Source organism: Artibeus jamaicensis, unplaced genomic scaffold (genome assembly GCF_021234435.1).
Source record: "Artibeus jamaicensis isolate MK-2021 breed Jamaican fruit bat unplaced genomic scaffold, CSHL_Jam_final scaffold_1964, whole genome shotgun sequence".
Classification (NCBI taxonomy): Eukaryota; Metazoa; Chordata; class Mammalia; order Chiroptera; family Phyllostomidae; genus Artibeus; species Artibeus jamaicensis.
In genome coordinates, this window is record NW_026522030.1 from 54,278,022 (window position 1) to 54,566,379 (window position 288,358).

Here is a 288,358-nt window from a genome sequence, read left to right on the forward strand (position 1 = left end):
AACATTTTTGTATGTAGTCATCAAGTTTGCTTTCTTCCATTTCTTCAAAGGCACATTTAAATCCCCTCAATTTGATCTTGATTTGGAGGATGGAGAATCTCATATTGGAGAAAGAAAATAAAAAGGATAGAAAGAGAATGAGCTGTATATCCTGCTCATCTTGAATGAAATGTCCGAGGGGAGAAGGACTGAGTCTTCTATGTGTTTTTTACTGCGAGTGTTTGCAGGCTTGGCTGAGTGCTCTCTGAGAAGTCAATTAATATTCGCTGACACTGATGATAAGACATGTGTAGTATAGATTAAAGCATCTGTTCTTCGGTTTCCTTCTAAGACACGATTTTTCTGTATTGGTCACTACTTGGAACAGATCCTTTTATCCTACAGCATTAGAGCTCTGTGGAAATTCAGATATTTTTGTTGTAACCACATGCTGCTGTACTGGGAATTTGGTCATTGCATTTTCCACTTCCAAGATCCTATTTGTTTTACGTCCATATTTCTTGTGTTGATCATAAGGTTCTTTCAAAGCCTCATTTTTCACTCTTGAGACTGTGAAGGATTTGGTGATGTTATCTGTGAATATGTTTATTACTCAGCAAGAGCCTGCATCTGCTCCTCGGCTGGATGGAGAGAAGCTGCGAGCGTTACGGATCTTCAGGTGGGAGGTCTGCCCAAGCTGTTCCTCCGAGGCTCATTTTAATACTCCCCATTTGCACAGACTTTTGGGCCTCTTCTTTTCTTTTTTTCCAGATAACATCTGCTTAAAAGGAAGCACCTGTGTTGAACATGATCCTTTGCCATATCTACTTTCTAATTTTTCCTGACTGAGCTGTGGTGGGGGATGTGACTTATGACCCTCAATCTGAGCCATTAACGACTTTTTTCTACAATATAATGGATTGAGAGCCATTACCCACCAGGCCAGTGTGGACGTTTGTGGGTCATGACTATGGCATTAGTCAAGGACTTGATCATTTTCATGATATTATTTATAGTACTAGCATAATTTTCAGCATTTTCTTATTTATATTTTGCCTACATACATGTCAATCTCATACTTTTCCTATTAAAAAATTCTAAATCTTCAATACTGTTGCTAAGCACTACAAACACACTTGCTGGTTCTTCTTCAGCAGTGAAGAAACTGATTTCTCTCTTAGGAGAATTGTTTTATTCTAAATAAAATTATTCAAAATATGACTTAAATTCTTATTCATCCGTATCACTGGTGGCATGTTATATTTTTTCAAGCTCTTTGACTCTACTGCCCTGGCACCCTACTAGAGAGAGGCAGTTCTTGTGAAGTGAGTGTTTTGTGGCCACCAGCAACTCTCAGGACCTTGTTTTGTGCAATCACCAAATTAGTTAAAAGCATCTGACTCCAGTGAGTGTGTACAAAGAAATTGGGTCATTCTTTTACTATGGCCAACTAGTAGTGCTGAGCAAAGTAGTTTTGTAATTCTGCTTCAAAATGTTAAAGACGTCACTTTTCAAAGGAGAGCATAATCCTGAGAAAAGATGGAAATCTAGAAGTGAACATGTTTTTCGAGGCTGCTTTTCCTTGGGGAGATTTGCAAATTCTAGAAAAGACAGCTGACAAGCTGAGAAGTAAGTAACACTTTCTAAAAGTTTCCAGAGTTGAGGAAGACAAAAATTCAGTGGTGCTGGGCAATGTTTGGGCTTGACACCCAGAAGGTCTCTCCAAGGGAAAAGGCAGGCTGGGAGTAGTCTGGTGCCCTCAGGAACCATGGCCAGCTGAGAATTATCTCTATGCCTGAAGATGATTAAGGTGAATCTAGAATGTTTGTGCCTTCAGATGTCTGAAAGAATCAAACAAAAATCCTTAAAAGGGTGTTACAAGAAAGGAAAGGAAAGGGCCAATTACTCTTAACATAGAAGCAAAAAAATTCTACATAAAATATTAGCAAATTTAATCCATCAATATACAAATGTACACTTACAACATGGACAAGTTGTTTGTTTTCCAGGAATGCAAGGTTATTCACATATTTAAAAACCAATCAATGTAATTCAACACAGAATAAAGAAAAAATTATTTCATAGACGCAGCCAAAACATTTGATAGAATTTAGCCATGTTTATAACAAACTCTAAGCAAACTACATTTTCATAAATTTCTTAAATAGAATAAAAGGTGTCTACAAAAACACAGTAAACAACTACAGTAAGAAAGGAAGAAATATTAAAAACTTTCACCTGAGAGCAGAAAGTACTACTACTGTTCAGCATTTCACTGAAGGTTCCAGTCAGTACAGTTAGGTCAAGGAAAAAAATTAAACATGGGAAACGGAGAAGTAACACCATTCACACAGGACATGTTTGCATTCTTAGAAAAATCCAAAAGAATATCTAATAAACTATTATAATTAATAAATAGATTCCACAAGATCATTAAATAAAAGCTTATTATAGAAAAATCAATTATACATGTATATACTAACTCAAACAACTAAAGAATGAAAATTCGAACACAGGAATGAAGCGGATAAAAGATAAATAAGAATGAAGCATGGAGACAGAAGGGCAAAAACACAAAGAAGAAGGTAATTGCATAAATAATGGCTAAGAAATTTACAAAACTGATGAAAATCATCAATGCATAAATTAAGAAGTCCTAAAAATTATAAATAGGATAAATAAAAAGAAATTCACACCTATGCGCATCACAGTTTAACTGCCAAAAACAAATGACAAATAGAAAATCTTAAAAGCAGCCAGGGGTGGGTAGGCATGAAGACATATTACCCTCCCATTACAAAAATTAGACAGGCTGAATTTGAATGAGAAATAATGGAAGCAGAAGAAAATGGGAGAAAACATGAAAAAAAAATAACTGCCAACCTAAAATTTTATTTTCACCCTTAAAGAATGCAACTGAAATGACAACATTTTCAGATGAACATAAACTTAAAGGATTTGCCACCAGCGCACCTATTCCTAAAAAAATACCATGGGCTATTTTTCAAGCAGAGTAAAAATGTTCATAGATGGAAGGTGAGAGAAGTAGGAAGACAGGAAGAGCAAGAGATATTTATGAGTAAACTGGGATGAATATTGTGTGTATGAGACAGTAGTGCCCATGTTTTGTGGATCTAGGTCAGAGGCAGGTAAGTGGAGTTCAGGCATTCTAGAACCCTTATGTTGCCCAGCAGAAGGGCAAGCGTGCCCATCAACACTGCATTATAATAAGTCACGAGTGTATGTGACAGTCTTGTGTGCAGACATTATAAAGGACTTATATGGATAACTTTGAATCTAATAGCAGCAAAAATTGGGATAACAAACATAGTGCCAATCCAAACAAGTTAAGAAGATCAGAAATGAAGAAGATAGAGCAGGTGGAACAAACAGAGAATTCTCAGTAATATTATAGTTTTTTAGCTTTATTTACTTATGTTATTTTTATTGCATTACTTTCCCATTACCATTTATCCCCTCTACACTCTCTTCCACCTTTACCCATCACCCCCATAATCACCACCCTGTTGTCTGTATCCATGAGTCCTTTCCCTTCGTTTTTGCTTCATCTCTCCCGCCCTCCCGACTCCCCTCGGAGCTGTCAGCCTGCTCTCCATCCATGAGTCTGTCTCTATTCTGCTTGTTAGTTCAGTTTGTTCGTTAAATTCCACATATGAGTGAAATCATATGGTAATTGTATTTCTCTGGCTTATTTCACCTAGCATAACAAGTATATCAGAAATTCCATAAAACCTAAATATATGACCAAATTAGAGAAAAAATTTTGGATTAGACTGAAAATAATATATAAGGTTTATCAAATATATACCTGAAACATGAGGATACAGGAAGATTAAATACAAAGACTAACCAAAAGAAAACTAATGTCAAATAGTCATTGTTTATCAATACTAATATCAGATAAAATATTTTTCATTAAAAAAGCATTTGTTGAGGTAAAGAACGTGTCTAACAGAATGAAGGGTTTTACTCACCAGAAACGTGTAATGGACCTAAATGAACCTGTAATGAACAGCAATGAACCTAAATTGCATTCAACTAATAATGTAGCTTTAAATTAAAGTGACATTTAACAGAAATAGAATCATTCCCATTCATAGTGGGTCATTTTAACACAGTATTTTTAGTTATTGATAAAACATATGGATAAAAATCAAGAATAACATATAGAAGATTTCACAACATAATTATCAAACAACTGGCATACATAGAGTACTGTACTTGGCAATGGCAGAATGGGCATTATTTTAAAAAACACACAGCACATCTACAAAAACTGTGTACATGCTGGGACCTGAGGCAAATCTCAACAAATTTCAAAATATTCAATTCAAACAGACTATGTTCTACATATACCATAGAATTAAGGTAAAGATCAGTTATAAAGAGATATTTTTTAAATTTCCATATATTTGAAAATTAAGCAATATACTTCTAAAAAACTCATGGGTCAAGGTCAAAATTATAATAGAAATTAGGAAATACATTGAAAAGAGTAATTTAAAAAAAGAAAAGAATAATTAAATCAGTACGTGTGGAAGTCTGTGGGCTACAACTAAAACTATGCTTCATGGGAACCTGGTAACTTCATATGTGGTGAGGGACAGCTGAAAATCAGTGAGCTCACTCTTCACATCAAGAAACTAGAAAAAAGTCAAATTAAAGTAAAAGAAAAGATCACTGGTGACAGAAATTAATAAAATAGAAAGCAAATACAAAATACAGAAAAGAAATAAACCCAAGATTTCTTTTTTTGGAGGAGCCAATAAAACCGAGAAACCCCTCTGAGACAGATTAAGAAAAAGAAAGAGAAGGCAAAAATAACCAATGTCAGGAATGAAGAAAGCAACACTATTATAGAACTTGTAGACATTAAATATATGAGAGTATAATGAACAACTTACTGCTAATATATTTAAATTTTTTATATAAAATCTCTAAATCCCTTTAAAAAGAGAATAAATCGGACACAAAAAAGAAATAGTTTAGCAACCAGTAAATTCATAATTGAAAACCTCCCAAAAGGAAAACTTTGGGTTTGATGGCCTTTGTAGTTAATTTTGCCAATAACTTAAGGAAGAAATAAAATATTAATATAAGCTCTTTCAGAGAAGAAGACCTATCCAACATGATTTAATGAACCAGCATAATCCCGATACCTCAACCTGACAAGGACAATACGAGAAATGAAAACTACGGGCCAGTCTCACTCTCGAACAGGGACTGAGAGACCAAGGAAACCGAGAAGAGCGTCCTGTGCCCAGTAACTGAGAGAGGGGTTGATCCTAGGATACACTGAGATTGTCTACAAGTCAGTAAGGAAGGGACAACATATCTGAGTGGGTATTTCACAGAAGAGAATATTCAGTGGCCAATGAAAATATGAATAGATGCTTTCTACTTCAGTAATAATTAGGGAAATGCAAATTACAATCCTTAGACACTGTTACAGAACGGCTAATCTAACTGACTGGTGATACCTAGTTCAAGTGAGGATGTGGAACAAAGAACTGTCAAACGTTGCTGGTGACACTGTATACCAGTGCTACCATTTGTCACTCTGCCTGGCATTCCATGATAAAGTTGAACAGTCATACTCTCCTGTGACCGACAATTCTCTTCCTGGGTAAAGACTCAACAGGTACGCTTGTGCGTGTGTGCCACGGGTGAGGATGCATTCAAGAATGGTCTCAGCAGCCTTATTCATAACAGTCCCCAAGGGAAAGCAGCCCAAGTGTTCATCAATAGGAGAAAAGAAAAATAAATCCATACAGGAGAGCACGCCACAATAACAGGGCCTAGGGAATTTGGGCGGGTAAAAGAACAAATCTGAATGTGGTTCATCCCCTGGTGTAGACAAGCTTGGGTGGGGAGAAATCACACCAATATGGAGAGAAGGAATTACTCCACATCAGCAACTGTCTGCAGTTCACACACAAAAAAACTCTAAGAATTGTCACCTAGTGAAAATCCCCTAAAGGATGTAGGATTGTTGCCGACTTGATCTACCTGAAATTATAAGCATCATGCGGGCCCACCACAGAGTGTCATTCTTGTACTTCGTCTGTTTAGCTCCTGAAAAAATTTCCTTTCCATGTTGCATTGACTGCTCTTCTCTCTCCAGGAAGACAAGCCTTTGTCCAGGCAGGAGGTTCTGGGGCAGGAGACACAAAGATGGTTGGAGAACAGTCCTTAGAGACACAGCTGGGTTTGAGCTCCTGTGCCGTTTCTTACCCAGTTGTAACTATGGGCAAAATTACTTGGTTTATACAAACTGCAGTGTCCTCATACATCGATGGGCATGAGAATCCACATGTCATAAGAAAATTAAATGGGATCATGTCTACAAAATGGCATGTACAGGAAGATGCTCAAATGGAAGCTATTAGTATTTCACATTGATGGATTCTTAACTAGCTTCTGTTTTAGAATGTATGTTTTGACCTTGACTCAGACATTGTCTTCTTTTCCCACTGACTACATTAAGAACCCCAAAAGTGACCTAAGTGTTTCAGAGCAAGCCTTGGTGGACCAGGGAAGCTGGGCTCATCCCCATCTGAGCTGATCAGGGAAAGCATCTGTATCACTCACATGCAGGCTGGTTTCACCCAAATACAGGCTGAAGAGGGAGGGACCAGAGAAGAGGGCAGGAAGGAGATCCAGGCAGGAGAGCAAGATGAGTGTGTGGACTCTTTTGAAAACTGGGCTCTGATGGTGAGGACAGAAATGACTATTATGTGTGTGTCTGTAGCCTTTCTACACCAGACTAGCCAGAGGGGATTTCATTGCTGGCTCTTTGCCCCTCTGCTTGAAGGGGACGTGTGCCTGGACTGGCTCAGTTCCTAGGGGTCTAATTTGTAGCATCGGATGATGTGCATGGCAACACAAACTGGATGCGGGGGAGGACCAAAGAATAGGGGCAGACGGAAGAGAACAGTGGAGGGAGGCAGCAGGCTGCGTGTTGCGGGAAGTTTCACTGGGAGTTGAGATTGGGAGAAGGAAAGGAGTTTGGGGAAGCAACGGATGATTTCAGAGAACATTCTTTCAAGTGGCAGAGGTAATCATACAACCACAAAACGGCAAATTCGGGGAGTGGAACCAGTTGTGCATCCCTCACCACAGTCCCTTTACAGCTTCGCCATTTCCCCCCAGCGAAACCCCACTCTTCTCAGTCATCAGCCCTGATCCCTCCCCCCACCCCAGCCCAAGGCAACCACTAATCCACATTTTGTCTCTATAGATCGGGCTGTTTTAGGCATTTTGTATAAATGAAGTTATACAATAGGTAGTCCTTTGTGACAGGCCTATTTCATTTAGCATAATCTTTGGAGGTTCGTCCGTGTTGTAGCAGGTGGTCCGTACTTTGTTTCTTCCCTTAGTGCCAAATAACACTGCACTGCAGGGCTGCACCACACTTTCTCCGTTCATCAGCTGATGAACATTGGATTGTATCCGCCTTTGGATATTTTGAATAATACCGGCATGAACATTCATGCACAGGTTAGTGTGAACATGTTTTCATTTCTCTTGGGCATACGAGCAGGAGTGGGACCGTGAGTCACATGGCCACTATGTTTAACCATTTCAGGAATTGGCCAGGCTGCTTTCCAAGGTGGCTGCACCATTTTTATCCCCACCAGCAGTGAGGGGTTTCCAAGCTCACCACGTCCTCACAAACCCTTACTATCTATTTTTTTATTGTAGCCATCCCAGTGGGTATGAATTATTATCTCATTATGACTTTGATTTGCATTTCCCTGATGGCCAATTGTCTGAATTTTCATTTAATTATGGTACTTTTGAGATATAAAATTACTGAATTAAAGGTACATTTTAAAAGTCTGTATGTAGTGCCAAACCGCTTCATTATTTGTACCAGTTTTACTCTGCCTGGAAGTATGTAGAACACTCATTTCATAATACTTTCATCAAAATGAATATTATATTAAAATCTTTGCCAATTTAGTGAAATTAGAATGATTTATTTAACCCCATTTCTAGTGATACCCAAGTTTTTCAATACATAGTTACTTATATAACTTCGGTAAGGTAATATTCTTTGTATGTTTCCCTACTGAGTCTTAGTTTTTGTTTTGGAAATTGTTGTTAAAATAGCTAAAATTAGTTTTGAATACTTTATGATAGAAAAGGAAAGTTTTGGGGTAAATTATCACTACAAAATATTTTGAGAAAAATGAATATTTCAGAATCCTTACAAGAAATAAAGAGAATAATCAGTTCAAAAGTATTAAAAGAGATTTCGAAAATTTAAAAGTTTATATTTGGTTGTTTACATAATGCTAAATACTATACAAGTGGAAATAAAACAGGAGCGAATGCTTCAATTACATGAGGCACCAGTGCTTCCATGAATCTGATATTGGAATAAAGTATCATCAGATTGGAAGCTTGATGATACTTTGTGTTTAACGAAATGGACAAAGTTAGAAGTGGTGATTATGCGGGGGGTTGAGCCTTTCATTTAGTTTCTTAGGCCCTTTCATTGCACTCATAGAAATAACTGGAGCTTTTTCGTTCTTTCTTTTTCTTTTTTTAAATATTGCCCAGTATATATCTCTTAGTGTTTAATTGTATTTAAAGAAATTTCATGATAAAGTCTAGGTCTGATTGCTCAAGTGCTACTTGGCCAGCAGAATTCTTCAACAGGAGTCACTGAAGGGTGAAGCGCACCCCCAGCTGACAGTGCTTCCAGAAGGCCGAGTGTGAGAAGTGGGCTGGCGGGTGCTCAGTCATCGGCTCCAAATCTTCCCCTGGCTGTTTAATGCATACAGGTTAGAACTACTCGTAACATAAGTGGATTACAAACATCTCCGGTTTTTCTTTAAGAAGATCTGTAGGCTTGGCCAAAACTGTAGAGTAGTTCCGAATGTATTGTCTTCTGAACTTAAGTTCTCCTTTTCTAGGCCTAATGAGTCTCTCCTACTGCCTGCAGTTGGTTGTTTTATGTGGCCAAAGCCAGAGGGAGCACAGTGACAGACATGTGGGGTGGAAGATGGATAGTATGTTCTTTTCTTTAAACTGTCTTTAAATAGCTAGCTATAGAGCTAAGAAACAGGAGAAAACTATTTATGTTTACATATACCAGATACGGAATGGGGAAGAAGGGCCCCAGAAAAGATCCTGCATTCATGGGCATAAATATCACTGGTTTGGGGACAAGTGCTGTGTGAAGGGGTGAGTAGTGGACCCCTCTTTGTGACTCTCTCTGCCACCTCTTCTCTGCCAGTGCCACTCAGAGAAGGGATCTGCCAAGTATTGCTGATGTCCGGGAGGCGACTTAAGAATGCCGGGGAATAAGAAGCATTTTCAACAGAACTCCTGAGTCAGGGTCCTGTCATGGGTTGAATTTTGTTCCCCAAAGAGATTTTTGGAAGTCCTAACTTCCTGGTACCTAGGAATGTGACTTTATTTGGAAATGGGTTCTTTGCTGATGTAACTAGCGAAGTTTAGATGAGGTCATACCGGAATAGAGTGGGCCCGTAGTCCAATGTGACTGGTGCCTTTATAAAAGCAAGATTTAGACACGTACGTGTGGGCGGTGGACCACCACGAGATGACACGGGCAGAAAGCGGACTGCAGCATCTAGGAGACAAGGAACCCTGCGGACTGCTGGCTGTCACCAGCAGCGGGGTGGGACGCACAGGGCCGGTTCTCCCTCGCAGCCCTCAGAAGGAACCGACGCTGCAGACACCTGGAATTTGGACTTCTCACCTCCAGAACCGTGAGAGAATGAACTTCTGTTGCTTCACGTCACCGGGGTGGTGGTAATTTGTTACAGCAGCCCTAGCAAATGGATACAGGCTCCAAATCTCTAGCCAAACCGCTTAATAATTTTGTCTTAATTTCTTTTCTTGTAGAATAAAAAGCTAAATAATACCTGTCCATCATAATGATCCAATGGGCTTCTATAAGGGGAAGGTTTCATGTTTAGTTGCCTGAGCCTTCTGGCCTGCGGGGAATTTCCAAGACATCCACTCCCTCTTGCCCCAGCACTACCACTGCCACTTGGAGACCAGTGCTCTTGGACTTGAATATGCATCACAACCAGCTAGAGGGCTTCTTAGATCGCCGATGGCAGGGTGCCACCCCAGAGTTGCTGGTCTAGTACGTCAGGGGCAGGGCCTCTATAATTTACTAATTCAAGGAAGTCCCAGGGGATGTGCTTGCTGCCATCTGCAGACCACAGTGTGAGTTCTGCCGGGTAAATAGGCCCTTGGGGAAGGTTTAGAGGAAAAGTAACAAAGTCAGCCTCAGAGGGAGTCCTGAAAGGGTGGAATTTCCCACGTGGCAAACTTTCTTTGACTCCATCTGGAGAGAAAATTTGTCTTCTTGAGAGGGTGGTGTTTTAATGTTAATTTAGATGTTTGAAATGCTGTTTGAAAATAGTGCTTTATATGTGACCTGTCACTGAAGTCAGCTTGATACCTGTGGGCCGGAGAATGTACAGTTGCGCACATGTAATAAAACCACCGGTAATTTCTTAGAAGGCAAAGAAAAAAAGGGCCCCAAATAATCAAAGATAAGTGATCTATTTAAAGTATATAAAGTATTTATTCTTTTATTCCTTTTAAAGTGTATTTTGTCTTACTAAAATCCAGTAGAGTAAAATACATTTTTCCCTATATGAATCTGATGCTGACAGAATATTGGAAGGTTGTATTCTGCAGTTTTTTGTGTGTGTCGCTGTTGCTAAACTGAATGATTTCTTTCTCGCTAGGCTTTTCTGTAATTAAGAGAATGCACCCCTGATGTGACAGAGTAGGATGCATACTTGACTAAGGCAGAGCTTTTCTCTGCATGGTTAACTAGATACTAAAATAGAACTTGGCCTTTTAAACACACGCTTTAACAGGCTGACTAGCCAGATCCTATGTTCGGGGTTAACAACACGCCTTCAGAATCCCTAATGGCAGTCTCCATCTAGGAATAGAATAAATAAGCCCACGGTGAAGATGCCCTAATGATTACACTTACATTTGTTCTCATTCCAGCCGTGCATGCTGCTTTCTTAGAGACCAGTTGTTTGGCATTTATTTATTTGTTCAGCTGTCAATTCTGAGGGGCTTGGGAGGTTCCAGTGCTGGCAGCTTGACACATACTAATCAAATAAATGAAAGGTTTGATTTGTAAATGAGGATGTCAGTGTCTTACAGGCAGAACTGACACTTGCTAAAGGACTACATTTCTTGTCACTCAATCTGTCCAGCCTTGTCTGAGAAGGGAGCTGAATGCAGTGCTTCGCAGGAACAGTAGTTGCCTAGATTGCTGTTTATGAGCTGCTAGATCTGAGTAAGAAGTGGAACTGAGATTAGAATATTACGGAGGGGTTCGGGTGGAGGGGATGTATCATTTAGAGTGTGTTGATTGCAAGTAACAGAAAGCAATTCTAGCTGAATGGACGAAGGGAAATGAATGGGAAGGTCATTGGCGACTCTCAGAATGGACGGGACCCTGGAGGTGTAGGCGTGGGCGCAGGCAGGGAGCAGCGACAATGACCATGGAAATTCTGCTCTGCTCAGCTCCTTGCAGGCTTTCTGGCCCCCTACTGGATATAGCTTTTACAAATATCATCTGTCAGGCTTTTAAACTGCAGTTAGTCTGTATCTAATGGGTATTTATATGATCTGCTAAGAGGTGTAAAAGTAAACATAAGACCTACACTCAAAGAGCTAGAAATCGGATACTATAACTCAATATCTACACTACATGTTAGACCAGGGTCACTGCAGAGGTGTACGATGTGGGCTGCAGGATTCCACAGATGAAGAGAGGACAGGGGGTTGGAAGGTTGGGGAAAGACTTCCGAGGAAAGGCACTGAGATGGGCATTGGCGATGGCAGGAGTTTGCTGGGGAAGTAGTGCCGCGGTCTGGCCGCAGCGGGTCAAGGGGTCCCACAGGTGAGGGTAGGCGTCGGCACTGGGTAACAGACGACAACACGCCTCAAAGGACAGTGAAGCTCTGTTCCATTTATTGCAAGTACAAGCAGGTTTTTATATTTTCATTTTAGGTAGTGATTAACATTTGCAGTATAACATGATCATTTAAGCAGAAAAAATTAATTCAAAGGTAATCAGTAAAAGTATGAAAGTTCCCATAGATTTAGTTATAATAAACAAAGATTATTTTAACCAGGAGCGCTATTAGTCAGACAATTACAAGTATCTTATTGTATATTAAAGTTTCTCAGAATTTGTCATAGGGCAAAAGGATATGCTAGATTGAGTAGAGAAAATAGGAGATTTATTATAAGGCTCTTGCGATGTCTAACTTAGCTATCTATCTTTTTGCCTAAAATGTTTTTCTGTGTACTATAAATTCTGACTCTTTAGTAACTGTTTAGTTTGTAATAACTAGCTAGCTTTTGTTATTTCGATGCCTGTCTAGTTGATATATATTCTTATTCAAGGTAAAGGAGGGGCTAGTCCTCTGTTGCAGGGGGCTTTCAAGGGTACTTCTTTTAAGTTTCTCTAGGAGTTCTTTTATAGACATGTTTTATACTTTGATTCCCTCTAAGAAAGTAGTGAGATCATCTCCTGATTTTCTAGAGTTTTCTATCTTATCTTGGGTGTTTTTTCAATGATCTGTTATTGATTAAGCTTGAATTCTCAGATTGTTCTGGTTGTTTCTTTGTACTTATATTCCCTGACGTTTCTAGTATGATATCATTATTCTGTTCATTGAGCCCGGAAAGGTCTAGGCACACTATCTGAATCACTGCAAGGGTATTCATAATGATTAAAGCAAAAAAGGTCATGATCCCCAAAGCAAGCACAATCACAATAGGTATTGCAAGGCCTTCCATGCCACGTCCACCAAGTTGGAAACTGCTTCCTTGAAGTCTTACACCCCCTCTCAGGACCTTGTCACAGAGGGAGGGATCCAACAGTGGACGCGGCAGTGGACGTGGCAAAGTAGGATTCATTTCACACTGGAATGTAGATAATGAAAGAGGCCCAGACATAAGAGTCTAAAGTGAGTCACCCACTTGAGTAAGGCCCCTCCTCCGCCATCTCTTCCTCCTCCTCCTGTGATTGGGTCAATAGGGTTTATCTAAATGAAGAGGAAGTTTTATCAGGAAGAGGCCTTGCCCTTTGGAGGCAGTAGGGCTGTTTGGGACAGAAGGAAAGATAGGGGGAGGCAGAGAGAAAGACCTACACATTCCACCTCTGAGAACCAAAAAAGTGTGTTTCTCTCTGCGTGTCTGTTGTAAGGTGGTATGGTCGGTAATAAACCTGACAGCAAGAAAAGCAGATGGGCTTTCCCTTGATTTACCATCTCTAGGAAAGGGCTTGCGAGCTCTGTCCATGCTGGGTAGGGGTCCAAGGCTACCAGTAGCAGTCAAAGGCACAAAATCTCATGTTAAGTGCTAGTCACACCAAAACCACTGAGTTCTTGTACTATCCAGTCCTGCCTATCAAGTGAAGGCTGTTGAGCATCAGACTCAATATGGCAAGAATATAGCATTGGTGACAGTGATAAGTTGTTCAATCTTCCTTTCATTCATTCCCATCTGCATTTATTAACACTGACTGGAGGTTCTTCCCTGATTTAAGGCTAGAGGCAGGAGCAGAAAAAGTAACAATGAGTTAAGTCATTTCCTTTCATTGCTTCGGTTTTCTTACCTGTGAAACAAGCAGTTGGGCTGGAACACCTTAGCTTTGCGGTGTTTCTTGTGTTTAATGAGCATACACACAAAGTCGGGAGCAGGTTGCCCTTTTGTGGGCCAGAGGGATGTGTCAGGGGCTGAAGGGCACAAAGGTGAGAGCTGCTGCTTATCCTCTACATCTCTGGGACAGGGGCCCTCTGAAAGTTGCCAGGGATGCAGGGGCGCTGTGCAAACCCGAGGACTGGTGCTTGCCAGAAGCTTTGCCACCCTGCATGGAGAAATCGTGCATGAATGATGTGATGGGATTATTGCCGACCATGAATTTCCTGCCCAGTTAGTGAGGTGGTGCAGTGTAGGGGTTTCATTTAATTGGAACTTTTTAAAGCAGATCTACGTTCATCTACCATTTTACACTGACGTGATCTCAGGACAGGAGAAGGCAGCAGCTGAGTTACAACCACCTCTTATTAAATAAGAAGCTTCCTCGTTGACCTTAGATTCCCCTTTTTCTACATTATGCTTCCACATGTCTCCAAAGAGCCGCTGCCATGGCTTCTGTGCACCCCGAAAGGGCGCTCATGTTTGAAAATAACTTTTTAGTGCCTGGTGCATTCCTCCCTCATCCCTCTGTAATTAAGTCACAGTAACTGTCTATAAGAAATGTTTTCTCAATTGCTGGCCTAAAAACTCCTTGGGGTTCAAGGTCCTGGCATCTCATCTTCCCATTCCCCAAAACCTCCTACCAGGATTCCTGCTAACAAAAGGGATGCAGGAAAGTTAGAACAGGGAACAAAGGCCTCCAAGCTTACTCCTCCCCTTCTCTGTTTTAGCTGGAATATCACACACCCCTCCACCACTGACTACTTGGTCCCCCACTTCCTCCTCCTCCTCAATTTCCTGTAGTTGAGATGACGATGATAACAACAACAACAACAACAAAACAACCCAATCTCAACAGCCAGACTCAACAGCCATACTGATCTAAAAGTAACCAACAAGGCCATTATAACATTTTATAATAAGTTTGGCCTATGGTTTTGGGATCACCCCCCACCCCCAACTCGAAACACCGTGACAGTGCTGGGAGTACCCAAAAATCACGATCTGAAGAGGAGGGACAAGGACCAGCCTGCTGGCAGTCATCTCACCAGTGTCAGAAGCCTAGGACCACCCTATCCCCCCTTTGCCCATGTTTAATAAAAACCTTCCACACAGGCCCCGTCAGGGTGTCTTGTTCTCCAAGTTTGCTGCTTTCACTTCTTGAGCGTGTCCTATCACTTTAACAAATTTCTGTGCTTTGCTTGTTGCCCGACAAGAACCCAGATGCCAGTACTGACTGGAGGCCTCCCTTGCTGCCCAGGTCAGAAGGAGCTCAACCACTCTCTTTTATAGGCAACATCTCGAAGGCCTTTATAGTTGCAAATTGTGGTTTCAGCAGAAATACTGGATTCACCTGAAATCCAGAGGACACCTGCGAGAATTAGCCATGGTTTCCAAGGCACTTGAACTCCCTGGGTAGTTTTTCCTCTCCAGGCAGTTCCTCCTGGGCAGGTCAGCAGGGCACACCTTCCAAGTTAGTGAATGAACAACTGGGGGTAGGTAGAGACTTGGTTTTGTTTAATTTAGGGTTCAGCTAAGTATTCAAAGACCTAGGGGCATTCTTCAGGTCCCCAATTTCACACCTTTCAGTTAAAGGCCAGAGCTCATGAGTCTCAGACTACTTGCTGTCTTAGCAGCTTTGACCGGAGCCCATTCTTCTGCGAAAATGTTCCATGGTTCAGATCAGGGGTCAGGTAGAAAAAATTAATTATAAAATACTTTTTTCTACTATGTAGGAAATGGAAAAAAAGAAGATAAAAAACATGTACAGTAAAATGACAGCAAACTCACAACTATTAACTACACCTAAAACAAAAACAAACTAAGCAAACAACTAGAACAGAAACAGAACCACAGAAATGGAGATCACATGGAGGGTTAGCAACAGGGGTGTGGGAGGAGGAGAGAGGGGGAAAAGGTACAGAGAATAAGTAGCATAGATGGTAGGTAGAAAATAGGGGGAAGGTAAGAACAGTATGGGAAATGTAGAAGCTAAAGAACTTATGACATGTGGACTAAAGGGGGGGAATGTGGGTGGGAGAGGGTCTGCAGGGTGGAGGCTCGGAGTGAAGGGGGGGAATGGGGCAACTGTAATAGTGTAATCAATAAACTATATTATAGAAAGAAAAATAAGTAGGTTAAAAGGCATTTTGAGAGTAATGGGAAATATAAATATTGACTCCATTGTATCAATATTAAATTTCTTGGGCATGGTCAAAAAAAATTTGGAGAATCAGGAAAAAACTTCACTGCTAATAGCTCTACTCTACACTAGCCCAGTGGTTTTCACAGGATTGCTCAGGGCCTTGTTTGAAATGCACATCCTCAGTTCTCACCCAGACCTGGTGAGTCAGAACCTGGGGGTGTGGCTGGACAATGGGTGCTTTAGCAAGTCCTCTGGGGGTTCAGGTACACTGAAGTTTGAAAACTGCTCCAGCAGCGTGACCGTTGTTAGCATCTTCAGTAGTCCTGTGTGTGTGAGTGTGTTGCGTGTGGACACACAAGCTTCATCAAACTGTCATTAGAGTACAAAAAGCAGGGGGTAACACTAACTAACCCCCAAACCTCTCTAGCCTAGAGCCCCACCTATTCAGGCAGTAAGTCCAAACTCTTGCAGAGATTCCTAGTGTCAGGAAGCTGGGAATCACCATGGTGGGCCTTATGCGTGAGTGGGTGTGCCCTGGGCATACCACCTCACAGGGCCCCGGGTCAGGAGATTTTGATGGTTCGTTCTAGATTTGGAGAGATCAATAGAACCACCTATATCTATTGGCAGGACATCCATCTTTCCCTGTCAATACTTCTGTGACACACAGGTTGCCCCTTGCCCTGGCATGCCTTTAGGATGGCTCACCAGAGCTGACTCTTCACCCTCTCTGGCTGGTAAGGAAATTGCAGGGTAAAAGTTCAGGGTGTGGTGAGTGCACTGGGCCACTGTTCTCTCTGACCCTCAGGCCCAGCGGCTGGGTCTGCCCACTGCCTCAGGGAGGCGGCAAAGAAGAGAAAAACCCCAAACGTCAGTGAGGCTTTTTGTAACAGTAAAGCAGGCAACTTCATCTAGTGACAACAACTACAAAACATGTGGGCCTGACAGGAACGGGAAAATGTCCCTTTGTTGCCCAAGGAATGGGCAATCATGTGCTCTCTGTGCTGCGGTCAGGATAGACTAACTAGTTTTGCCACAGTAACAACTCCAGACTCAGTGAATTAAAGTTACTCAGGTTTGTTTCGCACTCATGCTAAACGCCTGTTGAACATCAGCTGGTGACTTTGCCCTCGCTTGGTCCTCAGTCTGGATTCTGGTTGACGGAGCACAACTATTTAGAATGCTGTTGCAGAGGAAAAAGGAGAGCTTTGCAGCATCTCATACCAACAGCTAAATTCTTTGCCAAGAAGTGACGATCACTTTTCTTCATAACCCCCTTGTGGAAAATTGTTATGTACCCCCATTTAACCACAAGGTGTTTGGAGAGTGCGGTTCGACTATGTATGTACGAAGAAGGTACAGAGGAGGTTCACTCCTTTTCTGATTGTCTCCGTAGACTGGGCCACGAGTCCATGTGCTCTGACTGCTTCGTTATCTGCCACTATCTGCCTGACTGCTTTTCTGTGTTCAGTTCACACTGTCTAGGGTATGACTGGTAGCCCAGCTTACAGACAGGATCCCCTTGACAAAACGTTCACTCTGTGCCCAAGCAGCCTCACAGAAGTGAGGTCTGTGGTTCCATCCAAGCAGCAAGGGTTGCGCAGGTAACGAGAGGGGCTTTTAGTACTCCATCCTGTCACGCCCTGCCTGTTCACCCTCGACAATGTCTCTCATCTCGGCTTCTCTCATTCCGTCTTTTTTTCGTTATAACTTTGGTCCCTAGGTGGGGGCAGCATTCAAGTTCTTTTCTATGGGCTCCTCAGTCGTTGAAAAACCACAGGAAGTGTCTAATCACCAGAAATTAGAAGACATCTAGTGCTGTTCTGCTACCAATTTATCTAATTCTATCTGAGTTTCGCTTTAGCCTAGCCATATATGCCTTGTTATACATGAATTATTTGTATAACTTAGTATCACGCATTTTCACATTATATAATGCTTATTTTAGATTGAAAATCTGAAATCCACTATCGCAAGTGAAAGCCAAGTTCACATTTCAGGCTTTTTCATCCATGTAAACAGAGGATTAAATACTATTTCTCTAGTAATAACCCACTTAAATTTTATTGTATTTACTTGGCTGACTATGGACTTAAAAAATTTTTTTTTGGTTCTTTTTAAGTCATTAACTTGCATCAGACCAAAATAGATAATTAATAATAAAGGGCTGGTGTTTTTTCCTAACGTTATGTAGGTTGAAGGAATATTGAAACCAGGGCAGAGAAACATTTTCTGTGCCCAGCCAAGCGGGGGCAAGGCAGAGAAGGAGCAATAAATTATTTATTGCCCCAGATAGAACGCCACTCCTTCTCAGGCTGCCGAGAGGCCGGACTCAAAGGGCAAGCAGCCTCGCTGCGGCGACCTGGAAGCCCAGCAAGTCACCTGAGTCGTGTCCGGTGCCTGCGCTATTAAGCTGCAGGGAGCGGTCCGCAGGCCGCGGGGTCTCCACGTCCCCGGGGCGGGAGGCCGCCCTGGGCCCTCTGCCCCGCAGCCGGCCGCTGGCGCCGGGAGCGGGTCTGCGAGCGGCGGGCGGGAGCCCAGGTAGCTCGGCAGCAGCACCTGTCGCCTGCCCGCGCCGGGCGGGGCGGGGCGGGGCTTCCCGCGTCCCCTTTAAGAGGCCGCATCACCCGGGCCTGACGTCAGGGTGTCTCTCCGTCCGCAGGAGCCCGCGTCCCGCGCCGCCCGCGCCCACAGCCCCGGCGGCCCCGCAAGCGCGCCGCCCGGCTCGGCCTTCCAGCTTCGCTCCCCCGCCGCCCCCTTCCCTGGCCCGCGGCCGCCCGCGTCCTCCTGCACCATGTCGGTGGCCGGGCTGAAGAAGCAGTTCCACAAAGCCACTCAGGTGAGGCGCGCGGCAGGTGCGCGCCGGGCGGTCCGGGCGGCGAGGGGCGCGCTCGGAGCCTGCCGTTGGCCGTGAGCGGGGCGACCCCGGCCCGCGCCGCCCGCCGCGGCATCTCCGGACTGGGAGCCCGCCCTCGGGTCTCCACCCCGGGCTCCGGGCGGCGCTCTGGGCGCCAGTGGGTGCCCGGTGTCCCTCTTCGCCGCCCCGCGCCCGCCCCCGCGCCGCCCAGTGCGGGAGCGCCGGGGAGGGGACCGCGGCTGCTGGGTCGCGGAGGCTCGCAGGTGCCCGGGCAGCGCGGGGGAGATTATGTAAAGTCGCCTCTTTCCCTTGTGACCTTGCGGTGTCGGTGCACCCGGCTATCCCGGGATGTGCTGGCACGAACGTGGCCGCACTGAGCGTGGCTGCGGGGGTGTCGCGGTCTGTGCTCCCCCGGAGTCTCTGAATCACTCCTTCCTCGGGCACCCGCAGACTCAGGGGTTGGAGGATGGGGCGTCTTTCTGGAAAGCTCATGCATTAACTTTTCCTTGGGGAACTTGCTCCTCAAACTCCTTTGAGGCCAGGGCTTGATCAGAAGTCAGCATGTCTTTAAAAATTCCCCAATAGTGTCGCAGCCTTAACATAACCAAATCATCATATATTTAACATTTTATTTTTACTGAGCCTTTTACATCTCGGATGTGGCTGTCTTTCTCTCCGAGGTTAGTAAGCTGTGATAATAAAACTTACTTAGACTTTAATAGTTTAAATCTCAGTGGGCTTGGTTGAAAGATTTTATGTAGGGAAAAATAAGTGAATACTTAAAATGTGACCTACATCTTATATAATAACTATGAGTACCATTTTTTAAAATCCTTCTGAAACAGTTCTAGTTTAAGGGATCTTCAGCTAAGGGCTTTGCTGATTTCTTTAAATAGTTCTCATAATTGAGTCTTAAATATTTCTTCATAGATTAGCCTTAATTAATAATGCACTTTCTGATAATTCCTGGGAAGTAATGAGGTTTTTTTCCCAGGCTCTACAGTTAAAGCTCTGTTAAAAACCACATCTGAGAAAGATGAGGGTGTGTTTTTCAGAGCCTCAGTTAACTCAGGTTGACAAATGCAGGATGAAACCGTCTCTCGTGTGTGCCCACGTGCCAGCTGTCACAGCACGTTTGCCTTCCTAGACCTGGTTATTCTGGTCAGTTTGGGAGATCAAAGAAACTAAGACCACTTTAGTAAAAATGCGCTTCAGTCTAATCCATTTTACTCTGCAAATTGGATCCCTCTGAGACCTCTCTGCCAGAAGTGTTTGTAAATATAAGTGTACTGTTGGTGTAATTTGGAAGGCGTGTCATAACTGAACTTCACATTCCTTCAGATTTACAGAACTAGCATTTGTGCTGCTGGCAAGTTCTCAGGCAGGTCTTCTTTGATGTCACGAACCTGTTTATTTCAGGTGCTTATCACTTCTCTAAAGCAGACCTCAGCACCAAATTTACCAACATCACATCCGTTTCCTTCTGTTGATTCTGAGGACTTCCTTTGCCAGCCTCGGTGCCCTAGAAGGCCATTAGGAACCATGGCTTCTGAGTGGGGAAGGCTAAAGCTTGGCCCCCTCCTCTGTTGTCTGTGACCTTGAGCATTATTTAACTTCTGAATCTGTAGTTGCTAAAATGCAGGTAATATCCACTTCTCAGAATTGATGCGAACGTAAATGAGCTTGCAGAACGCACCCACAAAGTGTTCAATAACTGCCATTAACATTAAGGATCATTTTATTAGGATAAAATACTGTCCCTTATATTGGTCATAATGAGCATGAGAAAATTATAGAAGCTGGAATTTTTAGCTTCTCTACCTTAACAAAAATAAACAGAAATCTCAGTTTCAGCTATCCTGAAGTTAGTTACATGTAGCGCTGAATGTTCTGAGTACAAACCTCAAATTGTAATATGAAAGAAGTCCTGAGATCCTTGGAGGAAGTCTGCTATGATACAGTTAGTATTTATCACACCGAATCCAGATGCAGAATCACGGCATCATTTACTTCTTTTTACTGAACAGCCTTTTATTTTGTGAAGCAACACACGATCTCTTATCCATTGCTTAAGGTAGCACAATCTTAGACAGCTGAAGGCAAATGTTATTCTTCCTGGGCATGTGTATGTATTTTGAAGGGTGTGTAAAGCCAGCACTAATGTTTGCACACCCAGAGATAGGGGAAATAGCCATAGTACCCATTTCCCCCACACAGCTCATGAACCTGGTCTTATCTACAGAGGAAGCTTTAGGCCTAAAATTATTTCCCTTTTAAAATGTGTGCTAGATTAGGTGGCCTCTGTTTCTAAGTGGCAGATCCCTTTTCAGGCAAATGTTTCTCCTGTTTACGAAACTGAGTTATTGCCTAAGTGAGGAAGGGATGATACTGGTATGAATAAAGCAATATACCTTTAGTGTTTGCCCATTGATTTGATATCTCTGATTATCAAATCAGATGATAATCTGTTACAACTGTTTATCACAACTATCATTGTGATAAATGTGTCACAGTTATTCTCTTGGTTTAGAATTGACTCTTTCTGCCTAGCTGCTGACAGTGATTTTCAATATCTCAGCTATTTGGCCGTGAGAAATTTTGCCAAATAAATTTTACTGGACTGGAAGAGTATATTAAAATAGCAAAAATTGATCATCTGTTTCCATTAATAAACTTAATTACTTTATTGCTCATAAAGATGTGATTTACCTAGAAAGGTGCAAGAAAACAAAGTTTATTGTACTCACAGATGCTGGAGAGACAGAGTCACTTAACACTGAGAGGGGCCGCATGGGAGGAGGGCCAAGGGAGCAAGCTCAGCCAAGCGGGTGGGGAGCCAAGAGTGAGTACGAAGACCCCGGCAAGTGCCTTTGTTGGAGATGGGGGGGGGGTGGCGGAGTACACAGGAGAAGGTGAAGGGGATTTCCTTGGTGCATTTGAATGTTATTTGTTCATGGTCAGGGGCAGGGAGAGAGGGGATGGGTCAGCCTTATCACACTGGTGTATTTGGCCACCTGGGTGGGTGCCTCACAGCTTGTGTGGGGCATTTTAAGGCAGCAGAAGACAAATTATGCAGTTTTACAATTCTACAGTGCAACTTTTCTCAGTTTGGGAGCTTAGATTTTTCTTTATTTCCCTAATCATTTCCAAGCCTGAGTCCTCCGGCAGTGTATTCGGTCTGTAATGGGTCAGAAAGACTGAAACCAGTACTCAGCTGCACCTGTTGAAACGCCGTGACTGCGAGTCCCTGCCTGTGTTTGCAGACTACCAGCAAAGCGTGTTTGGGTGATGCTCACGTCAGCTAGGTCTGACGCTTCAGGGACAACTTTACTATTTCTGAAGGTTTTACATGTAGTGCAACTTCTAAATTCAGAGAATGATATTCTAGAATACGGATGGTTTGGGCAATCCAATTCCTTTAAAAACTTAGAGCGCTTCTTACCTGTTTTCTTCTCATCAGTTCCATTTTTCAGTGACCACAATGAAAGTTCTTTTTTAGGTCTACTTTTCAACTAGTTCGTTTGGTTGTGTTAATATGAACTTGGAAAGAAGGCCTAATGCTTTGGCTTAACCAAAATGTCTTAATGGATCTGTGTTGCTCAAAGCCTGTCTCATTCTTATTTCCTATCTGCTTCAGGGATCCAGGATGATTAGAGGTGCACACATGATCTGAGGGTTGCCAGAGGGAATGGGTATATTGGAACAAAGGGGATGGGGGATTTTCATGGGCCCGGCCTGGAAGAGGACTGTGGGAGGCGGGATGTCACAACCCTCAGTGACCCTTCCTCATGTGTATCCCTCTCTTTGTTGAGTGTTGATCAGCCTGTCACTATGAAAAGGTGTCATTCCCAAGATTGTTCTACTTTCTATAGCAAAAGGGAAAATTTTATGGTTGGGCTTACTCTAAATATGTGAATGCCTTAAAAGCAGAGCATTTTCTCTGGCTGTACTAGAAGGGCATGTCAAAGAGACTGGAGGGACTGGACCTGCTGTGGCTGTGTAAGATGTAGGGTCCATATGGGAAGGAATGCACTCAGCCTCTAGGGGCAGAGAATAGCTCTTGGATGACAGCCAGCTAGGATTCTGCCAGCTGGATTCTGCCAACAAGCTGAATGGAAAGGAATTCTCCCCCAGCCTGCAGCCAGGAGCCCACTGTAGCTCACACCTTGATTTTTGCCTTGTGAGATTCTGAACAGAGAACCCAGTCAAGCTGTCCCCGACTTCTGACTTATCAAACTGTGAGCTAAAAATGGTAATTGTTTCAAACCACTAAATTAGTGATAATCTGTAATGTGACAACAGAAAACTAATAAGGGGAACAATCACTTCTGTTTGTGTTCAGTTGACTGGAACTGGTAACAGAGCGGCCCTAAGTACAACAGAAGAAGGGAGGAGGCTGACAACTGCAGTCTAGTATTGTACCCAGGAGGTAGAAGTGGGTGTTGGTAAGAAGCTGGAAGCCTTTGCCATCCCTGTGTCTGTAATACATTCGTTTATATGTATGCTTATGGGTGTGTATGTGTGTATACCCACATCAATCCAACATAAATACCTGTGTATGAATTTTAAGTCTACTTTCCTGAGTCGATCTTTTCTTATTACATAAGAGTCGATGTTCCATGTGTATTTTTATAAAAATACATTTTACATTTTACTGTTTTTCTCCACAATATCTAGATTTTTTTGATATTTAGATATTTTTCTCTGGTGAAACACTTTTTTTTGTTCCTGATCAATTTGAAGCAGTGATGTCATTTAACTACTTTCTGCACAGCCTCTTAACTTTTAACTTGGTAGACTGGTAGTGCAGTGAGAACTTCATTAACCTTGGAAAATAGACAGTAGAACTATGAAGTGCTTCTTGAGTTACTCGTCTCTAGCAAGGCATCAGGGGTTTTACTGGTGAGAGCGGAGTGGCTAACTCTTCGTGCTGTATCTGTGTCTGTGCTTGTGGAAGGCCAGCGTCAGCATGGACACAGTGCAGTGCCCTTACCTAGTGTGGGCACATTGGACAGCTACCCGGTAATGCGAAGTTGTTTGTGAGGATTGTAGGTGAATGTAGCACACGTTGTGGTGTGTGTTTGTGATGTTAACTCTGTGGTCTTTGACGTGATTCATGGATCCAAAGTGCTGAATGGTTTTCTGGGTGCACCAGGGGAACAGTGCCAGACGTATGGGAAAGGATGAGCTCTGGCACCAAGATGTCCTGTAAGGACTTGTCAGTTGAGCAGTGTGGCTGGGAAGAAAATAGGCAGATGTGATTCTGTATCTGAGTAATGAAGTAACCCAGACAGAGTCCTGCAGGCATTGAGTACAGAGTGGATACAACTTTCACCCTGCTCATTCCTGGCATTTACTGCTCACTGAAGTGACTCTGATGTGCTTCTTCATGTGGAATAAATGCTGTGAGTGGTAGCTTGCTGGACATATTTATATTGTTCATGAAAGTGCTTAGGTGGCTACTTCTGGCCAAGAGGGACCTGTAGATCTAAGCCTTTTGCTGTAACTCTGCTCCGTAATGTTTGCAGACTGACTGAAGGAAGTCCTTCCTGGAGATGTTCCTCATCAAGACCATTATCAAGATTTTACTTGTGAGAGTTAATGTTCTGTTTTCTGGAGATTCTATTCTGTGTCTGTGTTCAACCCTGTACTTGAGTTTTGTCTCCTGTTATGCTTTTTAATGAAGTTTAACAAACATGAAATTGTTCTCCATTTTCCATTCAGCTCTTTTGTGCTCATCTCATCCACTACTCTCTTTGCAGCTTTGGTTCCTTCGAAGCTCACAGGTCCAGAATCTTTATTTTCCCACACTTTTTGGTCATTACTTCACCTTGAACCCCATCCTAGGTTTTTCTTTTTTTAATGGAGATAACATGTAGTGCTTATCATTGATCTCATGTCTAAATTCCTGACACAGAAAACTTCCTTTTCCTGGCGCCGAGAGAAGATGGGGCAGATCTTTGTTTCAAAATTTAAATTGTCCAGCAAGCATTTTTAATCACTAAAATACATTTATTTGATGTTAAATTAGCTCTTTCTACTACTTTTTAATGTCTCAGGATCTATACATTTAAGGCATTTTGATCCATTTTTTGCTGTAACCCATTTATATGAAAGCATGAGTCTGAACCAGAAAGATTATCATAAAATCTCTTTATCAGTGCATTTGTCTAAATTTGATGACTCACTCTACCTTTATTAGTCGATGAATTGTGCTGATGTCATGTGGTATGTATCGGCTTGCCTTTCATCAGATCTGAATTCTTGGTGTCTGGTGTTACTGTCTGCTGGCTGCTGCCATGAATGATTCCAGTGAACTTAGACCGTCAGCTCTAGATTCTTCCCATGTGGTTGTGGTGGGATGATTTGACTGTTCCCCAGATTTGTCAGCTTTATCTTCATGACTTTTGGCATCTGTATTCATGGGTAGACTACTGATTTGATTTTAATTGAAAAGTGGATTTTTTCACTTTCATAAATGGAAAACCACTATCACATAGCACCGGGGTACAGGGAATTACCATGCATAAAGGCATTGAGTCCTAGATACCCTTGGTGGAGTAATGCTGTGAGCTTGAAGTTTATTCTGCTTTTGTTAAAACAGGATTAACAAATGTTAGACAAGCAGTAGCTATCCTAATGATAGAGTGAGACTTTTTCCTTCATTAGATCAGAACCGTTGAATGAAGAATAAAGCAACTGTTATTTCTCACTGAGAATACAATTCTGCACCAACTGATTGTTCAAAACGTGCCTGTCTCACCGTTTAATTATATAAATGGTCAACCATTTTCTAACCATCAAGGAATTTTCTGCTCGGGACAAGGGGATTGGATTACGTGTAATAGAAGGGGCCATACACTGATTCATCTGTTCTGTGCTTAATGTCTGGAGAAGAAGCAGAGATGTACTTCAAGAGAAGCTTTCATCATTTTGAAGATGGTGAAAGATGATCCACTAGCAGTTCATATAGAACATGATCAACAGGGTCTTGGGAGAAGAAGCTCAGGTATTTCAGATGTCCTGCTAGTTTCTCATTCTGAGGACTCATGAGACGCCACACAAGTCACGCTCACTTGATATGAACACCCCCTTTCTCTGCAAAATCCTAAGTTTCAAAGCTGAGGGAACATGGTCTTTTGCATGAGTTTAAGTCCTGACATTTTATGCATCGGGTTTTGTTCCTCTCGGATTCATATCTAAGTGTATCTACAGTTACCTTTCTAAATAACAAACCTCATGCTGCTCCTCTGCTTGAAACTCTTCAGTGGCTCCTCCTTGCTCCCAGCATAAAGCCCTTATATATATACCCCCTAAAGGAGTTGGGGGCATGACCTGCCCCTGTTTACAGATCTGGTCTCGTCTCTCACAGCTCTTCCTGTGTGTGACTATCTTCCACGTCTGCACTGATTGTCTTTTACATCTTCCCTCTGTATCACACAGCCGTCCCTTCTTCCGAGCCTGTGCAGCATGCTGTTCTCTTTGTGGAAATTCCCCTTCTCTCTCTTGTGCTTGATACTCGAGTAATCCTTACATCGCTTTCTTTGAGGTCTCATCTTGATGATTTCTTAAGGCAGTTTAACCTTCCCTTACAAGGTGGAGGGCAAATGCCCTTTCATGTGCAGTGAAAACTGCCCAGAGTGTTTCTTGTGAATGTGGTGTTTGGCCCACAGCACTGCAAGCATCAGTTTCCTTGTTGGCATCCCCCCCGGGTGGGTGTAAAGGAAGGGGTCTGTTGTGTTCTTCATTGTGTCCTTAATGCCTGTCCCGTGGCGGGCATCTGGTAGGTGTTTGTTGGATGAATACATCCTCTGTGTTTCTCTGTCTGTAGAGTTATCTTGTGTATATTTTTTATTTGTTTATTTCTGCTTACAAATACATTGGATATTTTTAAAACTTAATTTAGAAGTTAAAACAAAAATTGTAAATCTGCAAATTTAAAATAGTCTTTCATAATTGTAAAAATGGCTACATGGCTAGGAACTATTTTAACCCATTAACTACCCATAATGACTGTGTAAGGGCACTCTTTCCTCTGTTTTACAGAGGAGGGCACTGAAGCACAGAGGGGTTAAGTAAGTAGCCCAGGGTTATATAGCTTCAGGGGCAGAGCCAGGATTTTAATTTAGACCATCTGTTTCAGAGCTGGTAAGTGCCAGAAATTCTCAACTGTGAGTTCTATTCCAGCCTTTAATGTCAAACCAAGAAATACCTTAAAGCATGCAGTAATCAATGAGATAAAGATGAACACCTTAATAGAAAAACTAGAAAAGAATCTGGAAAGGCAATATATGAAAGAACTCCAAGTGGCCAGGAGACAAATAACACACATCATGGAACTCAGACGGCAATGTACGACATTTTTCACTGTTCAGATGAGCACAGATGGAAGGATGAGAACTTGCTGAGTTAGCAGGGGTGTGGGAAGATGGTTCTCATTTGATGGAGGGCCTGTAAGCTGTGGGACACTCCTGGAGATCAGCAATGATGTTTTCGGGAGTCCATCCAAAAAAATAAATATATAAGCATGCAAAACTTGTGCACACAGTTGTCCACTTCAGTAGGTATTGTAGTGAAAAACCAGAAACAACCTAAAGTTCAGACCGATAGGGGAGGAAATTATGGTGTGTCTAGTAGGGGGTCCAACCCGTGGCCCACAGCTGCCCAGGGCAGCTGTGAATATGGCCCAACCCAGAATCGTGAACTTACTTAAAACCCTTTTTTTGCTCATCAGTTTTTATTAGTGTTTGTGTATTTAAAGTGTGGCCCAAGACAGCTCTTCTTCTTTCAGGGTGGCCCAGAGATGCCGAAAGGTTGGACAGCTGTGCATAAGCCATTCTATCCAGACGGCAGTATTTGTTTGGGTAGGCAAATGTTCATTGATTACTGCTAAGTAAAAAAAAAAAAAGCAGGCCACAAAACAGATGTGCCATAGGCCTAATATTCGGAAAAAAGAGCTGTCATAGTAATTAAAATACACTGAGAATTTATGTGCCAGGCATTGTGCTGTATTGCGATAAAATTATTTTTTTAATTAACATTTAAACAGTGATTTTTCCCTGACCAGTAACGTTATGGATGAGGAATTTGTTTCTACATTTTCTTTCTTGTGGTTTGTGATTTTATATGTGTGTGTGCATGTATACATATGTACATGTATACATATGTATACATGCACACACACAAATGAATTTTCTTTCCACTCCATCATCTATACTTCTCATTCCCATCTCCACATTCCTTAGGTTATACTGAAAACAAGGAATAGAAGAGTATTTCAAGCCATCACTGGGTTTGGGAACAAGCTTAGTTTGCCATATTAGGCATTTAGCTTCAGACTATTTAGAACACCTGCCTCACCCTCCATGGAACCCCAAACTGAACTGTTGCTTGGGTTTCTTCTGAACAATACATTGCTGCTTTTCTTGGTTCTCTCCTTAGATGCATCGTAGATAAGGGTAGATGCATCATAAAAATGCTACTAATGATTTTTGCTGGTGTTTCTTTTAAAGTAAGATCCACCCCTTCCCCCCCCCCTCAGATCCCTAGTCTTATTCTTAGGATTCTTTATTTTGTATAAAGAGAAGGAGGATGGCTAGGATAGGTATGGCGTGGAAGAGCACTTCTGCAAGACGTTCTTGGTAATTTGGTGCTGAGTATGCAGCTTCATTCTTAATCCTCATACAGGAAGTCTCCTGGGTGCCTGTCAGCGCTTCAGTTTTCCCCAGAGGTTTGGAGGCAGTGCCACCCCAGCAAAGGACAGTGAGTGAGGTGGAGGTACCCTGAGAAGCCAGGGGACAATCCCGGTGGTCCCCTTTGAACATGAATGCAGAGGACTGTCAATGGCCTTGGGTAGGCTTCTATTTTGAGGACAGAAATGCAAAATTTAGGAAGCCATGGGTGGAAAAATAATACCCCCTGCTGTGTGTCCCAAACAAAATAGAACAAAGCAGAGGAAGCACTGCCATGAGACATGGCCTCAGGAATGTGGTGGGCAGGCCACTGTCAGCTTCCTCACAGAGGGGACGCGTCTGGTGGGCTTGACCGGAGCACTGAGGCCGCTGCCGCTGCCTGGGTACAAGTGTGCCTTTACGGATGGCTTGGCTTTCTCTGGGGCCTGGTGCTCTTTAATGGCTTCAGTGACAAGTGCTTCAAGCTCTGAGACAAAGAAATAGGCCGTGGAGTGATTTTCTGGAGTAAAGCTTGTTTTCTCAGCCTCTGCAGAATCTCCTCAAATTTCTGGAGCCAACATTAACTTACACGTTGAGAAACAGAGTGGAGGTTCTGCCTCAAGAAATTCAGAGTAATAACCTTGTGGCTGTTGAGTTACAAGTGTGGCTGTGCCAAGGCCTTTAACCGTTATATTTTGTGCTCTTGATTTAATATCATTTATATGTACAATATATTTAATACACAGGAGATGTCTTCATGTAATAATTAATATCTCTCATATGAGTGACATGCTCAGAACTGAGGCTGCTGGAACTGGGAAAGCCATTGTTCATGCTGCCTGTCACCTACCAGACCCAATAAGCAGAGACAGGGATTGAATCTTTATGGCCGGTGATCTGAGAAGATGGTAGGTTTGTACCCTAACCGTCTTCAATTCCATTTTAAACTGACCCTTTTTGCGAGGAAGAGAAAAGTGTAAGTAAGGGGTTTAGAATTCAGGGAAAAGGCTAATTAGATAGAAAGCTGCAGCATTCTGGGTGGTGGTCTTCATCTGTGTCCTGGGCGTGTGTGGTCATCTCACCCGGGAGCACAATGGCTCAGATACCATCCTGACTGCCTGCAGCCCTCCTGAGGCACAAAGGTGGGACTGCTTATGGTCTCCTGGAGTCGGGGTGGGTCATACCTTCAGTTCCTGCAACAATAGCTTTTACATGCTTTGATTATTAAGCTTATTAGCTATTACCTAAACTAAAATTTTTCCAACATCTGAGTCCTCCATCACTCCTATGTGGGGAATAGACTTTATTTCAGTTATTCTCCCATTTTGACTTTTCAGGTGCTCTGATTATAATGACTTCTTTTTACATTGTACAGTCTCACATTTTGTGTCAAAGTTACTAGTCAGGTAGAATTCTCTTTTCAGATGCCAAATCTATCCCCGTGAAATACTGACTCTTGTCACCATGTCAGTTTTTGAAATGCCATAGAAGTTCCCGAGTCAGCCCACTGTTCAGCAGCTGCCGCACCCCATCTCATCCGACCCGGGACCCCGTCTGAGGTGCATTACCTCCGTGACCTCACCTCTGTGACTTCCTGACTTCCTGGTGTCCCCCCTCTCCCTGCTCAGGTCACATTTTGCGCAGGGTGATCTTTTCAAGACCTGAATATGTCCTTGCTACTTCTGGTGCCAAAGACCAAAATCCTAAACAGTGAGCCGCAAGGGCCTGCGTGATCTGACCCTTGCCTCTCCACCCTGATTTAGTGTGAGTTTACTCTTACGCTAGACTGGTCATGCATCTCTCTTACAATCAGCAGACTCCGTGCTAAGTTCCGGATGTAGAGGAGTGAGTAAAATACTCCCTGCCCTCACCGAACTGGCGGTATAGTGTAGGAGACAGACCAGTAATCATGCAAAGATGTGATTAGACATGGTTTCAAGGGCAGCAGAGGAGTAGTAGGGCGTGTGACGTGGAGGTCAGACCTGCCGTTGCGTTGTGGAGAGAGACTGCTGTATGGAGAAAGGTTGAGGTTGTTTATCAGGTGTAGCCAGGGGAATTCTTACCAGCGAAGATAATCCCAGACGTGAGATAGGTACTGTTATTTGCATGTAAAGAAGAACAGATGATGGTTTCACAGACACTTGCTTACTTTAATTAATAAAGGATAGCCTGGAGAATAAAGAACTACTTCTCGTGTTTTACTGAAGCTAAGATCTTGGAATATCTCCTGGAAAAGTTGCTGTTGAGTGGATAAGATTGTACGATATGGTTTACATCATTATCTTTCTTATCAAAGACCACACATCTGACTTTTCAGAAGTGGGTGGACTTGGAGTCTCACTCTGAGAATGTGAGTTTAAACTGAGAAGTCGAAGGTGAGATAAACCAGCCCTTTGTGAAGTGGACGGCACACAGGAGTGCCCCCAGAACAGGCAGAAGTCCGTGCCTGGTTTGACTGAGCACCCTCCCGTCATCCTGGGGGCACTTCACCCCTACTCACATGTTAGCCGTGGATTGGTGTTGTGTCTTGGAAGCACCTGCTCTAATCTGCTGGATTGGATGAGTTTCCCCTTAATTCACCTACTGTGGTTTGTCATTGTGCATTAATTTTGTGGCCATTTGATGAAATATGTCTGTCTCCACTATTGTTCTCTAAATTCCTAAAGCCCGAAATCAAGTCTCTTTGCTTTCTTTTGGTGTTGATAATAAGGGTAAGTAACATATATACACTGCTTACCATTTAGCTTAACCCCACAAAAACCATATATGGCAGGTACCATTAATCTCATTTTACTGATGAGGAAACTAAGGCACTGAGAGGATCGGGGCTTTATCCAAAGTAACACAGCCAGCCATTTGCTAACTGTAGAGGCACAACGTGACTCTGGCAATCCATCCTTTGGATACTGGAATAGACTTTAAATTGATCACTTAATAATTCATTTATTCAGTCAACGGAGTAGAAGAGAAAGTCCAGAAATAAGTAGTACAAATACATTATGGTAATTTGGTATATGATAAAGGCTGCATTTCATACCAGTGAAGAAAAGAATGGAATATTTAGTAAATCATGTCTGGATAGCTATCTGTTAATTTGGAAAAAATAAAACCGGATCCTTTTATCACATCTTCTACTAAAGTAAATTCTAGGTGGCTGGAAAATACGAAGGTTAAATAGTGCAAAAGAATAAAGAAAAACATGGCTTCTCTTGCGCCGCAGAAATATTGTACTTTCCAAACATGATCAGTAAGTTTTAGAGACTGCAGGAGACAGGGTTTTTGCTACATAAAAATGAAGAACTTCTGAGTAGCAAATGCATCCCAGATATCTAAATTACTAATGGGATTGAGCTATGCAGCATGCAGCTAAAAAACAAAATGGACACAACCCAGTTTTGGCAAGAGCGTGGACCTGAGGGCTGCTCTCCTGTTCCTCCTCTCAGGGAGCCAGTTGGGCAGCACATCGATGTGATCATTTCTGTCTGATCAAGGCACTTCCTAAATTTGATCACAAGTAGGGCAGGAAGATTGGAGACGTGAGCAAAAAGACCTGTGTTCAAAATCCATCGCTGTATCAATGGAAGTGAAATATGGTACAATCATGCGGTGGAGTTCTAAAAAGGAAGGTAGTCATCTGTCCACATGGACACCTTTCCTCGATATACTTGGGGTGGAGAGCAGATTTTAACAAGGCAAGTAAAGCATGAAACTTCATGTAAAATTGTGGGCATGGCCTGTACCTAAATGTGTGGCTGTGTGGCAGTTTGAAACAAGGTACACAATGTTAAATTATCTGCAAATGTGGGCTTTTGAAAGTTTTCCTTTTCTTACTTATATTTTTATTGTTATTCTATTACAGTTGTCCCCACTTTTCCCCTGCTCTGCCCAGCCCGCTGCCCTCTCCCACAGTCAGTCTGCACACCACTGTCAGTGGGTCATTCATACATGCTCTTTGACTAGAGTCCCTTCCTCTTCTTTCCACTATGATCCCCTTCTCTCTCCCCCTCTGGCCACTGTCAGTCTGTTCCATGTTTCCATGCCTGTGGTTCTATTTTGCTCATTCGTTTGTTTTGTTCATTAGATTCCTCTTATACATGAAATCATATGGTATTTATCTTTCACCAACTGGCTTACTTTACTGTGTATTATATTCTCCAGTTCCATTCATGCTGTTGTAAAAGGTAGAAGTTCTTTTTTTTCTTTCTCCTGTGTAGTATTCCATTGTGTAAATGTACCACAGTTTTCTGATCCATTCATCTTCTGATGGGCACTTAGGTTGCTTCCAACACTTGTCTTTTGTAAATAGAGCTGCTATGAACATAGGGGTGCATAAGTTCTTTTGGATTGGTGTTTCATGCTTCTTAGGGTATATTCCCAGCAGTGGAATCACTGAGTCAAAAGGCAGTTCCATTTTTAGTTTTCTGAGGAAATTCCATACTGTTTTCCACAGTGGCTGCACCAGTCTGCATTCCCACCAGCAGTGCACTGGGGTTCCTTTTTCTCCACAACCTGGTCAGCAATGTTGTTTGTTGCTTTATTAATGATAGCCATTCTGACAGGTATGATGTGATATCTCATTGTGGTTTTAATTTGCATCTCTCCCTTGGCTAGTGATGTTGAGTACCTTTTCATATGTCTGTGGGGCATCTATGTGTCCTCTTTGGAGAAGTGTCCATTCAGGTCCTTTGCCCATTTTTTTAATTGGATTGTTTGCCTTCCTGATTTTGGGTCATATGAGTTCTTTGTATATTTTGGAGGTTAAACCCTTATCTGATGTATCATTGGCAAATATATTTTCCCATATGGTTGGTTCCCTTTTTGTTTTGATGATGGTTTCTTTAGCTGTGCAGAAGTTTTTGGTCTGATGTAGTCCCATTTGTTTCTTTATTTTTTTTTATTTCCCTTGCCCTAGGAGATATATCACCAAAAATATTACTACGTGGTATCTGAAATTTTACCGCCTTTGTTTTTACTAGGACTTTTGTGGTATCAGAACTTACATTTAAGTCTTTTATCCATTTTAAGTTTATTCTGGTGTATGGTATAATTGTTTATTCTGGTGTATTGGTGCTCTAGTTTCTTTTCTTTTCTTTCTTTTTTTTTTTGCATGTATCAGTCCAGTTCTCCCAACACCATTTATCAAAGGGGCCATTTTTACTCCATGGCATACTTGTGATCCTTTGTCAGGTATTAATTGACCATAGAGACATGGGTTTATTTCTGGGCTCTGTATTCTATTCTATTGATCTATGTGTTTGTTCTTATGCCAGTACCAGACTGTTTTGATTACAGTGTCCTTGTAGTATAGTTTTACATCAGGTATTGTGAGCCCTCCAACTTTAATTTCTGTAGATTGCTGAGGCTATTAGAGGTCTTTTTTGGTCCCATGTGAATTTTTGGAGTGTTTGTTCTAGATTAGTGAAATATGCCATTGGTCTTTTACTAGGGATTGAATTGAATTTATATAGATTGCTTTGGGTAGTGTGGATATTTTAATGATATTAATTCTTCCAATCCACTAACAGGGTATATACTTCCACTTATTTGTAACTTCCTTAATTTCCTTCTTCATTGTTCTCTAGTTTTCTGAGTATAGGTCTTTTACCTCCTTGGTTAAGTTTATTTGTAGGTACTTTCTTTTTCTTTTTAAAGATTTTATTTATTTATCTTTATAGGGGAAGGGAAGCAGAGAGGGAGAGAAATATCAATGTGCGGTTGTCTCTTGTGTGTCCCCTGTTGGGAACTGGCCTGCAACCTAGGCATGTGCCCTGACTGGGAATCGAACCGTGGTTGCTTGATTCCCAGGCCCGCACTCAATCCACTGAGCTACACCAGCCAGGGCGGTACTTTATTTTTCTTGTTGCTTTAGTAAATGGGATTTTCCCCTAGTTTCTGTTTCTGGTATTTCGTTGTTGGTTGACAAAAATGCCATTGTTTTCTGAATATTGACTTTGTATCCTGCTGCTTTGCCAAATTTATTTATTAGGTAGAGTAGTTTTTTTGTAGAGCCTATAGGGTTTTCTATGTACACTATCATGTCATATGTAAATAATGTCAGTTTTACTTCCTCTTTTCTAATTTGGATGCCTTTTATTTCTTTTTCTTGTTTGATTGCTGTGGCTAGGACTTATACAGTACTACGTTGAATGAGAGAGGTGAAAGCGGACATCCTTGTCTTGGTCCTGATCTTGGTGGGAAAGTTTTAGTGTTTGCCCATTGAGTATGATGCTGGCTATAGGTTTCTCATATATGGCCTTTAGTATGTTGAGGTATGTACCCTCTATTCCCACTGTGCTGGATGTCCCATTATTTATAAGTGGGTGCTGGATTTTATCAAATGCTTCTTTAGCATCTATTGGTATGATCATGTGGTTTTTGTTCTTTATTTGTTTTATGTGCTGTATTAGGTTTGTTGGTTTGTGTATATTATACCATCCTTGTACCCTTGGGGTGAATCCCACTTGATTATGGTGTATGATCTTTTTAATGTGTTGTTCGATCTGGATTACCAATATTTTGTTGAGGATTTTAGCATCTATGTTCATCAGAGATACTGGCCTATAATTTTCTTTCTTTGTTGTGTCTTTACCTGGTTTTGGAATGAGGATAATACTGGCCTCTTAAAAAGAATTTGGGTATCTTCCTTCATCTTGAATTTGTTTGTAATAGTGTGAGAAGATAAGAGTTAGTTCTTTAAATATTCGGTAACTTTTGCCTGTGAAGTTATCTGGTCCAGGGCTTTTGTGGCCTGGGAGTTTTTTCATTACTGCTCCAATTTTGCTAGTTGTTAATGGTCCACCCAGGCTTTTCTGTTTCTTCTTGATTCCATTTTGGAAGATTGTATGTGTCTAGCAATTTATTCATTTTGCCCAGGTTATCTGACTTCTTGGCATGTAGTTGTTCATAATAATTTCTTATAATCCTTTGTATGTCTGTGGTATCAGTTATTAAACTTCTTTTTTTGTTTCTCATTGTATTTATTTGGGTCCTCTTTCTTTCTTGATGAGTTTGCTTAAACGTTTGTCAATTTTGTTTATCTTTTCAAGAAAAAGGATCCACTGATCCTTTGAATAGTTTTCTAGTCTTTATGTCATTTAATTCTGCTCTCATCTTGATTCTTTTTCTTACATTTTCAAAGATCTTGTTTCTTTAAAAAAATGAAATGAGCACATACTTTTTGAATATAGAAAACTGTCCAGGAAATGACAGTAATAAGGAAAAATTGTGTATTTTTATCTTTTCAAACCTGAACAGTTTTCTAGTTCATAAATTAAAAATTAAGGTACTACTTAAAATCTTATAATGCTTATTTCAGGCTCCTATAAATGCCACTCCCACTTTTGGCCTCCCCAGCCCCAGAATTAGGAGTGTTTGAAACATTCTGGGGACCGAGCAGAAGTCAAACACAAGGAAGTGGGGTTCAGAAGCATTTTCATTAAAACTGCATGAATCCTGGAGTTTATTCTACAGCACAAAACCTTCCTGTGAGAACCAGAGCCATTTCTCATTGAAACACAGCTTTTTAAGCATCACTGTTCTTAAATTCTTATGTTTTTAATCAAACAACCTATATTCTTTGCCTTAAAAGACAGGGTAAGACAAAGGAGGAAAAACACCACCACCCCCAAGTTGTCAAAGACGGGAGTGTAAGGTTGAAGGGAGAATTTCAAATGAACCACCTACACACACCTCCCTTAGAAACCGCACAGCTGGTTCAGAATCTGATCTTTTTCAGATCTTCAGAGCAGAGTTTAATAAAACATTAATTATGTAGCAGCCCTCCACACACTGTAAACAGGGGTGATCCAGCTGCATAATTTTGCTAATGATATATCCATGAGATATATCTTCTATCTTACCATGAGATATCTTTGTTCTTTACTTACTAGGCTTATGCTGAACTGTAAGCAACAATAGATAATCAACACTCCATGTGATTCGATAAATCTGTGACACTGTTTTGGATATGGTAGGGATGGACTTTAAAGGTTGACTTTAATCCACAATGTGGATAAGATGGGGGATCGTTGGAAGACAGAGTTGAGGGAAGAATGGGAGAAATTGTCTATGTAGGTGAAAAATGCTATGAGAATGGAGACTCCAGGTTTTAGGGGATGGAGATTGTAATATATTTTTGGAGCCGCCGTAGGTAATGGATCACTATTCATTTTTTTCTGCAATTTTTTCATGATCTCTGTGATATCCATTGTGACTTCTTTTTCTTAATCGTGTGTCAATCTGTATTTTGAACCATTGCCCACAGGCACCACCCAAGCTTTTCCTTGGTGCCTCATGTGGGTTGTCATTTCTCCAGTCTTACAGCACCTCTCGACCTTGTCGCCGAATAGCTCAGGTCCTGTTGGGTGTGGGTGGGCCAGTCAGGCAGAGGTTTGTTTCTTTTGGGTTGTTGAAACCCAGGTTGTCTTAAGTGATACTGTATGTATTCTTTAATCTGAACCAATCTGTGACCAAAGGCTATTTAAGAAAGTAGGTGAAAGGTGGAAAAAAATAAACACAGGGCTTAATATTTAGAGGATATTTTTAGATTCAAAAGCAGCTCACCACTTTCCATGAAATAGCTGGGTGTAATTATTGGTTCATGTTTCCACTTTTGGTGGTTTTCCTTTAAAGAATGAAGTGCTGGTTTTCACTGTGTGTGCGTATTTGGTTCTCCAGGTTTATGGGAGTGTGGTTATTTTGTCTAATGGCTATATGGGTAGTATTTCCTTTTATCTCTTATAAGGTATCATTTTTAGCCATTATAGAAATCCTTTTTCTATATGACCTTCATGAGAAGTTGAACTTATGTATTAAAATAAACCATGACAGTAATTAAATTTAAAATTATTTTAGAATTATAGGAGGAAGCCATTGAATGGAAAATGACAGTGTTATTTTTTAGATTCCTTGAATGCTTAAGTAGAGCCAGAAATAAGTTTTTTAGATCGTTTTGAGTGGTGCAGTTTATTTGGTGACTTGTTGAATCCTCTTCCTGCCCCCTGTCCTGAACTTGGGATATATGGTCATTGGGGGAGAGAGTCTCATTGTGGGAAAGTCTTCATCTGCCTGTAGTGGTTTTGATTCTGTGTACTTGAACAACAATTAAATTTTAAAAAAGTGGAACAACAACAAAAAACTAAATAATTCACAGTATTAATAATGGGACATAGCATCATGCTAATGAATATAAGAATGTTATATATGTATATTTATATGGTGACAACTCCTTTTTTTAAACCATTGAAACATAAAATGGAAATTATTCACATGTGGAAAAAAATAGTTCTTACGTAGTTCTATGTCTAGTATTTATACTTCCCAGGCTGTGTCTCTTACCTTTTGAAAACCAAATTGGCATTATTTACACAGAGTGCTAAAAATGAAGACCTCTGTTTATTGGATGGTATGACTTAAAAGAGGAAAAGACAGCAGAATGGCAATCATACATCCTTGACGTTCTCTGGACTCAAGGCAGGATACTCTTGGCACCCTTCCTTAGGATCAGGATAGCTAGAGACAGAAGCGATCTTAATTCATGGGACCATGGCTTGAAGTGGGGCTGCTGGGCTCTAATTTTTTAAGTCACCTGCGATAACATTTGCATCTGTTCTCAGTGCAAGCAAAGTGGGTCTGTGCTGCCTCTCTCCTGCTCTGAGGCTTGGTGTTTTCCATCCTGCTTCAACCCGCTTGGTTCTAAATAGCAGCCTGGCTGTCCTGTCTCCCACAAGATGCTGCATCACATGCATAGTCATTTCTTTTTCTTCGGTTTATTTATCTCAACAACCTAGTCAATGGAGTGCCAGTTCGATTGCTGTTATCCGAATTTTTTATTTACTTAGGGAGTCTGTGGTAGGTCACAGTTGAAATCAATTTTATGACTAGGTTGTAAGGAAGCATAAAGAATACTTTCTCTGATTTGGAACATTTTGACCAGAACATTTTTTGTGACTTTAGCTTCTCTCTTTTCAAGTGTTCTGTGGCGTATTCTGCTATAGAGGCCATCAGCCACCTTATCCTTCTCCCTCGCCTGTGTAGCATCCACCAACGCGAGCAACAAATGGTCGGAAACTTTCAGGAGTTTAAGATGGAACTTTATTGGCCAAAGTTTTACCTGCGCAGCGGTGAACTCTCGAGGTGTCCGGAGACACGGTGCCCAGAAAGGGCTGCAAATGAGAGTTGAGCCTGGCGCTTACATAAGCCTAGGGTTTTTATTGGGGTGAGCAAGCAAGCAAATACAGAAGCAGAAGTAGCTGTTAGCAATTGGCTATCTCAAGAGAACACACATGGCTATGTTCTCTGCTTGCAACAATGGATACTTTTCTGCAAAGACAAGGTCATGCACAAGGCGGTTATCTTGTTCAGCGCTCTTTGTACTTTCTGTACTTTGTATCTTTCTTGCTGAGACAGCCTGGAGCCTGCCTCGGGTTCCTCTTGGCTACTTTTATCTAATTCTGAGCCTAACACTTGCAGGGGATTGACAGGCCTGATGACTCACAAATGGTGCATCTTGCCTTCCAGATGAGACTTGAACCCTCACAGAGGGAGTGCCAAGGTCCCATGCAGGCCAGGCAGGGAAATCAATAAATGTATTGATTTGCAAGGAAGGATTATAAGCAATGGTAACAAGACCGTTGACTGTCATATTTTCCTCTTTCTTCCATTTTTCTGGTGGGGTGGGGTGGGGTGGGGAGGGGTGGGAATGGAGTAGGGACATGTGGGAAACACCTGAACCAGAATGAAAAATTTCTTGTAGGAATAACCTAGGATTTCTATTGGTTTGAACTAACTGTGGGGTCATTGAAAGAAATCCTGCAGCTATTCTAGAAATTGATGTGCTATCAAGAAAACTCCACCATGAATTCCCTATAACGTGCATTCAGCTTTGCCTCATCATGGCGCGTTTTGGAAGAGAGTTTTCCTCAGGTTGCACGTGTTTGTTTTCTGCAGTGATAGGCAAAGAGCCATGTCAGCGATGGGAGTCTGGGCTCTGTGACCGAGCAGTGCTGTGTGTGACTCGGATTCCCACGAATGGTACAGAGCATCCGGGCCTGTGCTTACAGAGCTTGGCCCAGTTCAGGAAGGGCAAAGAGTTCGGATTTGTTTGTGAGAAGTCTCCTGATACGACAAAAAAAATTGAACATAAATTGAATCCATTTTGCCTCATCAAAAACCCAGATTTACCTGTATACCCATGTTCATAGCAGTGTTAACCACAATAGCCAAAAGGTGGAAGCAAACTAAGTGTCCATGGCAAATGAGTGGATAAACAAGTGTAGTGTATCCACAGAGTGGAATATTATTCAGCCTTAAAAAGGAAGGAATTTCTATCACATTCTGTAACGATGAACCTTGAGGAAATTACACTAAGTGAAATAAGCCAGTCACAAAAAGGTGAACACTATGCTCCCACATAAATGAGGCACCTAGAGGAGTTACATTAGTGGAGACAAAGTAGAATGGTGGTTGCCAGCGACTGGGGGTGGGGAGTTAGCGTTTAATGGTTGGGAGTTTCAGTTGGGACAGATGAAAAGTGCTCTAGAGATAAACGGTAATCATGGTTGTACAGCAATATAAATATACTTAATGCCACTGAACTGTACACTGAAATGTGTACAGTGTGGTAGATTTTCTGTTATGCATACTTTATTACAATTTTTTTTTAAAAAGCATGTGTGAATTGCTCTGATTTTTCTCTGGTCGCAGTGCAGTGTGGCTCTCCTGGTTCCATGATTGGTGCTGGAGATGAAACAGTGAGCAAAGCTATTGGCTGGAAGGGACCTTAGTCAGTACTGCTCTGACTCTCATTCATAGGTGAGAAACCCGAGTCTCAAGTGAGGCGATTTCCCCTGTTCATGGGCGGGCGTGGTCCTCCAGTCCTCTCGCTCACCCAGTTTTCCTCGGAGGCAGCCGCCCGGAGATTATTAAGTGGAGGGCTGCGCCTCATAGTACCCGGGCTGTACTCTGACTCTGCTACTTTACCCAGGGTCGCATAGATGGTTAGATTCTCTAGACTCGTTTCCAAATCCATAAATGGGAATCCTGTCAGTATCTCATGAAGTTGTGAGGATTAATTGAGCTGCTTCATATCAGGCACTTAGCATGGTGTTTTGGTACCCAGGAACAAGTGAATGTTCACCATTCATCATCATCCTTGTCGCTGTTCCCAGCTTCTGTTGCAAGGAGGCTTCGGAGACAGGTTTGGGGATTGGGACTCAGTGGTAACCGCTCGTTAGCTCCCTCTCCCTGTAAACCAGGGTGTGGCATCGGGTGGATAGATTGCTTGTCTCGGTGCAGTGGTTGTGAAGGAAGGAGTACAGGATGGAGCACTTGGTTCATGGTGACAAGCTCAGTCGGTTTTAGTGGTTGAGGGGCTGTCGCCGCAGGCAGAAGGCCTCACATCTACAAAGTCCTGGTCTTCAAGAGCAGTGCTGAGAGCAGTCACGCTCAACTCTGATTTTGGGCTGAGGGTGGGGGCGTATTCTCACGAGCTTACTTCCCACAGTCTCCTGAGGAAGGGGCTGCTGACTCTTCCATGTCCCCAGAAGTTGGTCAGCCTGCAGGAGGAGCTTGGCTTAGTGTGAGGCAGGAGCAACAGTATTATTAGTGTATCTCACAAGAACTTTTGTTTCTGACCCCAGATGATGAAACATCTGCCCATTACTGACTCATCGTCTGCCCTAAAATTTACACACTTGACTACAATTCACTAATGCTTTTTCCCCCCCAACTAGTCTAATCCAGTGCTTCTTAGCCATCATTGCTGGGTTAGCAGTACTTGGGTGAGCTTTAAAAAGAAAGTGCTCAGGCCAATTAAACTGGAAGTTTCCCAGGTGATACCACACGCAGCCAGTGCTGAGACCCGTGAGCCCTTCCTGTGCTTGAACTCCATCCACTTTTCCTTTTCACTGAGGTGAACTCTGCTGGTCTGTTGGCTTTTGTGGCCCATGGTCTGTTGGCTTTTGTGGCCCGTGGCTGTGCTCTTCTGGTTTCTTCTGGTTAGCCACCTTGAGAGATTTGGTCTGGGGTTGGGGGTGGGGAGCTAAAATCAGTTTTAAAGCTTTATATCAGGTTTAATCGATGCTCTCTGGTGAAGTGAAAGCTTGACATTCTCCCAAAGTCTGAACTGTTAGCGTTTTCTGTTTGATATTTTATTTTTGTCTCCATTAGGTGAGTAAAAAAAGGAATTGAGTGTTTGGAGTTCTCTATCCCATGATGCTGAAACTACCACAACAGATAAGTAATAGTATGAAGTTTAAGCTGTCTGACGAGCCTCAGTTCCTGCCTGGGCAACTCTTTTCTGCAGTGAAAGGGCAATTTAGAAATGGAGTTGAAAATGAGGCCTCCCTGAATTCATGAGAAAGGTGGAAGCAGCCCACAAACACGGTTTCAAAAGTGCATGTTCACCAGCCAATGCCCCGTCTTCCCATCTTGTCACAGGGGCTGACTTGTGGAGGAGACTTGTTTAAAACGATGACACCGCTCAACAGTGAAGTCAAATACATGAAATTAATGCCTTGTTCAAAGTATTTTTACAGGCTCACTATTTATAGCCTGTATATATTTACATTGTATTACAGTTGTATCCTTGACTTGTTTCTTCAAAATTTGAACGACTGACCTTCTAGCAGTCTCCAAGAGCTTGTCTGGTGTGATGATGTTTGCTTCAGTCCATAGCAGAGTTGCCTCTGTTGAAAGTACACAGGCACAGTGGTGGGAGACTTGGTACAGTCACAAAAGGACCATTCAGATTCATGGCTTAAATGCAGTTCATTTCATGATTTATGGAATGCTTTCTGTCCCCAAAACTTGTGCTCAGTGCTGGACATATGGTAACATGAAATGTTTCTTACCCTGGAGAAATTCATGATTTTTCTTTCCCTTTAGCTCATCCGTTGAAATGTAGATGGAACTCTGTGTTCGGGAGGGTGGCTGGCACTTGTATATAAAAAAACTGAGGAAGTTAGATATTTAGAAATAAATCGTGTTTGAACTTGGAATTTGTAAGCAGCTCTCTTTATGGTCAAAACTTACTGCTGAAACCTGTTAAAGGAAATTTTGATGAATATGTTTGGTTCTCTCTCACTCAGATAGGTTGGAAGCAACAAGTGTTTTCATTTTGACTCATGCTTTCTCACGTGAAGTGACAGTTTGTTGATGGATGAGGCACAGTGATATTTTAAGCTGTTCTGACATTTCCTAGGCGAAGTATTGTCAGAAACAGAGCCCTGAAGTTTGAAGGAGCTGCACATGCTTTCATGATTCGCCTCTGTCTTTCTCTAGGTAGACATTTCAAGAAAGCAAATAAAATTATTCAGGGCTCCAAGCAAAGGAATTGTCAGCGGGATTTGAAGTTGTAATTAGGTTTGGGGAAAAACATGAATTATTTTCAGTAACATTCAAATGCAAATACAATTTAACCAAACCCTTCTTAGTTCCAGTGAATGTAAGCCATTTGAAATTCCACGTAGGTGGCCACATTGCTCTTAATTCATAATAATTAAAAAATAACATTTTTCGTAAAACAGCTCTGCTTTGGTGGATGGAGACGCAGGAGTCCAACCGACACGTGAGGTTGATCTGTTCTTTCACTACCCTCGTCCGTAATGGGGAACGGACCCCTCATCCATTACCTTTAACAGAACGTGGGGGCAGTGAGGGGTGCAGGGCCAGAGAAGGCGTGGTCCTCACCCTCTGGGGGCTTCAGCCCTGTGATGACAGTGTTGGAGACCAGCATTGCTGAGCACTTACTGGACAGTAATTCTCAGAGCCCAGTGAAGTACTTACTAATGGCATCCCCGTTCATAGACGTGGCAGTGGGGGTGCAGCGAGGCGACAGCTTGCTCAGAGTCCCAGCTTATAAGAAGGAGAATTCGAGTTTGAACTCAGGTAGTCAGGGCCATACAACCCAAGCACCAAGTAGGTAGGTAGTTTAGGTAAAATTTATGTCTGGGGTTTAGTGAAGGAGGGTTGGGAATGAAAAGAAGGAGCAAAGATGCTCAACCTTGTGTTTATTAAACAGATGCATTGAGCACTTTTTGGGCCACAGTCTCTACCTATAAAACTCTGACAAGTACAGGGTTGCAAAGCAAATGCCTACAGAGGCCAGGCAGGAGGAGTAGTTGTGAAGCCTGTTGGGGATGGGGGGTGGGTAGCGGTGCGCTGTGAAGCCTCTCTGCAGCTGTAACTGGGAAGGTGAGCCCAGTAACAGCTCATCTTTAGAAGGGCAACAACTAAAGGTTTAAAAACATCTACAGGTCATAAAAATAGATCTTCGGACCATATCAAGTGTGAGTCTGTAATGTACTATCCTGGACAGGTACCTGAGAGAAGTTTGGGGAGGGTTAAGAATGTGGGGAAAACATTTTGTTCTCTAAAAGAAGGTTGCAGATCACATTACAGAGCTACAGCTGAGCCTGTAAGGTTGCCTCTTGAGAAGGGCATGGGCCCCCAGCTCATTCCCACCTGGACCATCTGCTTGGTGGGTGGGAGAGTCTTGGAAGCCACAGCAGATGCACACCACACCTGTGCTGCTCACAGAGTTTTGCTGCCCAAGGCACTTTCTTGATGCAAGTACACTGCTCAAGTATTTGTTTGATAAGTTAGGTTGGAGCCCTTGCTACCACTAAATTAATTTTTCTTAAGTTGGCATTATTGTATCACCTGTATGCAATTTGAGTTCTATGGATCTGGATTTGATTTGAGGCCCCACCTTCTAGCTGTGCAACTGTGGGCAAGTTCCACCTTCACCTTTGCAAAGTTCGGCCTCTGTGGGGTATTGAGAGGATTAAATACCAAAGTGCACATACAGGTCTGGCATGAAGCAAATGATAGTTTCCTTCCTTTTTATCCTTTTAACTGATCACTTGATTTGTTGACGTGATAATGAAGGAGCTTTCCAAAGATCAAGACTGTGTGTGAGCACAGGGCTTTGATTCCATGTAGACTGCGTTCTGGCTTCCAGGCTCCTGCAAGGACATGCAGGGAGTTGGAGACGGGAGTTAAAGGCCTGTTTCCATTCTCGAGGAGCTTATAATTTAGGGTGAGAGACACATGAAAGGCAGCGTTTGACTGATGGGTTGGCACAAGGGGGTGATACATTTGAAATGATGGCAGTGGCTGTTCTGGGGGGTGAGTGCACACTACCCTGGGGACTGAGAACTTTGGGGAACCCCTTGAACTGTTAAAACCTATTTTCAGAAAACTGGAGTATAAGCATTGTGGTGGTTCAATAATGTCTAGATATTTTTTTCTTTTCCATAGGACGGAGGGTGGGCGGTCTGTGAGGTGCATAAGTGTCACACAAATTCTGTAAGCAACGTATTCTCAAATTTTCTAAAGTTCTTTTTTATTGTCTTCTATAAACTACTTTGCTGACTCACAGATCGAATTGTAATAAAAATAGGGCAGCGCTTTTCAAAATGAGGCCTTCTCCTATGTTAGAGGGACATGTTTTCAAGTGGATACATTATAATTAGTTCTTCCTTCAGGTTGTAGGCTCATCACCCTAAAGTTAATACACTTAAAAAAATCACTGTCTGAATCAAGAGAAGATATTAATAGTGCCAGGGTATTGAATAAGGCTCTCCTTTCTTTTCAGCAAAGATTTATTTTAATTGGCAATTAACTCTTTTTCCCCGTTTCTCTAAAACTGTGCTTAGTCGTTATGACACTTAATTTCATGAGAGATGTAAGTAACTTTTTTATTTCCTGGTATTCATAGTGTAGACATTATATTTTAAATATGGCTTTTCAAATAGGAATACATCCTTTATCAATCTCTTATTTCATAAACTATAACAATTATTTTGCTAAAAGGAAATATACAGGTAGAGTAACTTCCTCCGATTTTTAAAAATCTTCACTCAAGGAGCCCAGGCTGGTGTAGCTCAGTGGATTGAGTGCGGGCCTGCGAATCAAAAGATCGAGGTTTGATTCCCCGTCAGGGCACACGCCTGGGTTGCAGGCCAGTTCCTAGCAGGGGCCAGTTCCCATCAGGGGACACATGAGAAGCAACCATACATTGATATTTCTCTCCCTTTCTCCTTCCCTTCCCTTCTAAAGATAAATAAAAAAAAATCTTCACTCAGGATATGTTTTATTGATTTTTTGTTTTCTTAGAGAGGACGAGAAGGAGAGAACAACATTGAGAGTTGCCACGCGCCCCAACCGAGGACCGAACGTGCAACTTAGTTATGTGCCCTGACCAGGAATCACACCCGAAGCCTCTTTGGTGTGTGGGTTGGTGCTCTAATTAACTGAGCCACCTGACCAGGGTAACTTCTTCAGGTTTTAAAAGTGTCTTATGAAAAGTAACAGGATGAATAGCTTTGTACAAGTGTTGTAAATTTTTTGAATGAGTTTTTTAGAGAAATATCTCATAAGGTCTATATTTCTTTAATATTTTCCTAATTGTGAAAGTAATATCTGATGTTAATATTTTTAATTTTTAAAATTTTATTGAATTTGTTAGGGTGGTTAATAAAATTATATACCATATTTTTTCAGACTGTAAGATGCACTTTTCCCCAAAAAATTTTTGGGGAAAAGAAGGGTGTGTCTTATGGTCCAAATGTAGCTTGCCTGGCTAGTAAATATAGTTTACATTTACATTGGTGAAACATTATGTTATTTATGTTATTAAATATTTTACCACATTTTTTGCTTCAAAATTTTTTTTCCTATTTTCCTCCTGTAAAACCTAGGTGTGTCTTATGGTCTGGTGCATCTTACAGTCCTAAAAATACGGTAGGTTTCAAGTGTATGGTTCCGTAAGGTATCATCTGTATATTGTATTAGGTGTTTACCACCCAAAGTCATGTCTCCTTCACCATTTATCACCCCTGTACCTTCTGCTTGCTCTCACCCCGCTTTCCCTCTGGAAATCACCACACTGTTGTCTGTGTCTGTGGTTTTTTCTTAATCCTGTCACCTCACCTCCCAACACTCCTCCTCCTGACAACCGTCAGTCTGTCTTCTGCAGGTGGGAGCCTGTTTCTCTTTTGTTTGTTAGTTCAGTTTGTTCACTAGATTCCACATGTAAGTGAGATCATATGGTATTTGTCTTTTTCTGATGGGCTTATTGCACTTAGTGTAATGCTGTCCAGGTCCATCCATGCTGTGACAAAGGGTGAAGTTCCTGCTTTTTCCACAGCTGTGTACTATCCATTGTGTAAATGTACCATTGATGTTTTATCCACTCATCTGCTGATGGGCACCTGGGCTGCTTCCAAATCTTGGTGATTTTAAATAACACCGCAGTGAACATAGGGATGCATATATTCTTTCAAATCAGTGTTTTGGGGTTTTTTTTGGCTATGTTTCCAGAAGTAGAAACACTGGGTCATAAGGCAGTTCCATTTTTAATATTTTGTGGACACTCCATGCTGTTTTCCACACTGGCTGTGCAAGCCTGCATTCTCACTAACAGTGCACAAGGGTTCCCTGTTCTCCATATTCCCTCCAACACTTGGTGTTTGTTGACTTACTGATGATAGCTGTTCTAACAAGTGTGAGGTGATTTGTCCTTGTGGTTTTAATGTGCATTTGTCTGATGGTTAGTGACACATGGCAGAGCAGGAGCTCCATAGTGTGGTTCAACAGGGAGTCCACAGGGTGGGGCTCTTGCGTTCCGCAGGCTGGTGCCCTGTGGAGGGCAGTGCTCCTCCCAAGAAAGATGGCGACAGCGCTGTGGGAGCGGGACTCAGCCCAGGGGTCCTGGTGGCTGTCCCTTCTGCTCTCTCCTCAGAGCCACAATCCCAGCCTCTCCTCACACAACTCCACCCTCCCTCCATCAGAGCCTAGAGTGAGTGGCTGCAAACGAGCTTTCGTGTGTTGACCCTTTAAGAGGGTGCCTATGTCTAGCAGACTCTGTTCTCTCCCTGGTGGACAGAGTCCCCGCTGACTCTCACAGCCAGATGTTCTGTGGTTGCCTCTTCCTGGCTCTGGTGCTCTGGGCTGGGAAGAAGCCCTGCAAGGGGTTGAGACCCCCTCACTCCTTGGGGGTCACCTTTGCAGCTGAGATGTTCTTCTGGAATTTTAGTCACCTCCAGTGGGAGTGGGGCCAGACCTTTTCATGTCTCTGCCCTTCCTATCAGTCTTTATGTGGCTTCTTTTGTAAGTCCTTGGTTATAAGACTTCTGTTCAGCTAGTCTTCAGTTGTTTATTCAGGTTGATTGTCCTATATTTTAGTTGTAATTCCAGTTTGGTCCTGGGAGGAGGTGAGCGTGCGTTCCACCCACTCTACCTCTGTCTAGCACCCTCCCTGATGTTAGTTTTTATGGAATAAGTGTGAGTCCACAATAAATGTATAGTACATTTTGGGTTTGGGTTTTGTTTTGTTTTGTTTTTTTTTGCTTTTGCTTGAAATTGGTCATGAAAACTGAAGTAGATTCCACAGAAATATCAGTTTTGTCTTTCCCTCAGGTGCTACAATTTAATAAAAAGGCAAGCTTCAGTTCCTTTTGGCCACAGCATAAGCAGAGACCCTGAATTTCATGTTATTGCAGTAGTGTTCTTGAGGTATGTGCGAATTGAGGACAGGGCCTCATATTTAAGTCTCCAGGACCAATAACTGAGCTTCTTATTATTTAAGTTCATGATTTCACACCGATAGTCTCACAAGAAGCTCATGATTCCTTAAAGCACTGGTGAAAGCTTTTGCCACCTCTCTGGACATGTCTGGTTAGCTTTGCTGAGTGTATTTGTCTAATTTAATTTTTTGTAAAAAACAGACCGAATAAGATATAATTCACAAACCATATATTTCACTCATTGAAAGTGACAATTAAATGGTTTTTAATATATTCACAGACTTGTGCAATCATTAACACAATCCATCTTAAACATTTTAATCATCCCAGAAACTTCATACTCCTTAGCATACACTGGTGATTTCTTTCTAATGCCCACCTTCTTCTTAGAAGCCCCTGACAATCACTAACATACTTCTGCCATTATGGATTGGATTTGCCTATTCTGTACATTTCACATGTTAGAGAAGTACAGTGTGTGGTCCTTTGTGTCTGAATTTTCTCATGTAATATTTTCAGGCTTCATCTCTGTTGTAACATGCATTGATATTTAATGGCTTTTTGTTTAAACTGTCATTTACTTAAGTTTATTTTGAGCAGAAGTAAGGAGATGCCGCCACCTTTTTTTAGCCTTGCCAAGATTGAGACAGTCTTTTCCTTGTACATTAAAAGTCACAAGAGTAATATCTTAGTGCAACTGTTGCTTTTCTAATGCCACAAAGCTCTAGGAGCTGAGAACTGTGTGACAGTGAAATACTAGGAGCATTGTTACATGCTTTCAATTGAAGAAACAAAATGTTAGTATTTTTCACTTACTTTTCAAATGAAGTTTTCATTTTTTAATTTTTAACTTAAAAAAAAATAAAAGCAGTGGTATGCTTTCCTCGCTCTGCTGAAAACTGTGCCTGTCTTCACAAAATATCCAGCTGATGTTGGTGAAAATTAACATGACAAAATATTGTGTTCAGATAAATAACAACAATGGCTATATTTTTGGCAGGAAATCAAAACAACTGCCCCTCCCCCAAGCAGTCTGTTTCCTGCAGTTTGGAACGTTCGGTCACTTGAAGCTTCCAGAAGACGGCATTCTTCCCTTTGTTGTCTGTGCTAAGCTCTGAAATTTTTATTTGTTAAAAAAAAGGACACATGTGTTTTCCTCTAGATATTTAAAGGCCTTTTAAGAAACGCGTTATGCAGAATACCTTACCGATTGGGGGAAAATCTTTGCTTGGTTCTTGGGCTTCTTGGTGATCATTTCATAATACATGCAAGGTGTCATGCCCAGGACAGAAACGACAGGAAGATGTTTCCACGCCTGGACAGAAGTCATTGTAGCATTTCATTGTTCTTAGGATGTTCCACAGTCATTTGAAAATCCCTATTTTGGTTTCAGCAATATGAAAAGCTTTCCCTTTTCCCCTTCTCTCCTCCCCAAGCCCATCTCAAAGCCACTAAATTACCAGTGCCTTACTTGGCTGGCTGCCTGGTCTATCAAATGACTGACGACAATACTGGAGACCTTGTGTGGCCGCTTTCTAAAGGATTTTGTACTTCCTTTATACTCTTGTCTCCTCCCTCTCTTTGGTGGGTAGACTCTATTTGGCTCCATCTGAGAAGGCTCTGGGCAAAATGCCATTTATCTATCTTTTCAACATTTGGGGACATGCTTTCTTAACAGATCTCTTTGGGATACAAGGTTCTTTCTTTAACCTGATGACTACATTTCCAAGTGCTGCGAAGTGCTGACCATTATCAGGAAATGTCTCAGTGTCCTGACAAAGTTACCGTTGTACGTAGGTGCATTTGTGTTTGCAATGCTGAAAATGCGTGGTTTCTGAAAAGAGAACAAAACATACAAATCCTTGCTTCTTTCCAACTTGGAAATTAACATGACTGACTTAGCCAGATCCCTCTGTTGGAGGAAATAGGAAAGACTGGATTAAACCCTCCTGTCAAGGAAATTGACTTGGCTGGATTTCAGGGAGCAGGCTGGGCTGGCCTATTAAGATCTGTGTCAGTATCTTTGGTGGCCTTGGAATTGGGACTGGATAGCTATTTTTTATAATAGGTCAAACTCTGAGGAAAGAGAGCAAGCGATGACCATTCATTCAGAACTCTTATGTGTCAGGGAATGTTATATAAACATGCATAACTGACTAACTCTGTGAGCTACGTATTATACTAGTCTTAGTACCACAGCTACTCGATGAGTGGAGAAACTGAGGCCCAGAAAGGTTAAGATTCAAATTGCCTTGTATCCAGTTGGCTATTCAGTTATTTTCAGGTTCAGGGATGAGCTTCCCTGGCCTCCAGGGACCCTCAGAGGATCCCAGATGCCAACGAAACCACTCCATTGGGGCGAATACCCCATCTGGTCCATCTGAGAATGCCCTGCCCTCCCTGATCTGAGGGTCCTGTGTCTTTGTGGCCCCTTCCAACTACTCTGGACCCTTTGGCTGTGTGCTGCCTGCTCCCAGGTGCTAAGTGGCTGGTAGCAAGCACCCCATTGTGTTTCTTGCACAGTTCGGTGAGTTAGAGGTTGACTTTCTGGTGAGCACCGACAGGTCGAGGCTATGGACCTGCCCAAAGTGTATTTTACTAGAATCGTTTTCTGGGACCTTTTAGCAATTTTCAAATAAAATCATACAGTTGACCATCTCTGTTTTCTATGAATAAATTTAGTTTTAACATGCATAATCTTTCCATCTTTGAATTTTCTTTTTATAACACCATATTTTGATCTCCCTCTATTAATATGTAATCATTATGAAATAGAAAATAATTTTCCTTTCTGTAGAAAATATTGCATACTATCCTTGTAGAACCCAGTCAAATCATTTAATTGTTTTAATCAGCGGAGACGTTGCCCCAGTGGCTCTGCACCATTTTGCTCTCTCCTGCAGGGCAGGTCAGCTCTCTGAGGGAGGAAGCTGACACTGTGCTCAGCAGCGGGACCCACAGAGGCGTTCATGGCAACGGAGATCCCAGGCCCTCGGCATTCTTCTTTCTCCGGGGCCCTCTTATTAGTGGAATCTTTGTTCTGTAGCAGAGTGTTACTTACCCACCATTTTACTTATCCTACATCAGCCTTAATTTATTGAGAAGAATTTATTGACTAAGATATTTTGTGTAAACCAGTATCACACTGTGCATGAAGTACTTTGGTTCCTGGGAAAGAGATAAACTAGGAAACTGTATTTTTTTTAAAAAAAGGAATACAGTGCTAGCCAAGAAGCCTGCTGACTTTCCACGACATACACAGTGACTCAGTGACCCATTTTTCAGGAAGGTGGCAGCTGCATTTTTGTTCCATTGGGAGAAAACATAATGTATGGGTACAACTTCAACTGTAGCTAATTGGTTATAGTAATACTTTTTTAAAATTGGAGTCAACAAGGAGAAATCTGCCAAAATGAATTCCATATGCACTAAACTAATAAAAGAAGCTGTTGTAATTTTTGTGAAGGTGGTATTTTAATTTTTATTATTTTTTTGAAGTGGTGAGGGAGGAGGGAGAGTGAGGGCTTGAAAGTTGGAGGAGGCTACCAATGAGAGAGCAAAGTGAATTGCTGGATTATGAGCCTTTGAGAAATGATGAAGGAGACTAAAATATCATTGCTCTTTATCAAAAAGTGTTTTCTCCTTTATTTACCATTTAAAAACCAAGAGGGATCAGCCTTCTGCATCATATAATGGATTTAGTAAGTTCCTTGCTTTACCGCTTCACTAATAGAGCCTCCAATTTTAGTAGATTATTGTATCTTAACTCTAATTTCGACTCTAAGGAGACGGGAAAAGTTAATTTATATAATTATCTTTAACTTTAATTTTCTTTCTGAATAGATAATACTGTCAGCATAGTGCAAAAGGTCAGACACTGATGCCTATATCCCCCCCCCCCCCGAGGCAGCCAGTGTTACTGTTAATTGTGTTTCTCCACAGTGAGCATACGCTGGCAAATTTGTATGTTTGTTTTCATTTTCCTCCCTTTTTTTGCACAAATAGAGGCATACAAAATATACCATTCTGTCTGTGTTTGGTTGTTTTCACTTGATATACTTTGTAAATTATTCTGTGTCTGTACACTGAGTATTCTCATTGTTCCATGTTGGGTAGTATTCTGTTGTAACTGACTTAACCAGTTTGCTATTGGTAGACATTTAAGAAGTTTCCAATTTGCTCCTTTGAACAATGCTGTGGATGTGAGGGCGATCTGGCTGTGACATCTGTCACCCCATTGATCGCCAGGGTTGAACAGTGCTGCAATTTATAAAATTGCACACATAGTTAATTTGTTTAGAAAGGAGTGGAAACCAGTAGCTGAAAGCTGGTTTTAGGATTGTCTGTGAAAGGTGGGGTTCTGTCATTGATTCCAAGACTGGGATTCTTGGAGTCCTCACCAGGGAAGCAGGTGTTACTAGAGAAGGAAATGGGATTTAATGGCCAAATAAGCTTGGAAAATGCAGTATTCTCTATTTTCTCCTGGAGCTTCATGAATGAGTTAGCATATTAAAGACTTAAAGCACTGGTGTGGTTTTAACATTTAACAGCAACAAACTGCCAAAGATTATTTTTCAGACTTATTTGAGGATCAGTTTCAAGATGCCTGTTAACTTCTATCAAGCCAGTTTCTGTAAGTGTCCCCTCCCCCAAAACAAAACAAACAAAACATAAAGAGGGAAATGATGATCTGTGCGGTCTCCCATCTCCCCAATTCCATTGATACCGAAAACTAGCTAAACATTTGGTTTTTCAGCAGACTGCTTGCCTTTAGAATCATATTCCTGGACACCTGTAGCTTGATCAGTTTTCTGGTCCCTGTACTTACTGTGAGACACTCCTTATTGGAAAGCTGTGTGTCAGTACCATCTTTTGCTGGTGGACGTGAAGGCAGGTGAGATAAATTATTCTGGGTGGAGCCCGGTGCAAACTGAAGCCTGGAGTTGTGGAATCACATGGTACTTGGGAACAAAAGCAGGAAGTTCATTTTGCCAGGGTGTGGGGTATAGCAGTGGGTAAAGGAGAGTGTTAAGACTTTATAAAATAGGCAGCATTCCAAGAGAAGTTTCAGTTTGGAGTTCTGTTGTGGAATATGGAGAAGAAAGGGGTGTTGTTTTCCTGTAGTGCACTGATTTCACCTGGGGATTATTTTTCTCCCCTCATTCCCCTGGGGGAATCTGGCATATCTGGAGATGTTTTGGTTATTCACAACTGGGAAGGCGCTGTTGGCATTTGGTAGAGACAAGGGGTGCTGCTAAACATCCTACAAGGCCCTGGACAAAACAAAGAATTGCCCAGTCCACAGTGTCAGCAGTACCCCATTGATAAATCTGCTCTAGGGACAGTGCCAGGGTTGGGGACTGAGTAAACTGTCGTGATTTCTTTGTCCAGGCATCTGAAGTGATGTAAATCAGCCACACGCCACTGTGGACAGCTGCGCTTTCACACCACTAGCATTTGATAGTACAGATTCAGGACCCTTATTCATATTTCTGGCATTTAAAAAGCTCTCAAAATATAAGGTCCTTCTTAATTTATTTAACAGTAATACCTCATCTGCATTGACTTATGCTCAGTGTGTTGGATTGTAGACTTGCCTTCTGGTTTTCTATACGATGCCCACTGCACTGTATCATCTTTCTAAAAATCTGAAAACGTATTTGAAATACTTTGAGCGCCAGATGTTTCTGATAAGGGATTGTGAATTTACATGTTGATCTAAATTTTCACCAAATTTGGTTTCTGTTAAGAAATTAGCAACTGTTAGTAATGTTTATTGATGTTTTTAATTCCCCAAATGACTTAAGGTCATTGCGAAGAATTTCACCTGTGCAGTGCTGTTTGCCAGGAACTGCTCTCAACATAGTACCTGTGTTAACTAATCTTCAAAATGCTGTTGCTGTTTCCCAGTGAGGACACTGGCATAGTAACCTACCCAACACCGCGTACCTAGTAAATGGCAGGCTGGGCTCAGAGCTCGGGGACAAAGAAGGAGATCATCCACCATCTCTGCAGCTAGATACAGATGGGGCTGCTGTGTTTATTTCCTTATAGTCTACCTCTCCTGACCCCTAGGCCCCACTCTCTGTGGCTTAGCATAAATATTTGTCTTAGGTGCTTTTCAAAAGTCTGATTGTTAAATGACTGCTTCAACAGTTAGAATTAGTTGAGTGAACTGTAATTTATTTAAACAGTTTTCTATTGTTGGCATTTAGGCTGTTTTCAGTTTTTCACAATAGGACATTGGCATGAACAAGTTTACATTTAAATATTTGTCCACATCTCTGAGTATTTCTTTAGGGAATGTTCTAAAGGGAATTGTTCGTGTGTGTAACTTTTATAGACTCTTCGTCTATTCTGCAAAACATACCAGTTTATGCTCCCATTGGCAAGTACTTCACCCTCCTCAGCATTGATCGTTATGATGGTTTTTCTCTATTTCCTATTCTGGGATGTAGTAGCTGGTGTTTTCTGAGAAGATGGACAGATGACTGGACATTTAGTATGGTTTTTCATTTTTCAGAAAACTAGAAATAAAAATAAAAACAAATTTCACAGGAAAAAAGCACCCAAATTACGTAGTCGGAATAACTAATTTTTAAAACTTTAAATTTCAAAAAATTGAATTTACAGCCATTTTCTTTTCAGTTTGATTCACGATGTTAAATCGTGGCTCCATTTCACATTAGTGTGAAGTGTTGGAGGAAGTGTGTATATACTGCATTAGGGGATACTCTGATCAGCACAGTATTGGTATGGGATCAGTGTATGCTTAAAACAGCCATTTAGTAAATGTTTATGGGGCATCTCCTATGGGCCACACACTGCATGTTGGGCATGCAGTGATGAGCACATGTATAATCACAGTACTAGCACACCCTGGTAGGTAGAGCCTCTCAGGTGTCAGGCACTGTTCTGACTGCTTACATATATTGACTCACCCCTCACAACCACACTGTAAGGTAGGTACTACTATTATTTTTTATTTTATTATCATTTGTTAATTGTTGTCGAATACAATTGTCTTTATTTTCCCCTCTGCCCCCCCATTCATCCCTGCCTCCCACCTTCAAACCTACCCCCCTTTGGCTTTGTCCATGTCTCCTTTATACATGTTCCTTGAAGGCCCTTCCCTTCTTAATGAGAGAAATTAATGGGGGATAATTTTCTCCCATTATTCCTCTCCCTTCTCCTCTTCTCTCTGCTTCCAGCACTTGGCTATTGTAAATTGTGCTGCTATGAACACTGGGGTACACAGGTTCTTTTGAATTGGTGTTTCAGGATCCTTAGGGTATAATCCCAGCATTAGAATTGCTGGGCCAAAAGGCAGTTCCATTGTTAGTTTTCTGAGGAAATTCTGTACTGTTTTCATAGTGGCTGCACCAGTCTGCCCTCCCACCAACAGTGTACTAGGGTCCCCTTTTCTCAACAACTTCCCTAGCACTTGTTGTTTGTTGATTTGTTATGATGGCCATTCTCACTATTGTGAAGTGGTATCTCATTGTAGATTTAATTTGCATGTCTCTGATGGCTAGTAACGCTGAGCATTCTTTCATATATGTCTGGGCCCTCTGTCAGCCCTCCTTCGAGGAGTGGCTGTTCAGGTCCTTTGTCCATTTTTAAATTGGGTTATTTGTCTTTCTGGAGTGGAGTTGTGTGAGTTCTTTATGTATTTTGGAGATCAAATCCTTGTCTGAGGTATCATTTGCAAATATATTTTCCCATATGGTTGCTTCCCTTTTGATTTTGCTGATGTTTTCTTTAGCCATGCAGAAGCTTTTTATTTTGATGAAATCCCATTTGTTTATTCTTTATGTCCCTTGCTCTAGGGGACATATCAGTAAAAATGCTGCTGCGTGAAATATCTGAGATTTTCCTGCCTATGTTCTCCTCTAGGACTTCTATGTGTCATGACTTATATTTAAATCTTTTATCCATCTCGAGTTTATTTTTGTGTATGGTATAAGTTTCATTTTTTGCATGTAGCTATTATTATTTACAGTTAACTGATGAGGAGCACAGAGAAGGTAAGTAACATGATTATGGACAAACAGCCAGTGAACAGCTAAACCAGGATCTGAACCCAAGCAAAGCCTGACTTTGCCAGTTTGAGGGGCAGCCCTAGGGGGTCAATGCAGTATTTTGGGCATGAGAAAGTGGTGGCTTTAGCTGATAGTCCAGCAGTGAGGTTGGAGAGAATGGCAATATCATAAAGATTTACCATGAAGAAATTCATCAGGCTTGGTGATTGAATGTGAAGGAAGAGGGGCAAGCCTAGGTTTTCCGGAGTGAGTGACTTGCTGGATGGTGGCAACATAAATTGGTTGGGGAAGACCAGGAGATAAAGAGGGCATGTGGAGATAATTTTAGTTTTGGGTTGGTTAGATAGGAGGAGTCTAAAAAATAGAGATGCTTAGAATGCCTTTATCTCCAAATTATGGAGGAAAAATTTGGTGAGCTTTGAGGCTCACCAAATTTGCCATGGTAGTTTATCAAAAAATAATTTCAATACTTGCAATGTCTACTTTATGAGAAAACTTTGTAGCTTTTAAAGATGTTGACAAAATTAAAGCTCATTTTAATGCCTATAGACAACTTAGTAGTGTGATTGTACCGTTATTTGCATAATCAGTTATCTGTGAATGGATGGGTTATTGACATTTTTTCTCTCTTATAGATGACTTCACAGTTAATGTCTTTGTGCGCAAAACACTTTAATCATTCAGGAATAATTACTTCCTTGAAGGTAGATCAGAACTAAAATGACTAGATCGGAGTGCATATTGTGAATTACTTTTTCGTGCTAACTTAACATCCACCAGGTATATGCAGGGTTTGCCTTTCAGTCGGCCCCTGTGCTGAATGCTATCCTGACGATCTCTGTGACTCCGTCATTCACGTCCTACGTTGTATAACAAATTCTATAGTCACCAAAATACGATGACTTTGTATATTGTGTCTTTATTTCATTATGATCAATACCTCATTCACACAGAATATGGCCAAGAATTTTTACAAATCTCATCAGATAAGAGCGTGGAGATAATGAGCGTTGTTCTTTAACTCTGTCAAAGTATTGATGCTAGCATGACATTTAAAGTTATTTGAGATTAAGTTTGCCAAAGTCTGGCTGTAGGTGTAAGAGACAGCTGGAATTGACTGGAAGATGGCTATTTTTCAGTGTACATTTTGCCTGTCTCTCTGTGATACATGGAGAATTAAAGCTATTATGTGGATAATTCAGGACCAAAACAAATTTTACTTTAAATTGCCTGGTTATTTGGAGCAACATGACAATGACTTTTGACCAAAATTATTATCATAACTATAGTAGTTTTTCTACTTTGTTTTCCACTTTGCCCAGTAAAAAAATTCACTAACATTTAATTTCTATGATTTTTCATCTTGATTTTCTATAGCCACCATCTCTGTTTTGTGTAAATTTTTTGAAGTTACTACTAATTCCTGCCTCCAGAGCCATGGGATCTGGCTTTTTTGGATTATTCCCAAATGTAAATTTTGGGAAAACTAGAATCAGGCTATTTCTCTGTCTGTCATTCTGCATTCATAAACTGATCTTTTCTTTGTGACCTTTTAATGAATTTGCATTATGAGTTGTTACAAAAGTTTATTATTTATAGATTAGTTATTAGCCTGGTTACGCACCAGAGTGACACATTAAAAAAAAAGTTTGTCCACCCATCTGCTGCTTCCCATACCCCCCTAAATAACCATCAACTAGGAGAATGGTAATATGCAAATGAGCCATCTGCAATGTCCAAATGGGAGGATGGCTTCCAGTTCTTAGAGATCTGCCAGGGGCTGGGTAGTCATTTTGGTAGCTTTCTTAAGAGGGAGAGGATTTCTAAAGACATAGCTGGATTAAAGTGTTTCCATAGTGAGAGGGACATTTAGAACTGGGTGCTCAGGCCACTTGTGGGTGACAAAGCTCCTGTTTCCAGATTCAGCCTCTACCTGTGGGATGGCCTTTGGTCTATCATACATGCCCTCAACTTATTTTTTGTATCTGTCTATAAAGATTTTTAAAAATGTGATACCGCCTGAAGGTGTAAAAGGGTATTAACTCAGATTGGCTAGTACCTGCAGTTTTCTGATGCAGCCCCGGGCCTATTTTCTTTCCTGGAAATCGGGTGCCCTAGATTTTTAATTTTCAAAAGGAGGAAGGTTAGAGGCAGCCATGGTGGGTAAAGAATGATGGATCTCAAGCCTCACCTGCTGGTCCTTTATCTTGCAGGGTATGCACTTGGTATGTGAGAACAAAGACTCAAAACTGGGATATCTCCTGCTGTGGTTTTTGAGAGTGAAGACTCTACTGACTTTTGCATTGCAGACAGAAATTATACCTACTCTTTTCTCAGTCTTCCATTTCTCTTGAGGTTTTTGGCAATCATTCTCCTTTAGCTTGTGGTTGTTTGGAAGAGTGAAATAAAGCACTGATTCTGTTCTTTCTCCTTTCCCTTCCATTTGCAGGAGCCCTGAGTGGCAAATAAGTGAGGACTAAGGGGTTGGTGTCTTGTGTTACTTTTATCAGGTCCCAAGCTATGGCCGAATGTTCCCCAGGTCTAGAGGCTGTGTCCTGGCTGTGCCGGGTTGTTTGAGGAGCTTGTAGGAATCTAGGTGGAGAAGTCCAGTAAGGAGAGTGGTTGGAAATAAGGACTTAAATGGCGTCATGTTCGTGTGTGGTTCAAACCTCAGATGGGAACGAGAGACTTCATAGGCCAGTATGTAGACTGAGAACAAGAGACCTGCTGATTTTGGGGAATGATTTGAAGAACGCCCGTGAAGAAGTCAGAGAAGAAGAAGAAATTTTGGAACAGAATGAGGTTTTAGATAACAAGACATTATCATGTTTGAAGAACAATGTACTGTAATCAGAGGATGAGAGCACGTGTGTATCTTGTTTGGTTTTTGGGGGGGAATAATTTTAAACTTACAGAAAGTACAAAGAATACCTCTATACCTTCTATCCAGAATCACCTGCTATTAAAATTTAACCCCATTTACTGCTTTATCATTTCATCCTACAAACCTACATATACACACAATATGTTTTTCTGACCCATTTTGAGGATGTTACGTACATCATACCTTCACCTCCAAATACTCAAATATTTTTTCTAAGAATTGGGATAGTCTCTCATATAATCTCAGTACAATGATCACTTCAGTACATTTAGCTTTAATATTTGTTGCTTTAAAAAATAAATCTAACATATTTTAACTAGGCTTGTTAACTCAATGAGGTCTTTTATAATATCGTGCCTTCCAATACAGGATCTAAAGTGAGGTATTTCTTTTCATTTCATTCATTAGCTTTCTTAAGCTGAAACACTTCAATAGTCTTGTTTGATCTTTTAGAACATTGACAGTTTTTAAGATATATATCTCTTAGCCCTAAAAAAAAGGCAGAATGGTCCCCAGTTTGGGTTTTTTTTGGGATGTTCTCTCATGATTAGTTTCTGGTTATACAGTCTTGGTTGGGATATTTAATAGGTGATACTGTGTCCTTCTCAGGACAGTAAGTGATGCCCATCGGTGGGGATGACTTCCATCACTCTGTCAAGGTGTTGCCCAGCTTCTCGACTGTATAATTACTGTCTTCTTTTTCCTACCAATATTTCAGGGAACACTTTAAGATCATGCAGATTTCCTCCTCATCAAAATCAATGACAGTATTTAGTGTCCACTGGTGATTTTTACTGGGTCCAGTCTTTCCTATAATAAGTGCAAAACCATAATCTTTCAACTCAGTACTCCTTCCATGTTTACCAACCAGCTTTCAGCACTGCACTGTAATCAGGAACTCTCCCTTGATGTCTGTCTGTCTGTACACCTGTCTATCTCTCATCTGTTATTGGCGTGGATTCGTGAATTCCTGTCTTCCAGTGGTTTCTAAGTCACTACTGAACTCAATGTTTTTCAAAGATTTATTTATTTATTTTCAGAGAGAGGGGAAAGGAGGGAGAAGGAGAAGGAGAGGAACATTGATGTGTGAGAAACGTCAGTTGCTTGTCTCTCACACGCCCCTGAAGGGGAACCTGGCCTGCAACCAGGCATGTGCTGTCACAGGGAATTGAACCAGTGACCTCTTGGTTCATAGGCTGGCGTTCAGTCTACTGAGCCACACCAGCTAGAGCTGAACTCAAGTTTCTCGGATGCGCACATTGTACCAGAGGGGCCAGTGGAAACCTCTTCAAACTGACTCTTGGGTCCATGTATTGTTTCCCCAACATTTTCTGAGAACTTTGTTTTGCTTTCTGAAACAATGAGGTGTTTCAGGCTTCCATTGTACCTACTCTACCCCAACCCTGAAATCAGGTGTTTCTGTGAGGAGCCCAGGTTCCTTTTGGTGGAGAAAGGGTACGGCACATTCAGGTGCCTGGTTTCAGTGATCCTCTAGGCTGTGAGACGTGTTGGGCCAAGGTTTTGGAAACTACCAACTGGTTGACTGATGAATTTTGGATCAAGTAGAAATGTTGAGGTAATGAAGAAGGGAAGTTTTGATTCATAATCGGTAAATGAGTAATATGTGAGTATATTCAAAGTATGTGTAAGATGAAGATTGTGCTTGTAGTTTATTCATAAGCCTTGGCTAGCGTTAGCTCGACAGATGGTGTTCTTTTCCCTCTGGCCATCTTTTGGGAGGTGTCTGGCCTGCATTCTAATGAACCTGCATGCCCTGGTCCTCTCGCACGCCTCTGCCTTCAGTTGTTATGCTTTCTCGCCAGGCTGTCGAGGCCCCCCTTTAACATTGTATCATCGTGTGTGGATACACGAGGGGAGAAGGTGAGAGGAGGATGTCCTGGCTCCCAAGGTGGGGGCAGCCTATGGATGACATTTAGTTCATCTGTTGTTGCCCGGATCCCGGTCTGGGAGCCCTACCTTGTACTGCTGTATGAGTGAGCAGAATCATAACTGTGTGGCTTTGAATGATCCATCTTCTCTTACTGCCCCCCACCTGCTACCCCACCAGTTTACCTGATGGTTTCTGACATTTTCTTATTGTTTGGAGCTATTTAAAAAGTATTTCGATGTGTCTCATCATGGCGTCCTCTCAATAGTATCTTTTTGTGGTAATCAGGGAGCAATTAATTCTATTTTACAGGTGAGGAAACTAGGCAAAGAGAGTAATTCACCAAAGGGGAAACAGCTTGTAAGTGGCAGGACTCAACCCAACCTTTCCGTCCCTCAATTTCATACTCATTCACCTTGGTCTTGGAAATTCAAAGACTGCACATGGCAAGTAAGCCCTTTAGAAGTGGTCTAGGAATGGACCTTGCTGGGTGTAGGAGTTGGGGTAGATTTCTTCCTTCTTAATTAGCATCTTATATGGGCATGATGTAAGGGGGATATACTTTTTCAGTGTGAAAGAGGCTGAGGTTGCTCTGTGTCCTCATGGACAACCAGACCCAGGCACTATGTCCCAACCCCAGGGTTACCTCCAAAGCAATTAGGGAAAACTGTTCAAATCAGTCTCACTGTGGTTGCTGAAGCAAAGCAGAAAACATGTTCTTTTCTCCTTGTCTTTATTTTGGACTTCCTCACCATCTCCCTTCTCTGAGTTGATAGGCTGTCTTGCAGGGGGAGGTGGTGGGAGGAGAGCTATCACTTGTTTCTCTGGTTCTGGTTCACAGAGGGAGGCTCTGGCCCTAGGACGCAGCAGATGGAGCCTGTGGGAGCCCGTATTTATTTGCCTCGGCAGGTGCTGGTCTGGGATGGGTTCTGACCTCTATCCGGCATCTACCTGTTCCTTTTATTGCCTCCATATGTCGGGATCTCACCTCATATGAATATTTCCAGATTCCCTCTGGCCCAAGGGCAGTTTCGGAAACACCAGCAGTGATATTGAGGGGGACCTTAGTGACGGGCAGTTGAGGAGATGTCCTGAGGTTAGAGAACCACCCAGGGCCCCTTCTGGGAGCTTCACTGATCCTGAAGTGGGGCTTCAGAAAGGCTGTCGTTGAGCTGTGTTCTCTTCTCTTAAAATTTCCTGCTTCACATTTGTTTTGGTTATTTTGTTAAAGGCTTCATGTGCTTGGATTTTTTCAGACAGAGGTATTTTTTGTTATTGTTGTTCTTGTTTTTTTAAAGTAAAACAATGGCAATCTAGTGCAGTTATATCCAGGCACACACCAGCTAACCATCACTAGTAAATTGAGGGTCATTAATTCAGAAATTCTTAGGGAATCTGTGGGCCCCCCCTGAAACTAAAGGCAAAATGTTATCCATTTATAAAAACACATTTTTTTGAGGAGGAGCTTCCGTAGCATTCTTCAGATTCTCTCAGTATTTGACAGCCCTGCTACAAAGCACAGCCTCCAATATGTCTTTTCCACCTTCTATGGGAAGACTGGCTTTGCGTGTCATAGGTTCCTAAATCCTTTAATTTGCGGAAGAATCCAAGGAGAGTGGGCCTTGAAAATAGCCTTTCCTGACTATATCACTTCGGTCTTGTCTTCCCTTTTCACCTGCTCCCCACTTGCTTTCCTGGTAGAGCTCTGAGCCAGGACAACCTTCTTTCTCCTTGAGTCTGTGTCAAGCTCAGGACTGTGTGCTTTGCGCACCTCCCCTCATCTGAGTCTCATGAGCACCCTGTAAGGTAGGCTGTCAACATTAAATGTGGTCTGGCCATTAAATAGAGGAACTGGATGACAAGTAAAATCTGCCAGATTCCAAAGCCAGTGTTCTTTCAATACACTGGAGGGAGGAACAAAAACACCAACTGTGGTTTTCTTAGCACCCACCAACAAGACATCCTCCAGTTCTGCTCCCTCTTGTTTGTCTTGCAGAGACAAAAGTCACCGAAAGCTTAGCTAGTGCCCAGGAGCCACCTTCAGCTCATCTTCTCAGAGGCAGAGGACTAGTTTCCCTTTGGGGAGTAATGGCAGAGCTCCAGAATGTGCTCAGTCTCCAACCACTCTGCTGGTTTCTCCGTTCATAGCCCAGCTGAGAGCTATTCTAAAGTGAAGGCCAGAAACTGACCTCCTTGCCTACAGTGACTCAGCTGGAGAAAGAAAAGTGGCAGATAAGCAGACTCCAATCTGTTATCTGATTTTTTTAATTAGCAATAATAATTAAGTACTGTATTTTTCGGACCATAAGATGCACCTAGGTTTTAGAGGAGGAAAATAGGGGAAAAAAATTGAAACAAAAAAATGTGATTAATAGCATAGATAACATAATATTTCACCAGTGTAAATATAAAGCTACATTTGGAGTATAAGACACACCCTATTTCCTCCCAAATTTGGGGGGAAAGGTGCATCTTATAGTCCAAAAAATACAGCAATCATAATTACAAGGTACTTACTTGTCCTGTCTGCTGTAGCTCAGTGAATTGAACACGGGCCTGTCAGCCAAAGGGCACATGCCTGGATTGTGGGCCAGGTCCCTAGTCAGGGGTGCTGGAGAGGAAACCACACACTGACGTTTCTCCCCTCTTTCTCCTTCCCTTCCCCTCTCTCTAAAAATAAATAAATAAAATCTTAAAAAAATAATTACAAGGTATTGTTAATGTGGCCACATTGGTATGAAAATATAAACTTAAAGGATAGGGATTTTTAATTCTGGTAGTGTAATTTGTATGAAATGCTATGAATATTTTCAACTAAAAATAAATTGCTGTGGCTGTGTTCTGATAGCATTTTGAGATGGTAAAGGTATTTATGACCCTACCATACCCCTTCATCCTTCTGTGCTAACCATGTAAACAAAGGATAAACACCAGGGAGAACTCCTGAGATACAGGTTCCAGATGGCCTTAGCTGAAAAGACACCTGGCATCCAGAGTGGCTGTGTGGCTATTTGTGCATGAACGATTTCTTTTTGCTGCCGTAGTGACTACCCAGTGATACCACAGAGCTCCGGGAAGGTATGGCTTTAGCTTGTCCACTGCTGTATTTCCACCTCTGTGTACCTCACATTTTAAAATTTTTTCCAGCCATTGCATGGGCTGCTGTGAAAAATGAGTGTGTGCAGGAGTTACAGGACCTCTGAGTTCCGTTTGGTCAGGGGAGTGCCGTCCCTCTGAGGACATCTTTCTGCAGTACAAAGCACAAGTCATTGAAAATCGGACTTTGTCACTATGGGAACCTTAATCTCTCCTGTGTCTCAGTTTCCTCTTTTGTACATGACTACATCACTCAGAGTTATAGGTTGTGGTTTAAAGGAGCCAAACTAGATCAAGCAGTTAGCACTGTCCCTGGCACATGGGCATTCAAGATGTATGTGACTCCTCTGTCTTTCCCTCACCTCCCTAAATATCCCCAACCTGAATAGAATCTTCTGACTGGCTGCAAGTAGAGTGGAATCATCAGTCTGTTTCTCAAACACAATCCCATGCATAGAAATACATCTCTAGTTCTGGAGATGGACAGCTAACTTAATCTTTGTGTGTGGGTGTCTTAACTTATGTGTGTAAGTATGCAGAAGTCTGGGTCCCACCTAATGAGATACAACTTCACTTGGTGACTTCAAACCTTTTGACTCCAATTTGATGATGATCTTAAGGTGAGAGAACGTAGAGTAATGACATATATTTGAAGGCAGAAACTCAGCAGCTTGTTTAGACAATTTTTTTTTTGTGTGTGTGTGTGAATGAGTAGCTTTAATTTCCAGCAAAAAGTTCTGGGTAGGTTTTGTACAGCTAAAGGGAGAATTGCATATTGGGCACTAAGTATTAATGGATGAAATCTTGCCAGCTGCGCTTCTATAGATCTTCCACGTGAAACAAGGCTTTGTATAGGTTGCCAGCTAAGAATCAATCTTGGATCCAATTCCATCAGGGAAGCTTTAATATTTTTAGAAATGATGGTTACTCTAACACAGCATGTGATGATATATGTAATACCAGCTGTTTATAGAAATACACGTTTTAATTAATTTCTACAAAATTAAATTCTTTCCTTCCAATGCCTTTGGTCCAAACTGTGTGAATCTGCATCAGAGCTCAGGATGCTGCTTTTGTGGAGGACCTAGAAGCCAATTCAGATGTCGACGTTTAAAATTTGAGGATTGCGCAGTATTGGATGGCTGGGAGCCAGGATACCTGGGTTCTAGCTCTAGTTCTGTCTTTTATGAAATGCATGATCTGGTCCTAGTCACAAGGCTATTCTGGTCCCCAGATCGGGCAGTTATTAAATAAGGGGGTTGTATGAACTCTAAAGTCTAATCATGTTTTAATTTCAATAAATTGCTATTAGAGAAATCAGTGTTTGTAAGTCTGACTCCTAAAATTGTAATATTATATTCTTTACAACCATACAGCCTGGGTGGTTCTGAAGAATTCTTTGGGAAGATTGAGATTTAAAGAACCAAGGTCCTGATTTCTGGCAGTCTGGCACAACATACCTGCTATGTTTAGTGTATTTCCTGGTTATATATCCAAAGGAGCATTTGGAGCTTGCCTTAAACCTATGTTTCCCCATTTTTCTTATTTTCACTTTGCATGATCACTCTCAGGCCTGCCTTCTGCATACACCTGTGGCCGAGTTTTCAGTCTAGTGAAGTGCTACAGTCCTGTTCTGTGGGCGGGCTCCGCCCACAGAGCCTCCCCCATTCACCAAGGATGAGAAAAAGTCTACCAAGACATGATCTGCTTGGGGAGGAAAGGTGGCCAATCTCTCAAAGAAGAAGGGCCAGGAGCCTTTTCCTCAGTGGACTTTTATTGGGTTTAATTTACATAGGAATACAGGGTATTTATATAGAGCTCATCAATCATTGTCAGGCAGTAATGATCAAACAATAGATAACATTCAAAGGACTCTGAGGGCTTATTTTGAGTCAGGGTCAGATAGCTAAAGGCTCATTAAACTTTGGGACCCTTATCATTTAAATTGAGGGTATTAGCAAAGTAGGTTTCATAGGATTTTATGCATTCTTTCTTAGGCCTGATCACCCTAGGGAACCCACCCTTTCCAGCTCAGGACCACACCCACCTCTGGAATTGTTTCAGGCTTAAGGCATTGTTTCAGGCTCAAGTCAGGCAGGGGAAGTAAGGCAGCCAAGAGTTTAGGAGACTTCTCACAGACGGAATGAAGACTCAGGCTATGTCAAAGCTGAGGGGCGAAGGTCCATCACCCCCCTTTTTCTATAGCCCCCCAAGTCCTTCCCTGAGAGCCCCTTTGCAGCTGTGCCTGTCTTAGGTCGCCCCTCCTTTGAGGAATCTTATCCATCATTGGCTAACCAGTCATCAGCCCAGGATCAGGCAGAGTGAAGTAAAAGGGGGAAGAGGTGGCACACCTACAAGGAAGATAAGCTTTGTCTCTTTAATGGCTTATGGTCCCAAGGTCTTTTTACTCAGCCTTAGCCATGGGGGATTACATTTTCTGAAACCAGGCAGAGCAGCTCCCAACATTGTTTATTGGTACTGATTTGGCCTTTCAGGTGTGTCCTTGAATATTTCTATCTGTGGATATTCTGAGTTCTCTTAGACCACTGTGTAAAGTGGTCTACTTGCAATAGAATCACCTGGAGGTACTTGATAAAAGTGTGGGTTCCTGGTTCACATTCCATTCTTAACAGAGCCAAGTCTCTTAGGGTAAGATATAAAAATCCTGACTTCTAGCCAGTGTCACAAGTGGCTCTCAAATTTTAATCAGCCTCTGAATCACTGTCTTTGGAAATTGGAGATATACATTTGTTCATGTGCTCAGGATCTAATACATACCTGAGTTCAATGAATATTTTTTTTCATTTTTTAAAATGTGAAACTTTACCCTTGATATATCGTAGGTATAATTTTTTAATGATGATTTTTAAAAACATTTTATTTATTTATTTTTAGAGAGAGGGAAAGGGAAGGAGAAAGAGTAGGAGAGAAACATTGATGTGTGGTTGCCTCTCATATGTTCCCTACTGGGGACCTGGCCTGCAACCCAGGCATGTGCCCTGACTGGGAACTGAACCAGCGACCCTTTGCTTCACAGGCCCGTGCTCAATCCACTGAGCTACACCAGCCAGGGCCAATGAATATTTTTTGAGAAAATGAATCAGTACACAAGTGAGTGAATACGTACCAGTTAATTGGAAAGCTGTAAAATACCTTTACCGTTTCATTTATAACTGAAAGCTCTGAAATACTTATTGAATGAATGGATGGTACTAATAACAAAGTAATGGAAGTATAATTTTTCATTCATAAATTTATAACATACTACCTTTCATTTCATAGTGATCTTCCAGGAATAATATATCTGTGTTAGAATTTTATTGAGTACATATTGAATGTTACTGGATGCCGCTCTGGTTGTGCACAGATGTTTTTCACCTAGTATTCAGAAACACATGACTTTGGTGGGAAGCTTGTAGGAAAGCAGGTGCACTGGGTTTCGCTGTTAGAAGGGCCACCAGTTAGACTGACTGGGGAGGGCTGAATGTGGTGGGTGGGTAAGAAGCAAAAGGCACATGTGCCCTGGCTCCTTGCTTATTCTTGTCGTCTTAAGAACTTTGTGGTTGTTGTATAACACCTGTAGAACCTAGAGACGGGGTGAGACCAAAGATGCGTCAATTAAAGAAATTACTGCTAATTAGCAGTTAATCTAGGAATCAGATGTGTTTTAGTTTATTGTATAATGATGATGTAGCTTCAGGGGACTTCCACATCCCATTAGGGGATGGGGTTCATTCTCAGGCCCAGTCTCTGCCTGTTGTTTATGGTCAAGGCAGGGCTGGCTGGTGAACATCTTCAGTCATGCCCATTTCTCCTCTAATGAGGGTGTACCACTAGGATGCTCCAGTTGTTTAGGAACTTGGGAAGTCAACATATAGAGCAGGGGTGTCAAACTCACTTTAAACTGGGGGCCACATTTCCTGGCAGTTGCTTTTAAAGGGCGGAATGTAATTTTAGGACTGTGTAAATGTAGCTACTCCTTAACTGTTAAGTGAGAGCTCGGTGCTGCAGCCAGGTAGAAACAAGGTGCTGGGCTGGATAAAACAAGGCAGATTGGCCCTCAGGCCTGGTGTTTGCCACCTCGGATATAGATCCAGTGAAAATGATGGGAAGGGAGGGGAAGTAGCAACTGATTCAGTGTGATCTTTGATAGCATTAACAAGGTCCAGAGCCTGTGCACGCTGTGATTGCTTGGTAGTCTAACACTGTGGCATAGTGGTGGTGACTCTAGGGAGGGGTGGATGAGGGGGAGACTTGAACTGATCTCCAGCCTTATGAATTCTTGGAAACTGTTCTGTTAATAAAAGAAGCCTAAAAAGGTGAAATGTACAAATTTAATAGCCAATAATGTGCACATGACAGATTCATCACTGTTGTCACATACCTTCTAAGTAATTCTGTTTTGGTAGTATATTTTGATTTTAAAAAATCTAAAAATTCAGTAGTTTGTTTTTCAGCATATAAGATAGATAGTATTCAGCTTTATCCCCCCTGGAATTCACAATAATTCCCTTAAAAAATCAGTACTTTGGTGTTCCTAATGTGAATTATTTTTCTAGTCTTCTGGGTCTCCGTTTTTTTCATGTCTAAAAATCAAAAGTTTTGTACCACAAATGGAACAATTCTGGGCTCATTGGCACTTAGTAGAGATTTAACTTTCAAGTCTTGATTTGGGTGCTAAGTGTTGTGAGTTGGGTGGATTACAAATGTTTCTAGGTGATTTTCTTGAAGGCTAAATACTCAGGTTAGTCCAGTTTTGTCATTCTCTCTTCTGTTAACCTTTGAGTTGGTTGGTCTGTGGTTTGTTCAGTGCCCTGTTACATCTTGTGCAAGGTACAGACAAGATGTCTTTGGACACCTCAGCCAGCCAGCAGATTTCGAGCCCAGGCACACTTCTGGCACCGGGAATTACAGAAAGAAGTAGTGCAGACACGCTTTCTTTCTACGGAGCTTGCAGCAAGGTCCTGGAGAGGGAAGGCTGAGCATGCTCGTGCGGCACGCTGTGGGGGTGGAAGCTTCTGGGGGGGAACCACAGGGCCCGAGGCATGTACTTGTGTGAGCACCTCTAATTATGATGAGGTGGAAAAAGAAGTGATGGTAAGGTGAGCACCTGACTGTGATTCATGAGATCTGATTAAACTGCTTCATCTTTAAGAGCTCAATTTACTTTAGAACCATGTGAGTTCTTAAAATGTGACTAGCACCTGCCTTCTGAGGGCTGGGGATGCACAGGTGCTGCCTTCTCCAAGTACCCAGTCAGGCCGAGAAGGCAGGTTGCGGCTGGGCAGAGCACAGGGGCCCTGAGTGTACACAACAGAGGGTTTGGTGGGTTTGTGTTATCCCCATGAAAGCTTCTGGGCCTCAGATGTAATACCCATGAGGGTTAAGGAACAAGGAAGAAAAATGAGGGGTCCACTTAAGGCATTGAAAGGATGTCTTGGTCGTTCTGGACTCCAATGCAGGAGTATTACTAGAAACTTTGGAAGGATGAAAGTTGTTCTTTCTTTCTAGAGAAATAGCTACCATTTGTCAACCAGTTGAAGACAGAAGGAGGCCAGGAGGTCCCAAATGCAGATCTAAGGTACCAGTGGACACATGACTGCACAGTGACACTCAGGCTTTACTTCCTTGACACACAGCTTGGTTGTCTTATTTCTTGTTTTCTTGCTGTGCTTTCCACAGGACAGTAGTTGGGTTGGATCTTGTGGGGTGGGTTTGCGTGTGCATTCAGATGCTTGTATGCAGAGTGCTAATAATGAAGTTTTAAACAGTATTAACTCTTTCAAAAGAGGTATGTAGCACAAGACAACCTTGCATTGAGAATCCTAAACTACATTTTGTCACTGTATTTCTAGATTCTAGCACAGAGGTTGCCACTGTAGGCAACACGGCATGGCAATATAAAAAAATGATGGATGATCTATGTCATGAATAACCTAAGTTATATGGAATTCCCAACATTTTATCCAACACCAAAACTTCTTCTATCTTTCCAAACAAAGTTATGTTTGCCTTTCACCTAAACTATTTGTCTAAGGAAACCTATGGTGCACAGGAGCACGGTGTAACCCAGATCCATCAGCCCTGGCCAGTGCTTGCTGTTTGTTGACTTTTTGAAAATACCCGTTCTGACAGGTGTGAGATGATATCTCACCATGGTTTTGATGTGCATTTCTCTGATGATTAGTGACATTGAGAATCTTTTCTGATGCCTCTTGGTCATCTGTATGTACTATCTGGAGAAATGTCTATGTCCTCTGCCTGTATTTTGACTGAATCGTTTATTTGTTTGTTATAGAGTTGTATGAGTTCCTTACATATTTTGGACATCAACCCCTTATTGAATATATCATTTACAAATATCTTCTCCCATTCAGAAAATTGTCTTTTTGTTTTGTTGATGGTTTTCCTTTACTCTGCAGAAATGTTTTAGTTTGATGTCTCATTTGTTTCGTTTTGCTATTGTTTCCCTTGCTCCAGGGGACATATCCAAAATGACATTCCTAAGAATGATGTCAAATAGTTTACTACCTATGTTTTCTTCTAGGTTTCAGTTGGTGTCCATCTAGGTTCAATGGTTTCAGGTTGTACACTTAAGTAAAAGTCCATTTTTAGTTTGTTTTCTATGTAGTATAAGAGAGTGGTCCAGTTTTTTTTTTTTTTTTTGCAAGTATCTGTTCAGTTTTTGCATAGCACTTATTGAAGAGACTCTCATTTCTCTATTGCGTATTCTTGCCTCCTTCGTTGTGGATGATTCACCGTATAAGCAAGAGTTTCTTTCTGGGCTGTCTGTCAGGGGGCATGGTGACAAAGGTGAGGGGAACTATAGTGGAGAACAGTATGGTAACTTTGCACGGTAACATGGTGATTACATCCTGAGACATGTAAATATCCAAAAAGAAGAGCAACTCTGAATGTATCAATATCAACAAAATGTTTTTTAAGTTTTTCTTGTAGTTTTTGCAGTAAATTTAAAATTAAAACCTCTTACATATTGATTCATGTTAAAAGATAGGAAAGTTTACCTTTAGAAGTTGCCTAAATTTATGCATAAATTTTAAGTAAAATACTGGAATTGAGTTTAGAATTCTATGGTCCTTTTGATTATAATAAAGTTGAAAATTTGTGTTTGGTTTGTGCCTGCATGTTTTCATTTTTCAAAATTATTAAGCTTTTTAAAGGAGACTTTTTGGGGTTAAGTGCTGATTATTTTATCAAGTTTCTAATATTAGAGATATGTGCTTGAGTAGAATATTACGCCTTCTGACACCCAGGAGTGTTTCCGAGCAAATAGCTTTTCCAGCCCCTCTAAAGTTAAACTCAAGCACCATTTCCACACTGCTTGTGCTGCTTTTAGCAGCAGATGAGAGGCAAGGTGCAGCAGTGAGCTCAATGCATATGCATTTTGAATTTACATCTTGTTTTCTAATGAGCTGAAATTCATGGGGCACAAACTGCTTTGCTAAATTGACTTGTAAAAGAAATTCATTTCAAGAAAAATGGAGCATTCTCTAATTATTAATACATTTTTTGTTTCTCCAGTATGTGAAACACTATGCTGGATACTGTGAGGAGAGCCAAAAGGAATAGTAGCTAATGCCCAGCAAGTTTATGTTGTGTGCTGGATGTTATGTGGGATGCTTTATTGGGTAATTTCATTGAGTGCTTATGACAGTTCTCTGAAAGAGCTCTTGTTAGACACACACACACACACACACACACACACAATTACTAATTGTTCCTTAACAATTGAGGAAATTGCTGCTTAGGAAGATGCAAGTGGGGAAACTGGGATACAGATTGAGACTGTTGAGGAGGAGTTCCTAATTCCCACAGTTAACATCCAAAGCCTCACCCTTCCTCATCTGTAGCATGGGGAACACAAACTATCTTGTTGTGAGAATTAAATATAGTCATGCTGAAAAACTCCTGGTACCGTGTAGTAAAGTACTTCATGGTAGTAGATATTATAGCTACCATTTCGAAGTGATTGTAAAGATTAAAATAAAAAAATACATATCAAGCACTTAGCACAATGGACTATCAAATAGTTTAGCTACCCCGAGGTGTCCAAGAAGGGTAAGAAACTGATGGCAGAGGTAATTTGGGGCCAAATCATTAAAGATGGATGCCAGGCAAAGAAGTTAGGCTTTATCCGTCTTTCGGAGAGCCAGCACACCAATTTAATTTTCTAAAAAACAGGCAGTATTTCTTATGTTGGTAAATTAATTACTTAGGCACTTGAGGAAGAGAGTTCTCTTGGAATATTTTCTCACTGCTGTTATTAAATACATTCATTTTCCAAAATGTACTGAGATAGTATCTTGATTGAATTAAAGCTGCTCAGAAAATGAGCCACTGGCTTCATTTAAGTGGCTTCGTAGTGTTCTAAGTCACAGTATGGACTGATCTCACTTCTGTGTTTTGGTATCTGTGAACCGCTCAAAAATGTCTCCTGTGGTAGTTTGGTTGACTCTGGCTGAAATAATGAAAAGAATGGGTGGAGAGAGCTGACAGTGTCAGTCACAAATGCGAGCCCAGAGGCAAAGTGCTGTGGATTGTGTATCACATCATCAGTCATTTTTTTCAATTTGTTACAATGAAATCTACATACAAAAAGCACTCTTCAATCAATGATTTTATTTTACTCTGAGTGTAATTGTGTTTCCTGTGTGAGGTCGTGTGTATTCAAATAAATCTGTCAGTATGGACTTTTGTGCCTTTGCCCCTTAATGCAAACTTTTGTCATAGGGTTCTACAGTACACATTTTTTAAGGCAGAATACCAACCGTATTTTGAATTTAACAACTCACTTTAACTACATCACAAATACTGCATTCTGATTTGGTCACAAAGTCTCTGTTTTCAATGTGATTTACATGAAAAAAATAATAATGGCATGACTGAGATAAATGTATGTTACCAAATGCATGATACTTAACGGGGCAGTGGGCAGTGCCATAAAACTTACTTTTTCTACTTCAAATGAAAAATAAATTACTTTATGTGCCTATTTTACTTACACAAGTGAGTTTGGTTAATTAGACTTAGCTTAAATGAGGCAAGAGTTTTTCTTTAATAAAACCATATATAAGGTTCATTTGATGCGTGGGAAATAATGAATGTTTTCAGTTATTTTGTATAAAAGTGGGTAACACTGCTTTTCAGAGAAGTTTATATACTTTTTCTCATGAGCCTAAATTTTGAACAGATGAATGTTGCAGACCAATTTGTTATATATCTGAGAGAAGTGGGGAGGAAAAATCACAGTGAACAGTATCGACAGGTTTGTACCAAAATGGTATTTAATAAATCTAGGTGTTCTACCTGGAAACAATGTAGAATGATTCATACTTTAAGTTAATCTAAAAGAAAACCTTGCTGTTGACCAGTGTTTATTTAGTGTCCTGCATATTTCTGCTATGTTGACCACGACATTGTCCCTAAAGAGAGTAAACTCGACTTCATACCAACTCTGATTAGAATTTTAACTAAAAACAATAGTTGAGATGATTAATTTTCACTCAGATTATCGACTCAGTTATGGAATAAAATACTGTACGTATGCATTGATGTGAAAGAAATAAAATGTAATTACTGCCAGCATTTTAATTAAACTGGAAATAAATGACATCTTTGTCACAATTTGAGGTACAAAAAAAGAGTGTGAAATCTGACCTAAGTGTTTCTCAAACTTTTAATAATCATCTAAGTCTTATAGATTGATTGTAGGTATTTGAAGTGATATCCATGTGGTCTTTTTTTCACTTTTGTATTGTTAACACTATTACAGATGTCCCCAGTTTTCCTCCCTTTGCCCCTTCCACCCAGCCTCAACCCTCTCATGTGATGTTTTTCATGAACTGAAGCATATTTTTGTAAAATCATAGGCAAGTGTTAATGTAAGGACAAAGTAGATATCACTGCATTATAGAATCGGGTTCTAGTTGTAATGTAGCAGGTCCTCCTTGAATGCCATTTCATTATCATGTTGATGAGAAGAAAAATGGATTCCCTTCAGGGTTCACTGTCTGGAGTTGGCTCATTCCCCCACATCTGCGTGGGTTTTCTCCAGGGTCTCTGGTTTCCTCCAGCATCCCAGAGATGTACCTATGAGGTAAACTGGAGTGTCTAATTGTCCCAGTCTGAATGTGATGTGCCCTGTGAAGGAAGGGCGTCCTGTGCAGGGTAGGTTCCTGCCTGGTGCCCTGAGATGCAGGGACAGGCTCCAGCCCCCAAGACCCAAAACTGGAATAAGTGGCTGGAAAATAATGATCTCACTTGTTTTTATTTATCATTATTCAGTGTATGTGTAGCTCACATGTATTTCAGTGTCTAATATTAGAAGTGTTTGGGGTCTTTTTTTTAGAAGTTTAGTGATTTTTTTTGGATCAGTAATGTGCTGTATAATTTTTCCCTTGTTTATGTCAACTAGCCTATGGTAAACTTAGTTTCATTATACCTCCTTTTGCTTAAAGTAACAGTTTCCAAGCACCCATCAACGATGTTAAGGGAGGATTACTAGGAACTATATATAAACACAGAGATTGTTCATGATAATTCTTTGTTTTAGAACATCTTGAATCTTTCCTCCACTGCACAGGTGTGTTTCTTGTTCTGAGGAGTATGTAACATGGTTTCCTCCCCGTCATCAGTGACCCTTGTGTCCTAATTATAGAGCCACAGACATTTCCCCAAGCTTGAATTCTGACACCTTATCACTGACTCCGGGCCTTTTCTCTGATTCTCCTCTTTTCCAGTATTTGTGTGTGTGGTGGTAGAGAGGGAGGAAGAAAGGAAAGAATTAAGGAAGACCAATATTTTTCTGTTCTTGGACTTTGTTTCTTGATTCTGTTTTTAATAAAAATTTGCTGTCCTCAATAGCTATAATTTTAATATCTGACAGGATAAGCACCTTTAGCTTTTGATTTATTTTCTTCCAAAAATTTGTATTTATTTTCTTTTTTCCTTCATATATGTTTTTAGAATTAGTTTGTCAAGCTCCTGCAAATTCTTGATGAGATTTTATAGAAAATGCACAGATATTATAAATTAATTTTAGACTTCCAATCAAGATGCCAGCATAGATAAACATGGCTCAGTTCCTTGCATGACCACATCAGAATTACAACTAAAATATGGAGCAACCATTACTCAGATCTGTCAGAAATTGAGTTCAATGGAAGTCCAACACCTACATAATTAAAGAAACCACATCCATCCAGACCGATAGGAGGGGCAGAGAAGTGGAACAGACTGGTCCTACATGCATGTGTGGTGGACAAAAACTCAGGAGGAATATCTCCAGAGTGAGGAGACCTAGTCCTACACCGGGCCCCCTAGGCCAGGATTCCAGGGCTAGGAAGATAAATCCCCATAACTTCTGGCTGCAAAAACCAGTGGGTATTGAATTTGTGGAGGAAACTTCTGGAGTCCCAAGCAGTACCTTTTACACTTGATCTTAGCCAAAAGGCCAAGTAGTGATTCCCAAGCAGTTCCTTTTAAAGAACCCTCACACAAACATACTCAGACTCAGCTCTGACTTACAGCATCAGGATGGCAGCTTGAAGGGAACCAGTGGTGTACAGGGAGAGACTGAAGTGTCTGGCATCAAGGCAAGAGCTGGTGGGCAGCTTTCTCCTAGACAGAAAGATGGGCAGAGGCCATTGTCTCTTTTTCTGAATACTCTCCTCATAGAGCCACAGAACCAGCTGGCTGGTACCTTATCTGAGACTCCATCAACCTGGCTAACACTGTTTTCCCTATTCTGGTGATCCCCAGAGACTTTGTCCCAGAAAATGGGCCCATCCAAGCTGCTTTAACATATGAATGACTTGTATTGGCTAATGCTTTAGAACTTCCCAAATCTTCTTAAACAAGCAACAGCCAGCCTCAGAGAACCCCAAGCCCTGCCCTCCCTGAGTACATCTTGCTAAGTGGCCCCAGGCCCTGTTCTAGCAGCAGTCAGCCTAGTTCACAACTTGGCTTCCCCTGGGAATGTCTAAGCCCAGCACAAGTAACAGCTATTTCAGATTGCTTAGATCAGTCAAGGTGGCCTAGGCTAAAACACAGGTGGGGGCTGACCTGGGCCTGCACCACCGGGGAAACCCAAGAGCCTGCATACCTAGTGAATAGCTACAGACAACACTGGAGCACTACCACCTTCTGCCTGCACAGCTGATCCTCCACAGAGGGTTGGTGGACAGTGGTCATAGTTAGTCCTTGAATCTGACTGGCCTGGGTAAATCCCTCCCATTGACCTGCCAAGAGCTGTCAAGTCTCAACTACAAGAGGAGGGTGTACGCAGCCCACACAAAGGGTGTCCCTTGAGTATCTAGCTGGGACGATAGGGGAGGCTGTGCCACCAGACCCTATAGGACACCTACTACATTAGGCCACACTATCAAATCATGGAGTCATAGCAGCTCTACCTAATACATAGAAATAAACACAGGGAGGCTGCCAAAATGAGGAGACAGAGAAACATGGCCCAAATGAAAGAACAGATCAAAACTCCAGAAAAAGAACTAAACAAAATGGAGATGAACAATCTATCAGATGCAGAGTTCAAAACACAGGTTAGAAGGATGCTGAAGGAACTTAGTGAGGACCTCAACAGCATAAAAAAGGTCCAGTTGGAAATGAAAGATACACTAAATGAAATAAAGAACAATTTACAGAAAAACAACAGTAGAGTGGATGAAGCTGAGTATCAAATCAATGATTGGGAACATAAAGAGGCAGAAAACAATCAATCAGAACAATAAGAAGAAAAAAGAATCCAAAAAGCCAAAGATAGTGTAAGCAGCCTCTGGGGACAACTTTTCAAGTGTTCCAATATTCTCATCATAGGGGTGCCAGGAGGAGAAGAGAAAGAGAAAGAAATTGGAAATTTATTTGAAAAAAGTAATGAAAGAAAACTTCTGTAGTTTGGTGAATAAAATAGATATGCAAGTTCAGGAAGCACAGAGAGTCCCAAACAAGATTAATACAAAGAGGCCCACTCTAAGACACACCATACTTAAAATGCCAAGGGTTAAAGATAAAGAGAGATCTTAAGAACAGCGAGAGAAAAGAAGTGTTACCTACCAGGGAGTTCCCATAAGACTGTCAGCTGATTTCTCAAAAGAAACTTTGCTGGCTAGAAGGGATTGTCAAGAAAAATTCAAAGTCATGAAAAGCAGCAACCTACAGCCAAGATTGCTCTACACAGAAAAGATATTTAGAATCAAAATGCAGATAAAGAGCTTCCCAGACAAGAAAAAGCTAAAGGAGTTCATAATCACCAAACAAACCATTTTATTAGCTGAAATGTTAAAGGGACTTATTTAAGAACAAGAAGAATATCAAAACTATGAACAATAAAATGGCAATAAATACACATCCATCAACAATCAAATCTACAAAACAAATTAACAAGAAGAACAGAGACAAATCATTGATACAGAGAGCATTTTGATGGTTGCTAGATGGGAGGGGGTATGAGGGAATGGGTGAAGAGGTGAGGGGATTAAGAAGTATAAGGAGGTAGTTAAAGAATAGCCATGGGACTTCCAACCAAGATGGAGGCATAGGTAAACACACCGTGCCTCCTCACAGAACCAAAGTAAGGACAACAAAAATTTAGAAACAAAAAAACAACCAGGACTGTGCCGGGAGAGACTACCAGCTTCACAGGAGAGTTTGTTGGAGAGATCCACAGGGTCCTAGAACATACACAAGCCCACCCACACGGGAATCAGCACCAGAAGGGCCCAGTGTGCTTGGGGGAAGCGGCGGAAGTGCCTGAAATCCGGCAGAAAGCGAAGCAAGTGCCATTTTTCCCTCTTCGACCACTGCGGCTGACATACAGCGTCACAACCCAGTGACTGGGTTGCCCCACCCAGGTGAATATCTAAGGCTCCACCTCTCACTATGTAACAGGTGTGCCAAGACAAAAAAGAAAATGGCCCAAAAAAACAGATCAAAGCTCCAGAAATAATACAACTACGTGTCGAAGAGATAGCCAACCTATCAGATGCACAGTTATAAAGCTCTGGTGATCAGGATGCTCACAGCAATGGTTGAATTTGATCACAAATTAGATGAACAAATGAAGGCTACACTAAGTGCAATAAGGAAAATGTACAGAGAACCAATAGTGATGGGAAGGAAACTGGGACTCAAATCAAAGGAGTGGACCAGAAGGAAGAAAGAAACAACCAAACAGAAAAGAAAGAAGAAACAAGAATTCAAAAAAATGAGGAGAGGCTTAGGAACCTCCAGGACATCTTTAAATGTTCCAACATCCAAATTATAGGGGTACCAGAAGGAAAAGAGGAAGAACAACAAGTGGAAAAGTTATTTGAACAAATAATAAAGAATTCCCCAATTTGGCAAAGGAAATAGATTTCCAGGAAGTCCTGGAAGCTCAGAGAGTCTCAGAGAAGTTGGACCCAAGAAGGAACACACCAAGGCACATCATCATTACATTAGCCAGGATAAAAATGAAGGAGAGAATTCTAGAAGCAGCAAGAGATACAGGGACAGTCACCTACAAAGGAGTTCCCATCAGACTGTCAGCTGATTTCTCAAAAGAGACCTTACAGGCAAGAAGGGGCTGGAAAGAAGTATTCCAAGTCATGAAAGACAAGGACCTACATCCAAGATTGCTCTCTCCAGAAAAGCTGTCATTTAGAATGGAAGGACAGATGAAGTGCTTCTCAGATAAGATCAAATTCAAGGAGTTCATCATCACCAAGCTCTTATTATATGAAATGTTAAAGGGACTTATCTAAGAAAAAGAAGATAAAAATATGAACAGTGAAAGGACAGCAAACTCACAATTATTAATAACCACACCTAAAAGAAAAGGAAAAACAAACTAAAACAACTAGAACAGGAACAGAACCACAGAAATGGAGATCACATGGAGGGTTAGCAACAGGGGAATGGAAGGAAGACAGAGTGGGAAAAGTAGAGAATAAGTAGCATAGATGGTAGATAGAAAAGTAGATGGGGAAGAATACTATGGGAAATGTAGAAGCTAAAGAACTTATAAGTATGACACATGGACATGAACTAAAGGGGGGAATGTGGGTGAGAGAGGTTGTGCAGGGTGGAAGGAAGTGAAGGGGAGAAAATGGGACAACTAATAGCATAATCAATAAACTATATGAAAAAAAAGAATAGCCATGGGGATGTAAAGTACAGTATGCAGTATAGGAAATGGAGTAGCTAAAGAACCTATATGAGCTCTGGCTGGTATAGCTCAGTGGGTTGAGCGTGGGCCTGCGAACCAGACAATCGCAGTTCCATTCCCAGTCAGGGCACATACCGGGGTTGCAGGCCGGTTCCCTGCAGGCCAGTTCCCAGCAGGGGACGCACGAAAGGCAACCATACATTGATGTTTCTCTCCCTCTCTCCTTGCCTTCCCCTCTAAAGATAAATAAATAAAATCTTAAAAAAAAAGAACCTATATGCATGACCCATGGACATGAACGATGGTGCTGGGATTACGTGATTTAATGGGGGGTGCTAGGTGGAGGGAGGTCAAAGGGGTAATTTGGGACGACTGTAATAGCATAATCAATAAAATACAATTAAAAATAAATTAATTTTAGAGAAACTTGATATCTTTAAAATGTTCATGCATCCTAAAAGGTAATACATCCTTATTTATATCCTGAAATAAGCCAGGCAGTGAAAGAAAAATACTGTTTGATCTCACCTATAAGTTGAACCTAATCAGCAAAACAAGCAAGCAAAATTGAACCAGAGACATTGAAATAAAGAAGAAACTGACAGTAACCGGGGGGGGGGGAGGGTGGTAACAGGGGAAAGAAGAGGAGGGGACATATATAAAGGACACATGGACAAAGCCAAAGCAGGTAAGAACTGAGGGTAGGAGGCAAGGGTAGGTGGGGTGGGGGAAAGTTGTGGCTGGAAAATGGAGAAGACTGTACTTAAACAACAAGAAAAAAGTAAAAAAATATATATATACACTAAAAAAATTAAAATATTTTTTTCTCACATCGATGTTTCTCTCTATAAAGGCAATAAAAGAAAATGTTATCAGGTGAAGATAAAAAAAATAAATAAACTGTTTCATGTACTTAACCTGCTTTGCCCAACCAGTATTGTTTTTATTAGTAGTACATTGTTCTCCTATTCAGATTACAGAGGAATGTTACTCATTTTATGTATATTGGTTTTGTACCTGACAATTTTGCAGAACTCTTTCATTAGTTCTTCATTACTTTATTATACCTCTGTGTTTTATTTTTAGTGATCTGTGGGTAATAAATTCTTTTGGCTTTATCTTAAAATGAAGTAGAAATTGGTAGTTACAAAGTAGTCCTGGGGATGTAGAGTACAGGTAGGGTGTATAGGTTAATGATGTTGTGATAACTGTGTATGGTGTCAGATGGGTACTAGAAATACCAGGGGAAACGCTTTGTAAAGTATATGGTTGTCCAACCACTATGCTTACACCTGAAAGTAATACAAAAGAATACTGTAAGTAAAGTGTAATTGAATAAAAAGTATTTACAAGATATTTTTTTGCTGGGTAGAAGTGGTGGCATTTTCTTTCAGTACTTTCGAGGTGTCATTTTCCTATTTCCAGTATTTCTTTAGCTTTAATGTTGGCATTACATGTTTTAAATTTGTATTCCCTCTGTTGCTTCACTCACTATTTCAGTAGTTTTTTCCTCTTTTTATCCTGTTTCTAAACTCCTTGGATTTTGCTTTTTGTTACAGTGTGAGGGAGGGAACTTTGCCATTTCTTTTCTTCTTTCTCATCAGTCTTGCCTGAGGCGGTCCTAAGTTATTAGCCTTTAAAAACACCACTTGGTTTATTAATCGGGCCAGTTTTTGTCTTTTTCTGGTTCATTGATTTCTGTCCATATTTTTAGCCTCTGCCTTGTAATCTGGCTTTTCCTCTTGGCTTTGTCCTTCTTAATGAATGAAGTTGTTGGCTTCTTTTTAAATCTGTATTATTTTTTATTAAAGATTTTTTGAAAGATTTTATTTATTTATCTTTAGAGGGGAAGGGAAGGAGAGAGGGAGAGAAATATCAATGTACAGTTGCCTCTCATGCGTCCCCTGCTGGGAACTGGCCTGCAACCCAGGCATGTGCCCTGACTGGGAATTGAACCGGGGTTGTTTGGTTCACAGGCCCATGCTTAATCCACTGAGCTACACCAGCCAGAGCTTATTAAAGATATTTAAAGTTCATTTAATTTTCCACTATTACTATTTTAGATGTATCACATTAATTTTGGCCAGAGTTCTTTCCTTTCTTTAGGCCTTAAGGATTTTTAGTTTTCATTATTTCTTCTTGAAATCACACATTATTTTTAGTATTATTTTTACATATATATATATCAAATATGTTATATACTTCCTAGTTGTCCTTTTATTATTTGTTTCTACCTTTATTATACTGAGGTAAGAATATAATTTGATGAACTTTTGATATTTTTTGAGGATTTCATTATGGCTGGGAAATAATCAGGATCCCTGAATATTCCCGAGTGCGTAAGAGGAACAAATAGTCTGCGTTTCTACAGTTCTGTGTGTTACTATTGACTAATATGTTTGCATTTTCTCTGTGATTTCTGAGAGGGGTGTCTTGATCTATGTAATATAATATTAATCATTCATTTAAATTTTCTGTCAGTTCCTATGGGGAACATATTAAATTAGCCAGTGAAAACAGTTGCCATATGTATCTGAACAGATTTGTCACTTGTTTACTTACATGTTTTGTGAAGACGTTTTTAGGTCCATAATACTGCTGTGATTGTTGTGTTTTTTCTGCATCATTTCTTTTATAAGTAGGCAGATTCTCTCTTTGTCCTTAATGATGTTTTGGCTTCCAGTTCTGTTCTGTCCGGTAGTAGAATAACTGCGCCGCCTTTCTTACATTTATGCCTGTCTGACATATCTTTTCCTTACTTTAATGTTAACTGTTTGAGTCATGATTTTAAAAACATCCAGTTTGAGAATCTGTCTTTTGGTTGAAGTTTCATTCCTTTACTTCGTTGTAATTACTGTCCTTTCAGGCTTATTTTTAATACCTTATTTTGTGTTTTCTCTTTGCCATGACTGTTTTCTTCGTTGCTTGTTTTCTTGCATTTCCTTTTTTCCTCTTTTTTTTTTTTTACCTTCCAGAGGCAAGTCTTTCAACTGAATCTTGTATTCTCCCCCAACCTCCGGTTCTTGGAAATTCTTGGCTGGTATTTTTTCAGCTCTTTTCCCGCATGTGTTTACTTTTGTCCTTCTGAGACTCCTCATGCTTCTCCTTGTAGCCTCCAAATCTCTTTTTTTGTATCTCATTCTGGAAAGTCTGTTGTTTGGTTTTCTCAGGTACAATATGGGTTTGGTGGGGGCGGGGGGCTGTTGTCTTTCATGGTGCGTGTGTTTCTCGGCTATCTTAAAATTTTGTCTGGGCTCATTTTTAATTCTCCTGGATTTATCAACTGCCTTGATAATGGCGTCTACCTGAGACTAGAAAACTTTGGTGGAAATAGGGGGGTGGGGGAGGAAAATAGAAGAAAAGATAATTATAGGCCAATGAACAGAAATGTAGAAAATCTACACAAGATATTAGCTAACAGAATCCCATTGTGTTATATATAGTGAAAATATGAACATATCCTGACAGTGTAGAGTCTCAGGGTATGGTGCTACATGGTGTTTTCTTACTAAATGTTTTCACTGATGACATATTGAGAACCACTTACAGTTCTCTAAGTGAGGAATCAAGACCCTTTCTGAAGCAGAAGTTGTGTGGCTGTATGGGAAAACCTGGGCATAAGATTTGTCCAGGAGGGAGGGAGGGGCTGAGAGGGAGTGGGGAGGGGAAAAGAGAAAAAATATGCATGAGTGAATATGAGGGTGAATTCTCACTAATTGAGTTCTTTTCTATGTATTAGCCTCTGTGCTAGGCACCATGCCACACAATTAATTTGAAAGAAATCCTCTGTGGAGTAAGTAGCTACCATTCCCATTTTCACCAGCATAAGAATCCCTAGGATGACACCGTCGTGAAAAGAAGGATCACAAAAAATCCGTGGCACTTGAGCTGATGCCTACACTGTGTGTGACGTGTGGGAGGGGCCGAGGAAAGACCAGTGCACTGTGGAAATGATGTGTTGCTCAGAGGAACCGAACTTTCCATGGAAGCCCAAAGGGTGGAAATAGTTGGATTTGGGAGGAGAGCAGAAGAATTGGGCCGGTCCTATAAGAGAAGAGGACAACAGATGCCCCTTGGTAACTTGTTTATGGGGACGTCACAAGAGGCTGACATGGAGGGTGTGTAATAATCTAGCTTCAAGTATGTAGAAAACATCAAATTTACCGCAAAAGAAATGACCAGAAAGACTTTCTTATCCCTGAGAAAAGTAGTTGTGTAATGTATTTATATAGTCAGGGTTCTGTCATTATTTATTGCATTTATTGTTTTGAACTTCGAATTTTCCTCGACTCTAATTAGCAGCTACTGGCTGCTAGAAGATGTCAGGCAAGGAGAGAGCTGGCAGGCCGTGGGGAGGGCAAGACACAGAGAGTCAAAGGAGAACCTCTTCCGAGTCAGAGGAAGAAAACCAGGCTGGAGACTCGGGGCTTCTCTGGCTGCTTCCTTCTGCCACCCTCCTACCCCTGCTGACCTGCTGAAGAATCAGTCAGTTGTCCTCTCTTTGTCTTTGCTCATATATCATTCATAGTTGTTCTTTATTTCTCCCGTGGGCTTCTGTGCTGTTTCTCTTGAATAACTGCACTGCAGGAGAGAAGGGGACTGTCATGTTTTTCCCTCTGTGTTCAGTGAGGCTTGTTGGGTAAGCAGTCACCAGTAATGAAGTAGATGTGAACCTTGGCTTTTGTTAGGCAACGGGGGTTTTGGTTTACCCACAGGAGAGCGGTGTCCCTGAGCTGGATTCCTGTCCAGTCCGAAAGTATAGATGAGGGCTCAGAATCAATAGAATTTAATGGTAAAAAGAGGTATATTGTGCCTATCAATTTCATAAAAAAATAAGAAAACATTTAGAAAGAAAAAATTTGGAAGATAAAGTTGTAGGTAAAACGAGTTTCATTGCCATGGACTGTATTCACCAGAAGCTACTGTGAGCAAAAAATAGCATGCTAATATGCTGCAAACTCATTGTGACAAAAGTGTAATACCCTATTGTATCAGCACTCTAAGAGTATAATAAGTATAGAAAATGATATGAGTAAAAGAAAGAAAAATAACTGGCTGTGGTAACATGGACATTTTTTATCTAAGTTGTTACTTTTTAATGTGAAGGCCAGGCTGCTTCGGGAGGTAGTGAAAGGTGCTCTCCAGGGAGCTGAAATAGGCCCTGGAAGAAACCATGGTCCAGTGTCCTGAGATGTTTGTAGATCAGTTTGTTGTTGTTCTGTGAAAAATCCCCCTGCAGAGGGAGGTGATAAAGAGAGGAGCTGGATCAGCATGCCTTTTCCTTCTTCCCTGGAAAGGCTTTGATCTCTTAACAGGTGGTAGGCTAGGTCCATGAGTGGAAAACAGCAAAGGGAAAAAGAAAAATCACAATCCAACAGGTTGGGAGACGGTAATGTATTATAAAACTAGTAGTTAGATGATGCTTCATTGTCTCCCCTCCTGAATTTGTGTAGGACCTACTTCCTCACAGAGCTGTAGCAGGATGAGCCCAGGGAGCACTCGTGCAGACACCCCCCCCCACATTCAGTTCCATAATAGGAAATCGGGGTTTACTGGGTTTTCTGTCTCTGCCTTCCCGACCACACAGCTTCAGAAGCTGTGATGTGAACCAGATCCATTCTATTAAAACACACGGCAGAGCAACTTAATATTTCACAGCGTGTTTCATACAGTGGATTGATGTACCGTTGTAAGCTGAGTCTGAATAGTTAATTTTCAAAAGTTATTTAAGGAGAAACTTATTTTACATTGTACCTTAGTTACCTAAAGCCACTCTAAAAACCCAACATAGTACTTATTTAAACATATCACTTAAAATTAAATGTTTGGAAATGGTGAAGTACTTTTCCTTTGTTTTTCCCATCAGCTGACTTAATTCTGGTCTCTATTCTGGATTTGCCTTCTCTGGCCTCCTGGCCCCGTGCGCAGTTTTTGAGCATGTTGAACATATACGATCAGGGTATGAACCCAGGGTCAGAGCCCAGTGACCTCCGAGGGTCACTGTGCCATCCCTGAGCACTTACCTTTGACCAGAGCCACCTCCTCCTGATGTCATTCTCAGCCTGCTGTGTCCCAAGAAGAGTGTGTGTGTGGTGTATTCCAGGTTGCCCTTGCGCAAACGTCTCTGCTTTTCTCGAGTGAAGAAAAGTACTGTTAAATCTCAATCTGGCACATTTTAAGTCAGGTTTGATTTGAGGTTGGCTTACCTGTTAAGTTCTCTGTCTCAGTGCCCTGAAATCTGTGGAATGAAGCATGGGCTTGTGTAAGTGATCTCTTGACCATCCCTCTGTGCTGTTTCTAGTAATAGACCTTCATTCTGCTACAGTTTTGGTTTGGACGCCACATAAGAAATACACAGTATTGTCTCGTTAATCATTTATATTGGACTGCTTGAATTTCAAATATTTTTATGGATAGGTTTTCACTAAGGAAGTTGCCCATGGATAAGTATGTAGAGGAAATTTAAATATTCTTTAATATGTAGTATTTTTTTTCAGAGAATTAGCTAACTGATCAATATTTTATAAAATTGGTAGAGTGATTGGCCTTACAACATTGGCAGTTTGTCTAAAGTTGAATATCTTTCACTGAATCCAGATATGAAGAACGCCAAAATTTAGAAAAATAAGTTCCATGCCATTGCTTTGTCTAATGCAGGCAACATGGGTGGCCTTGCCTGTAGTATGTTGCTGAACACTCTCTCTTGTATTTGTAGCATCACAAATACTCAATAATAAGCAGTTAAAGTGTATGCCTGTGATTAATACTTTAGAAGTCAATTCCGTTCATACTCTTCAGTATGCAAAGAAGTAACTTCTCATGGCAGCTGTTTAGGTTACGTGAGGATGTCTGGAGAAACATACTTGAAAGAACATCTTTTATGCCTGTGAAAAAAATGCTTTTCAATGGATATTCTCTTGTTTGCTTAAAATATATATGTGATTACCTAACAAGTTAAATAGTATACAGTTTAGGTTAGGAAAATTAGATTTTTTTTACATAAAGATTTTATTTATTTATTTTTAGACAGATGGGAAGGGAGGGAGAAAGAGAGGAAGACACACATCAATGTGTGGTTGCCTCTCAAGCACCCGCTATTGGGAGCCTGGCCTGCAGCGTAGGCCTGTGCCCTGACTGGGAATTGAACCAGCAACCCTTTGGTTCGCAGGCTGGCACTCACTCCACTGAGCCACACCAGCCAGGGTGGAAAATTGGATTTTAAAAAAGAGGAAGAAATAGCTTTTTTGTCTACTTTTGATGAGGATTTAAAAGCTGGTTTTATTCAATGACTTTCAGGAAAAAATTATTAGGTGGTATGTAATTAAAGTATGGGTTCACAGAAGTACTCTGGTACTATCGATTCAGAAAGCTTTTACAATTTTAAATAAAATGTGACTATTCCTAGGGAGTGGTTATAAAATACTTCTCAAAAGTAATTGTGATTTAATAAACGTATGCACACTGAATTAGTATTTTAGTTCCACTTTTTTTGCTACCTACTCATTGGCGGGTACTTTATATTATATTAAATATATTATATTTATGGCGAGAACTAGTACATTGGTGATGGACAACTCAATCTTGCCTCCCAGGAGCTTCTTGTCTGTTGAGAGAAAGAGGTACATGACCAGGCCATTTTAACATATCACATTAAACATTATGATAAAGGTACGTACACATGACCAGTTGTGAAATTTGGGGCAAGACAGGAGAGAGATTTTAGGAGTCAGATGGTCTCTAGGTTCACCCGTGTCACACCATGTGAGGTGAGGTTTCTCTGGTCTTGGCAGTAGGGGTCATACAACCAACATGGGTGGGCTGGCCTGGCTGAACTGGAATCCGAGGTCAGTCCTGATGATAACTTATGACTTTAGGCAAGTTACTCACCTCTCTGTTTCTTTGTGGATTAGGAACAGAAGTAAAAGGCCTGCCTTGCAAGGCAGTTATGAGTATGAGAAGGGACAGTGTACCTGAGTGAGCTCTGTAAATGCAGAAGCCACTGGCTGTTAACACTCTTGGCTCTTACCTTGTGACCTTGGGCTGGTTACTTAACCCCTTCATTCTCTGGATTTAGTGTGTATAAAAGGGGGAATAATAATAGTTGCTCTGAGATAGAGTAATTTAAAGGATTAATTGAATCAAAATATGTAAAGCTTTTAAAACAGTGTGTAGCACACAGTAAATTGGGCTATCATTTTACTAATTATATTTACAGCTCAAGAAGTTGACACTACTTCGCTGTGATTCTGGTGGAAGATTTTTAACAATCATTTTATGGTGCTCTCAATATTAGAATTCCATGTAATTTAATGGTTTAATAAAAATTATGTGCCATTGGATGGCAGTTATAGATGAACATCCAGAACTGGATTAACTACCCATATGTAGGAGCATAAGGGGTGAGCACGTACTCTGTATTAGCTCACCCTCGAGGCTGAGTTGTTTGGAAATGCCACTTTTCTGGTATTCAGATCATACACTCTGCTCCGGCTGCAGAAAGTTGGTGATTAAGATGCTGCCCTTTTGCTAGCCATTAGTACATTGTTAATTAAAACCCCCAGGCTGGAGTGCTCCTCCCATCCCTTCAGATAAATGGTCGCTTCTAAGGGAAAACACTTTCTTTTTCTTACGAGGCCTCCACAGTGTTGGTGTGTTTCCTCCAGGAAGCTTTTTCCCAGGGAGGAAGAGAAATCTCATCTACTTTGTTTAGAGGGCTACAGCTGGCTGGGTTGCCATTTCTGATACCTTATTAATTTTAGTGATAAATTATAATGCTGCTTCTTGTGATGTATTTTTAATTCTTTTCCATTGGCATGCCTAACATAAAACTTTATTTCATCTGAATTTCACTGGATCATCTAATGGATATGTGAAAGAAAATGGACTTATAATAACAATTAATAAAAACAATAACAAAAATACTGTTTATTAAATGTTTACTATATATACTACCCACAGTGCTAGGCACTTTAATACATAATCTCATTAAAATTGTTTAAGAATACTGTGCAATAGCCCCATAGCAATTTGTACTTAAACTTCATGTTTATTTCAAGGTGGCCTGAAGCTGTGTTTGCGCAGTAAGAACTTTGTAGTGTATTTATTGGGATGGAGCCATTGGAAATTGGGATTGGAGCCATGGGGAGAAAACTAGTTGAAGTTTTCCTACAAGTTCTCCTTCAAGATCAGTACTACACCTCCCTTACGATTTCCAAGGTACCAAAAACCTACTGTGAGAAATTAGTCCTTTGAATGAAGTCTTCTCATACTTGGGAGCCTCTGCTTAAAATGCTAATGTCCCTGGAATGGTTACTTCATTAAGTAGGAACTCAGTTATGAAATTATCCCCCTCTGAGCAAAAACAGAGTTGAATGAAGGCTCAAGTGACTTAGATGAAAAAAGGAAGAAAGGTGATGCAAGTTTTCTTGCTAGTGGTAATTTCCAGGGAGTTAACTGGAGATAGAACGGGGGACCCAGGAAGAGAACATAGAATGGTGAGGAAGAATGGGACAGGGGACATGGAGGCAAGCTGATATTTTCATTGAAATCCCAAATCATGAAGGAAAGTCCGTGTTTGGCTCTGATCCCTCCCCTCAGACAAAGCTTCTCTTTGATCCTCTGCTGAGTGTTCCTGGAAGAACACCTCAGCCCCGTTCACAGCTGAGCTGTAGACACTGCCGCTCTAGGAGGGGAGCCAGCAGGGCCACTTCTGAGTTGCCCTGTGGGTGTGGGGGGCAGGGATGTAGAAGTTCTCCCTGGAACGCCAGCCTGTGGTGTGTGTGGGGAGAGCGTGTATGTTTCCACATGTACACATTCCTTGATATGCCTGCGTTGGAGAGACATTCATGAATGAGTGGACGTTGAGAAAATAACAGGGGTTGATCTCTGGGTTCTATCATTAAGATTTAGAAAGAGAACTTTTAGTTCTTATAACAAGAATATTATATTTACATTCCTCTGGATTCCAAGTTAGAAACTGTTGGTAAAACACAGAAAGTAGTTAATCCTCAGAGTTTACTGAGTATTTCATCAGATACAGTTCAAAACTGGTGTTATTTGTTTGATGAAAGTTGAAATTGGCTCACTTTAGAGGGACAAGAATCTCGATGATGACTTCCAAGCAATTGGGAAGTAACGAAATATATGCTCTTCTTTTTAAGAAAGCTTGAGAGTGCTTCATTCCCACTAAGACCGTAAGACAAAAATGTCCTGATTTTCATAAAACTTGATATGACTTCAGGTCAGAGTCTACTAGGCTCTGTGACTTACTCCCCAGTATGTAAATTGTGGACAAGGATACCTGCCTCTGAGGGTGGTTGTAAGGATTAAATGAGGCAGCATAGTGAGGTGTTAACTAAACAGGCTTGAATTACAGCTCTGCCACTGGTTAGCTATGTGGGCCACTTTATTTAATTTCTTTGAGTTATAAGTGCCTCATTCGTTAAAACCCTGGCTGTGGTAAGAAGTTAATGAAAGGATATATTCAAAATGCCTGGCATACATTAAGTGGGCTTGCCATTTGGATGTAATACTCTGGCCAGGACATTGCTAAATTGGACATATTGAATATACTTGCCAACATTTAAGTGTCAGAAGAAATCCGAGTTTCAGAAATGAGACGATCTGGCAGCCTTGCACCTGCATCCCTGGCTGTTTGAGCTCCTCGGGTGATGTGCCTGTGGGTGCCCCTGGTGGGAACGTCACCCTGCTGTCCTTGACCTTGTCTGCTCATTCTCTCATGCTGTCTAGCTGATCCTGTAGGCATTTTTTGTGTTGTCAATAAATGGAAGTTTTGGTCAGAAAATGTGTAGCACTTGGTATAATACTCGACACAGACCAAATAGTAAATGTTTCCTTTTTTCTCTAGTAGGCCACTGACAGTGAAGAGAACCCAGGTTTAATCCAGGTCATTGCAGCCCTGAACTCGGTTCTGTCTCAGGTGACTGGTCGACCTGAGAGAACCACTATCTGAGTCTCAGTGTTTTCCCAGGGAAACTGGAAGGTTTGTACTAGCTGATTCTCTGGATTTCTTGCAGTAGTGAGCTAGTCTGAAAAGGGTACCACACTTTAACTTCCACAGGATGTTTAAAAAAATCTTGTGTATTATGAAATGATGAAGTATGGATTTTAGAAACAATAAGGTGATTATAAAGTGGCTAAAAATAATATTGCAAGTTGTTGGTAACACCAGCCGGGTACACTGAATAATTAAGCCTTTTAGTCTTGTGTGGTTGACATCTTCATTGTTTATTTGGATAAAGCTGTTGAGGGCAGGTGCATCAGTGCAACAGCTTATGGAAAGCTTGGGGTGGCAGTTGGATGATGGATGACGGGCTCAGGTGGAGAAGATATCTTCACAGAATACTGCAGTGGCCCATGTTTGAACAGGGATAAATGTGCAGTGCAGTAATTTGGGTTTGAAAAATGAACTGCACAAGCAGAGATGGGGAAAGAAATACCTCAAGAACAGATAAAAAAGAGCTAAGGTTTTAGAACGCCCAACCTCAGTGATAATCCATGGCCATCACTACGTTACATAAAGAAAACATTAGGACGTCTATTCATATTTACTTAGACAAGTATCTTTTCTGAATTTCTATTTTGGTATGTTGACTTACACAAATGAATGATAACCAGTAAGTAAAAATGAAATGTATGAATTTGGGGTACAGTGAGTCCTCAGTTAGGGCTTAATGGTGTCAATAGGTTGTGTGACTTTAAGGGAAACCAGCTATATGGAGCCAATTTTACCACCGGTTAGTTGGTATAAACAAGAGTTAAGTTCGTATGGTACCTGTGTTACAGTATAAATAAAATGACATTGAATGAAACAATGGCATTCAAGGAACTACTGTACAGGCCTCTTTTTAAACCAATGAAGGGCCGCAGCTGATTGGCCAGCCTGTGAACTGAAGGGTCACTGGTTCCATTCCCAGTCAAGGCGCATGCCTGGGTTGCAGGCTGGGTCCCTGGTTGGGGCCGTGTGAGAGGCAACCACACATTGATGTTTCTCTCTTTCTTTCTCCCTCCCTAAAAATAAATAAATACAATATTTAAAAAATAAACTAACAAAGGAAGTTGTGATCAAAAGTTTAGAAACTAAATTGGAGGCTCTGTTTGTTGAAAGGCAGCAGAGTAGAGTGGAGACTGTAGACTTTGGAGTCAGATATTCCTGAACAGAATTTCTGACTTTTAACACTTACTGCTTGTGCCCTCATTGCATAGGTACCATGAGTCTCATAGGTACTTCTTTGAGTCTCATTTTTTTAAGTTAAGTGTGTTATATAATACTTCTCTCAAAAATATGCTGGGATGGTTACAACATGATTTTCCTGTTGTCTACCAACCATTTAGTTGGATTACATTATGGGCAGAGTATACTCTGTATAATTTCAGTTCTTCTAAATTTGTTGAGGTTCATTTGATGACCCTATATGTGATGTATCTTGATGCATATTTATTTGGCCTTTGATAAGAATGCACATTGTGCTGTAATTGGGTTGTGTGTTCAATTAGAGCCTGTTGGTTGATGTGGTCTTCAGTTCTTCTGTATCTCTGCTAATTTTCTCTTAAAAAAAGATTTTATTTATTTATTTCTAGAGAGAGGGGAAGAGAGGGATAAAGGGAGAGAAACATTGATGTGTGAGAGAAACACCCATTGGTTGCCTCTCATGCACCCCCAACTGGGGACCTGGCCCACAATCCAGGCCTGCGTGCTGACTGGGAAGCCAGCCAGCGGCCTTTCAGTTTGCAGGCTGGTGCTCAACCCCACTGACCCACACCAGCCAGGGCTCTGCTAATTTTCTATCTAGTAGACCTATCACTTACTGAGAGGGGGAGGTCGTAGTTTCCATAATGAGATGATTTTTTTACCATGCGCCTGGCCTGATGTGCCCAGAGTCGTGAGCAGGGATAGCATAGAAGAAAGGAGAGAAGAGAGGAGAGGAGAAGGAGGAATTAGGTATACGTGATGTTAGGTTTTCAGATATTTGCAGGCTGCTTAATGGAAAACAGTTGGTTGCTCCTGTTCATATCAGAACATCAAACAAAAATGCAGAGCTGCTGCATGGCGAGAATATTTGGCTCTGCACAAGGGAAGCGCTCTGGCCCTATGGCTTCCCATGAATTCAATAGGTGAGTCTGTCACCATTAACTCTGGGGTTTATAGAAACGCTATCATGCTTTTCACCCCCTTGTGGTTATTGAGAGATTCTAAATGCCAAAACCTTCAATTCCTTCTTTATAAAATAAATTGGATTGGTTAGGCTTCTAGTTTTAAATGGCTTTCATTCTGACACAGACTCAAATACTCAAATATTATGCTTTCTCTTTTTGCATGTTAGCATGGAGAATTAACATGTTTTCACATTTCACAGTAGGGCATGCAAAATTATGCTTTTTGTTCTTTGTCCAAATCCTTTCTTAATAAACCTGTCAAGGAGGATGTATTCTAATGCAAAAGAAAGAAGTTACATGTTAAGTGACAAAAAATAGCTTCAGACCTTGTGCCTTAACAAAGCAGTCATTCTTGAAAGTTACATTTTATTTCCCTATGCCTCATTTTCTGAAGAAAATTATCAATTTATTGGGGCTCTTTTTTCCTTGGGAATAAGAGAAACTAAATTGGCCAAGCAGGTATTGGTGTCAAAAAAGATACATAAATGTGATGTTCTTTGAACTGTCAGTATATATTAATAGCAGCGTGGCACCACCGTATTTTAGATGTGTCTCTTTTAAATAGCATTGCTGGAATTTCAAAAATCCAACTGAGAAATGATCTTCTAGTTGGTGATTTTGGTATAGAACAGCAGTGTCGACTGTGATGACAGTTACACTGAGATTTGTTTTCTCCACAGATTTTGTTTCCATTTCCCATTTACTTTTGCTTTTTTACAATGTGCTAATGCTTTTTCTTTTTTTTTCTGTCTTCCCCCTACTTCTTATATGGATTACATTTTCTTTTCCATTATTAACCTTCCACTGGTTAGAACATTGTGCATTATATTTCTTCTAGACTTAAATTTTAGCATGCCTTCTTTGATTCTTTTTACAAAAGATGAATGAGGCATGTAGCAAAGTTTTTGAATCAAAGATGAGGGATTTACTCTGGTATCAAAAACATGGTCACTTGGGGTTCTGAAATAATGGATTTGTCATTGTTGTTCTGTGATTGTAGTCTGACACTTCATAGCTTCTTGTAAATTATATTCTTATTAGCGGTTCTGGGGAATGATTCATCGCAGAGATGCAAAGCCTGGTGTAAATCTAGTGTGGGGTAATTGAATCCGTGCCTCAGGACCACAGACTGCTGATGGATCTGTAATTAAAGTAAGCTTACTGCCAGTGGTTGAGCTTGAGTTAAACAATAAAATAACAGTAAAAAAAGTCAAAACTAAAAAATATCTACTGGAATAACATGTATTAAAGATTCCTTAGTGCAATGAACTGTCCTTTCCAGGTGTGGTGAGAGGTCCTCCTCCAGTCACCCTGTCTTGGCTGCTGTCACTGCAAACGGCCGCTTCAAATGACGGAATGCTAAGGGAGACAATAATCAAACAGAGCAATGTTGTTGGCATTAAACAAAACAAACATGTGACTGTTTGTCCTTCGGAAATGGTCTTTAGTTGTAGCTTTACTGTATTCGTCCTCAAAAGCTTGCGCTGAGTTCAGCTGAATGAGATTGGGTACAGCACAGGGAGCAGCTGCTGGGAGTGCTATTGGGCTTTAATTTCAGATTAAAACATTGGAATTGTTTCTCTAATCTCATTTGGGTAAAAATTAATTCCCATGAATATGTTAGCAAAGTGGGCTTCCTATTACTTTTTCTCTTACCACATGTAGTATCCAGAAATGTGTTGAGGTAAAACAAAATCAAATTGAGTCAATTGTGATGTGGAAATTGGATCAGGCATCTGGAATTTTCAGTTCTTGGCTTGCTCTGTGTTAACTCTGAGATATGCGCACAACTCTGTGTCTAGCTTTAGCTTGTTGCTCTTTAAAAATGAAAATTAGAGTGAGCTTGAACTTCATATGATTATAAAACAGTCAAGAGTTTGAAAAAAGGCAAAGTTTTGCATTTAAATACATTGTATATGATAATATATTAGTATCAATGTATGAGAAACAAACTTCTTTGCCAAAGAAAGGGAGAGTGACACTGACTCTATGATTGCATAGAAAATGTAGACATATTTGTGGAAAGAGTCAGGAAACCTTTTCCATCTACCTTCATGCACAGGCTTTCTCTCCTAGCCCTGCCTCTCCCTTTCTCTTAGCTGTCCTGCAGAACAGTGGTGTTTCAGGGGGGAGCATCATTTGAAACACAGGAGAAGATTTAACATTTTCTTTGCTTGAAAAAAGGTTCATCTTTCTTTGTTTCTCTTATGTTTTAAAGAAGCTGACAGTTTTTGAGTAGCTCTTTATTTTGAAATGATGTCAAACTTACAGAAATTCCATGATCAGCACGAAAAACTTCCATACATTGACCCAGATTCAGCAAGGATAACTGTTTGCTCCATTGGCTTTATCATTGGCTCTCTCCTTCTTTTATATTTACAATTTTGTTCTGAATTATTTGAGAGTTAGTTGTAGACTAAGCCTTAAATATCTCAATGCCTACTTCCAAAAACAACAGTATTTTCTTAACCTTAGTACAGTGATAAAAATCAATATATTTTATATGTAGTCTGTAGTCCGATTTTAATTTTTCTCGTATTTTTCGTACTATAAGATGTACTCTCCCCCCCAAAAAAAAATTTTGGGAGGAATAATGGTTGTTAATGCTGTTGAGTTCTGTTTACATTTACATTGGTGAAATATTATGCTATTTATGTTATGAAATATTTTACCACATTTTTTCCTTCAAAATTTTTTTTCTTTTTCCTCCTCTAAAAGCTAGGTGTGTCTTATGGTCTGAAGAGTACGGTCGTCAGCTGTCTGATAATGACATCATAGCGTTTCCCTACCCGGGGCTCAGAATCCCTTTGTCTGGAATGTACTTGTCCTGTCTCTTCAGCGTCTTCCCACTGGGGACCGCTTCCCACCCTTACTTGTTTTTTCATGACCTGTATGTTTTTAAAGACTACAGGCAAATCATTTGGTAGCCTGTCCCTTAGCCTAGATTTGTCTGATGTTCTATCATATTGTATTCAGGTATTTGTTTCCTTGTTTATTTATTTACTTACAGTCCATTTATATTTGTTATGGGCTCCTGGGTTCTTGATCAGTGGATTATAAACTGTTACTATCGCTATATTTATTTTGATCCTCAAATTGTCTCAAATTTGGCCAGTGAGAGCTCCTTCAAGATGACTCCTTAGCCTTTGACATCTCCCCATCATAATTTGAGTATTTCCTTACTTTCAGGCAAAAAATGATTTTCCAAACTCATTTTTAATTTTCTTTGCTTAAGCCCTGGAATAATCCAAGTCACTAAGGAACCCTTCCTTATTCCTTTTCATGGAGAATGGTATTGAGTGCTTGGTGCTAGGTATGCTCATTATTATTAGGGTGTCATAACATTTAGGCCTTTAAAGCTGCAAAGAAGCTTTGTGTGTAACGTGTGTATGCATAGGTACATGATATATATGTATATATCTATGTCAGTCTATTCATCCATTAAAAACCATGAATTCATATGGATATCTGAAACTCAGTCCAGTATTGCAGAGCTCATTCTAGCATTCCTCCTTTCCATATTTGTAACTCACTGCACCACCTGTGAAAGACTTGCCTTTCATTGTTCTCAATAAACCCACTTATTTGCTCAATCGTAAAAACATAGACAATGGATTTTTAGAATTTCTAACCTGTGCTACAGTGAAATAGAAACCTAATTACTAGACTTCAATATTCGTTCATGGTTCCTTTCATCCTTTTGTTACCAGGGAGACCCAAGTCGAGGGGCTCCCCACCATCAGATCTTGCCTTGCTCACAAGAGAATTCAGGCGAGAGACAGCACATGTAGTGGACACGAGATAGCAAGTTTACTTATGAAATACATCTGCGAGCGAAATTACAGGAGGGCACCCAGCTAGTCTGAATGCGCCACTTATAGAGGAAATAAAGTTGTTAGTGTTTGTTCTGTACACTTGAGCACCTGGCTGCCAGTGGGCACTCAGCTAATCTGAGTGCCTCACGTAAAATGAAGCTGCAAGTTTGTCTATGCACTTGAGCAAAAAGCTGCAAGCAGGCACCCAGCTAATCTGAGTGCTCTGACTATTGGGGTTCAGGGGTTATATACTTTCATCACTTTCTAGGTTTCCCCTCCTCCTCCCCTTCTAGACCTTGTGATCAATACACAGTTTTAAAAGTTTTTCTTTCCCAGTTAGTGGAGATGATACATACAGAATTTCAAGGGCTCCCCTCCTCCTGCGTTATCGTGGTTTTGGCCATCATAGTTCTGCTTGTAATGTTCAGAATGCCTGGCAGTCTTATCAGACCAGGCTCAGGACTGCTGAGCTAATTGGTGAGGCACGGCTTCCTTTTGTTTCTGTTCCCCTGTTTTAAGTTCTTTGTTAGATTGTAATGGCAGTGCCCTGCTTTATTTCCCCTCCAGTTGCTCATTCCTAGCTGCTCTCTGACATTTAGACTGAGGGTATGTCATCAAAGTAGTACATTCAAGAGTAACTAGGGTAGTTCTTTCTTTCCTTTCTTCAGTGTGATTGTTATTTATTTGAAATATAGTTGGTTTATGTTTGTTTTTTTCCATTTTGGGGTCACTCTACCCATGGTGGTTCATTTTATTTATTTGACTATGTAAACTATTAATGTGTTTTCCAACATGGAAGATGTACCCATAAATGTCATGACTCCAGTTCTTTCCACCCCATTCCCCTTCTAGTTCTTAGTACCTATAGGTAACCAGTGCTGTTAGTTTCTGGTGGATCCCTGCACAGGTCCTTTTTCTATTCTTTCACACACAAAAGGTGAACTATTGCATATTTTTGAACTTTTCTTTTTTCATTTAACAGTATAGTATATTCTGGATGTCATTGCACATTAGCTCATAGATTTTTCTCATTATTATTTATAGCCGCATAGTATCCTTTGCATGAATATCACATAGTTTATTCAGCCCATTTTCTAAATGTCAGCATTTAGGTTGTTCCTAGTATGTTGCAATCAGAAACAGTGTTTCAGTGGCTAACCCAATGCATATATATTTTCACATCATTGGAGGTGAATATTTAGGGCAGATTGCTGGAAGTAAGATCAATGGGTCAAAAGTTAAACACATAAGTAATTTTGTTAGATATTGTCAAATTCCCCTTCGTAAGGGCTATACTCGTTTTTATTCCTACCAGCAAGATATGAAAGAGCCTTTTTCACAGCCTTGGCTAATACCCTTTGTTAACTTTTCTTTTTCGATGTTTTTCTAGCTTGGATGGGGAGAAACAATTATGTCAGTGACATGGTTTTGTCTAATTTATCTTGCTTATTGAGTAGCATTTTCTCTATTTTTCCAACTTTAAGTCTTTCTTCAGTCTAATTTAGCTTAGAAAATAAAGTTGTAGAATTAGGTTTTATTTTGCTCTTATTTATTAAAAACAATGACTTTCTATAAACATCAGGGGTTCTCAAACTATAGTGGGCATCAGAATCACCTGGAGGTCTTGTTAAAACACAGACAGGTGGGTGCTTCCCCTACAGATTCAGATTCAGGAGGTCTGGGGAGTGCTAGTTTATTTGCATTCCTACAATCCCAGGAGATGCTGATGCTGCTGGTTTGGCAACCACACTTTGAGAACCACTAGTTATATTAATGGTATGGCTTATGGAGTATCTCAGGGACGTTGTTAGATCTTATGTTTAACACTATGTTTGAGTGATTGTGTAGGACAGATGTCATGATGCCTGTACTAATGAGGAGACAAGATAGCTAACAGACCTTTAAATCTTAGTACTGAAAGGAGATAGAATAGTTCATTCTTGTCATTCATATTTGAATCATTCATTTACTCATCACATTTCTTGGTTTCCAACTATGTTCTCCAGGCAATGCAAAGGTTTCTATTTTATGTACTGAGGAATTTTATTTATGGAAAGTTAAATATATTTTCTGAGGTCTGACATTTAAAAAATAAACGTCCTTGACTTCAGCACCTTGGCACTTTTGTGCCTCTTTTTTGCACATAATTGATTTACTGTGCTCGAGCTGAATTAAAGCTGAAATTTAATTTCACAAATAATGGCCATTATAACTGATAATGACAATCTTCATTGTCTTGAGATAAGGCCTTTGGTTGAAACACCAGCTCTTTAGGGATTTATCTTGCCTCATAACAACTGTGCTACCTCAACAAAGATTGTACCCATACCTCGACTAAGATGAAACAAACTATACCAGTCAGTTAATCCCATTTCAGTCAGTGTAGACTTGACCAGGGGTACCTGCTAACTAATGTCAAGAGAGTCTAGTATTTCACAAGGGACCTAATAGGGAGCTAAGCTCTGCAACTTGATGTTTTATTTTGACCTAAATCTACACTGGCGTGTGAAATAAATAATCATTTTTAAATATTTAAAATGTAGATATTTAATTGCTTATTTTGCTGTTAAGGTTATACATACAAATGTCTGTTTGGCAGTTGTTAAAATTGGGAGCAGAAAGAGAAAATTTGAGAAATCTTGGTTTCCAAGCAACTGAATGCAGAGTATCAGATTCATGTCCCATTTGCTTAATGTTAAGATGTTGGCATTGTAAATAATTGATTGAACAGAAACTAAAATAGACATTATAGTCATCTGAATTCTGAGCTGTTTGACCTGAGCTCATCATGATCAGCTTAGTGAGTAGGATGGCTAATTCTCCAAGTAAAGGAGCCCAGATACAGTCCCTGGCATGTACATGAATTGTGAACATTTGTTGGGTTTAAGTAAGCATTTAGTTGTAGATTTTTGATTTAGCGAATGCAGGAATCCTGAGCTATAGCCTATCCAGGGTGAATGAGCTACAACAGAGCCTTGGGCTCTCTCCCTTCACCTCCCCCAATGCGGAGGACCTATGGAAGGATTGTTTTTCTAGAGATGTAAAGAGTAATAAGCCATATGTTCATCAAACCCTGTAATGACTTTTGCGTCTCATTTTCCCTGCCATAGCTCTCTTTTCATTCTAGAGGCTTTACCTGGTTGACTTCATTGATGGTTATAGTTTTAATCCTTGCATTTACATAGAAGACTTCTAAATGGATGCCTCCAGTTTTATTGTCTTTCTTGAGAACTCAGACTTGTGTATTTTAATACATACTTGGCATTGTAACTACTCCATTTGTATGTGAAACTCAAAATGTCCTACAAGGAATTTACCTCTGACCGACCTCATCTCCAGAGAACACCATCTGCCTGCTCTGCTCTGTCCTGTCTGGGGGTGATACTTGAGAGTATTATTTGGCTTTTTAATTTCTCCCTCTTACTCCTTCATGCAGCTATTTGTCATGGCCTTCCGGTCCTGTCTTAATAGTCCTCTCTGGTAAGTCCACCCTTTCTTGTCTTATGGACTCTGACTTTGACATTGACTGGTTTGCCCGTCCCTGGTTCCACACCCTCTCAAGTCCACCATAACCTTTTATGAATGCAGTTATGACCATGTCTCCCCTTTAAATACTCACAGGGTGCGTGCTTACCAACAGGATAAAATCGAACTCCTTGGCTTAGCCTAAAAGTCCACCATGGTCTCTTGTCTCCTCCAGCTTGATGCCCACCATACTCCACACACACTTTAGAATGCAGCAGTGCAGAACTGCTTTTAGTTCCTTGAAGACACCATGACATTTCACATCTGTGAAACATCTGTGATTATTTCGCATTGACCTTTGTTCCTGTTTTACTTCTGCTGCTGTCAAGACTTTGGCTCCTATAGAATTGCCTGAATTCCTCTTGGTCATCTACCCACTGCCATCCCAGATTATGCTGTTGACCTTTCGCTGAGGTCTCCGTAGGGCACTCTGTATATATTTCTATTACAGAATTTTGCCTTTTTTATTGCGTTCACTTTTAAGTGGAGTGTCTCTGTCTTATTTTTCTTTGTATCCATCTTGTATAGCATGGTTCCTGAAATCATTTGAATTCATCTATGCATTTACCTATGAAAATATGAAAAATTAACTGCATAGTCGTACCAAGAGGTATCTTTGCTTTTTCTTTTTAGTGCCAGTGAGAGGTGGTAACATATTCTTTGTACTTACAATGGGTAGCTATTGTTTCATACCAAAAAATACCTTGAAATTTAGTGGCTTAAAATAACATTTTTCTTTTGTTGGAAAATCACGGACTCATAACTGGGCTGGACCCAACTGGGTATTTCTTCTTTTGGTCCTGCCTGGTGTCCTTCATTGGTCTTCATGTATCTGGTGCCTTACCTGGGGCTAGGTGATACTGAATGTCCTCACTCACATGTCTGGCAGTTTGTTGCTGACTGTCAACTCTGCCTCTCTCTCATCCTCAAGGGAACTGACTCAGACTTCTTTACACGGCCATCTCAGAGATGCAAGAAAATGAGGGTAGAAGATGCAGGCCCAGAAGCCACATGGTGGCAATTCTGTTACATTTTTAGGTTAAAGCAAATCAATAATAGGCCAGCCCGGATTCCAGGTATGGGAAATGTTTCTACCCTTGATGGGATGAGCAGTCATATTGGGCTGATCACTTTGGAAGTTATATAAATATATAACCATTATGCTTATATGCTTAGGAAGTTAAATAACACCTAAAACTATAATATATATTGAATAATATGTAATATTGAATGTCAACTGAAATGTAATACAATATCGAATGTCAACTGTAATAGAAAGTACATACATACATACATATTTTTTAAAAGAAAGAAATGTACATAGAGCGATGGGAGGAATTTGTGGCTTTTCTTAACCATCAGCATATTTCTCACTAAGACTGACTGACTTCTACTTTTTGAGTTCTTTTTGCTCATTGTCTATTACTTCTGTGGTAGTCATCTTGCATACTTTCCTTAGTATGTCTGACTTCCTTCTTTATTCAGTCAGTTTTTCCCTTGCATTTAGTAAGACATAATAAACAATTATATTCCCCATAGTGCATAGCAGATTTTTTTTAATTTGGCAGGTTTTCAGTAAACACAGTGAATTATCTTTTTTTAATTAAGAAATGTTTCAAGTATACATAAAAATAAGATAATAACAAAATAAATAGGTATCTACCTCCTGCTCTGTATGTCTTTGCTGAGATAGAAATAGTGCTGTGAACTGGTAGCTAAAATAGAATTGCCTGTTCGGTTACACTGTGAGGTATAATACGCTGGTGTTGGCTGACTTGAGCTTTTAGCAACTATTTGTGACCTTTTTTAAAAGGGAGACTAAATTCTAAATTTCAAGCACTCTGCCTTGAAAATTTAGTACAGTTACAATTTTGTTTTTATTTTGTTTAGGACAATGTGAATATTACAAGCATCTGGGTGATTGTCAATGTTTGGCTGAAAATCATGAGCTAATTACAGAGTTCTTTAGGTTGTATAGAGGCTTTTTTTTCCCTCTAGAACCTCAAAATTCTTTGCTACAAGAGAAGGAACTGTAAATAAAGGTGCTTTAGGGTGTAGATATTCTCTGTCCAGTACTGTTATTTGTTGTCAACAATACCTTGTTAAAAATCCTAAGGCCTTTAACTTGCCCATTGGATTTGCTTCAAGGATGACCAGTAAATCTGAGTAAAAATCCTAAGGCTTTTACTTGCCTGTTGGATTTGCTTCATGGCTGGCTTTTCCAGAATGCTTAGAAGCTGCATGTAGAACAAAGGCAGCTGGAGAGTGTGAGAGGCAAAAGGTGTGGTTAGAAAAAGGGAGAGAAATACACTTGGTTTGGAGTCTGTGCGCACTGTTCAGTTCATTTTGCTTTGTGTTATACTGAAAAAACATAAATCTCTGCTGTTAATTCCTGATTTTAATCTCTGGTATCATGCTCTTTTTTATTTCCCCCACAACTTTATTATAAAAACACTTATGCATCTAGAAGGAGGGAATATTTTTGCCAAAAAACTTGAAAAGTATATTGCAGACCTCATTACATTTTCTTCCTTAATAACACATCTCTAAAAGTGGTGTTTACTTACACAGTTTCAATATAGTTTTCACAGCCTAGCTTGTCTTCTTAAAATGTGACCAACAATACCGCCTTCCTTGAGAATGAGGTTGAGGCTGAGGAGGTCTGACAGGTAACGGGTGCTTCCCAACTTGCTTCCCTGCTTCTCTAGTTTCCTTTTGTCCTTTTCCCCCAGGTCTTTTTGTCTTTTCAATGTTTCTGCCTCCCCATTTCTCCCCTGGGTTCTCTTACTGACATTTTTACCCTACCGGAAAATATCTTAACTCCTCTGTCTGGCTTACTTCCCCAAGAGACTAATGGAAGCCAGTTCGGCACCAGGGCTGCTCAGAGGGATTGCAAGCCAGTCCCCAGGGGAAGCACTCAGGGAGGTCTTCCTCCCCGCTCCTTCCTCATTCACCACCTTCAGTCATTCCTGTGGACTTGGCGATTTCTGCTGGGGCGAGCACGATCGATCGTCCTTAAGGAACCCATGTCTGCATTCTGACTTGTTCTCTGTGAAAATTTTAAACTTTTTTTCCTGAAAATATATAGCAGTATCCATTTGTGCAAATGCTGGGATCTGTTCATTGTTTTCTCATATTTTTCCATACCCATTGAAATTATTCGCTGAATAATCTTTTTTTTGGGGCTTATGTTTGACCTTTATACATAAAGGATTGGTTAATTTTCCAGTGATGCAGAGCTCTGAAATCTCAAAGGTGATATTTCAATATCGATTTTCTTTTTCCGGTGAATGCTTTGAAATAGTATCAATTGGAAGCTTTTAGCAGTTTATAATATTCCACTAAGCACTTTTTTGGAGTCTACAGTGGTTCCCTTAATGTGTTAAGTGTGTCGTGATTTCACAGAACTCACACCAACTCTTTTAGCCACCTGTGCTTCTATAAGCTTCTGAGGAATTTAAAAGTGACTGTCTCAAAGGTGGGGGGGATACAAGGAAGCCTATGATGGAAATTACCACAAATAGCTTTTAGGAGATGTTGTATTGTTCTTAAGCACACAACCAAAGAGGAAGAGATAACTAGGAAGAATGTCTTAGCATGATCAGTAGAGGATTGGAAGCCTCTAATACAGGAACAGTGAGCAACAGACACCCTTGTAATATTACCAATTAATGCTTGTCTTTTTCTATTTGCTTTTTCTTTGTTCCCATTGTGTTGTCCTCCCCCAACTTACCTGAAAAAATACAAGCACCTTTCTAAACTTGCTTAAGGTTTTCTTGTGACTCACGCATATGTCACCAGGAAGTCAGCTGACTCTGAATTAAGGAAGCGTGGTATCAAAAGGGAAATATGTCCCTTCTTTATAAGATCCATTTGGTTTGGATAAATTTTAAGAGATAGCATTTTGAGTTCCAAGCACTTTTTGACATACTGCTAGTTAGCAAGTTTGTATGATATCTGTGTACTTTTGTAGTCAAAGCTTCAGAAACTTTTATGTTAATAAAAACAAACAAACTCATAAGAACAGGCTTCTGCTAGGATATTAAAGTTGGAAAGAGTATTGGTCTTGTGGGTACAACAGTAAAAAGCCAGATGACCTACTTGATTCCTTTAGAGAATTGAAGTTGCAGAACAGCCAACTAGCCTCAAATCTAAGGAAGGTCTTGCTTCTCTGAGCTGCAGATACAAATGCAAGACTTGAAGTTGAAGGTTGAGCAGACATTGAGATGAACTCTCTGGCAAACCAGCTCCCCTTAAGTATGAGGTCAGAGTAAAGCCATATGAAGCCTGCAATGTGCAGAGGATAACCATAGTAACGATAAAAATCTCAACCCAGTCTCAATGCCTGAGGACACTGAATCAAATTCTACACATAAGGATGGCAAAGGAAGAAAAATGTTCATTTCCAGGCTTAAATTTACCTCTGTCTCTCGTATTCTATATAAGATGTCTAGCTTTCAGCCAAACATTACCAAGACGCACAAAGAAGCCAGGAAAAATAGCACACACAAGAAACAAATCAGTCAATAGAACCAGAGTCAGGTATGACCCAGGTATTTGAACTGGTAGACAGGATTTTAAGTACCTATTATTAATATGTTAAAAGTCCTAGTGGAAAATATGCATAAGTAGATTAGAAATTTCCATAAAGAGGTAGAAATTATAAAGAATAAAATGAAAATACTAAAAGTGAAAAATGGTAACAGAGATAAAAAGTGCCATGGATGGTTCACTGATAGAATTGATGTAGCCAAAGAAATAACCAGTGCACTGGGAGAGAAATCAGAAGAAATTTCCTAAACTGGATCATGAAGAGAAAGTCAGGCAAATCAAAAGCAAAAAACATAGAGCCTCTGAGAGCTTTGGGACAATTTAAAAGTTTCCAACATATATAATTAGAGTCCCAGAATGAGAAGAGAGAGAGGCAGAAAAAATTATTTGAAAACATAATAGCAAAGAATTTCCTAAAGTCAATTGATAGATACTGAATAACAGCCCCAAGAAGCTCAATAAATAGCAAATGGGGTGAATACAACACACACCAGAAATATTACATTTAAACTGCCAAAACCAAAAAGAAAGCCTCAAAGGCAGGCAGCCAGAGACAAAAAGACACATTATATATAGAAGAACAAAGGTAAGAATGAAAGCAGACTATGATCAAAAGTATGTGAGACGGAGTGCTAAAAGAATGAACTGTCAACCCACAATTTTTTATCCAGCAAAGATATCTTACAAAATAAAAGAGAAGGAAAGAAAACCTGTCAATCTCATTACCCCTTTCACTGCCAAGATTTAGATGACTATGGAAATGAAGGTGGGGATCTGGTATCAGCCACACTGAAGTGAACTGATAACTATGGTAAATTAACTGTGTGTCTTCATGCCTGAGTTTGCCCACGACTTTTGAGTTTTGCTTGATCCTAGTACACAGCTGAAGCTTTGATGGCCTATAAGAGTACTGTATTTGGTATTTGTATCAGTTACAGTTCTCTACAAAAAAACCCAGAAATATATTACAATATGTATATATGACCCAGAACCAATAATGTGCTGGATATTTCTTATAATTACATTTATTAAACTAGAGAGAAATAATGTTGTGAATCCTAACAATTTACAAGGAAAAGGTCTTTAAGATTATTTGTTATCTAGGGGCTGTAATTTAGGAAGCAATTTTCATATTAGAGACTCTGGCAATTACATGGGTACCAAGGAAGATTCCTGCCCAAAGCCAGTTCTGTTATGTAAGAAAATTCGTTTAAGAGATAGCTGATAATATGTTTTTATACTCCATGGTATTTAAAAGGTAGGAACAGAGATTGCATTGCCAAATTCACTGTGTTAGTAACAGCTTTTTTAATGTATGAAAGTTTGCCTTCTGGTACCTGTACTCACCTAAATTCGTCTGTTCCTATGCCAATTTACTTGGAAAATTCAAATACCTCTGAACTTGTCTGGAACTTGTTATGCTAATAAGATGTCCATCTGCCTAATAAAAAGTGGTACTAAGATCATCCCATTCTATTCATTGAGCTCAGTTTTATGAGGAGACTCAGCAGCAGAACATGGCAGCATTTCTACCTAATTCTACAACCTGTGAAATTGTCTTTGGAAAGTGCTTTCCTGTTGTACAATATGTAGTATTTGATTTGATTTGCTTACTTGGGTCAGCAGTTGAAAAACACAGTTTGGGATAGATATGGGGGGAAAGAGAATACTGTACATAAGAGAAGAAGCATATTCCTCAACAAGTGAAAGATAAATTATTTATAAGCAGAAGAAAAAGGGAAATAAGATCTGGCATTAAAATACTGCTGAGATTGTGAGCGCCTCTAGTGCCCAGGTCTGATTTCTAATACCATTCCTCAGTGAGAGGAGCCAGGACACCTTGGAGAAATAGCTGATTCTAGGACTGGGGCAGGAGACATATCAGATGAGCCTGGAGAATTTTGTGGCGCTAGACAGTTAAGGCCATATTCTGATCCCTCCACTCCAATAAACACACATGTTGGTAGGAATATGTCAAAGGGGCTCAGGAGTCAATTCAGAAGCTCCCAGTTGCCAAAGATAGAATAATTTGGGCAAAAAAATTAGTATTGGATCATAACCTGAATTAAATAAATATTCATGAGTTCATACTGATATAAATAGATAATTGTATACATTCATTGAGGGAGGAGAAGAGACAAATATCTCATGCAGAAGAATTTCAAATGATTTATGTGCTCAGCTCTAAGGAAGAGGGAGCATGACTCCTTACTCCTCAATGTAGCTGCTCAGAGACTTTCTTCCGAAGACTACAGTATGGAAAGGGGGTGTGGGCAGGAGGGTGGCTTCACAGCAGAGAACCTGACAAACAGCATTTGAGCCCAGTGGTCAAGTTTTGCATGAACAGTAGTTAAGTCACAGAGGTAGTGTGTATCCTGATGTGACATGATGGAAATGGCACTTCTGGGGCAATCCCTGACAGTCAAATCGTGAGAAAGACTCCAGGCCAATTTCAGTAGAGGGCCATCCTCTACTGAACATCATCGTGATCCTCAACTCTGCCAAGATCATCAAAACCGAAGTAGAGTCTAGAAACTGCCGCAGCCAAGAGGATCCTGAGGGGTCATGAAAACTAAGTGGTAATGTGGTATCCTGGATGGGATTGTGGAGGAGGGAAAAAGGCCAGTAAGTGTGAAAAGGGAAGGAAGGACATCTGAATAAGCTCTGTACTTCAGGTTAATAATATTGGTTTATTAATTGTAACAAATGCACCATGGTGGTGTGAGGTGACACAAACATTGTAAAAAGTAAAAAGAGACACAAGTGTGGTGAAGCCCGGTGCACATGGCTGTCCTTTGGAGGAGCCTCACCATGGCCCACGAGCCCCCACGGGACCTGGTCCCTTCTCTCGTCAGATCTGCTTCTAGTGATCATTTCCCTCCTGTGCCTCTTTAGCTACGATGAGCTTGTTGCTTTTCCTGAGTATGTCAAAATTGTTGTAATAGACTCTTACACTGGCCATTTTCTCTGCCTGGAATTTTTTTCTCTCTGGGTCTTCACATGTGCTGGGCATTTATTCTGGTCTTTGGACAAACATCCCCATCTTGGAAAGGCCTTTCCTGACCGCCCTACACAACACTGTCTCTTGTGCACTCTGAACCACAAAACCTGCATTCGTGTTCTTCATGGTGTTCAATCTTCTCTGAAATTATTTATTTGTTGAACTTTTATATCTGTACCAGTAGAACTTCAGTCACATGATGTCAGTAACTTTGTAGGTCATGTTTATTTTCCACCTATAGCAACTAGACCAGTCTTGGCTCCTGGTAGGTTGGCACTGAGTATGTACCAAGTGAATGAAAGATTTCTGCCACTTTCCTTTTCACTTAATGCATACACCACATTCTCTGTGACCCTCATAAAATTCTTCTCTGCTGTGCATTATTGTCTGTTGTGTCTGAGAAGTTGTTTCCCTTCCAGATGGCTACACTACATCAGTTATGCATCTGTGAATTATCTCTCTACCCCCACACTATCAAGCTTCTGTGCCTGACAGGAAATTACTTCTACATAGTCATTTATGGGGTAAATATTTGTGGCTGCTCTGCATCTGTTATATAACTGCTGTCAACATAGGCTGATGGGGTGCCCCAGGCACTGCATAAGAAGTTGGATACATCTGCTTTGCTTAGGGACTCCTCTAGGCCTTACTCCCTGCCACCACTCTGACTTTCCCAGTGCTTCTACCACCTTGAACCGGACCCATGTGACTTTGGTCTTGGTTTCCCTTGCATCATATGTCCTCCTTAGAATTGGAGATATTACTTTATTTATATACTTATTTACTTATTTATTTATTTAACCAAGGCCCTAGTGTAGAAATTCTGTAGGTGCTACCTCACCTTGCTCAATTAATTGATTATGAGACACCCAGCTGACACCCAGTGCAGATGTTAGGACACCTGTGTGGGGAGGAATTTCACCACTGTGAGTGTATCATGTGGCTTGAATGAGGTAACCTACCCAATGCGAAGTAGACTGCCTCCTCTCTCCTTCCTAGTACTTCACGTGTATTAAGAATGACAGGCCAAGTGCCAGGTAGATGAACAAAATACAAAGACTTTGGAGAACTTATCATGTAAGCAGAGCATCCCCATACATTGTGAATCATTACACCTCCAGCGCACCATGGCACTAGCTCCTGAAGCTTAGCCCAGGGTCCTATGTGGTAGAGCTTTGCCTGAGTGAATTGCAGGCATAGTAATGAGCTAGAAGTAAACAGACTTCTGCTTTGTAGCCTCCCAAAACTTGCTTTAAAGTGGCGGCAAGTATTATACTTTTAAGTAAGCTCCTCCTGTGGGGGAAGGGGCATGTTTTGCAGAGCGGAGACTGTTGCAGTAGTTCATGCAGAGCCTTAGCATGTGAGTTACAGTTAATGACACATTTGTCTCTGTAGGTGTCACTTGCTAGCTTTTCTGCCTTTTATACATGTAACATTTGTATTTTTGTTTTCATTTTACTTTACCAAAGCGTGACTTGTTCTTTTTTAGGTTTTCTGAGTAAATGTGACCAAATGACTAAGATTTCAATATATTTAATCTTCTCTACTGGGGGAAGATTTTTGTAAGGACCCTCATTCCAGAGTTAACAGTAACCTCAAACACTGTGGGATTTTTTGTAATCTCAGAACCCAGTAGTTTTAGAGAACAGTTCGTTGTGAGATCCTTGGAACTAGTAGTTTCTTGATGTATAGTCACACCTGTGATTTAAGACTTTTTTTTGGCTGTTCAGTGTTAGGGTTGGTTCAAAATAGTTTTGCAGTTATGAAAAGCCAGTTCCTCCTCTGCTGCACTGTGCTGTGGTGAGGCCCTGATTCTGTTCAGCCAGTTCCCTTCCTAGATGATTTCTTTGTTGGAATAGTTACTTATTACCCATTGAGGGTCTCAGTTCTTAATTTCTCATGATCTTAGATTCTTTATATAATGTACGGAGATGGCACATTTGCCTTTTAAAATGCAGAAAAATTTTCCTCTTCTGTCTTTAGTGGAGAAACAAAACTCTATTTCCTTTTGTTACATTTCATATTTCTTTTATTCTCATTTTTTAAACTTGTTTTAGATAGAGGGGAAGGGAGGTAGAGAGAATCATCTATGTAAGAGAGAGATATTGATTGATTGTTTCTTGCATATGCCCATCTGGGGACTGAACCTGTCACTGGGGCATGTGCGCTGACCAGGAACCAAACCGGTGACCACTTTGTAGGACAACGTCCAACCAAAATGTAACTGTCCAAAGTTACATTTTGAACAGAGCCACACGGGTCAGGGCTCTTCTCTTCTCATTTAATGAATAACAGAACTGTTTTCTTCTAGCAACTTATGCTGAAATAGATCTAGAGATAAAAGAGTTTATTTGTAGTCTGCCTTCTTTAAGACAAAATTGAAAGCTATTTGGGCAGGTGAATCAAAATAGGCATTTTTTATTCCTACACCCCCACAGTTTTCTCTCAGGTACCTGAAATATCAGCTGTTGGATTTTATTTTCTAGGATTTAGGAATCCTTACTTGAGTACATAGGGACAAGACTTTAAAGTGCTAGTAGTCATTTATATTTTAGTATGAATTGCTCAGATTTATTGTGTGCATTGACTGGGCACTGATATGGTGAAGTTCTGATGATCAGGACTACAAAAGAATTGGTTGGGGCTGTAGAATGGGGCTTAAGGATGAAGGTCTGTAAGGGTACATTAGTGGGCATCCTGAATGTCTTAAGAAGATTCCGTTATTCATTCAGCAATTATGTCTTGAGCACCTACTGTGTGCTATGTAGTGTTCTGGATACTGAGCACATGCAGTGAAGAAAACAAAGTCCTTTGGGCCTCACAAAACTTGTACACTAGAGGAGGTGATTTTAAGAAAAAGCTAGTTCCAGAAAAATGCCTTAAAAATTTTAATGATGTAGCCTAAGATCCACGCCATGCCCCTTTCTTCCCCAGTAGCTTTGCACCATGCTGTGAATGGTTTTGTATGCAGTCCATGATGAGAGCTGTGGGCTGTCACTCTTTGCCAGTGGAATCATATCTGGGTATTTCTTCAGTTGTTCTTTATTCCCTGTTCTAATTGTTGTTTTATACTTTTTGGACACAGTTTTGGCCCTTTCTTTTGAGACCTAAATTGGCCTTTTTTTATCCTTTCCTAACCTTAAGTCCACTTGAATTTTACCTTGCCAATCAGAAACAGTATCACCATTATCAGTGAAAAGATAAGAAAGATGTTTCATTTACCTTTGAAAAAAATTTTGGACAGATAATGTAAAGTTGGTTATTAATATACTGATTAGGAAAATATGAGGACTTAGTATATGTCTTGATAACTTCTGGGGAGTTAACCTACAAATGAGTCCCTATATAATTGTTTTCTATTGGGATTTACAACACTTTAAGACTGTTCTTCAATTTGTTTGCATATGATTCCCACATGTAAAACCAAAAGCGCTTACTGTATTTTACTGTGTATAATTCACACCCACATTTTTGGCCCAGACTTTCAAGAAAAAAATCTCTTGTTTTAGTATTTTAATTAAAATTTAAAATTTATATATATATAACTGATATTGTATTCCAGGTTATTATTTCGGATATGAATATCGTTATTCCTTTCTGGAGTTATACTCTTAATGCATAAGCATAAATAAAAGAATTTAAAATATTTATATAGATATGGAATTAGTACTACCCATATATAATGGGCATCCTTATTTTTCCCTCAAAAATTTGAGCAAAAAGTATGCATTATACATGTCAAAATATGGTAGTTTATAGACTATATGAAACATGATTGGATTTTTTAAAATTTACAAGTAAACTGAGTTTCTTTCTCCTTAATTTGCTCTTCTTGATTTTAGACAAAAATTGATGAAATTTGCAATGCCAAAGGTTTTACACTAACATAGTTGGCATTTTATTAAAAATAAATTTGTGCTAGTCTAGTAATAATAACAGTCAAGGTTTCCTCATTCTTTAGACTGGTAGACTTTTTAAAAATTCTGGAGCATTGTTCTTTATCTTGTTAGTATTTGATTTTCACTTTAAAAATTAATGATCGTAAATGTTTTTGACAGTTATTATAAAGTACTAATTATTCCATGTGAGCTGCTTGATATTCTTTGAGGGTATGTCCTACAGAATTGTTTACTTCAGCTATCAGAAGAAATAGCCCTTTGAATATTTATTAAAATTACAAATGCACTCAATTTCTGAGAATTATTTCTGGGATACACTTATATGTGAAATAAATTGTTAAAAGTTACATTTTTGAAATGGCAAAGTATTTGAAATAGTCCATGTAAATGTATATTGGTAAGGGATGGATTAATGGCGTTACATCCATAAGGAATCCTGGGCAGATGGTTAAAAAAAAAAACAGGGAAATTTCTGTGTTTTGATATAGAGGAAAGCCAGGTGCAGAGGACTCATAGTATGATAGCTCTTATGTAAGAAGAGCGATAGTGTATACTGATATCATTATTTGCTTATTTTGCTTAAAGGAGCCCTGGTAGTATATCCAAGAAACTAATAAATGTGACTGCTTGCAAATATTAGGTGGGAGAAAGCTGGAAGTTGGAGACAGGGATGGATGGGAAACACTTTTCACTGTTATTTTGTACATTTTTCTCTTTATATGGACATTTTTAAGGGCAGTTTTAAGCTCATAAAAGAAATTGAACAGAAAATACAGATAGTTCCCATACACCCCACATCCCTACCTACTCACAGCCTCTCCTCCATCAATATCTCCCACCAAAGTAGTCCATTCGTTACAATTGGTGAACCTGTGTTGAAACATCATAGTCACTCAAAGTAGAGAGTTTATGTTCACTCCTGGTGCTGTACATTCTACAGGTTTAGACACATGTATAATGACATACTGTATATCCGTAATTATGGTATCATACAGAGAACTTCCACTGCCTTAAAAATCATCTGTGCTCTGCATATTCGTTCCTCCTCCCCCAGTTCAAGCACTTACAACCACTGAGCTTTTCATTGTCTCCATAGTTTTGCCTTTTCTGGAATGTCAGGTAGTTGAAATCACACAGTATGTAGCCTTTTCTGGTGGGCTTCTGTCGCTTCATGATAAGCATTTGAGTTTCTGCCATGTCTTTCTATGGACTCATAGCTGTATTCCTTTTTAGTTATGAATAATATTCTGTAGTCTGGATATGCCTACTGGAGGACATCTTGGTTGTTTCCAAGTTTGAGAAATTACGAATAAAGCTGCTGTAGACATTCGAGTGCAGGTCTTTGTGAGTACATTTTCTGCTCCTTGGGGCCAATACTAAGAAGTGTAACTGCTGGATTGTATGTTAGACATATGATTATTAGTACTGTAAGAAGCGGACAAGCTGTAATCTAAGGTGGTTGTACCATTTTGCATTATCCAATGAATGACGTTCCAGTTGCTATATACCCTTTCCAGCATTTGGTGTTGTCCATGGTTTCAGTTTTGGCTGCCCTAATGGCTGAGTTGTGATATCCTGTTGTTTTAATTTGCATTTCCCTGGTGACATGCTTATGTGGCATGAGTATATCTCCTTTGGGGAGGTTTTTGGTTTTAATTGGGTTCTTTGTTTTCTTATTGATGAGTATTAAGAGTTTCTTGTATATTTTGGATAACAGACATGTATTAATGTGTCTTTTGCAAATATTTTCACCCAGTTTATGGCTTGCCTTCTCATTTTCTTGACAGTGTCTTTCACAGAGAAGGAAGTTTTAATTTTAATGAACTTCAGCATATCAGTTATTGCTGTCATCAGTCTTGCCTTTGGTGTTATATCTAAAAAGTCACCACCATACTCAGGGTCATCTAGATTTTCTCCTGTTTTCTCCCAGGAGTTTTATGGATTTGGATTTTACATTCAGGTTTCTTATCCTTTTTGAGTTAATTTTTGTAAAGGGTGTAAGGTCTCTATCTAGATTCTTTTTTTTCTGCATATGGATGTATAATTGTCTTTTCATCATTTGTTGGAAGGACTGTTTTTTCCTTCATGTTTTATTGTCTTTGCTCCTTGGTCAAAGATAGTTACTGCATTTATGTGGCTCTGTTTCTACTTTCTCGGAGTTGCCATTGCTTCTGTTTGAAATGGGGACAGAGGTAATATTTTTGTTTTTATTTTGTTTGGCACAGTGTGAATGGTATAAACACTCTTCAAAGAAACAAATAGGGATAATAAGAAAGATAGCTTTTCATTGTACAATTCATACAGGAGTCTTTCCACACACATATAAAAGGACAGCAATTGAATTGAAGTTGCTAAGAACTTAATGAAAAATGAAGCACTGAATGGAATGAATGGAAAAATCATCAGTGGGAGAGGGGTCTTATTTTGCTCTAAGGAGAGGCACTGAACATCAGAATATTTTGAAAAGTATTAACTGTATATTGGTAGAAATTTTTATGGCATTTATTTAATTTCTGTTGATAGAGTTTATTATTCAATATATAGTGGAAATTTAGGAAGCTTATTAATGATCTGAATTTATGTGAAGTATATGCTAGATTTTATTTTATTGCTTTCTTTTATACCTACTATTTCTTAAGATTTTTCATGATAATGTGTCTTTTTGCTAGTTGTAAACCTTCATGTTCATAAAGGGAAAATCCTGGTAAGAAAATTAGAGACAACAATAAAAATAAATAAATAAAATTAAAAAAAGAAAATTGGAGACAAAAGTGAATTTTGGAACATACTAAGATTTTCTTATTGACTACCCATTTTTATGCTAATAAGAAAACATTAATTTTTTTTCTGTACCAGCTTAACAGTGTTGACTTTCATTTAACCTTCAGAATTCAATTTATATTTTGACGTATCACTTTTTTTTGTTTCTGTCAACTGAAATGGTAGAATGGAAGCCAGGAGAAGATAAAGCAAATATTTAAGGGGGTAAATAGTATGTGTGTGATCAGTGGAAATGAAAATATCCATCTCTAGATACAGTGGGAGTCTTCTTTCTAGATTTGTGTGTACCAGTGCAATGGGGGCGATGACTTCCCTCAGCTGTTTCTCTGAGGCATTAAAATAAGTGGGTTAAACACCAAGCTTCATACTTACTGAGCCTACTAAAATTTTTGCAAATAGGGGAGTATAGGCTGGACAGTTTTTTTTTAAATCAGGGGACAGTAGACAAAAAACTGTACTTGAAAAATAACTAAATAAAATTTTAAAAAAAAGAAAGAAAAGAACATTAGATAGAATTGAAGAATTTGGAACCAAAAAAAAAAAAAAAGAGGAACATTCATTACAATGTAAGTGAAAGATTAAGACCAAAATCGATAAACATTTTTTAAAACTGCAAATTTTTTTCAACTGCAGATTTTATATCTAAATATGGAGCAAGTGTTTCCAATGAAGTTAGTGCCCAAATGGATAAATATAAAATATATACAAGATTTTAAAGACATATCAAAAGTGTAAAATTTTTTATTACATGTTGAAATATTTTAGATATACTGCAGTAAATAAATTATACTATTAAAGTTCAAAAAATAATTAAAAAATAAAATAAAAATAAAATCAGGGGACAGAGTAGAGGAGGCAGTGCTTTTTTGATGTCTTTCATGATAGTCATGATGCCAAATCTTAAGAAAATACAATAGTCTATAAAATGATATAAAATGAATAATTAGTAAAAAATAGAAAAATAGCCAGAGATTGTTACAGGGGAAAGAGACACTGTAAAGACTACTAGAGGGAATACAGAGCAAAGAATTGGAAAACAGAGAGTGAACAAGAAATGTCACTGTACTGTCTTTCCCAGCTGTATTTTATGGCTTTATTCAGTGGGTGAAAATTCTGGAATGTTCAGTAGTATATCTTAGCTCAGCATCTTACCAAGACCTTTTTACCTTCTCAAAATGGAAGGCAATCCCTGCCTTCTTAGGATGACAGCTGGTGATAAAGGATGGGAGAGGAATTCAGGGACCTCATGAACTTGTTTCTGCTTGATACACAGCAGATTAGATGCCTGAAGTGCTAGCAAATATTGGAGATTTTTATTTTTAAAATGTTGGAAACTTTACCCAGCTCCTTCTGCACACATAAGGAGGAATTGGGTTATTTTCACTGAGTCAGTAAGGTTTTGGGTGTCACATAACCTCAGTGAAACAGATGCGATTGTCCGGGTCTAATATACTCCTGCAGATGGAAACTTTCTGTGACCAGGAGGTATCTGAACTCCCCGGGTGCTCACCAGGGCCCTCTGACCTTCTCTGTGAAAAGCCCATTCTGTATTGACACTCCAGCGGTGGCGGTGGTTCGGATGGCAGTTACATAATCACAGTCTCTTTTTCAGTCTGGTTTGCCTTTATGCAGAGAGCTGGGAGTGGATTTCTTCTTGGCAGAAATAAGCAAAGAAGAAGCTATTCACATTTTTTAAAAATGGAAACGTGAAAAAGAAAACCTTGATGGAGCTGAAATTGGAGCATGGTATTTTATCTGAAGGAATTGGTGGAGAGTATCAGGGTCATCGCTTAGATCTGACTTTAGTTAGAGGCTTTTCTGTGTTGATACTGCATTTTTAAAAGGCATCTTGACATTGGGAAGGAAAACACCAGAGCAGAGAAGTGGGCAGACCCGCTGGTTCTGGTCCAGCTCTGTTGTCTCAGTTGTTCAGCAATCTGGTACAAATCACAGTACTTCTTCCTGCCTTTCCCGTCTCACCTCCTCACTGACGTCCCTCTGCAGTCCCCAGGCCCCTTTCATTTCTGAAGCTTGTTCTAATTAGGCCCAGCATGAGTATTTGGGGAAGCCTACATTACTGAAATTACGAAGACACTTTTTTTTTTTTAAAAGAGAACATCTTTTAAGCTGGCTTTGTAACTCAAAGAAGGACATTTTAACCAAAAATTACTGTCACATTGTGAAATGATTATTTCACACTTATGTTTGTGCCCTGAAACAAAGAAGAAAGCAGTTTTTTTTTTAAAACAAAACCAAAGAGAAAGTATGCTTACAGTATCATGGTAGAAAAGTGGTCACTTTAAGGACTCAGGATCCTCCCGTTCTGTTTTTTTTTCTTTTGGTTCTTACCTGCCTCGCACACACATGCACCTTTTGTGCACATGTTAAAACAGAATTAACCGCCACATGTCTTTGTATAGTATCTTTGTGACCGTCTTACCTTCCTTCACTTTTTTAACTTGTGCTCATTTAAGGGTGATTTTGAGATACTGAACACATAGAAGCCTCAGTGTCTCTTACAGATGTAAGAGTTGATTTAAAAATACATGAGGTCTGTTCAGAAAAAGTCCAGCTATTGTTAATATAATAAGAACGGTTTGTGTGACATTGATGTAACCTGGCAGCCAAGGAGAGTGGACTGGAATGTGCATCTGTGAACAATGATGACTTCACTGTACTAATCAGTGGGGGCAGTGGATGCTGTTGAGTGAGCGTGTATACTTACTGTGTGGCTGTTGCATTCAAAATGAGTGAGTAGAGCAATGAATCTGTATCAAATTTTGCATGATACTTGAACATTTCTTTATGAAAACTATTTGGATGATTCAGAAGGCCACGGCTATGGGCAACTGGTGATTGGAAGCTTCATCACGACAATGACCTGCTCATGCATCATGTCTCATGTAGAGTTTTTTGGTGAAACATCAAATCACCAAGGTGACTCAGCCTCCCACAGCCCAGATTTGGCACCCTGTGACTTCTGGCTTTTCCCAAAACTAAAATCACCTTTGAAAGGGAAGAGATTTCAGACTGTCGATGAGATTCAGGAAAATACGATGGGGCAGCTGATAGTGACTGGCTGAACTGTGTGAGGTCCCAAGGCGCTTACTTTGAAGGGTAATGAGGTGCCATTGTCCTGTGTACAATATTTCTTGTATCTTCTTTAATAAATGTCTCAATTTTTCATATTGTCTAGTTAGATACCTTCTGGACAGAATATATATAGATGTGTGTGTATGTGTGTGTGTGTGTGTATGTGTGTGTGTGTGTGTGTGTGTGTATGTGTGTGTGTATGTGTGTGTGTATGTGTGTGTGTGTGTGTGTGTAGGGATACACTGTTTGGGGAATGGATTAAGTTCCGTTCCCCAGTGTTGGAACTTTGATGCCATCGTAGGCTGATAGTTCCTCTCCTTTAGGGATCAGCTACCCCAAACAGGTACTAGAGAGGTTACATGGGATATGGAAACTGGGATGTGGACACTCAGAGGTGGACATATTTACTGCTAACAAGTACACAATTTGCTTTCTTCTATTTGCGTAGCTGACCTTACACTTTCAGCTTGGGCTCACCCTCAAATCGATTTTCACATGAGCTGCAATCACAGAGATAGCCAGCCGCTGCCCTCATGTTCATAATATAACTGTAAGAATTTAAAGCAACATTTTTAGTCATCTTGTATGAACAATTCCCCTGTTACCAACTTTATTTAAAAAGTGCATTGTGTCTGTTAGTGACATCATCAAGGAAACCCCATCATTGCCTCCCAAACAGCCACTTAGACTGCTGGGCTTGCAGTGGACCAAGGAGATTTTATATGTCTCACAATGTTATAGATACAGAAACTGCTGGGAGTGTAACTCACGTCTCCTTACTATGTGGCTTGGATTCCTTCTCTGACATTCTTCTTGACTTCTCATATGCTCTATTGCCATGATGTTGCTTGAAAGGAAGAAGGGGTACCAGGTTGGCTTTGTTTGGAGATGGGCTGTTAGGAGTTGAAAGGTGTATCCACTCTCTGTGTCCTGTCTGTGTGTGTATTACTAACCCCTAATCTTGTCCAGTAGATGGTCTTGTAGGATTGTATTGTCAGCTTTAAATAAAATTGACCAGGTACTCCTTAGTGGTCCTGGAAGAACTTAAAGATGAGTATGTGTGCTTAAATACACTCCTGACTAGGAAGACTTGGAGACCTGGACTTAACTCCAGCGATAGCTACTCACCTCAGCCTTTTGTCAGCACCTTAACCTCTATGGGTTTCTGTTGTCTTGTCTAAAACATGCTGCCTTCTCCCCTGGCTGGCGTGTGGCTCAGTTGGTTGGAGCATCGTCCTGTGACTGAAAGGCTGTGGGTTTTGATTTGTGGTCAGGGCACATACCTACGTTGCATGATCGATTCCCAGTCTGGGCATAGACAGTCCTCAGTTTGAGCACATACAGGAGACAACCGACCGATGCTTCTGTCTCACATTGATATTTCTCTCTGTCCCTTCCTCTGTCTCTAAAAGCAATGGGAAAAAAATGTCCTCAGTTGAGGATAAAAAATAATAAGCATGCCACCTTCTGACTATAAATTTCTGACTCATAAAATGATCTAAGTCATATTGTCAGTGATAACTGCTCTTAAAATCAGCTTTAGAGACAGAGAGCTGCTCTAAGTTCTGGAATATGTAAATACATGCACTTCTCTGTATTCAACGGATACAGGAAAGTAAAATGTAGCTGGTGGCATTTTAAAACTCTGTTTGAACCAGCCTCTGTTGTGGTCCACATGGAAATGCAGTTGGATGGAAAGGCAGCCTCACCCCTGTGCCCCGTACCCCCTTCTACCCTTTATGCTGCACAGAGAAGCAAAGATCTTGTGGTCATTAACCCTTGATTTAGAACAGTGTACAATATTTATAGGGTATAGTGGAGAAATTTACATGGGAAAAACAGTATAGTTGTTGAAGAACCTTTATGGTTTATAATTCTAGGAGTACGATCAAAGAGAAGTCTCACAGAGGTGTGTGTGTGTGAGAGAGAGAATAGAAAAGGAAGATAAATATCTGGAAAGTCCCATTGAATGGGAAAAAACCAACAGAAAGTTCTTGAAAGTTTTTTGTTTTTGTTTTTTAATCTGTGCAAATAAGTTTATATTGGAATGATTCTGAATCCCAGACTTTAGATTAAAAAAGTAGAACATAGTATGAACAGATAAAGTTTCATTTTAAAGTTGATAAGTTATAAATGAAAGAAGAGAAAAGGAAATATTAAACTATATGGATAAAATGGTATTGGGTAGCTCATTTAACAAACTCTCTGGAATTGGACTAAATTCTACTTTAAGCTCCTGTTCTGTGTAGGTCACAAGTACAGTGAAAGAAGTTTTTGACCTTGAAGGGAAGTTACATGTTGTGCCATTTTTTCTTTTTAGTTTTTATTCCTTTCCTAAAGGTATGGCATATGCAAGTTATAAAAAATATACATCAATACAGAATGGATGGGTGGAAAAAGTCAAAATTACCTGAAACATTTCCATATATATACATATAACCATGATTGATTCACCGTCGGTCATTTGGTGAAGATTTTAACTTCTGTGCAGCCAGCATGAACTGTTTGATAACATCCAAGATGAAGGAAAGAGTCACATCTTATATTTTTCCAAACTAAATTAAAACCAAATGAAACACCTACTTGCCAGATGGACAGGAATTTCAGTATCACCCTCCAGGGACACCCTCTCCTGTCTCCCTCAAACTGCCCCCCTGCCTTCCCCCGTTAACACAGTCCGAAGAGGAGAATCACTGAGATCAGCTTTCAAGCAGGAAGAGCCTCTGTATTTATCTGTCTCCTGCTGCTGCCCCTACCCCTTAGCCTGCCTGCCTTGCTGAACTCTGGCGCCCTGTGGCTGTCCAGCAGTGCCTGCCTGTGTAATTGTGTTGCCTCCTCAGCTTAAGCTCCCAGCAAAGATTATGTGGCTCTTTGAACAAGGGCAGCTCTGCTGGTCCAGTGCCTCACCCATTTTTTTGTGTTATGTAGAATTTTGTTGATGATGTGTGCCAATGTATATTTAGTCAGTGATCTAATGTTGAATATTTAGGTTTTTTTCAGTATTCGTTATCATTATGTCATGCTAAACATCCTTTTCAATTGTTTCTTTAGACTCAATACCCAGGAGTTGTGTTGCTGGATCAAAAGATATACTCATTAAATTTGACCCACAGGGCAACTCTACACTGTAGAATAGATGCACCAATCTAAATTCCCAACAGGTCTGCATGAGAGGGCCCTGCACTGTCAGTCTTGCTGGTGAGCTCTGTGAAAGGAGAAAATAATCAGGCTCCTGCAGTCTTTGAAGGGGGACATATGGTCACACACACATGAAAGGTTATCTTTGTAGAGAACTCCAGTTCCTCTGTGTGTTCAGGATCCATCTGCCATGGATTTAATGTGTGTGTGTGTGTGTGTGTGTTTGTAAGTTTGACATGGTTGTGTCAACCCACTTAGATTTAGAGGATGGGCTGTTTATGTCATATTATCTCACCATGTTCGAAGAAGTGGCCAGATTCCTCTCGGCTTGTTGAGTACTTATGACCTTTTATTGTTTATTTTCCATACACTTATGATTTATCTAGTAGAATAAATTTAAATTAAGAAAGTCCAAGTTAAAATTTCTTAAGGCAATATTCCAAAACCCCACCTGGGTACAGAAAGCTTAAAAGAACTCTGAAGTTGTTGGAGGCCTCTCCCTGGACTCCCTTTTTCTGTGGTTTCTTGACAGTTTTGGTTGGGTTGGGTTGGGTTAGGTTGGGTTAGGATAGGTTGGGTTAGGTTGGGTTAGGATAGGTTGGGTTAGGTTGGGTTAGGTTGGGTGGGGTTGGGTTAGGTTGGGTTGGGTTGGGTTAGGTTGGGTTAGGTTGGGTGGGGTTAGGATAGGTTGGGTTAGGTTGGGTTAGGTTGGGTTGGGTTGGGTTAGGTTGGGTTAGGTTGGGTTAGGTTGGGTTAGGTTGGGTTAGGATAGGTTGGGTTGGGTTGGCCAAATTTCTGAGTGTTTTTTTCCCTGAAGATAACCAATTATTGTCTACCTTTTGTTGTGTAGCCAAATTCACTTGCTGTTTCAAAATTTTTCATATTTTCCTTTTATTTTACCCTTCCTTTCTGGAAAATTTTCTATATTCTATGAATTAAATATGCATGCACATGCACAAACACATAGACACACACCTACACACATGCACACACGTGCAGCATACACATACACAAAGGAAAATGCATGTACACATGCACACATATAGGTACATACCGGTACATAGATATATGTGCATGTGTGTAATATGTAGGTGTATATAAAGCAAATATGCAAAATTACTAATTTTTAAAATTTAAGCATGTAAGACATAAAAGTATTATGATCATATAAGACAAATATATAAATAACAAAATATTGGAGGAGGAATTAATCTGGCCTTATTTTAATAGATTTGTAATGATGGCTTAATGTTTCGGAAACTGCTGATACATTTTACTATATTAGGTCTGAGGAGACATGTACAGATCTCTCCATAAATGATAAAGGCATTTGGCACAATTCAATACTCATTCATTGCAGTAATTTTTAAATAGATAGGGACAGATTAATGCCTCTTTAGCCCGCCTCAGCCCACAGGCCAGCAGCATACCGAAACATTAAAATGTTCCCTTCAGAGTCAGGAACGAGACTGTCACTTAACTTTGTTCTGGATGTATTTTGTCACTGATGCAGGTCAACAATTGGAAGAAAGTAAAATCATCACTATTATCAGATGATATGATGTGTATGTACAAAGCTTTAGGGGATCAAATGAAAAAACAGGACAACCAATAACTACTTTCATTTTAACATACAGAAATACTAACATATAGAAACAGCTTACACAGATGCAGACAACCCTGAGGTAGAAGATATAGTGGAAGACCTTATTTGCAGCAACATTGATAAAAATGATTAAGAATAAAATTTTTATTTTTAACAATTCTTCATAGAAGACATAAGAAATGGAAAGGCATATGGAATTTTGTTTTGTTTTTTGGATAAGAAGACTCAATACCATAAAGACATCAATTTTACCTAAATTAAACTGTAAATGTAATGTGATACTTGTAAAAAATACCATATTAAACAAAAGAAGCTTATCATAAATTATATGGAGAAATAATCAAGTATAGCCAGGGAAAATATAAAGAAGGATCGTAAGGAAGAGCTAGCCCTGGCAGATATTAAAACAAACTTAGAAGCTTCAGTATTTAAAACAGTGGTTCATGAAGAAACGGATCGTAGACTAGAACAGTTAGTCCATAGACTCCATGTATGTGGGGATTTAGGATGATGCAGGTGGCATTTCAGATTAGTGAAGACCAGATAGTTCATTCAGAAAACATTATTGGGACAGATGGGTAGTCCTCTTGGACAAAGGATGGACCCATTTCTCATATTTTATACCAGGACAAATTCAAAATGGAATAAAGACTTCAATCCTTACAAATGAAATAATAAAATCACTAGAAGAAGCAATGGGAGAATTTTTTTTTAATCTTGGTTTGGTAAAAGCCTTTTGAATTATGAATTTAAACCCAGAAGCTATAAAAAGCCAACAAATACATCTACATAAGAAGAAATTATGTTGCATGGTAAAAACACCATAAGCAGGGTTATGGAAAAATTTAAACAAATGGAAAAGTAAGGACAAAGCCAGCGAACACTCATTTGCCCATCCCCTTCAGCTCATGGCTAATTTATTTATGTTAAAGCTTATTTTTGCTACCATAACATATCATCCAAAAAATAGCTTTCTGTGTGTCTGTATGTAGAATATCTTTCTTAAAACATGCTAAAATACTGTTATCATAACTAAAATATTAATGATTCCTTAATATTCCTGATCATTTTTAAGGCACAGGAAAATGAATTTTCTGGTAAATATCCACATAAATATATTTTTTAAAGCACATGATTTGACTCTAAAAGTGTTAGAAAAATTAATTACAAAGAGAGTGAATATGCTCTGGAAATTCCTGTTAAATTAAATTTAGATACTTCACTCTTGTAGTGTTTGTTCCAAATGCTCTGAATCTGTTAATGCCTTGCAGTCGGCTGGCTATATCACTTGATAATCTTTTGTTAATCCTGGATCTGGCTCTGACCTGAATGGAGCCGTTGTTTTATCCTGCCCTTAGAAAGTGCTCAGGACTGTGACCTGACAACCCAGCATCTCCAGTAAAATTTCCCAGGTGTGTACATCAGAGAGAGGCAGGAACCTCAAGCCCCTGAAAGGAGACTCAACACACATGAAATGTATCGGCACCTCCAGAATTGCAGCCTTCACCCAGTGAAAATCAGCTACAATCTATGAGAAGGGAAATATTCGAAGTATTTTGTGGTTCAGGACAAAAAAAGCACAATGAAAATATTTTTTAACAAGTAGACTTTGTGAACCTCTTTTCATGAAGATATTTAAAATGCTTGTGAGGCCAATTAACTGTGAGATTAAGGTTGAATTTTGACATCATAATCATAAATTTGACTTTAAAAATGAGTGTGACTATTTAAAATAACATGTGCCAGCTTCCTCCAATTTTTAAATTAGGAATAATTTAATAAAAACATTTTTCTGAGACCTAGAGCTAAAGTCTGATCAAAGGAATAGATTTCAGATTTTAAGTAAAACTTAGAACTTTATTATTTGAGAGTTTGTCTGTAATTCTGGGGTAGCTAAGGGACTCGCTCAGGGCCATTCAGTGGGGCCTGGACCCCACGCCTCCTTGGCCCGGGCCGGTGCCCTTCCGTGGGAGCACACTTCTCTCTGTGCCTTTAAATCCGTGGTTACCTTTGTTCTCTCAGAATGGCGTGAAGTTTTCACTAGGGCATGATAGACATGAATGTATTTTTATGCTGTCAGTTTAAACTTTTTCTCCTCATTGCTTGTGGTTTTAGCACCTTCTCACGAACTTTTGCACCCTCTGAGTTGCAGCAGCAGTTTGGTTCTGACGGATGCAGCGGGAGCAGAAATCTCGTCACTGTATTGTCCCACTGGCTTTTCTTACCCTGGCAGACTTTTATGATCCCTTATCTCTGGCATAAAAATTAATGAAGGCAGTGCGTTTAGTCTTTCCTGGGCTAGATTATATGGTACACACTGCTTGTGTCTTCATTCTAGTTCCTTTTGTGTGAAGGGAAGGTCTTGTTTATGAAGGAACATTTGCATCCTATTTTTTTCCTCCTAGCTTCAGATGTCTCACAGGTAGGCAGCCTAGTTTTCTTGAGTCTTTCTCATTTGTCCCTCCCTTCTTAACGTCTAAGGAAGGCTAATTTCAGCCATTAGAGTGAATAGTGACATAAATAGAATCCTGTTTTTCACATAGGACAGCCTTAATGAAGAGCGGGGGAGGGCTAGAGAAAGCTGCTGCAGGGTTTTGCCTCAGCAGAATAGAAGGTGTTGAAAGGAAATGCAAACGGTATGCTTTGGTGAGAACACAGATGTGGTTTTAGGCAACAGCTGTGTAAGACTGCTTGATGTATAAGGCCCCTACACTGTTACCCAGTGGTCAGCACCCCCCTGCTTGACCCTCCCTGAAGACCACTGCTGGAGTGGCGGAGAGCACCTCTGCTTTTGAATCTGGAGGATCCCTGCATCCCAACTGCAACACATGTGGCCTGTTACCTGGAGCAAGACTAACTCTTTGATCCTCAATTTCCTCATCGTAATCTATCAGGCTGTTCTGAGAATTAATGAGATAGCAGTAACTGTGATTCTCAGCCAGTTCATCATATTACACAACTCTGAAGCTGAACTGAATGTATGAGTGGGGACCCAAAACAAACCAGAATTATCTTCTGCAGAGCAGGTCCCTTGTAATACAGGCTTCCCCTGCTGGGTGAGTGTTCTAGAAACCCATCTGTATCAGTGTACCAGCTGGTGTTGTTGTGAGAGGCTACTTTTGGCTTCAGTGAATTTTTTTGAAGTCTTTCAACACGTTTGCCCATTTCATGATGGATGATTTACGAGCACACCTGCCCATACCACACTGAGTGTTCAGCAGTTTTCCACCAAAAATGGCATGATCTCCATGCCCCACCCTCCTTACTTTTCTGATCTTGCCCTTAGTGACCTTTTTTGTTTCCCTGGATGAAAAAAGTTCTCAAAGGGAACTTTTGCCACGTGGAAGCGGTGAAACACAAAATGGCAGAAGCACTAAAAGGCACCAAAATCAATGTGTTCAAAACTGTTTTGAGCCATGGAAAAAATGTCTCAATAGGTGTATGGCATTAAATGGACAGTACTTTGAAGGTGACTGAAGTTTAATATGTGAGAATAAATGCACAATTCTTTTATAAATAAGGTCCAGGTTTTTGGGGTCCCCCCTCATATTTCCTAGTTCTCCTCTTTTGGTTCTACATGTACCTCTTGGGGCTGCATGAAATGTGTTTGTGATCTCGGTAGCTGTTCTCCAGGGACATTTAATTTCAGATCTCAGCTCTTTCTCTGTGGCTGTTTGTTGTCCTTTGTGTAATCGGAGGAAAAATGCAGATAAAACAGTGGTAAGTAAGCTGGAGGTGCCTTATGGCATTCTCTGTGATCTACTTATATTTTACTGTGTTATACTGAGCTTATGTTACACAGTCTCATTTGTTAATTTGGTGTGTTTATGAACAGACTGAAATTAAATTAAAATGTTTTATTAATCATCCATGAATGTGAAAAATTCTTTACTTTCTGGATAAATATATACATATGCTACTTCAGAAGAGCATGAGAGTTATCGACACCAAATATTTACTTTACAGTTTTGAGAGCTTACTCCTAAATCCTTACCACTAAGATTCAAAGCACAGACTATACCTAAATCCAATAATTTAAATTCTGTCTTAATACAGACAAGCAGTAGAATAACCCTGTAGGCATAGACTGTCTCTCCCACAATCATTGTGTGTATTTACCCTTCACATCCTCCCGCTCCAATACAAGGTGAGACCTGGAAAGAAATATTTTCACACTTACCCTTATGGAAGCTTATGGGTTTTATGCATGATGTCTGCATTACAGTTGACCCTCGAACCCACTGGTACGTGGACCTTTTTTAATAAATACCTGTTGGGAGGTATTGATTGATCCATGGTTGGGAGTCTACAGATGTGGGGGGCCAGCTGTATGCATTGATCTGTGCCATTTATATCAGGGACTTGAGCATCCATGGATACTGGTACCAGTGGAGATCAGGAGCCAATTCCTTGCAGACACCAAGGGGCAGTTTCAGCTTTGGAGGAGTTAAAAGTTATGCTTGGATTTTCAGCTGTTGGCATTCAGAGGTTAACTGTATATTAAATAGAGTATACAAAAATAATTCAGCAAATCTTTATCTCTGGGCCGCTCCATTATGCATGTTCTGTGGCTGAGTGCCACCCTCAGGGCCTCCGAGCTCGGATGGGTAGGGAGTGGTCTGCGCTTAGAGACCGGGCTATCCTGTCGTGTGGTTTTCTTTCTTCTCCTCAGAGTCATCTTTGCTCTCCCCAGTTGCTGTGCCTGCCTCTGGACATTCTTATCACCATCTCTATGTATTCTTTTCTCCTGGTATTTCTACAGTTATACCTGTACTTGAGTTTGGTTTTCAGAGTCAATGGTGCTGAATTTTTGCTTCAGCTTTACCGGTTGTCATATTTCATACATTTCACTTTTTTGAGTTTGACTCTTCTTGGCCATGTTTCATGTCAGATATTTTCTTTCTGGAGAAACTCTATTTTAGTAATTTAGCAACTCCAGAGCAGAACAATTTCAGTTTGAAAATATTCTAACATGGGCTTTTAAACATGTAAAATTAGAAGATGGAACCATTTGATCTTGATATTAGAATTTTTTCAACAAGTATATAGCTAGCAAATATATATGGTTGTATTACATTCTACTTATAGATTAGACAGTTGTTAATGGTGAGCACGTGGCCCAGTCTCTGTAATGTCTGTAACACACCTTGTACCCTCATGTAGCTCAGATAATGAATGCTCTCTATTGTGTTTCACATTTGTTCTGTGAAGAAGATCCAATTCTCAAGTCAGTTTTAAAAGTGCTATTTTGCCCTGGCTGGTGTGGCTCAGTTTTTTGGAGCATCGTCCTGCAGACTGAAAGGTCATGGGTTCGATTCCCTGTCAGGGCATTTGTCTAGGTTGCAGGTTCGGTACCCAGTTGGGATGTGTACGGGAGGCAGCCAATCAATGTTTCTCTCTGCCCCCCCCCCCACTTCCTCTCTCTCTCTAAAATCAATAAACATACCCTTGGGGGAAGATTTTTTTAAAGTGCTATTTAAAGGCTCTCTGCATGGCCCCATTTAAGAAATTAGGCTATGCAAATCCAACCTCATTACAAGGTTCAGGTTTAAGGAATTTTGAAGTGCATTTGAGGTTTGTGGTTACCATGGATCTCACATTTTTCTGGAACGAAATAATTGAAATTTAGCCTTTTAATGATTTATGTAAGAAGAATTTCACTTCTGAGATCAATATTTTCTTTAATTCTGACTCTGTAGTAACCAGGCTATAATTTTCTCACTGTTTAGAAATTGATTCCATAGCCTTGATACAGTTTTTGTTTATCAGTTTATTTCCTGCTGCCGTGATTCTGACCCCTATCAAAAGCTTTTATTTGTTTGTAATGTAGGCAGTGTTTAGCCCAGAGAGCCTGCTGATTGCTGATGTTCCTGATTGTGCAGGTTGGAATCTTCCCCTGGGCTTGCTCATTCAGGGCCTGTGAAGAAGGCATTTGGCCTGGAAGAAGCTTGTTTTGTTTACCTGCATCTCACTTACAAGAGAGGTCACTCCTGACGGGTTCCTGGCCTGGACCAAGGGCGTCACTCCTTTTTAGTCCCAGCTCATAAACAGAAAGCCCAGGGATGCGCTCTGTGACAGTATTTTTTTCCCCTGTAGCATTGCAGTCAGGGAAGTCAGAATCTTTCTGGAAAAGATGACATTTTCCATTACCAGGCAAGATAGAGTGAGTTAAAAAAAAAATCCAGCAGTCATCTAGTGTGCACAGATAGAAACTGTCATTTATTTTAGTTTCAGTTGTTGCTTCAAGAAAGCCATTACCCATAATCCTTCATCAGTTTTAGGTGCATGCTGAATGAAGTACTCTTCTAATATCTTACTTTAGACAGTGGTTATTATTAATATTTGAGTATTACTTCTGGTCTGTGTATGAATATAAAACAGAAACTTATTGCACCTTTGATCAAGAAGTCATAGATTCCTAGTCCCAGATGCAAGAGCATGATTTCTTGTGTGATGCGCTCATAAAATAAAAGGCCCAGTCCATGCACACATGCATGCTGCTTCTCAGCAGAGAGAGGTGCCCAGATATTAGTCTGTTCCGGGGCTCTGTCTGACAGGCAAGTGAGTAGGCCACGTGTAATTGACCTCTTCCCTCCACAGGCTGAGCAGGGCCTCCAGACTGCGTGGTAGGAACTTAATACTGAACATGGAAGCTAATGTTTGAATGACTACACGTTACATGCAAGGAAAAGAGGTGTTCTGTAAATGTTAATGAGGCCAAGTTGGTTGACAGGATAAACTACACTGTATGCCTGGGGATGTTCTGCCCACCTGATTGACTAATTATTTGACAAGGGTTACTGAGCTCTCTGACACTAATTTGGGGTTTGCCTGTTTCTACGTGTTTTTTTCTGTTTTTGCATCATGCACCTGAAGAGCTATAATTGGGGCATAAGTGTTGTACCTAGGATTTTTATATCATCTTCATTTATTGTAATGAAATCACCTTCTTTATCCCTGGTGATGCTCTTTGCTCTGAAATCTATGTTCTCTGATAGTATTATAATTTTGTATCACCATCGTGTATCTTCTTGATTTATGTTACCATGTGTATCTTTTTTCATCCTTTTACTATTACTTTGGGGGGGTTGTTTTTATCATTTTAATTTATCTATGTTGTTTTGTTGGCCATCGTTTTTTGTTTTGTAATTTTAGTGATTGCTTTAGATGAACTACAGTGTTCTTCTAAAGTAACTCATTCAGTCTATATTCAGCTGATATTTACTATTTTGCATATTTCATAAGAACTTTATAACAGTACACTTTCATTTATATACCTCTTGCTTTATGTCATTATTGTTATATATTTTACTTTTATCTGTGTTATCAGCCCCATAGTACATAGTTATTTTTTTATTTAAGCAGTCAATTATCTTTTAAACCCATTTTAATAACAAGAAAAAATCTCTGTATTCAGCCATGTAGTATTTTCTGTGCTCTTCATTTTTGTGTAGATACAGATTTCCCTCTGGTGTCATTTTTTAGTTTCCCTGAAGAACTTCCTCTAACATTTCCTGTACTGTGATTCTTGTGGTGATGAATCATATTGGTTTTTGTATGTCTGAAAGTATCTTTATATTGTCTTTGCTTTTGAAAGGTCACATACTGGATAGATATATTGGGTTGGCCAAAAAGTTCATTTGCATTTTTCTGTAAGATGGCTCTAATAGTGTTTAGTTGTCTTTAACTTCATCAAAACAATTTTGATAGATTGTATTGTGACAGCTGTCATATCATCATGCATTTAAAAAATTATCAAAATTGGTGAATTTTTGTGCAGCCATTTTAATATTAAAGATGGGAAAAAGCACATAATATGTTCAGCATATTATGCTTATTATTTCAAGAAAGATAAGAATACAACTAAAACACAAAGAAAGATTTGTGCAGTATATGGAGAAGGTGCTGTGACTGACTGAATGTGTCAAAAGTGTTTTGAGCAGCTGTGTGCTGGAGACTTCTTGCTAGACGGTGCTCCATGGTCGGGTGGACCAGCTGACATTGACTGGATCAAATTGGGACACTGACTGAGAACAGCTGGTGTTGTGCCACATGGAAGATTACAGCCGTATGCAAATTATCCGAATCAATAAGGTTATTGGTAAATATGGAAAATTACTTTTTGGCCAACCCAATAGAATTCTGGGGTTGGCAGTGTTTTTTTAGTATTTTAAAGTGTTGATCCAGAGTCTTTTTGTTTTGTATTGTTTATGCCGACAACCAGAATTTTTATTCCTTAGCATGTCCTCTTTCCTCAGGAATGTTTTTAAGATTTTTTTCCTTTATCACTAGTTTTGAGGAACATGATTGCGATTTGCCTTGGTATAATTTTCTTCGTGTTTTTGTTTTTAGGGTTTATCAAACTCCTTATTTTTATGGCTTTACAGTTTTCCTCAGGTTTAGAAAAAAAATTTAACCATTCTTTCAACCTGCTCCCCCACCGAGTCCCCTTCCCCTGCCTGCGCTCCAAATATCCATGTATTCGCTTGCTTAGAGTCGTCACCCAGTTCACTGATGACCCTTTATTTTTAGATACATTTTTTCTCTGTATTTGATTTTTAGGTAGTTTCTATTGATACATTTTCAATTTCCATAATTTTTTTGCACTATTTTGTGTTGTTAATGACATCCCATGTATTTTTCTTCTCAGGCAGTGTAGTTTCCATGTCTAAGAGTTTGATTGGCATCTTTTCTGTCTATAGTTGACCTTTGAACAATGTGGGGGTTAATCTACATATTGCCTTTGATACCCAAAATATTAATAACTACAGTCATCCCTCAGTGTCTACACTATATTCATTCCAAGACACCCCCCCAACCCAAAGAATAACAAGATCTACGGATGCTGAAGCCCCCTGTGTACAGTGATGTAGAGCAATGCATGCAGTCAGTCTTCTTCTGCAGTTGCTTAAATCCTTGGATGTGAAACCCTGTATATTTATTGACAAAATCTATGTATAAGTGGAACTGCACAGTTCAAACCCATGTTGTTCAAGAAGAGTAAGCTGTGTGTGTGTGTGTATGTGTGTGTGTGTGTGTGTATTTATATATATATGGTTTTCGGTGTCTCCATTTAACTTATTGAACATACAGGTGGTCTTCAACTTACAAGGGAGGACCTCCCCCCAAATTAAGTTTATTTATAAAAAATTGTGTATTCATTCTCACATGTTTAAATTTCAGTCACCTTCAAAGTACTCTCCATGTGATGTAATACACTTGTTGAGATGTTTTTTCCGCCACTCAAAACAGTTTTGAACTTGTTCATTTTGATGACTTTAGTGCTGTTGCTGTTTTTTGTTTCACCTCTTCCATGTCCACAAAATGTTTCCCTTTGAGGACTTTTTTCATCCAAGGAAACAGAAAAAGTCTCTTGGGACAAGATTCATGAATAGGGAAGGTGGTGCACAGGGGTCAGGCTATTTTTGGTCAAAAACTGCTGAACACTCAGCGTGGTATGGGTAGGTGTGCTTGTAAATCACCCATCATGAAACGGGCAAATGTGTTGTTTTCAAAAACAACATTCACTGTAGCCAGATGCAGCCTCTCACAATAATGCCAGCTGGTGCTGGTGCACTGATACCGATGGGTTTGTAGAACACTCAGTTTATTGAAGCCTGTTACTACATACTATATGGGGCCCACCCTCCAGAAGATAATTCTGGCTTTTTTTGGATCTCCCCCATGTGTGATGATTGGACTTTGGATTTTTTGACTTTATGATGTTGTGAAAGTGATAAACATTCAGAAGAAATCATTCTTTGAATTTTGTGATTTGACTTTTTCTTGGGCTAGTGATGTACAATACCATACCCTCACAATGCTAGGCCATGGCAGTGAGCTACAGCTCCTAGTCAGCCATGTGATCATGAGGGTAAACAGTTGATGCTCTACAGTGTACTTCGTTACCAGCATTTTTATGGCTATTGTTTTCTATACATGCTTATGGTAGGCATGCTAAGTTATGCTTGGTAGTTAGGTGCATTGAATGCATTTTCAATTTATGGATTTATTGGGATATATACTCACTGTAAGTCGAGAAGCATTTTGTATAATTCTTTCAATGTCCTTGTTAACTAATTCTATCACCTGTGTCAGTTTGGGGTTAGACTTAATTGGTTTTTCTCCTTATGAATTATTTTTTGTTTATTTACATGGTTGATAATCTTTTGTTTTGTGATATTATGAATTTCATTTTGTTGAGTATTTTTATATTTCTATAAAAATTTTTAAACTTAGTTTTGGTATACATCTAAATTATTGGAAATAGTTTTAGGCTTTTGGGACTTGCTTTTAAGATTTCCTGGGGAGGACCAGAGCAATGTTTACTCTGTAGCTGACACACCTGACTTTGCACGACTGAGGGACGAACTCTCTGAGTTCTCTGCTCAGTGCTTGGTCAGTTATGGTTTTCTGGTATGTCTGGTGGGAATAAGCACTATTAGTTCCGAGTTCCATGTAAGTGTTGGGCTCTGTTCCCTCTAATCTTGGGTAGTTCTTTCTGTAGTCTTGGTTAGGTTTCTTCATAGGCTTGTGCCAATTAGTACTCCACCGAATAGCCACAGGGACTTTCCGTAGACCTCCTGAGGTCTATGGGGATGTGTGGCGTTCTCCACTCTGGCTCTCTGGCTTACAAACTCTAGCTGCCTTGCTGTCCTCAGGCTCTGATCTCTGAGGCTTTACCTGTGTTTTTCTTCCTTGTACCTTTGAGAGGGGAGAACCTCTCATAGCTGGGCTGTTGTAGGGCTCATTTGCTTCCTGCCAACCAGGGGTCACTGTCTTTCATTTCCTTATGAAATTGTTGGAAACTGTGGTTTCTTACACAAACACACATGCACAGGCATACGTATATATTATATGGTTGGTTGGTTTTAGGCAGGATGACAAATCCGTCCTTCTTTGCCCTGGGACTGAATGAAGCCTGTTGGAATGCTTTTTGAATTGTCAGAATCTGTTAGCTAACTGCTTTTCAAAGGCATCCATTGTGGTCATGGGAATGGTGGGAATGGCTCTCATATAAGAGCCAGAGTGGAGAACATATATAAGGCTGAGAGTCTCATCCTCTTTCTCGCGATTACCAGCTGTATAAAGCAAGTGGTCAGGGGGCAGACTCATGGAGTCTTCCAGTTGGATGAAACTTTATAGGTTATGTGGTCGATTCTCTAACTGGTGACTATAGCCCTCTCTGCATGGTTTTTCCTCTCCTTTCACACACTGGGAAAATTTCCTTTTCAAGAGAACACATTTCCTATTTTAGATGTTTCTCTTGGTTAGAAAGTTTTTTCTTATATGAGGTAAAATCTCTCTTCCACTAACTTCCATCTAAATTCTGCTAATGAAGTCGTGTGAAAGTAGCCTAACCCCTATTCCACACAGTAGCCCCACTCATCGTTGAGGCTGCTTGCCTGTTCCTTCCCAAGTCATCTCTCCAGGAAAAATACCTCCTGATCCCCCTGAGCCTCAGTTGTCTCATTTCCAGAATGTGGTATTATTTTTAAGGATTCCTGTGTCTCTCGTAGCCTTTTTAATGCCAGATGCAGAAGAGGAAATGCTGCCTTTGCCTCCCAGAAACTCACCGGGAAGAGCTGTCAGATGATGAAGCAGAGAGATAAAAATGCCCGTTAACAGAAGTGTGCAAAGTGTGCTAGGCCCTCACAGGGTTTTAGAGAAGATCAGATTAACCAAGGTATCTGAAGTGGAGCTTACACATGAAAAAGGACCATTAGTAAGTGTGCTCAGTATTGTTATTAGCAGTAGTCAAAGATGGGTCAACAGCTGGCCTGTCCCAGTGTTTTTCCTGAACTCTGGTATGCCTCTGACCTCTTCAGTTTGGGGTTCTGTTTGAAACCTCTGGGTTCCCCACAATTGAAGAGTTTTAATATGCGATGGTGCCCAGGGGGCGGGGGAGGGAGTAGAAGCCTACCAGTAAGTTAATGTTTTTCTCCTGCAGGTTATTTAGACTGAGATCATGTAAAAGACAACTGGACCTTTGTGAATTCTTATGTGAGTTTGTAAGCTAGGGGCACCATAAACCCTTACTAAAGCCTTTTTGTTTAACACTGTGAAACTCTAGATTGCAATGATATTAATGCTTTAGTGTTTACTGTTTGGGGAACTAGAAAACAACTTCCATAAGAAAGCAGTGCAAAGGCAGGCGCCATGACTGTGGCACTGGACCATGCTGTATCCCCATCACAGGTGTTAGGGCTTCTCATTGTCATTTTCATTACATCTCATCACATTGCCAACATTATAGTAAATGAATAAGAGGAAAAACTATGTACAGACATAAGGTGCTGCTGACAACAGTGTTTAGAAGTATGAGGTGTCAGATTTTCTTATACTTGAGGAGTGTGTTACAAATGCAGATTTTTAGACCCCACCTCCAGATATTCTGATTTAGTCATTTGGTGGGTGCTAGGGGGTGGGGAGCTGCAGTGTGCTTGAAATTTATTTCTGGATAACCCTAGCACAGGTGTGTTTATCCCACTTTGAGAAACATTGATGGGGGAGTGAGACTGTGATGTGAGGGCACAAAATCTTGCCCTGCCTCTGACCCAGTGTTTGTTCTCGCCTCCATTAACTTCTAAGTCTGCTTTTTTTTTTAAATCATGAATTTATGTCATGAGAAATCAAAAAGGTGAGTTAGTTTCTGTTATCAAAGACTCTTCAGTCCAGCCTTAAGATACCTGTATACCATGGGTTAGTCAGGATAGCTATATGACTTTAAGTGGATTACTTCTTTTTTTAATTGTTGTTCAAGTACAGTTTTATCCATTTTTACTCCACCATGGCCCCCTGTTCTACCCATCCCTGCCTCCCACCCTCGAACCTACCCCCCTTTGGCTTTGTCCATATGTCCTTTACACATGTTCCTTGATGGACCTTCCCTATTTTCCCCCATTATCCCTCTTCCCTGCCTCCCCTCTGGTTACTGTCAGTTTGTTCTTTATTTCAGTGTCTTTAGTTATGTTTTGCTTGGTTGGTTGTTTTGTTGATTAGATTCCACTTATAGGTACTGGAAGCAACCTAAATGCCCACTAGTAAATCAGTGGCTAAAAAAAGCTATGGTACATTTACACAATGGAATACTATACAGCAGAGAGAAAGAAGGAACTCCTACCCTTCATGACACATGGTTGGACCTGGAGAGCATTATGCTAAGTGAAATAAGTGGATTACTTCTAGCTTGCTGAGTGTAATCTGAATAATACAATCTACCTGTTCTTCAGGGGTGTTGGGAAAACTAAATGAAAATCAAGTGCCTCCCCAGTGTCAGAGCAGGTGTTACCTCACCCTGTCCTCGCATCGAACATGCTGAATGTTATGTCCTTTCCAAAGTGGCTGAGATTCTAAACTCTAAAACATAAAGCATGTACTTGTGACTTAACTATTTCTAGACTATAGCAACTGTTTTCAGACCTATTTGCAATCCCTGCTTTTGTGATCTGCCAAATTTAGGGCAAATTACAAATATGAAAAAAAGAACAAGATCTTACGTAGAATATTAAGCTAAGCTTTTGGAGTCACACACGTCTTTCTGAGACATTTGAAAGTTTTAATGCTCTGTGCTTATCAATATTTAAAGTATAGTCCTATGTAAAGAATCTTTACACTTTTGTTCCACCTGTGTGTAATCAACTATAAATCTTATATTTATTGATAAGCAAAATTTATTTTATTATTTCTGTTACTTATTTTCAAAAACTTCTGCATATTTTAAATATGTTGAATATCGTATTTGTAAAGTTGTAGTTGTCCAAAACAAACCAATGTTATCTACTTATCATTGACAAGTAGAGAGAAATTTGTAGTTTATCGAACTATAATTTTAGCAGCACCTATTCTTACAAAGAAGTGAAGTTGGTAGCAAGACATGATACAGCAAAGAGATTACCTGCATGATCTCCTGCCTCTTTGTGGCAGGGAAAGGACAGAAGAAACAAGAAATTGACTTTCTAGTGCTCTGTTGGTACTTTAGGTGAAGTGACATGAGGAATGTGAGAAATAAAAGTAAAGGACTTAATACTCAGTTTTCTAAATTGAACTTTACAAAAGCCTGATAGTCTTGGGGATTCAAGACATACAGATATTTAAACTGGTAGTTCTTAATTTAGGAGCCATGGTGTCCATTTGTACCATGACTCCTTCATAGGTGAGCCACCAAAACGTGATCAGCTGTTTGCTAAAATAATAGATTCTAGAAAGAACATTTCCATGAGATTGAATAGCAGTGTATTGACAAAGGGGTACAATGGTGGCGAATGAGAGGTGGGAAGCTCTGCTAGGAGATCAGACTGCTAACAACACGAGGTCTGTAGAGGTCTGTGTCTCTGGCTGTGGACCTGACTACTCCTTTCTGAATTTTCTAGCTCTTTGCTTCCTCAGTAACTGGCTTGGGTTCTGCACCTGTCTGGCAGCCTGAGATTGGCAGTTTGGTTAGACTGCCCTTGTGACTTTTGGTTTGGCCTAGATACAGACCCACCCCACCCCTTATCTGACTTAGGGAATTAGCATCCAAATGGCCAAATCCAGTGGTTTTCCTAAAACTTGACAATTTCAGGGTTTCTTTTAGGATTACAAAAATAATACATATTCATTATGGAAACTGTAAACAAACAAAAAAAGAAAAACTTGAACAAGCTATATAATTCTTTCACCAGAAGTAGTTTTGATATTTTGAGAACTTAATTTTCTCCTCCAGCCCTTTTCTATAAGTTTATTTTTAAGAGTTAGGATCATGCCCTTTTATGCCTGATTCATTTTCACTTTAAAAGCATAATGAATATCTTTTCCATCATTTTAAATGCTTACTGTGTGTTCTATGACATGAATTCCTGTTATATTTTACTTAAGTAGTCTGTTATTTGTGTCTTAGTTTCTTAGGAAAGATTCTTTTACATTTCCCAATACTACTCTAGCTGAAGAAAAGAAATGAAAATATTTTCATGCATGATCACATGTGCACATTTCTATTCATGTTTCTCAGGTTGTATTTGTGGCCTTGACTATTGATTGGAAGAGTAGCTCAGTTAAATGGGTGGGGGAAGCTGTACAGAGAACCCAGGAGTGAAGTCGGTAGTAACACTCAGGCCTCCTGCCTGTGTGGTCCTAGGTCATCTCTCACTGGTGAGATAATCAACCCTGGAGGCTGAGGTACAGCCAGAGATTCTTCACTCTGCCTGTCTGCATTACTACTAAAATAATGATATGATTATAATAATAATACTGTAAGTAATAATCAAATAAAACATGTAATTTCAGTGATAGCCAACATTTAGAGCACTCACCGAGTACCAGGTACTGTTCAAAGCACCTTCGCATACATTAGCTTAATCTTTTTTAGTTAATCTTTCTGTGCTTGAGGGTACCACCTTATGGAGGGCAGGTACCCTCAAGCACAGAAATAGAAAGGGTATTCCAAATTTCTAAACGTTATTCAAACTTACCTGGAGAATAGGCAAAACAATTTTTTATCTACTTTAAAAGTCTACAGTGTGAAAATGGAGGGTCTCTTGAACAGGGGTGGTGAGTGGCACTCTGACAGTTAGAAGCAGACTTTTCTGCACTAATGTGTCTTGGATACACTAATTGTTGCTGCAAGGAACCCATTGGAGGAGGAAAGCAGTAGAGGCTGAAAAAGCACTGGAAAATATACACACTTCATTAATGGTAATTTTTAGGTGCTCCGCTTTAAATGGGCCAGATTTTCTGACCCTTTCAAAAGGGAGAAAGCACAATTCTTATGAACTGTGTGGTATCCTCAGTCAGTGACATTCTTACCTCTGGTCAAATAACATGTAGCCCAAGATGCATGTAGAATATTCATAACAACAGCTAAGAACTCACTCTTCCCCTGTTCCTGTATCTCCTTGGAGGTGCGGTGTGCAGACTACTTTTAGATGAGGATGCTGAGGGCACTGAGGAAGCGAAGCACCCGCCCACAACGACACCACCTGGAAGTGGGAGAGCTGGACCCCAGGCAGTGTGGCTTCTCCGCCTTTCTTTCTTTAAGTGAACCTGATCTATAACTGCCAAGAGAAGGCAAATGTGTGTGTGAAAGTCATTCATTTAGCATGCTTTCTTTGTCTCCACTTTAGAACAAATGGCAGTTTTTAGGTTCTCACAAGCATGTGGCTGTTATCTCTCTAGGCTGGGCAAAGCTTACTGTATATAGTTAACACCCATTATTCAAGAGAAACAATGTCCTCTATGCTACCATGAACCCATGAACATTCATTGCCTTTTGGAAATATCCTTTTTGTTTTGTTTTGTTTGATAAGTGTAATTTAACTGTTTTGCTTTTGAATGTGTAGTGAAATGTTGGTTTACAAAGATTCCTTCTGTTACCAAATTGCTCATCGGGATTCATACACCTCTGGGTCATTTCCCTTCACTGTCTGGTAGGGTTGCTTATAACCACTTACTTTCCTCCTAAATTAGCCATTTTCTTGTGTCAGTCATTTATGTCCATAGCTGATTATAGGCTTCCAATGGGAACTGGTAGATGTGGGTGAGAGGTGGCAGCCAAGGCCCTTGCAGTGTAATTGGCAGGTCCTTTTCATTAGCTCCTTATCCCCGCTGCACTGGCCCCCTTTCTGTCACACGGGTATTTCATCTGAGTCACTGGTCCCTGATCAGGAAATTTGTTTCGATAGTAAAAGATAAACAGTACTGTACAGTAGAAGCATTTTTACAATACACAGGAAACCCAACCTTTTCTGAGAGCCAAAGCAAGCTTAAGCGGTGGTATAAATGAATGGTCTTGGTGGATTTCATTTGCATTATTTCTGTCCCAAACTTTTGGCAATGTATCTTTAAATTCTCACTTATTTATTTTTTATCTTCTTTTGTAGCACTAATAATCAGTGTTCAAGGGACCTTCTAACATTTCTCCCAAATGTGCTCACAGTTTTTACAAATTTTGAAATCTTACATTTTCAATTTAAAAAAATGAATGAGTAAATTCTCTGGTTGCCTTATGTAATTAATCTCATATTACTCTGCCTTTGAAGTCACCCATGTGCTACATACTTACAAACAATGAATAATAATTTAGTAACTCCTTTTTGAAAACTAGCAAATGACTCTATAGATCTTTCATACATCAGCTTTAACACAGATTGGCCTACCGGTGGGTCCGGTGGAAGAATGTGTCTCCACAGCCTGTTGAACATGATCTGTTACCTTCTCGTAAACTTCTGAGTCATGTACATGAGGGATTTTCTCTGTTTAACTTTAATGAACAAGCAGGTTTTAGGTAGGATCTTTTAAGAACCAAGATAAGTATTTTCCTTCACATTTTCTCTTAGCATTACCTTCCTAAGGTAATTATTCTCTGTTCTCCCTCTGTTTGCCTGAGGATTCTTATTGCCTATGAAGACCCTTCTCAAATTTTTTTCTGGGTTTTGTCTCTCCCCCAGACAAAACTTCCTTGTCTTTTTTTCATTTTTCTTTCAACTCTTTGTTTTCCACTGTTTTTGATGAGAAGCCAGCTGTACCACAATGGAACAAGTTCTTTTACTGATTTCAGCAATTTCTCTTTATGTTTGGCTTCCAACATTTCAGTGAGTCTGGGTGTGAATTTATCCTACTTGAAGTCATTAAGCTTCTTAGAAGTGTGGATTAGTGTTCTCCATCAGATTTGAGACATTTTTGGCCTATATTTCTTTGAATATATTTCTGATCCTTTCTCTCTCCTCTCCTTCTGGTACTTTCACTATGTGTGTGTTGCACATTTAATGATGTCCCACCTTTCTGAGGCTTTATTTTTTTCTTCTTCTTTTCTCTCTGTTCTTTGCATTGCATAGTCTCTTTTCATCTGTTATGAAGGTTGCCGATTCTTTCTTCTGCCAATTCAAATCTATTGTTGAGCTACTCTAGTGAATTCTTCATTTTAGTTACTATGGTTTTTAACTCCAGAATTTCCATGTGGTTCTATTTGGCAATTTCTGTCTTTTTATTGATAGTCTCTGATTGATGGGGCATTGTCATCATACCTTCCTTTAGTTCTGTAACTATATTTATAATGACTGCTTTCAAGTCTTTGTTGAATCTTACTTCTGGGCACCTGTTTCTATTGCCTTTTTTTTCCTTGTGCATGGTTTATGTTTTTCTGGTTTGGGGTTTATATTTTGTTTTCTGTATGTCTCATAATTTTCTTAAAAAATGCACATTTGGGGTAAAATATTGTAGCACTTCTGAATGCTGACTCCTCTGCCCTCTTTTTGGAGGATGTTTTTTGAAGTTATTTGGTTACTTGTTTAGTAACTTGGCTGGACTAATTCTGTGAAGTTCATTTTACTTATATTATGTTCTCAGTGACTTACTTGGTCAGATTTTATTGGTTGTTTTATCTTTTAGGCTGGCTTTTTGGGGGTTTTCCCTGGGTCTACAGAAACTATTTATTGATGGAAGTTGTGCCTAAGTCACCTTTCCCAGGTGGATGTGTGCGGCTTGTACACTGTACTCACAGTTGAGAGAGTTTACTGTCCACCCCCGACCCCCACCATTAGCCAGAATCCTGGGTTCGGTGCTTCTCTCTCCAGTCTCTCTTGACAGGGTGCAGCCCTGGCCATGCACACAGCCTTCTAGACCACGAGGGATGAATCTGATTTTATTTTTAAGCTTGATCTTTGGACTTTATTTTATGTTAGAACGGCTTATTGTTTACCATGTGTTTGGTCAAAGTGTGTAAGTAAACCCTTTGAGGCAGTAAGCCTTCTGCATTTTGCTGATTATCTGTGTATGACTTGGGGAGTTTTTTCATGTCTGACCCATGTCTGGTCCCTCCTGCATGGGTGCAGCCCAGGGTGTATTTTCAACCTTCTGGACCCTCTAGCTGAGTATGATCCCAGGAGCACTCTTCTTAGAGATCTCTCACACTTGGGTGTTTCCCTGTGAAATGTATGGCTGGCCCATCATTTCACTTTTTGCTTACTAATATCATGAAGCTACCAGCCCCCATGTAATTAATTGCTTGCCACCAAAATCTCCATTGTTTTTGACAGTGTCCTAGGCATGAACTTCTCCCAGACAAAGGCAGTCTCTTCACGTGGCATGGTGGAGGTCTCTGCCATTAGGACCTTCCTTTTCTTTTGAGCATAGTTTCTGTGCTGTCACACTGAAACTTTGGTCAGGGACAGTAGCCCATTTCTCCCAGAGTAACAACCCTTCTGGTACTGTGTGGCCTCTTGTCTTCTTAGCTGGCTCCTTATAAAGATGATTCCAGTATGGAATCTTTGCCTATGAGTGAGTTGGGGTTGGGGGGTAGAAGCCCCAGTATTTTCAGCCTTTGGCTTCAGGGGCAGAGCCCTGCTAAGTACGTTGAAACCTGCCCAGGTTTGTGTTTCTGCAATACAGGGTAAGGCATGGGCAGCCAGCCTCCCTCAGGTAAAACTGTAGCCCTGGACCTGAGGGCAGGATGAGTGGGAATCCCCATGTTCTCAGCCATGTCTCCTCATTGTAGGGCTTCCATCGTGCTCTCCTTTCCTACTTTTTAAGGCTTTGCTCCAATCTCAGTGACCTTTACCTCATTTGTAGACTAATCTTTCCTTCTTGTTGAATGTGCTCATTAGGTTGTGAGTTTTTATCCTTTTATGTTTCATTGCTGTACTATGAATGCCACTTCATAGTAGAGTATGCAGTGCATGTGCGTGAATGAATGAGTGGATGAAGGAATGGATGTATACCTTTGTTCTTAAGTGATGTGCTTATTTTCACCCACAGGGGTTGATACGCTCAGTGGGGATTTCTGTTATGTGGGAGCTATGGTGGGTGTGGAAATAGGTCTAATGTCTCCTGGCCTAGCCTAATCATAGCCAGCCAGAACTTTAAAAATAAAGGAGCATGAAAAATTACTGCACAACACACATGTAAGAAGAGACACCCCAACAGCAGAGTGAACATCAGTAATAACACAAATGGGCTCGTGATACCCAGAGGCAACCAAAGAACAGGAATCACAGAAAATCACCTAGAGAGAAAAGATGTTCAGCTTCTCTAGTAATAAGGAATATGGAAATTAAAACAATGTTATAATATATATTCATAACCATCAGATTTATAAAAACTAACTATTGAGGAAGATGTGGAGAAGTGGGAATTTTGGTACCCCTCAGGTGGAGCTATCTATTGGTACAACTACTTTGGAGAGTGGTGTGGTGATAACTAAATAAGTGAAAGATTGATGTACTCACACACCTTGTGCACAGTAATTTCTCTTCAAGGCCTGTATCCTAGAGAAGACACTTACTTGTCCATGCAGCAGGAGACCCAGGGCAATGCTTATTGCTGCACTGCCTGTAGTGGTGAAAAATGTTTAAAAAAAAAAGAGAAAGAAAAGAGAACAACCCAACAAATCTACATCACTAAGAAAATGGATTAACAATTTTTGAAATATTTCTACAGTGAAACATTATATGGTGGTTGGAATGAATAGTCTGCCTTTACATATAGCAACATATAGAAGTTTCATGTGTAATAAGCAATATGGATAGTATGATACCATTTATATGTGTTAAAAACAGAAAATAAGTCTTTATGTCTCTATGCATAACCACGGCACAGATATCAGCAAACTGTGGCCTGTGGAGCCCTTGGCCCGTGAACAGTTCATAGCTAAAAATATTTACATTTCAAAGCTTTGTAAAAACAAAAAAAGCAAGTGAGCAAGCTATGGCTTTTTTTTATAGCAGGTCAGGCAGACACGTCAAGGGAAGCTTTGATGGAAACTCTGAAGGAAAATTTACTGTATAAGAAGGAGAGTGCTTTAATTTTTTTTAAAAGAAAGGAAAAATCTGCGACATAAAATGTGTCTCATTGTCCTAGTCCATACAGGCTGCTGTGACAAAACACCATAAACTGGGTGGCTTGTAAACAGTAGAATTTATTTTGCACAGTTTTCGGGGGCTGGAAGCCTAAGATTTGCTGTCTGAAATGCGTGCTCTTCCTGTTTCCTCCTCTCACTGTGCACTCAGGTGGTGGAAAGGACAAAGGATCTCTCTAGGGTCTTAGTCAATGAGGGCACTAATCCCACTTACAATGGCTCCACCCTCATGATATAATCACTTCCCAAAGGCCCTGGTCTCTAACACCATCAGGTTGCAGGATTGGATTCAACATCTATGAATCTTGAGGGAACACAACTTTTAGTCTATAGCATTGACCTTCAATAGCTAACCTGTTTCTCCTTGCTGCTTCAATATAAAAGTTGCTGGCTCTGCTATACAGATGCTCTGTGCGCCCAGTCACAGCCCCTCAGCACCTGCGTGGACAATTCCGGCATCTCACCTCCAGCCGTTCTCACCCAGGAATTTCTCCTACATTTTGCAGTTTTAGCTTTTCCTGTGTGTTGCCTGACATATCAGCATTTAAAGCTCCTGGAGGCAGCCTTCAGCCAATGGAAATGGAAATCAGATGACTAGCCAAGCTTCTTTTTCATCCAAGGAACAGTGAATGCTGGGATGTGTTCTACATGGTTCTTCACAGGGACCCCTGTAGCATGGAGCCACATTGCCTAATGCAGCAGCCAGCCCCTGAACACATTTTTCCTGGTCTTGCCTTTCTCTGACCTGTTCTTTCCACTCCCGTGCTCTGCCTGCTGGGGCCACCACCCAGTTAAGCGGCTGCCACTGCTTCCTTGCCCTAGGTTCTGTTTTGGGGAACTCCAAACTAAGACAGATACACGGGCAGTAAACGAACAAAACTGCCATTGGAATAGCATTGTGAGGGTGGGGGGAGTTCAGGGAGCAGAAAAGGAATCTGAATTACTTTTTACATTTTATTTTTTAAAAGTATCCCTAACAAATAGTGCAAAATGTTAGCTTTTTAAAAGCTGAGTGGTGCCCAGATGAGTGTTCATGTTTCGGAGTTTGGATTAATGTGCCAGATGTCTGTGTAGAACGAGTCTTCCTCTTTGGCTTTTCATTTGTCTTCAGGAACCTATTTCTTGTGGTGCTTAAATCTAGTTTCTTCCTTGGCATGTTCATCATCCCAATGGGAGTAAATGAATTCATCATAAGCAAAAACAAAGTGCCTGTATTTAGCTCGGCAAGGAGAAGATGCAGCAGTCATTGAATTACAGGAGACTTTCCCTCCATTTTCTTCGTGCTTCACCGTATAACTTTCTCTTCCAACTAGTGTGGTATCTAAAACCATCTGTTTTACTAAAGATATTCTCCTGAGTTTTCAGTGACAGGTTCAGCATACTCTTAAGTTAGGAAATATTATGTAAGAATAGGTTGTAATTCACTCAAGAGAAACACAGTTAGCAGGAAACCAGAAAATAATTCATTGGGAACATTTCTATCAGGTTCCAGAAAATTAAGTCCCACGGTGGGTTTTTGTGTGCTGCGTAGAGAAGGGAATCAAAACCAAAGCAAAAAGACAACAGCAATAAAGAAAATGTATTGTGTTCTCTAAGCCTGCTTAGGGAGCAGGATGTTTTTATTAGTGAACATGGGACTTGGTGCACGCAGGCCTTCTTCCAGAGAGTGGCCATATGTTCTCTGATGTCTGCCAGATTTGTGACAATCACGAATCTCTGGTCCTTCAAATAAAAGCAAAGTGTTGTGCAGCCCTTACCACAGGAGTGAAACCTCTTCCTAAGGCATCATCCTTTTGATGCCAAGCTCTCATTTGGCTAAGTAGCTTTGTACCAAGTACATCTAGCATGATATTTTAAAATTATAAATCCTCTCACGTTTTACCTGCATTGCTCTTAGTTTGAAGACCTCGTCCAAAAGGGCCTGCAGGGTCTGGCTCCAGTTGGCATCTCCAGATTCATCTTGGATGCTTTCTCTTTCCCTCTTTAATCTTGTTCATGCTGGCCACTTAGAGGAGCCATGCTTACCCCACATACACCAGGGCCTTTGCCCATCCTCCTCAGGGGGTTGTCAGTGCCTGCTGCATAAAAGGCGTTCCATAAATATTTTCCAAATGAATGAATGATAGAGATTAGATGGTGCCAGGGTTCTAATGGTGGTAGTGACGGTGAGAAAGATGCTGTGGGGGGAAACACATATGTGCAAAATGCACTACCTCTGACTGCCTTGTCTCGTGGCTAGTGTTTTAATGGCTGTTAATAGGCCAACTCTCACTTTCACCCTACTTTCTCTAGCTTCTTTTTTTTTTTATCATAGTCTTACTAACAGTCATGCCAGCCTATTACCTTAATTTAAAAAACTTGTTTAAGATACTATTGTTGCAGCCCTGCTTGGGTGTCTCAGTTGGTTGAAGCATTGTCCCATGCACCAAAAGGCTGCGGGTTTGACCCCTAATCAGGGTGTGTATGGGAAGCAGACAATTGATGTTTCTCTCTTTCCCTTCCAATCTCTCTACAATCAATAAAAGCCATATTCTTGCGTGAGGATTAAAAAAAAACTGTTGCAGAAAGTACCCAGAGCTGGTACTAATTTTCCTGTTTTCTATATCAATCTTTTATCTTCAAGCTTTGCCACTGACGGAGGAGTATTTTGGGAGAAAGAAGAAAAAGCAAATGCAGTGATGGTTCAGGGTAAGGAAATAAAATAGAATTGAATAGAAGAAAGAAGTTAAAGGAAAAGATAAGCAGAACACTTTGGCACACAGGTTGGGGTGCTGTTCCTGTGCCTTAAACTTTGAGCTGGGCACCAGGGCATAGAGATGAACAAGATCAAAATCATTGCCCTTCAGGAACTTGAAGACGTTGGAGAGGGCTTCAGATGGATAATGGTAGTACAAAATACAGTCTAATGAGAGCTACTAGAGTTAGACCCAGGACCTGTAGAAGCACAGTGGGATTTGGACATCTTCACAAGGGATGGTACAGTTGACTGACCTAGAGGAAATATGATTCAGTAGACATACAGGCAAAGAAGCAAGTAATGAATTTATTATCGAAGGACAGTAAAACCTAATTGATTTTGGTCAGTTCTTGTTGTTTACCAAGAATATGTTTAGCAACAGTTCTTAGAAATATAAAGTTACAGAAAGCAAGTTAAAAATTCTAAAGAATTTTTGCACATCAAAGCATCCTCCAGAGCTGCTTGCTGATTGATCTCTGTCCATCACAGCCAGCCCAAGTTTAACCCTTTCCTGGGAAAAAGGAGATTTATTATGCGTGAGAATTAGGGGTCCTGGGTTTTAGTTCTGTCTCTCGTACAACCTGGCTGTGTAACCATCACACACATGTTCATCTTGCCCCGCTTCCTCAGCTGTCCCCGACACTGGTCCTCTCCCTACTCTCTGGCATACACAGGCACCCATGGGATGGTGCATCCTTATCAGAAATACAAATTTACCCTCGTAGCAATTCTCTTTCCATGGGTGGCTAGATTTCCTCTCTCTTACAATCCCCACCCAAAATCTGAATGGAATCTCTAATTTTGCAAAAACAAACAAATAAAAAACCTACTGCATGGACTCATGTATGTATTCCCTTTTCTTGCTTACTGTTGCTAACTCAGTGAACTAACTCAGTGAACTAATACACCACAAAATTCTGATAATGTGAGTTGATTTGATAAGAATATTTGAGATCACTTCTGAAAAAATGCATTCTCAATATAGCATTGCCTTTTGAAATGTAAATTTTGAATTCATCTTTAACTAGTACCAAGTACAGACAGATACATTATTTTAGTTTTAAAGATCCTCATCTAGAATGATGTCTTACAAATTAATGGATCTCAATCTTGAATCAGCTTGGATTTTAGAAAATGTTTGTGTTTCTTCCTTTTACCACAAGTTAGTGCCAGGTAGAAGCATTTTGGAAGCCTCTACCTTATAGTCACCAAGTTCATGAATTTCCATGTCACTTCGTTACCCTTAAGTAACACCGTCATGTGGTGTGGTGCTTATAGAGTAAGGACCCTAGCTTTATGTTGAAGTACTTTATAGTTGACAAAGAACTTAGTTATCTCATATAATTTTCATAACTTCCCTGGGAGTTAGCTTTTATCAACCTCTTAAGTCAGAAAACTTAAGACAGGTAAAATGATGTGCCCAAGATTACCCAACCTAGAAAATAGCACAAAAGATCCATCAACTTATGAATGGATAAACAAAATATGCTCTATTCATAAAATAGAATGCCATTCAACTGTAAGAAGGAAATGAAGTAGTGGTATGTGCTACAACATAGATGAATCTTGAAAATATTATGCTAAGTGAAAGAAGCCAGAAAGAAAAGACCACATAATTATAGGATTTCATTTATAGGAAACATCCAAAGTCAATAAATCCAGAGAGGTGCAAAGGAGATTAATGGTTGTCAGGGAGTGGGGCACTGAATGGAGTTGGAGGAGGGGACTGGTTATGTATACAGTTTTTTTTTTTTTGACATAATGAAATCGTCCAAAAATTACATTATGGTTGGGACTTCCAGCCAAGATGGAGGTATAGGTAGACACACTGTGCCTTTTTGTACAACCAAAAGGAGGACAACAACAAATTTAAAAACAAACAACCAGTACTGACAGAAAATTGAACTGTATGGAAGTCCAACAACCAAGGAGTTAAAGAAGAAACATTCATCCAGACCAGCAGGAGGGGCAGCCAGGGGGAGAGGACTCTTGGCAAGGCTGAGGCTGGCAGGCAGGGAGGTGGCTGGCAGACCTGGTGAGGTGGTGGATTGCGGACTGGGTGCTCCCACATTTGCATGAAGATGAACCAGGAGGAGCAACTGGGGAGTGAGACAGACCACGCAACCCAGGGTTCAAGCACAGGGACAAAAAAACCTCAAAACCTGTGACTGAAGGCACCTGTGGGGGTTGAGGCAGCAGCAGGAGAAACTTCCAGCCTCACAGGAGAGTTTATTGGAGAGACCCCCAGGGTCCTAGAATGTACACAAGCCCACCCACTTGAGAATTAGCACCGGAAGGGCCCAATTTGCTTGTGGGTAATGGGGGAAGTGACTGAAAACTGGCAGAGAGCAGAGCAGGTGGCACTATTCCCTCTGGGACCCCTCCCCCAGGTACAGGGCACAAAGCAGTGAGGTGGGTTTCCCTGCCCTGGTGAATACCTAAGGCTCCACCTCTTAGTATGTAATAGACATGCTGAGACCAAAAAAAAAAAAAAGGCCCGAATGAAAGAACAGATCAAAGCTCCAGAAAAAATAAAGAGATAGCTAATCTATCAGATGTACAGTTCAAAACACTGGTAATCAAGGTGCTCACAGAATTGGCTGAATATGGTCAGAAATTAAATTAAAAAAATGAAGGCTATGCTAAGTGAAATAAAGGAAAATGTACAGGGAACCAACAGTGACAGGAAGGAAACTGGGACTCATATCAATGGTGTGGACCAGAAGGAAAAAAGAAGCATTCAACCAGAACAGAATGAAGAAACAAGAATTCAAAAAAATGAGGAGAGGCTTCGGAACCTCCAGGACATCTTTAAATATTCCAATATCTGAATCATAGGGATGCCAGAAGGAGAAGAAAAAGAATAAGGAATTGAAAACTTATTTGAACAAATAATAAAGGAGAACTTCCCCAGTCTGGCAAAGGAAATAGACTTCTAGGAAATCCAGGAAGCTCAGAGAGTCCCAAAGAAGTTGTACCCAAGGAGGGACACACCAAGGCACATCAGAATTACATTACCCAAGACAGAAATGAAGGAGAGAATTCTAGAAGCAGCAAGAGATAAGGGGACAGTCACCTACAAAGGAGTTCCCATCAGACTGTCAGTGGATTTCTCAAAAGAGACCTTGCAGGCAAGAAGGGGCTGGGAAGAAGTATTTGAAGTCATGAAAGGCAAGGACCTATATCCAAGATTACTCTGTCCAGCAAAGCTATCATTTAGAATGGAAGGACAGATAAAATGCTTCTCAGATAAGGTCAAGTAAAGGAGTTCATCATCACCAAGCCCTTATTATATGAAATGTTAAAGGGCTTTATCTAAGAAAAAGAAGATAAAAGCTAAGAACAGTAACATGACAACAAACTCACAGTTATTAACAATCACACCTAAAACAAAAACAAAAAGAAACTAAGCAAACAACTAGAATAGGAACAGAATCACAGAAATGGAGATCATGTGAAGGGTTATCAGTGGGGGAGTGGGTAGAGAGAGAGGGGGAAAAGGTACAGAGAATAAGTAGCATAAATGGTAGGTAAAATATAGACAGGAGGAGGGTAAGAATAGTATATGAAATGTAGAAGCCCAAGAACTGATATGTATGACCCATGGACATGAAATAAAGGGGGAGTGGGTGGGTGGGAAAGGGTGTTCAGGGCAGAGGGGAATAAAGGGGGGAAAATGGGACAACTGTAATAGCATAATCAATAAAACATATTAAAAACTTACATTATGGTTATGATCACTCAGCTCTGTGAATATACCAGAAATTGTCAAATTGTTGAAATAAGTGGACTTTGTGGCATGTTAATTATATCTTAATTAAATTCTTAAAATTGTTAATTCATTCTGCCCTCCATACCAGAGCTTGAGGACATGTGACTTCAAAATAATTGTTGCTTCTTGGTACATATTTGCCTTCACTTTTTCCCCATCATAAGAAAAGGTACTCCTGTCTTCTTAAAAGTGTCTCTCTTTTAAGCTGTCCTCCATCCCTTCCTCTCTTGTCCAACTTGGACAAACAAGAGGATGCCTGCAAGAATTCCTGTATTCACCATCTACTGCTTATGAGCAGGTGCTGATATTAGGACATTAGTAAACCAGTACAGAATTAAAAAGAGACTGTTATTTTCTGCATCCTTTCCATATTTTAGTTTTGGCATAGTTTCATTAGAGTTTTGCAAACAGTCAGCTTACTCAAGAGCAAGATTCCCACATGATTGAAAAGTGCTGGGCAGAAACATAAAAGCAGAGGAAGCCATTAACGGCAGGTTGGAATGCTGGAATTGTGTTTGGAGCCTGTTCCCAATTTGATGCATAACTTCAAGCAACTTTAAGCCTGTAGAAAAGCTAAAACTGTACTTGTTGTTTGTCAAATGCTATGTATAGTACTGTAGAAGTGGGAAATATAACTATCACCACATAGTTTATTGAGGCAGCAGGAAATGGAATGATAAAGGCAGAGGTGTCTTTCTACACCCTGAAAGCATCCTGGGAAAGAAGGAATCAAGTTAGCTCTTAGATGGTGTGGGATGCAGCGGCATTACTCGAATATATGCTCCAGCTATTGCTGCAGACTTTCCTGTTACATACATCCTGCAGGGGCTGAGGGGTCCTAACATTTTAATACCGGAGATTGTGAGTAAAAAAGCAAACAAGGTATTTGTATGTTGGGCAGGCAGGGGAGGGGGAGAGTGTCCTTCACCTTCTCTTCTTCTCTGACATTAGCATGAGCCTGCAAGGTGTGAGTCTCCAGGGAGAATTGCCGCAGTGCAGACAGCAGACTTTGCAGCTTGTGATGGAAGAGCAGCACAGTGCACCTGTCAGTGCACAGCTGCCTTTGCAGAGATGAGCTGCCCAGCATTCAGAAAATTCTGCCTCGGATTATCAATGAAATCTGTAAAAGCACTAAAGTGCTTTTGAAATTTTGGGTTCTGATAATGAAATTTCTGAAGATATGAGTTTTCAAACTTGATATCTTGGACAGGGATCCATATTTCTGAGTTATTTTAAATGTTTATTTATTTATTTTTAGAACAAGGGGAAGGGAGGGAGGAAATAAGGGAGGGAAACATCAGTGTGTGAGAGAAACATCAATTAGTTGTATCTCACATGCCCTCAACTGGGCACTTGACCCATAGCCCAGGCATGTGCTCTGACTAGGAGTTGAACCCAAGACCTCTTGGTTTTGTGGTATTACACCCATCCCACTAAGCCACATCAGTCAGGGCTTTCTGAGTTTTCATAGGTTATTCTTTGTTCTTAATTTAGTTTCTTTGTCAGTGGGTCGATTTTTTTTTTTTTTTTGTATTAGATAGTGCATCTGGGATTTCTTCACTGAATGCCAACTAGTTGTCCATCTACTTTCATGACTCTGGTCTCTTCATATCTCTTTCTTATTGTTTTTGAGGTAAAATTTGTAACTTATATTGTAGCTGTAAGCATGGTGCTAGTTTCCTTTAGTTTGGGAAGAGAAGAGCGTATACACTTGAGGATAGAGCTTGGCTGCCACCTTTGGTGACATAAAATGCTATGTGGAGAGCTGAATCTACTGATGTGTGAAATAATTCTAAGAAGTCGCTCAAGTGTCTTCATACCCATTGGCGTGCAGTTTGTCATAGATGTGTGCTCTCTGAAAGCTGAAGTACCTTCCTTGAATGGATGGAGGAAGGCCGTCCAAGCATGAGTGATGGAAATGGAGTCTGCCCCTAGCTGCCCGCCCAGCAGCTTGGACCCAACAACTGTCAGTCACTTTACTTCTTATGGGTATTTCATACAGTTCTGAATCATTTTTATTGCAGAAAGCAAACTGAAAAAACAATATTAGGTACAAAAAAAGTATGATGATGTACTTCCTGTGGTCGGATTCTTAGTACCCTTTAGATTACATGCACTTTACCTTTGAGCCCATTGTACTAACCAGCATCACACACAGCAGTTTGCATGGTCACAGAGCTGCCAGACTCTTGGAGTGATTGTTCTAATTGCCACCCACCACCACCGCCTCCTTTTGTTTCTCCTCTAGGCTTGTTTACACGCGTTTGAGAAACGATTGCCTTGGCTTCCTCGATCCTTTTCTTTCTCAAGTCTCCCCTTGCTTTCTGTTTTTTAATTTTTATTTATTTATTTTTGTAGACTTTTTCCCTCTGTCTACACCTTATTTATTGGTGATGCTTAGGGTTCCCTTTTTGACCGATAACTATTCTCCAGATACTTGTTTTATATATATATATATATATATATATATATTTAAGTATATTTTATTGATTATACAATTACAGTTGTCCCATTTTTTTTCTGCTCAGTATTCCCCTCTGCCCTGTACCCCCGTGTTGTGGACCACTCTGCCTGGTTTTAGGAATTATAACTCTCTACCCCCTGTGGCTTAAGGATGAGTGAGCGACTACCTCTGGAATTCGAGCCGCAGGAGACAAAGCTTGTCTCTGGTAGCAAATGCTGCCTCAGTTTCCTACCTGCCCCCAAAGCATGGTAGGAAGTCCTTGACAAGTAAGACCCCCTCAGAGGAGGGGCAGCCTAGGCCAGACATGACCACGTGGGAGGCCATCATGGAAGGACTTGAGGGGGGGGCTGCAACAAGAGGGAGCAATGGACTCTCACCCCCCTGCCCCTTTGAGATAGACCGAGTCCCCATGTCTTCTGGGAGAAGTGCTTCCTGGCTTTAATCCCCCTAAGCCTGAATACCTGTTGGGGAGGGGTGCAGCTCCTTGCCTTGCTGGAGCATGTCCTGGGAAAAAAATCTGGCATCACAAAGACTTCCTGATAAACCTGTGAAATCTGCTCTAAGAGGGCTTTCATTCATATATTAAGGGTTTGAGCAGGAAACCCTAAAACTCTGTTTCTAACAGACTCTGACTCAAACTAAGCCCTCACATTTCTTTGATCCTTGCCGCCCTGTATTCCTGTGTAATACAACCCAAAAAAAGTCTCTGGAGGAGGGGGCTCAACGCCTTTTTCCCCTGAGAAACTGACCACTACTCAAGGCCTTTTTCCTCTGGGAAGCTGGCCACTTCACCTTCCCAAACAGATCACATCATGTCTCAGTCATGTTTACTCTCATCCGTGGCACACAGGGGGACTTTCAAGGAAAATCTCTCCCATATCCCCCCCACTAGCATTCCTGCTGCATTAGTTCATGTCCATGGGTTGTACACATAGGTTCTTTGGCTTCTCCATTTCCCATAGTGTTCTTAAACCTCCCCTGTCTATTTTGTACCTATCATTTATGCTTCTCATTTCCTGTACTTTTACCCCATTCTCCCCCTTTCCATTCCCCCTCCTCACTGATAACCCTGCATATGATCTTCATTTCTGTGATTCTGTTCCTGTTCTATTTGTTTGCTTAGCTTTTTTTTTTTCAGTTGTTGATAGTTGTAAGTTTGTTGTTATTTTACTGTTTAGTTTTGGTCTTCTTTTTCTTAGATAAGTCCCTTTAACATTTTGTATAATAAGGGCTTGGTGATGATGAACTCCTTGAACTTGACCTTATCTTAAAAGTACTTTATCTGCCCTGCCATTGTAAATGATAGCTTTACTGGACAGACTAATCTGGCCAGATACTTATTCTCCCTGAGCAATCTCATCTGCTTTTCCAGGTTTACAAATCAAATACATAGTGCTGACTCCATATATCTGACTCCTGCCTTGATCTCTCCCTAGAGTTGTAGATTCATATATATATTCAGTTGCCTGTTAGACTTATTTACTTGGATTCAAACCAAGTAGTGGCTCTATACTTGAGTTCTGTTTATTAGTATTCATCTGTCTGCTAGAGCCTGAAATGTAAGAGTCATCTTAGAATTCTCTGCTTCACTCCTATATATCACATCAGTTACAAATTCCTGTTTATTTTATGTACTAAATATTTACTGAGTCCATTCTTCCTCTCAGAGTTCTTGGTTCAAGCTTTTAACTTCTACCTGGATGATTGCAGTAATATTCTAACTGATATATTTATCTCTAATCTTATTTTTTCAAGTCAGTCTGCATTGTGTTATCAGATGATTTAGGAATTAATTTAGATATGATATTCCCCATTTTAAACCAGTTAATGGCTCCTCATCAGTCATAAGATACAGTCTATGATTTTATGGTAAGCCACTTGGGATATGTTTTGGATATTTCTTAAAAGTTAAATATATATTTATCATAAGACCCAGGAATTCCACTTCTAGGTTTCTAATGAAAAGAAAGGAAAACATATGCAGACTTGTATGCAAATATTCATAGAAGCATTATTTAAAGTACCGAACAGGAAGCAATTAAAATGTCCATCAACTGGTGAACAGATAAATAAAATGTGGTATAACTATGCAAAGAAATACTATTCAGCTGTAAGAGGAATTGAACTACTGATACATGCAACAACATGGAGGAATCTCAGATGTATTGTTACTGAACAGAGGTCCAAGGGGGTGATACAGGGTGCAGCAAAGGGGGCCCCCAAAAAAAAGATTTGGAAAGGTGTCCAGAATTCAAAGTGTATAGAAATATTGGAGAGACATATAAGATGTCCTCACCCCCCCCCCCCACAGGGGGAAGAAAGAATGGAGCCAGGCCATTGAGAGCTATTTTGCATAGCAACAGTTTTGGAGCTACCCTCTAGAGGAATGGTTATTTAACATATCTATAACCTTTAACTGGTTTCATAGATATGTTAAATAGCAGTGGCCAAGTTGGGAGCCAGGAAGAAGGAAGCAGCAGGGACTGAGGATGGAACTAGGGGACTCAAGATGGAAACTAAGGGCTGCACTCCTGAGTGAGTGGACTGGGACTCAGAATGTAACTAGGGTCGGCGCTCCTGAGAAGGGAGAAGGGAGAAGAGAGAAGGAACTAGCAGGGACTCAAGATGGGAACTGAGAGGCTGCCCTCCTGAGTGAGTGGACTGGGACTCAGGAGGATGTAACTAAAGTCTGGACTCCTGAGGGAGAAGGAACTAGCAGGGACTCAGGATGGAACTGGGAGGACTCAAGATGGAACTAGGAGCTGCGCTCCTGAGTGAGAAGGGACTCGAGATGGTAATGAGGGGCTGCTCTCCGGAGTGAGAAGGGCTTGAACTCAGAATGTAACTAGAGGCTGCACTCCTGAGCGAGATGGCCTGTGTGGGAGCTTGGAAAAGACTGGCTCCAGGACATGAAGGGTCCCCGCTTGGCCAGATGGAGAGAGAGCCACTCGGTTTCAGCAGAGTGAGGACCCCCTCTAGGTGAGGTGAAAGAGGGAGCCACGTGGTTTTGGCAGGGTGCGGACCCCCTCTTTCCCAGGTGAAAAGGGAAGAACCACGCAGCTTTGCCAGAATGGAGATCCCTGCAGCCAGGTGAAGAAGAAAGCCACATGCTTTTGGTGGAGTGCGGACTCCTGCAGCTTTGGTAGAAGAGGCCCACGCGGCTTTGGGGTGCCCCCTTTGGCTCCGGGGCCTGAAAAAGCAAGAGAGACTTTGACTGGAACTGGGTACAAAGGACTCTTGCCAGTGGACCATGAGAGGGTACCACGGTACTTTGGATTAACTCGAGATCCTGCACGGTGACACAGCTGACGGTGCCAGCGGCCTGCAACACAGACGTGTGCTCTTTTCCTGATTTACGGTACCCGGAGTTGGGACAGTGGGAGAAGGGAGCGCTGTGTGGGTGTAGGTGTATACCCTAAAGGACTTTGATATTTTAGTGGTGGCATTAGGCCTGAATAGCATTAAATAAACATTTTGTTTCCTTTTCACAAATCTCTGGCATTAAGAGATGTCTTTCCAATTGGCGGCGGACAGAAGGGCCCAGTAGATTTTAGTATTTTGTTTTTGGGAGGGGCCCCTGTTGTATAGCAGTTTTGGGCATCCCTAGGTGGGCCAGATATTGCATTGCCCCTCCCTCGGACCACCTCCTCTTGTTCGGTAACAGGGGGGCAATATTTGGCCCACCTAGGGATGCCAAAAACTGCTACAGAACAGGGGTCTCTCCCAAGGACGGAATACTAATAGCTACTGGGCTCTTCTGGCCGCCACCAATTGGAAAGACATCTCTCAATGCCAGAGATTTGTGAAAAGGAAATGAAATGTTTATTTAATGCTATTTAGGCTTAACGCCTCCACTAAAATATCAAAGTCCTTTAGGGTATACACCCACACCCATGCACACAAGCTCTCCCTTCTCCCACTGTCCCAACTCTGGGTACCGTAAATCAGGAAAAGAGCACACGTCTGTTTTTCCAGGCCGCTGGTATCGTCAGCTGTGTCAGGCAGGATCTCGAGTTAATCCAAAGTTATGTGGCACCCTCTCACAGTCCACTGGCAAGAGTTCTTTGTACCCAGTTCCAGTCAAAGTCTCTCCTGCTTTCCAGGCCATGCGGCCAAAGGGGGCACCCCAAAGCTGCGTGGGCCTCTTCTACCAAAGCTGCAGGGGTTCGTACTCCACCAAAAGTGCATGTGTCTTTCTTCTTCACCTGGCTGCAGGGATCTCCATTCTGGCAAAGCTGCGTGGTTTTCTCTTCATCTGGGAAAGAGGGGTCCACACTCTGCCAAAACCATGTGGCTCTCTCTTCACCTGGCCAAGAGGGGACCCTTACTTTACTGAAACCATGTGGCTCTCTCTCTAGTGGCTCCAGGGGTCCTCACTCTGCTCCAAACCGCGTGGCTTTCCCTTAATGACTGCTGTGTCTGGCTTTTAAATTCTCACGCCAATTTTCCTCTGTACCCCTATTTCCGACTCCTCCCACGATTAGTTACACCTGCCAGCATTTCTCATGCCTTCCCAGCTTTACTGAGCTGCCATCATTAGTCTGGGCAGATATGGCCCCATGGCATGAAGCCAGTCAATTCCAAGCTCTCATGGAGGCATTGTAACTCAGGGGAGCAGCCCCTAGTTACATCCTGGGTAGAAGCCACTCCCTTCTCCCTGGCTCAAAACTTGGCCACAGCTATTTAGCATATCTATGAAACCAGTTAAAGGTTATAGATATGTTAAGTAATCATTCCAGAGGTTAACTGCAAAACTATTGCTATGCAAAACAGCTCTCAATGGCCCTGGCTCTATTTGTGCCTTCCCCCAATTCACACCTGTTGGGGGAAGGGGTGAGGACATCTTATATGTCTCTCCAATATTCTTATACACTTTGAATTCTGGACATCATTCCAAAGCTTTTTTTGAAGCCCCCCCTCCCCCAGCAGCACCCTGTATCAGTATCACGATAAGTGAAAAAACCCAAATATTAAAATGACCCATTGTATGATTCTTCTTATGTGACATTTCTAGAGAAGGTACAACTATAGAGACAGAAGGCAGGTCGGTGGTTGCCTAAGGGCGAAAGTGAGCATTGACTAAAAATGGGCTCAGGGAAACTTGTTGGGGTGATGGGAGGTTTAAAACTGCATTTTAGTAATAATTACATGATTGTGAATTCATTAAAACTCAAACAGAACAAAACATGAAAAGCATTGCATAGAAGACTCATTACCATTTGATCTCTCCTGCAGCCTCAGTTCTCATCCTCCCTGCCTTATGTTTTGGGCTCTGGCAGCACTGAAATATATGTACTTTACCGCAGGCGCTGTCTTTAATTGCATTTGCTTTATGTCATACAGTAGCTTCTGTCAGAGAAGTTTTTTCCTGCATCCCATGTCTATCATTCTGGCTTACTTAAACTCATTTGAGAATGAGCCAGGCTCCAAGAAGCTTTCCTCAACATTGTCTTCTGATCCAACTAGGGTAAAATTGTCCATCCCAGGATCTGATGGTTGTCTACATATTTTTTAGGTACTTACTCTATTGCACTAAGTCCTTACTTAGTGTAGTCAGTAGGTTTTGAGACTTTAAACAAAATGATGTTTAACAAAACCAGTTTTGCCATAGGCTTTTTGATGTAAATGAGAGTTAAATTTCTACAGCATCCCATCAACAGTGTAATGAAATGACATTGAATAAAATGACTTTGTTATTCGAGGGCCTACTGTGTATTGAAATGGTTTGTTTATCCATATATTCCATCAGACTCTAAGTTCCCAGGGAGCATGTGCGAAGTCTTGTGTGTGTATGAGACCTCCAGTGCTGGCAGAGTCCCTGGTGCATGCAAGTGGAGTTCTGTTGTATTCGTTCTACTTGGTGAATTTAATCTAAAGATGATTTTTTGTCTTTTTTTTTAAGAATGAGATTTGTATAAATATAACCCTAATCTGGGGGAAACAGTACCACAGCATTTTTCATGGTATTTTCTCTTTTTCCTTCTTTTCCTAACTTACTATCCACCTTTAATGTACTATAAATAACACTCCATCAGATAGAAATTGTATCGCTAGCCTTCTCCATGGAAACAGAACCAGTAGGATATGAAGACAGAATTTCTTCCTCAAGGTAACCTCAGCATTGTTCGTAATTGAACTTAGTTGATTAGATGAGGCCCACCACATTATCAAAGATAACCTCCTTTGCTTATAATCCACGATTGTGGGTGTTGCCCACATTTGCAGAATGTCTTCACAATACTGTTACAGAAAAATGAAGCGACCAGACACCGAGGGATTCTGGAGTACGAGGTTTATTGTTTAACGTGCACGGGCTCAGAGGAGTCAGTCTCCAAGTTCTGAGCCCTGAACAAAGGATTCTTGGGGAATATATAGCTTAGGGGTCTTCCTGTCTACGTGACAAACGTGGGATACAGAAGCAGAATGTGATAATTGTTCTATCTGCGGGGGTGCTAGTTCCAGTCCTACTGACTATCTGGCTATTTGCTTTCCCAGTGGGATGCTAGTTCCAGCCCTGACTATCCGGCCACCCGTCCTCCCAGACGGCCCCATCATTCTCTCTAGGGCGCCTGGGGCCTGGACAAATAAAGGTTAAACAGAGGTTTTTCAAAGTTTCCCATATCAATAGAACATAGATGAATGTTCTGTGGAACAACTGGATATTCTAGCCTAGTCAAATTGATACATAAAATTAACCATCACCAAAATAGACACCAAATTTTTAATCCCCAGAGATCTCAGAACTCCCCTGGTGACCTCACCATATTCCACCCCTTGCCTCTTTTGTGGATCAAGAAACAGAGGCCCAAGGAAGTTTTTGGTTTCAGCCCACAAAACAGAAAGGGACTCCCAGCAGCTTATCGCAACAAATGAATGCCTAGGGCTACTCCCTTTTTTCCTTATCAACTGCACCATTAGGCATTTCTAGGTCACTCATTAACCAGGACTGAAATCTCAAATGAATTACTGGTACCATTTTTTGTCTTTACGAGTTATGGTTTTTTTTTTTCTTTTCAAGGGAATTTATAACTGAGCCTTAAATAGAATTTAAGAAATACTGCATGACATAATTCTAGCCCCAAGTCTTAAGGGTCTATTTTTAGAAGACATTGTCTTTTTATATTTTGTTCAATTGCAGAATGGCTTATCGCAGTGGACTATGAAGATGTGTAACATTTTCTTACTGCCAGGGATGGGATATTTTATGAAAATAGCCTTCCTTTTGGGGCTGGACACTTGCTGCTAAATTAGCCCTTATCTGATGAGGAACTAGATTATTTGGGGAGTCAAAAATTAGAGAAGTGCTAAATTCTTTTATTCTGCACATTTTTACACCTAATTTTTTTTTCTAAAAGAGAGGATACCTTCCTTGTAAATGAAACTATTATTGATAGTATAAACTATCTTTCCAGGGAGGAACTGAAACTCTGCACGCTAGCTCCATAATAAACCCTACCACTCCCTTTGTGGGGCTGATGTAAGTAGCTACATAATCTTTGGGAAATTCTCACTCTGGGTAAATGCAGTTAAGAAAGTTTTCACTTCCAACCCCTGGGAACCATACCAGAAAGAATGAGAACATCATGTAAATCAGTTTCTGTATTTTCCATACAGTAGTTGACCAGAAAAAGACAGGCTGGAAGCTGGGAAAAGGGCCAGGTACTTAGCTCACCCAAACTCATTTTAAGGCTTTTAAGTCCAGGTATTCAAAGAAAATCAGCCTTAATCCTACTGAATTCTTGTTTTGTTTTTTTTTTTAATATTATCTAAAAGGAACCTTTCCATTTTTCTTCAATATACAAATTCTACTTGATAGTAAGAAATGGTGAGAATTAGCTCAATTTAGATAGAAAAAATACCTTTACTCATTTTCTAAGAAAGTTTGAAGTTTCTGGATGGTGATATAAATAAATGAAAAAAATGTATCTGTGCGCGTATAGATATATATATGAAATTCACTTTCAAAACATCATGGCATTTAAGCATTCCAATTTAATGACAGCTGAGAAAAATGAGTGTGAAACTTACATCCCATGAAGTGAATTCACCCCGTCTTTCGTACATGGGAATATCACCATCTGGAAAAACGAGAACACTTGTGTTTAGCCAGATACCAAGAAAATACTGCTGTAATTTTGACTCTCCTCTTATCATCTGAATATTTGATATGTCATCAAGTATTTTCATTATAAATTTTACTTTTAGTACCTTACAGATGAGTAATAACTAAAGAACCTTCATGAAGAGTCAGAGTATGAGCTTCTTTTATTTATTATCATAGGTGATGCCTGTCTTCAAACAGTATGAAAACACTACGACATCCAGAAGGGGAAGTTGTTATAACTTATTTCAGAAGAGCTTGTGCATTAAATAATGTTCTTTAATTAGTTAAGTTACACTTAAAAATTTTTTGTCAAATGTAAGAAACCAACTTAAAATTCTACCTTTCATATAAGTAAGACCACTTGTTAAGACATAATAAATCCCTTATTTTAATAATGTTTTTTGATAATTTACAAAGTGCTCTTACATGCACATCCTGATTTAATTCTCAAAAATCCAGTGTTTGATGATGGTGGTTTTCATTTCTTTGGTAAAGAAACTGTGGCATTAGCAGGTTATGCATTTTCTTTTTCATGCAACTATTTGGTATCACTGTCAGAGCTAGCATTCAGGTCTCTTGGCCTTAAGTCCAATTAAGACAAACAAACAAACAGACAAAAAAAACCTTACCCTTAATATTTCTTGTTCACTTGTCAGTGAGGTTTCACTGTAAATATATATAATTTTGTGGATTGTTCTATGATGCAGATGGGCCTGGTAATATATGAGTTCTACTTTCTGCTCTAAATAGACTACCTATGTTTAACCTATGAAATGTTAATTATTAATTCCATTTTAATATGAGTAAATACATAGTCCAGCACTTAATATCATAATTTTTTATTACTTTTTAAAGCACTTTGGGAAAATATATTTACTTTCTATCATATGTGCGTGGGTATACATACACCCACAAACATGTTTGCCCACAAATATGCATGTAAATACAAGCTAAAATACATATTTAGAACCATGATTAATGGGAAGAATGTATGTCATTACTCTTAATTGTACTGAAAGTAATTGGGTGAATGAACATAGATTGATTATAGTTAAGAGAATTTTCTTTAGCTTTGGCTGTAAATAAAATGTCACATATCATAGTTTTTGAATTTTTTAATTTTTTTGCCTGTTGCTGATGGAGAAAAAGATTTTATACTTTAGAGGGGGATTAAACTCTCAAGAAACAGAGAACCAGTGCTAACAAACAGTTAAATGTCTTCTTTTAATTTGTGTGCAATTTTTGGTCTTAAAATAATTCACTGAGGTAATTCTTTTCAACAGAATTAAGTATCTGCTCTGCAAGCACTATGTTCAGTAATGTAGTCTTAGAAGTTTTCAAATAAAGAAGCATGGGAGTTGGTTGCCACTGTTAACCTATTATAATTCAGATGAACAAAGGTCCTCAGCAATTTTCATCAGGTGGAAAGTTCCAGGTGGTCCAAAAGATGATGTGCTTCATTAAGAGTGCAAAAGAAGTCTGATAACTTCCAATGAGGTCAGTGTTCAGGTAATGGAAAAGGTGAAAACTGGCTGAGCATTTTAGATAATTGGTAGGATTTGAAAAAAAAAAAAAAAGTGGGGAGGGAATAGGTCCAGGTCAAAGGCAGAGGGAATAAACACATTTGGTAGAGGTGAGGAAACCTGGCTGTTTATAGAGAGAAAGCTGAACAAAAACAGAGAAGCTAGGAGGTCAATAACTTTGTAGGTGTGTGGGGTCTGAATGAATTTGGCCTCATCTGTTGAATTTTACTGATGATGTGACTTCCAAGGACACCTTTATGAAAGGCAGTTTAGGAAATGGCAGTTGGCCCTTCCGTGTTTAATAACTAAAATGCCATGTAGAGAAGAATCAGAGCTGTAGCTAGAGGATGGATGGTCTTTTGCCTACAGGTGACAGTAATGAGGAGTAGGCTGAGTCATTGTGGGAAAGCAGTGCAGCATCCTTTGGTCTAGAACAGTGGTCATTTATTTAAGCTCTGTGTCTTCCTGCTGGGTCCCTTCCTCATTTGGTACAGACAGAAAAATAGTCAGTATGACACCACATTACTGCAGACTCAGAATGAATACTTTTAATTTGAAATATGAGTTGATTATATTATTTATTCTTTTTTTTGAAAAGTTGTGCCTTCTTGAAAGGCCATCCCAGAGTGAGGTGATCAGCCTCACTTTGTGCCTCCTCTCAGTCATCTTAGCATTACTGTTTACAGACGTACATTGTAATTTGGCTCCACAAACCTTTACTGAGTACCTGCTGTGAGGAATACAATGAAGAATAAGATAGAGGGAGATGAGATGTGGGGTTCAGTTGGAATACAGATTACATGTAGAATGTAAGAGAGGATAGGATTAGAAGCATAAGCTCTCAGTGTTGGGCTAAGTGGGTAGAATTAAGGAATCTGAATAGAAGAATTTTTTAGAGGGTATAGGGAGTATGTTAGTTTATTTGTACTTTTTAAAAATGATTTTATTTATTTTTAGAGGGAAAAGGAGGAAGAAAGAGAGGGAGAGAACATCAGTGTGTGGTTGCCTCTCACACGCCCCCTTCTGGCCCACAGCTCAGCCATGTGACCTGACTGGGAATCAAACCAGTGACCCTCTGGTTCACAGGCCAGCACTCAATCCGCTGAGCCACAGTAGCCAGGGCCATTTGTGCTTTTTAAAATTCAAATAACTTGCTTATTTTTGTTCAAACAGGGGCTCAGTTTCTCAAACAATAAGCATTTAAGCCCAAGTATACTGAACAGCAACAGAAAACTCTCAAATGGCAAGCATATTAGCCAAAATACACTGAACAGCAACAGAAAATATTCAATACTATGAAATCTTGGTTTCAGGAATCACCTCACCAGAAAATAGGGCAAAACTATTTTTAAATAAATGGCACTGGGTAGGGAAAATAAAACTCATTTTTGGCCAGATGGGTTCAGGGAACTCGTATGCCTTACCTTGGCTTTTATATAGAGAAGTTTTAGTAATGTTATTTAAAGAACAGGAGGGGAAACATATGTGGCATACTCCTAAGGAATGAATCAGTTGTTATTTACTCCATTGTTTAATTCAATACTTGATATAGGTAGATCCTCTGTGACTTGAAAAAACAGTAGCCCAGAGGACAGTGTAGATGTTATGTTGAATACTCTTATTTTCTCAAGATTCTAATTAGATAAGAAGTGTTTCTATCAAGCAACCAATTAAGTTAGTCTCTGTATCTCTCAACCTCATTTACTATGTTTGCTGAACTGTTTCTCTTAGAGCAGCTCAAATGTAATTTTTCGTTAGGAAGAGAGATTTATATTCTCATTCTCTCTCACTCTTTTTGACACACACACACACACACACACTCACACACTCACACACTCACACTACTTAAACCAAATAGTTAAAGCCAATAGACCGATGGATTGGCCAAATTCACTTAGTGTGAGTTATTAAGGCTAGTTCTAAATTATTCATGGGCAAAATAATCCTGTTTTTATCCTGTTTGGTACAATGAGCCAGCAACCATGGTTGTAATCTGTTGATGAATGAAAAAAGTGGGAAAATTAAAATAACTCTCAGATGAGCAGTATGGGATTGAAATTGTGATATAGCCCTTGTGGTTTTGCTGAGGGCCATACTTTATTCCCTAGAGATGGTCAAAACATGATTAACTCAAGGTTAACAGGATTCTCTAAAGTTATTATAAATGGAGACATTTTTCAGCTCTGTGTTTTTGTGACAGTTTAGCAAATAAAAATTAAATCTCATTCCTAAGTCATAGGAGGAATCTATCTGTAATGGTCCTCTTTAACCAAAACGGGACCTCTGGACATGGTTCCCTGACATTGCAGCTAGTCAGGTAGATCTGAGAGAAAGTTCATTTGGGGATGTGTAATATATATTTTCTTATTGTGTAGGAGTTTGACTAGATTAGTTTCCCAGCCCAAATTTAACTAAAAAACGTCATACTCCAAGAATAAAACAGTATGAGCAATATGGCAGTATGAGCTAAAACAGTCATCACTGAGCAAAGTGAAAGGAAAGGAATCAGTGTAAAAAGTCATAGTAAAAATCTGGCGATAGAGAAAATTTGATAGTTTTAGGGCCCCTTTTGTTCCTGATTTTCTATAACTAAAACCTATGTATACAGGCCCAGGCACTGGCACATGGACTCCCATTACAAGGTTTTAAACTGAATTCAGATGCCTCCCCAACCCTAATTTCATTTTGGTAAACATCTTTAAGAAAACTGGCAAAGATGCTGACTGCTGGGCCAGGTCACAGTTGGTGGAGGCCTTAGACTAGGTGGTAATAATGTCAGCTGAAGCCTAGATCTGTGTATCCTGTTGACATAGTTACTAGCATCACCCAGGAGACAGGTTAAGTGAGAGCACCAATGTCAAGGACCCAATGTTAATGCAGTAAGTTTATGTCTATCCAAGGAAATTTGTCCAAGGAAGACTTTGAACAAATACTGACCATCTGGAACTCCAGGCAGTGACAGCCAGTACCATGGACAGCTCTCCAAAGGGGCGGTGTGATTCCCAGGGTTTGGCTTGGGAAAACCTGCACTCAGGTACTAGTTCCACCTCTTCCCAGCTAAAGATCTGTGCCATGGACAGGCAGTTTAATTTATGCAACTTTCAGTTTAGTTATCTAAAACATAGTAACAATACCAGTTGTTCATAGTTCTTGTGGTACACAGATGATAGATTGAAAGTGAAAGTGTGTGTTAGCTATACAAATTTAAAATGTTAATATTATTAGTATTAAGTATTATGTTAAGTAAATAAATATTAATATTAAGAGTATTAACTCCTCTTCTTACTCCTCTTTTAATCGTTGACCTTAATATACTTAAGAGTATCTTATCTTAGTGAAAATCGCTAGATTTTTGTCACGGTATGAAATAATAGTTACATAAATGTCTGAGAAAGACCAGGGTACTGGTAAGCACATATACACTCAATTGATGAGAGATGGGAAGTAGGGTATACCTCATATCTTGTAGGTTCAGACACAAGTTCTTACACTTACTATGCCATTTAATTTTCACAACTACTCTGTGTACTTAGCAAAGAGCAGAGAAACCAGTCCATGCCGCAGCCTTTCATCACAATGTATTATTCTCTGTTATTGCTACTGGGGTGAAATGGATGGTATCTTGTATACAAGGCCAGACTGGTGATAGAACTCAGGCTCTTGGTTTCTCCAAGAGTGATCTATTCTGAAGGCAGAAAGTGGGAGTTAAAGACAGAAAGAGGGATGATAAGGAATTCATCCCAGCCCCCAGCAAGGGCATATCAGAATTCCCATGGCCAGGAGACAGAGCCATGCATCCAGGGGCCCTTTGGGGAGGTGAACCAAACTTATTGGAGTACACAGGTTGTTACTGGGGTTGCTACAGGTCTGGTTATGGTGGGAATCTTTGCCAAAACTCTCAACCCAGTGGCTGTTAAACGAATGAAAAATTGTGCTTTGGTATCTGTGGATGGTAACTCTAGTACAGTAATGTCTCACTGAAAAGGATCAAAATTCCTTAACAATGAGAGTATTAGGATTCTTGTGTTATTGGCACTTAATATCCCTGTCTTTGAGGAAACCAAATTATCTTTCTTTTGATTCTTTCATAAATTTTTATTAGATTTAATTTGCATCTTTATTTCAGAACATAATAGGGTATCAAGTTTTATGTGAACATGAATTCTACATGTGGAAAATGACCATTGCATGTGTGGAAAATTGATGAATGTAAAATGTATGATAATGGCAGTTCACACTGAGGAGTACAGAAACACCCTCAACATCTTTCCACACAGTTTATCTTTCATATGTAAGAATGTGGACAGCTGCAGGGAGCTGTATAAGACTACTTACTATTCAAGTCTTTTTAGCTGAAGATCAGCTGAACTGACTTTTTTCCTTACCAGTTTTATAGATGTTTGCGATGATGTTTTCAATAGCCCTTGGAGAATAGATTGAAGAAGTGGCAATTTTCTCCCTAGGTAGCATTTTAGATCCATTGTCAGAGAGAGATGATTATTGTGCGATGCTGTTGCCCCTCGGAACTTCCCAAAGCAAAATGTTAGTGATTAGATAGTTACATAATGATGTGTAAAATAGAAAGAGCAGTGGGGCTGAAATTGGAAGATACAAGAATATTGGGATTCTTTTTTCAAAACCTACCAGGTAAGTTATTGAAACCCTCTGAGCCACAGAGAAAATGGGCCTGTGTCAGAGAATGGTTGTGAGATTACACTAGACGATGGTTGTGAAAGTACTTAAAACTTGTGACAGATGTTTAAAAGAAACTTTATAATAATTCTTCTTTTTGGTTACTTTCCACAGAAAGTGAGTGAGAAGGTTGGAGGAGCTGAAGGAACCAAGCTGGACGATGACTTCAAGGAGATGGAAAGGGTAAGCATTCACCGCAGAGTTCCCTGTCATAAAATTGCCTAGATACTAAGGGGGGAAGGGAGAAAGGAAAAGGAAAAGTCCTCTCCACTGCTACCTTGAAAACATTTTGTTATTCTTAGAAATGCTTTTTATTTTAAGTGTTTGTTTTATTTTTTTAATATTTTTTAAAGATTTTATTTATTTATCTTTAGAGGGGAAGGGAAGGAGAGAGGGAGAGAAATATCAATGTATGGTTGCCTCTCCTGCGTCCCCTGCTGGGAACTGGCCTGCAACACAGGCATGTGCCCTGACTGAGAATTGAACTGCAATCCTTTGGTTTGCAGACCCGCGCTCAATCCATTGAGCTACACCAGCTAGGGCCTTAAGCATTTGTTTTAAAACACAAGATGTGAAGTGTCCTGTCTTCTCTTCATGCTGTCCCAAGAACAAAGTGGCAGGTAAGGTGCAATGTCGCCCTGTGCTCTTCCTTGTGGATGGATCATCACTTTTCCAAATAGGGACAACAAAGACTACTGATCCCTTCTTGGGGGACCTTCATTAAAGATTAAAATAGTGTAAGTCCTTTAGCATTTTGTCTAAAAGTAGGTTCTTGATAAGTGAACCTGGAGATGGTGAACAAAATATCCCATTTCCTTTTTCTGGTGACATAGGCCATTTTTTCTTTTCTTTCAATTCGATACTGTTTTTAGCAAGTTGTACTTAGGCTTATCTTGCAGAGTGTGTATTGCATTGTGCAAAGAATTATTTTAGGTATTAAATTGCAGATGGGTAGAGGATCTGGAAATACAAACCCCATACTTGAACAGAGAGGATGTCAAAACCTCATGATACCTAGAAATCATATTTTTAGTTAGTCCATTTTAGTTCTAGCAGGCTGCCTGAGTTTTGCTATTTTTACTCTCTGTGGAAAGAGTCAAACAAAGAAAATTTCTGGATATACTCTGCCCTATATTTTTTCAGTTTTTCTTCTGATGAGCTCACTGGTACATTCAACAAATTCTTGTTTTGTGTCTCATAAGAGCCAGGCATGGAGGATATGGCAGTGAGCAGGATAGACAAGGTTCCTGACCGCATGAAGTTCTTAGTCTAGTGGGGAAGGAAGCCTTTGGGTAAATACTGGGCAGCGTGGCAGAGGGAATGAACATAGCACTGGAGAAGATTAGAAGAGAGGAAACACCCAGAAAGGGTGGTCAGGGAAGTCCTTCCTGATAGTTAAGTGAAGATGTTGAGAGTGAGGAAGAGTTAGCAGAGCCTAGTATATTTCTAGTACAGGAAACAGCAAACAAGGCAGAACAGGACACATTAGAATTTCTTTAAAAAAAAGATAGAAACAAAAAGACGAGTTGCCAGGAGACAGTAGCCTCATAAAGTAAGACTGTGTAGCTTACCTAGCTGGTCATTCTAAATTCTTGAGAGGATGTCACTGATAAGTTAGGTACCCAAGGGAGAGGAGCTAATATAAGAGTCCTCAGTCCCAACCAGAGGTTTGGGAAACCAGGCTCTTACACCGAAAGCCTGGCCACCACTTGCCCTCACTGGGCTGAAATCTCTGCATTGGTCCCCGTTTCTCATCCCTGGACAGTTCTAATTACCACCTGATCATCAACCAAAGTGGGTTGGCCATGGCTATTCCTAGTTCAGAAAACAGTGTCCATTCTTCTTCTATAGCATGTGAGTCTCCAGACACTGACACACTTGTGCAGGATGACTTGTGTTTGACTTCTCTACTCCCTACAGCGTTGGCGTTCCTCACTCATTGTGAGCAGTCCTGTACTTCTGCTAATTTGCACCAACCTCTGTCTATATCCAATCTTCCTTAGTCCTCCCTTATCCTTTGATGTGTCCCTCCACCTCCACCTTGAAGGGAATTTTAAGTATGCCACATGGCCAGTGTCATGTCATTAATGACAGATTAGGCAGGTATTTAGGAACTTAGAACTAAAAATTCAGAATCTGAGTTCTGCTTTCTTTGTCTGCCAGGATGAGGTAATAAGCTAGGTAGCTGCCTAAGTTCAAACAAACTAACTTTGTTTCTTAAAGGACACTAAAAGGAGTAAGAAATTTGGAGAACAAAGTAAAGCTTACAACTGAACAACTAGCTATGGCTTCGAATCCATTCCAATCTTGCAAACTAATTGAAATAAAAGAGTATCTTGCAAGAGTTTTACTTTAGATAAAGATCCACAGACATGTCTCTGAGTCTGAAGATAAGGTTTATTTCTCCTAGTTACTAGAAAATAAGTTTCTGGAGGTTTTATTTCAACAACTAGACATTCCTACAATAAGGTAAATTCTTGTTAATTGTTTAAAGAACACACCTGTGGTTTTGCATTTGGGTTTATACCTAGGTAAATAGAAAGATTTAGATTTCAGTGTGGTGTGGACATTTGTTTTATTCAATTTTATTTCACACATCTTTTATTTGTGGCTCCATTGGAAATTTTGTGCTTTTTACCCATGCTAAATTTGCAGTGAAGGTATAGATTTCTGTGGTAATTATAAAGCACATACTTTGGATTTAGAATATCAAATATTTTCTCTCCTGTTAATATGTTTATTACTCACAAAACTATTTTAGCTCAATATTCCCAAGCTAGAGAAGAATCATCTTCCACAGTCAGTTTTCCGATCATCAGAGATTTGAAATAGAGAGACCTTTATTCAGCCATATTCTCTGAGGTACAATTAGACAACAAAATGAAATAAACGAGAGGTTTGCATCAAGCAGCACTACCCTACCCAGAAGAGAGAAGTGGATGTTCCTAGAGGGTGTTTCACTAATCAGCCACCCCAGCCCCTCCCCTGCTAAGATGCAGTAAATTTGCATGTGTGTCTGTTAGTTCTTGTAGCCTAGCCCTCCCAGATCTGACTGGGGGAAGTTCCCACTGCTGTGCTGTCTCTGCAGGAACCCTGCCCATAACCATTTTTCTCCTCTGCTCAAGTGTCTTGCATGGAATTGTGTGTGTATTCATTTTCAATGGTATCTGTTGCTTACAAGCTTCATTAAACACAAACTAAATTTCTTATCATGGTACAGACATTGTATAGATCTGTTCTTTGAAAAGCTGCAGATTTTTTATTAAGAGGAAGTTCTAGAGTTTGAGGGACCTCTTGTTTCTTCTCAAATTCCCATCAGTTGCCACAATGATACTGCATTTTTGTGTGTGTAGTTATATCCACTAATTCACAAAAATATCTGTAGATGCCTCCAAATGCCAGGCATTGTGCTGGACATCAAGAATACAAAGGTTAAAACACCATTGCTATCTTCAAAGAGCTTCCAGTTCTGGTGGAAGAAGTCAGCACATAAGTCAGTGGCTTGTAGGACATAGTGCCTGGTGTCCTGGGGATGATTCCCATGGAAGAACTAGCTCAGGATGGGTAGATCAGTGGAAGCTTCTCAGACGAGAGAGCACCTGAGCTAAACCCTAAAGTTTTATCTCGGCTCTGTACACGGGGGTAATGCAGAAGTCCAAGCTAAGGGATATGGCATCTCTCCTTACAGTCTGAAAGGTATCCTGGGAAATCCTGCCTGTTGAAACCAGAGGGGTATTAGGGTTGGAAATGAGATTATAGACCATTTTAATAAGAAAGGAATTCTCTTTAAGGGGAAGCTTCAAGTTTTAAGAAAAATAGGATGTTGGGAAGGAATAGAAAGAGTGCCATTCCATATGAGACTGAGAAAGGGTGGGTTGCCAAGGGAAAAAAACCCCAAAACACTCAAAATCATGGATATTGAATAGCATGCTATTAAACAATGAATGAGTAAAGAATGAAATTAGGGAAGAAATCAAAAAGTTTGGGGAAACAAATGAAAATGAGTTCACAACAATCCAAAATTTATGGGAAATAGCGAAGGCAGTCCTGAGAGGGAAGTTCATAGTGATACAGGCCAACCAAAAAAGACAGGAACATTTCAAACAAACATCCTAACCCTATGCCTACAAGAACTTGAGGAACAACAACAAAGACAGCCCAGAGCAAGTAGAAGGAAGGAAATAAACAAGATCAGAGCAGGATTAAATGACATAGAGACTAAAAGCATAATTCTAAGAATCAATGAATCCAGGAGCTGATTCTTTGAGAAGATAAATAAAATTGACCAGTCATTAAGCAGGCTCATCAAGAAAAAAGAGAGGACCCAAATAAACACAATCAGAAATGAAAGGGGAGAGATTACAACTGATACCACAGAAATACAAAGGATTGTAAGAAATTACTATGAAGAACTGTATGCCAAGAAATTTGAAAACCTAGGGGAAATGGACAAATTTCTAGAAAAATATAATCTTCCAAAACTCAATGAAAAAGAAGCAGAAAACCTGAACACACCAATAACAGCAAAAGAAATTGAAGCAGTAATCAAAAAACTCCCAACACCAAAAAGCCCTGGACCAGATGGTTTCACAGGAGAATTCTACAAAGCATTTAAGGAAGAGCTAACCCTTAATTTTTCACAGGCTATTCCAAAAAATCCAAAATGATGGAAGACTCCCAAGCTCTTTTTATGAAGCCAGCATCATCCTAATCCCCAAACCAGATAAAGACAACAAAAAAAGAAAACTTCAGGCCAGTATCACTGATGAACATAGATGCTAAAATCCCCAACAAAATATTAGCAAACCATATCCAGCAATACATTAAAAAGATCATATACCATGACCAAGTGGGATTTATCCCAGGGATGCAAGGATGGTACAATATTTGCAAATCAATAAATGTAATACATCACATAAACAAAAACAAAGCCAAAAATTACATGATCATATCAGTACATGTGGAAAAAGCATTTGATAAGTTACAGTACCCATTTATGATAAAAAACACTCAGCAAAGTGAGAATAAAAGGAACATTCCTCAATATAATAAAGGCCATATATGAGAGACCTACAGCCAACATCATACTCAATGGGCAAAAACTCAAATCTTTTCCACTAAGATCAGGAACAAGACAAAGTTGTCCACTTTTACCCCTTCTATTCAACATAGTATTGGAAGTTTTAGCCATAGCAATTAGACAAGGAAAGGAAATAAAAGGCATCCAAATAGGAAAGCAGGGAACAAAACTGTCATTGCTTGCAGATGACATGATAGTGTACATAGAAAATCCTATAGGCTCCACCAAAAAAACTGCTTGACCTAATAAATGAATTTAGCAAAACAGCTGGATACAAAGTCAATATCCAGAAATCAAAGGCATTTTTGTATACCAACCATGAAACAGCAGAAGCAGAAATCCAGACAAAAATTCCATTTGATATAGCAAAAAGAAAAATAAAATACCTAGGAATAATCCTAACCAAGGAGGTAAAAGAGCTACACTCAGAAAACTACACAACACTGAAGAAAGAAATCAAGGAAGACACAAACAAATGGAAACATATACCGTGTTCATGGATCAGAAGAATTAACATCATCAAAATGTCCATACTACCCAAAGCAATTTACAGATTCAATACAATACCTATTAATGTACCAGTGGCATATTTCAGACATAGAACAAACACTTCAAAAATTTATATGGAACCATAAACAACCCCAAACAGCAGATACAATTTTGAGAAAGAAGAACAAAGTAGGAGGGGTCACAATATATGATACCAAACTGTATTAACAAGGCCACTGTAATCAAAACAGCCTGGTACTGGCATAAAAACAGGCACATGGACAAAGTGGAACAAGAACAGGGAGCCCAGAAATGAATCCAAGTCTCTACAGTCAATTAATATTTGACAAAGGGGGGCAGCAACATAAAATGGAATAAAAATAGCCTCTTCAACAAATAGTGTTGGGAGAATTGGACAGCTACATGCAAAAAAGTGAAACTCGAGCACCAACTTACACCATCACAAAAATAACTTCAAGGTGGATAAAAGATTTAAATACAAGCTGTGACACCATTTGTGGGGGCAACTTTACCACAAGTCTCCTTGTCTGCCACGGATGAAAATGAAACTACCAAGACATGATCTGCTTGGGACGAAAGGTGGTCAATCTTTCACAGGAGAAGGACCACGGACCTCTTCTTCAACGGCTTTTATTAGGTTCGTAACATACAGGAATATGGGTAAAGCTCATCAGTCAATGTCAGGCAGCAAGGATCAAACAATAGATAACATTTCAAAGAAATCTGAGGGCTTAATCTGAGTCAGTGTCTGTCAGGTAAGGGGGCTGCAAAAATTTTGGGAGACATACTCATTTCCTGCTCGGACCCTTATCATATGAATGAAAGCACTCTTAGCAAAGCAAGCTTCACAGGACTTTGTGAATTCTTTCTTATGCCCCATCACCCTGGAACCCGCTCTAGTCAGCAAAGGGCTGCACCGCCTTCCCAATCGTAAGTTTTTAGGCTTAAGTGGATTAGGGCCAGGAAGCACTTCTCTCAGAGGAAATGGGGACTCAGGCTATGTCAGAATAGCCAGGGGGCAAGGGTCCATCACTCCTTCTTTGCTGCAGCCCCCCAAGGCCTTCCTTGAGGGCCTCCCAAGTGATTGTGTCTGGCTTAGGTTGCCCCTCCCCTCCCGCCAGGGGTCTTACCCATCACTGACTAACGGACCAAGCGTTGGGGGCAGGGGATGAAGCAGAAGCAGTGCTGCTGCCAGGGAGATAATCTTTGTCTCCTTAGTGGCTCACAGTTTGCAGGTTGCTCACTCAGCCATATCCATGGGGGGCAGTTACAACTCCTGAAACTAGACAGAGTGGTTCCTAACAACCGTTGAAGTCCTAGAGGAGAACATAGGCAGGAAAATCTCAGATATTACATGTAGCCACATTTTCACTGAGATGTCCCCTAGAGCAAGGGACATAAAGGAAAGAATAAACAAATTGGCTGTCATCAAAATAAAAAGCTTCTGCATGGCTAAAGAAAACAGTATTAAGATAAAAAGAGAAGCAACTGTGTGGGAAAACATATTTGCCGATGATACCTCAGACAAGGGTTTGATCTCCAAAAAATATAAAGAACTTACATGACTTCACTCTAAGAAGGCAAGCAACTCAATTAAAAAATGGGCAAAGTACTTGAACAGACACTTTTCCAAGGAGGACATACGCAGGATCCAGAGACACATGAAAAGATGTTTGGTATTGCTTCACACTGGTCAGAATGGCCATCATAAACAAAGCAACAAACAACAAGTGTTGGAGAGATTGTGGAGAAAAGGGAACCCTAGTTCACTGTCGGTGGGATTGCAGACTGGTACAACCACTGTGGAAAACCATATGGAATTTTCTCAGAAAACTAAAAAGGGATCTGCATTCTGATCCAGTAATTCCACTGCTAGAATTATATCCTAAGAACCCTGAAACACCCAATGTTCATGGAAGTACGATTTATAGTAGCCAAGTGCTGGAAGCAACCTAGGTGCCCATCAGTAAATGAATGGATCCAAAAACTATGGTACATTTACACAATGGAATTCTATGCAGCAGGAAGAAGGAAATAGCTCCTACCCTTTGCAACAGCATGGATGGGACTGGAAAGCATTTGCTAAGCAAAATAAGCCAGGCAGTAAAAGACAAATACCATATGATCTCACCTTTAACAGGAACCTAATCAACAAAACAAACAAACAAGCAAAATATAACCAAAGACACTGAAATAGAGAACAGGATGACAGTGTCCAGAGGGGAGAGGGGAGGGAATTTTAGGGGAAAGGAGGAAGGGTTTACAGGAACTAGTGTAAAGGACACATGGATAAAAACAAGGGGACTGTGGAAATGGGAAGGAGGTGGGGAGGGCTTGGCGGGTGGGCTGGGATGGGAGTAAAAGTCAGAGAACTGTACTTGAACAACAATTAAAATTAAAAAAGAAAAATGAAAGGGTAGGTTGTTTGTAGAGTGGGGTGTGGGTAAAGGCTGGATAGAATGTCCATGGTCCTTATCATCATTTGTTTAATTTGTCATTGGGTGGAGACATTAGAGCCTTCTGTCCAAATTCCTCATGGCTAATTTCTCATGGCTACTGAGGGAAAAGTCAGGTCTTAGGAAGTCAAAACTTATGTGTGATTTTTGACTGTGTAGAGGGTCAGCATCCTTAGTTCCTATGTTGTATTGACAAAATTGAAAAAAGACCAGAAGAATATATGCCTATGCTTTTACCTTCAGGGAAAAAAATTATTCAATGTAGGGTTTTTATTTCCTGAAAACATGCACATATTTGTGTATATTTAAAGTTTTACCTCCTCTAAACAGCCTTCTCTTATGGCTTCCTACCCCTATCCAGGCAAGAGTAGTTAGAGAAATGGAAGCTGGGGAACTCATAGGAAAGGAAATTGTAATTTAGGACACATCAAAACTTATTTTCAATAATAGGAAACTTTGGGCATTGAGGAAAACATTAGCTATGTGTTGTAAGTTCAAAGTTAAACTGTGTTACTCAAATGGGAAAGTCTCTTGCTGGGGATAATAAATTATTTAAGTGGAAATCTTAGTTTGTGTGAATTAAAGCAAGCCTGTTAATAAGGGAATATGTGCTGGACATTGACATGTTAGGGTCATGTCAATGACTATGAATGGTTTCCTAGCAAATGCCTAACGAGGCACGTTGAAGGCTCTTACAGGGCGATGGCCCTCAGCCTGTCCCTGAATGACGCAGTGTATGTTAGTTTAGCAAAAAAGACCCAGACCTTATTAGTGAGGACAGAGACAAAAAGAAGTTAGCAGTTGGCCAGCATCCTACCTGCAGATGGGCATTGGACAGTTCAGTTCTTTAAGAACTATTTCTTACAACCCCCCTCACCCATGACCTAAGGACTCCTTTTCTTTCCATCATAGTCACACGAGTCCTGTGACCTCAGGGAGTTCTCTTGCCTTCTCTAGGTTCAGACTCGCATATTTAACAAATTAAGGTTTTGGAGTTAGATTCTCTGTGGTCTCTTCCTGCTGTGTGTGTATGTGTCTTACTTTATAAAAAAATCATCTTCTGTCACTATTATATATTTGGCTCCTTTTTCTTAGTTTACTTTTTGATGTCAAACTTTCAGTTTGTTATTCTGCTTTGAACTTTGTAGCTATGTTTGCTGCTGCACTTTTTCTATGCTCCCTTTTTAATAAAAAATTAATCTTTATTGTACATTTATTTTTCCCACTACCATTTAGTACCCCCTATGTTCTCTTCCTCCCAGCAATCACCACACTGTTGCTCGTGTCCACGAGTCCTTTTTCCTGCAGTGTATATGTCGATTAACTCTTTCAAGTGATTATCCGTCAGAGAAGAATCAAAAGCAAGATCCTAGTGAATGAATTTTCTGAGAGCTGTTCCCTGTTTGGGGTATGTCCTGATAATGCTGTATACAGATAACTACACTGGACAAAGTTGTTTTCAGAGGTGGATTTCAAGTGAATGTCATTTATTTATTTTTTTAATGTTATTTTATGCTTGGATCCAAGTGGATTAGCTAGAGCTTGTGCTATGGTGATGTCTGGATTAGGTAACCAGGAGTCTGCCTCACTGGGCAGAGAGTCTATAAAGATGTGGGTTGGTATGGGCTCCTTCCTGGGAGATTTCCGTCAGATCACAGGGGATGCTGAAGTTGTTTTAGTTTCTGCTTCCGTCTTCTAAATCCTACTCTGGGGACTGAACCTAATGCTCATTATTGGTGTCTCCAGTGTATCTGTGCCTCCCCCGAGACCACGGGCTTCAGCTGAGGCAGTAGCTTTTCATTTTGGATCCTCAGTGACTTGGCTATCTGTTTACAGAGCACAGAGGGGAGAGGGGGGCTCCATACCCTAAGTGAGAACCACTTTTCATGCCTTGCTTGGCAATCTCTTTGTGGACCATTTAGGAGTCACACTGTCGGCATCCGGCGTCTGTGGAGAAGCCTGTGTAACTGAGTGTAGGTGGGAGAGGCCTGGGGTAGAGTAGTTCTTGTGGATGATGTTCTCACAGGTTTTGAAGAGTTTTCAGAACAAAAACACGAGACGGGGTGACAGAGGCTTTTCTCCTGGTCCCATGTGCCAGGTCCCCAGGCCTCACCTGGAGGGCAGTGCCAAGAGCCTTCCAGCTCTGCCCAGTCCTCTTCAGGTCGAGAGATGTTCCTGTTGCCTGTCTTTTTATGAGGAACATATGATTTCAAGAAGTAGTGGTTAAGAACGTAAACTCGAGAGCCAGAACTGGGCAAGTTTCTTATCCTCTCTGTATCTATTTCATAGCATTTTGAAGAATAAATGTATGAAGATATTTAAAGCTTTTGGAATAATTTCTGACAACTGGAAAACTTTTTATGATGGTGGTGATTATAATTATTTTGAGTAGGGTAATTAAGCAAAAGTTAGAAATTGGTTAGCCTCCTAATATTTAATAACTTCAGGATATCAAGCTGGTCATTGGACAGTTTGGCACTCTCTCTTAGAAACCTTGACCTTTGAAATTGCTTTCTTTGCATCATAGCCATGCAGGACCTTTGGATACATTTAACATTGAATTTCTTAACCCTTGTCATATAGTCGGCAGGATTATGCATTTGCCTCATGTCACACATGTAACATAGACTTTCAGCACGTTTGTTTTGCATACAACCCCTGAATTCATTTTCATGATATTGAGTACATTGGCTTTTGCTAGCATTTCTAGAACTTCCATGCATGACCCTGTAAGTCCTGCTTTGCACAACTCCAGGTGGCCCCTATTCACTTTCAGAAGTAAATATTCTTTAGTACAAATTTATAATGTCTTAGATTATAAGCTTGTAATCTAAGTTTATAAAATGGCTTATAAGACATCTTATAAGCTCAGTTATAAGATGACTGAGTTTATAAGTTATGACTCAGTTACCAAAATGACATGGTACAGGGTTCATATGTAGGCAGACTTCTTTTAAGTAGGAGTTTGTGTTTTTCTTACATATGAATGTTTTTAATGTAATTTCATACCATGATGTCCTCGCAGGAAGAAGTGTTTTCCTCTGTCAATCACAGTAACAGCAAACTTCCTAAACACAGTGAAATGACTACTGTAGAATGGGAAATTATTAAGTATTGAAAAACCAAACTAAAAGATAAAATATTGTGATGTGTTATGGCTTGCTTTCTGATTATGAAAGAGAAGGAAGCTTACCCCATGCCTGAAAGGATGATTTTATAAGTGTAGTAGGTTATTGAAAAACTCTCCAATTAAGGGAAGAGCCCTTGAGCTCCAGTGAAAACAAAACTTCCCCATGGACTTAATTAATACATGAAATTCTACCTTCAAAATGAATTGCTTTCACTCATGCCTATGTCATATATTGCATGCACATATCGTGGAGAAAAAGATGCATTTATTTTTACTAGTCACTTACCCTCTAGACTGCAGGGTTGTCCAGCCTTTTGGCGTCTCTGGGCCACACTGGAAAAAGAGGAGTTCTCTCACTAAATACACAAACACTAATGAAAACAAAAAATTTCATAGTGTTTTAAGTAAATTTATGATTTTGTGTTGGGCTGCATTCATAGCCATCCTGGGCTGCATGTGGCCTGCTGGTGGCGGGTTGGACACCCCTGCTAGAATGGATGAGTGGACCAGACACGTTGGTGAAAATGTTTCATGGGGGAGTGTAGGGAGGACATAACTGCACTGAGCAGCCTCTTCAACGCAGAGAGTGACCTACTGAATGCAAATACTGACCATTCAAAATTGTGCAAGGAGGGACTCGAGCACCAGGACTTTTATTTAGAATTAACCAGAAGTGTAACAATGGATTAGAAGTGTCTGAGCAAAATTTTTATATACTTAGGGTGTCCTTGAAGTTAAAGAAAAACTTTGTCTCTTACTTGAATAAGCAGAGTTGATGCTGCGTTTTTCCTTCTTTGGTGCAGTGAAACTTGTCACCATACCTGGGCCACTGTAGACGTTCAGCAAATGCCTCCAGGGCAAAACAATTCATTAGCTCCACTTTTAAAACTTTTATGTACATTTATTTTATGCTGAATTTATTCCCGGGCCCTAGAAGAAACATTTTTGTGTCTTCTAGGGTACTTTTTCTTCTGTTCAGCTTCTTCCAGTTTAGGAACAATGCGCTCTTTCTCAGGAGAATCATTTAGCATATTAATTTTCTCATTTCAGAAAGTGGATGTCACCAGCAGGGCTGTGATGGAAATAATGACGAAAACAATTGAATACCTTCAACCCAATCCAGGTAAGAGGTCACTCATGTTCAGGGTATCCCTCCAGGTAACTTGTAATTTTCTTTTTGAGAGATATTTTAGGTTTGGTGCACTTCTGCTTCCTCTGCCCACTTTTCTGGGGGTTCAACAACTTCAGGGGTCACACTTTCACTTGGAATGGGGGCTACTTTTGAAGGTTCACATTGAAGTGACTGGAAGACTCTGCAGTATTTTATCTGACTGTGGGGTATCTAAGAATATTATGTGGACCGCTTGGTGCAAGATGTTATTAATGGTACTCCAGTTTTCAAAGGATGGTACAGAATTGGAATAATATTAAGATAAGAAACAGTACTTGCTAAAAGGTGTGAAGATAGGAGATTGAATAATTTCTCTGAGGCACAGAGGGTTTTTGTTATATAGCATCACCAAAGTCTTTGGAGGGATGTTTTTAACTGAGTCCTCCCCATGGATGCCACAGACCTGCATATGTTAGGCCATAATGAGGATAATGGAGCTCTGCTTTGAAAGGAGAACCAGGCAGAACTGGAGCAAGCTCTGTAGGCATGAAGTGTGACAGAGCAAAGCGGCCGGTATGTTGGCCGCCTCCTCCCTACTCTTCCTGTGCAGTGGTTCGTAACTCAGAGTATATGAAGTAAGGCTGATTGTCTTCAAGTGAAATGCATTAATATTTGGGAAACTGCTTACCCTTGAGATTCATTTCTTTGGGAGTTTCAAGTTGGGATCTGTGTCTTTGATGGTCCTAGGAAAGATGGTCCAGGTACTATGCCAACCTCAGTGTGCTTGGGTAATGAACGTTAGTGGGCAGGAGATTAGAAAAGGGCAGGTGTTGGGTAAAAGGAAGCAGTTACAGGTAATAGGCTGAGCTGACTAGCTCTCTACTGCCTCCTGCTGTTGGCTGCAGTTTCATTCCACCTTTGTTTACCTAGGACAGCATAGCTGCTGTTTGGAAGATGAACAAACTATGTGGGAATAACATTTCTATTTTTGTTTTTCTTCTTAAACTACATCAGAGATGGAATTATGTGAGGAAGAAATATCTAGAAATATATGTGGTGATAAACTATAGGAATCAGGCATTTAACTGACAGTGGACCAAATGGTTAGGAAATTAGGCAGGGAATAGCAAAAGTCAAGTTTCTAATTTTTACCCAGAGCCTTATTCATGACCTTTCTATTCCACAGAAATGCAAGGATATCTTCACTGTGTATGTATTCCTTCGTATTTAAACAACTGTAATAAGTCAAGTTCTGAAAAGGGAACTGCTCACCTGCCTCACCATAAGAAATCATTATATAAGGGCAAGGAATGTTTGTCTTTATCTTTATGAAGAACTTTGAAGTGTGCTTTGTTTCCTTGGGATTTACACAGGAATTGTGCTAGTAACTCATTGCAGAGCTATGCTAAACATAGGGAGGGGAAGAAAAACAGTATTTATTGAGCACTAATGGATTTTCAATACAGTGCTAGTTATTTACATGATGTCATCTATGAGAGTAACCATTTTATGATCGCATAAATAAAACACAGTTGAACAATTTATAGTATAGAAAAGGGATTAAATGTCTACTGTAGTACAGAATCTCAGTGGGAACCTGTCCGTGTTCCTGGGTATAATGAAATGATGCTGTGCTGTAGGTGGGTACAGTGTATTGACTAGGATGTCCCTCGAAATTTAGGGCTATCCAGAACCTCAGAATGTGACTTCATTTGGAAATAGGTTTTGTTTTCAAATATAATTAATGGTCATGAGATGAACACATCTGGAGTTCAGGTAATCCCTAAATCCAGGGCCTGGTGTCCTTCTGAGATGAGAAGACAGAGAGGCACGGGGAAGAAAGCTGTGTGAAGATGGAGGCAGAGATCCGAGTCATGCTGCCCCAGGCCATGCAATGCCAGGAGCTACCAAGTCTAGAAGAGGCGAGGAAGGATTCTCCCAGAGCCTCTGCAACGAGCCAGCCCTGCCGCCTCCTTGGTTTCAGGGTTATGGCCGCTGGAACTGTGAAAGAAGAAATTTCTCTTGCTTCAATTTGTTTGTGGACACTCGTTATAGAAACACTAAAAAGTGAATACAGGAGGCTAGCCTTGTTTTGTTCAGGAAAACACAAGGGCCAGAGATTTTAAGAAACTTTTCCATAGTTATACACCCAGGAGGGGTTGGAGCCAGCATCAGAAGCCCAGTCTGACTGCTTCCTGAGTCCGTGCATCTCATGTGGATGATACTGCCTCTGATACAGATTCAACTTGGTGTAGGTACAAAGAGTCATATGCTTTCAGAGTGGTGCACCAGAACTTCAGAAAGAAATCAAATTGTGGGGTCAAGACTTACTGTTATTTTAATTAAAAGGATTTCAGAGAGAGGTAATTGGGGAAGATTTGAATTTTTAGGAATGATGCATTTTTACTAGAATGCTGAATGTGCTATGTAGCTGCCAACATGTTAGTTTTACGGCTGTTGGAAACTGAGTGGATATCTGCCATCAGGGAGAGCAGTAAAAGCCATCACTAAGCAATCCCAGGTTGGTTTCAGAAAAGCAGTTCTATTGTATATGAGCAGCCCACATACACATGCAAACAAATCACCCAGAATAGTCCAGAAGAAAACAAAAGTTCATTTATTCATTCTACAGAATTTGTATAATCTGTAGCTAATTGGTTTAGGATAGATATGACTTAGCTTCTCCCTGAATTTCTTGCCTTGAGAGCAGACACTGGCTTTGGCACTCTTGAAAGACACTGGCTGGTCAAGTCACTTGTTTAGAACCCAGCGGCCTTGAGAAGGGACACAGGAATCTAGCAAACAGCGAGAGGCACCCAGTTTGGGGGCACAAAAGAACACAAAGAAGATTCTTAAACTCATACAGTTTGCTCAATACCTGGACATCTCAGCCTCTCAGTGACCCCAGGAGCTGGTCAGTCAGTATGGATGCTGGGTGCTCATCCTGAATAAACCTGTCTCGGGTCAGGACAGAGGATGACTTCAAGGAACGGTGTACAAGGACAGCCAGTACAGTCAGTGGGAAGTGATGCTCTGAGGGTACTGCGAGAGTATCCCGTATTAGATTAATACTCTAGAATGCTTTCTGGTTTTCCGATATTGTGGTTGTGGACCAGGCACATCTCTTTTATTATTGAAACTTAGTGTCTATTGAAATGATGACCAGAGAGTTTGATTAATTTTCATGAATCCATTGATAATGCTCTGTGTAGGTCCCACATCCACTCTAATCCACCTCCAGGGCAATGTTTTTACTGTTTAACATTATTATATACTTATTTATTTTTTACAGAGCAGTATTTTTAAAAGGCAAATCTGATCATATCATTACCTTGCATAAGACTCGTCAATGGCTTTTCATTGCTTTTAGGATTAAGTTGAAAATTTTAAACATGGCTTAAAAGGCCCTCCCTTCATGGTCAGCCTGCCCTTTCCCCTCCACTTTGCCAGGCAAGCAGTTCCCTCAGGTCCAGTATAAAGGTTACTTGGAAGTCTTCCTTGACCCTTGGCAACAGTAGGTTCCCCAATCAACATCCCTCTCATGATTTCCTGGTGTGGGGTGGTGTAGATCCGTAACTGTAATTGCATGATGTGTATGCTTTGGTTTGTCATCCCCAGTAAGGACAGGGCTGTGCCCATTTTATCCACCATTGCATGCCCAGCCCAAGCTCAGGTCTGTCAGCCAGCGGCACTTGGGTATTTGAATACATGACTTATGAAGCACAGTTGATAATCAGTGTCTAATGTACTAAAACTGCTCTAATACAAAGGGTAGGAAGGGAAGTTACTCCTTCTCCCTAAGCCATCAGCTCTTCCAATATAACCAGCACTCACCCCATGCATTCACTTTTATGCGAAGACGATTCTAGATGGAATCGGGAAACAGGACCAAGACTGAGCTCCTGCTCTCTGGGGCCTCACAGTCTAGCAGCATAAGGTACATACCCTCTGAGAAGAGTGGCCCAGAGCGCTTCACAGCCAGTCCAGCTGATGGACGAGGTGAGGAGGGAGAATTGGGTCACAGGTCTACAGGTGTGCACCGTGAAGCAGGGCTTTGGAGAACACAGAACAGAGAGCTGTAAAGTCTTTCCCTTTGGACTGTGAAATTATTCTAACAGGAACAGCATAACCCAGTACAAATTTCCAACCTGCTTAGATAAATAATTTGAACGCAAAAACTGCTGTGCCCAAATTCCATCCTGTCAATTGCGCACCCCAGTTTTCATGGTGTCTAAGAGTAAAGATCATTACAAAAGATACAAATCAGTTTTCATAGTTGAGTGTCTGATGCCTTGTGGGGAAAATGCACGAAATCAGCATTCTCCGATAGAAATATGATGCAAGGCGTGTGCGTGATTTTGAATTTTCTAATAGCCACATTAAAAAAGTAAAAAAGTTAAAATTTATTTTAATAATACGTTTCAATATATCCAAAAATTAACCAACATTAAAAATTATTGAGAGAGTTTTTTTCTTGTTCTAAGTTTTGAAATTTTGTGTAATTTTACACTTACAGCCCATCTTGGTTTGCACTGGCCACCTTTTAAATGCTCGATAGCCCCGTGAGGCCATCAGTTCCCATGAAAAACAGCATAGGGTTAGTTTTCTCTTCAACCTATTTATTATATTTGATATGTGCTTGATGCTTAGCTGCTTGGTTTTTGTATATTAGTGGTTGTTTTTCCAATAGAGCAATGGACTCTTGATCAGGATATCTTTACATTTGTTCGTCTTTTTTTATGCTCCTGCAAATTTGTTTCCTGGCACCGCAGTGGAGATCTTCCCCCGTAAATACAACAATAGACATGACCAGTCTGGTCTGCGTTTCCTTTCCAGCCATAGCATACTGGCCATGACCAGGGCTTTCTCAGTTTGTACTGAAGGTATTCTGACCTTTACTCGTAATCCAATAGAGATTTCCAAAATGTGAAGACAAAAAGCAGTTTGATCATGAAAACCCCTGTGCATAGAGCGGGGTTGCCTCTCTACAGAAATGCTTTCCCCTCAAATGCCTGCATGGTCCAGCTTCTCCAGCATGCCTGTGATTGGGATAGTAAGCAGGATCTTTAGATGCCTATTCAGGATTTTTCAATAATAAATTCGAATGTCATTTGTGGAATGTTGCCTGTGAGAGTAGAAGTTTGCTGTATTAATTACATCTTTTTATCTTTTAAACAGTCAGCTCTACAGTCTGATCCATTTTCTTCTTTTTTAAAAAAAGATTTCATTTGTCCATTTTTAGAGAGTGGAGAAAGGAGGGAGAGAAACATCTATGTGTGGTTGTCTCTTGTGTGTCCCCTGCTGGGGGACCTGGCCTGCAACCCAGGCATGTGCCCCGACTGGGAATCAAACCAGCGACTCTGGTTCACAGGCCACACTGAAAACGAAATCCACTGAGCCATGCCAGCCAGGGCTGCTGTGTTAATTTTAAAATAGCATATTAATCCTTGAAAAGATATTATATGAAAATTATTAGACTTCTTTGCCATGGGCTTCCTTCTTGGTTCTTTCTTTACAAAGATGAGTAAAAATAGTGATTACAAGATATTTGGTGGTGTTAGAATTGGAAATCAATACATGTATTACTTGGCGCTGATGTATTCAAATCCTTGGCTGCACAACAGACAGAATGTGCTGTTTTCCTCAGGGCAGAACCTGAGCTGTATTTATTCTCTTGTCTTTCTGGGCTCTTAGCCTTGTGTTCGTACATTGTTTCCCTCACTGTGCCTGCTGAATAGGTACATAAATGAATGTGTCCGTCCTTCACTTAAAAAACAGGGGTTGTGTACTGAGTCTAGTAACGAGAGCTTTTCCAAATCCTGACACAGAAAAATAATCAAAGTGCATGAAGGACAGATTCATGAAATTAATTTTGAGGAAATTGCCTCTATCTTAGAGGTTTGGTGACTCTCAGGGAAGAGCGTGTTAAAGATGAAATTGTAAGTCAGGTGATATGTGATATAATTCATATACTATGTCAGCCGTTCTCGACCTTTTTAATCTCTTGGCATACATAAACTGATTACTAAAATTCTGGGGTACATCAAAAATATATTTTTTACTAATCTAACAAAAAGTAGGTATAATTTTGATTCATTTACACCGTGCAGCTTGTTATTGGCTGTTGTCATTTTTTTAAAATTTGACAATCTAAAGGAAAAGAGGTCAGTGCCCATGACTGAATAGTCAAGTATTGCATGTTTTAAAAATTCTTGCAGCATGAGCCCTGGCTGGTGTGGCTTAATGGATTCAGCATGAGCCTGTGATGCAAAGGGTCGCCGGTTCGATTCCCAGTCAGGGCACATGCCTGGGTTGCAGGCCAGGTCCCCAGTTGGGGACACATGAGAGGCAACCACACACTGATGTTTCTCTCCCACTCTTTCTCCTTCCCTTCCCCTCTCTCTAAAAATATGTAAATATTAAAAAAAACTTTTTTGCAGCATGAATATCACTGATATAAGTAGTGAAAATGCTGGAGGGTTTTTCTATTTTTACTACATCTTCAGGGAAAATATTTAAAGTTAATAAGTTCCCAATAAATTTGAGACACCATAAGTAATCCCAGTTTTTAGTTGGCTGCAATTGGTGGATTAATAAAATTCATTCACTCTGTGTCTAAAGACAGCTAAAGCAAGCCCTTACTTAAGATGTAATTTATCATGACAGACATTGTGGATTTAAAGATATGCACAGGTGTGGAAACTTAGGTTAGCAGTGTCTCACTGCGATGGTCCTAAGCTGCTTACACACTGCCTGCAGGTGGTGGTCCCGTGCTCTCCTTCCCTCCAGGTCCGTTCTTCCTCTTATTCCTGCTGCAGCCTCAAGCCTCTCAGTTTTTCCAGAGCTGCACGCCCTTTCCTGCATCAGGATCACGCACTGGCTGAGCACTCTTCCTGGAATGCCCCATCTGCCCCTTGGGTTGACGCTTGTCTTCTTACTCATCCTGCCTGTCTCAGCTAAGTATCACCTCCTTGGAGGCAGTCCACGAGCCCCTGACTAAATCAGGCCTGGTCCAGTGCATTCTCCTCCACAGATCCCTCCAGCCATTCCCCATGTCCCATACAATGGAAAGTTCTTGTCATGCGATACAAGGTCAGATGATCTGACTTCAAACACACAAGTGCCCTCCTGCATCCAGACCGCCCTGTCCTGCCTGAATTGCCTCAACTCCAGGTCTTTGCAAAGTCCTCACTGAGTTCCCTGCTCCAGAGCTGCTGTGTTTGTGCAGCTTTCCTGATTATCTCATTTAAAACATTACCTAATACCTCTCTCCTAGCCCTTTCTCCATTTTATTTTTCTTCCTGGCACTTACCACTACTGAAATTTTTATTGTATTGTACTTGTCAAGGTGTGGCTTATTTCTGCCACCTTAAAGCAAGTGGCCTGAGTGTAGGACTATTGTTTGCACACTACAGTCAGAGAACCCTGTTCTTACCGTTTGTTGTACTTATTTCAGTATTTACTTCCATGTGTCATTTTCATTTGTTCCGTATGCTGTCTTCCTCCTTTCTTACTCCCACTTTACGTTCTTCACATAGCAGCCAGTGCATTCCATGAGAGATGGAAATCCTACCTTGTTACTCCTCTGCTTGTTACTCCCCAGTGCCTCCCACTGGGGTCAGCATAGGCTTCCTGGCTGTAGGGCTCTGCATGGCTTGGCTCTTGGTCTGCCCTCAAGACCGTACTGTTCTCTATCCACTCTCGGTGGCTTCTGTAATCCATAGTCAAGCTCAGCTTGCTCCTGCTTCAAGGTCTTTTTGCACAGGAAGTTCCTCTGCCTGGAACGTTCTCCCTGATCTCATTGTGGCTTCTCCTCCCTCTATTCCACCTCCCTATCTAGTCTTTCCCTGGCCACCCTCCCTGAAATAGCCTCTCCCCACCACTCCATACCCCCTTCTATTATTCTTTCACCACTTGAAATTATCCTTTATTTTATCTTGTTTTAATTTATCATTTGCTCATCACCTTTATTTCCCACATAGAATGTAATCTCCACAAGGGTAGAGCCTTTGTCCCATTAACTATCCCTGATATATAAATAGTGTCCTCAATAAATATTTACCAAATGAATGCTGTTTTCTCTCTCCCAGTATCATAAACTCAATGAATGAAGGACTGTGTCTGTTTTGCTCATTTATATATAGCAGTGTTTGGTACCAGGTATATATAGTCATAGGTGCTTAATTCACTGAATGAATGAACCAAATCATGTGAAGCATATTTAAGCTCCACCTTAAAGGAGTAGCTAGCTTTTCAGGTGGCATCAGGGTCTGCAGACTTGAACAGGCCAGGATCAGAGCTGTCATTTCTCTGTCTGTAATACATCTCCTTGGTGTCATGCACAATTAGTACATTTCACAGTTGCTTTGGGAAAAGTGCGGAAGTGCATACTCTCATGTTTAAGATCATTGTGCTGAAATTATTAAAAGAACATTCATATTTACAGATGTAGATAATAGTTCTTGTTTTCAGATTAAAAACTGCAGCTTCAAGAGAGATTAAATAATTTGCTCAAAATCATACAAGAGAACCAGAATTTATATTCAGATATGACTGTCTCCACTTTATTTTGTTTTCATTACCTTGTGCTACAAAATACAGACACCTTCAGTCATGGCACATGTGATAAATACACCCTAGAGTGACCTCTGTTGTTCACACCTTTATGTAATCCTGTCCCTTCCAGCATAGGTGGGATTTGTGACTTGCTTCTCACTAAAAGAACTGGCAAAGGTGATGGGATTGAACACTCACCACTTCCTGGGTTAGGCTTCTTGTGTGGCAGAGTTGGTGGGGTGTCACTTCCATCATCGTTACATTGTGTACAGTCTTAGTAGATGGAGTAAGAGAGAGACTCCTGCTGGCCTAGGACAAGCTGATTGCCACGTTGTGACTGAGGAGAGGGCCACGTGTTAGGGCACTCAGGGTGGCCTTTGGGCCTGATGGTGACCCCTGGCTGACAGCTACTGAGGAGCCAGGGCTCTCAGTCATACAACCACAAGGGAGTGAAATTTTATTTAAAAAAAAACACCACCTGAGTAAGCTTTTTTTTCTAAGTCTTCTAGAGAAGACTCTTAGAAGCAGAGTCTTCTTTACTCAGGCTTCCTGAAAACAGGGCATCCTGTATGGCACCTTGATGGTAGTCTTAAGAGACTCTGAATAGAGGGTGATGGTCATACCTGGATTTCTAAAGAAACTCTGAGACACCTATGTGTTATTTGAGCCACTAAGTTTGCAGGCCTTGGTAAAGCAGCAAACTAATAGCAAACTAATACATCATGGCTCTTTGTTCCTCAACCAGAGCTCCTATTTCAGACAGATCACTGCCGGGCCATCAGGCCATTTGCCCTCATCACCTTTGGCCCTGGATACCTTACAGAGAAGCAGGGTAAATTGGGCAAACCTGTCACACCTTTCCAGCTTAGAGTGAAGTCTTCTGAACTCCCCAAGGAATGGCTGGACAGGTCCAGTCTATGCTAAGACTGAAGATATGTTTGAAACATGAGACAGTAAAAAGCACTTGGCACAGTGCCTGACACTTTATAGGGGCTCAGGAATGTCACTCAGCTTCTCTTCCCAGTAGCTTACAGCCCTACTTGAGGGAATCTCACGTGCTCACCCAGCAGTTTGTCCTTAGGTAAAGTCTCTGGGGAAAATCACTGCAGGACCCTTCTCCAAGCAGTGCCATTGTGCCAAGCACCCACCCTCTCTGCTCCAAAAACCTGAAGAGCAAAGGCTCATTGTGTTAGTACACAGAGGGTGTGTCTTTCAAGTTGTGGGAACCATTTGAGTGTCCCTGTGGTGTAATTGCCCATTTTTCCAGAGTGCACTGTGAGGCCTGTTTTGGCATCTTGCCAGCACCCCCGTGTGGAGGTGGGAGATGTTCACTGTCCCATCTCACGGGGACCATGGCTCAGTGTCTTCAAATAGCTCCCACTGCTTCCTACTCAACAGGGGCATGAGAGCTCTGTCACCTTGGAGGGAGGTGTTATATAAATGCAATTATTTGGGTTGAGGGTAGCATATTTAGTGCTAAAGTTATATATTTATATGTCAGTGGGCAAATCTTTCTCTTCTTTTTTCTAAATCCCTTCTACTGTTTTTTCAAAAGAAACTGCAGTAATTTCAGGGAATTTACTAAGGTCTTCATTATCACATAAATCTTCTGTATCTTTTTTTTAAAGATTTTATTCATTTATCTTTAGAGGGGAAGGGAAGGAGAGAGGGAGAGAAATGTCAATGTATGGTTGCCTCTCGTGCATCCCCTGCTGGGAACTGGCCTGCAACACAGGCATGTGCCCTGACTGGGAATCAAACTACAATTGTCTGGTTTGCAGGCCCACACTCAATCCACTGAGCTACACCATCCAGGGCCTTTTATATCTTTTAATAATTGTTAGTGTTCAATGCCAGTGAGATGTTGCCCATAGTGCAGGGAGCAGCAGAGCATTCCTGTTAGACTGGAGGTGCTCTGGATTTCACTGGGGAAGTCAGGCTCTTTTACACAGTCGTCATATGTACCCGTGTGAAATACACACTAAAGTGTTATTTATTTCTTACATTTTCTTTAAAGTATTAAGCCCAAATCTAATTTAGTGTGATTTGGGGATCTATACTAACATGCTAAATGTATTCTCTGTACTAAACTTGTACATTTAGTTTAAATAATGCAGAATTAAATTTTTCCTCTACCTAAAGACATCATTGAGCTTTGATAGATAATAAAGCAGTAGGTAGAATTTTAGCCGTTGGGGGCCATTTCAATGAAATGGCTATCAGTAAGTTTTCTCTTGTCAAAAGGGGTCAAGAGGAGGGAAGAAATAGTATTTGTTTAGTGCCAGCTTTGGTTACATCCTTCAGCTCATTTCACCATCCCAACAATTCTGCCAGTCAGGATTATCACCTCTTGCTCACTAGCAGGTGCACTGAGGCTGAGAGGTGGTTAGCACCGTGTCTCCCCCGCCAAGCTGGTGAGCAGCAGAGCAGGGATTTGAGTCCTGTCCTGGGTTATGCCTCTGTTCACAGGTGCCCTTTCTTTAATCAGTAGGAAGTGGTAATACAGTCTGTCACAGGAGACTGAAGTCCTAATTTTTTTATCTTCAAAAAGAAGCTGTATTTACACATTTAGTTGTGGCTTTGGTCTTCTAAATTTTAACCATGCTTGTTCACAGTGTTTGTTGCATTTACTTATTAGTTATCCCTAATGAAATCTGATAATTTTCTATAGAAGTAAGAATAAACCACCTTTTATTTTCCTTCAAATATCTGTTGGGTCTTTTTTTTTTAGACTTCTTCTTGTAAAGACTCATCAACAGAAACCAGATCAATAGGAAATGGTATGGCTACAGTATTCATCCCTATAGAAGTAAAAGCAAAGAAAAGAAGGGTTTAAAATGAATAAAGTTAAAGTTTTTACATTAGCGTTTTAAAGTAAGACAGGTTTTGATCTCAGAAGTGGTTTTACAAAGAATGAGTCATTGGTTTTGAATATTTACATTAAGGTTCAGACAGATACCATCTACTCATGTGCAAATGACCCAGTCTACTTAATCTACTGTATTTTAATGCATGTATGAAAGATATTTGAAAAGGCATTGCAGAAATCAGGTAAGCCCGTCTTCTATGTTCGAGGTGAGGAAGCTGAGATGAAGAGAGGTCAGGCAGCTTGCCCAAGGTCTCGCCAACGGAATGACTGGCAACCTCCTTGCTCAGGGTGCAGCTCTCATCCTGCTTCCTAAGTTGCAGCATCTGTCATACTCTCTTCCTCTGCCTTTTCAAATGCCCAAGTGTGACTATAACTAACGCTCTATACTTTCTTGCTGACAATCCTAGTTTGACTATTCTAATAAAGAGGTAGTGAAGCAATGAGAGCTGGAGTGGCTTTCTGAGACAAGAACAGGCTTTTTAGACATAGCTAGGATTTAAATTCTGCTCAGCATCTTGTTTTTCTGTGCCCTTGGACAAATTACATCATTTTTCTGTTTCATATTCCTTCTCTGTGAAGTGGAGAAGCCAAACCTGTCCTGTGTCTTGGGAGGATTAAAGAGATGATGTATGTGAATTACACATTGTAGATACTTACTAATGATAGCTATGGGATGAAACGTGGTCCTGACCTTCAGTTTTTCAAAGATATCTCAGGGTTCTTTCTACGTTTTCAAACCAAATGATAACATTTATGGAAACTAGTATGAATTATGAAGCATTTGTTTGTTAAAGGTCTCTGATCTTTTGGTGGACTGGGTGTGGTTTCTGTAAGGTAGGTAGAGATGACAAATGAAATGAGTTCCTGAAAGCAGTGAAAGACATGCAGAAATTTTTTTCTGTATCTGTGGGCTTCAGTGATAGATGCTCAGTTCATTGGGTTTCTCCGAACAGAGCTCAAAGATGTGACTTTGCTGTGGTTACGTCTTCTGCCTGATCGCGAAAATCCTGTCCCCAAACACTCCTGTTGTGATCATTCAGGGTGTGGAACTGGGCGCGATGCAGAAGGGGAGACTCAGTGCTCATCCCTGCCCCCCCTAGCAGTGAGCACCCAGTTTTACCACCTCTTTCCTCTTCACCCCCCACTCTGTACTTAGATTTTATTCTGAGCCTCATTCCACTGATCACTTAGGAGGCTGGGAAGGTTTTAGCAACTCTCTGCCAAGAAAGGAGGGAAGGCATCAGAGATTCTCTGGAACCCATGGCTTGATCATCATAGTTCACAGTGATATATGAGTGGTGTATGTGTGACTGTGCTCTGCTGCTCTCCATACTTCTCCATATGTTTGAAGTATTTTTAATCGAAGAAGTATAGCATCACTCAGCCACCACAGATGAGAAATTGAGTGCAGTAAAATGCCCCACAAACTGGGGTTTAACCAGTGGCATGCTGCTCAAAGTTTAACAACTGTCTGGGGGAGAGAGGTTCGGGCTGCATGCTGAGGTCTGTCCAGAAAGTATCCAGCCACATACTATGAAAAGTAGAGACATTTGTTGAAGAAGATTCAAAATACAGGAAACATTGTGCACAGGGCAATGACACCTCAGTTCCCTTCAAAGTAGGCACCTTGGGACCTCACACAGTTTTCCCAGATGCCATCACCTGGCCCATTGTATTCTCCTTAATCTTATCAATGGCCTGAAATCTCTTCCCTTTCAAAGATGATTTTAGCTTGGAGAAAAGCCAGAAGTTGAGGCTCACCAAATCTGGGCTGTAGAGAGGCTAAGTCTCTTTGGTGATTTGATGTTTCACAAAAAAACCTCTGCGTAAGACATGATGCCTGAGCAGACATATTATTGTGAGATGAAGCTGCCAATCACTAGTTGTCTATAGCTGTGGAATTCTGAGTCATCTGAATAGTTTCTGCAGAGAAATGTGTTCCAGCTTTATGCAAAATTTGATGCAGATTCATTGTTCTACTTGCTCCGTCATTTTGAGTGCAATGGCCACAAAGTATATATGTCACCCAATGGCATCTACTGTCTCCACTGGCTAGTACAGTGAAGGCATCATTGTTCACTCATACACATTCCATTCAACTCTCCTTGACAGGTTACATCGATGCTGCACAAACCATTCTCATATTAGCAGTGCTTGGACTTTTTCTAGAAAGACCTTATATATTGAGGACATGGAGGCTCAAGGAAACTAGAAAATCTGTCCAAGTTCTTACAAACTAAGGCAAAGGCAGGATTCAGGATAAGGTCCAATGCCTTTTCTCTTTCCCAACCTTTTAAATCCTGTGAGAATAAAAGTTGCAGGTGGAGACCCCCCCAAGTCTCCATGAGGCCCAAAGAAAAACATTTAAAATCTTTGTCTGAAGGCCTTTACCAGTGGCTGGAAAATATACCTGGTGTATATCAGAATTCCTTAGGAAACTATTCTATTCTATTCTATTCTATTCTATTCTATTCTATTCTATTCTATTCTATTCTATTTTATTTTATTTTATATTTTATTTTATTTTTTATTTTTTTAAATAAGATTTTATTCATCCATCTTGAGAGGGGAAGGGAAAGAGAGAGGGAGAGAAACAATGTATGGTTGCCTCTCATGTGTGCCCCGTTGGAAACTGGCCTGCAACCTAGGCATGTGCCCTGACTGGGAATCAAACCGCGATACTCTGGTTCTCAGGCCTGCGCTCAATCCACTGAGCTACAGCAGCCAGGGCTATTAGGAAACTATTTTAAAACATATATTTGAGCCACCCCCCCTTATGTCTTGCCTATTTAGGATACTCTGGAGATGTGGATAAGCACGTCTGAGCATTGGAGTCTTACCTTTTACTGGTTCTGAACAATCAATATCCTTGAGTCAATCAGCTTAATGATTTTTAAATTTTTCTCTGCAGCCCAGACCTTTGCACTATGATACAGACTCATGTATTCTAGACCTACCTGACTCCAATAGGATGTGTAGCCACCTAAAACTTAATGTGTTCAAGCTAAACTCTACATTTTCACTATCAACTCATACTTGGTCTTCCTACGGTATTCCCCATTTTAGTGAATGCAACTCTATTCATTCTTCTATTTTCTCAGGACCGAAACCATTTGGTCACCTTTGATGCCTCTCTTTGTCCCCTACCCTACATCCAGCCTGTCAGTAAATTCTGTCAGCTCTGCATTCAAAACATATCCAAAATCAAACCACTCTGTTCTGAGCCACCGTCATTTCTAGCCTGGATTACTAAAAGAGGCCCCTACTGGCCTTCCTGCTTTCATTCTTACCCCTGTAGTATATTTTGTATGTGAGTCCTTTTCAGTCTAAGTCTGATCGTGTCACTTTTCTCCTCAAAACCCTTTAATGTGTCCCCATGCCATTAAAAATAGGACCCAAAGTCTTTAAAACGATGAGAAGAACCTTAATTTGTATGAGCCTGGAGATTTTCCAGTCTCCCTCAACCTCCACATCCTCAGTTCGTGCATGTAGACCGTCCCTCTGTCTACAGAAGGGAATGACCCAACAGAACCACAGGGCCGTGGCTGTTGTGAAGATTAAGTTTAAATTGTTCCTATAAAGCTCCTGGCTTATGCTTAACACTAATTAAAGGCTAATTCCCACCATTGACATAAGTGACCAGAAGAAAAAGAAAGCTTTTGTAGAATTTTATTTCATCTTGATTCAGAAGGGGGAATTTTCTAATGGCCTGGCCTTCAAGATTACAGATGTTTCCTTTTTTATTATGGCTTAATAATATCCCACTATACAAGGGGGAACCCCTGCAAAAACAGAGTTATCTTCTGGAGGGCGGGCAGGCCCTTGTAGTACAGGCTCCCCCTACTAGGTGAGTTTTCTAGGAAACTCTGTATTGGTGTACCACCTGGTGTTATGAATTTTTTGAAGACTCTTTTAATATGTTTGCCCATTTCATGATGGGTGATTTATGAGTGTACCTGCATACACCACACTGAGTGTTCAGCAGTTTTTGACCAAAAATGTCCTGACCCCCATGCCCCACTCTCCCCATTCACCCAGTCTCATCCCAATGACATTGTTTTGTTTCCCTGGATGAAAAAAGTCCTCAAAGGAAAATGTTTTGCTGGTGTAGAAGAGGTGAAACAAAAAATGGCAGAAACACTAAAAGGCATAAAAAGTGACAAATACAAAAACTGTTTGGAGCAGTGGTAAAAAAGTCTTGATAGGTGTATTGTATCAAATGGAGAGTATGTTGAAGATGACTGAAGTTTAAATACATAAGAGTAAATATATAATTTTTAATAAATCGATTCTACTTTTTGGGGTCCCCCCTTGTGATTTTCTTGAGGATAGTGCTTTTTTGACTTATTTTAAGGAATCTTTGCATACTCTACAGGTCATAAATATGTTATCCTATATCATTTTCTGAAAGTTGTACTGCATTTCCTTCCACAGTTAGAACTGTAGTCCACCTGGAGCTGATTTTGGGATATGAGTATGAGATGCAGTGACCAGTCAAGAGTCAGTATTTTTCCTTATGGAATCTAGATTACACAGTACTAGTTTTGAAGGAATCAATATTTTAAAAGTTCCTCAGGCGATTCTAATAAGCAGCCCACTATTTTCCTAAAATTCTCCCAGATACCTCTCTTCTTTCTCCTCAGTCATCTGGCCCTGTTAATCCTGTCCTCCAAAGGACCCCACAACCCCTCTCTTTTTCTTCCTCTCTCTCCTTAGAACTCATCTGTTACCGTGGAACTGGTCTGCCTATCTCCAGTGTCTTCATACTTTGTGAAAGCCCCTTCCCACTTTCCCTATATTGATAATAGGAATATTTTTTCCAAATCTAAATGTGATTTAATTTGAATTAAAACTCTTATAAAGGTCTCAATCTTAACGAACTCTGTCCAAAACCTTTGTCGGGAATTGTCAACAAAACAGAACCCAAGCTTCTAAGGAGGCCCATGACATCAGAGGCCCTTCACAACCTGGTTCCAACTTTGTGCCCTCTTCACCTAAGCCACAGACATTTTGACATCTCCTAAGACACCAGGCACTTTCATGTGCCCTTCTCTTTGGCTCAGGTGCTAGCATGTCCTTTCTCATCGCCCTGCCTATAGAGCTCACTCTTGAGCACAGCTCCCATGTCCCCTGCTTCATGAGCCTCGCCAGCCCAACTCTTCTAGGCAGAATGCATTGCTCTTTCCCGTGATTCCCTTCTAGGCAGTGCATTGTAACCTTGTCCACGACATGGCCCACGGTGCCTGTCATCTCAGTGAGTGGAGTGCTTCCTGACTCTTCAGCTGCATGGGAAGCTCACCGAGAACAGAGGCTGGCCCTTGCATCTCTCAGAATCCCCCTGGGATAGTCCCTTTCACATACTAGGTACTTAATAAATACTTGTTATGTTAATTTTACCACATAAAAAAACTTTAAAAAGTAGATATTTGGTAAAAATCAATTCAATCAGGCAGTGCAAATTCAGAATTTTTCTGTATGGGGAGGGGATACTTTATTGTTTCCATTGTAACTTATTTATTGATTCTTACTAGTTTGATCTTATCCATCTATCAAGAGCTCATAATTTAGCTTAAGAACCCGTTTTTGTTGGGGAAAATGGGAGCCTATTTCCTGATTATGGGAGATTGTGTTGATGAGTTTCTTGTCATTTTCACATCAAGCAGTTTCTCATGGCATCATTTGGCCATGAATTGCTGCTAAAGAGGCAAGTCTGTGTGAGGGCTGTGAGCAGGCCAGATCGCCGTCAGCATGGCCTGATCATCCTGTCAGATCACAGAGTTAGAGTGTAATTAGATTTTATCAGCAGCCTCCAGCTCCGTTTCAGAGCACAAGAGGAGGTCATTATGCTTTTAAACAGGGAAGTCTTTTTCTGAGAATTTGAAAAAATGATGTATGCAGAAGAATTTCATAAAAAATTTAAACTTTTAAATGAAATTGTTCAGCCCACAATTAATATTTAAGTACCTGCTCTGTGCTCGGCCCTATGCTAGAATCCAATAGGATGCAGTTTCACAACTTGTAGCAGGAAACAGACGTGTAGAAAAGAGAGAAATAAATTATTATGTGAGATATGATCAATGTATGTACAGGGCACAGTGGAGACATAAAATGAGGGAAGGGGTCACTCACGCTTCAGTGCAGTAGAGGTAAAGGGTGACTGGGAACGACTTTGTGGAAGAGGCCCGCCTGGTGGTGTGTAAGGCTACTCCAAGAAGGACAGTTCTAGCAACTTCAGGAAGTTGCCAGAAGTCTCCTGTGGCTGAAGGCCAGGCTATACTTTCTTTGAGACATCTTGTGTCTTAGAAGAATCACTCTAAAGAGAGGACATGGAAGGATTTTAAGAATTTTCCAACTGTCTCTTTTTTCTCAACTTTTTATGTATGGAGAGCCTGAGACTCGGAGTTGCTTAACTCATAGAAAATCATGCAGCAAACTTGCTGGCATGTCTGGCACTCATAGAAATAACTAAGATTTCTTGAATATTTATCACATTATGTCATTTAATCCTTATATCAACCTGATCCAGGGAGGGGGAGGTACCATTTTACAGATGAGGTGACTGAGCTCCGAAATCACCCAGCAAGGAGTAGAGCCGGGATTTGGACTCACCTAGTCCGACTCCAGAGTCTGTGTCTTAGTCCCATTTTGTTAAACTGGTTCTCCTTTCGGCAATTTTTTATGCAGTAAGCAGCTAACTCCTACCTACAGTTATTCTCTTTTAGGTATATCCCAAAAGCATAGATTTGCAGAATTAAAATATTTACACTTTATTGACTCACTTCAGGACTCTGTCATGGGTAGATCATAATTTTTTTGTCAGTTAAAATATTGGACCATCAAACTATCAGTCAGGGTTTAATCAGGGCCACAAAGCTATTGTGGATATTATGAAATGAGATTTATTGTAGGAATTAGAATTTGTACAGTTGTGGGAAGATCTGGGTAAACAGAGGCAACCCCCCCCCCCCAACGAACTAGAGCTGAAGAACCAGAAATAGGTTGCCGCCAAGTCCTGACCCAGGTAAATGCACTCAGGAGTCTGGGAAGTGTCAGGATGGGTGGGGTAGGACAAAGTGGCAGCTGAACTACAACCCGGAAAAGACGGGTGACGTCAAACCAGGCAGCTCAAACGGCGAGCTTTGCCAAAATGGATATCCGCATAGCAACCTGAGCCCGAGGAGAACCACCACTGATATATTGCCGCTTTGTTCAAAGGGGACTGATCCCCAGCTCCATGAAGAGAGCCAACCAAAATAAAACCCTTTACATTCCCTGCTTGGGCGTGGCTTCTTTGGCCCCACTTTGCGGACTGGAGAACCTCGCCCAGGTGCACAAACCCCAGTAAAGCTCTATACTGCCTAACTTTGTGGTTGATTGGCATTTCTTCCTCAGCGGAGCCTAAAAATCCTTTCAGGGAGTAGGCTGTTTCCACTGCTAGAACAGGACTGCAAAGGGCACTGGTGGGAATGGTGTGAAAGGTTGTTGGCTCTTCGAGGTTGCTGTCACAGAACCAGCCACTGGTGTTCTGGAACAGCTGTGGGGTTCGGTTATCTGCCACCAAGAAATGTGACTCCCAAGGCAAGAGGTTGTTGAAAAAGGAATTTAATGAAAGGTTGTACAGATTTAGAATAATGACAGGTTTCTGCCATTAAATCCCACTCCTTTTAAAAAACACCCCAAAACAAATAGCCTCCCTCTGCCTTGCCAGACCAGTTTCAGAATACACCACTGAGAAATACCATCTTTCAGAAAAACAGAAGTCTGCAGCTCAACATTCCCAATCACAGTCCAGCTCCAAGCATCCCTCACATATCTGAGTTCTCCCAACTCTGTCCCCATCTGCTCCTGACCTCCAGGCAGACCTCCAGACCTCGCTGCAGCCCCCTCAGACACCATGTTACTTGGCCTGCTGTAATTTAAATGCTCGGCTCTGAACTTCCTGCGTGGACGAACATCCAGCTCTTCTATGGTGTGTTAGTGTCTGCCATTTTTGTCAGCTCTCCAGTGGCTTTGACCCTCTTTTGGCTGCCATCTTCAGTCAGGGCAAGAGTTGCCAGCCCAGGCATCTGGGATGGGCATCTGCCCCCACAGCTCCTGCAGACACAGTGTGAGCTCCCCACCCCACACCCCACCCCTGCTGCTGCACACAGGTTCTCACAGTCAAGTACACCATTTGCAGCTTCTGCAACTCCTTCTGGGCTGTTAATCTGCCTTTATTATGCAATGTGCCTTAAATGCTGTACTTTCTGCTTTTGGGGCATTCTTTGCCCCAACCCCCTGTGCTTTTTTTCAGGATTTGGGGTGTTTTGCTATTTTCAGGGGACCCGTGCTCTGTACCCCATTATATTACTACCTTTGAAAGTTTGCAGCCAGAGGTCTGTGGCGGGCGGGCCTGGGATTACCGTTGGTCAGCAGAATCAGCATTTGAGAAGAACTGGACATGGAGTAAGCCTGAACCAGGGCAGATGAAACCCAGATGCAGATGAAACCTCTGCATCTGCCTCTCACCTCTTCTCTCACCAGTGTTAAGGCTGCTGCTTCACCTCCACCTCCCACATCTTGCACAGCCTCACTTTGGACCAACTCTAACTGGGGACACACAGGGAAGGGATTCTGGGAAATGTAGTTGACAGTGGCAGACTCCAGCACAGATAGCTGCTCACAGAAAAGAGAACATGGAAGGGGAGACAGGAGTGCCTTCTCCTATCTCCAGTTCCTGTTGCGTGTGTATATGTGGTAGTAACTCTTTTTGCTGTTTGTCATTGAATACCAGTAACAAACTTGTGAATGAAGTGGTTTTTTAGAGATACACAGCTAAAAAGATTAGAGCCTGAATTTTTACCTATGTTTGTGTAAGCCCAAAGCTGACATTTATTTTAACACACTGCTGCTTTCCATGAAAGACAAGACCAGTTTTCCTGTTTATTCATTTGGATTCGGAAATACAAATTAAAAAAACTAAGATTTAGCATAAGTGCTGAGTTTTCAGCTTTCCCAGCTCCTTAGCACATTAGATAAGCAGCCTGAGGAGAGAGAGCAGTGACTCATGCAGACTGCACTTCCAGTTCAGAGGGAAAGGTGTGTGTGCTCAGGGCACGCAGAACTGTTTTACTCTCGGTGGAGCTTCGACTCCCTTAGGCTGTGCCCAGAATTAGAAAGCTCATCAGGAATTATCCTCTAGAGTTGGACGATGATTCCACTTTGAGCCTTGGCTGCCCCTGTTTGTCTCCCTTAAAAGATAGCATTGACTTTGAGGCAAAAAAAAACCCCAAAAAACAAAAACTACCACTTTGAGCAGAAGAAAAAACATTGGGAGCCCGTCTTTAGAATAGATTAGCCTTTTATGATCATACGAACTTTGCTTTCTGCTCTTTAAATTACCTGATACATTTCCTTCCAGGAATTAACTAGATGTGGACTCATCAATCCCTTTCCTTCGATGGTGTTTTCTGATGGCATTTCACCTGTTAATCCTTATTCCAGGGAACATGTCTTAGGTGGAGCTCTTTGGCTGAAAGACCCTCGAGGCTAGAGCAGTGCTCAGATTGATGAGTAGTGTTTTTCCAGTTTAGCTACTAAGTTAGTTATACTGGGGGAAAAGAAAATGGGAAATATTTTAAATTTAGTTTTTATAATAGAAAGAATACATGTATATATTATTGAAAATGATATAGTTTTACAAAGATTTTTACGGTAATAATAATTTTGTTTTTCATTTTTTAACTTCTTGTGTGTATTTCACTAATTCTTCCAAATCCTCTGCCACACATGCATTTTCTCTCAAAATGCTGAAGCTTGTCAGGTGTTCATCATCTTTGAGGTACCTGATGCTACATTCTGGAGTGATTGCTATCTTAATTTGGGTTCCTCTAGAATCAGACCATAAAGCAAGGATTTGAGCACAAGTAGTTGATTTGGGAGGTGATTCTAGGAAACCCTGCTGGAGAAGTAGGGAAGGGGAGGAGGCGATAAACGAGGTATTATACAGCAAGGTGCAGTGGTGGACAACTACAGCTTGATCCTTCTGGGGACATGGGGAGTTTACCGCTACCCTGGAGGTCATGGCCCTCTAAGCTGCACATACCTGGTTGTATGTGGTGTCTGTCCACTACAGTGGGCCTCAGTGCCTGACACTCTATGACAGTCTTGATGTAACAGGGTGCAGCCAAGAGGGGGGCCCCAAATAGGGATTTGGAATGGGGTCCAGAACCCAGGGTGTCTAGGACATATTAGAAAGACATAGAAGATGTCCTCATCCTTACTCCCCCCCAACACACACAGGTGTGAGTTGGGAGAAGGGACACATGGAGCAGAAACCTGCAGAGCTGTTTTGTACAGTTACAGCTTTGCAGCTAACCTCTGGCATGGTCATTTAACATATCTATAATCTTTAACTGGTTGCATAGATATGTTAAATAGCCGTGGCCCAGCTTGGAGCCAGGGGGATGGCAGTTACTTCCACCCAAGAGGTAACTGGGGGCAGGTTCCCCAGGTGACAGTGCCTCCGTGAGAGCTTGGAGATGATTGGCTCCATCCCCCTGGGGTCCACACCTGTCCAGACCCACTATGGCAGCCCAGTAAAGCTGGAAGAATACGGGAGTGCTGGCAAGTGTAGCTGATTGTGGGAGGAGTCAGAAATGGGGCTGAAGAGGAGGAGGATTGGTGCGAGGATTTAAATGGAGACAACAGCAGCCATTGAAGGGAGAGGCACACGCTTCTGGCAGAGTGGGGACCCCCACAGCCATGTGAGAGAGACCTGTGCTGTTGGCCAGAGTGAGGACCCCCGCAGTTTGGGTAGAGAGGGTCATCATAAGGCTTTAGCAGAGAACCGCCACTCAGCTTTGGCAGAGTGGTGACCGCCCCCCTCCCCGCAGCTTTGCTGAAAAGAACCATGCAGTTTTGGCCAGAGGCCAGGGGGACCCCTGCAGCTTTGGTAGAAGAGGACCACACGGCTTTGGGGTGCTCCTTTTGGTTGTGTTGTCTGGGAAGCAGGAGAGACTTTGCCTGGAAGAAGGGTAAAAAACTCTTCCCAGTAAGCCATGAGAAGGTGCCACATGGCTTTGGATTAATTAGAGATCCTGCCTGGACAGCGACACAGCTGACGGTGCCAGCAGCCTGTAACATGGACGCCTACTTCTTCTCCTGAGATACGGTACCCCGAATTAGGGCAGGAGGAGAAGGGAGCAATGTGGGTGGCTGTGGGTATCCAAAAGGACTTTGATATTTTAATGAAGACATTAGGTCACTACTTTAAGCCTGTATAGCTAAAAACATTTCCTTTCCTTTTCACAAATCTCTGGTGTCCAGAGATGTCTTTCCTAAGGTGGTGGACAATTGAACCTAGTAGGGGGTCCTTTTGGTAATAGTATAGCATACCCCCCTTTGCCCTTGGCCCTGTGCTGTAATAGTTTTTGGCATCCCTGGGTGGGCCAATAATTGCTGCCCCCCTCAGTCTGTTCTGTAACATTGAGACGTGCCTTTTCATCACATTCACTTCTTTCCTTACACTTGGGTCCCTCTTTCTAGATTCCCTGCCTGCCTTGATTTACACTCTAATTTTGGTAGAATGTCTCTCCCATTAGCTTGGGAAGAAAAATAAATTAAGACATGTCTGTGCATTTGAAAATATCACTATTCTACTTTTATACTTCACTGATAGTCTGAATGTAGAATTACAGATAATTTTTCTCTAAGAAACATTGTTCCATTATTTTCTGAGAAAATTTCTCATGTTCATGGTTTTCTTATATTCAGTGACCTTCTAGTTCTTGATATCTTATATGTAACCTATCTTTTTCCACTTTGGAAGTTTTCGGGAGTTTCTCTTTGTCCCCCAGTGGTTCTCGGTACAGACCCTTTAATCCATACTGCTAGACATTCCGTGCATCCTTAACCTGGCAATGCACATTCATTAGTTCTGGGAAACTTTCTTGAACTTTTAAAAAGAACTTCTCCTATTTCTGTTTTTTTTCTTCCTTTTTCATAACTTCCATTATTCAGCCTCTAGACCTGGACTGATGCTGACATTATGCTTGCTTTCAGATTTTTTTATCTTTCTTTTTTTTTTTACTTCTACTTTTGAGATTTGCTTCAGCTTTATCATCTATGCTTCCGTTGATTATTAAATTACATATTTTACTTACATTCATATTTAAACTTAAATTAAAATTATATTTTAATTTTAAGTGGGTTTCACCGTCTCTCTTTTTGTTTTATGGATAAAAGTATGTTAGACCCCTGAGAATATTAATGCTAGTTGTTTCATCCTCCCTGAGTTGTTTGTTTCCTATAATTTCCTTCTTTGTTTTAGTTCTCTCATGTTAGAAGCTTTCCTCAAAGTCTGGTGACCTGGTTGTCATTTCCCACTTAGCGTGTAGGCCAGCAAACTGTGTGGGGGGGAGGGGTGGGTGATGGAATTTACCAACTGTGATGGCTTCATTCTGGGGTGATCACCCAGGGACTGTTGCCTTAGGTGCTTGCAGCTGTGTCTCTAGTTTGTACCCACCTGGCCAGAGGATACAAACCTGGCTGCCAGGTCTCTGGGGTATACGTGGAGGAAGTGGACTCACAAGTCTTACCGTTCATATGTAGATCGGCCCTAACGCCCTGTTTTCGATATGGAATCGTACCCTCAGCAGGGTTGGGTGTCTTCTCTTCTCTTAAAAAATTCTATTTGATGGGCACACCTTATATTCAAAAAAAGAAATAAATTTTCTAGTTCTCTGTTAGCTTCAGAAAGCTCTCAGCCATGTGAGCCAAAGGATATGAAAGTCTCTTAAACCAATGCCATGATGAAAATGAAAAAGACATTGGCGTTTGGGCTAACTGTCACTACCAAATCCAATAAGGAATGACAGCGATTGAATCTTTATGGGCACTTTATTCAGATGGCCGGTGATCTGAGGAGGCAGTACGTTCGCACCCAAAAGAACTGTCTTGTCTTTTCTTTCCAGGCCAACATTTTTATAGCAGGGAATAAACAAGGTGAAGTGAGGGGGTTTGAATTCGGGAAGCATTAGGTGAAAGAGACTGCAGCATTCTTGTCTGTGCAGTTATCTGTTCCCGGAGATGGGTGGTCGTCTGTCTCTCCCTGGAACACAGTGGCCCAGATGCCTGCACTGGTCCCCAGGTGGTAATCTCTAGCAGTGCCCCAGGAGGTCTGCTGTTTTCCTAGGAGCCAGGATGGGCCTAATCTCTCTGTAGTTTCTGAAACAAAAAGCTTTAACATATACATTACTTACTAGGCTTCTAACTATTTACCTTAAACTAAAATTTTCCAACTTTCAAGCCTCCTATCAATGATGGCATACTAGTTCCCAAGACACCCACTCATTCATTTATTTTCTTCAGCAGACGTTGTTAAACGTCTGTGTGTGGGGCTTTATGCTACCGTCTCTGGGGACAGGCAGGGCAATGTACCAGCGCCCTGGCCTCATGGGCCAGGGGAGAGACTGCTGTCGGGAAGCTTTTCTGCAGCAAACCCAAGGCAGGGGGGCTCGAATTATGCTGTGAGAAAGTAGAGGTGGGGGCATAGTCAGAGAGCTTGTAACAATTTGTAAGAAAGAGCGAAGCTCTGGGGGTGGGGGAAAGTGCAAAGGAAAGAAACCAGGTCCCTTTAGAAGAGAAGAGGAGGGTCCTGGGGGGCACAACCAGCTGGTGAAGCAGTCCAGGCTGAGACCATGTTATAGGAATCCTCGTGTGTTAAATTTGTATCTTCAGGTTTACGCTCTGCTTCTTTAACGTGTTGCTTTTAAAATAATTTTTAAATGATTATGCTAATTTGTTTATTATGACGTCACCTATAAGTGGAACATAATCAACAGAATGAACAAGCAAGCAAAATATAACCAGAGACATTGAAATAAAGAACAATCTGACAGTAAGCAGAGGGGGGCAGGGAGGAGATAAGGGGGAGCCATTAAGGAACATGTATGAAGGACACATGGACAAAGCCAAAGATGTGGCTTTGAGGGTAGGGAGGGGGGTGGGGGTGGTGGGATGAAAATGTAGACAATTGTACTTGAACAACCATAAAAAATGATTATGCTAAGACTTAAAAATTGTTTGTTTTTATTAATTTTATTTAGTTATTTTTCAAGTACAGTTTTTTGTCTATTTCTCCCATCCCAGCCCCCCCCACCCCATGCTCCCCACCTCTCTCCCATTTCCACACCCCCCCCTTAGTTCTTGTCCCTGTGTCCTTCCTATTTGTTTCTCCAAATCCCTCCCCTTTTTTCCCCTTAAATTCCCCTCCCTCTCCCCTCTGGTCAGTGTCCCCTTGTTCTCTATTTCAGTGTCTGTTTTTATTCTGCTTGCTTGTTTGTTTTGTTGTTTAGCTTCCTGTTAAAGATGAGATCATATGGTATTTGTCTTTCAACACCTGGCCTAGTTCACTCAGCATAATGCTTTCCAGTTCCATCCATGTTGTTGCAAAGGGTAGCAGCTCCTTCTTTCTCTCTGCTGTATAGAATTCCAATGTGTATATGTACCACAATTTTTTGATCCATTCATTTACTGATGGGCACCTAGGTTGCTTCCAGCTCTCGGCTATTGTAAATTGTGCTGCTATGAACATTGTGCATAGGTTCTTTAAAATTGATGTTTTAGGGTTCTTAGGATATAATCCCAGCAGTGGAATTGCTGGGTCAAACGGCAGGTCGATTTTTATTTTTCTGAGAAAATTCCATACTGTTTTCCATAATGGTTGTACCAGTCTGCAATCCCACCAACAGTGAACTAAGGACCCCTTTTCCCCACAACCTCTCCAACATTTGTTGTTTGTTGCTTTGTTTATGATAGCCATCCTAACCGGTGTAAAGTGGTATCTCATTGTGGTTTTAATTTGCATCTCTCTGATAGCTAATGATATTGAGCATCTCTTCATGTGTCTCTGGATGTTCTATATGTCTTCCTTGGAGAAGTGTCTGTTCAAGTCCTTTTCCCATTTTTTAATTGGGTTGGTTGTCTTCTAAGAATGGAGTCATGTAACTTCTTTGTATATTTTGGAGATTAAACCTTTGTCTGAGGTATCATTGGCAAATATGTTTTCCCATACAGTTGGTTGTCTTTTTAATTTAATACTGTTTTCATTAGCCACGCAGAATCTTTTTATTTTGATAAGATCCCATTTGTTTATTCTTTCCTTTATATTCCTTGCTCTAGGGGACATATCAGTAAAAATGTTGCTGCGTGAAATATCTGAGATTTTCTTGCCAATGTTCTCCTCTAGGACTTTAATGGTGTCACGGCTTATTATTTAAGTATTTTATCCATCTTGAATTTGTTTTGGTGTATGGTGTAAGTTGGTGCTCAAGTTTCATTTTTTTGCACGTAGCTGTCCAGTTCTCCCAACACCATTTGTTGAAGAGGCTATCTTTACTCCATTTTATGTTATTGCCCCCTTTGTCGAATATTAATTGACTGTAGAGAGTTGGTTTTATTTTTGGGCTCTCTGTTCTGTTCCATTGGTCTATGTGCCTGTTTTTATGCCAGTACCAGGCTGTTTTGATTACAGTGGCCTTGTAATACAGTTTGATATCAGATATTGTGATCCCTCCTACTTTGTTCTTCTTTCTCAAAATAGTAGCTGCTATTCAGGGTTGTTTATGGTTCCATATAAATTTTTGAAGTGTTTGTTCTATGTCTGTGAAATATGCTATTGGTACTTTAATAGGTATTGCACTGAATGTGTATATTGCTTTAGGTAGTATGGACATTCTGATGATGTTAATTCTTCCAATCCATGAACAAGGTATATGTTTCCATTTGTTTGTGTCTTCCTTGATTTCTTTCTTCAGCATTGCATAGTTTTCTGCATACAGGTTTCCTTGGTTAGGATTATTCCTAGGTATTTTATTTTTCTTTTTGCTATATTGAGTGAGATTTTTTTTCCTGATTTTTGCTTCTGCTGTTTCATTGTTGGTACACAAAAATGCCTTTGATTTCTGGATATTGACTTTGTAACCGGCTGTTTTGCCAAATTCATTAATTAGTTCAAGCAGTTTTTGGGTAGAGTCTATAGGATTTTCCATGTACACTATCATGTCATCTGCAAACAGTGACAGTTTTGCTTCCTCCTTTCCAATTCGGATGCCTTTTATTTCCTTTTCTTGCCTGATCGCTGTGGCTAAAACTTCCAGTACTATATTGAATGGAAGTGGTGAAAGTGGACATCCTTGTCTTGTTCCTGATCTTAGCGGAAAAGCTTTTAGTTTTTGCCCATTGAGTATGGTGTTGGCTGTAGTTCTCTCATATATGGCCTTTATTATATTGAGGAATGCTCCCTGTATTCCTACTTTGCTGAGTGTTTTTATCATAAATGGGTGTTGTACCTTATCAAAAGCTTTTTCCGCATCTATTGATATGATCATGTGGTTTTTGTCTTTGCTTTTGTTTATGTGATGTATTACATTTACTGATTTGCGAATATTGAACCATCCTTGCATCCCTGGGATAAATCCCACTTGGTCATGGTGTATGATCTTTTTGATATATTGTTGGATGCAATTTGCCAATATTTTGTTGAGGATTTTAGCGTCTATGTTCATCAGCGATATTGGCCTGAAGTTCTCTTTCTTTGTTGTGTCTCTATCTGGTTTTGGAATTAGGATGATGCTGGCTTCATGAAAAGAATTTGGGAGTTTTCCATCCTTCTGGATTTTTTGGAATAGTCTGTGAAGAATAGGGGTTAGCTCTTCCTTAAATGCTTTGTAGAATTCTCCTGTGAACCCATCTGGTCCGGGGCTTTTGTATGATGGGAGTTTTTTGATTACTGCTTCAATTTCTTTTGCTGTTATTGGTATGTTTAGATTTTCTGCTTCTTTTTCATTGAGTTTTGGAAGATTGTATATTTCTAGAAATGTGTTCATTTCCCCTAGGTTTTCAAATTTCTTGGCATACAGTTCTTCATAGTAATTTCTTACAATCCCTTCTATTTCTGTGGTATCAGTTGTAATCTGTCCTCTTTAATTTCTGACTGTGCTTATTTGTGTCCTCTCTCTTCTTTTCTTGATGAGCCTACTTAAAGGCTTGTCTATTTTGTTTATCTTCTTAAAGAACCAACTCCTGGATTCTTTGATCCTTAGAATTGTGCTTTTGCACAATATTTCCTTCCTTCTGCTTACTCTGGGCTGTCTTTGTTGTTGTTCCTCGAGTTCTTGCAGGTGTAGGGTTAGGTTGTTTGTTTGAAATGTATCTATCTTCTTTAGGTAGGCCTGTATTGCTATAAACTTCCCTCTCAGGACTGCCTTGGCTGTGTCCCATAAGTTTTGGGTTGTTGTGAGTTCATTTTCATTTGTTTCCAGAAACGTTTTGATTTCTTCCCTAATTTCATTCTTGACCCATTCGTTGTTTAATAGCATATCATTCAGTCTCCATGATTTTGGGTGCTTTGGATTTTTTCCTTTGGGGTTGGTTTCCAGTTGCAGTCCCTTGTGGTCAGAGAAGATGCTTGGTATGATTTCAATTTTTCTTGAATTTTTTGAGGCTCGTTTTGTGTCCTATCATGTGGTCTATCTTTGAAAATGTTCCATGTGCATTTGAAAAGAATGTGTATTTAGCTTCTTTGGGATGAAGGGCTCTATATATATCAGTTAAGTCCATTTCATCTAGGGTGTTCTTTAATGCCACAATATCTTTGTTGATAATTTGTTTGGAAGATCTGTCCATTTTTGATAGTGGGGTGTTAAAACCCCCCACTATAATTGTGTTGCTGTCAATATCTTTCTTGAAGTTCTCTAAGATTTTCTTGATATATTTATGGGTGTCCTTATGTTTGGTGCATATATGTTTACGATGTTAATGTCTTCTTGGTGGATTCTTCCCTTGAGTATAATGAAGTGACCTTCTGGGTCTCTCTTTATGGCCCTTTTTTTGAAGTCTATTTTGTCTGATATGAGAATTGCTACCCCAGCTTTTTTTTCTTGTCCGTTTGCTTGGAAAACTTGTTTCCAGCCTTTCAATTTTAGTCTGTGATGGTCTTTTGCCCTGAGGTGGGTCTCTTGTAGGCAGCATATGTGTGGGTCATGCTTTCTTATCCATTGAGCTATTCTGTGTCTTTTGATTGGAGCATTTAATCCATTTATGTTTAAGGTTATTATTGATAGGTACTTATTCATTGCCATTTTTGTACCTGTGTTCCTCTGTGTCTCTCTCTTTTCCTTCCCTTCCTTAAAGCAGTCCTTTTAGTACTTCCTGTAGAGCTGGTTTGGTGGAGGCGTATTCTTTTAGACTTCTTTTGTCTTGAAGCTCTTTATTTGGCCTTCTATCTTGATTGAGAGCCTTGCTGGGTAAAGTAGCCTTGGTTGTAGGCCTCTGGTTCTCATTACTTGGAATATTTCTTGCAATTCTCTTCTTGCTTGGAGTGTTTCCATTGAGAAGTCAGTAGCTAACCTTATTGGGGCTCCCTTGTATGTTATTTCTTTTTTCTCCCTTGCTGCCTTTAAGATTCTCTCTTTCTCTTGGAATAATTTTGCCATTTTGATGATGATGTCTTGAAGTGGGACTTCTTGGGTTCCTCTTGATTGGGACTCTCTGTGATTCCTGGATTTGTGTGACTTTTTCTCTCATCAAATTAGGGAAATTTTCTCTCATTACTCATTCAAATACATTTTCTATCCCTTGTTCTCCTTCTGGTATTCCTATTATTTGGATGTTATTGCATTTCATATTGTCTTGCATTTCTCTTAATCCCTCTTCATTCTTTCTGAGCCTCTTTTCATTTTCTTGCTCTTTCTGTGAGATGCTTTCTACCTTGTCCTCCAACTTGCTAATCTGATCCTCCGCATCTATCCTACTTTTGAAACTATCTACTGTGTTCTTCAACTCGGAAATTGTATTCTTCATTTCCTCTTGTCCCTTGCTGATATTTTCTATTTTTTTTCATGTTGATGTAGTTTGCAGAGAGATCATTGTAGTTCCCCTGTAGTTTCTGATAGCTCATTGTGAGCTCTTTGAACTTCGTAATAACCAGTGCTTTGAATTCACTATCTGATAGTTGATTGGCCTCTATTTCATCAAATATTCTTTCTGAAGTTTCTGCTTTTTCTTTCATTTGGGGATTGTTTCTTTGTTTTCCCATTGTTTGAGACTCTTCTTGTTAGTCTCAGCTTCTAAAATTGGTCTGTTCTGACCCCCTGGGCTTATGGTGTGAACTTCTGTGGTATGATACCTGTGAAGTTCAGTGGTGCAGACTCCTTCAGGTATCTTGATGTTCCCTGTCTCCACCTACTCTCATGCTGGTCCTCTCTCTGGTCCCCACACTGGTTGCTACCACTGCTGAGTGTCCCGGCTCCCCTAGCTGACTCCCTGGCACCCGCAGCTGACTCCCTGGCACCCAGTCCCATCACTGTGGCAGCGGCACAGCGGCCTTGAGTGTCCTGGCTGCAGTACCTGACTCCCCGGTGTCCAGTCCCGTTGCTATGGCAGCGGCACAGGGGCCACGCCTTTAAAATTGTTAATACTGAGGTCTGATGATTTTTTTTTGTTTCAGCAACATAGAAGTTTTACTAATCCAGGATTCTTAATAGATATTAATGACTTTGTGAATGAATTTAAAAGCAGTCTCTTTAAGTGTGTGTATTAGGTATTTTAGATGATTTGCAGAAATAAACTAATAGAATATGGTTTCCTCCCCTTTCTTATCAAACTGTAGAGTGTATTCAAGGTGTTCTTAAGTAATTAGTAGAAGAATAAGGCTCTCCATGATTGATCAACATTAAAAATGATGAATTTGAAAATCAGCCTAAGTATGTTAAAACTAGTATAATTACTTCTGATAATTACTTACTAGAAAACAGCTCTGAACAGAACCAAGATAAAAGCACAGACCATCATCCAGCTTTCGTCAAAGGAGTCAGTCTGTAGCGCAGAGTGTGAAATGGTCAACACAAGATTTGAGGGGATTAACCGTCATGTGTGGGTCATTACTCTTTCTTTCATCTCCGCTTATCCTTTTTCCTTCTATTTATTTGGCTCTTCTTATTGTCTGCTGTTTGTTTCACTTTTATTTGTGCTGCTGTTACTCCCTCTCTGCATCCCCGGGACCTTGTCCACAGTCACTATCACTGCGTCCACATGGTTGTGACCACTGTTCACTCCCCTGTGAGCACCTGGATCTCAGCTGTGGCTTATTGTAGAAAAAGCTTTGAAAATACACTCTGATGATATCATTCTCTTAAAAAATGTGTGATCATTTTCAATTTCATGTGACATTTTCAGTGTTTGAAGTTTAACATGTATGATGCATTTTCTATGAGAAACAGTAAAGACAATGTGAATTTTACATGTTTTCCAGTTAACACCAGGCTTTGCCTAATGCTTTTAACCTGACTAACTGCTGGCCACTATGTGATTCTAAGCTTAAAGTTACTTCCCTCCAGAATTTTTCTTCGCAGTGCACACCTCAATGGACGAGGGTGATGCTCTGCTTCTGTGACTCACTGTGATCCCCCTGAATGGCACTCAGCACACACAGTTCACTCTGATTGCTTCGGAAATAGACACTACCCTCAGTTTACTATAAGCTTTGCAAAGGCTGGGGCAATAGCTGTTTTGTTCATTGTCATAGGCCTGGTGCAAGGTTCGGAGAGGGTCTTCTCGTAACAACTCTCCTTATCACCAAGTCTCAACATTTGAAGCCTGAAGTTGAAATGAAATCCTATTTGAAACAAACATTCAAGATTCATTGTCAGCCACTGAATGCTGGAATTGCTTGTAGCTGTGATTTGACTCAGGAGTTTCTATGCTGATAGGATCCTGGGCACATTCCTAGGTTCATGTACCATCGCTAATAATTAACTTGAGGAACCTAGGAATGTCACATCAAGTCCTTGGCTTTACCAGTATATTAGTAAACCAGTTTCTTCCACTAAAACTGTAATTGCTGTCTAGGCATCTTCTTTTTATAAAAATAAAAGCAGAAATGAAGTTGAAATGCTGTTTTTTGTGGCACAGAACTAATTTTCCAATGCAGTTATGTGCTAGAGAAGTGATTATTTTAAATGAATACAGTATTTCTGTTCTTTGTGAGTCTGTTTACTGTCAGAGTTTTAGTTAAGAAAATACTTCTGTTTTATACATGGTGTAAGCAAAACATGGCATAAGGCCCACACTGTGAGAATTAATTAATTTTCTGCTTTAGTTCATGGACTCCTAAACTTCACATACGAAATTAGAACTCTAATACTTAAAAATCACACAATCCAGTAGTTTTCAGAACACTTTCCATGGGCCCCCCAGCTCTACAGAGGCACTTCCAGGACCACCACAGTGCAGAAAGGCAGGGCCCGGACCCGGGGGGTGGGAAGAGCAGTGCGGGGGGGGGGGGGGGTGCTTACCCAGAAGAGCTTCACCTTTTCTTAGTTCCTCTTAAGATTTTGAGAGAAGGGAGAGTTTAGTGATTAAAAAATGTATGTCTATGCCTGTGTCTCTCTATGTCTGTGTCCGTGTATCTGTCTGTGTGTCTGTGTCTATGTCAATGTCTGTGTCTGTCTGTGCCTGTGTCTGTGTTTGTATGTCTGTGTCTATGTCTGTGTCTGTGTGTCTGTGTCTATGTCTGTCTGTGTCTGTGTGCATGTCTGTCTATGCCTCTGTCTATGTGTCTGTCTGTGTGTCTGTGTCTATCCATGTCTGTATCTGCCTGTGGACCAATCTCTTCATGTTATGAATGAAGACACTGAAGCCAGGAAGGTGAACATGTGGTTTTCTGTAGCTGAGCTGATTTATACACCGGTTAAAGCCTGATTCTTCATCAAGCCCTGTTTCTGCTTTATTACATTGCCTACCTTGAAAACCTATAATTTTTTTGCCTTCAGCTTCCAGAGCTAAACTCAGCATGATCAACACCATGTCAAAAATCCGAGGCCAGGAGAAAGGGCCCGGCTACCCTCAGGCGGAAGCGCTGCTCGCGGAGGCCATGCTCAAGTTTGGAAGGGAGCTCGGGGATGATTGCAACTTTGGTAATGAGTGCTTTCTCATGTGCTAATTCTCTCCTTTGACCATGGGGAATTTAGGGTAAAAAACTCTAGGAAATCACTCAAACCATTTTATAGTTTGATTCTCAGTTTCAGGTCTGTACATATGGGGCACAAATTTGTTTTATAGTTGTTTCACCAGTATTAGTGTGATTTGTTATATGAGTTTTACTTGTTTTATGTTTCCCTGAAGAGATCCCAGTATGTACAGAGGCCGTTTGACATATCCAGGTACCTAGACACTTGCTATTACGTGTGTCTGGCACTGGATATGGAGGCGGAGCAAATAGCCACAGTGAGTATGAGTTAACACAGCGCCCAATGAGCTTTCCCTTAGATCTCTGCCCTTTTGTTTGTGGTACCAGATTTTGCCAGCTCTGGTGAGACATGGTTTATTCCTTCACCCCTTTATCCTCTGACCCTCAGCTAAACACCTTCCATTTTCCTTCCCTTGTGATGTGAGGTCTTAGCAAATGAAGGCCCTTTTGGATGTACCCTGCTCTCTTGTTCCTGATAGTTGCTCCTGATAAATGTATTGGCCTTGAGTAGGAAAGCCAGTAACTATAAGAGAGGGCAGAGAGCTCTCCAAATCGCTTATTAAAGGACCAGGAGAATATTATGAGCGATACCAACCCCTTGGGGGCATTGAGTCTGTTGCCGGTATGGACTGCTTTAGGCAGAAAGCATGCTGGTCTCTGGAAGCCGTTAACATACCGCCATCTCGGTTGTCTTCAAGAGACAGTGGTAATCCACGGGTTTTCTTCTGTGATGGGCCCTATCAATGCAAATGCATTTTACCTCTGTTCTTAACCACCCAAGGGCTCCCCTCTCCCCTTGCAGGCCCAGCACTTGGCGAGGTGGGCGAGGCCATGCGGGAGCTCTCAGAGGTGAAAGACTCTTTGGACATGGAAGTGAAGCAGAACTTCATTGACCCCCTTCAGAACCTTCACGACAAAGACCTGCGGGAAATTCAGGTATCTGCAGCTAGTCCTCGGGGAAGTGGGCAGTTCTAATTGTGCAGGCGCAGGCACCCTTTTCCTTTAGAAAATATTTTTTAAGCTTACTGTGCATGGTGTCATCATTGGCCACATGAGCTGCAAAACCATCCAGCAAATACATGGAAAGAAGCCAGAAATGCACACTTTTGCTCTGCTATTACGATAGTATCACCCATGAATATTACATTTGACTTCTCCACATCCAGTTTTCAAGATTTCTTAAGGTTTCTATTTTCAAAAGGATATTTTTTCCATGAAAATACACAATTTTGTTATTTATTCTGTGTTTTTCTGGGCTGAATTCACCCTCTAAATTGCTACTTACACTAGTTGTTAGCTTAAATACATAGTTATTCTATCACTCTATAAAGATATGTTTTTATATTTTCCTAACAGTTGTTAGGATTGAGAAAGATTATGCAACTCTTCTCTTCCTAAAACATGTAGAACAGTTGAACTATTCCAGACAGAGTTCAGCTAGCGTGCACTCTGACTCAGTGTGTGATGTGTGTTCATTCATTCCCTCAACAAATATTTGTTGAGGCTGTCTGAGATTTAATTTTCTTTATTGTGAAGTGGACTGCCATTACTTGAAGTCTCTGAGATTTTTTTCTTCTGGCTTAAATCTCCTTCAGCCCTACCACTTGTTCAAGGTTGCACATTTAGTAAGGGGCAGATTCACTCTAAATCTAAAATGTTAATTGTGACTCCAGTGCACTGTCCTGTGGCTGACTGCAAGTTCCAATGTGTTAAAATAATTTTCCTACAAAGGAACAAACATTTAGCATGTGTCAGAGTGTGAGGACCCAAAGATCGGAGCGAGGACTGGAGGCGGGGTGTGCAGTGGGAGGGGAGATCTAGGCGGTTGGTCTCTTTTCTTCTCCTTTCTTCACCATTCCCAACTCTGTTTTAATCTGCTTCTCTGTCTTTCTAGACACACCCAAGATCAAGGGAATTCCAGCACGTTTTTCTACTTATTAGTAATGGGACAACGCAGCTTTTAGGAAAAACGTGCTTTGTAGCTCTGGGAAACTACTTTTTCACTTGGTCACTAAAGGTGCTGGGCAGAGAGGCTGGACAGACATGTGGTAGGGGCTGTGCAAGGAGGGGCTGAAGTGCACTGTGGGGCGTTAGGTCTCATCTAAGGGCCCTTCCGAGTCAGGTTTTGTGACGGAGTGTGACATGGGAGACAAATCGGTCCCCTGAAGGCTGCTTCAGTCAACTAGGGTAAACATTAAGATTTAGATTCCTAGGTCCAGCCCTGGATATTCTAATTCAGATGATCAAGAATCCAAATTTTAAATAAGCAATCAATAATCAGTAAAGCAATTCTAACAGATTAGATTACCTCATGGAGAAGTCCTTTCTACTGCTAATGCTCTATGATTCGAAAATCAGGAATTCTGTTCTTTCTTACTTCATTTCAAGGCAAGTGGATTTTTTTTCTGCCTTCTCAATGAGATACCATTTCTTCTGAAGATCCTGGGGATTTGTGGCCCCTGTGCTTTCCACATGTAGAGCCGGTACTTACCTTCCACCTTCTCTCATGGAAGGAAAAGGCATGGTCCAGCTTGGCTTTGTCCCAGCAAGGGCAGAATAAGTCAATTGATAGATAGCAAGCAAGCACTGGTATTTCTCACAATTTCTTTCCTGCTCTTAATTATTTTTAAAGGTGTTTCCCCACATTTTTAGCCTTTGGAAGTGTTTGTCCCACTGATGTGAGCTATTTTAGAACTGGTGATGTGGTATTTTAGAAATTAGCCTGCCTCCCTTTGGAAGCCAACGGCCATGGTGGGGAAAGGAGCTCCAAACTGGCCTTTCCCACAAGTCCTGTCACAGCACATCCCTGCCTTTCTTTTTAGCATCATCTAAAGAAGTTAGAGGGCCGACGCCTGGACTTTGATTATAAGAAGAAACGACAAGGCAAGATTCCTGACGAAGAACTCCGTCAGGCTCTGGAGAAATTTGACGAGTCTAAAGAAATTGCGGAGTCGAGCATGTTCAACCTGCTGGAGATGGATGTGAGTGGCTCTGCTGTGGTTTCCAGTGTGATCTTGCCTTCGAGGTGCAAAAGGAGTGTGCTAAAGGGTTGCGTCCTTAAAAACATTAATATCTGATCACACCTTGAGGGGAGAACTTCAGTAGATGGTTATTTCTTTAAATTACTTGAAATTATAAAGTAGATTACAAGTGGTAGAGTTTTTTTGTTGTATTCCTATAGTTGGATTTAACTACATTTTTGTCTGCTAAAGGTCTTACCAATAGCGAGGAGATAAAGACTGTTTCTGATGACCCTTGTGTCAGTTCAATGACTCAAAAAATATTCGTGAAATACAGAGCAATTGCTCTCAGATTGTATAAGAATATCAGCTAAAATACATTCAGAAGAGAGTGTTGAACATAGGTTAAGATGTTCTGTATTTTGAAGTAAAGCTGACATTTTCTTTCAAAAGGTTATTTCAACTGGGATTGATGATTGGAGCATAGATACCACATCTGGGGCATAGATGAGATCGTTTAAACGCTGCTTTCACATTCCCAGAGCACTACATTATTATTCATGGCTTTAGGAGTTACATTCCAACCACTCATTAAACTTGTTAACCAGCTTTCCTGTCCTTGCTCACCCCTGCCTTTGGCCCAATCACTTGCTGACTTTTTCCAAGATGTTTACATGGCCTTTATGTACTTACCACTTACCTGCTTTGCCCTGACTGGTGGCGCGGGAGATGTGTTGATCACGCCCAGGCTTCCCCATCACCCAGAGACAGCCTAGGTGTGTGTTCATGTAAAACAACTTGTGTCCACCTGCCTGCTGAAGGGGAGTGTCGTAAGCGTGGGGAAGGGGGTGACCTGAGTCATGGTGCTCCTCCCCTGAACCCAGGGCTGTACCCTACTCCCAAACTCATGGGGCAGCACTGCCACTGTTCAGCTGGATCCCAACTCGAGGTGCAAAATGAAGAGTTACCAAGTATGCTTAGAATATTAGAGCTGGAGTGAAACCACATGTCACTTGACCCAACCCCCTTACATTACCAATGAGGCTCAGAGAAGACAAAAGATTTTCCATCATACCATCCTGCCTCCCGTGGGACCCCATGTGAGATGTTAATAATCAAATTTTTATTAGCAGCACTAATACTGACTTAACATGAAAAGTATAAAGAGCAATGAATCCTTTGGTCAGTACATGTTTTTTTTTCTTATAGGATATCAATAAAATAAGCCAAACCCTCCTCATAAGGTTGTAGCCAAGCATGAGACTGTTTGATGAGAGTTATATGATCTTCAGGAAGATTGTGCATAATGTTGCTTCTCTTTACTAGAGTTCCCAAGCGTAAGGAGGCTTTCTTATCCTTAATAATTTCGGAACCTGTAACACTATCTGTCGTAGCCTGGCTCACCACATGGTCATGGGCATCACCAAGCATGGGGCTGCGTGTCAGGGGCAGCTCTGTCGTACATGCAGTGCAGTAGCAGCTGCTTCCAGACGGTAACTAAGGCGTGACGCCCCCTCCCTCTGCAGATCGAACAAGTGAGCCAGCTCTCCGCGCTTGTCCAGGCCCAGCTGGAGTACCATAAGCAGGCCGTCCAGATTCTGCAGCAAGTCACTGTCAGACTGGAAGAAAGGTATTTACTGTTCCCTGCATTTTATACATCCAGTGTCTTGCTATAAAGCGATGTGTAAAGAAATGGAAGTAATAGCAAGAATACATTTAAAGAAAAACTTCTGCCAAAATGCCTGCTGATCCTATACAGGCGCCATGTGGATCCTTTGTTTTTATTTTATTTTATCTTATACTTTGCTTTACCTTGCTGTATTGAATCCAATCTCATGCATATGGGAGGTCAATATATTATATATTGAACTCTGTATAATATCACAGATGAGGTAGTTTAAAATATAATTATATTTTGGCTGCTACCAATGGGACGCAAGTATCCACCAGTGATAATAGATGCAGCTTACTGAGCAGCTCTCCTGTTTGGGGGCTGAAGGCACATTGTCATGAATCACATCACAGCCCCATAGGATAAGGATTGTTACCCTCATCTAACAGATGAGCAAACAGAGGCTCAGGGAGCTGAAGTAACTAGCCATGGGTCACACAGTGGTCCAGATGGGGTTCATGGTCAAGCATAACCTATTCAAGAGCTTGTATCTTTTCATACCTTGTGTTTCTCTGAATGATGACAAAGTCTATCAGAGAAGGCTGCTTCTCATGCCTGCCCACCTCCTCCAATGCGCACGCGGCAGGGCTCTGGTTTCCTTTGTGAATGGGGCTCCCTGGAACTGGAGGGCAGCCTGCACCCCTCTATGCAGTGGCCCTGCACTAGAATATGTGTGATTTTATTTAGCCAGATTAAGCAGAGGGATTTTGCTAAATGTATGTATATCAAAGTGTCACCTCAGCATCCTTGATTCTCAGCTCGTGGCCAGATTAGACACTCAGAGCTGCTGAGACAGCTAAATGCACAGTGATGCCTCCAGCCATTGTGCCGCGCTGTGGGAAACCCCCCACCTGTTCCCGTGGTTTCCATCCGGCGCCTCTCCCTGTCCTCACTGTCTTCCCCAACCAGGGCTTTGGGCCTCTTCCCGCAGTGCACCCTGGTGGTGGAAATGTGTGGAGCAGTCTAAAGCCTCTAGAGAGGTTTAAAACCATGCACATCCACACGCTAAAGAAATACGTGTCTTTCAGACATCTGTTGGAAATGGTGTTCTTTCTTTTTTCCCTCTGAAATATGTGCAAAGTCACTATCCTTCTCCTCTCGCCACACCTTAAACTCTCTCCACCTTTGCAAAGCTGTTCTACACGTTCCTTAGCGAATGACTGAAACTGGGGGAAATGTTAGGGTGTGCAGGATGCATTTATCGGCTCTGCCTTTGCCCCTTCCTCCCGTCTTCCCTCATTTCTTTCCCTCTTCCTGTGCTGCTCTTGGAGCACACAGTTCCTCCCTCCCCTCCCTTCTAATCTTCTCAGGCTCTGCATGGAATAACTTTCTTCTGCAAACAACTGTCCATCTAAAAATGACTCCTGCTTATGTTTTACTTTCTCCCTTAAACCTTCTCCAACTTCCCCATGGACAGGTAGACCCTCACCCCACCCTCGTGTTCCCGTGGCCTTTTGCACATGCCTCTGCAGCAGCACTTGTTGCCACATGTGGTAATCGGTTATATTCTGTCTGCCCTACAGACCATACATTACTTGAGGGCAGAAACTGTGCCTTATTTGTCTTTGTGATTTTGGCACCTCGAGTAGTGCAGAGTGAGCTCTGAGTAAGTGAGGAGGCAGGGAGGGACTGGGAGAGAGGATGACAGCAAGGGTGGCGTGAGCATGGAGGGATGTCACCAAAAGCAGAAACAAGCACATGTAAGAAAGCTACGGCCCCTTTCCGATTTCCCCTGCTCCACAGTGCAGATTGGTGGATGAGCATTTCCTAGATTTGGTTGCTTTTCTTTTTGCTTCTAAATTGGCTACATACTTTCTCTTGTCCCCCTTTTCTTTTTCAACACAGAATAAGACAAGCTTCATCTCAGCCTAGAAGGGAATATCAGCCTAAACCGCGGATGAGCCTGGAGTTTGCAACTGGAGACAGTACTCAGCCCAATGGAGGCCTCTCGCACACGAGCACTCCCAAACCCACAGGTAAGGGACCGAGCCCTCCCTGCAGACCACATTACAGGGCCTCGGGCACATCCTGTTGGCACTTTTCCAAAAATTCTAGGAGCAATCTAACCTGGCTGCATAAGAAATATACTGTCATATATTTCTTACAGGATGGCTTTGTCAGGTAGAAACTTTTAAAAGGACTCTTCCTTCTCTCATTGGTATTTCTTTCTTTTCCCTCTTCTCTCCTTTATAAAACTTTCATGCCTTTTTTTTTTTCTCTCTCCATCATTAGTTCTTAACCTGATCATCACATGATTTTGACTTTCCCTTGTGGTTGTAAAATCGTCTTAACATGTGAGTTTGGTGCTAGGGTGGCATCTTTCTGTTTTTCCCCTGCTGTAGTCCAGCGCGTGTGAGCATGAATGCCCTGGCGGTGTGTGCCCCCAGCCACTCGAGCATAGCCCACAGGCAGCAGCTCCAGGGACACCCCGAGTTGGATCCCTTGCATCACAGGAGCATGTGGAGAATATAGTGCTTGAGATATTTTCAACCTTAACATTTGCTGGGTTGAACAAGTGGAAAGTACCTTATACTGGATGTGGATTTGAAAGCTATGCAGCTTCCTCCTATTCTCCCTGGCTCTCCAGAGCTTGCTGTGTTGCAGTAAGACACTTGTTATGAGACGTGTCCAGGAGACTCTGCAGGGGAAAGCTGGGTCTGTGACGACAGCTGGAGCTCTGTGCCTTCGCGATCCCCTGCGTGGCGCAGAGCCTGGGGCGGGGCAGAAGCAAACAGCGGTGGCTCTTAGGAGGTGGCTGGCCGCGAGGGCTGGTCCTCTGTGTTATGTGTAACTTGCTGCTTCCTGCTCAGAAACCAACCGCATATTTCACTTTTCTTTCTGAGACTTGTTAGTTTTCTGCTTTCTTTAAGTAGGGAGACATATTACATTGTTTACCTTCAAAGCCGTGTAGGTGGCGTGGGAGCGGCACGCACTGGTCTGAGTTTATGTGCAGACGTGTATGTGTGCATATTAACACACTGGCTCCCTTTATCATTAGCCCTTTACTACAAGTCACACTCTTACAGAAGTGTGTGTGGGTTAAGGTGAAAAAAATCATGTTTGGTCATTTAGCCTAGGTCCTTTGTAAGGTCTGACTCCATCTTTGATTATTTCACTCAAGATACAGTACATTTTTACACACCATAGCTCTGATGCATTCCTCACATTCATATATACAGTAGTTTACAAAGAGTAAATATAATTTTACATAATCTCATTGGATAGATGGACTAGTACTGTGAAGTAAGTTTTTATACCCCCCCCCCAAAAAAAAAGGACAAGAAGCTGAGACCGAAGTGCCTCGTGCAAGGTCACACAGACTTAGAACTTGAACCCAGTGTTTTATATTGTTGCATTTTCATGACATTCCAGTAGTTTTCCAGAGGTTGGAGTCTTTACTTTTAAAAAGTGAGCACTGCACTGTTATTCTGAGGTGGCAAAACATCATCCATGCCATTAACTGTACTGTTTCACACATGCAGAGGTTTTAAAGTGCTAATGTGGAAAGCATTCTGGCCACTCGGTATTATGAACCTAAATACCACCCAGACTCCTTAACTCACTGGGTCCCCCGCCCCTGGGCGTTGTCAGGAAGGAAAGCCTTGATAAATCCTGTTGCACGATCTCCAGGAGAGATGTGGCCAAGTTTCATCCTGGGAACAGAAATGCCACCACCTCCAGAAATCTGGGAAAACGTCTGAAGCGTGTAGCGGGAGGTGCCGGGCAGTGCGGTGGGCACTGGGGACTGGGAGCAGGAGAAGCCTCAGCGGAAGGAGGGAGGGAGGAGCCAAGGGGACAGCAGGTGGGCCCAGTGGGCAGTAGCATTGTGAGTTAAATTTCCCTTGTCTTTCTTTCTCTGTTCTTCTTTCCGGCCCTGACTCCCAGGTGCCCCAATGGACCAGCCCTGCTGCCGAGCTCTCTATGACTTTGAACCTGAAAATGAAGGGGAGTTGGGTTTTAAAGAGGGTGATATCATCACACTCACTAACCAGATTGACGAGAACTGGTACGAGGGGATGCTGCACGGTCAGTCAGGCTTCTTCCCCATCAACTATGTGGAGATCCTGGTTGCCCTGCCCCATTAGTATGTTATGCTGGCTGGCGCACCTCCTCTGACCCAGATAGTTACGTTCAACCACTGCTTTGGTAATGCTGCTTACCACACATCCCAGATGCAGGCCGCAGTGGTCCAGGTCATCAAGCCCCACAGAGTAACTTTGGTTGACTTGTGTGATCCCTCGAGAGTCACGGTGATGGATGGTATCTTCTCAGCCTGGTGGGCATGGCATGTGCTTTTTAAATACCACCGAAGGCCAGCCAGCAGCCAGAGAACTGGTGTTCATCCGGTTCTCAGGAGGCGGTGGCTTCTTAGAGCAAAGACCACGAGCCACATACCAGAAAAACCATCCTACTGAAGACATTATCTGTCACCCGGGGGCCACCTCCAGGTCTCAGGTTCTCCATTTAAGCAGGAGAAAGTTTTTGCTTTCACATTGCCCCTCCCAAATATGTGAGTCACAAAATTGTTGAAGAAAGCCTCCCTCACCAGCAAATTGTCTTCTGGTCTGAAAGAGTCCTTTGATGCTATCAGTAGAAAAGTGTTGAGTGTGGATTCAAAGCCTTTTCTGAAAACATTCACCGTTGTTCCCCCGACGTATGCCTGTTTCCGAGGTACAGCTTTCTTCCCTCCCTGCCATTAAAGCTGGAGGGGGACTCCTGCGGTCTTTCTGAGTAAGACAGTGGGCAGCCAGCATGTTGTGGGAGGGGCCGATGCGGAGATTCTCCACTACTCGAGATTGGGAAGAGATATGCTTCCCAAGCTTAAATCTCCTGCTATAAAAAAAACAACCACAAAAAAACAATGTGTATATTTAGGGCATTTCTGAAGGTACAGGGAAGGGGGAACAAATACTTCTATTTCAGTTTTATTTATGAATTATGTGTTTCATGAATCTATTTGGCACAGAGACACAAGGAGAAAAACACTAGAAACCATTTTTCTGTTAGTTCATAGACCATGAAACAGTGCATACCTTTCCTTTCCACTTTCACCGTGTGTTCTTTGAACATCATTTGTGCATATTCTGCCCTCAGTGAGGACCAAATAAAGATGATTTTTGTGCTCAGCAGTTTGAGAGTATGTGGCTGCGTATGCAAAACTCTTTGCCGATTCACTCATTACCTTTTTCTGTCTTTTGTAATCTCATCTTCATTTGTGTGTACAGTGCTGTGTGTATGTTTATGAGTGTTGTTTTTTTTTTGTATCACTGGTTAAAGTCCTGTTAAGTTCTACACAGAGTTCTATTTATCTAGCTGTACAGATTCTGTCAGAAGTGTAATGTGCTGCTTCGGATGTGCCACCTGCAGTAGTGGATCATGTGGAGTGAAAGGCAAATCTTACCGCTTAATGTATAAACTCTTACCACGGGAAGCATCGCTGTTTCCAATAAATATTGCTGAAGACAAACCCAAAGGCTCGGCCCCTTATTGTGTGTCAGTTTCTTGTGTCCGACAGTGGGTGGACTGAGGCTCCTTTCACTCTGCAGTGCTTTCGGATACAAGCAAACCAGACCTGTTCCAACCTGAGATCTACCCCTCTGTAAGCAGGGAAGTTCCGTCATAAATAAGCGAGCCAGCCTGGACACCAGTACCTTCTTGGTAAGCCCAGGAAGGAGGAGATTTTGCAGAAAGGGTTTGAAAGTGGGAACAGGTCTTTTAGCACTTAAGAGAGTTGTCATCAGTGGTGATAACAGAAAAGCACAGTGATCAGAGAGGCAAACAAAATACATCATTTCAAGCAGTCTTTTTTTTTTTTTTGTCATGCTTAAAGAGAAATACACATGGAAGTGAAAATTGGCATTTTTGTTCTCATGGTTTATATGAGGGGCCGGGGGTGGTAGTGGATGTGGGTGGGGACAGAAAGCTACACACACAGAATATATATTTCCAAAGCTCCTGAAAAAATAGAGATGTTCTTTATGCACTGGGTGCCCTTGTGTTCTTCCATGCTGAGGCCAGTAGTCCAGATGTGTTGTTTTAATCTCATTTATTAAATTTTATATGTGAGCCACTCTAACATGAAAATGTTAGTTTTTTTAGCTACATCAGTTACAGTATCACAGACCAATTTTAAAAAGAAATTATCAATGGCATTAGTATGAATGGAGAAAATCCAGAAGGATCACAGATGAACTATTTGAATGAGTGAGTTTAGTAGTATTATTGGGTTTAAGATCAATATCCAGAAATATTCTATATGCCAATAACAATCAGAAAAAAGGAATGTAAAAAATATATCACTTACAAAGGCATCAAAAATCAAACTCATAGATCTAAATTTAACAATTATATGAGGGGAATCCCCCCCAAACAGGAGTTTATTTATAAAACATTGTGTATTTATTCTTACATGTTTAAATTTTAGTCACCTTCAAAGTACTCTTCATTTGATACAATACACTTATTGAGATGTTTTTTTCCACTGCTCAAAATAGTTTTTGAACGTGTTAATTTTGAAGCCTATAGTGCTTCTGCTGTTTTTGTTTCACCTCTTCCACATCGGGAAAATTTTTCATTTTGAGGACTTTTTTCATCCAGGGGAACAAAAAGAAAATCACTTGGGATGAGATGGAGTGAATAGGGAAGGTGGGACATGGGGGTCCGGCTGTTTTTGGTCAAAAACTGCTGAATGCTCACAGCATGGTGTGGGCAGGTGTGCTCACAAGTCACCCATCATGAAACGGGTGAATGCATGAAAAGAGTCTTCAAAAAAAAAATCCACTGTAGCTGAATGCAGCCTCTCACAACACCACCAGCTAGTCCACTGATACAGATGGGTCCCTAGAACACTCTCCTAATCGGGGCAGCCTATACTATAAAGGGCTGCCTTCTAGAAGATAATTCTGGGTTTTTTTTAGGGGACGTCTTCCCTCATGTATGATTTCTCATAGAAAATTATGAAGTATGTTTGAGAAAAATGAAGACTTTAATAAGGGAAGAGATATTCTGTGTTTATGAACTGGAAAACTCGTCATTTTAAACATGCTGTTTCTCCACAAATTGACTTACAGACCCAGTGCAGTTTCAACCAAAATCTCAAAGTTTTTTGGTGTATGAAAATTAAAAAATGTATGTCGAAATGCAAAGGGATATTTCTTCTTGAAGAACAACAAAGTTGGAGGACCCGCTGTTTCTAGATGTAAAACAAAGTCACAGTAATTAAGATAGTGTGTTGCATCGGTGGGGAAAAGATCTGTACAGAAGTGCAAGCCCAGAAAGAGGCATTTGAACTAACACAACGTCCCATTGCCTTTAACGTCGCACCTTCGAATGTGACTGCACCCGTGCGATGGCAGCTGTGTAACTCCCAAGGGAAACGACCAGCAAGAGCCTGCCGGAAACAGAGGAATCTCATTATGAGTCAACATCAAATGAAATAAAAGTGCCGTAACCACAGTTTCCAGAAAGAACTTAGTATTTATTTAAAGGAGTGTTGGGCACAATTAATAATGCAAATACCATTTTCATATCTGTCTGAATTCCTTATTTTTATTGAAGTATAATAAATTTCTTTTTACAGAACTTTATGGAGAAGAACAGGGAATGGTGGGCCACCACTGGGAAAATTGAACCTACCCCCAAACAGTTGTTCTTCTAAGACTGACCACACAATGACCTGTCTGAAGTGCAAGCAGAAACAGAACTAAACTGAACTAAAATGGAGAACAAGTTCATTGAAACAGTTGTCTCATTTTAATTTTCTGATAGGTCTGACAGGTTTTAAAGAGAAGACTTTCTGGGAAAATAATTAGTTTCCCTTTCTCTTTGCTGTGAATGAGTAAGACAATGGCATGACTAAGAATTGAAACTTTTCTAAGACTATATAGCAGGGATGTCAAACTCATTTTCACCAGGGGCCACATCAGCCTTGTGTTTGCCTTCAGAGGGCTGAAATAATTTTAGGACTGTATAAATGTAGCTGCTCCTTAACTGTTAAGGAGTTGAAATTGCCTTAGGCCCTTTGAAGGCAACCTCAAGGCTGACGTGGCCCCCGGTGAAAATGAGTTTAACACCCCTGCTGTATAGTATTCAGCATATATCCTGGACTCTGCCAAGTCCTATTCTCCATAGCCTTAGCAGTGTCTTAGGAAATCAGATTTACTCCAGGGCTGTATTTTCAAGACAGCCTCTGGTGTTCAGGATGGAGCCGTGTGGGTACTTACAGGGCTCATTCCAGATTAAGAACTGCCTTTCTTCCCTTAGGGTTGGGGGTGGCGGCATAGGAAGGAGTTAATGCTGAGGAACGAGGCAACCCAAAGCCTCCCTTTGGAATTCTGGGTGATGGTAGAGAAGACTTTATGGGCTGCATGGTGGGGCAGCCACACCCGCAATTTCTAGGCCCACTGATTGGGGACCTATGATGCATCCCTATTTTAAAGGAGCTGTCAAAGATTTTTTTTAAAAGCTACTTTCTAAAGGGTCCAGTGAACACTAACCAGTCCAGTGGACGTCACCCAGCCATCACACGTGTGTGACGGTGGCCTTCCACTCGGTACAGGAAGGGCTGCGATCTCGATGGGAGTGAAGCAGGTTGTCAACTTTGAAGGCAGAAGAATGGAGAACAGCATCTCAATACCATTTTCTCAAAAAGGAACCCTGGACTTTTTAGAACCACTCTGTATGATAAGGTGCACCCACATGTACCAAGGTTAAAATTTTGTGAAGTCCTTTTTGACAAGAAATAACGGAGTTGTGCACAATGGGTTGGAGGAAGAAGGATGAACGTCAGGAAAACCCACAGGCGTTTGGATCCCTCTCAGTAACCTGGTTTCTGTATCCACCCCCCCTCAGCAAATATGGTCTCAGAAACAAAAGATTCATATGTACTTGTTTGTGTCATCTGAAAAATGTTTCCAGCATTCCCTAAATCAAGAGTTTTCTTTATATTCCAGGCAGGCAAAGTGTAGATTTCTCCACCTGGCAGGGTCTATCTCGATCACAGGCTTTTAGTGGCCTTGAGGCAATAGAAATAGATGTGTGTTATTGCTGTGTTTGCATTTCCTGTATTGTGTTTTTTCACACCTGGGAGTCAGCCACAACCAGCAGTTTTATAAGATGATACTTGTAATGGAAGGGAGAAAAAATGAGGACCAACACTATTTCACAGCCTTTATCAAGCACTTTGATAAGCTCATATGTGATGTTGATTAAAGACTAAAGTGTTAAATCTTAAACACTCAGCTCTTTGGGGTTGATATTACTGGAAGAAAAGAAGTCTGTATAAAAGGGTTGATTACTCAGTGTTGTCTGATGTTGATTTAGAGGGAATTTACCAACATCATGGAATACTTTAGTAGCAAGATGAGGAAATGGTGACCTTCTTGATGATGAAATAGAGACTATAGGTTTTATACAAGGCTGACTTTATGGAATATCAGATGTAGGTGATGAGGTAGAAGTTTTAAAAGCATTTTTCACACTTTACTTCCCTCCTGGTGTTTTGGTTTACTTGAAAATTTTTCTGTGTGTGACTGGTAAAAGAAATGTCCCATTTCTTTATTTTTCTAAACAAACTAAGTACAGCCGCTGCCCCGCTCCCATCGGAGTTGGCAGGCAGTTCTCCCTTAGTTCCGATCACCTCTGCCGCCAGGTGTTCTCGCCCAAGGCTGCTGCTGGGGCTCCAGAAAGCTCTGCTCCAGCCTCTGCGCGGCCTGGTGCTGGCTCCCTGCTGGGACCTGGCTCTCAGCAGCAGTGGCCAGCATCCCTAGGCACAGAGCCATCCCCATTGAAAACTTACCCCTTCTACACGCAAGTCACTCACTGCAGGGGAACCAGACGCGTTATTCACTGCTCTACCGCTGATCCTGGACAGTGATTGATTTGAGTGTGGGAAAATGCCACGGAATTGGTATTTTTCAGAAGGCCCACCAGTGATGCTTACTTGCATCTCTTATCAAAACACTCCCTCTGTCAGGCACATGGAGAAACCTGGGAGGTGTCTAACGTCCCCTGAACTTGCCTGATGTTAAGAATCTCTAGTGGGCACTTGCACAAGTTGGATTTTCAGGTTCCCATTTCAGCTTCTCAGAACAGAGTAACCCACTGAGGGGCCTAGGAAGGTATATTTCCCATTAGAAAGGTTTAGGAAACAGTTTATTGAATGCTTCTAAAATTCTAAGACGCATCAAAGTCGCTCAGAGCCCCACTCCCGGAGATCCTGATTCAATAGGTGTGAGGTGGGGCCCCAGGATCTGCATTTGTGGTCAGTCCCACAGCGATGTATGTGCCGGTCCCTGGATCACAGTTGGGGAGTGTCACTCCATTTGATAAACTTCTTAGGGAAGAGCCAGCTGCTTCCCCATACTTAGGCACTGCTTTTGGTGTTGAGAATAAACATAACGCATGGATACATTAGTCTATTATTTTTCCAATTGTTCTTTGTGCTCACACACTGAATAGGAATCCAAGCTTTTGTGTGGGTTTGTTTGTTTGTTTTGTTTTGCCCAGCTGAGAAGTCCCACTTCAGCGTGCAGTGGAGGCTTATTAAACATGCTGTAGAGTCTGTGTCAGTGTCTTTTAGCAAGCTGCCTGAGGATCCTCACATTCAAGTAAGTTTGAAAAGTTCTAGTCTGTATAAAAATATTTTAGATAAGCAGCCAGCTGTTGGCTGACCTGTTCTGATTTTCCATTTTGCTTTGTTCCTTAGTTACATTTATTGAGCAACATTTGATGCATGCATTTCTACCCTCAGAGTGATCTTGCAAATCCACAGCGTCCAGGTGTTTCTTCATATATACTGGTATGTAGATCTGATATTGATGATGCTGGTCTGAGCATGCGCTGACTGAGAATTCCCTCCTTTCTGGCCATTCCTTTGTGCTTTGCTGTCCACTCCCACTTTGTGAGGGAGTCAGAGCGTTGTACATCTAAAAGTAGATTCAGGTGGGGCTAGAGTCAGGTCTGCCACTTTTCTTCCCTAGATCACACACTTCTGCTCCTGTCAGTCACAGGGGATGCATGCTAAGATGCAGATTCCTGGGTCCTGATTCCAGAAATCCTGATTCAGTTGTCTGGAGTGGGGCCCAGTATCCGCAGGGTGAACAGGTGTCCTCCCCCACTTTCTAGTTCTAGGTCATCAGTCTTCAGGACACACTCTGAGAAACCCTACTTCAGAGTAGGGAATGCTCTGATTTGTGCGTCCACAGGAGCAGGTTAGTGAATACACACGGGGGGTGGGGGGCAACTGTGAAGGGGAAAGGAGGACCAGCCTCCTCTCCTCTTGTAACGCCCGTGCTTCTCATGAAAAGAGAGTTTCCAGTGTTGCACAACACACGAGTCAGTCCCTGACATTAGCAGTAACACAGCCTTTCTCTTGCCATGACTTTTATTTGAGAAACATTGAAGGATTGGAATGTGTTATGTAGGAAATGAGGGTGGGAGGAGGGTGGTGGCAAATGGGAGGGAGGAAAATGGTTTCTGACCGACTTCACACACCCAGTCACCAAAATGATGGTGCTGTCTGATTATGATGGGTATATAATAATGTATTATTAGGATGTATAAGTAAATAATACAATAATAAATAATACAAGGATAAACTATGTTCTCCAAACTCACAACTGTAAACCTACTTTTGCCCTTCCCTATATTGTCTTTTAGATTCTTTTTCCTTTGGGTTCCTTCCCCCCACCCCAAAGTAGTTTAATGAGAGTTAGGTTGCCCTCTGCTGGTAAAAAAAAAACAACCCTAAAATAAACAAAAAATTGTAATCAGTAACAATTAAATATCTGATACATTTTCCTGGCTGTTTTATAATTTTTGGACCGTAGAAGCAGATCTTAAGTTTTCTGTTGTCTGTGAGTAGTGTTTAAAGTGAGACATTTCAGTGAAATGAGATATTTTAGTGAAGTGGAAAGGACAGTGGTTAATGTCATCGATTTTCAACCTTGTTTATCTCATGGCACACATAAACTAATTACTGAAATTCTGCAGCACACCAAAAAAATATGTTTTTTCCAATCTGGCAAAAAATAGGTATAATTGTGATTCACACCGGATAGCCGATTCACACTGTGTCGATAGTTGTCACTCAGGTAGTGCGTGTTTTAAAACTCTCGCAGCACAGTGCTTGAAAATCGCCCGTTTAAGTCATATTGGGTACCACCATCACGGGCCACCTATCTGGGAAAATACTGCATCTGACGTGCTCGCTTCCATGACTCCGTGCACCTCTTTCTGCACCGTGTGCAAACAGCAGCTCTAGCAGCTCCACCTCATCTGCTGTGGGCCATCACTTTGTCTGAGCTTCGGTGACGCTGGGGTCCTCCAGACGTTGAATGCTGAGTCATAGGACATTCCTCCCACACTTACAACTGCTGCCACATTCGGCCTTCCGTTCCACCCACGCATCCCCAGTTAAGCACTCTGGGGATAGTTCCGGCCGGCAGGCAGGCATTGGCCCTCTGCTCCTGGCTCAGGTAGGCTGCTTCTCGCACAGCCAGCGCTGCACTTCTCTGTTCTGGGTGACACTGTCGGCCAAGAGTCAGTGAAAGGCAGCACAGCAGAACCTGCGAAGCAGCAGCCTCTGATTAAGTCTTCACAGGGTCTTCAAGAAAGGGAGGCTGCTCTCCTCTGGAGAAATGCAGGGGATATGGGCCTCTCTCAGAGAGGAAGATTTAGGGGGCCTGGGAGCTCAGGACTCTGAGCCTTGTCCAGCCCAACGGCTCCATCCTAGTCCTCTGGGTTCCACTCTTCCTGACTAGGACATAGGGGACTTTTGAGACTGTGTTCAATTTTCTTTGCAACTTTGAGTTTGATTTTGAGGCTGCCCTACTGCTGCAGATAAGGGTTTTCTACATGCTTTTTAGAGGTCCCCTAGTTTTAATAGTTTAGGGTTGGCTGACCTGTAGCTATCGGGTTTTCAAGATGCTCTAAACAGTTACTACAGCCAGTGACTACCATAGTCCTCATAGTTACCGCTTCCCTGTTCAGGAGCTGCTCTTCACATCCACCTGCACCTGTTCCCCAGCAGGTCAGAGTTCATTGTGATGCCTTGTTTCTCAGTGGCCACCATAAATGGGGTCCTTGCCTTCTGACTAGGGGGGTAATCTTCTCCAAAAATCCATTTTGAGAGTTTGCTTCCTACAGCAATTTCTGGTACTAATGTTCTTAGCTTGATACCCAATAGGCAGAGCCTGAGAAAGAGGCTTGCATGTGAGTACATCGGGGGAGTAACTGGGATATCTGGAAGCAGGAAATTGAGGCAGAGAAGCAGAAAAGGCCCATATAAAAGTGCATCACTGAGGTGTCCTACTGTTGGCAACTAGTACATGATCCCACTGGAATTTACAAAGGAGAAATGTTCACTTGGGGAATGAATGGAGGAAGCATTTATTTATTGGCTTCTGTCCCCCACACTTCTGGGTTTTGTATGGCTGAACACAAGGTTCCCAGGACGCGTGAGGTAGGCAGCCTTGGGCCAAGGTAAGCTCTGTCCACCTGCATCTGTGCAAAGCCAGTGAAAGCTTCTCTGGAGGTGGATGCTGAAATTTTGGCTGGAGTAAGTAGAGCCAAGAGGATTTCTAAGTGGTGTACACTAGACCTACCCCCTCCCCAGGTAGCTTCTGCTCAGTCCATTTCTGCCTTTCTCCGACCAGATCTTGCAACTCTTCTTATACTCGGGGGATATTTATCCATCATTTCTGTGTAATCCCAGTACCTGGAGGAAGTAGATTCTTGCTGACAACTTCTGAGCCCCTGGGCCAACTCATTAAGCAATTGCCCCTTGCACAGTTTCTTCCTAAGTAGCTTTTGCACCTGACTTGGCTACTTTGCACATTTGTTAGATTTTTTTTTTTGAGGCTGAGGATTATATATTTCTGCTAGCTCTGCTCAGAATGGGACTATGCCTGCTGCTATTGTTTCCACTGTTTTTTCTTTGTATACCATCCTGGCATAGAACCGGGAAATTTCTGTTTCTCGTTGCCATGTTTATACTAAATCCTTACTCTGATTCTTTTATTCACAAGGTGATGGAACTGTCAGGTTCCTGGGTGAGAAACAAGTCAGAGGGTCTCACCCTCTCCTCTGTTCCTGTCCATGCAGGGCCAGACACCGTCCAGATCCTCACTTCCTTGATTTCTGCCCCTGCTGAAGGCAGGATGTTTCCATCGTCTTCACAATCCTGACCCCGGAGCTGGCCAGGCTCCCTTGGTGAGGACTGGGGATGGAGAGGGGCTTTGGATGCACACAGGGCCACGCCTCTGTGGGGCCACCTGCTGAGTGTTTTCTGGGGGAGTGAGTACATGTTCTAGCACATATACTCATTTTTCTCAGGGCAGAAGTTGTAGGCCCATGGCGATATCTAATTGCAACTCTCTTACCTCATTTGTGGCAGATAACTGCCTATGCTTTTATAGAAGCATAAAAATCAAGCAAGCATGCTTTGTAACCAAAGGGGGACTTCTTAACATTTTGTTCTTTCATTGCTTCACATAAGAGGCCTGTTGCCTAGGAAAGGAGTCAGATGTTGCATGTGTCTTGTTTAAAAATCTATAGGTAATATTCTGTTCAGGTCTTTGTTTCACAGGAAGATTTCCCAGAGCTGCTAACATATGTTCTCATTTAATCTGCACAATAAGCCCAAGAGAAAGGTATTAGTCAGTTTTACATAGGAAGTACCTGAGGTTCAGAACTCTAACTCAAATTTTTCTGCCTACAAAGCCCATTCTCTCCTTGCATCAAAGCATACAGCATTACCAATAACTTGTATTATGTGGCTAAGGAACACAAGTCCCCAAATTCAAAGCACATGACCCCCCATTTCACTAGCTTTGTTTATGTTGGGTAGACTAAAACTCTCTATGCCTCAGTTTCTTTGTAAAACAGGGATACAATGCCACCTATCTCATTTTTCTGCTAAGTTGTAGAGGATTAAATGAGGTAACATACGTGAAGTGTTTAAACTCCTGTTGGGAAGAGGGGGCAATGCCATAGGGTTTAATCAAACCAAACCAAAGTGCACAGATTCTGGGGCTAGAAACAGTTCTTCTGACTCCTGCCCCAAAGCCTTCCTCTACGAAACGTTTCTGAAATGGTGAAGTCAATGGGAAGATGAGTCGTATTCTCCAGATGCGCTAGGCACCTCTTTTCAGCAACTGTTATAGCATTCAACAGTGACAGACTATGAGTTTGGTTATTTGGAGACTGCATCCAGTATCGAATAATTCAAATACATTCACTAACAGACCGTTTGTTGTTTATGCCAAGAGGGAGCAGGAGCTTGAAAGGTTGGAGCCAGTGGGTATCTGAAGAACAAAGGTGATGAATTGGGGAAACCAAGTAAATGGAGACTGAGCAGGCAGGACAGGCCATGCCCTTGAGGCTCGGAGGGAATATAGCTCATAGTTGTTCTATACATTATAGTAGTGAAACTATTGGGTGAAAGTGACAGTAAACTAAAACAGCCTTGGCTGGTGTGACTCAGTGGACTGAGAGCTGACCTGTGAACCAAAGGGTCACCAGTTCGATTCCCAGTCAGGACACATGCCTGCGTTGCAGGCCAGGTCCCCAGTAGGTGACACAGGAGAGGCAACCACACATCAATGCTATTATCCCTCTCATTCCCCCTCCCTTCCCCTCTCTTTAAAAATAAATAAAATATCTTAAAAAGGTACACTAAAACAAAAGAGAAAATGGATAAATTGATATATGTAATTAGTAATTTTAAGGATGGCACTGACTTCAGGCAAGACTAGATCTAGGGGCTCAAGCATTGTCATTGAGGCTTACAGCCCTCTTTCTTTAAAAAATGGCTCTACTTATTTCTACTATTAATGTGTTGGCAGCACATCATGGGAAGGTGATTGCTGACAGATCCACATCTTCATCCTCACAAGAAGAGGGGCCCTTTCTCTCCAATATCCAAATACAAAAAGCTCATGGGAGAAATCTGATTGGCCCTGCTTAGGTCTGTGTCCACCCTTGGACCAGTCACTGTGGTTCAGTCACTGTGGTTAGGTGAGTAGGGCCCCATGAGAGTCCCAGACTTGGTCACTGTCCACCCTGGTGGAGTAGGAGATGCACGGTTTTGGGTTGGGGAAGAAAGAGTTCTCCAATTGGAAGGGAAGTGCTGGACAAACAAAAATCATTCAACGTCCACCCTGCCTCCGATATCCAGTCTCAGGTTCTCAATCTTTCTCTCTCTTTTTCTCTTCCAGTCTAGTTTCCCAACTGGTTTCTGGCTCTTGGTTTTATTCACCTTTTATAATCTCACCTGCCCTTAGGTTTAATGTTTACGTCTGATCCCTCTGACTCCTGACTCTTGTTTGCACCTCAAGGACTGTGGCTCTGACGTGCTCTGCCGCCCTTTCTGCTTTGGACGAGTAACTTAAGATTTTCTCCTTTGAAAAGTCCTACGGAGCCCAGCTACTAACACCAGTTTCATCTTTTTGATTGCAGTGAGCTTCCCAGAACCAGAGACCTTGTGTGACATCAGGGTATATTTAGGGTTTATGGATCTACGAATTTTTGTTTGTCTGAATCCTTTTGACACAACCTTAAAAGTCTCTCTCAGAGGCCTTGTTTTCTGGTATAGAGGCTCATCTGGTAGGTTTCCTGCTTCAGAACTGAAATTGGCCATTTCTTCAAGGAGCTCTGGTTCCTGTGGCAGGAAATAGAATCTCAAGGTCACAGCCTGAGTGCTAGGGAGTTATTTTATCTTCTGAATTAACAAGAATGCTAAGTTATTTGATTATAATTTACATAAGTAATACATAGGCTCTGATAGTTACTGATTCCATGAAAAGATGCTGTAGATTTTTAGAAATTTTAAAGGGTATATTAACCATGGTTCTCCAGAGAAATTGAAATAATAGTCTCTATCTATCTATCTATCTATCACCTGTTATCTATCTTTTCACCTATCTATCTTTACATATAAAGGAGATTTTTTATGAGGAATTGGCTCATGCAGTTATGGAGGCTGAGAAGTTTCTCAGTCTGAATCCACACACCAGAAACCCAGGAAAACCAGTGATGTAATTCCAGGCCAAGTCTGAAGTCCTGAGAACCGGCAGGGCTGATGGTGGACATCTAAGTCTAAGGTCAGAAGACTGATACTGCAGTGTAAGCAGATAAGCGAGAAGAAAATGAATCCTCCTTCCTGTTCTTTCTGCTCTATTCAGGCCCACCATGGATTGGATGATGCCCACCCACACTGGGGAGGGCTGTCTGCTGTACCAATCCATAGACTGAAATGCTAATTTCACTTGGAACCACCCTTGCAGACACACCCAGAAATGATGTTTCAACTGGCCCTGTGGCCCAGTCAAGTTGCATGTAGTTAGCAATATATAGATGCATATATTGTCTCATAATGACCATATGGGTACATCTGTAGGTTTTGGGGAATGCCCCCTAACTATTTCAGGAAGGTCCCTACAGTCTTCTTAAAGAAACAGGCTAGTGTCCTCCAGAAGAGCTAAAGCTGAGCTGTGATGAGAGGCCAGTGGGACTGTTGATCAGGTGAGACAGGCTATAAATTAACAGAGAAATCAAACTGGTTATAAATATAAGCCTAAAATTGAAGTCACTGGGCCAGATGCTTCAAATTTCAGGCACTGATTTATGTGAGTAAACTGTTTCTCACATGAGCAGCCCTGTGTATTGGGTCTCAGGAGATCTGGCAGCTATGATTTATTTATCTAACAATGGTTAAACATTTACCCAAGCAATGTGCGATGCCAGCTGGTGGAAAAACTATCACATAGGCTGAAAAGACCATGTTTTGTTTTTTTTTCCACAGGTGAGCTGTGCACAAAGCTAAAATTTAATCTGAGTTCAGTTAGTTCTTGATCGTGTTTGGTTTTACCATGCTCTAATAGTCTGATGCAATTATTTCCTCCATGGGGCCATTCTTACTAGGAGGTCTGGAATGTACCTTTTTACTGGTCAAGTTCCCCCTCCCTGGACATTCCTGGAGATTGCTCAAGTTGTGTAAAGAGCAAAAACTCCCTTTTATAAATGAATTAACATCACTTTTTCTCTTAAAACTATGGCATTGAATGTGTTTTCTGATGCAAGTCAGTTAAAGTATTCCGGAATCATTGGCAGGAAAAATTCTAGGCCTTGTCCTCAGCATTTGTTGAAGTGCATGAATACTTTGATTGGCCTTTGTCCCCACATCTGAAGAGGATCATTGACTTTCCAAATGTGATTCACTTCATTCTTCCAACCTGAACATGACCAGTGGAATCTTCAGAGGGTACATCTGACTCACAGAGCTGATTGTCTTCTCGGTGAGAAAGTTATCACATTTGCCTGTATGGGGCTGTTACCAAGGCAGACTGAAAAATGGAGTGACTAAATCCAACTGATGCTCAGACCCTAAGACCATGTACCACCATATGTTCCAGCTAACAGTAAAACAATGCAATTCTTTAGTGGTGTAATTCCATCTTTTAAAGTCTCTTTAGCTAGTACTATCATGAGAAAGAAGCTCCCTATAGCATTTCTATTAAGGAGGTTGGCTATATGCTTTTACTTCTGGGGACACACAGAACTTCCTTTTACCCTTTCCTCACATCAGTCAGTGGGGGAGAGGTAGTGTGTTGGGTCAAAAAAAAACAGTTAAATGGTAGAAAAATGAATTATAAAAAGCATTCATTAAGTGCATATTATATGCCAAGAATAGCATTAAACATCTTACATGGGTGGTTTCTCAGAGTTCCTCATAAAAATCCAATTTAGTTAGGAACTGTTATTGATCCCCGTTTTAGTCTATTGAGGCTGCTATAACAAAGGTAACATAGCCTGGGTGGCTCACACAACAGACTTTTATTTATTACAGTTGTAGAGGCTGGGAAGTCCAAGACAAAGTTGCCAGCAGACTCGGTGTCCGGTGAAGCCTGCTTCCTGGTTACTACTCATCTCAATGTGTCTACACGTGGTAGAAAGGACGAGAGAGCTCTCTGGAGTCTCTTTTGTAAAGGCACTAATCCACTCAGGAGCATTCCACCCCTATGATCTAATCACTCCAAAAGACCCCATCTCCACATACCTGACATTGAAAGTTGAGATTTAAACATATGAATTTTGGAAACAAAAAGTCAATCAGAGACCCAAGATGGCAGAGGAGTAAGTGAAAGCTATACACTAACCTCCTCCCAGGACCAATTTGTAATCACAACTAAATTATACAGAAATCGCCCTGAATAACCAACTGGACACTAGCTAGAGAGAAGCCTTACAACCACAGACAGGCAGAAGAAACCACTTCACCACAACAAGGAATGTAGAGGAGGAGTGAGAGGGCTGGCTGGGCTCCAGCAGGTGGCAGCTGAAGTTCTAGAGGGAAATTTCTGCAGTTGGCGGTTCCCCCTGAGAAGCGTTGGGGTCTAAACGCCAAGCTGGGTTCCCCAGCCTGCAATACCAGATCTGGGAAAGGAACCTAGATAACATTCAGCTGTGAAAAGCAGTGGACTTTCTGTCTGCCAAGGAGAGATGGATAGAAATGCAGACAGTCTCTTAAAGGGTCAACACACAAAATTTCATTTGCAGCCACTTACCCTGGGCTCTGGCCAAGAGAGGGCAGAGTGGACTAGCAATGCATCAGGAGAGTCTGGGGCTAGTGGCTCAGGGGAGGGAACTGAAGGAACAGATGCCAGGATCCCTGTGCTGAGTCATTCCCCATACTACAGAGGCGGTCTTTCTCAGGCAGAGCACTCCTCTCCAAATGGCATCAGCCTGAGGTGAAGCAATATCCCCACCTACAGGAATTATTCTCTCCACCCTGTGGAACTTAAGCCAGGCTGCTGATTACAGATCAAGGATATATAATTAACAACTATAATCAGTTGGATGTCTGGGATCTCTGAAACTTCAGCTGACCCTCCTCTGGGCCTCGTGCTGGTAAAGCTGGCCTTGGTGTGCAGCCTAGTTTTTTCTGTGCACACTCAGGCCCAGCAAAGGGAGCCACAAGCTGTGTATCACTGATAGCTCCAAACAGGTCGCCCAGGGCCAGTCACAAGCAGCATCTGACAAAGATCTGAACTAGAGTCTTTGCAGATCTACTTAATACACAGAAACAAACAAAAAGAGGCAGCCAAAATTGGAAGATAATGGAGCAGGCTCCAAATAAAAGAACAAAAGAATTCTCCAGAAGAACCAGATGAAATGGAGGCAAGCAATTTATCAAATAGAGAGTTTAGAGTAATAATTATAAGGACACTCAATAGCATGAAAAAAAGACATAGAAACCATAAAAAAAGAACCAGTTAGAAATAAAGAATACAATATCTGAAATAAATAATACAGTCAAAAGAATGAACGGTAGGTTAGATGAAGCAGAAGATCAAATCAGTAAAATACCCAGGCAGTGCAGCAAAAAAAAAAAAAAAAAAGAAAGAAAGAAAAAAAGAAAGAAAAGAAATGCAGCAAAAAAAGGGAAAAAAACCGAAAATAATCTAACAATAAAATGGCACTAAATATATATTTATCAATAACCACCTTAAATATAAATGGCTTAAATCCTCCAACCAAAATACAGAGGGTAGCTGAATGGATAAGAAAACAAGGCCCATATCTATGCTGTCTCTAAGAGACTGACCTCAGATCAAAAGATACACACAGATTAAAAGAAAAAGGATAAAAAAAGATCTTTCATGTAAATGGAAAGGGGAAAAAAGCTGGGGTAGCAATACTTGTATCCAACAAAATAAACTTTAAAACAAAGACTATAGTAAGAAACAAAAAAGGACACTACATAATGATAAAGGGAACAATCCAACAAGAGGATATAACCCTGGTAAACATTTACACACCCAACATAGGAGCACCTAAACGTGTAAAGCAAGTCTTGATGTATGTAAAGGGAGAGATCAACAATTACAGTCATTGTTGGGATTTTAACACCCCATTGACTTCAATGGATAGATCTTCCAGACAGAAAATCGACAAGGAGACAGAGGCCTTAAGTGACACACTAGATCAAATGGATTTAATTAATATGTTCAGAGCATTTCACCCCAAAGCAACAGAATATACATACTTTTCAAGTGCACATGGAATGTTTTCTAATGGACAGACCATTAGGACACTTGTAAAACAAGTCTCAATAAATTTTTAAAAAATGAAATCATATCAAGTATCTTCTCTGACACTGGAAAACATGCAAAGATATGGAAGCTAAATAATAAGTTATTGAACAATGAATGGGCCAGTATTGAGACCAAGGAAGAAAGCAAAAGATACCTTAAAACAAATGAAAATGAGAACACAGCAATTCAAAATCTGTGGGACACTAGAAAAGTAATCCTAAGAGGGAAATTCATGGGATTACAGGCCTATTCCAAAGAACAAGAAAAAGCTCGAATAAGCAATCTAACCGTACAATTGAAGGAACTTGAAAAATAAAAACAAAGTCCAAAGTGAGTAGAAGGACGGAAATAATAAAGATCAGAGCAGAAATAAATGAAATAGTCTTAAAAATGATACAAAAGATCAATGAATCCAAGATACATTTTTTTGAAAAGATCAACAAGATTGATAAACCTTTAATCAGATTCATTAAGAGAAAAAGAGTGAGGACTGAAATGAATAAAATTAGAAAAGAAAGGGGAGAAATAACAACTGATACCAAAGAAATATAAAGAATTATAAGAAAATATTATGAAAAACTATGTGCCAACAAACTGGATGAAATGGATAAATTTCTAGAAACATACAATCTTCCAGAACTAAATCAGGAACAATCAAATAATCTGAATAGATGGATTACACTTAGTGAAATTGTAATTAAAAAAAACTCCTAACAAACAAAAGCCCTGGACTGGATGGCTTCATGTGGGAATTTTACCAAAAATTCTGAAAAGAACTAATACCTCTCCTACTCAAACTATTTCATAAAATTCAAAAGGAGAGAAGGTTCCTAAACTCATTTTACTCGGCCTGCATTATCCTAATTCTAAAACCAAATAAAGACACTACAAAAAAAGAAATTTATAGACCAATATCCCTAATGAATATAGATGCTAAACTCCTCAACAGAATATTAGCAAATCAAATACAGCAATGCATCAAAAAGATTATACACCATGATAAATTGGGATTTATTCTGGGAATGTAAAGTTGGTATAACATTTATAAACTAATAAATGTGATTTACCACATAAACAAAATGAAGGATAAAAACCACATGATCATATCAATAGATGCAGAAAAGATATTTGATAAGCAGCACCCATTTATGATTAAAACTCTCAGCAAATTGGGAATATAGAGAACATACTGAACATAATAAAGGCCATATATGACAAACCCACCACTAGCATCATACTCAATAGTCAAAAACTACAAGCATTCCCATTAAGATTGGGAACAAGACAGGGATGTCCGCTTTCACCTCTCTTATTCAACATAGTACTGAAAGTCCTAGCCACAGCAATCAGACAAGAGGAAAAAATAAAAGTCATCCAGACTGGAAAGGAAGAAGTAAAAACTGTCATTATTTTCAGATGACATGATACTCTACATAGAGAACTTTAAAGATTCCACCAAGAAACTGCTAGAACTGATAAATTAATTCAGCAAAGTAACAGGATGCAAAATTAATATTCAGAAATCAGTTGCATTTTTACACACCAATGATAAACTAACAGAAAGGGAAATTAAGAAAACAATCTCATTCACAACTGCTTCAAGAAGAATAAAATACCTAGGAATAAACCTAGCCAAGGACGCAAAAGACCTGTACTCAGAAAATTATAAGACATTGAAGAAAATACAAATAAGTGGAAACACTAACTGTGTTTATGCATAAGAAGAACTAACATCATTAAAATGTCCATACTACCCAAAATGATGTATATATTCAATGCAATCCCTATCAAGATTTTAATAACATATTCACAAAACTAGAACAAATATTTCAAGAATTTGTATGGAACCACAAAAGGCTTTACAGCAGTCCTGAGAAAGGAGAACAAAGTTGGAGGAACCATGCTACTTAATATCAAATTATACTATAAGGCCATAGTAATTAAAAACTATGGTACTGGCATAAAAACAGACATGTAGATCTATGGGACAGAATAGACATCCCAGAAATAAACCCAGCCCTTTATAGTCAAGGAATATTTGACAAAGCAAGCAAGCATATAAAATGGTATAGAGATAGTTTATTCAATAACTGGTGTTAGAAAAATTGGACAGATCATGCACAAAAATGAAATTAGACTACCTTCTTACACCACACACAAGAAAAAATTAAAAATGGATTAAAGACTTAACTTTTAGACCCCAAACCATAAAAACCCTGGAAGAAAACATAGGCTGCAAAATCTTGGACATTGCTTGTAGCATATTTTGTCAGATATATCTTGCCAGGCAAGGGAGACAAAAGAAAAAATAAATAAATGGGACTACATCAAACTAAAAACTTTTTGCACAGCAAAGGAAAACATCAACAAAATAAAAAGACAACCCGCTAAATGGGAGAACACATTCACCAACTCATCTGATAAGTGGTTAATACCCTAAATTTATAAAGAACTTACAAAAGTCAACACCAAAAAGACAAACAACTCAGTTAAAAAATGGGTAAAGGACCTGAATAGACACTTCTCCAAAGAAGACATACAGATGGCCAATAGGCCTATGAAAACATGCTCAACGTCACTAATCATCAGGGAAATGAAAATTAAAACTGCAATGAGATATTATCTCACACCTGTTAGAACGGCTATCATCAGTAAATAAAAAAACAACAAGTGCTGGTGAAGACGTGGAGAAAGGGGAACGTTTTACACTGTTGGTGGGAATGCAGACTGGTGTAGCCACTGTGGAAAGCAGTATGGAGATAGCTCAAAAAATTAAAAATGGATCTGCCTTTTGACCCAGTGATCCCAGTTCTGGGAATATATCTGAAGGAACCCAAAACACTAATTCAAAAGAACATAAGCACCCCTATGTTCATTGTACTGTTATTTACTATCACCAAGATATGGAAGCAGCCCAGTTGTCTATCAGTAGATGAGTAGTTAAAACAACTATGGGACATTTACACAATGGAATAGTACTCAACCATAAAAAGGAAAATTCTACCCTTTGCAACAGCATGGATGGACCTGGATAACATTGTGCTAAATGAAATAAGCTCTTCAGAGAAAGACAAATGCCATATTATTTCACTTATATGTGGAATCCAATGAACAAACTGAACTAATAAGCAAAATAGACAGACTCATAGATAGAGAGCAGGCTGACAGCTCAGGTGGGGGAAATTAAGGAGTGTAGAAATTGAGCAAAAAGGAAAAAAGACTCCTGGGCAACAGGGTGGTGTTTGTAGGAGGCGGAGAGGGAGCGGGGTATAATGGGACTAAATAGTAATGGAAAAAATACAATAAAAAATTCAGTCAAACAATCCCCACTTTACAGATGAAGAAATTGAGGCCCTGGGAGAATAACTTACATTGGGAACATTTTGTGTGCCAGAAATTGTGCTTAGCATTTTCCTTGGATTATTTCACATAATCCCTTACAATGACTGACCCATTGCAGTAAGACCTGTTAGAAATCCCTATCTGAAGTATGAGGAATCCGAGGCACAGAGGCTGAATAATTTCCCTATGATCACACCACAGTGAGAAACAGCTAAAATTTGTACTTAGTGCAGTTCTGTCAAAAGGCCCTTTTGTTCTTGGGAAAGTTTCAGCCTCTGAGAATTTATCTCCAACATAACAGAACTTACACTGTGTTTGAGAAGAGGGGACATCATCTTTAAAAGGCCATATAGAACAAAAATGGGCTTCAGGGCAAAAAAAGCAAAACTCAGCACCTCTCAAGCCTCTGCCTCCAGCCTGGACAGAGTCCTCAGGTCCCCAGGGCCTGAGAGCTCACCTTAGAGAGCCCAGGGGCCACGTGGGGCACCCAGCGCCGGTTCAGGCCCACTGACAACTTCCCCTCAACAAGCCCTTTTGAAACCCACATAACCCAAAAGCCTGTGTGGCTCTGGCTTCTCTATTATTATTGGCGACAGCATTTTACACCAAGTAACTTTCTCAGAGGAATGGTGTGTTCTTTCTTTGCTTGGTGTCAATGCAACTATAAAACGAGAACGCAAAATGAGCACCAGGGAAGGGTGGTGGAAAGACTACCAATGGCGGTCTGGGGAGATGAGACCTTCATACGGCACTTTTTTTTCTCGGATCTCGGTTTTCTCATCTAAAATTATGGGTTAGCTTGGACCAGAGTCTCATTCAGAATCTCTGGGTTATGGTCCTAGAATCTTTGGGCAATGCCCACGGGTGAGAGGTGATGTCGAGAACTGAGAGCCGTGGGGTCAGTCCGTTCTAGATCCCCTGCTGCTTCCAGACCAGCACTCCGCTGGCCTCTGAGACCAACCCTCCCACAGCGAGGGAGGCTCATGGTGCCTGGCTCTAGCATCTTAATTTTTCTCCCTGTCACTCACTACCCACCACGTTCACTCATGACTTCGACAAGTGGCTCAGAGACGTCTTTCCAGCATATTACTGTCGTCCTGCTTAACTTCAATACATGGATGGCCAGCACAACTGCCTGGTCTTTCAGGTCCTTGGTATTTTCACCTCCAGTGATTTTCCCTTCTAGTCTGCTACCACCACCCTCAACTGCATTTCCTCTGAGATCTTAAACTGCAGCATCTACTCTCTACCTCCATGTTTCCCTGCTCTAACCAGTCTCTGGCCCACAGGGGCAAACACAAGGCCCAAGGGCTGGACCCAGCCCTCCGCCCTGTTTTATCTGGCTTGACATTGTTTTTACCCGGTGGCAGTGCCAAGCTTTCACTTAGCTGTTAAGTAGTAGTTACATTTATACAGTCCTAAAATTATGTTTGGCCCTCTGAAGGCAACTGCAAGGCTGATGTGGCCCCCAGTGAAAATCAGTTTGATACCCTTGCTTCTAGCCTGTCCCCTGGTCTCCTTTGCCCATTTGCCTTTCTGCCATGTATCTGGCAACATCTCATTCCATCACACCCCACCCCACCCCACCCCACCCTAACCCATCCCATCCTACCCCACCCACTCCATCCTATCCCATGATGCAGCCAACTGTGCTCTTTCTTCTCTCCCACCCCAGGGTTGCCAAGCATGCTGGAGAAAATCACACTGATGCAGATGCACATCATACAATGTGTGTTTTTTAATTGCAGCCAAGGACTCACCATTGCCTAGCAATATTTCCGTGTTCCTTCTTCCCTTTCTCACACCAGCTATTTCACAACACGCACCACAACCCGTAGGGTACCTGCCCCTCCATTACGCCATCTCTATCAATTTCAGCAGACAACCTTTCCCTCAAGTTGGAAAATTCTTAAATTTCTGCCCTCTCTCTAGTGACAACTTAGCAACATCCAGTAGAAGAGATTTTCTCCTCTTATGAAGGATTCATTTCTCCACCTGAATTTTGGATACTACCCTGTGACAGAACAATTCATTGTAACATTAGTTTGTGCTTGCCTTGTGTTCCTCACCCACCCTCACTTCCCTCACTCCTTGCCCCAGAGGTGGTTTGTGGAAGGGTGAAAAACAGGTTCCCAGAAGTCCTGCTCTTTGTAAATACCTCAGCTTACTGAAGAGGGGGCAGGTAATGAAGGGATGGCCTATAAAGGCAAGAAGATTAAAGAACGATTTCCTGCACAGCAGAAGGAGCCTGGAGGTGGAGAGGAGAGGGGAACTTCCACCAGTAACGGGGACTCCGTGGTGGTGACCTGGGGGATGTGGGTTGTTTTGTGATAAATCTAAGGCTGCTGACCCCCCAGGCTTGTGGGCTCAGCCTCATTCAAAGCAGATTGGATCCTGCATGCTCAAAAAGTGAGCCCCTCTGTGCTAACCACTATGGTTAACAACCAGTGGCCATTCAGATGTTTCGATATTGTGCTGAGATTCTTGCACGATTCGTGGGACATGGGAGAGCCCCAGTATTGACCGGGATTGAATTTTCCACCAAAGAGTTCATTTGTTTTAGAAGGAACTCTGTTCTGAGTTTGTTTGCAAGGTTCATGCCTCCTTCTACCCCAAACGTCAGGAACCTCAGGTTTGGGATTGTCACCTCCCTCCTCTCTCTCCCACCTCTGACCCGCCTCCTCTGCTGCTTTTCCTCTCAGTGTGTAAACATTCAGATTTATCCCTTCCTGAGCCCCATGCCTTCCTTACTATCCTCCCATCCCTCCCCTTCTTTCCATGGGCATCTTCTTGAAAGAAAAGTCTGCTTGGGTCATACCCATTTCGTCTCTTCAGCTTCCCTAACTCTTGCTTCTTCATGCAGCACTCCACAGGCCCACTCTGGTTAAGGTCATGGAAGGTGTCCTTTTGGTCCTTATTTCATTCATTTCTTATGAAGTTGGAAATTTCCTCCTGGAGCCTTTCTCTTTCTTTATCATGGGGATCACTCCATTTGCTTTGCTTGCTTTCTTTGTCATTTCTTAGGCTCCACACGGCTTCTCTTCCTGCCTCTCTCTGAATGTTGGTCATCACAGGCCCTTCCTGACTCTCTTCTCTGATTTCTTCATGCTGTGTGTGCTCTCCCCACCTCCCCCCACTCTTGCCACACACACACAATGATTGAGTCTACTTCTATGGCTTCACTTTCCATGACCATGTGGCTGTGTCAAACATTTTCATCTTAAGACCAAATTTTATGAGCTCATGATGTAAAATTCAACTGCTCACTGGATTCCATTTGGCTCCTTAAATCGGAATTCATGATTGGCATCCATCTTACTGGCTCCTTCCCCTGAAGTCCTCATATCAAACAGTGACCTGTTCACCTACCTTATTATCCAAACTCCAAACTTGGGATTCACTCCCTTCATCTCACTTTCTAGCTCCCTCAGTAAATGACCCAGTCCTATTTATTTTCCTTTTTAAATATTTTTTATATCTGCCTTCTGTTCCAGTCCTAGTAGTTCATAAGTCAGACACTAATTTCCACCTAATTCCCTTTATCCACATTTAACATTTTGTAAGTATTTTCATTGACCTCCTGACCTCTCCTGTTGACCTCTTCCATTCTTATTATTAGTCTGAATTTCCTGAAATGCAAATTTAATTATAGTACAGCCCTTTTTAAAACCTTCCACTCTTCTTCATGCCATAGAATAAGAGCATTACCAATGAGTATGTGTTGGCTGTAAATACAGGATATTTAACCAAGAGTGGTTTAAGCCATAAGGGGTATTTTTTCCCTCATAACAAGAAAGCCCAGAGCTGGGTCCCAGGGGTGGTTCAGCAGCTCTGTAGTGTCGTCCATAATAACCACCCTCAACTGTGTTGGAGGTTCCTCCATTCAGAGCCGCCCAGTCTCTGCAGCAGCTCCAAGGATCACATCTTTGCAACTTCATCAAGCAGGTTGAGAGCTCTGGGCCCTCTTCATGGGCGTCTCCACCATCCTCAGCACATGGTCCCTTATAGCTTCTGAGCCTGGACAGGTCACATGACCATCTCTAGCCATAAGAACAGGTAGAAAAACCAGTATCTTTGCCACCAAGATGAAAGCAGACGAGCAAGGAAAAACAGATTGGGAAAGGACTGGTGAGTGGGCAACCGAGGGTAATTGTCACGGCTTTCAGCTCCTGGCACCCTTGAACAGGTTCTCTCCCACCTCCATGTCCATGGGCCCATCACTTGGACTGTAACCTCCATGTACACAGTCCCCCTGATGACTCCTTCCCCTCTACAAACCTCAGCACAGGCATCCCCCCACAGTGTGTTCTAGATGGCACCACTTATCCACTCTGCTGGAATTCCGAGTTTCTGTTCCTCATAGAAATCTTCAACCCTCTTGAAAACAGGGATTGAGTCTTCCCCCTTATAGCCATAGCCTATTTTATTTGATTATTTTAATAATCTCATTTATGGATTTCAATGTAAAGCTGCTTCCTTTGTGATTCCCTGCCATAGTTTATTAGCTACCTGTGGCCAATAGAGGGCGCTCTGGCCTTTAACTAGTGCGCCCTTTCGAGGTAGTTTGGATCCTTTAGCATTACACTAGCTTTTATTTTAATATTTTCTCCAAAACAGGTACTGATTGAGTTTTTTAATCAAAATACTGAAATCAAGCATTAGTTATTTAAGGTTAGATTTTGCTTGTATGATGCATTTATGGAGTAGGTTGAGGTTGTTCAGAGTCATGGCATACCTTTGTTTAATAATAAAGTTTATTGTTAAAATGATGCACACTTTAAATTCCCCTCCTGAGGCAGCGTGGGTACAGCTGTTGGGTTCTTGACAGAACCCGAACTGTTCTGAGAGCATAATCTGGTGTCTTGAAAATATACGATTTTTCACAGCTCCAAAGCCTGCTCATTTAGTGGTAAATCACTAGGCCAGGTTGGCCTAGATTGGTTTTAATAAGTTGTAAGAGTAAATTAGGTGAATAGTTATTTCAGTACTGGAGGGGGAATAAGTCTGGGTTAGGAAGTGAGGCTAGTGTGTCATTGATTCATTCATTCATTCAGTCAGTCAGTCATTCAGTCTTTCATGTATTTAACAAGTATTTCAGAACATACTCTGTGCCTGACATTATTCTAGTCACTGAAATACAGCAGTTAATGAAACATTAAATCCTCGATCTCATGGAGATTACATTCCAGAGTGGGAGGTAAATAAACACTTATATAATAAAATATCAGGAAAAATCATATAGGAAAAAATAAAGCCTGAACAGGGGTGAGACAGAGGGGGAAGTGCTGTTCTGGGTACATGCCATAGACAGAGTAACACTGTAGACAGAGGGTTCAGCAAGTGCAGAGATGGATAGCAGGAGTGTCTGGTGTGTACAAGGGACTGGAAGGAAACCAGAGGGGCTGGGGCGGGGGATCGAGGGGAAGGTGCTGAGAGATGAGGTTGGACAAGTAGCAGGGTTGGGGCCAGGAAGGGCTGGAGCGCCTGGTAAGGACTGGGATTTTATTCTCAGTGTGATGAGCAGCCATGTAGGGTTCTTGGGCAGCGGAGTGACTTGATCTGATTTACTCTTTAAAAGAAGAATGCTGGCTGTTTTGGTAGGGGTCGGTCAACAGAGAAAGCCAAGAGGTTAATGCAGAACCCAGGCAAGGGGGCTGAGGGCTGGGCCACGGTGGCGGTGGCAGTGGTCACTTTAGGCTGTATTTGAAAGAATTTACAGATAGAGCTCCCGGTGTTTGGATGGATTGATTATAGGAAGGGTGTGTAAGGAAGAGAGTTGCCAAATTCAGGGTCTCTTTTTTCCCTTTATTTTCTGAGGATGTGATTTAAACTGAAGCCAAACTAGTCATCCATGAGACATCAAACCTAGCACCAGACAATGGTTGTTTGTACTGCTGTTAACAGTGAGGGCCAGAGATTTCAGATAATGGGACCACAGTGTAGGTGCTGTCTTCACCGTTCTATACCCAACAACACAGTGTTAGGTTTGGCTGGTCTGCGAGATGAGAGAAAAACACCAGGGGTCTTGCCCTCGCTGGCTGATGTTTCTCCCCATCCTCTTCCTGCTCTTTTACCTAAAATGCAGCATTTAATTTTTATTAGCTGAAATGGTCCACCTTTTAAGTGTTCATTTCTACGATCCAAGAAAGAAAACGCCCTAATCTCTCTGAAAAAGTGCGATGAAACTTCGGCGTGGTGCTTGTCATCACTTCAACACAGTTTGGCAAAACCCTTTGGTTCCTGAGGCCAGTAACTCAGAGCTGCCACCAGGTGGCACCTGCGAAGTCTAGCAGGCTGGTCCTCCCCCGGCAAGGTGCACAGCTGGCAAAATCTAGGCTTGTCTTTTTTTTTCAGTTTTTAAGTGCAAATTTCAAGAATTTGCAGTTTGTAGATACGAACGAACATCATTGAAAACTAAACCCATTAACTTGGAAAGAATGATAGCGCGGTAATTCGTAATGGAAAAGCCTGTCTTGTAAATGTTCCCCATCTCCACCTTCTCTGCAGGGCACTGCCAGTGGGAGGGTCCCTCCTCATCAGATCTCCCCCTTTTCTCAACACAGCCTCCTAGTGCAAGCTTGCACTTCCTGCCTCTCAGCAATCCACCCACTCTCTATTTTTCCCCAACTGTGATCTTTCTAAATCATGTTTGATTACTTCACTCTCCATTTTGCCCCCCCCCCTCACTGTCTATAGAATAAATCCTGAACTTTAAGGTTCTCCATCATCTGGATCCAGATTGCCTTTACATTTGTGTCTTATTCCATCTCGTCTTGTCACCGGCCCCACTCTGGGTTCCTTTAGAAAAAGTAAATTCAACTCTATGCTTTTCTCTGTGCTGTTCCTTCCACCTGGAAGCTGTTTCATTTCCCTCTGGAAGCCCCGTACCAATGCTGGAATCAAGGTACCTCCTCTGCAGGATCCCACACAACTTCCCTATGTCCATTCTCTTGGCACTGAGCTGCCATGGCCATTTTTAAAACCCAGTGTGCCTCCATTATAGCTCAAAGCTAATAACCAAAGGTGCCATTTGTTAGGGGCTTTCCATGTGCTGGAACTCCTTGAGGCTCTTTCTCTTTCTAGTAGTCAGAGTATCTGTTTCCCATACCAGACCACTTGGGGATCAAGCTTTGTTTGCATTCTGTCACCTTTCAGGGCTTACTAATGTGCCAAAGGCATAGTAGATGCTAATGAATTTGCCTGTTGATTAAAGACCCAGAGATTTTGGGTTTGACCTGGTTGGTTCTCAAGCACATCCTGGTGGTTGAAAGAATTACTGTATGACTCGGTCAGAATTCATGCAAAAATTCTGAAAAAGCTGAAATGTGCCCCTTTGACTGGGAAGAGGTTGGGGAATGCCTCACTTTATAAATCGTGGGCCGTTTGGCAGTTCACCGCAGAGGGTGAACCAGCCACTCTTCTCTCCTATTTAGAACATTTCCTACTTTGGGGCATTCATGGTAGATATAACCAGTTTTGGATAATAAGATCAAATGTAATCAAGAGGCCCAATGTGTCGTGTGCTTCTGTTCTCAGGTGTGCTAAATAAGAAACTCGGTTATTATCTTTCCTTCCCCTCTACCTCGTGCAATTTTAAATGTTTGAGAAGTTCTGGTATACATATAGAGAGCAAGTAAACCTTTTTCACTTCACTCTGAAAAGTTGCAAGAGTGCCGAGGAGTTTCCGTAGTTTGTTGGAATTAAGGCTGTCACAAACATAGGGAATTGTGTGGATTCCGCTTTCCGCTCCTGCTGCTTTGGACCCAGAAGGGTGGAACATCTGCAGACACCTGCTCGCTCTTGTAACTAACTGCATGGGGAAGAGGCATATCAAATGCTGATCACGGAAACTTGGGGGTGTGAAGGAACAGTCTCTCCATGAGAGAAAGAGAAGGCACAAAAAGCATGGGAATAGTTAGGCAATAGACTGATTGATAGATGTATAATCAGACCCTTCAAAGCCTGGATTAAGACAATGTAGGGAGACCAAAATTAATGCCTGCCTCTGGGCTGAGTGCCCTGAGTATGCAGAGATGCCCTGCTGAGAACCGCCAATGTATGATCTAGTTCCGGGTCAGAGGGGAAAAGTAATTTTTAGTGTAAACCTAGGAAGGACCATTCAAATGTCTTCAAAACAAACCCCAGGAATCTTGGACCTAAATTCCTGTAGACAGGAGATTAAAATAGCATCACAGATTGTTACTGTCTTGGAGCCAAATGAGGAGCCCCAAACCCTGGTGTGAAGTGAGGATTTCCCAGTCAACTCCAGGAAAGGACAATAGTGGTGGAAGGGAATCAGCAACAGCTATGGAAGGCGGCCCCCAGGCAGCAGGCAGAGTGCTGCCTGTTGTGGTGGGAAAGACTCAATGGCCACTTCAGGGGGGGAGAAACATGTGCCTGAACTGGGATGAGAGAAACCTCGGAGGACTTGGACTACCACTCTTTCTTGGTGTCCCAGGGAAGCTGGAGTTAGGTTTCTTATTTAAGGATGAAGGGAACATAAGAAATGCAGAAAAGCACAAAAGGCTGAAAAAGTTATCTATCAGGTGTGCTGCCCAGTCATGTCACCAAGACTTGGTTCATATCGACTAATGAGTGCACCTGTCCTGCGGGAAAGTGCAGTTTAGAAGCATTTCCTTAGAGCTCTCACTATGTCATACCATGGTTAGTTGTTAGGGAGAAAGAAGCAAGCATTATTCATTCTTGTATCACTAGAACCTAACTCAAAACCTGGACTGCTGGTCGACCAACAAATCCTGATGAATGAATGAATGAATTTTCAATGAACTAGAGGGTGAATGGATGAGTATAGGGTTTGGCCCTTTCTCTGCCCCTGAAGCCTGACTCTGCATGCTGCTTTCCAAAAGGTATTCATATTTCAGTGGTTACTGAGAAAGTTGACTGCTAGCACACACCTTTGCATTTTATTATTATTTTTCTTTTTTTAAACCTTTGCGTTTAAAGGTACATGATTGAGAACAGTTGCCTATCTATGAAGATGGGGTTGGAAATACTGACTCATGGTTGAAAGTCCTTTTCAGCGGGCACAAGACAAAGACTGTTTTTGACTTGTGGCTCCAACTGCTCTCTGTGGACAGCCCAGCATCCCACAGCTCTGATGTTAGACTGAAGCACCACCCACCTTTAATTCAACTCTTCCCTCCAGCAGCTCATATGATTTCCAGGCTCTGGGGCTAGGTGGGCTGAGGAGAGCAGTGGAGGAATGTATGGACAGGGACGGTGCAGCAACTTCCTTTGTGAAATCATGGACACCTATGTGAAAGTACAAAGTAAGTTGTCAGTGTATTTTTTGTTTGTTTCCTTTGCTTTATTAGAAGCTTGTCATCATTGTCATCCTCTCTATCATCCTCATCATCACCATCCTTATCAAAATACCTGTGAGGCCCTTTCCAGGTGGCTGAGTTGGTTTCAGCATCATCCCATACACCAAAAGGTCATGGGTTCGATTCCCAGTCAGGGCACATGCCTAGGTTGCAGGCCAGATCTCCAGTCTGGGCACAACTGAGAGGCAACCAATCAATGTTTCTCTCCTTCTCTGTCTCCCTCCCTCCCTTCCTCTCTTTCTAAAATCAATAAGAATGACCTCAGGTAAGGGGGAAAAAACTGTGAGAGCAATTTAGGTTTCAAATAAGCAAACCACAAGTACTAGCAAGCACATAAGAGTATTCAAGAACAGAATTTGGTGGAGATAGTTCACCCGGTTGGATGTAGTCTCTGTGGATGGGCACAAAAAGCAGAGGGCTTGGGAGATGCATCTTTTTATGACGAACATCTTTGTATTTCGTGAGGAGCTTGGCCATAACATACCCTTAAGAACGGGTGTTGGAGAACGCCTGAACAGGGTCTCTGTTAGTAAAAACAAAATGAAACAAAAACCATTCATGTTTCTATGCTAATTATGAATTAGTTGATAAGCTTTTGTGAATCCAAAATTACGAGAACATTTTATTATGCTAGTTATTCCAGCATGTGCTAGGGTGGAATTGTTTTGGTCCACAGCTGCTTCTCAGCACTTTAAAACTACCCCACTGCCCTAAATTGCTTTAGAAGTAACTAGATTTGAATGATTTGATTATAGTGATTAAGATTTCTGTGAGGTTGGGAAGTCTCTAACATTTAAGCTTCTGTAAGATACTGTGGTACTCACATCTTGTGGTTAGGTGACCCAAGAAATTCAGAACCTATTGCCTCAGCCTGCAAGTCCCCGGAAACCTGAAGCAGAACAGGATGGCAGACGAGGGACCTGCTGGGGCCTGACCTGGTGTCTGGCCTGGCTGGCTCATGGACTCAGCGCATCTCTCTTGGAGGGTGGTGGCCTGATGTCCAGCTTCAGAGCAGGAAAGGAAACTTCCTGGGCTCCTTTTTTTCTAGTGCGCACTGAAATCTCCGGTCCCTGAAGCTTACTTTAAGGTGCGAGAAGGGCAAGCCCATAGAAAAGTATTTCAGGAAAGAGCAAGGGCTGAAGGCTTTAGGAAGCTTTCTAAGCAAGAGATCCTCACTCACTTGCAGCAGCCTGCCAAGTCATGAGTCAGTCCACAGTCTGGGGTGGCCACAGTCTGGCTGGGCCCATTGGAGCTAATGGCAACAAAAAGGGAGTAAAAGCTGCCACCAGAAGTCAAACCAAAAAATGTGAAAATGTTTTTTCATGTGACACCTTTCCATAAACATGGTATTGTTGCTGGGCTTCCTTTCCTGTAAGTGGAGAGATGTTCCTATCATCTCGGCAACTCTTCCAAAATAAATGTGGTATTCAAGATGGACTTCGTAATACCTAGGCTAAAACTGCATGATAGGAAACAAATAATTACTTAGAGACAGCCAAATGTTGTTTCATGGTTATTGAGGCAGTGAACATGTGTTAAACATGTTTTTTACTGTGGCTGCCCCAAACCTGGCTAATGACTGGAAACTCTGGGGACCATTCTGGTTGGCGCTTCGACTCTGTGATTGTCAAAGTTTTCAGGTCTTCCTCATGGTGGCCAGGCCTGAGAACAGCACTGTGCCATGGTTAAACCCAGCATTCAATTGCCTTTCTCTATGTTCTTCTTTTAAATCCCAACTGTTGCTTGGGCCCAGTTCATGTCTCTTATCTTTGATGAGAACTCTGAATCCCTGATCAAATAAAGTACTCTGTATTGTCTGAATACTTACAGAATCTGTTTCTCACCTTATTTACTCAGTCGTCTTTTGATGTCTATACATTTAATTCCCCTAAACCTAGGGGCAATCAAGTGTGGAACTCTTTAAGATCTCCAAGAGATTAATGGTCACACAGACAGATGCTCAATGTATGCCTGCTAATAAAAAAAAATTCAAACCTAAATTGATCAATATGAAATACTTCAACTGTGAGTCTACTTAGAAATGTGTCTATTGCTAAAAGAAAATGAAAATACAGTGACATTGATGGTCCGAGTGGCAGTCATGGGGATTCAGACTTTTTATAAAAGAGGCCTTCCCAAGCCCAAGGCCTGTTAACACTGAGAGGGATTGTAGGCTTGCCCCATGCAGAGATCTCAAAGGCGGGTCAACCTCTGGGACAGCTAAATGGATTAAGGGGCTGAACGAAAATATGTAAATTAAGATTCTTACATTTCACATAAAGTAGTGCAATACAGGCAGTCATTCCTGTGCATGGTTTCAATAGGCATGAATTCCAGTTACTAAAATTTAATTAAATAACACAAGTCCCACAAAAATATACTTTAAATGTTATTACCATTTAACTGTAAGTGCATAATATATAATTTGCTGCTATGTCTTCAGGCTGCAAATCACTATATAAATAACATATGCATGCTGTGATCAGGAACCAATCACATCACTTATTTCTAAGTCCACCGGTGACTGATTGGTCAAACGCCTTTGCCTTTAGTTTGCACAGTCAGCAGGCATGCAGTTGTGTTGCCCTCCTATCTCCCAGTGATAAACCCACAGGACATTTTTACAAAAATGGACTATCCGAAGAGGAAACTGGCCAAAAAGATGAAAAGGCAACAACGATACAAAAAGTGATAAGTCTAGAAGTAAAATTTAAATTAAAAAAAATAGAGTCATAAAATTGTTTACTGTGGAAATGTTGACATTACTGAGTGAGTCTAGATATGCAGCTGGAGGAACTTAGGGAAGGTGAAGTTGTGGCTGTACATTAAGGGAAGCTATTGTGACAAAGAGGAATAAGACACTGCAGAGTGCAGAAATCAGGCAAAGAAGTTTATGTTACAGGAACTCTCAGACGTATTTCATGACATTGAAAATGAAAAGGGTAAAATATTGAAAGCAGACCCTGAAATAAAAAGGAGTATGACAACTCATTAACACACAAACAGTCCTCACTCTGTACCACAAATACAGAGGACTGTATCACAGTCCTCACACAGATCACGTGATGAGGCAAACACTGTTCCACCTACTCTCGACATGTTTTTTTATGAACAAATAAAACATTTTAAATTTCAATGTTCCTAATATTTTCAGTTATATGTACTAAATAAATATTAGCTTTACTATTTCTTTCCATTTCCCTATTTATTTATAAACAACGGAGTTTTTAAAATATTTTGACCCCAAATTTTAAGGCATAGAAAGCACAGCTATAATTTTTCTCATTGATTATTAAGGTGGCTTTGCACAGTTTCAGCTTACAGGGTCATTTTCATAGTTCTGCACTGCCATGCAAAGTGAGGGCTGCCTGCAGTAATTTAAAGTAGACTGTTACAAATTAGGAACACATATTGTAATATTTAGAGTATATACTTCAAAGTAAGTAAATAAAAGGTACATTAAGAAGGTCTACCTAAAAAGAGGAATTCAAAGAGATTACTTAAAATATTTTATTATCTCCAAAGAAGGTAGGAAATGAGAAATGGTGAAGCAGAAACATCTTCTGGGGTGGCAGAAAAACGCTAAACTTAAAGCCAGCTCTGCTAATGCTTACACTAAGTGCACATGTCCTAAACACTTTAATTAAAAGTCAGAGATTGTCAGAGTGGATAAGAAATTGAGTCTCAACTATATGTTGAGTACAAAAGACACAATTTAACATAAAATCACTGACAGGTAAAAGAGGGCGCCTAGGAAAAAACATACAAACAAATGTGAGGAAAGAGATATAGCTTTCTAATGTTGAATGAAGTAGACATCAAGCAAAACGACTATCAGAGATAATGATAATATAAAAGCTCCATTTTTGTTTGTCATTTTTACTTATTGCCTCTAGGGTTTTTGAGTGTACCACTTTATACAGGTTTCCCCCACTATCTGAATGTAGGGCATTCCTATGAAGCCTTTCATAAGCCAAAATGGCATGAAGCAAAGAGTATTTTCTACTTTCTGAAAGTGTGTGTTATACCACTTGGCCTACAAAAGACCTACAGTGGTGCGTTTTTATGAACTGAAAGAAATCCAGAATATTTTTGCTTTTATTTTAAAAATCCATTACTAATGTACTTATATATTGATGTATGTGTATGGGATACCTGTATTTCTAGCTTTTTAACCGACCACTTCAGGTATTATATTATACAGATGTATATGTGAGATATGTCTGGAATAAGCCCAACCATTGTTAATATAATGAGAATAATTTGCACAACATCAATGTGACCTGGCAGCCAAGGAGAGTAGAGTGAAATGTGTATGTGTGAACAATGACAACTTCACTGTACTAGTCACTGGGGGTGGTAGATGTCATTGAGTGAGCATGTGTACAGTGTGGCCTTTGCATTCAAAATGACTGAGTGAGTAGACCAACAAACGTCCATCAAATTTTATGTTAAGCTTGAACATTCCTCCATGGGAACTATTTGGGAGATTCAGAAGGCCACAGCTGTGGGCAGCTGGTGATTGGCAGCTTCATGCACACCTGCTCGTGCAGCACGTCTCATACAGAGTTTTTTGGCAAAACATCAAATCACCCAGGTGACTCAGCTCCTCTACAGCCAAGATTTGGCACCCTGTGACTTCTGTCTTTTCCCAAAATTAAAATCACCTTGGAAAGGGAAGAGATTTCAAACCATTGATGAGATTCAGGAAAATATGGTGGGGCAGCTGATGGTGACTGAGAGAACTTTGTGAGGTCCCAAGAAGCCTACTTTGAAGGGGACTGAGGTGTCATTGTCCCATGTACAATGTTTCCTGTATCTTGTATCTTCTTCAATAATGTTTCTGTCTTTCACAGTACATGGCTTGATACTTTCTGGACACACCTCATAAATGTGTGTATACACGTAATATACATAGTCTATTGGTGTCAACATTTACTAGTAAGAATGAAGTATGGGAACCTTATTTTTTATTCCCTTTGTTTAAAAGATTTCTTATTTATTTTTAGAGAGAGGGGAAGGGAGGGAGAAAGAGGTGGAGTGAAACATCAATGTGTGGTTGCCTCTGACACCCGCTACTGGGGACCTGGCCTGCAACCCAGGCATGTGCCTTGACTGGGAATGGAACTGGCTATCCTTCAGTTCACAGGCCAGTGTTCAATCCACTGAGCCACACCAGTCAAGGCTGGAAACCTTATCTTACTTTATATTCTTTTGCCTTCTTCCATTTATAATATAATTATATTAAATTAATATTACATTTTAAAAGTGCCTCTCCATACACTGAGAACCAAATTAGAGTTTTACATTTTTTGCTTTAACAGTCAAACATGTATTTGTTCTTTGTCTTGTTATTTCTTCCATCTTTATGTTCTAGGATTTCATTTTTATTTTAATAATTTCTTTCAGTTTAGAGAAAGGAGTCATGGCTTGTTGCCAGCAGGTGGGGATGAAGTCCAGGTTACCCACTTGGCTCCAGAGACATTCAGTGGTTTGGGGGGGGGGGTGACTTCTCTTTAGTGCTGTGCAGGTTCACAATCCCCACTAAGCCTTGGGTATCACACCGGCACCTTGTCATTACTCCAGTGTCAGAGTCCCTAGTCTGTCTGTTATTTGTTCTCTTCCTTTCAGAGTCTTCTTGTGTTTTTTATATAATATCCAAGATTTTTAGCTGTGCTTAACAGAATGAATAGGAAAAAGTATGTCTACTCTATCTTTACAGATGTGGAAATCTTAGAAAATATTTCTGTAATGATAACATAACATATGAGAATTTGTGAGATGAAGCTAAAGTAGTATTTATTAGGAAATATATAACCAAAACAACTCATATTAGAAAATAAAAATGATCTACAATTGATGACCTAAACCTCCACCTTAAAAAGCTAGAAAAAGATGAGTAAATTAAACTCAAAGTAACTAGAAGAAGGAGATAATGAAGATAAGGGCACAATAGATGGAGGAGAGAATAGAAGACTAAAAAAGTATTAAGACCAAACAGCTCTTTCTTTGATGAGATCAATAAAATTGAACCTCTAGCTAAACTAATTAAGAAAAAGAGAGAGAAGTAAATTACCAATGCAGCCAGTTCTAATATACTTGTTTTGAATTGTAATTTCTTTCCAACATGATTGCTATACTAAGGAACATTTTGAGTGTGATGCATTTTCATCCTCTGTGTGCAGTTCTCTCCACAAAAACACTAGGTCAACACAGAACATTGACCCCAGCGGAGCCGAGCCACCTAGGAAGACACAGAGTGCACACATGTGCACGTCTCGAACATCTACCAGCTACTTGATTTCACCACATGTGTGATGAGCCACACTCTCACATCTGGTGTTGGAACTCTGTCCAATTTTAGGTACTTTTCTCCCATCCCTTCATAATCACTTACAAGCTACAACACTTCTGATGGCCACCTCTAAAAGCAAGTGTCAGGTGGTTTGTTTTTGTTTTTTTTCAGGGCAAAGTGACTTATTTGTTGTAATATTTATGTATTTTTAACCATTTCACATGTGTTAAACTACTATTGTTTTAATAGATTCCTTTTTTAAATCAAATTTTTAATATTGTAGTATATCATCTCCATTTTCCCTCTAAGCCTTGTGATATTTTCTCTGTAATTTTGCAGCCAGTGATTTTAAGACTGTATATGTAGCCTAATAGCAAAACTGACTGTACTTTACCAAGTAAAGTATATTTAATGTCCCTAATAGAACAATCAGATATTATGTGCCCCCTGATATGTTGAAATATCAGCTATACAGCTGTTCACCTATGAAGACTTCTGATCAAGTGTCTTGAACCTGAAAATATACCTTTTGCTCTCACCTTAAGGGTAGAGAAAAACAGAGGAGGGAGAAAGAATTTAAATAACATTACAAGGAAATTGTTAGATAAATGCAAAATATTAAAAAGTCAGCCAGATAATTGGCTTGATAAATACTCTTTTGAAGTAAACAAGTATAAAATACATTTTTGGTAGCACTGGGGCAATTTACTAGAGACAGGGCAATTTACATAATAATGTGGAGCTATTGTTAATTTTAAGAGTAATGTTATTGCTATTAAATCACAAAATGTCCTTATTTGGGGGATATAAAAGCTTATATTTAGAAGTGAAATGAACTGATGTCTATAATTCCTTTAAAATGTTCCAACAATTTATATGTGTGTGTATGTATATAGTGTATATATACACACACATATATAAATACATGTATATAAAAATACATATGAAAATGTAAGAAAGCAAATATGGCAAAATGTTATGAATGTTCATGATACTATTTTTTAACTTTCTGTATGTTTGACATTTTTCATATTTTATTTTTATCATTTTACACAATTGACAGGTAAGAAGAATTAAAATAGTCTTCAGCTGATCTTGTTTGCAGACAATCCATGACTTCAGGGGTCCCTCTAGATCTCAGGGTCAATTTATCCCACTGTACCAAGTGGACAGAGCCCTCCTGGCTATGCCTTCCGTCTTCTATTATAAAAAGCACTCGGTTCAGGTGGCTTGTGCCCATCTTCGGGATTCCTTGCATTCCTCCAGGACATAGACTCCCATTGTATTCCTTTCCTGGCCCCACAAGGGAAATTTAGCATAACTTTTTCTCTCTTACTTGTTTTTTTTTTTTCCTTTGAGAAAAGAAACAATCAGATCAGAACAAAATCTGAAAAAGTCTGTGGCATTGTAAAAAGACAGTGTTCTAGAAGTTTGGGACTTAGTGGAAAGTGCTTCATGCTTTTAGCAAAGACTTGAGCACAGAGGAGCAGCCCAAGGGGGGAGGCAGAACCTGGAGAGTGATTGTGAAAGTGTATTCCTGAGGCCTGCTTTCATGTAAAACTGGCACGGAGAGCCTCTCTCTCCCAGCTCCTTGTCAGCTCCGAGCTGCTGAGTCTGAGCCAAGCCTGAAGGAAACAGATACCTGCGCATACCAGTCACAGGGGACAGCTCCTGTGCGTGGTGTTGCGGGGAATACGGAGAAATCTCAGAGATAAAGGGCATAGGGAAGGGGATCCAGGAGAAGAGTTAGGTGTGTTTAGGAGTGATTAGAGGACTTTTTTGGTGTGTTTTTTATCTCCTTTAATTTTTCACTGGGAGAGGTGATTAACTGTTGTGCATCCAAAAATAGTTTAAGCTAAACATAGCATAGCTGACAGAGGTTGTTATAAAATAGAACTCGGGTGTGGGAATGCTGCCTCTTAGCTGTAATCCTTCCCCTGGGTAAAACAATGTCAATGCCATGAACTAAAACCAAGGTCAACCTTGAGAATCAAGCACAAGAACTGAGCTCTTTATAATTCAGGAGGAAAAGTTCATTCTCATGGGTATGCAGACTTTAATAAGCATCATCTTTTTAAAGAGAGGAAGAGACCACTATTATGATTTAGTTCAGATTCTTAATTTTATGGATGAGGGATATCGAAGTAATTTATCCAAACTCACATATACAGTTGGTGGTGGAGGTAAGATTCACAGTTGAGTGCTTTTCCTTTTATAGCATGTGGTTTCTCTTAATTTAGGATTCTTTCCCCTCTGGATTATGATTAAACGTGAATACAAGTAAAATATGATTAAAACTCAGAAGATTGTGCGCTGGTCTAATTGAAACCCTGTAAAACTTTGATTAGGTTCTTCAAGATGGAGAGAAAACTGTAGCTGGCAGATTGTCGGGATACAGTCAGCAAAATAATCAGAGCCTCCAGTTAGAGGCAGGTGTTGCCCTTCAAGTGGTCTGAACTCAGGGAGATGCTCAGAGATGATTCCAAGTGTGCCATCTAAAGAGCTACCTGGGTGTCGAACGTGTGGGTGCCTGTGTGGGGGTGGAGGACCCGTATTTCCTGGCCGTATGCATTATGGAATCAGACCAGCAACCACTGTGAAATAGGAAATGTGGTTCTGGGCCCACGCTGGGCATAAGCAGAAGAAATTTGTTACTACCTTACTCTAGACCATCCTGAATATACTGCCCCCCGTACAAATTCCTTGGAAAACTACATTGATTTATTTGCTTATTTTTATTTATTTTTAATATTAAAAACGTTTATTTTGAAATAATTTTAGATATACAGAAAGGTTGCAAAAACATTGGGAAATATCCTCATATATCCTTCATTCAGATTCCCAACATGTTAACATTTTACCAACTTGATGTATTATTCTGTTTTTCAGAGTCACTTGAAAGTACATTGCCAACAATATAATGCCTCTTTTATGCCTAGGTTCTTCAAGGTGTATTTCACAAAACAGACAGATGTTCTTTTACATAGCATAGTACAGTTATCAAAACCAGGAAATTAACATTCATTCAACTGTTATTTAATCCATGGACATTCACATTTCATCAGTTGTCACACTAATGTGCTTTATAGGAGAGGAAAAATATATTTCTCTAGTGTGGAATTCAATCCGGGTTCACATTATGCATCTTGCTGTCATGTCTCCATAGTTCCTTTTAAATTCCTCAGTCTTTTTCATGACCTAGACATTACTGGACAGTTAATTTGTTGAATTTCTTTCCGTTCTGGCTTATCTGATATTTCTTCATAATTAGAGTAAGGTTATTCCTTTTTGGAAGTAATACCACAGAAACAATGATGTGTTTTTCTCAGTGCATCATCCCAAGAGGCAAGTGATACCTATACCCATTGCCCATTAGAGGTTATATAACCTCGAGCAATTCGGTGAGGTGGTCTGGAAAGTCCTATGCTCTAAAGTGACTATTCTTTCCCATCTGTAACTAATAAGGGTTTTTTGGGAGATACTTCCAGATGATATAAAATTACTGGTTCTTATCAAACATTCACCCATTGATGTTAGCATTGTGGTGATTCTTTCCTAAAACAATTATCATTGTGATTTTTGCCAGATCATTTTCTAAGTCCATCATTCCTTCCACATTTATATACAACATTTCTTCTATATTCATTAGTTGCCATTGTACTGTGAGAAAGAGATTTCCCTTCTTTTCTTCCTTCCTCCCTCTCTCTATCTCTCCCTTTCTGTCTGAATGTATTTACTACGTATGGACCCATGGATTCTTAACTGTAATCTGTGGGCTATAATCTGTACTGTCAATATTTATATACTTATTTATTTTTAAAGAAAGAGAAAGGGGGAGGGAAAGAGAGAAACACTGATGTGAGAAACATCGATGGGTTGCCTCCATTATGCACCCCGACCAGGGATTGAAACTACAACCTTTTGATGTACAGGATAATGCTCCAGCCAACTGAGCCACTGAGCCAGGTGTCAATACTTATTCTGAGACTCCAATTGTCCCGGATTGAGTCTCTTCAAGCTGGTTACTTACCCTTTTTTCATGCCCTGTATTCTTTTAGCGTGTCTCTACTTTCTGGCCCAGCCCAATGTTCCAGGTTCATTCTGTACTTTCCCAAGTCCACTCTGAAATCAGCCCTTTTCCCAAAGATCCGTGCTTTCTTTCAGTGGAGCATGGCATTTAGATCCCACAATCTGGGCACTAAGTTTGTTTATTTTTAGCGGGATGCCCCAAGTAACACTTTTACAAGCACGTTTTATCATTTCACTCCTCTGTAATTTCCTGGGCCTTTCTGCTAGATTAGATTAGATTCCACTTTTCCAAACCCAGGCCAGTCCTGGTGCTGCCTCCTGTATTCCAGGAAGGAACGTGCACCTACTTGCTCTCATTTTCAGAGTAGCATCTCTTCTCCTGGTGGCTACAAATTTGGGAACAGGCTCCCCTGAGTCCTTCTGTCCAACCAACTCCTACAGCTGTTGGGAACTGCCCTGCCTAGTTTCAGGAGCTGTAACCATTCCCCACCCCCATAGCTAAGGCTGAGTGAGCGACTTTCAGATCATAAGCCTCTAAAGGAGACAAAGCTTATCTCCCTGGTAGGAGCACCTTCTGCTCCTTTTCCCATAACTGGACTCTAATGCTTGATCAGTTAGCCAATGATGGGGGAGATTCTCCAAGGGGGGAATGACCTAAGACAGGCATGATCACATGGAGGCCCCAGGAAAGGACTTGAGGGGCTATGAGTAAGGGGGTGATGGACCCTCACCCCTTGGCTTTGACAAAGCCTGAGTCCTCATTCCGTCTGTGAGAATTTTCTGAAAATTCCTTGGCTATCTGCCTCCTCTGCCTGACTTAAGCCTGAAACAATGACAGAGGGGGGTGCAACCCTGTGCTGGAAAGGGCGGGTTCCCTGGTGATCAGGCCTGAGAAAGAATATGTAAAATCCTGTGAAGCCTGCTTTGCTAAGAATGCTCTCAATTAAATGATAAGGGTCCAAGCAGGAAATGAGTTTGTTTCCCAAAGTTTTGTAGCCCTTTAGCTAACAGACCCTGACTCAGAATAGGCCCTCGTAATTCTTTGTATGTTATCTATTGTTTGATCCTTACTGCCTGACAATGATTAATAAACTTTACCTGTATTCCTGTGCAAATTGAAACCCAATAAAAGCCTGTCAAGGCAAGGGTGGGGGGTGCTCTCCCCTTGAGAGAGTGGCCATGCCATCCCTTTTCCTCCACAGGATTTCATAGTCCGTGTAAATTTGTCTTGTATCTCATCCATAACACCGAGGACACTGCGGGCCAGTGTCCACATCATACAGCAACCATTTATTCTGAACCAAAAACTAAAAAATTGCAACACATGACCTCCTAAGCATAAATATACTTATGGGTAGAATGAAACAAGGTATTTGAAATCAGGAAATTCTGGAAATTTTACTGTCCGCAAGTACACACTCTTAATGGGGTGTGCCACGCATCTGTGCCCTTACTCTTAATGGGGGCACAGATGTGAAGAAACAAATGGTAAATGTGGAAAGAACTTTTCCACTCATTACTCTTGGACCTGTAGCCTGTTACCTGGTCTATATTTCCCAACCATTTTTCTTCGAAGTTTCAGGGAGGGTCTTTGCCTCTTATGCCTGTTTAATTCCTGGTAGTAGAGCTCATAAGTTCTTCTTTCCTGCCATCCTGGGTATATCAGGACTAAATTAGGCCCCTGTCAAAGCATTTACTCTCCATATCAATTTTCAAATGCTCTAAATATCAACCCTCCGAAAGGAGACCGAGTGCAGTGAGTGACGGTGGACAGGGAAAGTAACTAACGTAACACATATGTTTCATTTTCCCAGTCCTGAAAGTTTTCCACGGCCAAGTCTGGCATTTTTATTGTCTTAAAGTCGCACTTTGTTATCATTTCACTGGAAAACACATTCCAGTTGTATATTCTGAAACGTCTTCCTGGAGTGATGGCAGTTTTCACTAATCCCTGAAGCCGTGGCCTTTTCTAATGCAGGGGAAACAGAAGCACAAAGGAGGCCTGTCTGAGCTGACATCCAGCTCCGGGCTTGATTTCAGTTTAATCTTGGCAAGTCATGCATCTCGTGTACCATGTCCACTGCTGCTTCTAGCCCATCTAGTAAATTTGCAAGGGTTAGAAGAATGTGCCTAGAAGGTCTCACTCTCACAAGTAATTAGTTGGTCACTCCCATGCATAACTCATTAGCCAGAATTAGTCCTATGACTTCACCCACCACAAATGAGACAGGAATTATAGTCCTACCATGTACCCAGAATAAGGGGAGAACAGGAAATAGGTGGCAACAAGGCTAATGGTAACTAAATGCCTCATAATTGGTTGTATTTTATAAATAATCAATAATATTTTACCTTATTAGTGGTAGAAAAAGTAGTAGTGAGTGCTTCTTATAATAAGTGGCCTCTTAGGTTTTATGGACAGTAGAGAGCATTAACAAGATTTCTTTCTAGCCCCACCTACCCAAATGGGTAACACTCAAAATCCATGGTCATAAAAACACTTACAGCCAATAAACTAGCCCCACAGCTCACAGATGTCTTCATGGGAGCTGCTGTGCCCAGGCTGTGCTATCTGCATGTATGGAGGAGGGGCTGTGTCCTTGTCTGCCACTGTGGTTGCACCCTCTGTCTTCATCCTGTGTCCTTCCCCCGTCTGCCCTACTGCTGCAGTGCCTGGGCTCAAGTTCCGTCTTGCCTGAGTCCTGGTGGTCTTGTGGCTCTTGCTGTGACTACTGCTTTTTCTTGGACCCTTGTTGCCTTGTCAGGTCCACTAAAGTTGATTAGTATTATTTTAGGCAGGAGCTATATTTGGGCCAACGCTTGGTCTGGTGACCCTCATCTCAGCCTGAACCCTGGTACTATTCTGAGGCAGGTCCTCTGGCTGGTGCTGGAATCTGGGCCCAATTCCGGTTGCCTTTTGGCAAGAGTCTCCCAGGAATGTACAACCTTGGCTGCACAACCTGTTTGGCTCTAGCTGCAAATACCCTCACTAGACAGCAAAGCATCCATTTTCACACCCCATGCTGATGCTGAGGAGGCCTTGCTTCTCCCACTCCAAATAATCACTGAGCTTTTCCTAAGGAAGAGAGACCAAATGAAAGAAAGTCTGTCCCTATTGCCCTGTGAAGCTTTAAATACCATACAATGCTTTGCATTTCCTCTACAGAAAATAAAATAAAAACAGCAACAACAAAAAACATGTTCACAAACATTCCTGCCCCACAAACATCCCTGCCCTTGAACATTACACTCCAGCCGTACTAAGCTCACTGCAACCATCTGCTCTTCCATGCACTAGGCTCTCTCATGCCTCAGGTCTTTATAGAGGCCTTTTGTTTAGAATATCTACTGCATCTTGCTTAATCCAGCCAGTTCTTCAGTGTCAAGCCAAAGGTTGCCACTGTCCCACCCCCTTGACACCTTCCTTGATTTCTGCAGCCTGATCCGGAGTCCCTTCCTCTAAAATCCCACTGTATTTCAGCCACGCCGGTCTAATCATTGTGTCACGTTACAGTTGTGTATGTCTGTCTCTGCACAGTGAGACCCTGGAAGGAGGAGCCATGCCCTTGCATTCCTGAATATCTTGTCTCCAGCACAAAGCCTGGCACATGAGAAAGCTCCGGAGATGTTAAATGGATGTAGGGCTGTGCTCCTGGTGAAGAGCATGGTCAATCAGTCACCAGGCTGCAAACTTGAAAGCTCCAGTAGGGCCCTCTCACTGGTAGTGAGGGTGACAACAAATCTCAAGACAGAACAAAAGAAAGGCAAGAGAGGAAGATGCCATTCATGTCAGTTTTCCTCAAGTGTAGTGGGTCGTGGGGAGGGCCCAGCAGTGATGCCAGGCAGGAAAGATGGGGCTTCTCTCAGGCACCAATGTGTGCAAAGGAAGAGCTGTAGCACCAAGGCTGCTAACACAAAAGCCTCAGCCTGGAGAAGGCACCTGAATGGCCATTCTGAAGCCATGATTTCGCTGTTGAGTCCCACAGCTATGTTCCCAGATGCTCCCTGGAAGTCCTCTGGACATGAGGTTTGTGATACACAAAGCTAGATTCATTATCATCCTTTCCACCTCCTGGACTTTCTCTTTGGTAAGGGTCCTACCAAACACCCAACTGCCTGAGCAAGGAATCTGAGTATCATTCATGATGCTTCTCATGTCCTCCCCACATCTGACCCGCCCCCAAGACCTGTCAGTGTTTGGGCCTGAACATCTGTGAATTCTGCTGGTTAAGTGCCTCTTACTTCCATCTCCTTATCTCCCTCCATTGTTACTGTCTTCATTCAGGCCATAATCCTCTCCCAGACTTTAAACTCATCTTTCTGCCTTTAGTCCCTGCATTATGCTGTTAGGTATATCCCTCCTATTAAAAAAATATTTTGGAGGCTAATTATTGTCAACAGAATGAAATCTTATTTCTTTCATCTGCAAGTGACAAAAAATCCTGATGCAGAGGACATAAACCAATAATTTTCCTAGTGACAGACAGACATTGAGAGTGTGTGCAAGATGACCAGCTGGAATACAATAAGAAAACATTGGAACTTCCTCTTCTTTTCTAACAGTAAGAAATCCAAGTTTACTGATATATATGAAAATCAATACTGGTGAATTCACTCAGTACTCACGCCATGTAGTAACAATTACATCCCCTCTAGATATAGGGAAGATGTAATTATAAATTGGGGAAGAAGTGACCAAATGCAGCTACTTCATGTGTGCCTGGGTAAGTGAATTTAAACATCATACTACCTGGGTTTGTATTTTTTGTTGTTTTTTTGGAAAGCTGGGCAGGATGGTGAAGATGATTTTTCCTATACATTTTTTATTTAAGTATAATTTCTAAAACTGAATTTATTTAGTTTTACCTTCTGTAGAATTTCTATAACTAATTGAATCAAACAGAATATAATTTTTTAAGTTGGCTTTTTTCTTTTGCTTACCATAACATTTTTCAGATTCATGTATAGTGTTTTGAACTGATATATGCTTGACTTCCTAAGAAGGTGAGAATTTTTTCCCCAAAGTGTACTATTTTATGCTCTCATCAGTGGTTTATGAGAGTTCAGGTTGCTCTATGTTCTGGCCAACATTTTATATACTCAGACTTTTTCATTTCAGTCATTCTAGTAAGCTCATATTCTATTGGGGTTTATATTTGCATTTCACTGATGACTATACTGATCAACTTTTCATATGTTTAATATCAACTTGTATATCTGCCTTCATGAAGTGTTAAGTCTGATGTCCTTTAAAAATTATTGACTTGTATTATTCATTTGTAGTTTTTATGTATTCTACAGTTTTTATGTACATATACATATATGTATATACAGATACATTGTATATGTATATATGCATATGTATATACTTATGCATTATATATACATTATATTATACACACATGCACATGTATATGTGTGTGTGTGATACATCTATTATGGATATTTCCTTCCAGTCTGGGACTTGACTTTTCATTCTGTTAGTAGTGTCATTGGATAAGAATTTTTTATTTGTGGTAAATGTATAGATTTTAGAATTTATATTTCTTCCCATGGGGTTAATAGTTTCCAAATCCCATCTGAGAAACTTTTACCTGGTTGTGAAGATACCCTCTTATGCTTTATTTTAGTATAGAATAGGAGTGAAAAAAGGAGATAACCCCTAGTATTATTGTGAAATTAGCTTTGAGTTTACAGACTCCCTAGAAGGGTCTCAGGATGACCCAGTGGGAGCCACAACACACTCTCAAAGCCTATACTCTGTATTTTACTGATCATTTTGTCTGTTTTATCCGTAGTATAAAAATCTCCAACTAATTGTGATGTTTTTCCCATTAAGTCTGTCAGATTTTTCTTTATACATATGAAAGCTGTGTTATTTTGTGCATTCCCATTTAAGATTTTTACATTTCCTAATGAACTGACTCTTTTTTCATATCCTGCTTTATCTTTGGCAATATACTTTGTCTTGAGGTCTAACTGCTACACAAGTAGCCACTCTTGCTTTCTTAAATACATAAATAATTTTTCCATCTTTTTAAAAATCTGTCCATGGCTTTATATGCAAAGTGCATTCCTTATAGACAGCATATAAACTATTTGTGCTTTTCTTGAACATCAGTATGATAATCACTTTTTAAAATTGGAGCCTTTAGTCTATTTATAGTTAATGTAATTATTGACGTGATTTAGCTAAAATCCACTGTCTTGCTAATTGTTTTATTTGTCGTATCTGTTTTTTCATTTACTTCTCTTTCTTTCTGATTTCTTTTGGATTAATAGAATATTATTTAGTGTTCCATTTTATATGCTCAATGAGATTTTAGTTATGCCTCTTTGTTTTGCTTTTTAGTGGTTGCTATAGGGATTAAAATATTCATCTCTAACTAATCATAGTCTACAACGAACTAATATATATACCACCTCATATACAAATTAAGGCTCTCAACAGCATGCTTCCATTTACCTCCTCTTTCCTTTCTGCTATTGTTGCCTTACATTTTAATTGTATGCATATTATAAATCACACTCTACATTGCTTTAATTTGTACTTTACACATGTAATTATGTGAGTCTTTTTACTAGCAGATGGAAATCCAACTTTAACTCAAGAATATTTTCTTGTACAATTTATTTTATTGTGTTTAATGATTGTGTCTAACCTCTACCTTTTCTTTTTTCTCTTTTTGGAACTCATTTGTTTCTCTGGGTGCCTCAGTATACTCTCCCAGCCTTTACAAAGATTCAAGGACAACACAGAGATGCCTTTCAGTTCCAAAAAACATGACTAAGAATTAATAAAGTCAAGAAATGAGTGGGTGAAGCAATCACCATTGAGATGAAGTCACAGCCAGACAAATGGAAGAAATATTTTAAAGAACTGAGCAACTACACAAAAGGATGAAAGCCATGAGGTAAAAGATTAATGATTTTTTCCTGTCCAATATGTTGTTAGTTTCCTCCAGCAGTTCTGTTTCACTAGGGTCTGTTTAAAATGTCCTGCTTGTCCTCACCCCCTCTGACTGATAGACAGCCTCATGTATAATTGCTGCTTGATTTGATTGTATGCCCACTTGGGCTCAGGTTCAGCTGTTCAGCTGTTGATGCACTTTAAGTGGGGCCATTCTATGAACAATGGAAAGCTTGGTGGTCTCTGTTCTTAGGAGCCAGTGGTGAAACAATAGACACTTTATCATCCTCCACTGAGATGTCAGCAGCAGGAAGAAGCCTTTCTGTTTCTCAGCCAACTTGGGTCCTCCTACCTTAGGAGTAAAGAGGCAGGATTCATTTTTTAGCTCCTCCTAAGCATCTCAGAAGCAGGGCATCCAGAAATACTTTCCTTAGAAACGTTATTGAGGTGAGAAGTGGGAATCCATGGATCTCAGTGGATTAAGTTCTCCTCCTGGATCCATATATTCTAATCCTTGACCTGAAGGTCTTCAATACTGTTTCCTGGCTCTTTCCTGGCTCAGCTAGAAAAAGTCCTGCACGTGCAGTGACCTCCACCTTTGCTATTGTCAGTGGCAGCCATGGCAATGCTGCACTCAGGAAAAGTAGCTGGATTGGAATGAAAAGTCAGGACATGTCAAGCCACCATCCTTCCAGAATTTCCTACTCTAGAGACTATTATTATGTAAAATAAAACTGACCACAGAGATCACCAGCATGGCCATCACGTTCTCCATTGGATGGTACGCGAAGCAGTGTGGTGTAGGGAGGAAGCTCTGGGGTCATCCAGCCCTACATTTGAATCCCAACTATCCCACATCTTGTAAGGAGCAAGTTATTTATTATGGCCTATGAGTCTCACTTTCCCCTTCTGTAAAATAAGGGAGATGAGAGCTCTCTTAAAGAACTGCAAAATTTAAATCAAATAATACATTGAAAGCTCTTATCACATTCAGATGGTACATTATAGGTTTCCTTTTCTCTTTTCTTCAAACCTTTCTTTCTGTTGATGTTCTTCCATACCTCATTTACCGGCTCAGAGGCATGTCTCATAGCCCACAACAAGGGTACCCACAAGATCTCAGTTGCAGCTCATTTTCCTATTTTAACCCATCCCCAGCTCTGTTGGTGTGTGATGCTGCAATGTGTTCTGGTACTGTAAACAGCACCACACCCAGGATGTCCTGAAACAGGATGGATTGATGTGTTATTCAAGAAGCAGCATTTAGTGTGGAGAAAATATTATTTACAGCCCTGGACTTAGCCTGAGTGATGTAATAAGTGAGAGAGAAGCTGTGTGTGGGAAGAAGGAAAGGGAGTAGAAGAGGGAAGGCAAATGAAAGATTGATAGGGGCTGGTAAAAGGACAAAAACAAGGCATGGAGGCAGGGAGAGGGACTGGAATCAAGAAAGAGATGTGGAGCTGAGCTGCCTTCCCCTTGACAGGCCCTTTGGAGCCTGCATGGACCTTGCACAGAGACAGGGCACAGCATCTGCCCCCTGTGCATAGTGAATGGGCAGAGTAGGCTTCCAGTTGATGGCAGCTTCTCTGTAACCTATAAGTCCACCAGACCATGATAGTACTCTATGTGCATGGAGAACTTAGAAGAGTAACCTCAAGCTAACTGGGTCCCTTTTACTTCATCCCAAATACTCATATTTTGTCCTGCTCCTCATTTCATCCAGTCTCCTGTTGTTAGCCCTGCTCCTGACCTTGATGTTCATTAACTGAATTTGGCTTCCATGGCATGGCTGTAATGCTCCGTAAGAAGGCTTAAATTCATACCACCCTTCAGCTCCTGGTAGTAACCACATCCCAGCTTTAGCATCTGCTCTTAGAATGAAATTTGACCATCAGTCTGGCTACTAAACTAAGTCTTCCTTTCTAGCATGCCTGCCTGATTGTATCTCCTCTGTCCTTCCATGATTTGGAAATGTACTTGTTGTTTTTATTTTTACTTTAGATACTTTTTTATTTTTCAATTACAGTTGATATACAATATTATATTAGTTTCAGGTGTACAACCCAGTGATTAGACATTATATAACTTATTAAGTGATCATCCTGATAAATCTTGTACCCATCTGACAGCATACATAGTTATTATATTATTGACTATATTCCTTATGCTATACTTTACATCCTCATTGCTATTCTATAACTAGTAATTTGTACTTCTCAATCCCTTCAACTTTTCTTCCATCCATCCAACCCCTTTCCTATCTGGAAACAATCAAAATGTTCTCTGTGTCTGAGTCTATTTCTGTTCTGCTTGTTTATTTTGTTTTTGTAGATTCAGTTGCTGATGAGTATTTAGTGACATTTTATTATTCATATTTTTAAATTTTTATTTATTTTTTGAAAGAGGGGGGTGGAAAGAGAAAGAAAGGGAGAAAAACATCAATATGAGAGAGAAACATTGATCAGTTGCCTCTCATACATGCCCTGACCACAACCCAGGGATGTTCTTTGCTGGGTAATCAAACTGGTGACCTTTTGCTTTGTGGGATGATGCCCCGCCAAGTGAGCCAAACCAGTCAGGGCTTATTATTCTTATTTTTAACCTTTTATTCTTCTTCTTAAATAAGAATCTTTAACATTTTGTGTAATACTGATTTTGTGATGATGAACTCCTTTAGCTTTTTCTTGTCTTAGAAAAGACAAAGCTATCATTTAGAATCCTTCTATTTGAAATGATAGCTGTGCTGGGTAATGTTGCTTATAGGTACATGCTTTTCATCACTTTGAATATTTCTTGCCAGTGCCTCCTGGCCTGCAAAGTTTTTGTTGAGAAATGAAATGATAAGTCTTATGGGAGCTCCTTTGTAGGTAACTAACTGCTTTTCTCTTGCTGCTTTTGAGTCTCCCTTTGTTTTGTAACCTTTTGCATTTTAATTGTGTCTTGGTGTGGGTCTCTTTGGGTTCATTGTGTTTGGGACTGTCTGTGTTTCCTGGATTTGTATGTCTATTTTCTTCACCAGGTTGGGGAAGTTTTTCTTTGTTATTTTTTCACATATGTTTTCAATTCCTTGTTCTTTCTCTTCTTCTGGCACCCTATGATGTAAATGTTGGTATGCTTGAAGTTGTCTCAGAGGTTCCTTAAACTATGTTCATTTTTAAAACTTCTTTTTTCTTTTTGCTATTCTGATTGGGTGTTTTTTAGTTCCTTATCCTCCAAATCTCTGATGTGATCTTCTTCTTCATCTACTCCACTGTTGATTCCCTGCAATATATTCTTTATTTCAGTTAATGTGTTCTTCTTCTTCATTTCTGACTGTTTCTTTTTATGTTTTCTAGTTCCATTTTTATGTTTTGTATCTCTATGTTGAAGTCTTCACTAAATTAATCTACTCTTACCTCATGTTCATTAGCATCTTTAGAACCAGTGTTTTAAACTCTATACCTGGGATATTGCTTATCTCCATTTTGTTTAGTTATTTTTCTGGAGCTTTATTCTGTTTTTCATATGGGACCTCTGTTCTTTTATTTGTCTCCTCATTTTGGTAGCCTCCCTGTGTTTGTTTTTATATAGCAGGTCGAACTGGTATGTCTTCCAGGCTTGGTAGAATGGACAGTAGGTATCTTGTAGGGTCCAGTGGCACAGCCTCCCCATTCACCTGAGCTGGGCATTCCAGGTGAGCCTCCTACATGGGCAATGTGCATCCATCTGTTATTGTTGTAGTTGAGCCTTGATTTATCAGTGGAAGGGATTTATCCCAGGCTGATCAGCTATAGGGACTGGCTGTAACCACTGTGGAGGATCAGTTGTGCAGGGGCTAACCCCACAGAGTATGACTTATTTCAACAAGACTCTGGTGTACACTGAGTTCATCTGGTGAGTGTGTCACTTAGAGAGGTTGTTGGGTGGTGCTTTCATATGGTCTGAAGCTGTCCATCAGGTGTGCTCACTCTGGGGCCTACTGGGAGGTACAGGCCAAGGTCAGGTGCCACCCATATTCTGCCCAGTGCCACCTGGGTAGACTTGCCAATTGCTGCTACTTATGCTGGGCTCAGAGATGCTCAGGAGAGGCCAAGCTATGAATCAAGCCTGGCTGCTGCTAGTGCCAGGCTCAGGGCTACTTAGTGAGAAGTATAGGGCATGCTGAGGCCAATGGCTGCTTGTCTGAGAGATTTTAGGAAAGTCTAAAATGTGAGCTGGGACAGGAAGTTTTATGAAAAAGACACGAGACAGTTTGGGTGGACCTGCAAGTTGGGTGAGGCGGGGTCTCAAGTGGTCATCAGAGCATGATGAACAGTGTGAGCCAAGTTGATGGAGACTCAGATCTGGTGCATGCCTGCTGGCTCGCTGGAGGAAAGGCTCAAAAAAGGAACAATGGCCTCTGCCAGGACTTCTATCTGGGAGAAAGCTGCCCCCCAGCTCTTGCTCAGATGCCAGACAATTCAGTTTCTCCCCATATGTCCCTGGTGCCTTTTATGCTGCTGACACAGTTCTGGAGCTCAGAGTGAGTAAGTCCAAGTAAGTCAGAGTAAGGAGCCTTTAAGAGGAACTGCCTAGCACTCCAGAAACTTCTGTCTCACTCAGGTTCAGTTCCTGCTGGTTTTTGTAGCTAGAAGTTACAGGGATTTCTCTTCCTGGCACTGGAACTTTGGGCTGAGGTCCTGGAATGGGGTTGGGACCCCTTGCTCCTCAAGGGGGAACCTTGCAGCCAAAATATCTCTCCCGATTTTTATCTATAACATGTGGGTGTGGGACAAGCCCATTCCAAGGCTCTGTCTCCTCCTGCCAGTTTCAATGTGGCTTCTTCTTTATATTCTTAGTTATAGGATGTCTGTTCAGCTAGATTTCAGGTAGTTCTGCATGATGGTTGTTCTGTAGTTTAGTTATAATTTTGGTGTGGTTGTGGGAGGATGTAAGTACCACGTTTATCTACGCCTGCCATCTGTACCTAAGGCCCTGTCTTTGTTTTAAGCAGGGATGTCTAACCCATGGCCTGGGAGTCACATGTGGCCCAAGATGGCTATGAATGTAACCTAACAAAAAATTGTAAACTTACTTAAAACATTATGAGATTTTTTTGTGTGATTATGTATTGCAATGTATTTAATGTGTGGCTGAAGACAACTCTTCTTCCAGTGTGGCCCAGAGATGCCAAAATGTTGGACACCCCTGTTTTAAAGTCTAATTTTTCTTAATGGTACTTCCTTCATTTTTACATCATCACCATTATGGTAGTGAGTACATTGGCATCTACTGTGTATTGATGGCTTACATATACTCTTCATTGTTTATAAAACTTAAAAAAGTAATATTCTCTTAGGTAACCAGCAACAATTGTTCAATCAGATTAGCTAATCTATCAGTGTAAGTGAATGAAAAGTGGTTAGATGTAGGTGAGAAGTGAAAAGAAGTTTCAAGGAAAGGCAGACAATTCATGTCATTTAGGGAATCCAGGGTTATTAGGTAAGAGAATTGGCTAGAAGTTAACCACAGCTAAGTTTCTGTTACACAATATTTTGCTTAGGGAAGGCATGGTTGAGGGCTGGGGAAAAGCTTTTCTTTTACCATTGTCTATTTATTAATGATTATTTAACAATTTTTATTCACTGATTATTAAACAGTTCTGCTGGCTAAGAGTCTAGTTCTACTAAAATTCAGGTTGTCCAAAGTACAGTTTGTCTTAAAATCACTTTGTATATCCAAATAAATAACCTAATCTTCCACTTTCAGAAACTAGGGAAAAAAGAGTTAATTAAGCCCAAAGCAAGTTGAAGGTAGAAAATTTAGAATTATATCAGAAATAAATTAACTGAAAAACAAAAAATAGATAAAAATCAATGAAAACAAAAGTTGATTATTTATTTATTTGTTTGTTTTTAAAAACTTTTTATTTATTTTTAGAGAGAGGGGAAGGGAAGGAGAAGGAGTTGGAGAGAAACATCAATGTGTGGTTGCTTCTCATGTGTCCCCTGCTGGGGACCTGGCCTGCAACCCAGGCATGTGCCCTGACTGGGAATTGAACTGGTGACTCTTTGCTTCACAGGCCTGTGCTCAATCCACTGAGCTATACCAGCCAGGGCAAAAGTTGATTATTTAAAAGATCTACAAAATTAAACTTTATCTAGACCAGTTGTTCTCAACCAGACTGATTTTTCCCCCCTGGGGACACTTTTCAATGTCTGGATGAATATTTAACTGCCATACTTCATTGTGTCTGTGTGTCTGCATGCGTGCCCTATTGGCATCCAGTGGGTAGAGGCCAAAGATGCTAATAAACTTCCTACAGTGCATGGCAGCCTGGCCCATAATAAAAGTTATTGGACCCAAATATCAATAGTGCCAAGTTGCACAATCCGATTTAGTCTAATAAGCAAAGAAAGAGAGGATATAATTTACCAAAATCAGGAGTAAAAGAGGACATATCAATTCCAACCTTAAAGAAATTAAAAGAATTATAAGAGCATACCATGGACAACTTTATATTGATAATTTAGACAATTTAGATTAAAAGAGAGAATTAGATGAAGATACAAATTAATGAAATTGACTGAAGAAGAAACAAAAACTCTAAATAGACCCATAATAAATAAAGAATTTGATAGTGATTGAACATTTTCCCTCACAGAAATGCCAAGGCCCAGATGTCTTCACTGGTGAATTATATAAAACTCTCAAAGGAAAAATGATACCAATTCTTCAAAAACTCTTCCACAAAATATAAGAGAGAACACTTTCCAACTAGTAGATTAGTATTACCCCAGTACCAAACCAGATAAAGACATCACTAGAAACTACAAACCAATATTCCTCATGAGTCTAGATACAAAAACCCTCAACAAAATATTAGTAAAGCAAATCAATCTACATATAAAAAGGATTGTATACCATGACCAGTAAGATTTCTTACACAGAATACAAATATGGTTTAATTTCTCAAAGTCAATGTAATATCATATTAATATTATAGAATAGTATGAATGAAGGACTAAGCCCACAGGGTTATCTCAGTAGATGTACAAAAAGCATTTGGTAAAAATCTAGCACCATTCATGATAAACTCTTTTAATAGGCTAGCAATGGAAAGAACTTTTCTCAACTTGATAAAGTTAGCAGACCGCTTTTCCCTCTAAATTTGGGAAGAAGACCACATATTATATGATCCTTTTTATATAAAATGCCAAGAGCAGTTAATCTATAGAGAGACAAAGTGGACTAACATTTTCTGGTGGTGGGAATGGGGAATGAGTGCAGACAGGCACAGGAGACTTTATGGGGTAACAAAAAATGTTCCAAAATGGGCTTGTGGTGATGGTTTCACAGCTCTGTAAATTTAATAAAAATTATTGAATTGTATAATTAATATGGGTCAATCTTATGGTATCTAATTTATATTTAACAAAAATGTTACGTTATTACCATGTAGGGTGTGGTAGACGTGCACAATTACATGGGAATGACCATCAGAATTCCCGAGGGCTTGAGCCCTAGTCCTGACCCAATGCCTAATTAACTGTCTATTCTTGATAAAATTACTTTATCATTCCACATCTGTCCCTTCATCTTAAAACTGGGGGGACAAGGCAACTTGATTTTAAGTTTTCTTACAGTTCTGCTAACATCATATGCATCTTGGTGCTTTCATGTGAATTGTGACTAATGAGCCAGGTAAATAAAGACCGGATAGTAGGCTTCAGAGAAAGGTGTTAGTTTTCTTCTTTAGAGAGTAAGAGACTATCCGTATGGGAGGAACTCGTAGGGCCAGGCTACCAACCCCCACCATGTGAATGAGAATACTGACTGGTTGACTTGTTTAAACCAAACCAGCTATTTCAGTAGCGCTGGTAATACTAATACCTACTCACCTGTCCCCTTTGCTCAGGTCAGTGTCTTTACACAAGGGAAATCCAATGCCCTTTCCCATGAAAAGTTGTTCTTCTATATTTCTTTTACTAGGATTTGGGAGAGGGGAGTTTGGAGGAGCAGCAGGCAGGAAAGGACTCTTAGGTGCATGTATGGGCTATACCTTTCTGCAGGTAGATGTGAGGCTGGGTTTGAGCCCAGGTCTGAGGATGAGGGGGAAGGGCATTGCTGTATATATGTTAAGTGTCTTTTGTTTTTTTGCACAACCGTAAACACATACTTTCCTTTCCAAATCATCTTTTCCTACTTGTCTTCCTTTTGCTGAGTACAATCGCCATAAGCATTGGCTTTCAGGAAAACCCTTGATTTTATTTCTACAAAAGCCAAACTAAAAAGTAATCATTTAAAAGTCAAAGTATAGTAAACTCCCTGTAAAGTCATGGCCTGACTTCACGGGCCCCACCCTGCTCTGTTTCTGGCTAGGAACATGTGAGTCCCAGTTCATTTCTCTTTTCACTTTTATGGTTTACTGTTTTCTTACTGCTTCTCACTTCCAAGGTAGGTCCCAGAGCATGAAATAGGGTGCCAACCAGTCTGTCTGCCACCTTGTGGTTGGAAACACAAGTGCTATAGGTTAAGTTTCCTGAATCTAGGGAATTGGGAAAATTTGCATTTGAGTATAAGGACAATAAAAATCCTAATACTCATGACTAACGGGAAAAAAATAACTGCTGTTTATTAAGCACATTTAAGCAGAATGTGAAACTCTTTTTTAAAAAAAGATTGTATTTACTTACTTTAGAGTGAGGGGAAAGGAGGGAGAAAAAGGAAAGAAACATCAATGTGTGGGAGATACAGTGATCAGTTGCCTCTCACGTGCCCCCTAGTGGGGACTTGGCCCGTAAACCAGGCATGTGCCCTGATTGGGAATCAAACTGGCAACCTTTTGGTGCTTGGGCCAGTGCTCAATCCACTGAGTCACACCTGCCAGAGCAGAATGTGAAACTCTTTATATGCATTAATGCACTTACTTCTCAAAAGAATCTTATGGTACAAGGACTGTTATCTCCATTTTCTGATGGAACAACTGAAGCTCAGAGAAGTTAATTAGAGTGTTCAGGGTCATATGAAATAAGTGAGCAAAGCCCCCAAATCTGTCTGTTTCTAGAGCTGAGCTCTTAATGTAACTATGGCACCACCTTGCCTCTAAATCTGTTTCATCCTAATCCAGTGTCATCCAATGCTCAAGTCCTTCTACCACACCAAGGTCAAGTATTGTTGATCCATCCTACTGTATCAGGGAATTCACTGTCATGAGGCACCTTTGCCAAATTGAGTGACTTTTTTCAGCTTACTCCCAATATTTGTCCTGGAACTTCTATACAAACAAGGTAAAACCACAAGACTGCCTCTCAAATTAAAAAAAAAAAAAAAGGAAAATGACCAAACAAAAGCATCATGTCTCTGTCCCTTGAGTCCCCTTCCCATTGCCCCACAAGTCCTGCTTCTTGAACAGTCAGGGTTCAAAAACCTTATGTGACAGGGTTTTACATGCCCCTATCACTCCGGCTTCTCTCCTTTGAACATGCTCAGGTTTTCACCTACTGCCCCTTAAAATGTGGTATTTGAAACCTGTAACACAGAACAGAACAATAACATCACCTTCCTCTTTTTACTTTCTATACTTCTTTTAATGCTACCTCAGCCTCCTTTAGTTTTTGGTAGTTACGTTTAATTAATTATCTTGGAAAATTCATTTTCATCTTAATATGGTTCAAAAATATATGTTTGGAAATTACAGTTAAGTACACAGTTTTGGCTTCAATAAATACTTGTTAAATGATCTAAAATATTCACTTCATTTAATTTAGATTAATCGATTGCCTCTATGTCTATTTCCATTTAAGCTTTGCTGGTGATTTTATTTCTTTTTCTTTTTTAATCTTATTGTCACATGAGGATATTTTTTTCATTTCTTTTAGAGACAGAGAAAGGGAGAGAGAGAGACATCTATGTGAGAGAGAAGCAGAGATTGGTTGTCTCCCCAGTGTGCAAGGACCAGGGGTTGCAAGTGCCTGGATGGGGAATCAAAACTGCAACCTAGGTATGTGCCCTGACGGGGAATTGAACACTGGCCAGAGTTGATGATTTATTTCTTGATGTCATAATTTCAACTTGGCCAAGGACTCTTCCTGGTTCTTTTAAGAAAATGCCCTTTTTCTTAGAGGAGAAAGAACCAAATAGACCCTTCTTATTGTAAAGAGCCTGGCTGAGCTGAAGCGGATGCATCCTCTGTGCTCAGTCCCGTTCTGACTGATTGCCACGCTGCAGTATTTGACCACAGAAGATGCTAAGGAACTCTGCCTACTCCAAGTTGAGGCTTGATCTTGTTAAGCGGCAAAAATGTCTCTGTGTCAATGGCTAAATTTAGCTAATCAGACTCTCTCCACCCTTGGCCTGCATTTTTTATCATCTGTTCATTAGTAGCATGAAGAGACCATCTTCCAGAGTGGGCCGAAAGCAGATACATTCAACTCTACCCCCTGTTGAGGCACTGTAATTTTCTAAAATTTCCTGGGGATTCAAATTAGTTCTGGATGTTTTCCTGTCACTTGGGTGGATGGCTCATCCCCAGCATTAATACTGATGGAGATAAAAATGGTTGCTGCCTATCCAGTTTTTAACCAGCACTTAAAGTTGAGCTTTAAAGGCCCCCAAAGATTTTTAAAAAGAGCGAAGTGCTTGCCAGTTTGTGTACTTCTTGACTCACTCAGCAGCAGGGTCCTCTCTGATGCCCTTAAACTGTAGGAGCATTTTCCCAGCCATGGCCCCGTCCTGTAATTCTACCTGAAAGCAATTTAATCTGTGTTTGAGGTTGTTGCCTTCTTTCTTAAGGACCAACGCAGAAGGCGATTCAGGGCGATGAAATCTGAGCTGGGACTGGCATGCCTGATTTTTAACACATGTCTAAAGCATGTATTTAGCTGTCACCAGGAGCTCTGACAGTTTATGGGAGAGGTGCTATGTACAAAGGACCAGCAGTGGGCAGTCCCAGCACACACCCACTTAGAGCATGCTGTGATCTGAGCTTCCCCTTTCCCCAGAGCCAAACACAACCACCGTAATAAAAAACAACCCCATTTACAAGGTACCAGATTAAGACACAACCATGATTTTCTTTGGGGGACACACTACAAGGGCAGTAATGCAGGTAGAAACAAGTATCCCAAAACAAGTTTGTTCATAAAAAGTACATTTTTCTTTCTTGGATTAAAATAGTACAAGGAATGTTTGATTCTCGCTATTGCCAGAGATCCTGGAACCGACCGGATTTTTTAGCACTGAAATTTCTTACTTGTTGGGCTGCATCTTGACTTGGCTTCTGTAATACTTCCTCCTGTCATCATTAAGTACTTAACACGCATCCTCAAAACACAGGGCATTGTTCTTCTTTACCTTAGTCAGTCTTCACAAATACCTTGTAAGGTAGGCATTATTAGCCCTTTTTAGATGGGATAAATGAAGCTCAGAGAGGGTAAGGATGTGCTCCAAGGCCACACAGCTAGTGAGGGGGAGAGCCATCAAGATGCTGACACAGTAAACTGAGACCAAGGTCTCCATCTCTGAGGCTCATGTTCTTAACTACTCTGCTCTACTGTCTCCATGAACTTTCTTAGGCCTTTACCCCATCCCTAACCCTGCCCCCACCACCATCCAAATTATATTACAGTTATGCCAAAGCACCTAATGTTGCTCCAGGAAAATGAATTTTTGAGCTTAAAAAAATCCTACAGTTTTCTTTAAGAAAGGAGAGGTCCTCTCCAGGAAGAGATGTTCACCCACCCCCAGACTGCCATCTGACCACAACTGCATGTGAGATCCCAAGTGAGAACTGCCTGTCTGAGCCTGGGGACCATGCTAAAGAAAGCTAAATTGTTGTTTTAAGCCACAAAGCATTGGAGAGCTTGTTAGGCAGCAAAAGACAACCAGGATACCATGGCCAGTGATTTAGTACTCTCTTTAATTCACTCAATATCTCATAGTTCCTAATGTCCAAATCAAAATATCTTCCACACCCATATACACACAAAACCCAAATAGGTTGTAAAGCCACGAGTACCACTGGCCATCAATAAAATTTTGTTGTCATTGAGGGGAAGGGCTGATTGAAGCTACAAAAAAATTTCCTGAACTGCCTTATTTACTACTATGTTGTCACATCATGCAACAGAACAGGTCTTTCCAGAGAAGGGGAAGAGAGCATTGTCAACGCTCTATTACCATTTCTGTAGTCCATTACATATATTTCTGACATGTCTAACATTCCTTTGAATTTGGTTTTCCAAATGATTTAGTGGGCCTATTAAGAGTACTTCACATCAGGAAGTCAGGGATTAAGTCTCCGAATGACCAGATGGGTCACAAGTAGATGATGATGGGAGTGGGAAACCGTATTTCACAAATGCTTCCTATGTGCCAGGGACTATCCATGAATGGTCTCATTTGATCTCGGTTCAAGTACTCAAGGGAGTTGCACTTTTCCCTGTTTTATTGTTAGGAAAACTGACTCAAAGTAGATGGAAGAGCCAGAACTTGAACCTCAGTCTGATTCCAACAGCTTTTCTCCTTTCCCTCATTAGTCAGATATACATAGTCAACCAATGTGACTTTACTGCAGATGTCAAAGCCATGTGAATGGGGCCTTTGCTGTCTCCTTCCATCCCTCTCTGAGGCAGGGGTCATTCTTTGACTTCTCTCCAGGCATGCACGTGTCCCGTATGGATGAGAGCTTGCGATACACTACGTTCTCTGCTAGATCCTACTCTAGAGGGATGTGGATCCGTGCTAGTGTTGGTGTTCCCTGGGGTGGGCGTGACTCATGGTGACTGGCCCTTGGGCCACTGTCAGTTTCCAGGGGTTTTTGGTCATTCAGAGCAGAGTTCCAGGTGACTTTGTTTCTTCATTCACAGAGAAAATAAAGCCCATTGCATGTGAACGTGCTAATCTTCATGCCACCTCTGGTCTCTGTCCCCTGATACCCACCACACACTTACTTATCAGAGCAGAAAGGTCCAGTCATAGCTCAGATGTATAGACAGGTGCTTTTCATTATTTCTTTCTTTCTTAACTGGACTAGAATTTCTCACAAACCACCCACCCCTTTTGCTCTGATGATGACATACACTTCTTTTGCTGTTTCAAGATAAGTCAGTCACTTACAGTTTATAGGTAGATAGTTTGTAAGTTTATATGGCCAATCTGAATTTAATGATTTCAATTTACTCTAAATTCCTGATAATGTTTGTGGCCCAGGGTAGATGTTCCTGTCCATTTGCGGTCATTTGCTCTTGACCGACTGGCCCTGCTGTCTCACGCGCGGGGCTGTGGTCGCGGCCTGTGTTCCCCACCCTCTTCTGAAGCAGTGTCCGTGGCTGGTGTGGTGTGTGCCTCTTCTCCTGGACCCCACCCTGGCTCAGCTCAGCAACACTACTACTTTGAGCCTCATCTCTGTCCTTGTCAGCTTCTTTTGGTTGTCCCCTCTCCAGAGCTCTGGCTGGCACAGTGCTCCCTTTTACCAGGGGAAATGCGGTCCTCATTAGTGCTGCTCACCAAATGTCCCCAAATTGTACTTACCGGACCCAATATGGGTGGCTGTGGGGCCATGTGATTCATTTGAACAACAAACAAAACTTAGGTGAATCAAAGTAAATATCTAATTGTCTGGGCAGGATCTCCCAGAATCCTCTTTCCTTTACTAGAGCAATCTAGCCATGTCCAGGATGGTACAGTTCCATCATTCTGGGTTCCCTAGTGTCGAAGACTTCCCTGCTAACTAGTGATAGTCATGTAGTGCGTGTAAAAAAAATAAAGATCTGTTAAATATCTTAGATTTCAGGGCCATGTCTTACAGGAATTGTGCTTCACATTTTTTCCATGTCCCCTAGAGTACTTGTAGAGTGGGTGACAAGCTCTTTCAGGTACTTCCTGACTAATACACTGTTGTCACCATATTTTCTCTGTTCTGGCTGCACCCTGGTGACTGAGCCACCAGAACAAAGCAAAAGCAACCACATAGGATGATCTGAACATAAAAATTCCTAGCAAAGTAGGTCACACCAGGTAGTCAGGTCCTAGGCCTGTAGCTTCCTTGATAAAAGGTCAGTCTTTACGTAACTGAGCCTCTGTCTTGTCCTTTTGCATCTAAGATAACTTCCTGTGGAAAGCTGGAGTAATTTTTCCCAGACCCTTCAGAGAGAGACCACAGCATCCCTCCTCATTATCTTGCTCCTCACATTCCATCTCTTTGTGCTAGAAATGTTAATTATTAACTACCCACGCATGAGAAAGAAGTGTCTTGTTGTTTTGCTGTTTATTCAAAGATTTTCCCCCTTTGCTTTCTCCTGCCCCCTTAATCTATCACCAATGGATTTTATGTAGCCCTCCTGACATTTCCTCCTTTGATTCTAAATGTATAAAATAAGCTGCAAAACTGCCATTCTTTGGAGCATTTTCTCAATCCATTGAGATTTGGCTTTTTGGCAACTGTTACCAGTTTGGCTCAAATAAACTAAAAAATTCTCTTTAGGTTTTGGATGTTTCTTATAACAACACAAGGAAGGATTTTCACCTCCTGCCTGTGTGTATCAAACCTTACATAGACATAATACCCTGCCTTCTCCCTATGGCTTTCCCCTGCCACCCTGTGGCTGATCTTATAGGCCCATGTTCTTGTTATCAGACCAAAGGGGTCCATTTGCCTGCATGCATCAAAGTCTAATATGACACAACAGAAGTGTGCAGAGAAGAAAACAAGAATTTAATTTTAGGGAGACACCCAGGCCCAGAAGCACAAGTAGCTAATGCTCAAAGAACTGGCTCTCCAATGGATTCCAGGGGATGTGTTATATAGGGGAGAAGCCATTAGTCACCGTGATTAAGGGAGTTAGGGTCATGGCCAGGGTCCTGATTGGTCACTTCTAAGGTAGGAGAAGCTTGCCCGTATGTGCATTCCTGATGTCAGCTGGGTATTGCTTCATCTGATTTCACCACTTTTCTAGGCCTGGAGGTGAAACTCAGCTGAGGCCTAGATGTTATCTCTAGTCTGATCAAAACTCTGCCTCCAGGGTCTACAGATCCCTTGTTCCTGAGATTCTGATGCTGATCAGAACCTCATTGTTCTGAAGGTTTATGATTAAGGGAGTGGACATACAGGGGAGAGGGAAGCAGGTGAGTCAGGGTGCTGGATGAGGCCAGTTTGAATCAAAAGGAAAGAAAGAAGAAAAGGTCATATTAAAGAAATGAAGTTTCTACATGGTTATAGTCCCCCCTTTCTTTTGCACATTCCTCAATGTGTCAGAATATAGGATGACTGGGTGCAGGTTCAGTTAAGGGGGAGGATTAGCTCATAAGATAAAGTCAGATTGGTTTGGCTATTGTGCCCCTATTAGCTGGCTCTCAAAATTACACATGCCCACCCCTTACATGGTGGTCCCTGAGCCTTAGAGGATGCATTCTAGGTATTCAATTTACAAGCCAGAACCACAGCAATGGTAGAAGAAGCAGGAGGCCAGGATACCTGTACCTTAAGTAATTATTAGAGCAAACCATAAGTTAGTCTTTGGGCCTTTGAGACTACCAGTCAGGAAGACCTTTAGATAAAAGGCTCAGAGCTTTATTTTTGCTGGAATGAAGGCAGGCAATGACGATCTGGCAGGTTTCCCTGGTCCGAAGTTTAGATATCCCTGGCGAAGGTCCTGACACCAGTTTCAGGAAGCTTTTTGTGTGGCTCACACTGTATCAGTCACTGAGACCATCCACATGTGATCTGCTGTGAGGGTGTCTCAGAAGTTTACATTATGTCATCTAGCTGGGGTCTGCAGTTGCAAGGCTCAGAAAAATACCGTTTTTCTTAATAATTTCAAGGCAAAGGATGGGAGGGAAAAAATACCAGTTAAGAGGGCTATAACTAAATACTTTCATTAGAAAGATTCAGAATCCGGTCCAGTCCACAGGTGAAAAATAAGATACTAAAGACAATGAACTGAACCAGAATTAAATCCATGATTGGACATTATGGTTTCCATTGAAACAATTTTTTTCTTTAAAAATTGTCTTCATTTTATCAAAGATAGTTAGGACTAATTTATTGTATAGATCCAGTATCATTAAATTTGGGGTGTTATTTGCATAAGAACAATAAGAATAGTAATTAATTTTATAGTCTCTTTAAAATCTGCTTTGCTACAATTTCATAAGGAATCTCTAGATTCAACTTTAGTTAGCCTCTCAAGGCTAAGAGCCAAGTGACACAGTTGCCATCATCACTTGCCTGCAACACCTATTGATTTATGTGAATTTTTCAGGTTCTTTAGATTCCCCAAAATGTCTTCAGGTTCTTCCTTTGTTTTCCCAGGAAAGCAACCTGTGTTTCTTACCTGGAAACACTACTATGAACCATGTAAGTAACATACCAGATCATTTCTCTAGCAGGATTTTATTGGCTTCCAAAGTCAACCTTAATGCCTTAACGCTTCCCGGTGTCATCAAGAATCTATGCATGTCTCACTTAAACATGGCATTCCAGTCAAAGTTTTGGCAATAGTCCAATTTCCAACTGTATTCTGTTATAAAAGAGCATATTCCTATTGAACTTATGTGAAGAACCATGTTGCCATGAAAACCTTAATACTCATTAAGAGTCTCCAAACTTCTATAGGAATAAGGTAGAGAGAAAAATATAAATGTTTCAATATTGAAACATTACAAAGGTAGAATTTACCAAATTGCTCTAAGCCATAGATAATTTAAGAGAAAACAAGTTTCCATATATCTGGAAAACAAAGAGGTTGAATATTAGCAATATTTCCAACAAAAAGTTATAAAAAATGAAATCATTCTGTTCATTCAGTCCCATGTAATGAATTCTTGTCTATCTCAATCCTTTGCTAGAAGTGTATCCAGTTATTTCTTAGAGTTTTATAAATCTTCATTCAGTTTAAAGGTATGATCTGAAAGTTTATTCTCAGAAAACTGTATGTTAGAGTAAGTCAGTCCTTTTCATGGATCTTTTTGAAGCTGGAACATACTTGCAAAAGCATGAAAGTAAAACGATGACTGTAAATGAAAAAAACCAAAATAAGATGGTTATAGATCTGATTATACTGTAATTGACAAAGAACTTTGCCTTTTGTAACATTTTACAACAACAAGAATTACAAATGAATATTGTAATTCTTTGTAATCAGGACTATTGTAATCAGGACTTTGTGACTCCTGGAGATTTTTCAAAATTTTTAATTTTATTTTAATTGCTTTTCAAGTACAGTTTTCTGTCTTTTACTTCCATCCCAGCCCACCCCCCAAGCCCTTCCCACCTCTCTCCCATTTCTACCCCCTGCTAGTTTTTGTTCATATGTCCTTTATACTTGTTCCTGTAAACCCTTCCCCCTTTCCCCTAAAATTCCCTCCCCTCTCTCCTCTGGTCACTGTCAGCCTGTTCTCTATTTTAGTGTCTTTGGTTATATTTTGCTTGTTTGTTTGTTTCGTTATTTAGGTTCCTGTTAAAGGTGAGATCATATGGTATTTGTCTTTCACCGCCTGTTTTGTTTCACTCAGCATAATGCTTTCCAGTTCCATCTATGCTGTTGCAAAGGGTAGGAGCTCCTTCTTTCTTTCTGCTGCATAGAATTCCATTGTGTAAATGTACCATAGTTTTTGGTTCCATTAATTCACTGATGGGCATCTAGGTTGCTTCCAGCACTAGGCTATTGTAAATTGTGCTGCTATGAACATTTTGGATTGGTGTTTCACTGTTCTTAGGATATAATCCTAGCAGTGGAATTGCTGGGTCAAAAGGCAGATCCAGTTTTAGTTTACTGAGAAAATTCCATACTGTCTTCCATAGTAGTTGTACCAGTCTGCAGTCCCACCAACAGTGAACTAAGGACCCCTTTTCCCCACAACCTCTCCAACACTTGTTTGTTGCTTTGTTTACAAAGGCCATTCTGAACAGTGTGAAGTGGTATCTCATTATGGTTTTAATTTGCATCTCTCTGATAGCTAGCAGTATTGAGCAACTTTTCATGTGTCTCTGGCTCCTCTGTATGTCATCCTTGGATAAGTGTCTGTTCAAGTCCTTTGCCCATTTTTTAATTATGTTGCTTGTCTTCTTAGAGTGGGGTAGTATAAGTTCTTTATATATTTTGGAGCTTAAACCCTTGTCTGAGGTATCATTGGCAAATGTGTTTTTCCATATGGTTGGTTCTTTTTTTATTTTAATACTGTTTACTTTAACTGTGCAGAAACTTTTTATTTTGAAAAGATCCCATTTGTTTATTCTTTCCTTTATGTCCCTTGCTCTAGGGGACATATTGGTGAAAATTTTGCTGCGTGAAATATCTGAGATTTTCCTGCCAATGTTCTCCTCTAGGACTTTAATGATGTCACAGCTTATATTTAAACTCCTGGAGATTTTTACATAATCTCCAATATATAATGTCTATTTAATAATAAAAATATATGAGTAAATGTCTCTATTTTTCATATCATCTGGTTGGTTACTCTCTGGATAGACCTTCTATGTTTTCCCATAGCTCATGTTTTAAGGTGGCACAAGACATTTTTCCTGATAGACTCAAATGTCTTTTGTTTCTCTATAATAAGCAGACAGTAGATGAACCTATGTTCATTAATTGTTTCATTATTTTATATCATCTGGAAGTGGTCTAGACATTTAGTGAATATCACTATTTAATTTAGCTAGCAAAACTTTTAAGTTTCAAGTTACCAAAGAGATTCATAAAAGTATTTAAATGCACTATAACTTTTGCTAGTTAAGCTAAAGAAACATTTAATCCCATTTAAATTTATTTCATCTACTTGCTTACAATAATTATGTTTATTTTATTTAATTTTTTAAAGGTTTTATTTATTTATCCTTACAGGGGAAGGGAAGGAGAGAGGGAGAGAAATATCAATGTATGGTTGCCTCTTGTGTGTCCCCTGCTGGGAACTGGCCTGCCACCCAGGCATGTACCCTGACTGAGAATCAAACGGTGATCCTCTGGTTCACAGGCCCGTGCTCAATCCACTGAGCTACACCAGCCAGGGCTTAAATTTAGATTAATTATAAAAATTTCATTATACCAAGTTTCCTGCTGACAAATTTTGCAACAGAGATAACATAAACTATTTAACTAATGAACCCAGGTAGAATAAAAAGTATTATTTAATGACAATGATTTTATAGATATGCCCATTTAATCAAACCAAACCAAACTCAAATCATCTTTAATATCAAATATTTTCCCAGATGATGTGATTCTGAAAAGCACTTGGGTTAGTTTTTGTGGACAAAAAGGGGGCCACATATTAAATCTGATACCAAAAGCAACCACACAGGATGGTCTGAAAATAAAACTTTATGACTGAAACTGGTCCATGGCAGGCAGTCACATCTTAGGCAGTATTTTTCCCTAACAAATGTCAATCTTTATCTTACCTGGGCTGGTATGTTCTTTTGGCATTTAAGGGTGCATACCTGATAACATGCCTTTGAAATGGCAGAGTAAACACCTTCCCCAGACCCTTCAGTTCACAGCCTCCACATCACAGCAGGAGACCACGGAAGCCCGCATTGTTGCAATGTTCCACCCGTACCATCTCCGTGTCCCACAGTCTTGTACCCACCAGTGTAAATGAACTATTTGTCTCTCCATTTTACTCTTTGTCCAATGGAAGATATTTCCCTGCTGCGCTTTTCTCCTGTATCCCTAATCTATCACCAATGAATTTCATGTAACCCTCCTTATGCCTCATCCTAAGAATGAATAAAACAAGGTGCAGTAATGCCATTCTCTGGAGCATTTTCTCAATCCATTTAGATTTTGCTTCCCAGCAATTATTTTCAGTTTGGCTCAAATAATCTCATAAAATTTCTTACCAGTCTGATGTTTCTTACGTCGACATTTCTATTTTTGAATTTTCATATAAGCACTTGTTTGTTTAAGCCAATTTAATAGAGCTTCCTTTTTAAAGAAGATTACCTATGTCATCTAGAGGTAGAAAATACCATAATACAGACAGACAGGCATGGAGACCTTTTAGCTATGAGATAGGTGCTATGAAGCAAAACTCACCAACTCAGAAAGAAACAGCTGGAATTGATCTGTTCAGATGGCTGTTTTCTTTTTTTAAAGTAAGCATTATCTCCCTGAAACTTTCCTTTAAAAGATGGCCCAGATAAGAGTTCTAGAAGACCAGGTATTCATGTTTGGAGCCAGGTATTTACATATGGAGCCGCACCTCTGGTTCTGCAAAGACTTTATTTGTAAAACAAGGACAGTTTGTTAATTCCTCAAGAATTGGGTTGCCACCTAAATGTTGGCAAAGAACTGACAAATTTATCCACCCATTTCTGGAATGTTTTTTCCTCATCTAGGTACACAGACTCAACAGGTAACAAATACAGCCTCAAGCAGACTGACAAACGAGATTTCCCATCAAGAAATCCTTGGTTTTCTTGGGAAACTTTGGTTCCCATCAAGTTTCCTGCGTCCGGGAGAAGGAGAGGAGACAAACAAACAGGCTTCTCAGGAACCACATCCTTTCTGTTCCCATTTGGACTACCAAAGCCTTAAAATAGTGTGGTTTTCCTGGGGACATTACCTTGGAACCCTACTAGAAGATGTCTTCAATGTTCAAAACCAGAGCAAATTCCAAATCTCGGCCTTTTCAATTCCTCATTTCATATGCTGCAAACAAAAGCACCATAGGTTGGGGTGCTCAGTCAGGGACTGCCGTCCATCCTCTACCTCTAAGGCAACAGCTGCTAGGCGGGGGGGGGCGGCCTGGTGGCTAGCCCTGGACTGGGATCCACAAATCCACAGGCAAAAGGCAACCCCATGCTGGGCACCAAAATTGTTACGGACTTAAGGGGTCCATTTGCTTGTGTACACCAAAGTCCAATAAGACACAAACAAAAGTTTGCAGTAAGGGTTTCATTTTAGGAAGTGGCCCATGCCCGGAAACACAGGTGTGCTGATGCTCCAAAACCTCGCTCCCCAAGGGAACAACCCATGGCTCCCAGGGAACGGGCCGTAGAGGGGAAAAATCATTAATCATGGCAACTAAGGGACTTAGGGCTGTGGTCAGGGTTGTTCTTCATTGATTGGTCACTTCTAGGATAGCAGTTAGCTGGTCAGTATATCCAGTTCTGATAATAGCCATGGCATTGCTTCATCTGGTGTCACCACTTTTCTGGGTTCAGAGCTGTAACACAACTGAGGCCTGGGTATTATCTCTAGTTTGATCAAAACTCTGTCTCTGGAGTCGAGACTTATAGCTTTGTTCCTAACACTATCTGATGCTGATCACAACCTCATTGTCCTGAGGGCTTATGATTAAGGG

At 40.8% G+C, this 288,358-nt stretch overlaps 1 protein-coding gene and 1 long non-coding RNA gene across 2 annotated transcripts; one reads left to right on the top strand and one right to left on the bottom strand.

The window, feature by feature from the left end:
- The first annotated feature begins 18,277 nt into the window (after window positions 1–18,277).
- SH3GL2 (SH3 domain containing GRB2 like 2, endophilin A1) lies at window positions 18,278–221,537 on the top strand. The gene is made up of 9 exons (XM_053656124.1): window positions 18,278–18,713; window positions 165,841–165,909; window positions 177,953–178,025; window positions 211,251–211,394; window positions 212,250–212,383; window positions 214,270–214,428; window positions 215,934–216,037; window positions 217,925–218,055; window positions 219,965–221,537. Exons 1-9 carry the CDS (start codon window positions 18,669–18,671, stop codon window positions 220,162–220,164), a joined length of 1,059 nt encoding a protein of 352 aa, XP_053512099.1. The 5' UTR covers window positions 18,278–18,668; the 3' UTR covers window positions 220,165–221,537.
- A 40,485-nt stretch (window positions 221,538–262,022) lies between these two features.
- LOC128626013 (uncharacterized) lies at window positions 262,023–262,877 on the bottom strand. The gene is made up of 2 exons (XR_008389901.1): window positions 262,690–262,877; window positions 262,023–262,153 (listed from the first exon to the last, which is right to left on the bottom strand). It is a non-coding gene; the product is annotated as an uncharacterized LOC128626013 (long non-coding RNA).
- Window positions 262,878–288,358: the final 25,481 nt, after the last annotated feature.

Bases quoted from the DNA above. Each gene is read 5' to 3' on its own strand.
- SH3GL2 (XM_053656124.1), top strand. From the start codon at position 18,669: ATGTCGGTGGCCGGGCTGAAGAAGCAGTTCCACAAAGCCACTCAG. The intron at 18,714-165,840 runs GTGAGGCGCGCG...TACTTTCCACAG, and splicing joins AGTTCCACAAAGCCACTCAG to AAAGTGAGTGAGAAGGTTGG. The intron at 165,910-177,952 runs GTAAGCATTCAC...TTCTCATTTCAG, and splicing joins ACTTCAAGGAGATGGAAAGG to AAAGTGGATGTCACCAGCAG.